Below are 266,097 nucleotides of genomic sequence, written 5' to 3'. Positions count from 1 at the left end.
CACCAGGAGTAAGTTAGCCTATTCAATATTCTGAAAGTGACAGGAAAGAGTCATGTAATAATTTCAAACGACAGCGAGTAAGTTAGGAGTTTACAGAAACTGCACTGCTTCCTTGTTGTGATGAACATTTTAACATATTGATGAGATGGAAACTTTCTTATTTTACTGGAAATGTACATTTTCATTTAATTACTTTTTAATTGCTTTCAACAATCTTATTTACTTTTCTTGTGATATTCTGTTTCTTCCCACCATTGCAAAATTGTGTGAGGGGATTTCTGTATTTCTCCCAGACTGTGTAAATGATTCACAGAATGTTTGTTGAGCTCCTGAGATTAAAGCCTGTTTGAACAGGAAACAGTGATGCTAAAGAATGTTTAATAGTATGCGGCTGCTTTTATATCCACGTTATCTAGATCAGGGCTCACCAACCTTTTGAGTTGGGAATCGACGTTCAGAATGTTAATTTAATACAAAGTGCTATTTATTGAATATTCATAAAACTATCAATGGTTTAACATGGCAGGAAACACTTGTGTTAAAATAAGAGTCATTATTTCTGTAAATCTGTCTGTGTTTTTTTTTCTGTCTGTGTTTTTAACAATTACCAATTTTATTTTACTCACTGTTTATCAATTAAAAATTGTAAGCATTCTCTTCAAAATCCCTCCTGTTGTGGTGTAGTACAAATATAAAACAAAAGTTGAAAACATCAACTCGTCACATTTAGAATTGAGTCATACCACAGTAACAACAACCACTAATGCTATTGTATTTGATCACAATATTTGCTAATATCTAGGTGACAGGGTGTATAACGATAAAAACAGTTAATCAGATAAAATGAAATGTTCATAATCACTATTTTGTAGGAAAGCTCAGAGTCTCCATTTGTTTCACAAATATGTGGCAGAGATGAAAAAAAAAAACTTTTCCCTTTTTTTTTGTGTTTCATTAATATGTGGCTCAAACTATCCAGACTGATCAAGTTCAGGCTTGGTCAGTCTGATCGTTATACAGTAGATATCTTCTCGTTATTAGTGGCTTACAGTCAGCCGGTCACAGTGTTCTCACAATGTTCCAAAAAGGGTTGGTATCTGTCCGTCTTTTACCGTTTCTGCCTCAAAATACAGCCACACAAACAAGTAAAGAGTAACAGGAACTTCTATGATTTTGTACCTGAGTTTCAGCAAATCTGAGGAACCACCCTCATTCGTCTTAAGTGTCTAAGTAGAACGCAACTACACTTCTTCTCATGTTTCTTGAAGAGATTTTGCTGTTCATCCAAAAGGCTTCTTCAGTTCTGAACATAGTTTGATCAAAGAGGTTTATAAGTTGTAGTCAGAGCAATTGCACTAAAAGGGCCATTAGTCACAAATGAGATAATTAACCTCTTAAAATTTTTAGGAAAAATCATGCAAAACCTTGGTCTTTCAGCAAAGGTAAAACAAACATTTTATCTGAGCAGTCAAAGTCATTGGAATGGCATTTAGTTTGTAGCATAGCTCTCAACTCTCACGCATTGACCGTGTGACACACGCATTTCATCAATTGCACACGCTCACACGCATTACTTTGAAAATCTCAATCTTACAATGAAAATCTCACTCTTGAAACGCACGCGTACGGACGCTTCACGTCATGGCGGAACCAATTTGCGGTACAATGGTTTCCGCACGTCCAGTAGTAGCGGTAACACAGCTGCAAGGACCGTCGCCGCGCAAACAAGGTTCCCTCATCCAAAGTGAAACACTTGTACGGTCCGTGTTGTGTGCGAATTAAATGGTAAGTCGTCATGTGTTATTGAAGTCCGTCTAAAACAGTGACCGTCTTGAATCAAACAACAGCCCCCCCCCGTTGGACCGTCTTCAATCGACCAACAGCAACCCCCACCCCCCCCCCCCCCCCCGTTGGACCGTCTTCAATCGACCAACAGCACCCCGCCCCCCCCCCCCCCCCGTCAACAATGTCACTCTCAACAATCGTCAAAAGTTGAGAGGTATGGTTTGTAGGTATTGAAGTTGTATTCCATATTAATGTGTCAATAACCCTCATAGCACCATCGAACGATAGTGGAGGAAAGTGAAATGAACCTTATCTTTGAAACGAATCGTAGTCGTGCTTCTGGGAAGAGCGAAAGTTATCCGGAAGCTAATAGCATTTATGCTAGCGGACATTCTACGCTAACCTTAAAAAGTTTCAACTTTATTTTTGTCGTAATGAGTCGACTGAAAAACACAAACATCAATATCCCATCAATGTATAAAACCCTTGTGGAGATAACGTTTGTTACAACCATAAAACACACTGGAATTACATCGGCAATGACATGGTTCTAATAATGCTAGCAGGAGCTACCCTGTAAGCTCCATGTGTTTCAAAAACACAGTGAAAATGCATTAAGTAACCTTCTAAGTACCCAATTTAACTTTACCTGTTTATTTCTGTGCCAAACCCGTCGCTGCTACTGTGTCAGTTCGGTTCACTTTGGGCATCCAAGGTAGAGCAGTACTCCAGGACAAGCAGCATGCATACACCTCTGAGCTAGCCGAAATGCGGTCAGAGAAGGTCCCTGGTCAGTGCTCTCAACTCTCACGCATTGACCGTGTGACACACGCATTTCACTAACTTCACACGCTCACACGCAACACATGGCATTTCACACGCAAACATGGCATTTCTCCCGCATAAAAATCACAAAGCCCATCTGGGCTGCGGACGACAAAACTCTGCCTTCTGCTGAGATGTTTCGGCTTCTTTCACAGCTTGTGGCCATCAGTAATTCCTGCTGCAGTTCATGTTAACAGAGCAGCAGGAAGAGTGATCAGAGTTATGAATAATTTTAGTCTTAACAGTGGTGAAAGTGAGCCAGTAAGGTCCTGTACCGCGTACACAGGAGGGGCGGGGGGAGCTGCTGCCAGATGACCGGTTCATTCAGAACCAGTGATGGCTGCACGCTGGATAATAAAACAGTTCTGCTAACCAGATGCAGTTTAAAACGCCACTTAGTCTGTTTATAAGTTTCGTTTTTATTAATTCTGCATTTTTTAACTACATGCACCGTATTTTTGTGCCTCCGCCTCCGCGCTTGCTCCTCTCCCCCCTCCTTTCCCTCGGAGCAGGTGCTTTTATCACCGTTCACCATTCAAAACGTGAATCACTACGTTTAATTCCCTCACATCGGTAGCAACGTCTGCCAGTTAAAGTCAATAGGAGAGCTGTAGCTGTGTTTCATGCTCTTTTGTTTTTAACAACATAGAATCAGTGGCGCTTCAGTGGGCTGCTGCCTTGCGCTTTAATTCAGATGTGCACTTTTAAGGGTCATTTTAAAGAACTTGTAACATCAGGGGCTTCTTCTCAGATCTGTCAGTACCCCTATTGCCTTTATAGGAGCCCTTTACAGCCTTTAGTTATGCATTTTCCCCGCTGTTTATCCGTGGCACGCAGCGCAACAACGGGGGTAAAATCCGCCCACCTCACCGCCCAGAGCGCTCTGACGACAGCAATAGAGATTTGTCTGGTCAGCGCGGCGACTGAGATGAGAAACCTGTCGCTGTGAAAGGTGATGAGAATGTTATAAACTGTAACAGTCTAGAAATGCATTTAGCTAAAAAGAGGGAGACATCAGCAGGTGGATCGTGCGTAAAGACGCAGCGGGAACCTCTGTGTGCTTCAGTGTTGCTGCTGAGGGAAAATTGTTGACCATAAAGACTTGATGAAACTCAGCCTGATCCACCAATCAGGTTATAGATTTACAATGATAAAGAACCCGTAGATGAATGTGTAACAGTGTAATAATTCGGTCAATAACTTAAAACTACTTAATTTTATTCAGTATTATTTGAACAATTGTGTATTTTTTTATGTTTTAATCCATTAACTGAACAATAAAGTATTAATACGTCTCTTTCTCTTTTTAACAAACGTAATACATGTCTACTTCATTGTCTGGTGGGATAAAAATGAGATGGAGTTGACTCCACCGGCTCTTCCAGGGTCTGGTTAGCCCCGCCCCTAAACAAGCCCCGCCCCGCCCCGCCCCCCAAATTAGTATAATCTCACTCTTAAGTTTTGATAAAAGTTGAGAGGTCTGTCCCTGGTTATAGTCGAGTCCCCTGCATCCAGGCGGTCTCAGTCCAGATTTTGCTCTCAGCTTGGGAAAAAGGGTGCTCTGCTGGCTGCTCCGGCTCCGTCTGGAGTCCGTTTCCTGCAACAGCTGAAGAAGCAAAACAAAGCAGGTTTAGGCATGGATGGATTTAAATCAATCAAATCTCTATTAGGCCAGTAAAACTAAATAAAACTAAGATGCTACGGAGCTATGCACAAACAAAAGGACAAAATGGTTCAAAACCATCATTGGAATGATTTAATGAATCCTAGTTTACTGCAAATCTAAGTAAGAGAACTAAAGTTCCTCTTAAATGTGGAATTAGATCAAATTAGCTTGACTAATTTTAGAACTAAATTTGATATGTTTCAACCCATTCACAATGCAAATCCTGAATTAAAAACATTTGAAAATAACATTTTAATGAATGATTGCTCAGTAAAAATCAATATCTCTAGGACCCTTGATTTTATTGATATAATTATTCCTCTGGGAAGCTAGGGGGTGGTGTTGTGATGGGTCGTTATCTTGAGGGGTAATCCTAAGGTTATACAAACCAATAAATTGACAATCTTCCCTGTAAATGATGGCAGAGCTATACGATCAAACTCTGTCTCCTCCTGCGGCCAGGCCAAGCTAAGAGGAAAGCTGATCTGAAGGCCCCTACTGCAACCTGCACAGGCCCTCACAAGAAACAGCTACGCCAGGGAGGCTGAGTGGAAGTTCCCGCTTTCAAGGCCCGAACGCACGCCCTCCCAGGAGCCATGCACACCTGGCCCAAGGCTGGTTTCCCCTTCAGTGCCGGCGGCATGGACGGGCATTGGGGACCGTGCCCGCCTGCAGAGCCAGCTGTGCCTGCCCTGGATTTGAAGCTAGGTTTTGTTTGTTTTTTACCTCAGAGTAGCCAACTTTCTATTTTTATCTTTGATTTGTCCATCACACAATTCAACCAATCAAATCAAGTGGGCCATACATTCATAGCCCACAGAGATGCCATGGCTCAGCTATGCTCGCCGTGGGTGTCGATAGTGCGGCGTGGGTATTTGGACTTCTTTTCAAACAAATTCAAGTGGTGGCCTAGTGGTTAGAGCAGCGCGCTTGCACTCAGAGAAGTATGCAAGTACCCAGTTCGATCCCCACAGCCTGAACTCTGGGTCCCTGAGCAAGACCCTTAACCCCAGATAGCTCCCCGGGCACCGCACATGGCAGCCCACTGCTCCCCAAGGGGATGGGTTAAAAGCAGAGAACAAATTTTGTTGTAATGAATGTTGCAATGACAATAAAGATATTATTATTATTATTATTATTATTATTATTATTTACAGAAGTGACAATGGAGTAAACAGGAGCCAGCAGGAAGCAGCACCATTAATTTCTGTTGGAAACATCAGCACTGAAGTCAACACTGGACTAAACATTGATGCTAGGAGAGTTAGCTATGGCAGCTAGGAACACAAGGAGCAGAACTGAGAAGAGAAACTCAGCTTGACCCTTCGCTGAGTCCTGCCCTTGAGCAATCATACATTAGCAACCATAACTAAGAGGGGAAGGCCTGGCAAATGTTCACTTTCTTTGAAAATGTAGAGGCTGCGTACGTACAGGACCTGCAAGTCTGATGAAAGACATCCTGATATCGCCTTCCAAAAAAACAAGACAAACCTGGAGAGATGTTGAATATGGATTAAGCAGTGTGGAAGACCTCACAAGAAACTGAACCCATTGAAGATCATGAAAAACTACCATGTTTGTTCCAAACCTTACATTGAGTAAGGTAGATATGCACTGCGTATTGAACAAACCCACGATGTGCGAACAATATCCCAGAGCACTATAAACAAAAAGAACACATTAAGCAGCCGGCTAGCATAGCAGATACCGAAATCTAGCTTCTAGCTTTCTAGCTGAAACCAGAAAGTTGGATTATAATAAAGTAATAGATTTCATTACCATGCGATGCAAGAACATTGTTGTTCAGTGTTCAGCCAGATCTTGGTATTGTCAGGATGCAGTTTTTTGCTCACTACATCCTGGTTCAGTCCTGGCACCCTCAGCCTTCCCTAGAGCCTGTCACCACACCTCACAATAATCAATAACACCTGTCCGGCTCCAATCAAGCCAGAACTCACTCGACCGGCTCACTCCTCTATAAAGCCCCTTCTCAGTCTTCTCTTCCCCGCGGGATTGTCTTCACCCAAACCTCGTCCTGCCTCATGTTTTCTCTCATTAGCTAGCCAGAGCTTCCCATGCCTGCTAGCCAGAGTTTCCTACGTCTGCTATTCTGAGCTTCCCACGCCTGCTAGCCAGAAGTTTCCTACGACTGCCTGCCCGCCTGCTGATACCTTCTACTGCTGAGCTGCAGGCTTACCTGCAACTTCAAGCACTCCAGTGCTCCAAGTAATCACACTGCTGTGCTGCCGGCTTACCTGCAACTCCAAGCGCTCCAAGGACTCACTCTGTCTGCTGAGCAACTGGCTCCTCCTGGACCTCTGCGCTCTCACGCCTGTCCTGCGTGCTTTTGGCTCTCGGCGTCTCCCTGGGTACGCTGCTCAGCACCCGCAGTCCTCCAGCTTTCTCCCTCCAGTCCTCCAGCACCCGCAGTCCTCCAGCTTTCTCCCTCCAGTCCTCCAGCACCCGCAGTCCTCCAGCTTTCTCCCTCCAGTCCTCCAGCACCCGCAGTCCTCCAGCTTTCTCCCTCCAGTCCTCCAGCACCCGCAGTCCTCCAGCTTTCTCCCTCCAGTCCTCCAGCACCCGCAGTCCTCCAGCTTTCTCCCTCCAGTCCTCCAGCACCCGCAGTCCTCCAGCTTTCTCCCTCAAGTCCTCCAGCACCCGCAGTCCTCCAGCTTTCTCCCTCCAGTCCTCCAGCAGCTGCAGTCTTCCAGCTTCAGTCATCTTCATGGTCCTGCTCAGTCAAGATTTTGGTTTGTTCTCTGTCCACAACTCTTTCTTCCTTCAATAAAACTCTTAATACATGAGTGTGTATAGCTGAATTTAGGTTCTAACTCCACAAATCCTGACAGGTATTTTATTGAGATAATTTATTTTTTTCTATGCACTGTAGGAGTGGTCGCAGAGCCACTGTTCAGCCTGAAGCATGAACAGTGTGCCACCTTGAAAAAATGGAATGCCCCACGCAATTTATCTCTGCAGCCAGGTTCGTTCCCCTTTGAGCTAGCCGCCCGCTCGCTGCTGCTCAGATAACCAGCCTTTACCCTTGCCCAACTTCTTCCAACTGGATGGATGGATGGATGGATGGAAGAGGACTGAACTGACACAGAGGCACAGACAGGTTTGGCAGAGTCAAATTGTTTATTTAAAAGCTGTTGAATTGAATCTGAATTTTATTTTTAATTTAGCCTCAGATTTCCAATTCTGGAAGATAATTAAGAAACAAGGCCTATTTATAGAAAGAGATTAGGTGGTGTTCCAGACACAGAAATAAGTGAACCATTAAGTTTAAGATGGTAGATACTTTTGGGTCTGATGATGCTCCTATGTGGTGGAGACTGTTGAGGTTGTTAAGTCTGTAAATAAAGGAAATATAACAGTTCGGCTATAGGGGCCACTCTTGCAGAGAAAAAGAGATGTACACGTGTAAAGAAGAGTAGTGCAGTTCGAAAAGAAATAAAGTTGCCGTGTGTTCTTTCCAGTAATCTGCTTGAACATTCTTTTATTTTGAACCAGGGTATCATACACGGCAGGTGCTAAAAAAGCCTCCCTGCAATAGTAATTTCTAACATTTAGTGTTCAATTAAAAAAGGTTTAAATGGTTTATCATCTAGAATCCTGAGTTCCAAGTTAAATGATATTTAGAGGACTACAATATTTCAGTTGTTTGGTTGGTAAGTGGTTCTGTGAAGGTGTGATGCACAATGTAAACATCCATCAAAAAGCAGACATTGCTGACCTTAGTTGAAGCAGCTTTCATCCCAATATGCCACAGGTGGCGCTCCATCCTCTGCTTTGTTGGACCGCCATGTTAATGCTGCAGCACAGAGCAGAGGAAGTGTATCTCTGGAGCAAATGACTTCAGGTGTTCAGAGTGCTGCTGTTTATTAAAAAAAAACCTCTAAAACAATTAAAATAAAGGCTTGAAAAAATCAGTGTGTGTAAATCATATCTGCAGTTGTTGGATCATGTATCAGAGATGGACAGGAAGCTGAGTACAGGGAGCTGATGGACCGCTTTGTGGCATGGTGTGGAAACAATCATCTCATGCTGAATGTGGATAAAACAAAGGAGATGGTTGTAGATTTCAGGAGAAAGAGGAATAGTACTGACATGATTACCATACTGGGAAAAGAAGTGGAGGTGGTGGAGCAATATCAATACCTGTGTTCACAACAAACTGCACTGGTGATACAACAGTGAAACTGTCTACAAGAAGGGGCAAAGCACACTGTACTTCTCCTTTGTTGGGGTTGCAGCATCAGAGCAACTGACTTAAGGAAGCTCATAAAGAAGGCAGGCTCCATTTAGGGCGTCCTTCTTTAACCTCTGGAGATGACTTTGCAAAGAAGGATTGTTCATAAAATGAAGAACATTATGGACAACACTGAGCATCCTCTTCTTCAGACTGTTGTATAACGTCCTCTAGGGCTGCAACCATTAGTCAACATGGTGGAAAATGTTGATTATGAAAAACTGTTGACCCAAAAATTCATGCGTTGATGTGTTGTTTAAAAATATACAAACATTGCTGCAGTCTCAATATTTCACTTTCAGTGGTAGACATTTCAAATCAGATTCATTTCACTAAGGCTGCAGCAGAGAGCAGTATAGCATCAGTTACCAGGTGAGCAAACAGCACCTCTACCACATGGCTGCTCCATGCAGTAATAGCCGAAAGAAGAAGAAACTAAAGTTAGTAAAGTTTTGTAAATGACACTTTCTTTGATACAAAATTTACTTTTAGATTGAGTTTAGGCCAGAATGTGACTGTGTAAAGCTGAATTTTTTTGCTTTGTTGATACAGATGTGGCTTAGTTTTGAAATGACTGTTATGTATGTTCCCTTTGCGTTTCACCCGGCTGTAGCTGAGGGGGCTATCCACCTCAACAGTCCCGGAATAGGCAGCCTCCGGCAAGCAGACAGTTTTGAATCTACCACTGCAATTCAATCAGAAGATATCTAACATATTATTGGGTTTATTTCAGTGTTTTAATTATGGCTGAGGTTAGTGGTTGAGATTAAAGTAAAGCTACATGATGGGATAGTTTTTTTTTTTTTTTTCTTTTTTTCTTTTTTTACTTTAATGTCTGACTAGACCGATGGAGTTTATTTGAGAATAAATAATTTGCTCGTTTTCAATACTGATGCTGGGAATATTGCCTAGTAGTACAAGCCTGACTGCAAACATGTTAATATGATCTTTATTTTACACTAGTTTAAAGTTTAACATCTTTTTAAACATTAAGTAACGTTAAAGGCTTGAAGGTTGAAAGATTATTTTAAAAAACTTTTACAGTAAAAAATAAACTAAGTCAGTTAAATTTAAAATAAAAATTTTATGGAGGATAATTTATAAAGCTAATTGAGGAGCGTGACAACAAGAGGCAATAAAGAGGTGTTCAAAGGTGTGTACACTCAAACAGGTGAGTCAGAATAGTTTTACAAGCAACTGGATGATGGAGATCATACAAAAAATAATTGTGATTAGTCAACTAATCTAAAAAAAATAATTGATATATTAGTCGACTGTAAAAATAATTGTGTACAGTCAGAGGCTTCTCCAGACCAGCTGTCAGACAGACCACTACAGGAGATCCTTCCTGCCTGCAGCCATCAACAACTCGTTGAGGACACCCCTATGAGTTACACCAACATTTAATTTCCTTTTGAGATTAATAAAGTATTTTTGAATTGAATAAAATGCTTCTCTTATTGAAATGAGTTTCTAAAATATTTTTTTTTCCAATTATATGCAAATGTAATGACAATGACTGTATATTCTCCTCTGGTTCTTCCACTCTCTGCTGGTTCCAATGTCCCATGTTCCTGGCTCCTGCTCTGTGTTTTGGACTTGCTTCTGTTTAATACTCCATTTTGGACTTCCGCTTTTTTTTTTTTTTTTAATGAAACATATTTATGTTGGATTTCCTCTGCCTCCCCTCCTTGCCTGTATTTGCTTAATTTCCAAACAATAAGCAAGCAGACACAATCTGGGACAGAACAGACTGCTGCTTTTATGGATTATGAGTTTACAGATGCTGGAACTGCAGAGAGCGGTTAAAGCCGGGCATACACTGTACAAGTTTTTGCCCCTTTCGGGAAGATTCTTCAGTCATGCGATAATTTTTTGGATCGGGCTGAGTTTCAGCTTGATCGTGCGTCCTGCATCGTGTAGTATACTGTGATGATCTTGGCACTAGCTCTGATCTTTCCCTCTGTTCTACACACCTGCTCATTCTTCACCTCGCCTGCAATCAGTCCTCATCGGTCCCACCTGTTTTCACCTCCTTATAATCCCCGTGCAGATCAGAAGCTAGTGCCAGATTGTCTCAAGCCACCCGTACGAGCATTCCAGCGATTCCTTATTCTGCCTGTCTGTGTTCGACCTGAATCTGCCCTCCGTTACCGAGCCTGCCTGTTCTCTGTGATTATTCTGAGCCTGCTTGTTATCGAACCTGGACTGGACCTGGACCTCACCTTTTGGATTCCCCTCTCTGTGCTGCCGCTGGATAACTGCATCTCTGTGATCAGACCCGGACCCCTCTGGATAACGCCCCTGGATTTCCCCTATCGGATTGTCTGCCCGCCTGTAGTCGCTCTACGGCTTTGGCCCTGGAACCCCGGCCCGAAGTTTAACCATAAGCTTTGGAGTCCCACTACCAGGTTAGTGATCCAGCCTCACTCATTCTTGTCCGACACCACCAGCTGATCACTAACCTGTTGTCTCTGCTACAGGGAGGTTTCCAGTCTCAGAGCGAGCAGCGAGCCCCGTGTGCTTGCGTCGGCGTTCCTCAAATAAACTTGTTTAAAACGTCACTGACCTGCTTAGTTGAATTCTGGATCCAGTTTCCTGCACATTACAGTATACAGGGGGTAACGAGGGGCAATTCGCCTCTCACGACCACCACCCAATCAGGAATCAGACGGTCGGTTGAAAATCAAACTTGTTTGAAATTCAGTCGACTCTCGTGAGTGATCGGGAGCGCGTCCTGCTGTTGAAGCGGAGTTACGACCGTCTACGAGCCGATTTCCCCCTGACCCCCTGTACTGCGCACGCACAAACAAGTAGATTCTTCTTCGTCTTCTCAAAAGAAAACATAGGAGCGGAGAGAAGCATGGCGGCGGTACGTGTAACAAACTTGAGTCAAACTACGGAGGAGCAACTCGTAGAATTGCCATGGCAGCGCGTTTCGTTCTAGTGAGCCTCATTTTTACAGTGAGCATCAACACTTCCTTCTTTTTCTTCTTCTACTATTGACATTTGGCTTCTGGGTAGAAGAGTCCGAGTAGCGCAATCTCTCTACGGGGCTCAGTCCAACGTGTGGTTTTTGAACGTACAGTGTGAGCAGTCAGGTCGCATCAGAGTGTCGGGCCGCACAGTATAAGAACATATATCGTGAGCGGTGAACTTTTAAACCCTGCAGTTTCGTTGTTCAGTTTGAGCTGTATATGAGCACCACGATTAAAGATATCGTACAGTGTATGCCGGCTTAACAGAAACAACAGATAAACCACGGACACTGGAGACTCAGAGGCTGACATACTTAGATTGGAACTAATTAGGGATAAATGCGTCAGCTTGGTCACATTTACATTATGGTATGGTACTCTCCACCAATGTGATTCAAGGAACTCTGTCATACTGTGCATGTATTTGTATGGGTATGCACAATCGGTCCTACTTCCTGCTTGTAGGAGTAATGTACGGGCACTCTCTCATGCCTGGAAATCTGCCTGTCTCATATTGTTTTGTGTATGAGAGTCCAGTACTGAAGCTGTGACATCCCTCTACCTTAGATTAAATATGTGAAAGTATTGTAATGATTCGCTAAGGTTGAACCCAAATGTGAGCCAGACACGGAGCTGTATGTTGAAAAGGGGTTTATTAACAAAATCCAGGAGGCAAAAAGGCAGACTTCAGGAAAGCAAACAGAACCAGGCAGATACTAGACAGACTCAAAAAACAGAAGGGCTGGCAGACGGGCAGGTAGTACAAAAAATAATCAGAGGCTGGAATGTGCTTACCACAAGCTGACTCACAGAATGGCTTGTAATAATCTGGCAACGAACAGAGTGAGGCAGGTATAAATAGGAAAGTGAGCAGGTGAACGGAGTAGAAACTAATTACAGAAAAACAGATGGAACTAATCAAAGGAAGGGTGGTGACTGACAGAGAACTGAACTGAACTGATAGGTTGGTGACTGGAGGCTTACAGGTGATCAGATCTGACTGGCTGGTAACTAAGATGTGAACTGACTGATTACTGGCTAAAGAACTGAGTAAACAAAGCAAAGTGCAAAACAGAACCAAAACAAAACCCAAATCATGACATCATCATGATTTAATACCCCTTCATTCTCTGCTATTATTTCTTCTCTTCCTCTTCTCTCTTCTTCACTTATATTTTCAGATCTATGAACTCTAACAAAGGTCTGAGCTAGCATTCTGCTTTCTCATCATCCTGTTTTGCTGTAATTCTTTTTCTACTATGTTTAGACATATTCTTATTTCATTCGCTATATTTTATCTATTTTTGTTTCTCTTCCTACTGAATTACAAAACTTTCTCCAAAATGCCTCACCATTACTTGCAGCCTTTTATATTCAGTAAGATTTTGTATGTTATGAGTTCTTTTTAAAACCTTAAATGCTTTATTTCAAGATTTTATTGCATTTCCACAGTGTTCTATCCACCATGGTACAATTTTCTTTTTGTTTCCCTCCTTTGTGATTAATTGACTGTTTAGCAGCTTCTAAGATGGGTTAACACAATGAATGATTCAGCTCCTCTATATCTTGATAAAGATTAATTATCTTTGATTGTTTGTCAGTAATCAATCTAAATTTTTCCAAATCAGCAGGACTGAAGTCATCTATCTACCTTCACACTTTCACTTTCTTCCATATTCAATCCTACTTCCATCACAGTAATAGAATTATCACTTTTTATTGTTTCCTTTTCAACTTTCCATGTACGTACACCAGCTACTGTCTCTGACACAAAGGTTAGATATATTGCTGACTCTCTGCCATTCCTAATATCTGTGTACTATTCCTATAATTTAGAAATATTCGATTTTTATGTCAAATAATTCTTCAATCACTTCTCCGTTATTATCATTATGACTTCCCCATAATGTGCAATGTGCATTAAAATCTCCACAACGTATTATCTTCCCCTTTAAATTTTCTGTTAACGCCTTTAATAATACCATAGATAACATTTTACAAAGATTATAAAAGTTAACTATCTTTATAGCCCCAATTTCCCTCCAAACTTCAGTTATTATCATTTCCAAAAGTTCTCCTTTTTTCAGAACTCTATATGGCATTTTTTGATTGTGACAATTATCACACATCCACCTCCTAGACCCTCCTCTCTATCCCTGCGTATACGCTTATACCCATTAATAACAAAATCTAATGTTGGTTTCAGCCAAGCCTCTTTAATACATATCATTTTTGGTTTATTTTTAATATAATCTTTAAACTCTTGACCATTTTGTTTTAGACTCCTTGCATTCCATTGCAGAATAATCATGCAGGTCTTTCCTCACCACTTCCTGGCCTCACATCTGTCTCCAGTCTTTTGTTTACTTGTTCCCATGATAATTCCTTAATTTCCAAGAATTTTTCAGCTCCGTTGATTATTATTAATTTTTTTCCCATTTAATGTTTGACTTCTTCTGTGCAGTTGATCACGTAGGCTGTAAACAGAATAAGCTTTTTAGTTGTTATACCTGTTGTCTTAATTTGTTCTTTACTGCTGCTCTCTGATCTTAGGCTCTGAATCACTTTTTCCGTTTCCACCCCTGAGTTTTGTCCTTGCACTCTTTTCACTGCTTCAGCATAACTTATGTTATTATCCACCTTCACTTTCTGAACTTCCAAAGCTTTTTTTTTTACTTCACAACCTCCGTATGTCACCGAGTGCTGACCTCCACAGTTACAACATTTAATCTGTTCATCCCCTTTACGTTCTTCAAACCTGTGCTGTCCTCCACATCTTGGACATCTTGGACATCTTGGACATCTTTGTTTCCCTTTGCAAACTGCAGCTATGTGCCCATACCTCTGACATTTATCGCAGCGTAGAGGTGGAGGAACATATGGTCTAACAATAAAACTCATGCAAACATTTTTTTATTTGTTCTGGCCAAACTAACTCTTGAACTATGAGCACAGGCAACCTGTCAACTCTCTCAAGGATTGATAGTCACTGCCATCTGGTGGCAGCGCGTTTCGTTCACTGATCTCTATTTATTCTATGGATTGCTGATTGGCAGTTGGTAGTACACGTGGCTGTGAAGCCACCAGTCGCCATATTGGTAATGCATTTTTTAATAATTAATTAATACATTTGAAGTAAATAAATAGATAAATGACAAACACACCATTTTTTTTTTAAATAAATTAAGTTTTTTTTAATTGGGTAATGTATTTATTTGATGGACAATCTATTAATAATTTATTAATAACAGAATTTATTTAGGTATTTATTTAATTTTGCATGAAACGGCTCCCCACAGATACAATTGTTGTATTCTTTTTTAAAAAGCAAGTTGCACCACTGAAATTGATTCTTAAATCGTAAACAAAGCCAAATGTTGCAGAGCAAAATAAAGGAATGTGCATTTCCTTTGGCATCCACCAGGCGGGGGGCTGGAGCACCCACTCCACACTGATTTTTACCTGACAATGTGAGAAGAATTTATTCAACTCCAAAGTGGAGTTACAGAGATGATCAGTACGCCAGAGACATTCGGAAGAACCAAGTATAATTAATTACACAGCCCTTTTAAGCCAAAATCAGAGACAGTCAGTTTTATTAGTTAGAGAACATAAAATGTTTGGCTAGAGCTGCATTACAGAACATACCGAAAACACATTTATTTTCCAAAAGTGAGAAGAATTCAAAAAGTAGAAAATAACAAATCTCTTACATGGCTTGCATGTGGACTTGACCATGTAAAAGCATAACTGTATTCAAACAGAGAGGTGGTCATACCAGTATACATTTTTTCTGTCATACTTATCCTTGTGCTGCATAGAAAATTAGTTGAATCTGAAACCATGCAGATTCCACTCAGAGGGGGAGTTGGCTGCATTCCATTTTGTAGAAATTGCTTTGGAATATTTACACTTAACAATAGTAAGGTATGCTGATCTTCCTTTTATTAGTGTGCTCCCAGTTGTTTAAAGCTTTAGTTGAATCTTTTTGTTGAACAATAATTCCACTCTGGCCCGAAATTAAAATTGTATTCATGCTCATGAGTAATGGATGTAAACGCCATCGAATGAAAGCCAGGATACCCAATTAGTCATGGTTTTGGATTAAAAAACAGTAAAACATACAGACATGAGTTTAAATTATATTTCTATGTGAAATGCTAACATGACTAAACACAGAATTTATTAACTGCAATATTATTATTTTCACATCATTACAAATATATTTATTGTTTATTTGAATAAAGTAGAGAAACTAACCAGATGCCTTTCATTAGACTTATAATTAAAGGTTTCTGTCTGTCATATGTGCCGCTTTTTCTTTTTTCCTATCCTTCCCTCTGCTTTCTTTGATCCCTTTCCATCAGTTGTATATTTAATCACTGCTCATGGCTGTTGGCTCACTATCTGGCAGATGCTCAATCTCCCAGACTACATCTGCTACCAGTTTGTACCAATTAACAGACCCCTGATACTGAGCCGACACCTCTTGAGTGGGTTAAACAGATGACACAGTTAACCGGTCAACTGAGGACCCATAGCGTCATCTCAAACACTGGCACTGCCTTTCATCAGTTAGCTTCTTCCCTCAATACTTCTCAAATGAGTGGTGGGCAGGGTACGGTCTCCTAAAATGTTAAACTTACTATCTTTGTAACTGATCTCTAAATTAGCTCTCCAGACACACCATTTCAACTGAGGTCTGATTTTTCAGAACAAAAATATTGTATCTTAGAGATGATCGGGAACCTTTATTGCGTTGATATATTTAAATAGTAAAATGGGAGATTTGGTGCAGAGTCCAGTAAATGTGTCAAATGTAATATCATTCCGTTTACTCTGATTGACTTGGACCAGTTGTTTTCATCAAGTAAACCTGCTGCTGAAGCTGTATGCTCCCTCCTACGCAGTGGCGGCTCCTGTCAAATTTGTCGGGAGGAGCAAATTTTATGATGAATGCTAAAATGAACCATTGAAATGGTAAAATGCTAATGAATAAAAGTCACTTCACACTGTTACATTGCCATGTTTAATGTAGTTTCTGCTTCAGTCACTAGATGGCAACAGAACACATGAATAATACATACTGTTCAGTATTTTGTACATCTAAAAAGTAAAATTCTCAAATACCATATATTTGGTTTCACAATAGAACAGTTACACCGTGGACATAAAACATGCAATTATTATCTACTATTTTGGCCTTGAAATCACTGTTAGCACAGTCTGCAATATTTCGCTCTCATGGAAATCATAGCGATATTCAGATCAAATTAACAGCATGTGCGCACTGTGCGTATTGGCCAAGCGTGCAACAGTGTGTGTGACAAAATCATGTCTGGCCAGAGACCACAGAAATTAATTGTTGTGTCATGAATGTGAAAAAAGACGAGCGCCTGGCACGACTTTCAACTTGACCGAAAAAGCCCCAAGAGGCGAGGTTTCTGACTGGAAGTAGCAGGCTGCTCGACATCACAACGATAATCAGGCTGCTGATTGGACACTATTAACAATAGTTGGAACAGCAAAATAAACTCTTTTCCCTCTCTTTTTTTTCATGTGATTTAGAGAGGGCGGTGCACTCTCGCCCACTATGGGCCTGCTGCCCCTGCTCCCGAGACTAATTTAGCATAGGAATCTCGTGATGCCCCTTACTTGCAGTAAGGAGCTATAAGGAATCCCATAATCCTTTGCATCATATAACATAGAAGCACAGTCCACCTCACGGAAATTATTGAAAATGTCCGGAGAGAAAAAAAGTGGACACTTTGTAGTTCATTCTCAGAAGGCTGTAGGTTCGCATTTGACTCGCAACATCCATGTGTGTTTCCGTCACGTAATGATGTATGAGTTAAAGGCTGTCTGAAATCGGTAAGGCAGTCTGAGCCTCCTTTCCTCCCAACAACATTGTTCTGTTTACCTCATGAAAGATCAAGGAACAGGAGCTAGAAGCAGGAGATAGGAGCTATAATTTAGGGTATTTGGATGTAGCCTCTATGTCTTCAAGTTCTAGAAGTCACAGTGTGATTAAAAAATACAGGATTTCCCATATTGCGGAAAATCTCTAAGGACAGGGTAGGAAGCCAAAGAGGATTACTCCACTAGCAAGGCTAATGGTGTTAGAGGTAAAAAAAAAAAAAGAATCCAAGAATCACCATCTAGGCATTCCAAAGGATACGTGGATGCAGACCAAAGAGAAAGCTGCTGTACTATCATGTATATTTCATGTTATATTCTCTTAAAAACTTGAATATTTCATCTTCTTTTGCCTGAGTATGCCATATTATCAATAATTGTGCAAAACATATTCTGGTATTATTATTTTTACTTTTTATTCATGCCGGGGTTTTTTTTGGAACTCACTTTAGATTTTTGTCAAACCTGATAGTAAAGGCATTTCATATCTAAGCTAATACCTGGATCAAAACTTACAAGGTGCTGCTATAACGAGCCCCCTAGCAGACAGGGACGCTCGGACCAAGGTCAGGCAAAACTGTGGAGGCGCTACAGTGAAGGCAAAATCTCCTCTTAATTTCCGTTTCGATTTAGGGACAGTTAGGAGCTGCTGGTTGCAGACCTTAGGGAGCGGGCAGGTGTATGGGAGTGCAGCAGTTCAGAAAGGGGCAAACCATTAAGAGATTTAAAAGCAAATAAGACAACTTTAAAATTTATCCTAAAATGTGCAGACAACCAGTGAAGGGACTTTAAAGTGGTAATGTACTCAAAGCGTTTTGTTCTAGTCGTGCTGCAGCATTTTGCACAACCTGCAGGTGCCTGATCAATGCCTCACTAACCCCATGATAGAGCAAGTTGCAGCAATCCAGCCTAGATCTTACAAATGGATAAATCACTGTTTCAAAAAAAAAGTCTTGATATAAATGGCTTTACTTTAGCTAGCGTCATCAAATAAAAAAAAAAAGCTTGATTTAACAACCGCCCGAATCTGGCTTTCAAGTTTCAGATCAGCATCCATCTTAAATCTCAGATTTGTGATAACTGGCCTAACACTGTAGCCCCATTTACGCTACCCTTGTTAAACTGATCCATGCCGAGCTCGGTCCGAGCTTGGATCAGTTAACCAAGCCGAGCTTGGTTCTGACGATCGTTTACACACCAAGCTATTTCGGTTCCTTGGATTCCTCACCTCCTAGTGACGATCTGCGGTACTACTGCTCTCTAGGTTTGAAGGCGGCACCCATAGACATCATATACGTAGACGCGTCGTTGGGCGCAGGTTCGCACGTCAACGTCACCGCCATATTGTATGTGGCAGAAAAAAGTTAAGTTCTTTTGTAGTGAACGTCGATAGGAGAAGATGTCTCATTCCTGTGCTGCATGGAAATGTATTTGAGCTGATTTCACTACTTGTATCTGCCTTCTAGAAACTAAGGCTGCACCATGTTGCAAAACTGCAGAGTGGCAACACTAGGAAAAAGCTGTGCAAGACCATTCTTTTTCAAGGTTTTTAGCTTGGATACTGTACAGTCTATTGTACTTAGACCTGGATGTGCATATAAAGATTTTCAAGTATTATAAATAAGCCAAATAAATAGTTGTGGGATTTTTTTTATATGTATATATCTATCTATCTATCTATCTATCTATCTATCTATCTATCTATATATATATATATATATATATATATATATATATATATATATATATATAGATAGATAGATAGATAGATAGATAGATAGATAGATAGATAGATAGATAGATAGATAGATAGATAGATAGATAGATAGATAGATAGATAGATAGATCGATCGATCAAGCATCTCTGCAAGACCTCCATCTTCTACCTCAGGAAGATCGGCAAACTCCGTCCCACGCTCACTTCTGCAGATGTGGAAAATCTTGTCCACTCTTTTGTCTCCTCCAGGTTGGACTACTGTAATGCGCTCCTCACCGGGATATGTACTAATATTATTATAATTAACACAGTCCCCAAATCAGTTGCTTAAAGCACATTGTCAAAAAATCTTGAAAGGGCAGTTTCTGTGCTTTGTAAAGCTTTAAAACCAGATTGAAAAACATCTAAAATACCATGTTCATCTAAAAATGCCATTAGTTTCTTATAAACCACCTTTTTAAAAATTATTTTAGATAAAAGGCAGTTTGTATATAGGCCCGATACTTTTACAAAAGTATTGGGATCAAGAGCAGGTTTCTTAAGAACAGGATGAATTACTGCCTGTCAGGGCTGGACTATATAGAAAAAAACATATAGATAAAATAGAAATCATATTGATCGATATTGATAATTATCAACAAATTCAAAACATATTTTAAGTGCAGCCCTGACCATTTAAGCCTTTTTAAAAGAACTTTTTAACAAAACTGCAAGTTTTTAAAAAAGAAAAAAGAACACTTGCTCTCTGAACTCTTTGAAGGGGGTGGAGCTTTGTGACAGAGTGTTCTTGGGTCTGCGTTTGTGATTGGTTGGGCGGATGGAGGATGTAATGATGATGTAATATTAACCTACATGGCTAGAATGCAAAAGAAAGGATAATTGTTATTCTGTTCCTTTTTTCTATCTTCGATATACATCTATCAACTGATATATATTGTTATTAAATAATCGTCCAGCTTTTCTGCCCGTTTAAGATTAAAGACACCTTAAGCCCAAAGGGTTTCAGGAGCAATTTTGACCTTAAATTACATATGTGAAATTCATGAAGTGGAAATGTAAATGTTAGTTTTGTATGACACAAAGGCATTAAAGAATATTTTTCAAGTGGAACTGCTATTGCAAATGTTACCATGTCTGATTGATAGGTGAATAAACAAAGAAAAAAATTTAGCCTTGGCCAAATTTTGTCCCAGGTAAACACTGCAAAACACCACAAAAATCCCTTTGAAAATATAAGAAAAGCATCAGACATTACAGAACCACATCCTGTCTATAACTACAACATATCTGGACTGAATCAGTTGAAGCATATCTGTTCCACAAGGATTTTAGTGGGCAGTGTGCCAGGAGGACATGTGATTTCGACACAGTTGTGCCAAAATGGGTCAAAACTGTGCCAAATGTGTATTTCCCCCATATAGAGAAATTTGGTCAGATAAAAGTGCTGAAAGTATGACTTTGTCATATGCAGAACATTGTAGGACATGTTCTGCATATGACAAAGCTTTAAGATTTAACCTGTGTTTCATCAAAATGTACCATTGTGCACAGAATAATATCAATAAAATTAGTAGAAAATGAGATGAATTGTATAATTTTGTTTCCAAACAGAGGTATTTTATTGAAAGAATTATAAAGAATAAGAATAAGAATTATCAATTGCAAAATGTCTTAAAATTTACAAAAATGTTAATGTAGGTACAAGTGGCTCAGTGTCAGGATCACCTAGAATATAAAACAGATTACTGGATCAATGTATGCTTCGGTGCTTGTTTGTCTCTCTTGTTGTGTCTCTGCTCTGTCTTCTGTAACCCCAGTCGGTCGAGGCAGATGACTGTTCATACTGAGCCCGGTCCTGCTGGAGGTTTTCCTTCCTGCTAATGGGTGGTTTTTCTTTCCACTGTTGCTTCATGCTTGCTCAATATGAGGGATTGCTGCAAAGCCATGGACAATGCAGACGACTCTCCCTATGGCTCTACGCTTCTCCAGGAGTGAATGCTGCTTGTCGGGACTTTGAAGCAATCAACTGGTTCCCTTATATAGGACATTTTTGACCAATCTGTATAATATGATTTATTTTGACTTTGTAAAGTGCCTCAAGATGACATGTTTCATGAATTGGCGCTATATAAATAAAATTGAATTGAATTGAATTGAACTTTCTGGGGAAAACCTGGTCTGATCTGGAGAGAGCATCCATCCCACTTTGGATGGTGGCCGGATTTATTAGTTCTCCTAAATGCTGACAACCCAGGGTCCAGACCAGGAAGCAGAGCCGTAGTTTAAAACACACCTCTCTGCAGCTTCTGTACTGTTACCCACCCATTACTCTTTTGAGATGGTGTCTTTCCCACGGTCAAAACCGAATAGATCAAAAACTGATCTAAAAGGAACAAATCATAAAAATCTAATAAAAATCAATACGGCTCACTTTGAACCAAAAAAAAAAAAAACTATTAAATGTGTTCTATTAAATGTAAGGTCTCTCCCTCCAAAGACTTTGTTAGTTAATGAATTGATTTCTGATAAACAGATTGATTTATTTTGTCTCACAGAAACCTGGCTACAAGAGGACTACGTTAGTATAAATGAGTCAACTCCCTCTAATTATTTCAATTTCCACATTCCCAGATCTACCGGAAGAGGAGGAGGAGTGGCAACCATCTTTCAGTCTGATTTATTAATTAGTCCCAGACCAATTAATAATTACAGTTCTTTTGAACATTTAACCCTCAGTTTCCCTCATCCAAACTGCAAAGCAATAAAACCTCTTCTGTTTGTTGTTTTGTATTGTCCACCGGGCCCTTACACTCAGTTTTTGGATCAGTTGTCAGACTTCTTATCTGATTTGATGATAAACACTGACAAGGTTATTATAGTGGGGTATTTTAACATTTATATTGACACAGAATGTGATAACCTTAGTGTAGCCTTTAAAACTATTCTAGATTCATTTGGTTTCATTATTTTTATTCTCCTCAATTAATAAACTGAGGAGAATAAAAATAATCCTAGATTTCTCTTCAGTACAGTTGCCAAACTTACTCAGAGTCACAGCTTCATTTATCCATCCATTCCCTTAGCTCTTAGCAGGGAAGAGCACACTGTGTGTGTTATGTTCAGGGTGGTGAGCATTGATAGTTTTCCTTAACACAAAACCTTTTGCATGTTGGCCAAAAATGTTAGATTTGGTTTAATCTGTCCAACTGACTCTTTATAGCAAATATTTTGCACTGTTTTACAAAACTGCAGCTAAGACACATGCATGAATTTTCTCAGTTCAAAGCACAAGCATTGTGCTACCCTGTAAAACATCTGAGGAGTAATGTTGACATTAAGTACGAAGCATGGTGGGTGACGTGCAAAGAGAAAATGACAGCACTGTTACTCAAGGCTAAATGCTAATCTTGGTAGAGGGGGGACACTGCTGAATTCTCAGAAGATATTTAACTAAAAGGAGTTTTAGTCGTGTGGTTCTGCCCCAGTTCTCATGAACAGTTTTTGTGTATGTCATTGTGATTTTTAATTATGTGAATGAATAAGGGTTTGAGAGAAATGCATGTGCTCATGTACATTTAAGACTCAGAGTGTGACTGTTTTGTGAGCTGGTGTGTGTGTGTGTTCTTGTACTTGCAGCTGAGCGAGAACACTTTTTGCTATTTTTACTAGTAAAGTGAGGACTTTGATGTAAAGTGAGGACCTTTTGTCGGTTCTCATTTCTACTCTGTGCTAGGGGCAAGGTTTAGCGCTTTAGTGTCAATTTCGGTTTAGGTCACGGTTGGGTATAAACCGATAAAGGTCAGGGTTTGGGCTAGGGTCAGGCTTAGGCCATTGATGGGCTTGAAGATGTACTCACTATGTACATTAAACAAGGATGTGTGTGTGTGTGTGTGTGTGTGTGTGTGTGTGTGTGTGTGTGTGTGTGTGTGTGTGTGTGTGTCTGTTTGTCTGTGTGTTTATGAGCGTATAACAACAACCCTGTCTATGAGTTTATGCATAAAGAACACAGTCAAAACAACATTCTTCTGCAGCCAATGAGCAGAGCACCCCCTGTTACTGGGCAGTTGTGCAGTTTATTCCCCCTGCTGTTCTTTCGTGAGGTCGATGTCACCCGTCAAGCCTCATAGAATCTCAGATCAGCATGAGTCTTTACAACACACCAGGGTCCTGCAATTGTGATGAACATCAGCAAACTCACTGGTTTTGTAGGTACACCGGTTCTGAGCTGGTCCAGTCCAGCCCAGAGCTGGGTACTAAAATCTTTCCCCATATGAAAAATTAACCATTCCTGTTTTCCTTTTCAACCATAATACAAAGGAAAGATATTCACAGACTTTCCTGGTCTAATAATACTTACCAATCACAAACCTGATATGAGAGGGATGTGTATCTGGGTTCAATTTCTGTTTGTATTACGAAGAAGAAATCTCAAAGACTGAATTTTTTATTTAAGATAGAAATATCAACAAAAAAGTTTTTGCAGCAAGTATGCATCTAAAATGTGTATCTATTACAAATGTGTATTGCTTTGACTGAAACATGGATTTTTAAAGAATTCAGAGACTATGTAGTTAATCACTGAGTTGGTAAAACTGGCTTTGAATACAGATCTTAGCTGATTCAGTTTTCATTTTTAAAAACCATAAACAACAAATTTCATTTATTTAACTTTTTGTATGGATATATTTTTGTAGGAATAACTAAACTGTTTTAACAATATATTATTTATAGAAAATTAAGCATTGATTTCTCAAAAGGAATTACATTTCACAAAGCTATCCCTCTGCATCAATAAAGATCCTCTATCTTATGAAACAGAGGTATCTAGAAGTAAGAATTATTCAAAAGGAAAACATCATATATTCTTTATTTTAGGGATGCACCGATATCAAAATCTGGGCCAGTATCGATTTCCAATATTAAAATTGCTGTTATGTCCGATAACCAATATTTATGTGTGTATATAGTCTGGTATTGGGAACCCTGGGAAATCTAATATGATTGGCTCAGAAATCAGGAAGTAAACACGGGCTACACTCTAAGCCGAAGTAGTTCCAAACCGTACCTCTAGGTTTGAAATGAGAAAAACGTGACCAAGACATTAGCTGTGTCTCAATTCTGCGGCTGCGTCCTTCGAAGGACGCATTTTAAGGCCGGTGACGTCACAACGATGTGCGGAGGCTGTCCCATTTGGCAAAAATTCTGTGGATGCTTAAAATGCTGCCTTCGAATGCGTCCTCTTTTTCCCCGAATTCTGAGGATGCACCGCTACCATCCTCAGTGGCCTCGCCTGGCACAAGATTTCCCGAGGTGCTTTGCTCGCTTTTTTTTAGTAGTTGAAGAAGAAGAAAGAAGGCGGATTTCTAATGGAAAGCAGCAGCGCTGGCAGTAGTGCTGAGTACAGCTTTAAATGTAAGTAGTTTGTTTTAATTTTTTTAACTGAACATCTATTAAAATACATGACGGTAACGGAGCCACCGGAATTTGTAGGACCAGCTAAAGCTAAAGCTTAGAGCTAATCTGTTGATACGAGACGTTCAGCAACATTAAAAGCCTTCATAAAAATGTCAAAATTTTTGATTTTAACCTACATCTTATTGTAACTGTGCTGATAGCCGTGTCCCTCACAAATCCGATAAATTTTTTCTCGTACAGTTTATTACAAATGATTAGAACTGTCAAAGCTTAATGCAGCTAAAGAAATAACATCAGTCCAGCTGTACTGGGCTGTCAATACTGCAAACATTTTGTTTGAATACTCAATAACGTATAGTTAATTTACAGTACAGTATAATAAGGTTTAAAGTATAATTCACTTGAAGAACAGTACCGGCATAATTATACAGAACAGTCATTTTTCCTGTTGACATAACAGAAATATGCTTTACATGTCATTTTGTTCTAGGCAGCAGGGAGCATACAGAGGAGTTGGTAAAACTCCGTGGGCAAAATGACCACCTCTTTACCAGGGCCAAAAACACTGCCGCAGTCGGAAGAAGGTAAGAGTTGAGACATATACATGTTGCATTTGTATGTAAAATTCACACAAGTTCAAAGAAGTCCTGTTCAAACACCAACGTACAAATATAATCTTTTGATCACATCAAATGATGTCCAGATGTCACTTTTTTTTAATCTTATAGTTGTGATAGTAGTGATCCTTGTGTGTTTATCTCTTCTCGTTTCTCTTGTTTAGAACAATCCTGCAAAAAACGGGCCTGGAGGGTGAAGTTGAGCCACAACAGGCCAAAAAAGAGTGGGACAACTTGAAAAAAAAATACAAAGTATGTTCAGGTTTGGCTAATGTAATGAAATACACACACACACACACACACACACACACACATATATATATATATATATAACCTTTTACATCATCTGTTTCATCACTTCTTTACAATTTAAGTAAACTTCTCAGTGATAACATCAATTTATTTTTAGAGAAACAAGTATTTACAATAAACTATCAAAAACATTTTAACTATTTACATTAGATTTTAAAAGTAACTACTACAACTATTTACAGAAGATATAAAATAAATATTACTAAAGAACATATATACAATTTTGACTGAGCAGGAGTCCCTGGTGGTGCTGCTGGACTGGATGGGATGCCACACAGATGACCTTGGAGTTTTCTGACTGCGTGTGGGACATCATCTGGGGGGTGGGGGATGCCTCTCTCCACTGTTCACCACATCGTCCATCAGGGTTTGCAGGGCTGACCCAATCGACGGCTGCCATGTTCCTAAAAATGTTTAAGAAGACGCAGAAAATGACTTTACTACAACTGTTTTCATAACCCTTACATGAGAAAAGCTAAAAAGTGAATATACTTGCCATCTAAATGTAATCGTGGTCGGTTACATTTAGAGACATGAAGATTAAGAACAACAGGATTAGATGATAGCAATTTTATTTTAGCTGATATAATTCTAGTGAATGTTAACCCCTTTACGCCTGGTGTTGCTAATTTGTGACCAAACAATTCTGGCCTTTACTTATTTTACTTCATCTAGATCCCCTATTTAACTTTTTTTTTTAACGTTTTTATATTTAGATTTATTTTTACTGTATTATTTTTTCGTTATATAATTACAAATAAAATCAGGCAGTAAGGGGATAACAATTTAGACAAATAATGATTTATTTCTCAATATTAGTTTGGCTTCTCAACACAACATTAGTGATAGTGAAAGTAGTGATTTAAGTCAGTTATTTACAGGGTTTGTACACATTTAACTATTCAATTCAAATTACTAAAGTTACAAACATAAGCCTATATCAAGTCTTACAAATAAATATAACATTTTATATTTAAACATATTCATCAATCTGCTAACAAGCGTTTGTTTAATAACTGGTATATTATGATCATTAGCAGGCCCCTGTGGGTGAAAATAATAGCAGGTAAATATCCACTGCGCTCCTCCAGCCTGAGACAAATTCGTCGCCGGCTTTACTGCCGCCGAAGCCATCTAAGCCGACTCTCCTCAACCAATAACAAGTAAATTAAAAAAAAAAATCAATATCCATTTTTTTGCGTAGTTTATCGGCGCTGGTGCTGTTTTCGCCGGGCTTGGGGTAGACGTGACAACGTCGTGTCGCAACCAGGAAGTGCTCCAAAGGCTAGACCGTCCCATTTACCAATGGTTGAGGATCCTCCGGAGCATCCTCCGATGGCTGGGTCCTCCTTAGGCTGTGTTGACTGGGTCCTTCGAAGGACGCAGCCGCCGAATTGAGACACAGCTATTGATGATGGAGAGGACCATTTGTTTATAGGGAATGTTACTTCCATCCTGGGTGAGAAATGAGAATGATTCAGGTTGATTTTCAAGTAAATTTCTTACTTATACCCCTTCAAATAAATGAGTAATCACCAATTTTCGTTTCTTAAAACAAATTTGGTGGTTATTTTTACTTAGAAAATTTAAATTTCCTTAAACCGAAGCAGCTGGTTTAATTTTATTCTATCTGCTTTGTAGAATTTGTCTGATATATTTGCACTCTGAAATGTCTGAAAGCATCAAGTAATGTTTTGCATGTCTGTGTGTTTCTGAACAAGTAAGCAGCCATTTATGATCCTTGTCTACGATGTTGATTTTTTTTTACCTCACAGCAACAGCAGTTGATAAAGTTGTGAAAATTACATTAAAGAAATAGTTATGAAAATATCAAATGTCTTGATTAATATTTGTTCGATTATTTTCTGTAACAAAAAAAACAGCGTCATGTCAAGCTGCTATCATTAATGAAAGGCACACAATATATATTTTTGAGTTATTTTATATTTTTATTGGGTATTGAAAATATTATTTTCCATTCATTTCACATTTGTGTCAATACCTGCTCTGCCCAATCCTCTCAAATTTTGGTTACTGTAAACGATTGCTTGCTGCAGTTTTAGTAATTTTTAGCAGTTGTTATGGAACAAATCAGTTTTTGTGTTAATCATGTATTTTTCTTAAAGCAATTAAGAGTTACACAAGTTTTAAATAATATGTTAAACTAGAAACGTTTAACTTCTGAAGAAGTTGAAGAAGGCGCCCGCCTGGTGGTGCGCGTAACCGTCAAAGGCAAAGCTTCCGAGTTCCTAGGTCGTAGGCTTTTATCACTTGGGGATTTTTAATCAAATCTTCTGAGTGTGAAAAGGATTTGTCTTCGTCAAAACCAGCCGACAGGAGAAGGTCTGCATCCAAGCAGCATGGGAAATTGGTGTTATTAAAACATGATTAAATACTTCAATGTAGCATGAAAAAATGAAATATGTGAATAAAAATGTTAAAGGCATTACAAACTACTAAAGGAAGTACAAACTCTGTGAAGCAGAAGTTGGTGAGACCTTCCTAGAGCTACTTCCGGTTAGCAACATGCTAAGCGTTAGCCGCTAACATGGTTGTGTCCAGTATGACCGGGTGATGGTACTCTGTTAGTTTGGTCCAAATCCTGTACTGGGAAATTCCTCAAAAAGGGTGCCAATACTTAATGTCACCAAAGCTCACCAAAGGCCATGTGTCAGATCGGCCTCCTTTAGCAACTAAGCCTCACCAGAGAGTAGGGAGTAGCAAGATGGCGGCCAAATCCTATGGGATTCTGTGAGAGTAGGGAGTAGAAAGATGGCGGCCAGGGACTTCAGTTTTTCAAATAACACTTTGTGGCTTGGAGTAAAAAGAGGACAGAGTCTCCCGACTCAGGGAATAAATTCATTTAACTCTCATGTGGGATACTAGGGAAAGTGGGAGTCACATGAGGTTGTATAGGGTACCCTTAAAGATGGTTTACGGTTTGAAAGCTTTTTTATTATTCTTATTGTTTTTCTTGGTAGAATCCTAAAATCACCTGGTCAGTGAATTAAAAGTTAGTTCCTGAGTTGACACTGGAATGTGGATATGTTTTGCTTGGGAGAAGAGGATAGTGAGTGTGTTCGTGGTACAAAAGATCCACCCCTGGGCAGTTTCAGGCAGACACTCGCTTTCAATCGGCATAAACGGACGGACGTCAGGTTACATTACGTGAGCTTTATGATAACGTTGTAAGTGTTTGTCTCCCCTTGGAATACCATTTGTGATAAATATATGTATATTTCAAGTGTTTTGTCTCTGATAATTGTTTTCTTCCTTTGTTGCCAAATCTATGAACGGTGTGAGGTGTGTCGTAGTGGATGAGACAGGAAGAACTAGAGGCTGCTTCGTCACAGTACAGACTGCAAAAAAAGAGACGGTCCCATAATTTTTGGTGTCGCACTTATGATACAGAGGTGTCAGTACATGACATAACCTGTAGTGTCCCTTTCCTCCTGTTTTCAATGCTTGTAACGTGCATACTCAAACCCTTAAATGCACATTCACCTCCCAGTGAGAACTGGGACAGGGCAACAATAGCTGCCACTCTGCTTAGCCCCTCACTGCCCTAAAATGCCACCATCAGAGCAGCAGTGTTCAAAGTAAAGTTCAATTCAATTCAATTCAATTCAATTCAATTCAATTTTATTTATATAGCGCCAAATCATGAAACATGTCATCTCAAGGCACTTTACAAAATCAAATTCAATCATATTATACAGATTGGGTCAGATTATACAGATTGGTCAAAATGTCCTATATAAGGAAACCAGTTGATTGCATCAAAGTTTTGAGTTACTTTCTTCTTCACTAGACATGTTCCTCCGGAAGGTGATGCTGTTTTGCTGTGTTTTTATCCTTTACAAATATACACATATGAGGCGACGGTTGAGGAGGAGAAGGGAAAGGAGGGTCTGTGTTGCTCTAGTGGAGTTAGAGAGAGGTGTTGCTTGTCATACATCTTGTTCTGGTCTACTCAAGCCCCACCTAGTGGTGAAACATCGTTTATTGCTCCTTCAACTTTGACAACCCTAGCTGCAAGTTTTCTCAACAGTTATGTTACCAAACAATTTTCCTGCCCCCCCCCCCCCTTACAAAAGTAACTATTGATCTACAGATCGAATGTCAGATCTGTATAAAAAAATATTACCCATGATTTTGTCCCATATTTGTATGACATTAAGGAAAGTACGGGTACTTATTTCTTTCCACTTAAAGCACTGTTCACCCCCAATAGTAACACAACAGCGGCATCAGTTTTCAGTGACTAGACAAGCATCTCTGTGCTTGGGTTATAGAGATCCTCTTTAATGAGAGGTTTTAGCAGTGATCCTAATCTCTTTTCCCCAGTATGTACAGCCCATACCATAATCACAATGCAGAAAAACAAGGGGCTGATCCTCTTCACATAAATAAGCATGAGGAATAACAAAAGGATTTACATGCAAGACAGCTAGTTACTTATAACAAGATCCCCTCATACAGGAATGAATACATCTTCAGTCTTGTTTTCAGGGTGAACATGTGTATATTATAAAGAATAGTATATTTTGTACCCCGTAGGGATGAATTTTTACATCAGAATATGAAATGAACCCTTGGAGAGGGTGGGCTCTTGTTCTACTAAGTGCCGTTTTTCAGGTTAAATGTTTGTCTCCCCAGAGTTCTCTTTGGTTGGTCACCATAGTATTGCTGTTGACAATTTTGTATTTAGGTCAGTGGTGCCCCCTCAGGGTCTGACGAAGCATGTTCTCCCACAGTCCCCATGACTGACAGTTTTTCTTATTGCAGATGAAGTCCTGCTCCTCCGGTTTTAAATTCTTGATGAGTAACATGTTATAAAATACAAGACTAAATGCTGCTGTTGGTGCATTCTTGTTTAGGTATCCCTGAACGCCATTTAGTTACGCACTTAATGTCACTAACAATACTATGTGTACCACATTATAATTGTACTATAATAAATGGTTTGTTTGTGCATTAGCTGTGATGATGGGAGCTTATCTCCTAATATACCACACACAGTCATGTTTCCCCTCTGGGGGAGTCACATCTTCTTTTGCATAGACAACAGAACCACGTGACCATCCAGAGACCATGGCTACCTGTTGTCCTCAATGATTTGTCTCCTTCACACCACCATAGTGTGTGCACAGTTTGCAGAAAAGAAGCAGAATTACAGAGGCATCCTCTAAGAACATAATACCTGTCTTAGACACTGGGCATCTGGTGGCATTTCCTCGCTGTTTGCTCAAAACAGGGGAGGGGGCTGAGGTGAAGAGGACGATGCCCTAGGCTGGGATTAAAGGGGGGATTGGGGGTTGTAGTGGCGGGGATTGAAGACGTCTGTTTGACCTGAACCGACCACATGTTCTTTCCATAAAGCGCTTTTCTTGTGCGCTGGCCCTGTGCCCTGGACAGCCAGTCCAGGTCAGGCCCTCCACCCCCACTGAGCAGCGCCCCATGCTGCTGTCCAAAGTCATTGGAATCCACAAGGCTGCTCAGTGAGCTTGGACATTTTCATGCTGAATCTTTAGGGACTGTCTGGTCAGGTCTACAAACTTGACTGTCAAAGATCTGTACTGCAAAGAGAGAATTTAATGTTGGATTGCAATGGCCTAGAAACCAGCATATCTCGTACTACATTCTAGGTTAGGATAACTTCTTTCTAAACATAGTTTTCATTCATAACATTTTAAAATTGGACCACATCATATGCTATTTACTTTCAAATAAAAGCTAAGAGTCGCACAATAATTACAATATGGCCGTAATCTGACAAAAAAAAGACCTTTTTTGATTAAATTGAATTGTGTAAACAAATGGGCTACGTATTTCCCTAATGGTTTCCAATGCATCCTTTGTACTGATAGTTTAAATAATAACAACTGTAATATCCGCTCCCTATTGTCTCAACTCCTCACAAACTTCCTACAGAGTAAGCCCTTTTGCACAAGGTGACTTCCAACTCCTGACAGGTTTAGTGTTGAGGAAACATTGAAGATGCCCCAGGTCAAACTGCCAGCACCAAGGCCAGATGGGAGCCCCCCCATTTCTACCTGCTACCCCCTCCCCAGTGCCAGTCTCTTGACACTCCTTTCTGCCATCTGTGCCGACCTGCCCCTAGCTGTCAACAGTTCAGGAACGGCATGTGGTGCTTTAGTTGACAAACACAGCTGCACAGATGTTGTCGGGGTGAAAAGATGGCTGTGGAGGCGACAGCAAGGCTAACATCTGTGCCCCCTCCGGGAACAACGAAGCGGCACTTTGTATAAAAGCCAGACTCTGTGATAGTACGAGCTGACAGATGCTGTGTTTAATGTCCTGTGTGGTGTCATCAGTGCTGCTACTGGCCTCTAAAAGCCTTGGAAAATCTACCACAGGCATACACACAGCTCACACTTTATTCATTTCAATAAATATGTTGTGGGGATTAAATCCAGATTAAGACTGTGGTAACCACAGTGCACAGATTTACATAACATAAGTCTATCACAGAGATTTGATATGGGTAGTGATACAAATACTTAATTCAAATGTAAGCATAATCCATAAGTCTCTGCGCCTATTTGTACTTTTAGTAATAGAGTAGCAATTATTTAGTGAAAGTAAATGCCCCTGAAACCTGCTTCCACTGCAGTTTTGCTGTACAGCTTTGGGCTAGTGATTTTCTTGTCACTGGATGCCAACCCCCACCTTTGACTCCTTATGCTGCTCCATGCAGTCTATGGCATGTGTCAGGTACAGCCCTTCATTACCACTCTGCTGCTCTTTCTTTTGTTTTCTTTCTCTATCTGACACAAACACATACACAGAACACACATTTGTTAAAAGAACAATGCGTTTAGGGCCTGTTCATCTGAACTAGGTGTCTGTGTCAGTGTTTTTGTGAGAAAGAGAGAGAGAAAGCAGCACACAAGAGAATATGAAAAAGAGGACTTCATACATTTTTATGACCACACCAATAAGGTCACTCATGTGCTGTGGTTACTAAGCAACGCTGTCACCCCATGTTGAAACAGAGAAGTCAAATTCAAAGATATTTACTATTGCTTTATAAATGACTGCTGGCCATTCACTCACTTCAAGCATGGATGTGGAATATTGTCCAAATAACACGCATGCAAGTATCCAGAATTATTTCTCAGTCCGGCTTCACTGTAATATTAGCCTAAGTTAAATCATCTGAGGTAAAATACCTTTACTCAGAATATCATATGCATGTGAATGGTAGGAGACATTTTTTCCTCTAAATGGCAGCACTACACTGGTGTAATTTAAAGACAAATGTGCTAAGAAGTCAACCTTGGGGGACCCCAGTGATAATTGTCTTCAAGTGTTACTTCTAACAAAGGTTTTGGTATAAGTCCTAACCATAAAATGGTCTAATAAGGCTGGTCATGGATTTATCTGCTCAACTCAAGTTTTACATCACAACTGTGGATTAGCACACCTAAAATTGTCAGGATCTCCAGGTGTTTGTCTTGGACAGATTTGGCCAGTAATTAAATTAATTTACTTGAGTACTGTACATAAGTACAGTTTTTTTTTTTTTTTTTTGTTGGGGGGGGGGGGACTTATTACTTTCCCATCGCTACATTTTAATGGTAAAAATCATAGTTGTTACTCCATTTCTATAATAGCTTCCGTTTCTTATTACTTCTGTTAGTAAAAATGTTACCATAACACTAAAAACACTTGTTAAAAGGCTAAAATGTTCTTCAGTACGATGCAGTCCATAAAAACATGAAATGCTTTTTCAGACAGACTGCAGAAACAACACTCACTTAAAAACACCGATTAACAGATAAAAATGAGTTTGTTATGATAGCACCACGTAAAATCCTCCATTGGATATCACCTGTTAATTTTTTTAATGGGGGCTTGTACAACGTCCTCCACTGGGGTCCTCTTCTAGCAAGTTTACCAGTCCAAACAGATTGCTCTGTTCTGCAAGTTTTTGTGATTTATAATTGTTGCGCAATTGTCGTAAATGGCTTTCTGGTCCATATTAAATAAAACCATTTATGTGGGTCCTGGCTGGATAGCAGAGGTCCACTTTGCTCCAAAAAAACAGAGTCCAGGATCAGGCCAGGAAAGGAGTCCATTGGATCTGGTTGGCTCTGTCCCTCACAGTATGCATAGCTTTCCCCTCAGGAGGTCTAGGAAGGGCCTCACCAGCCTGCCAGACCGTAACCCCACCAAGGAACCCGTAGCCTCAATGTTTAAGAGGGACAGTCTCCACCAGCTGTTTCAAGAATGTCATCTTGGATCGATGCAGCACTTCCGACAGCTTTGTTCCCACGATGCCGCACACGTCCAGCCTCGACTCACAGATTAAAGGCTCCTGTAAAAGCCAGTGCAGAGAGTTAGATGTTTTGGATGGTCTTATTTTAAACAGAACACATGATTTAAGAATACCCCGTTAAAACGTAGTCAATCCTGTTAACTTTAAAAGCAGCATCAAGCCCCAAGTGGTTTACACGTCTAAAAATGCAACTGGGCACATCACTCTACACTAAGCCAGAGGGCCTTGCCAGGTATTTCTGAAAAAAAGCGTAATCTAAAAGCTGCTGTTCTCCCAGTCAGCTGGACAAGGCCCTGACCCTTTCTTTGGGTAAAAACAACACAGACTATGGCACCCAATGAAACCCATTCCAAAAAAGTTGTTGATTTTTTCTTGTATGTTGGCCAATAAACCAGATGGTGGGTCCAAACAGGAACGTTTTTGCCACAGCTGTGATGCAACCAGGGTATTTATAACCAATACCCTTCCAATGTAAGACATGTGGGAGTGTAGCCATCTCCATTTTGCTATTTTGCTTTCAGTTTTCTGTTCCACATTTTCCCAGTTCTCTTTTTCAGTGGTTTCATCTCCTAAAAACAGACCAAGATATTTTAAACCATCTCTTTTCCATAAAAGCCCTCCAGGAAGGACCAAGGGCCTTTCACTCCATTCACCTACAGCTAGGGCTTCGCTTTTTCCCCAGGTCATCCTCGCAGCAGATGAAACTGAGAATGCATTTGTTATCTCGGTCAGTCAGTCGACATCCTGCTGATTTCTAGTAAAAACAATCACATTATCAGTATAGGCAGATAAAAATACTTTGCTATTAAAACCAGGTAAAACCAAACCATGAACACTTGAAGGTATCTTTTGAAGCAGGAGTAAAACTCCACAGCCCTCCTAATCTGGCATGGTTCACTTTGCTGCTGCCCTTTGTCAGATATTGGGGAATGGATCACCTTTCTCTGCCCATGTTTCCTCTCCAAGATGCACCAACATTAGGAGGATAAATATTAATAAAAACCATGTTAAAATCGTCAAACTGAGCTTTTACTAAAATACACCTTCCCTGCACCTCGCACACTGCTGTTATAAGAAATATTATTCTGAAGTCACTATGACCTCACACCACTCGGACGTGGGAGGCCTGGAGACATGATGGCTGTGTATAAGATCCACTGTTTGCTGAGTGCAAGGCTGAATGCTACGTAGAATGATTATTGTCTACGATAGACTGTCTTTGTTATGTCTCAAGCCAAGGCCACTGTGCAGTATTAGGAAGTGCGGGGAAAGCCATACAGGGGCAGAGACAGGGCAGACAGAGACTGCAGCGGAACCGTGGAGTGCGATTACTTTCCATCTATGTGATCTCTGCTCTGTTTCTCAATAAAAGTGCTGGAACGTCATCACCGCTGTCTCTTCATTTAGTAAAGATGAGAACTCAGTTACTATTGTTTAGAATTCCATCTACAATTGCCATAACAACTGCGCATGTGCAAACAAGGGAATTTTTCTTCTTCTTCTCAGGTAAAAACATAGGAGTGGAGAGAGAAGCATGACGGCGGTACGTGTGACATGGAATCAAACTACGGAGGAGCAACGCGTAGAATTGCCAAGGCATTGTGATTTGGTCTAGTGAGCCTCATATTTACCAGTGAGCATTGACACTTCTGTCTTTTTCTTCTTCTACTGGCTATGTTTGGCGTCCATATAGACAAGTCTGACAAGCGGCATCTCTCTACGGCGTTGAGTCTGGCGTGGTTTTAGGACGTACAGTGTGTTGTCCAATTATACACAGTTTAAAAGTTATTTAATATTCAATAAATAACTCTCTGTTAGGTATTGTCCGGTGGATATCAGCTCTTGAGCTAATATCAGGACAATATTGGAAGGGATAATTCGAGCACTGGCAAATTTTTAACAGCAAACTCTGCACACACATAGAATAAGGAGTAACAACCTCTCTTCAAGTTCAAGAATTTAATAACAGAAAACATGGACATCCAGAGAACATCACTATATAATGCTGTTTATCTGAATTAACACTATATTTCAATCAACAAATCCTCTCTACTAGGCTAGTGAAACTTAACTAAAACTACTAAGTAAAATGAAGATAAAAAGGCAAGGCAAATTTATTTATATAGCACATTTCAGTACAGAGACAATGCAAAGTGCTTTACATAATTAAAATATAGCCAAATAAAACAGAAAAAAAGCAAGCAGGAATAAAGCAGAAACAAAATAGAACATGGGAAAATAAAAATTAAAAGCAAACAAGTAAAAACAGTTGGAATACAAAGTAAACTAATTATATTTCAGTAATACAGTTTAATTAGAACAGTCGAAGGCAATCCTAAACAAATGTGTTTTTAATCTTGATTTAAAGGAACCCAGGCTTTCCGCACTTTTACAGTTTTCTGGAAGTTTGTTCCAGATAAGTGGAGCATAGGAACTAAATGCTGCTTCTCCATCTTTGGTTCTGGTTCTAGGTATGCAGAGTAGGCTGAGGCCAGACGACCTGAGTGGTCTGGAGGGTTGATACACTGATAACAAGTCTGTGATGTATTTAGGTGCTAAGCCATTCAGGGATTCATAGACTAACAGAAGGATTTTAAAGTCTATTCTCTGAGATACAGGGAGCCATGGAAGGACTTCAGAACCGGGTCCATGTTCTCTACGTTCTTAGTCTTAGTGAGGACTTCAGAACCGGGTCCATGTTCTCTACGTTCTTAGTCTTAGTGAGGACGCGGGCAGCAGCGTTCTGGATCAGCTGCAGCTGTCTGATCCACTTTTTAGGCAAACCTGTGAAAACACTGTTGCAGTAATCAATTCGACTAAAAATAGACACATGGGTTAATTTTTCCAGATCCTGCTGAGACAATAGTCCTTTAATCCTGGAAATGTTTTCCAGGTGAAAAGCTGATGCTTTTGGAGTTTCAGGTCTGAGTCCATCATTACACCCAGATTTCGGTGTCAGGAATCAGAGACAGAGGACCCAGTATTCAGCCAGACAAGAGAGGTTTTTAAGCAAAAGAACAGGATTTATTAATGATCAGGGACAGGCAAGGCTCAATGGTCAAAAAGGCAGTCCAAAATCCGGTACACAAAATGGCAATCCAAAAAGGCAGAAGTACAGACAAGGCTAAGGCAAAACTCACAATATCCCAAGGCCGGTCCAGGTCAGAAAAACAGGTAAGCAATCAACAGGGCTAACAGAAATAAAACGCTGGATAAGACTCACCATGTGGTTTGAATTGATCTGGCAGATTGCAGGAGCTTGTGGCAGGACTATATAGGGGAGTGAGCAGGTGAACAGGAGTGAAGACTAATTACAAGTGAGCAGGTGGAACTAATCAGGGCAAGGGAGCTGACTGATTGCTGAGGGGAGAACAAACCGAGCTGATAAAGTGACAGGTAAACAACAGTTAATCTAAACAGAACAACACGTCTAAAACAAAGCCAAAACAAGAAAGAACCCAAAAGCAGAAACTTAAATAAAACGGATAACCTGAACCAAGACAAAACCCAAATCATGACAGAGCCCCTCCCTCAAGGACGGATACCAGACGTCCTTTAAACAAGACAAATAATAAACAAAAACAGACTAGACCGGGTGGGTGGAGGGTGGTACAGGACGGAGGGCTAGAGTAAAACAAATGTCCAAATACAAACTAAACAACCCACGACGAGTTAAGTTCTCAGGTGGGCGTCCAGGAGGACGGCCTCGGCGAGTCAGGTTCTCCGGCGGACGTCCCGAAGGACGGCCTCGGCGTGTCAGGTTCTCCGGCGGACGTCCCGAAGGACGGCCTCGGCGTGTCAGGTTCTCCGGCGGACGTCCCGAAGGACGGCCTCGGCGTGTCAGGTTCTCCGGCGGACGTACCGAAGGACGGCCTCGGCGTGTCAGGTTCTCCGGCGGACGTCCCGAAGGACGGCCTCGGCGTGTCAGGTTCTCCGGCGGACGGCCTAGGCGTGTCAGGTTCTCCGGCGGACAGCCTAGGCGTGTCAGGTTCTCCGGCGGACGGCCCCTGTAAGACGGGTAATCCGGCGGGTGTCTTGTAGGACGGCCCCGGTTGACAAAGATGTCCGGCGGCCGGTGGCGAAGCAGGTCTCTCGGAGGCCGGCGACGGAGCAGCAACCTCGGAGGCCGGCGGCGGACCAGCAACCTCGGAGGCCGGCGGCGGACCAGCAACCTCGGAGGCCGGCGGCGGAACAGGACCTTCAGGAACCGACGCCTGGAGAGAGAAAGAGCAGAACCTGGCGCCGGACTAAAGGCTAGAAGAGGCGCCTCGCTACGGGCTTCAGGTTCAGGAGGCGCCTGGCTACAGGCTACAGGTTCAGGAGGCGCCTGGCTACAGGCTACAGGTTCAGGAGGCGCCTGGCTACAGGCTACAGGTTCAGGAGGCGCCTGGCTACAGGCTACAGGTTCAGACGGCGCCTGGCTACAGGCTACAGGTTCAGGAGGCGCCTGGCTACAGGCTTCAGGTTCAGACGGGGCCTGGCTACAGGCTACAGGATCAGACGGGGCCTGGCTACAGGCTACAGGATCAGACGGGGCCTGGCTACAGGCTTCAGGATCAGACGGGGCCTGGCTACAGGCTTCAGGATCAGACGGGGCCTGGCTACAGGCTTCAGGATCAGACGGGGCCTGGCTACAGGCTTCAGGATCAGACGGGGCCTGGCTACAGGCTTCAGGATCAGATTTAGGCAGACTCTTAGAAATCAGGAACCTCAGCAGGAGCCCCTCCAACACCTCCGACAAAGATAGTCTGTTCAGCCACTTGGAAAAATGGCTGTCTAGCCGAAGGTGTGGGGGCAAGAGCTTTAGAAGAGGCCCAGGGATCTCCAAGTCTCCATGGGGCTCTGGGAGCTTGTCTTCTCGCCGAGAAACCCGATGCTTGTCGTCTGGACGGGGGCCACGACGACGCTTGTCGTCTGGACGGAGGCCACGACGACGCTTGTCGTCTGGACGGGGGCCACGACGACGCTTGTCGTCTGGACGGGGGCCACGACGACGCTTGTCGTCTGGACGGGGGCCACGACGACGCTTGTCGTCTGGACGGGGGCCACGACGCCCAGTGTCCCGATGAGCCCCAGAGTTGCGGCCTGGTAGAGGGCTCGTCTGAACCCCCTCCTCGTGGACCAGTGGTAGACCCTCCTGGGTTCCCACGTCGCAGACTGGCGGCAGACCCTCCTGGGTTCCCACGTCGCAGGCCGGCTGCGGGCCCTCCTGGGTCCAAGCGTCTTGGGCCGGCTGCGGGCCCTCCTGGGTCCAAGCGTCTTGGGCCGGCTGCGGGCCCTCCTGGGTCCAAGCGTCTTGGGCCGGCTGCGGACCCTCCTGGGTTGCAGCGTCTTGGGCCGGCTGCGGACCCTCCTGGGTTGCAGCGTCTTGGGCCGGCTGCGGACCCTCCTGGGTTGCAGCGTCTTGGGCCGGCTGCGGACCCTCCTGGGTTGCAGCGTCTTGGGCCGGCTGCGGAGAATGTGCTGCTTTAAAGCTGCGGGGAGACGGCACTGGAACTGAGGCTGAGGATGGGTCCTCCAGGACAGAGGCAGGAGCCGAGGCGTCGGTCGGACCCCCGGGGACAGATGTGGGTCGGCTGCACAAGAACCGTAGGGCCGATCTATAATGCCCCTCCACCTCCCTTAACTCTCTCTCCAGAGTCGGTGAGGGACGGGTTGCAAGGACCTCCCTGAGGTTCTTAATAATGGGGGCAAAAGTCCTTATTTTATTTTCCAGAACCCGAACATAAGCGTCACAGATCGGCGACGGACCCCCCTGGGTCTCCACGTCGCAGATCGGCGACGGACCCTCCATAATGGATTCAGGAGCCGATGGAGGCTGAGTAAAACTGTCAGACTGACTAGCTAAAGAGACTAAGCTCTGTTTAGCAGCTCTACGGTGGCGTTTACGGGGCTGACCTGAACGGGAGCGCAGCAGACCAGCCTCTGCCTGTGGAGATGACTCCCCGTGAATATGTGCTGGCGGCCACGCCTCCTCCATGTAAACCGGAAACTGGTCTGGGTTGAGAAAAAGATCAGGCCGGAGATCAGCAATAATATCAGCCTCAACATCTACAAACAATCTTGGGTCAGGAAAAAACCCATGATTGGAGTTTCTGGGTGAGTAATCCAGACTGCTGCTGCTGCTGCTGCGATAGCGTCTGGGACCAACACCAGGGGGACAGAACGCCAGTCTAGAACCTTCCAGTGAGCCTCCTTGCAACATGGCTCTGCCGGAGAGTGAGGTACAGACCGGCGGCGGGTTCATGTTAAGAAAAAAAGAAAAAACAGGAAAAAAAAAAGAAAAATACCCCAGACTTATCTGGCGATGGGTCCGGTTTTTATGGCCAGATCAATCTGTCAGGAATCAGAGACAGAGGACCCAGTATTCAGCCAGACAAGAGAGGTTTTTAAGCAAAAGAACAGGATTTATTAATGATCAGGGACAGGCAAGGCTCAATGGTCAAAAAGGCAGTCCAAAATCCGGTACACAAAATGGCAATCCAAAAAGGCAGAAGTACAGACAAGGCTAAGGCAAAACTCACAATATCCCAAGGCCGGTCCAGGTCAGAAAAACAGGTAAGCAATCAACAGGGCTAACAGAAATAAAACGCTGGATAAGACTCACCATGTGGTTTGAATTGATCTGGCAGATTGCAGGAGCTTGTGGCAGGACTATATAGGGGAGTGAGCAGGTGAACAGGAGTGAAGACTAATTACAAGTGAGCAGGTGGAACTAATCAGGGCAAGGGAGCTGACTGATTGCTGAGGGGAGAACAAACCGAGCTGATAAAGTGACAGGTAAACAACAGTTAATCTAAACAGAACAACACGTCTAAAACAAAGCCAAAACAAGAAAGAACCCAAAAGCAGAAACTTAAATAAAACGGATAACCTGAACCAAGACAAAACCCAAATCATGACATTCGGGCCTGATTTTTAGCTGAAGCAGCTTAAGCTGTGTGCTAACTTTTGATCTCTCCTCTATTGGTCCAAAGATTATTACTTCAGTTTTGTTTTTATTCAATTGAAGAAAGTTTTGGCACATCCACGTATTGATTTCTTCTAAACATTTCTTCAGTGCTTGAACTGGTCCATAGTCACCTGGTGATATGGTGATGTAGAGCTGTGTGTCGTCTGCATAGTTATGGTAGCTGATGTTGTTATTTTTTATTATCTGAGCTAAAGGGAGCATGTAGATATTGAACAGGAGGGGACCCAGGATGGACCCCTGGGGAACCCCACATGTATTTTTTGTCGTCTGGGATGTAAGGTTACCTACTGATACAAAAAAGTCCCTGTTCTTTAAGTAGGATTTAAACCAGTTGAGAGCTGTACCAGAGAGGCCGACCCAGTTTTCTAAGCGCTCCAACAGGATGGAGTGATCGACAGTATCGAATGCTGCACTGGGGTCCAACAGAACCAGCACTGGGGTTTTTCCACAGTCTGTATTTATATGGATGTCATTAAACACCTTGATAAGGGTGGTCTCTGTACTGTGGTGAGCACAGAAGCCAGATTGGAAAACATCAAAGCAGCTGGTCATTGTTAAGAAGGTGTTTAATTGTTGAAACACAGGACAGGACAGGTCGCCAGTCTATTGCAGGGCAACCACTGGACTATATGTAGAATTGTGACCAATAACAACCCAGTAGAACTCCAATCATTAAAAAAATCCAATTTTTGTTTTCAAAGTAACCCGTGTACGATAGCTAATCACATAGATACAATGTTTGCCCAAGTGATCATACCAGAACCCTGCAAACTGAAAAATATTAAATTATAACACTGATGCTCTTACAGTGCAACAGAGTTCGCCTCCCAGTTCTGCCTTAAGCAGGAACTACACTGGGCATGTTATGTAAGGATAATATAAGCGGTGCAGCTTACATCTGTTTTTAAAAAAATGTAAATTTACATCAGACACTGCAAAGTACGCTCCACAGCTGCGTGTTTCTGCTCTGAAAAGAACTATCGGCCCATGGAAGAGCACCAAGTAGAAGGCGCAACTTGCCCTTCCTTCCTCTAGTTGACAAAGTGTTGCGAAAGGAAAGGCAGAGCGCTCAGCAACAATGCATGCATCCCATCAATCAGCAGCGTCAACAACAAGGTGACGTCCACCACCTTGTGGCCGAACTGAGACTCGACTATTATTTAAGATACTTTGGGAAGTGAACTTTAACACAGGATGTTGTTCTCCCGTTTATTCCCTGCCAAACAGGAGCATATACTGTCAAAGTACCTCTAAAATCGGTGGAGTGGTGAGCCCGACCATATTCCCTGTTACTCACAAATTAAGAGATAATTTGGACATTAAATGTATTACATAAAATAGATAATATAAGAGCTCTGTAACGGTATGTTTTAATTGATCATTTTTTCTTTACTGAATTATATGGTTGATTAATTGTCTTTTCTTTTTTTAAAGGATCAAGCACTTATATATTAAATAAATGAAATAATGATGATAGTCTGAAGAGAAAATAGATTTGAACATGGTCAGTTGAGGAAGTGGAACCAGACGGTTTGGTTCAATGACCTGCTGCTGGGGTGAAGGCGATGAGGTGATGAGGGACCTTTTGCTGTTGTTCAGTAAAGGGGAATGTTTCGAAGTTTTTGCAACCTCCCAGCGGCTCTCTCAACACATAAAAGAAAGGTGATTTGGGTGCTCAGTGCTCAGTCTCCTCAGAAGACACGCAGCGCGGAGCAGAAGAAAAGAAGACCCAGTACGGAAGGAAGATCATCGAGCCAAAGGAAAAACACGGCGCCCCTGTCTCTGAGAACCGCCGAGACTGAGTCAGATTATCTATTTTTCGTGTTTTTCCACAACTCAGTGCCAATGATCTGCAAATCCTGTCAAGAAGAACTGCTGTGGTTTTGACCTGGTTGATGAGAAGATCCTAGATGTTCCGAAGATGTGAGTTGCACCCGTGAGATGTCAGTTCTGAAGCTGAACCAACTCGTCGAGCCGAAGAGACGGACCTCAGACATGGACATCAAAGCAGGGGCTCAAAGTGTGAGTCTTTGTTAATGGGACATTAATGGGACATCAGGGTTGCCATCAAGAGACGGGAAGTTTTTGGTTGAACAACCCCTTTATCTAGAAATCAAAGACACTTTGGAATTCCATCTGTGGTTCAGGTCAGTTTGCTCCTCAAAATGTAAAAGTCTCTACTGAATGCATTAGTAAGCAGCTTTAGATAAGATATAGGAAGTTGATTAAAAGTTTAATTTGTAATTTGTTGTATTGCTTAATGCTGTTGCTAATCCCCTGCCAAAGCATACTAATTAAAGAAGCATATAAAATCTTAGAAGTTGTGGACATTCTCTTATTGATTCGACATTTTTCTGAGTTCTTCTATGATTGTAAAACAGGCATGGTGTATGGTTCTAGAAATATTTAGGAGGTCTTAAAAGGTTGCCTGTAGCCCAAACTTTAAAACAACACCCTTAGGGACTTTTGAGTTTCTAAAAAAAATACTGATCGTGTAACAAGTGCCGTAGTATAACAGTATTAGCCACCGTTAACTAGGGCAGTGGTCAGGAAATAGGTGGCCTCAGACTACTAGGTTGCCTGACCTGTCCAGTGAAGAAGGGTGTGGCCCCGGGACGGAGGTGGTTATTAGATCAGTCGTGTCCTACTTATCTAGCTGAAAAGGTCTCACAGGAATTCTAAACAGGTTAATACTCGTTAGATTCAGAGGTCTTTAGATCCCCAGCTAGTCTGAGGTTTAACCCAAAATAGAAAAGTATGTAGGAGGGTTTTTTTAGTTCAAAGCCAAACTCATCAATACGCACATGAAATTGGAACTTCAATCTAATTTAGGCGTTGCGTAGTGTAAATATGCACGCGGTATATGCATATTATGCTTCTAGTGTACATTGACTGATTAAAATGAAATCTAATCTAGGACGCGCGTATGCTGCTTTGTTGCATACGCACTGGAAGGCATCTGGTGTATTTCCTTCTTTAGACTTTTATATTTTTGTTGTGAGTAATGTTTTAAAATACCAGCCCAGGTTCTAAAACAAAGTAGATAGGAATGCTGATGTGACATACCAGCTGGCAATATGTAAAAGAGCCAAAATCACTTTTGTTTTCTCAAGAACAATTGAATTGAGTTTTATTTCTTTGTATTTCTACTTAAATAAGAGCAAGTAAAAAAAAATCTTAAAAAATCTTTAAATCTTATGTCCAAACCCTATAAAAGGCAAGTTGAAACTTGAAGGAAAAACACCACTGTCACTCTAAAAGTTTGAGAGAAATAATTAACAAAAGTGTTACCACTCATCTTTAGTCATTTTAAACAGCTATTTAGGTTTAGAAACATTCAAATGTGCACTCATTTAGGGAAAGAATTTGTAGGAAAGGTCTGTCAGTGTTTGACATTTAATTCACAGAAGAATATAAAAAGATTACAGCATTTTGATTTGATCATGACTTTACAACATGTCAGGGAGCTAAAGCAGAGATTAAACAAATAAGGTTTGAGCTCTTTTTGACCATACTGCCAGTGATTTTAATCCAATCTCTGTACAGAGTCAACTAGGATAAATGCTGAGGACAACTATTCACCATATGGCTGAAAGATTAGATAAATAATGCAAAAAAAACAACAACAAAGATTTGGACTTGGGCCAGTTCTATGTCTCCTGTATTACCTTAAGTTATTACCTTGTAATCTATTTTATATAATATTATTTTTTACAAAGCAGATATGTCTTAGTATTTTGTACCTTCAAGTTCTTTTCTACATGCAGTAAAAATTTGATCATTAAAGCTTAAAATATTGTTCATGTCAGACATGGATTTTACCAATGGGCAAACATGAATAATTTCCCAAGGATCCGGGACACAAGGGCTTCTATGCAACAATTAGTAACAGTAACTGACAGTAACTGATTGTTAACAGTAACAAATGTAGTCAAAATTGTATTTGTCAGTCACAGGAAAGAGTATTTGTCAAAGCAGATGAGGTTTTCTCTGTAGTTATCACACATTCCATATCACTGTTTTGTTTGTTTTTTCAAATTAGCAGTTTTACACCCCATTCTGTATTGTGTTCACTCCACATTTGCTTTTTGGGTTTTTTTTAGCGGACACTGCTGGTATAACGTAATACTATTCTAAAAATTGCATGCTGTTGCGGTGTCTATGGACACTTAGACACCGCAACAGTCTGTAGGTAACAGAGCTCAAAACGCTGGATCAATTATCAACAGATTAGCTGTTTACATCGATAAAAAATACAGGATAAGTTGTGGGAAAAAGAGTTTCTTTTGATGCCACAGCTCACCTGGATCCCCATCATCTATGAGTTAAAAGAGGCCACTCTAAAAAATTACAACTTGTGTATCAATGAGATTTATATGTAAATGTAAAGGAGGGAAAAGCCTACAATAACATTTGTGCAGATTATATGAGATAAAGTGTATTTCCATTAGGTAAACAGGGCATTACATATTACAAGATGCTGGTTTGTGAACTTCTGTTTTTAAAGATTATTTTTATGGATCTACTTTATTCAAAGTAATCCGACAGCAAATAGGCACAGAGAAAGTGAGAAGACATCCAGCAAAGGTCCTAATGCTGGTAGCTGTGTCACGGACTATTTGCCTCCCTCTATAGTGCCTGCACTACCACAACGCCATACACAAACTCACTATCCACCTTCTTCCTTTTTAAAACATTTCACTGTCCCTGAGTCTTGGCTGCACATGCAGGTGATCTAAAGTGTCCAGAAACACCAAAACTGCTATGGTGCTGCTGGCACGGAAAGAGAAGTGTAGGCACCATATGCCTATTTTATGCACAGTTCGAATTTACTTGTATTGTGTGAATTTGATATGTCATTTACATTCATGAGTGACATTAATAATTTCAGTTAAAACATGTATACGTTTAAAAATGTGAATTTAAAGCAATTATAGGATGTTACTTAGTGGGCCTTTGATGATGCGTTAATGCTGCGTAAGGTGGGCAGGAGGGAAGCGATTGTGAGGGGGACACGGCAGGAGGAAGGTTGGTGCCTCAAGGTTTTCGGACCGTGTTATGCTCGTGCTGTGCCCGTGTATTACACTTGCTGTTTCCATGTGGAGCCTTAGGTTTAGATTTGTGAAAGTTTAGGAGGCATTTATTCATTTGTGTTCGTTTTGTTTTTGTTATCACCTTTGTTCTAAAATAAAAATGCAAAAACGTGACGTAGGAGGAAGCTATCGTTTTTCTTTTGGAAAATACCCTACATTTTAGTCTGAAAACCCTTTGCTTTATGTGGAAAAGGACTCGTGGAAACTTTGAAAAACCGTGGACAACGTTTATCAAGGTCAGACGTTCTGCCGTGAAGGCATGGATGGAGGGTAACTAACCACGAGACAAGTGGACGATCATTCCGGTAAGCTGTAACTTGTTTTGCTATTTCGGAAGTTTGCCACTATGAAAGAAGTTACTGAACAATTAACTAGTGGAAAAAGAGAACCGAAAATGACCGAGAAAGCCGTTGAAGATAAGATACACTGCTTAACACAGTCAAGGAAAGTTAAGGTAGGACATCTAACTAGCCAAGTAAAACAGATTAAAACGCTACTGGAATTCGAGGATAACGTGGACACAGTTAAACAGAAAATGTGGGCTTTCAGGATTCATTTGGAGAGTTGTGTAAGATAAATGATGGTCTGCAACGATTAATGGATGAGGAAGATTTTGAGAGGGACCAAGATTTGTGGTTTAAAGCAAATGTAAGGCGATTGCAGGGCTTCATTGAAAATGTGGAAAGGTGGATCAAAGTAGCTGCGGCTCGCGCCAAACAAGAAAGACGCTGTGATGCCGAAATTAAAATACCTCTAAAATTGGTGGTGTGGTGAGCCCGACCATCTTCCATAATTGTTCACAAACTAATAAAATAAATTGGACATTGGGGTTGTTCGGTGGAACAGGTAACATAAGAGCTATGTAACTGTATGTTTTAACTGATTGTCTTCTCTTCATTGAATCGTATGTTCACTGATTGTTTTTTCTTTTTCTAAAAGGATCGAGCACTTTTGTGTTAAATAAATGAAGTAATGAGTGTTTTAGTGTAGACAGGCTGAGTAGAAAAATAGATTTAAACATGGTCAGTTAAGAGGATATGGAGCAATATAGGAGTTGTCCAGAGAGAGCAGCTACTGGCTACAGGAAATCTGCAGAGAAGAAAGAGGAAGTGGAACCAAATGGTTTGGTTTAATGACCTGCTGACGGGGTTGTAGGCGATGAGGTGATAAGGGAGTTTTTGCTCTTGTTCAGTAAAGGGGGATGTTTCAGAGTTTTTGCAACCTCCCAACGGCTCTCTCAACACATAAAAGAAAGGTGATTTGGGTGCTCGTTGCTCAGTCTCCTCAGAAGACACGCTGCGTGGAGCAGAAGAAAAGAAGACCCAGTACGGAAGGAAGATCATCGAGCCAAAGGAAAAACACGGCGCCCCTGTCTCTGAGAACAGCCGAGACTGAGTCAGATTATCTATTTTTTGTGTTTTTCCACAATTCGGGGCCACGATCTGCAAATCCTGTCAACAAGAACTGTTGTGGTTTGACCTGGTTGATGAGAAGAGCCTAGATGTTCCGAAGATGTGAGTTGCACCCGTGGGATGTCAGTTCTGAAGCTGAACCAACTTGTTGAGCAGAAGAGATGGACCTCAGACACAGACATCAACGCAGGGGCTCAAAGCGTGAGCCTTTGTGAGCTTGGCATTAACGAGACATCGGGGTTGCCATCGAGAGGAGTGAAGTTGTTTGGCTGAACAACTCCTTCACCCAGAAATCAAAGACACTTTGAGATTCCATCTGAGGTTCGGGTCAGTTTGCTCCTCCAAATTTAGAATAATTTTCTGCATTAGTAAGCAGCCTTAGAAAAAAGATAGGAAGTTGATTAAATTTGAATTTGTAATTTGTTAAATTGCTTAATGCTGTTGCTAATCCCCTGCTAAAGCATACCAATTAAAGAAGCATAAAAAATTGTATTTGAAATTGTGGACATTCTCTTATCGAGTCAACATTTTTCTGAGTTCTTCCATGATTGTAAAACAGACATGGTGTATGGTTCTAGAAATATTTAGGAGGTTTTAAAACGTTGCCTGTAGCCAAAGATGACACCCTTAGGGTGATGGTAACGCTCGCTCAGGAGGTGACGAGGGAACGACTGGACCAGTACCCGTTAAATCACTGGAAGGGAAGGAAAGACAATTAGATGAAGGTGGGGGAAACAGGGGAAACGATCTGAGGTACGTAAGCTTACCACTGGACGCGGCAACCAGACCGGGGGAGGACGGTAAGGACTAAGCGTGCTGTAGTAGATGACGGCAGGTGCTCCAGAGACCGGAGGGCGTAAGCAGAGGGTGGTCCGAGCAGCGTCGCCGATCCAGTGATCCAGGACAGCAGGAGAAACCAGATAGACTTGGGGCGAATAGGTGAACTCGAGAGGAGGACTCAGAGCAGAAGTTATTCGGGAGGGAGCCTCCAGAAAGGAGACGAGAGCACTCGGGAGGGAACCTGGGAGACACAGAAGCAAGCGGTTAGCTCGGGAGAATCTATTTCTGAACGGAGAGAGTGGCCTGCAGTCATACCACGACTGATAACACTCTGGCATCCTCCTGTTGTCCGCACGCAGTTCTTGTAGTACGGCCAGACGCTGCTGAACCAATCCCCGGTGTGCGTGCCCCGCCCACCAGTCAACTGGAAACACCTGCGAAGAAAGCAGACAGAGGCAGAGCCAGCAAAACAGCATGGCTCTGCTGACTGAGTCCTGACATAGGGACTATTGAGTTTCTAATAATATACTGATCATGTAACAAGTGCCGTTGTATAAAAGTAGGAACCACCGTTAACTAGGGCGGTGGTCGGGAAATAGGTGGCCTCAGGCTACTAGGATGCCTGACCTGTCCACTGAAGAAGGGTGTGGCCCTAGGACGGAGGTTGTTAGTAGATCGGTTGTGTCCTACTTATCTAGCTGAAAAGGTCTCACAGGAATTCTAAGTAGGGTAATACTCGTTAGATTCAGAGGTCTTTAGAACCCCAGCTAGTCTGAGCTTTAACCCAAAATAGAAAAGGATGTAGGAGGGGGTTTTAGTTCAAAGCCGAAATTGACAATCCGCTGTATCGATTGCCTCGAGTAAGAGGAGTAAATCGTGTGAGACAGCATTTGGAAGTAGATTGTCCCCCACTTCCTCAAAGCTTAGACTTCAAGCAGAGATGGAGAAAGCAGTATTGCAGGCAGAGGCAACAACTTTGCAGCAAAAACAAGATTTACACTTGCAAGAAGCAAGTTCTGTAACGTTTCTGGCACTGGAGCTGCTGATTGCAATCAGCACACCTGTGTCTGTCTCCGCCCTGGCTGCTTATAAGCTCTGCTCCTTGCAGCCTCCAGTGCCAGAACGTCTTTAGCCACACGGTGAGCGCTTCCAGCCTTCCTTTTGAATTCCTGTCTGCCTGTCAGTCTCTCGACCTGTTTTGCCTCTGTTTTTGAAAACCTGTCTGCCCCTTTGGATTTGTCTGCCTGCCTGGGTCCTGCCTGTCAGCCTCAGAGAACTGGACTGCCTCACCGTGTTTCTGACCCCAGCCTGTCCGTGAGTAGCACGAGTTCGCCTGCCCCCTGTTCTGTCTGTGCTTTCTGGATTGAGACCTGGACCTGGACCTGGACGCCCTGTTGGACTCTCCCTTGGTAACCGCTGCCTGAGTTAATCGGATTTTCCCCTGACAAGACCTGGACCGGACCTGGACAAAGAGCCCTGGATAACCCCCTCTCGGACGCCTTCGTCATAAGGAGTCAGAGTTCTGCCCTCAGCACGTCCAGGTTAGTGACCTCACTTCTCTCTGACCAACCTGTTAATATCTGCTGGTCACTAACCTGCGACTCTGCCTTCAGGAGCGGCCAGTCGCAGAGTGCGAGCCGAGCCAGGGGACCGCGCCGCCAGCGTCAAAATAAAGACTGATAATATTTCTACTCACTTGTTTTCGGGTATTTCTTGGGTCCTCCTAAATTCATCACAGTACGTTCTGGCCAAACATGGATCCTGTACCCGAAACCTAGTGGCGCGCGGGGGTAGATAAATCCGTTTCTGTTTTAGAAGCCGGCGTCTCGGAGATTCTAGGCCATCTTCGAAGTCGGGGAAGCACGCAGCCTCCACTTCCGCAAGCCGCTTCCTCTAGCCCTCCGTCACTTCCGGTGACGTCGTCCTCGTCAGAGCCCCGACTCTCCCCGCCGGCAATGTTTTCTGGTGATCCAGAACATTGCAGGGCTTTTCTCACACAGTGCGAGACACATTTCGAATTGCAACCTTCCTCATTCTTTTCAGACCGGTCCGATAAAGCATATGTGATGTCCTGCTTTGCCTCCACTTACTCCGTCAGTGGTCCGGACGTCTTCCTGGAGGTCGACCCGGAGGTGATCCGGGAGCTCCGTCCGGACCTATTTCTGGAACCGATCCCGTCTCCTCAAGAGAAATCGGCATCCCCGCTGGGTCCGCCGTCCCGTCGCCGGAGGAGGAGACGGCGGCTTATTGACCAGGCCTCCAGCTGTTCTGAGGATCGGTCAGCTGGGCCAGTTCAGCCTCAGCCTCTGCCGACCGTCCCTCTGGCTTCTTCAGCCGCTTCCTGTCCTGCGGACCGGAGTCCTCCACTTCCCTATCCTGATCTGCCCACAGCTCCCTCTAGTGACGCTGTAGAAGCCGACCATAAAGCCCTGGAGAATAAAATAAGGACGTTTGCCCCCATTATCAAACGCCTCAGAGAGGCTCTCCTCTGTCAATATTCAGAGGGACTGGAGGAGAAATTAAGAGAGGTAGAGGGACATTATAGGTCAGCCCTCCAGGCTTTCTACAGCCGACCTAAACCAGTCCCAGAGGGTCCGGCCGATGCCTTGGCTCCTGAGTCTGTCCCTGAGGATCCGGCCGACGCCTCGGCTCCCGTGAAGCCCAACGAGGGGGTCCAGGAGGATCTGCCTCTGCCCAAGTCCAGAGAGGTGGTCCAGGAGGATCTGTCTCTTCTGACCTGCGACGTGGGAACCCAGAGGGGTCCGTCACTGACGTGCGACGTAGGAATCCAGAGGGGTCCGTCGCTGACGTGCGACGTGGGAACCCAGAGGGGTCCGTCGCAGACATCCGACGTGGGAACCCAGAGGGGTCTGTCGCAGAGGTGTGATGCGGCAACACAGTGGGGTCCGTCGCTGAACTGTGATGCGGGGACTCAGGTGGATCCTTCGTTCTTCGGACACCCCGGGCCTCCGAAGAGGATGCAACAACTGTGGCCCCCTGGAGACTTTGAGCCTCTCGATGTTGTGTTTAAGCCCAGACCCCTTTTTGCCCTCATGGACAGCCAACTCTGGGAGAGACTTTATTGGATGTCTCTTTCTGAGACCCTCCAGGAGTTGATCCTGAGACTCCTGGTGGCAAAGGGTCTGACTTTGGCTCCTGAAGCCTGTAGCCCGGGGCCTCCTGAAGCCTGTAGCCCGGGGCCTCCTGAAGCCTGTAGCCCGGGGCCTCCTGAAGCTTGTGGCCCGGGGCCTCCTGAAGTCTGTAGCCCTGTGGCCTCTGTAGTCTGTAGCTCTGTAGTCTGTAGCCCTGTGGCCTCTGTAGTCTGTAGCCCAGTGGCATCTGTAGTCTGTAGCCCTGTGGCCTCTGTAGTCTGTAGCCCTGTGGCCTCTGTAGTCTGTAGCCCTGTGGCCTCTGTAGTCTGTAGCCCTGTGGCCTCTGTAGTCTGTAGCCCTGTGGCCTCTGTAGTCTGTAATCCTGTGGCCTCAGCAGCCTTTAGCCAGACTCCCACCTTAGCAGCCTGTAGCCAGGCTCCCACCTTAGCAGCCTGTAGCCAGGCTCCCACCTTAGCAGCCTGTAGCCAGGCTCCCACTTTAGCAGCCTGTTGCCAGGCTCCCACCTTAGCAGCCTGTAACCCGGCTCCCACCTTAGCTGCCGGTAGCCAGGCTCCCCCTTCAGTCGCCTGTAGCCAGGCTCCCTTGACAGTCGCCTGTAGCCAGGCTCCCTTGTCAGTCGCCTGTAGCCAGGCTCCCCCTTCAGTCGCCTGTAGCCAGGCTCCCTTGTTAGTCGCCTGTAGCCAGGCTCCTTCGTCGGTCACCTGTAACCAGGCTCTTTCCTCCGTCGCCTGTAGTCAGGCTCCTTCGTTAGTCGCCTGTAACCCGGCTCCTTTTTCAGTCGCCTATAGCCAGGCGTCCCCTTCTGTCGCCTGTAGCCAGGCTTCCCCTTCGGTCGCCTGTAGTGAGGCTCCCTCGTTAGTCGCCTGTAGTGAGGCTCCCTTGTTAGTCGCCTGTAGTCAGGCTTCTTCGTTAGTTGCCTGTAACCAGGCTCCTTCGTCAGTCGCCTGTAGCCAGGCTCCTTCGTCCGTTGCCTGTAGCCAGGCTCCTTCGTCCGTCGCCTGTAGCCAGGCTCCTTCGTCCGTCGCCTGTAGCCAGGCTCCTTTTTCAGTCGCCTGTAGCCAGGCTCCTTTTTCAGTCGCCTGTAGCCAGGATCCCTTTTCAGTCGCCTGTAGCCAGGCTCCTTTTTCGGTCGCCTGTAGCCAGGCTCCCGCACCGGGAACCAGTGACCAGGCACCGCCGCCTGTAGCCGTCAACCAGGCGTCGCCGCCTGTAGCCGTCAACCAGACACCGCCGCCTGTAGCCACTAACCAGGCGCCGCCGCCTGAAGCCACTAACCAGGCGGCGGCGCCTGAAGCCACTAACCAGGCGCTGCCGCCTGAAGCCACTAACCAGCCGCCGCCGCCTGTAGCCATTAACCAGGCTCCGCCGCCTGTAGCCATTAACCAGGCGCCGCCGCCTGTAGCCACTAACCAGGCGTCGCCGCCTGTAGCCACTAACCAGGCGCCCTCCTCAACCTGTAGTCTGGCGCCTTCCGTACCCTGTAGTCTGGCGCCTTCCGTACCCTGTAGTCTGGCGCCTTCCGTACCCTGTAGTCTGGCGCCTTCTGTACCCTGTAGTCTGGCGCCTTCTGTACCCTGTAGTCTGGCGCCTTCCGTACCCTGTAGTCCGGCGCCGGGTTCTGTTTTTCCTCTCCCCAGACCTCGCCGCCGGCCTCCTAGATTCCTGCTCCGCCGCCGGCCTCCGAGGTTCCTGCTCCGTAGACGGCCTCCTGGACACCCGCCGGAGAGCCTGTCACGCCGGGGGCGTCCGCCGGAGAACCTGTCACGCCGGGGGCGTCCGCCGGAGAGCCAGTCACGCCGGGGGCGTCCGCCGGAGAGCCAGTCACGCCGGGGGCGTCCGCCGGAGAGCCAGTCACGCCGGGGCCGTCCGCCGGAGAGCCTGTCACGCCGGGGCCGTCCGCCGGAGAGCCTGTCACGCCGGGGCCGTCCGCCGGAGAGCCTGTCACGCCGGGGCCGTCCGCCGGAGAGCCTGTCACGCCGGAGCCGTCCACCGGACGGTCCGCCGGGACGACCTCCGGAGACCGTTTCTCGCGTGAACCGTCTTCCAGAATGCCCACCTGACTCTCTGTTCTAGAGATTGGTTTAAAAGCATCTCAGTTAGTTGGTTTTTGCCCTTCCGAGGGTTGTTTTCTGTTATGGACTCTTGTTTTCCCTTTTTTTTCTGACCCTCCTGCCTGTAGCCCCCTCCACCCGCCCGGTCAGACTTTTATTTAGTTTTCTTTTGTACTCTTAGAGACGTTTAAGGGCGTCTGGAATCCGCCCTTGAGGGGGGGGCTCTGTAACGTTTCTGGCACTGGAGCTGCTGATTGCAATCAGCACACCTGTGTCTGTCTCCGCCCTGGCTGACAGACAAGTTCCTCCCTGGCATAGGGGAAAAACTGCCAGCCGATTCAAAAATGAGTCTCTCACTTCTGCTTAAAACAGATGCCGAAGTGAAGGAATCCGCCTATGCCAGCTTTGTTTTGCTTTCGCAGCGCACCACAGACAACGCAGAGCTGAAAAGCCAGCACAGAAGCAACCTCCCATGCCGAGGAAAACCCCTGCTCAAATCGGACTGCGCCCCGGTCAAAGAACATAGCCTCCAAGCTATCCAGACCACGCCGTTAGCCACATGCTGCTGCAAGGCTAACGCTAGCCTGTCAAGAAGAAACCAACAACTTCCTCCTTCAACGCCCCTTCCGTGAATGGCCAGACTGAACAGAACTGACACGAGAAAAGGACAGGTTTGGGCAGCTGGCTGAGGGTGAAGTAAAAGACAAACCGTGGTGTTTAGAAACAAAAGGGCTAACCGGTAGCTCGCGCTAGCCAAACATGCTATTAGCCTTGCTAACATGTGGTTTCGTACCTTTCAAAAGGAGTCTGTTTTAAAGCATAAAGCGTAACTGTTCTGCTCCGCCATCCTCCGATGGTGTTATGAGCCTTATTCCCGCATCAATATGGTATATTAATGCCGGTTTTCAAGACAGTTTTGATAACTATAGATTTTAACCAGGTTAGCGACAATCGCTGTAGCGGCCCTAGCAGGCGGAGGTATAATTGCATAAACAAAGGCAAGCGATATTGAATTAAATGATTTTCAGGACAATCCGGTCCTCAGAATATTATTTCAACAAATATTTTTTTGTTTAACTTGGGCTTTGCATTGTGAATGGATTGAAATACATGGCAGATATTTTTTAACTCCATTCCATGTTTTTTTTATCAGATCTTCAGTGAACAAGGATTCACTGAATTAATCTGATTATGATCAACCACTTTTGCTTTGTCTTTTGTTTGTTTTGCATGTAAATAGCTTACATGCAGCTTAGCTTAGCTTCTTTTGATCTTCATTTTGCATAGTAGTTTAGTTAAGTTTCACTAGCCTAGTAGAGAGGATTTATTAATCAAAATATTGTGTTATTTCAGATAAACAGCATTACATACTGATGTTCTCTGGATGTTCATTTTATTTCTGTTATTAAATTTTTGGACTTGAAAAGAAGTTGTCACTCCTTTATTTTGTATGTGTGTGCAGGTTTTGCTGTTAAAAAGATCGCTAGTGCTCGAATTCATCCCTTTCAAACATTGTCTTGATATCAGCTTAAGAGCTGATCATCACCAGACAATACTTAACAGACAGAGAGTTATTTATGAAACATTAAATAACTTTAAACAGTGTTTTATTGCACAACATTATATGGCGCCCCTGGGTGGGCCTTCGTGAACACAGCTTAAACTGAACACACATCAGAATATCACCTATTACATTTTTAGACTTTTAGGAAAATAAAAGTTAACTAAAATTTTTCTCAGCCAGTGATAACAAACTTTATTACAAAGAGCTTAAAATCAGATGCTTGAGTCAATCATGGTATCTGTTATAACCAACAGTCCCAGAGTGGATTTAACTGTAAAGCTAAGCTTACTGACTGAACCAATATTTGTTGCACATCTGTCCCTTGTAGGGTTTAATCCCGGGAGACGGGATTCCCGGGAAATCTGATCAAAACTATTTCCCGATTCCGGGGAAATGTTATGACGGGAAACGGGAAATGAAAGTAAAAAAAATATTCCAGTGCGCTCCTGTTGGAGTGCGCTCAGTGCGCGTCTATTGTAGTCTTACGTTGCATTCAGTAGCCTACCGCGGTACAGCGTAAGGAGGATGTCTACTGCCAGCTTTGTATGGGAGCATTTTAAAAAGGTTGAAAATGAAAACGCAAAGTGCATGTTGTGTGACCGGATTGTCAGGTGTTCTGTGGGGTCGACAAGTGGATTGCGCAGACATTTAGAATCTCAGCATAGTAAAGTTCCTGAAGAAAGCCCATCAACAAAACGTCTGTGGTAAATTACAGGGGACCTTTTATTCCACAAGGAGAAGGTTTATTTCCAGACACGAACACCGTACAGCTCCACAACAGGCTCTTTTTCTCTTTTGGCTCTCTTCCTACTACCGCTCACTCTTCTTCTACGGTCAATAATATTCTCAAACGGTAACAGCGCTTCCTAGTGGTCATGTATGTATTACACTACATTTTCACAGTTACTACAACGTCTGAAAACGCTAGATGGCTACTTTAGCAAAGCTAGCAAGTCGCTTGGTGAAATACTAGCGGAGATGGCAGCTTTTGATGGATTTACGTTTAATAGTATCGCAAAATACGACTATCCCAGATCAGCACTTAAGAGAGATGGACATATTCTTCCCAAGAATCCCTCTGAAATCTCCCAACAGGTTAGAGGTTTTGCCAATGAACAAAAAAACAAACTGGCCGATATTCGTTTTTCTTTGATGCGTTTTTCCCAGGATTTGATACATCTCATTTTCGGGAAAAATATTAAACCCTAGTCCCTAGATGCTGTGATTTATCCTCATGTTTGCTTAAACCACGAGTCTTAAATGAAAGTCCACAGTTATGCGCTTTCAAAATCAACTTCCAGTCCAGGAAAGTTAGATGCCTAAATATCTAACCTGAGATGCTTTGCATATTTGTCTAACAAGACATTTTAAAAGCTTACTTGTGTTGTGTAGAATGTATTTGTCTTCAGATTTAACTCTTTGTTAATCTGAGGTGTCACCCTATTTGTGGAAAGGGGGGTGATGCTCTTAAATCTAAAGTGCTAATTTCCCTTAGAAGAAAGGTGAGAAGCACAAGCTAAAAAGCTAGTAATTCCTTTAAAGGTGAAGCCTTGCACAAAAGCTAGTAATTCCTAAAGAAAGGTAAGCAGTCGCTACAGAGCTCGTAAGTCCTAAAGGTTTAGCGTTCTTAACACTGAAAGAATAGTGTCGTCATAAGCCGCATGTTGAATGGTCAACCTGCGCACCTGTTTCTACACACACAAATAAGTATTTACAAAATGTATGTTTGAACATAAATGCATAGCTAAGCGTGCACCGACTGGATCTTATGTTATTTTGACAGTTTTGTCATAACTTGTGTTTGTTTTGTGTTAGCGAGATGGAGCCAGAACGTCTCACATCTGAAGCTGCACCTGTGGTGGACCCAGCAGACATAGTGAGGCAGAAGGTTGTTGTTGCCGACATTATCAACTTATCCGCAGATGAGTTGAATAACTTAAATAGTTTTAACCCTTCTGAATGCGATAAAATGATTAATGAACTAATGGATTTTATTGCAAACCCAACTAAAGATGCTCTGATTACAGATGTTCTTTGCCCATCAGCAAAGATCCCAACTGAAAGCTAAACAGTTTCTTCAGTTACAGGTGGAGCATCAGATGGTTTTAGACAGAGTGAGTGCTGCCAGGCGTGAGCTCTCAAAGGCCGAGGTGAGGATGGAGGAAGCTGACGCTGAGACCAAGGACCTCAAAGCTCCTGATGTCAGCAAGGCTGCATCTCACCAGAGAAGTGAGTCCTCCACCCTTCAGGTGATATCTTCACACGATCAACCTCAGCAGGTTGAATAATTGCAGGAGCTGGAATCACAGAACAGCTCTGCAGTTTCTAACGCAGCACCTAGAACAGGACCTCTAAATTTTGAGTTTACAGGAAGTACTTCCACAGACTCCATGGTCTGTGGAAGTCAGACTGTCCATGATGAAGCCTTGCTTCATCCTGCTGCAGTGGACAGCCCCAAAGAGTACCAGGTAAACAACTCTGCAGACACAGGTGGTTCAGATTGGAGGGATGAGCAGACATCACACCTGACTCAAACCACCACCTGTCCTGACTCTGTGCCACCCCCTAAGGGCCAGAAGAGTCACACAGGTGGTCCACACCAACCTAAGCCCCCACCACATGTCAGAGTTCACACCTTGGAAAACTCTCAATTAGATCAGGAACACTCTTCCATACATCAAAAGATAGTTCACAGACCTCCATCAGGTCACGAACATAACCGATTTGACTTCCCAGGTGGTCCAGGGCCACCTCATAATTACGGTTTCCGTTTTCGCCAACTTGAGTACCTTGCTCAGGACATAGAACAGTTCGACCCAGATAATCATGATTCCAACATTCATAATTATCTGCAGGAAGTCGAACGCTGTCTCTGTGACCTGCCATTTCCCTCATCCCGTAAGAAACTAAAGCTTATTTGGAAAACAACAAATAAGTCAGGACTGTCTCCAAGACATCAGGCCTCTGACCTGACCACATGGTCATACAGAGCTAACGCTAGCCCGCCAACAACTTTCCTCCTTCAACGCTCCTCCCGTGAATGGCCAAAGCTGGACAGAACTGACATGAGACAGAGGTTTAGGCAGCGGGCTGAGGGTGAAGTAAAAGGTTTATTGGGAAATGTTTTGTAAGCTGTTTGTACACATGGTGCTTTAGAACAAAGGGCTAACGAAATAGCTCACGCTAGCCTTCGTTTCATGGTATTTGCTAATATCATTTCAGTGTGTCTTTCTTTGGTTATAACAAGGTTACCTCCACAAGGGCAGTGGCGGCTGGTGAAAAAAATCTTGGTGGAGCTGGCCAATAGATTTCCCTGCCTAACCCAGTACATGCATTTAAATTAAAAATCGGAAAATTACTACGATACCACAATAAGCATTTAAATAATAAAAAACATTGTTCCCTCCCTGGGCTGCCACCTTATCATGGTGGAAAGGTTTAAGCGAGGTTGAGAGGTTCCGACTAGAGATAGTCAGACTCACCTCGACGCACCGCTCTGGCTCTGGAACCAGTCTCCTCGAGAGGGGCTGGACATTCTTCCACTCTGGAGTTGCCCTTAGTGAGAGGCGCCGAGCTGGGGTGGGCATACTTGTTGCCCCCCATCTCGGTGCCTGCACGTTGTGGTTCTCCCCGGTGAATGAGAGGGCTGCCTCCCTCTGCATTCGTGTGGGGGGACGGGTTCTGACTGTTGTTTGCGCTTATTCGCCGAACGGCAGGTCAGATTACCCACCCTTTTTGGAGTCCTTGGAAGGGGTACTGGAGAGTGCCCCTCCTGGGGACTCCCTCGTTTTGCTGGGAGACTTTAATGCTCACGTGGGCAATGACAGTGGGACCTGGAGGGGCGTGGTTGGGAGGAATGGCCCACCTGATCTGAACTCGAGTGGTGTTCTGTTGTTGGACTTCTGTGCTCGTCATGGATTGTCCATCACAAGCACCATGTTCAAGCATGAGGGTGTCCACATGTGCTTTTGGCACCAGGACACCCTAGGTCGCAGTTCAATGATCGACTTTGTTGTTGTTTCATCTGATCTGCGTCCGCATGTGTTGGACACTCGGGTGAAGAGAGGGGCGGAGCTCTCCACCGACCACTACCTGGTGGTGAGCTGGCTCCAATGGTGGGGGAGGAAGCCGGTCAGACCTGGCAGGCCTAAACATATTGTGAAGGTTTGCTTGGAACGTCTGGCAGAGTCCCCTGTGAGAGGGAGCTTTAACTCCCACCTCCAGGAGAACTTTGAACACGTCCCGAGGGACGCAGGGGATATTGAGTCTGAATGGGCCGTGTTCCGCGCCTCTATTGTTGAGGCGGCTAGTCCGAGCTGTGGCCGCAAGGTTGTCGGTGCATGTCGCGGCGGGAACCCTCGAACCCGCTGGTGGACACCAGCGGTGAGGGAAGCCGTCAAGCTGAAGAAGGAGTCCTATCGGGCTTTGTTGCCCTGTGGGACTCCGGAAGCAGCTGATGTGTACCGGCAGTCGAAGCGGCAGGCGGCTCAGCTGGTCGCCGAGGCAAAAACTCAGGCGTGGGAAGAGTTCGAAGAGGACATGGAGAAAGACTTCCGTACGGCTTCAAAGTGATTCTGGTCCACTATCCGGCATCTCAGGAGGGAAAAGCAGTGCGGTACCAACACTGTTTATAGTGGGTGTGGTGTGCTGCTGACCTCGACTTGGGACGTCGTGCATCGGTGGGCGGAATACTTCGAAGACCTCCTTAATCCCACCACGCCATTTCAGAAGCAGAGCCTGAGGACTCTGGGTCGGGTTCTCCCATCTCTGGTGCTGAGGTTGCTGAGGTTGTTAAAAAGCTCCTTGGTGGCAAGGCTCCGGGGGTGGATCAGATTCGCCCTGAGTACCTTAAGGCTCTGGATGTTGTGGGGTTGTGTTGGTTAACGTGGCTCTGCAGCATCGCATGGACATTGGGGGCAGTTCCCCTGGATTGGCAGACTGGGGTGGTGGTCCCCCTATTTAAAACGGGGGACCCGAGGGTGTGTTCCAACTATAGAGGAATCACACTCTCTGGTAAGGTCTATTCGGGGGTTCTGAAAAGGAGGGTCCGTCGGTTCGTCGAATCTCGGATTCAGGAAGAGCAGTGGGGTTTTCGTCCTGGCCGTGGAACATTGGACCAGCTCTACACCCTCAGCAGGATTCTGGAGGTGGCATGGGAGTTTGCCCAACCAGTCTACATGTGCTTTGTGGATCTGGAGAAGACATTTGACCGTGTCCCCCGAGGGATCCTGTGGGGGGTACTCCAGGAGTATGGAGTACTGGGCCCTTTAATAAGGGCTGTCATGTCTCTGTACGACCGGTGTCAGAGTCTGGTCTGCATTGCCGGCAGTAAGTCGGACTTGTTTCCGGTGAGAGTTGGACTCCGCCAAGGTTGCCCTTTGTCACCGATTCTGTTCATAACTTTTATGGACAGAATTTGTAGGTGCAGCCAAGGTGTCGAGGCGATCCGTGTTGGTGGCCTTAGGATTGTGTCTCTGCTATTTGCGGATGACTTGGTCCTATTGGCTTCATCAGGGCGTGATCTACAGCTCTCACTGGAGCGGTTCGCAGCCAAGTGCGAAGCAGCCGGGATGAAGATCAGTGCCTCCAAATCCGAGACCATGGTCTTGAACCGGAAAAGGGTAGAGTGCCTCCTCCGGGTTGGGGAGGATGTGCTGCCCCTAGTGGAGGAGTTCAAGTATCTTGGGGTCTTGTTCACGAATGAGGGGAAGATGGAGCGGGAGATCGACAGGCGGATTGGTGCGGCATCTGCTGTAAAGCGGGCACTGTACCGATCCATTGTGGTGAAGAGAGAGCTGAGCCAAAAGGCGAAGCTCTCGATTTACCGGTCGATCTACGTTCCTACACTCATCTTTGGTCACGAACTTTGGGTCGTGACCGAAAGAACGAGATCCCGGATACAATCGGCTGAAATGAGTTTTCTCCATAATGTGTCTGGGCTCTCCCTTAGAGATAGGGTGAGGAGCTCAGTCTTCCGGGGAGGACTCAGAGTAGAGCCGCTGTTCCTCCATGTCGAGAGGAGCCAGTTGAGGTGGCTCGGGCATGGTTAGGATGCCTCCTGGACGCCTCCCTGGTGAGGTGTTCTGGGCACGTCCCACCGGAAGGAGGCCCAGGGGAAGACCCAGGACACGCTGGAGGGACTATGTCTCCCGGCTGGCCTGGGAACGCCTTGGGATTCCCCCAGAGGAGCTGGCCCAAGTGGCCGGGGAGAGGGACGTCTGGGCCTCCCTACTGAAGCTGCTACCCCCGCGACCTGACCCCGGATAAGCGGAAGAAGACGGACGGACGGACGGACGGACGGGCACCTAGACAACCAGCAGTTGAATGATGACATGCGGCTAAACATGTCATCACTGGTCAGATCAGGCAGGGGACCAGAGAAAATTATGCAACACGCCCTAAAATGGCCGCCAACCCTAACAACGTGTTGAACAGGAGGTCGACTTTAAAAAAGTACTTTTGAATTCCCTTTGATCAAAGACTGAGAGCCGCCCTATCTCCCAGTGATCGTAAAAGGGACCACGCCCAGAGAGACGAAGGGATTTTCCTCCCACTTCCTCGCTGACCGAAAAACCGACCACCGGAGCTGCTGAGACCAAATTTGCGGATCCGAAACCAGGACCCCCGCTGAGGCAACGTCAGACTAAAGAAAAGATTCCCCTTTTTTTATTTCTCTCTTCACCCATAAGGTGATATTATTTTAGTGCCTTTGCAGAGAAACCTAATAGGATTTAGTTTAATGCTTGTTTACTCCAAGACGGAGTTTGTTTTAAATGCTGAATATTTTCGATGTATGTGCATGCATTTTGTAAGTGATTTTGGCTGTGTTGATTTGTGGTTCATAAGTGACTCCGCCGCGGGTCGCTTTTCCATTCCTTTCCCCGTTTATATCTTTCCTGTCCTCTTATCAGTTAAATCTCTTTGTGAACCTTGGTTCGCGTTCTCCCCTTGAATTTCTCATTCAGGCCGCCTCTTAATTAAGGTGCCATCCCACATCAGCGTAAGTGTTGATTACGTCATTAAGACCTCCCCCTTTACGTATCATGCAAGGTGATGCGTAAAGGTCACGTGTCATCATAATCGCCATCTTGGGAAGGTGCAGCATAGCTAAGCTGTAGCTAGCTTGTTGGAAAACATTGAAGTGTCCAGCTGTATTCTCAAAGCTGTTTGTCTTTCAATGCTGCTGCGTCAGTGCCGACGTCTTGAATGTGATGTTTAAACAACTGAGTGAACTAAGATTTGCTACCTCTTATTTTAACATTTTTGACCTTTATTTTCACATATATTTTGCATGTTTAGTTTAGTAGTGAGTAGAGTTTCGACAGTTGTTGAATCAGAGAATTACTGTAACAGGGAATAGCTTTTGGTTCAATAAAAGCAACAACTTGCTAACATCCTTAGTAAATGGATATGTACCACAGGCTTTTAAAGTAGCTGTTATTAAACCTTTACTTAAGAAACCATGTGTTGATCAAGATGAGTTAGTAAATTACAGACTTATATCTAATCTTCTTTTCTTATCTGAAATTCTTGAGAAAGTAGTTGCTAATCAACTTTGTGAACATTTACAAAGTAATGACCTACTTGTGGAGTTTCAGTCAGGCTTTAGAGCTCATCATAGCACTGAAACAGCTCTGGTGAAGGTCACTAATGATATTCTCATGGCCTCAGATAATGGACTTGTGTCTGTACTTGTCCTGTTAGATCTCAGTGCTGCGTTTGATACATGATCACATGATTCTCAGCATTAGGCTGGTTTAAATCTTATCTATCGGACAGATTCCAGTTTGTTAATGTTAATAATAAATCTTCTTCCAACTCTAGGGTCACTTGTGGAGTACCACAGGGTTCAGTCCTTGGACCAATTCTCTTTACTATATATATGCTTCTGATAGGAAAAATTATCAGACAGCATGGGATTAATTTCCACTGTGATGCTGATGACACTCCACTATATTTATCCATAAATCCTGATGAATCCAATCAATTACTTTGACTGCAGTCATGTCTTGATGACATCAAAAGCTGGATGACTTTAAATTTCCTGCATTAAAATTCTGACAAGACAGAAGTTGTAATCTTTGGACCAGAGTCCTCAAAAATAAACTTCTTAATAAATATCTTAATCTAGATGGCATTAACTTGGCTTCTGGTAATAAAGTAAGAAATCTTGGTGTTAGACATGTCATTTAAATCCCAAATTGAACAGGTTTCCAGAGTTTCCTTTTTTCACCTCTGGAATATTGCCAAAATTAGAAACATTCTGTCTGTGGGGGACGCTGAAAAACTAGGACATGCATTTGTTACTTTGAGGCTGGACTATTGTAATTCTTTACTATCAGGAAGTCCACAAAATGCAGTTCAAAGTCTTCAGCTGATCTAAAATGTTGCAGCAAGAGTTCTGATGAAAATCAACAAGAGGGATCATATTTCTCCAATTTTAGCTTCCCTTCATTGGCTTCCTGTTAAATCAAGAATAGAATTTAAAATTCTTCTTTTAACGTATAAAGCCCTTAATAATAAAGCTCCATCATATATCAGAGCTCTGATTACCCCGCATGTTCCCAACAGAGCACTTCGCTCTCAGACTGCAGGTCTGCTGGTGGTTCCTAGAGTCTCTAAAAGTAGAATGGGAGGCAGATCCTTTAGCTATCAGGCTCCTCTCTTGTGGAACCACCTCCCAGCTATTCCCATCTAACGTAGAACAGATTCCTGGATCAATGTGTGCTACTGTGCTTTTTTGTCTCTTTTGTTGTGTCTCTGCTCTGTCTTCTCTAACCCTCATTCGGTCGAAGCAGATGACCGTTCATACTGAGCCGTTAATGAGGAATTTTTATTTCCGCTGTCGCTTTATGCTTGCTCAGTATGAGGGATTGCTGCAAAGCCATGGACAATGCAGACGACTATCCCTGTGGCTCTACACTTCTCCAGGAGTGAATGCTGCTTGTCGGGACTTTGATGCAATCAACTGGGTTCCTTATATAGGAATTTTTTTGACCAATCTGTATAATCTGACCCAATCTGTATAATATGATCGAATTTGACTTTGTAAAGTGCCTTGAGATGACATATTTCAAACTGAATTGAATTGAATTCAAGTGCATGTCAGGTGTTGAATCTATGAGACACATTTAGGGCTTGGCAGGATTAGGGTCAGGAGGCCATTTAATGCAAGTGAGATGCAAGTATTGACTTTTATTTGTTTTGTTATTACACTTGTAAAATCCTGCATATACAATTTGTGTTGCCTGCTAGTGTTTTGTAACAATTGTACAGTGGTTGATAGAAAAGGCACCTTAAGCCTTTTATCTTTGTTTTTTAAAGAGCCTGGATTCACTTTAACAAACTAGAGAAGAGGAACAAAATGTACAATCTTTCTTGTGGGGAGTTTGGGGAGTTCAGGACTCAGCCGGCAGGGCTGTGCAGCTCGCTGCTGGTCCTGCCGCCTCTGCTTTTTCGCAGGTGTTCATGGTTGGCTGGTGGGTGGAGCATGCACACCTGCAGGTGGTTCTGCAGCACCGAGGCTCCACTATAAAGACTGCGCTCGAACAGTGGGAGGATGCCAGAGTGTTACCGTTGTGGTATGCTTATTCAGCTACGGCCTCTCGCCAGTTTTTGCTCTCACACTTAAACCAACCTTTTGTGTTGCTCAGGTTACCTCCTCGTGCTCCGACGATTCCTCTCGAGCTTCAGTGTCACCTCTCGTGACGGCTCCTTCCCGAGTTCCTCTGTTTCCTTCCGAGTCGGTTCCCTCGTCCCTGGACACAAGGCTCCCTCTGATGTTCCCCTGGTTCCTCAGGCTGTTCTGGATCTCTGGATTCCCTGGTGCTGCTCGGACCCACCCCTGCCTTGCTCACTGGTCTCCCGGACACCTGTCGCCATCACCAACAGGCTAAGAGTCCACACTACCTTCCTCCCCGGTCAGGTTGTCTGCGCGTCGTGGTAAGCTTATGGCCCTCAGTTAACTCCACTAGTTTCACCTCAAGGACTAATCATCTCTCTCACCCCTTTAGACTGATCTGTTCCCCTGGTTCGGTGCTCCCGCTCGAGCTGTTTCCTGCTGATGCAGATTCGCCCTGCGGCCCCGCCTTTATCCTGAGTCAAATAAACCTTTTGAAACTTTACCTGTTGTCACCGAGTGTATTCTGCATGTGGGCCCGACATCTTAAGGCACACATGACAGAAGAACACTCTGGCCAAAGCGACCCAGCAAGTACACTCAGTGGGGCGTTAGCGGCCCAACAGGACCAAATTCAGGGGTTAGAATCCAAGGTTATGGGTTTACAGAGTCAACTACAGGGCTTTGCCGCCCAGATTAACCAACTAACAAATGTGCTGAACGCTAACCTCCCATCTGCTCCTTCTTCGTCTCCCAGTTCCTCCTCCAAGCCTGCAGTGACGTCATCGCCCGTCCCCGAGACCTCCTCGCCCAATCCGGAGAAGTTCTCCGGTGAGAGTGGAGGATTCCTGTTCCAGTGTTCCCTAGTTTTTAATCGATCCCCTTGTTCGTTTGCTCTAGATGATGCAAAGATTTCCTTTATTTTACGGCTTCTCACGCGCCGGGAGCTTAGATGGTCTGAGTCACGTTTCCCCGATTGCCAGCAGTTTGGTTGCACCTTTAGTGAATTTTTGTCTGAGTTTAAGATGGTTTTTGCAGCCGAGTCCGATGAGGTGCAGGACTCTCGGCAGTTCTTGGCTCTGCGGCAGCGGGGTAGATGAGTGGCGGACTTTGCCATCGTATTTCATACATTGGCGGCTGCGGCAGGTTGGGAGCAGCGTGCACTAAAGTCTGTGATTTTTCAGGCGCTAGACGAGTTCCTTAAGGACGAGCTGGCGCAACAAGAGGAACCATCAACCTAAATGAGTTCATTGCTCTGGCGTTTTGGCTGGATAACCAGCTACGGGTTCAGATGACTTCAGTAAGAACCGACCTGACAGACCACCTGTTTATCGGCTGCCCCCGCCCGAGCGAAATCCCTCCAGACCCGCTGAATCTTCTCCGCCTCCCCCGGAACCCATGCAGCTGGGCTGGGTTCGGCTCTCTCCTGATGGGAGGCAACAGTGAATGAGTTTGAGGTTGTGTTTATATTGTGCCTCCTCTGTCCACTTTATTAAGGATTGCCCTGAGCGGCCAAAAGATTAGGTTCGTCAGTTGTAGCAAAGAAACCGGCCGACCGATCTAAGTGTTCTTTTTCATCTCCTCTGCGCCTCTGTTTAAAGGCTGCGATTGTCTCTGTCTGAGACACGTTTAAGTTATCCGCTCTAGTCGATTCTGGGTGTGATTTTAATTTAATCGATCAGGCTTTTGTCCTCCAAGCCCAGCTTGAAACTGTTCCCCTGAGCACGCCCCTCCAGGTTTCTGCGTTAGATGGTGGGGGTCTCCCTAGGATAACCCATAAGACTAAGCCTCTGGAACTAATAGTTTCTGGTAATCACAGAGAGCGGGTTTCCTTTTTAGTTTTTCCCGTCAAGTACGCACCTATTGTTTTGGGTTTTCCCTGGCTCCAGCAGCATAACCCGCACATTAACTAGGCTGACTGACGAATAGAGACCTGGTCGCCAAGTTGTCATGCTCACTGCTTACAGTCAGCGGTTCCTTCTTGTCAAAATCCCACGCAGTCTTGTATTCAGGTGGATCCTGAATTATTGAAACTGGTACCTGAGCTCTATCACGACCTCAGGCAGGTCTTCAGTAAGACCCAAGCCTGCTCACTTCCGCCGCATCGCCCATACGATTGCGCAATCGACCTTCTGTTGTGCGCCCCGCTGCCGACCAGTCGCCTTTATAATATCTTTCAAGCTGAACGACAGGCCCTTGAGAAATATATTAAAGAGTCTTTAGCAGCTGGGCTGATCCGAGCCTCGTCCTCTCCACTGGGGGCAGGATTCTTCTTTGTTTCAAAGAAAGATGGTTTCCTGCGTCCCTGTATTGATTATCAGGGTTTAACGCTATAACAGTGAAGAATGAGTATCCCCTCCCACTCCTCTCCTCTGCCCTCGAACCGGTTCAGTCAGCCACTGTCTTTACTAAGTTGTACTTACGTAACGCTTACCACTTAGTGTGGATCCGCTGGGGAGACGAGTGGAAAACAGCCTTCAAGACCCCCCTGGGTCATTTTGAATACCAAGTTATGCCTTTCAGGCTGTGCAACACCCCTGCTGAATTTCAAGCCTTAGTCAACGACATCCTCCATGATTTCCTCAATGTCTTTGTTTTTGTTTAGCTAGATGATATTCTCATTTACTCCCGCAGCTACACAGAACACCAATACCATGTTCGCCTGATCCTCCAACGTCTTCTAGAAAACAAACTATTCGTCAAGGCGGATAAATATGAGTTTCACAGGTCCTCAGTTTTTTTTCTCGGCCTCATCCTGGAGGGAAGGCGGGTCCGATCTGACCCCGAAAAGATCAAGGCGGTCCTCAACTGGCCGGTGCCCAAGACCAGAAAAGAGCTACAATGCTTTTTAGGGTTCAAAAATTTCTACCGCCGATTTATCAGAGGGTACAGTCAGATCACCGCCCTCCTTCACGCACTCACCTCAGTCAAGATCCCCTTCTCCTGGAACCCCCAAGCTGACTCTGCGTTCACTGACCTCAAGAGGAGGTTCTCTCTAGCGCCCATCCTCACCCATCCTGACCCCAAGAAACAATTCATCGTTGAAATCGATGCCTTAGACACTGGGGTAGGAGCGGTGCTCTCCCAGAACTCGGACCATGACCAGAAGCTGCACCCGTGCGCCTTCTTCTCCCGGCGCCTAACCCCGGCAGAACGTAATTATGACGTCGGTGACAGAGAGTTGCTCGCCATCAAGCTCGCCCTGGAGGAGTGGCGCCACTGGCTTGAGGGGTCTGAGCAGCCCATACTCATCTGGACCGACCACAAAAACCTAACCTACCTCCAGACAGCAAAGAGGTTGAACCCGAGACAAGCTCGCTGGTCCCTTTTTCCCCCCGGTTCAATCTCTCCATTTCCTATCGCCCCGGTTCCAAGAACCAAAAGCCCGATGCCCTGTCCCGCCTTTACTCTTCCCCCAACACTGAGAAGAAACCAGCACCCATTCTTCCACTGACATGCGTTTTTGGAGCCCTACAGTGGGAGATCCAGGATTTAATTACCCAAGCTCAACAGTCTGACCCTGATCCCGGAACTGGTCCCCCCAATCGAACCTATGTCCCCTCCTCCATCAGGTCCTGTGTTCTCCAATGGGCTCCATTCCATCCATTTTCCATACCGCTTAATCCCTCATGGGGTCGCGGGGGTTGCTGGTGCCTATCTCCAGCGGGCGGGAGGCGGGGTACACCCTGGACAGGTCGCCAGTCTGTCGCAGGGCAACACAGAGACAAACAACCATTCACGCACACACTCAGACCTAAGGACTATTTAGAGAAGCCAATTAACCTAACAGTCATGTTTTTGGACTGTGGGAGGAAGCCAGAGTACCCGGAGAGAACCCACGCATGCACAGGGAGTACATGCAAACTCCATGCAGAAAGACCCAGGGTTGGATTTGAACCCAGAACCTTCTTGCTGCAAGAAGTCCTTGCATCCAGGAAGTATGAGGGGAGCGCCAGAGCAAAATCTGAGCAGACAGGTTCTGCTGGTCTGTTTCTTCGGACGAGACGTCAAGACAGATGAGTGCATCCAAGCACCAAAATCTGAGGCAAAAACAGAGAGATCCAAAATTAGTCAAAATCGAAGAGCAAAAACTCACAAGCTGGTTTCCGAGAGTTGGGACAGAGGCCACGTCGTACCACGACTGGTTAAGGCTCTGGCGTCTTCCATCTGTCAGCGCTCTGCTTAAGAAGCCAGAGGAAGCCGCCTGCAACGAGCTGCAGGTGTGGGCCACGCCTCCTCAGCCAACTAGACACACCTGAGGAGTAAAGTTAGAGCAGCAAGACACAGAGAACCCTGACACCTATGAAATTATTTTAATAGTCTCACAGATCAAGCCCATCATCACTAGTCCCTTGTGCCCTCCGGCCGAATCCCTTCCACAGTCCCAGGACCACCATGGACGGCAGATACAACGGATCGTGGCCTCCCGTCGGCGAGGTTGAGGTTTCCAATACCTCGTCGACAGGGTTGGTCGCGGTCCCGAGGATTGGTCCTGGCTCCCTGGCTCCTCCATCCCGACCAGTCCCTGATTAACTCCTTCCTCTCCTCCCATCCCTCCACTTCCTCTTGGTCGCCAGGAGGCGACCATTGAGAGGGGGGGGGGGTGTTGTCAGGACTCAGCTGGCAGGGCTGTGCAGCTCGCTGCTGGTCCTGCCGCCTCTGCTTTTTCGCAGGTGTTCGCGGTTGGCTGGTGGGTGGAGCATGCACACCTGCAGGTGGTTCTGCAACACCGAGGCCGCGCTCTAAAGACTGCGCTCGAACAGTGGGAGGATGCCAGAGTGTTACCGTTATGGTATGCCTATTCAGCTACGGCCTCTCGCCAGTTTTTGCTCTCACACTAAAACCAACCTTTTGTGTCGCTCAGGTTACCTCCTCGTGCTCCGACGATTCCTTTTCGAGCTTCAGTGTCACCTCTCGTGATGGCTCCTTCCCGAGTTCCTCTGGTTCCTTCCGAGTCGGTTCCCTCGTCCCTGGACACAAGGCTCCCTCCGACGTTCCCCTAGTTCCTCCCACTGTTCTGGATCTCTGGATTCCCCGGTGCTGCTCAGACCCACCCCTGTCTCGCTCACTGGTCTCCCGGACACCTGTTGCCATCACCAACAGGCTAAGAACTGAGTCCACACTGCCTTCTTCCCCGGTTGAGTTGTCTGCGCTTTGTGCTAAGCTTACACCCCTCGGTTAACTCCACTAGTCTCACCTCAAGGACTAATCATCTCTTTCACCCCTTTAGACTGATCCAGTCCCCTGGTTCGGTGCTCCCGCTCGAGCTGTTTCCTGCTGATGCAGATTCGCCCTGCGGCCCCGCCTTTATCCTGAGTCAAATAAACCTTTTGAAACTTTACCTGTTGTCAACGAGTGTATTCTGCGTGTGGGCCCGACATCTTAAGGCAAACATGACACCCTGTGCATAACCAACCTAACTGACTATGATTTTTCCACTAGCCATTGCCCTGTCTAGTGTCACCAAGATTCAGATCAGTCACTTAGTCACTCAACAATTTGAATCATCTTATTACTGAAAAGTGCTTTATAAATAAAGTCCATTTGTTAGTCCATCCGCAGTGACACTGGCAGCAAACCAGACCAATGCACAATGCTACACAGCCATGCTTGAAAGCTGATTGTTCTTAGGATCCAAATCATCACCTTTGAATTTGTCAAACATTCTTCTTTTCATTGCGGCCAATTAGCTCAATCTGAACAGAAAACCTTTCTCCAAGAGGTATATGGTATGTTTTCTAATCTAACTCTGCTTCTCCACAGCTTTTCCCCTGATCAGTCTGCTGTGCTGCTTGGTTTTCATGATGGTGTTTTCTAATATTCTCTAACAAACCCCTGATGCCAGAAACAGAACAGCTGCTTTTATAGAAAGATTAAATTGACTAATTTAGTGATTTTTGGTTGCAATGTATCTTGTGGTATCAGAGTAAAAGGGGTTGTGTACAAACTAAATTCCACACTTTTCAGATTTAATTTAAGTAAAACGAGACTGAAACCATGTACTTTCTCACAGGGAACCATGTGCTTCTCTGTGTTGGTCTGTCACACAAACTATTAATAAAATATATTGAGGTTTCTGGTTGCAATGTGGCAAAATGTGAGACAGATCAAGGGGCATTAATAATTATACAAGACTGTAGTACGTAACAGTTTAACTGAGATTTGGAAGACAAGATTCATTCAGAATAAAATTCAATTCCATATTAGTAGTGCAAAATGCAGACAATTTAATGTTTCGGTTACAAATGATGAGAGTAGGCATGTGTGCATAAATGGAACAACAATTTCCTAAGATTTAAGTTTATTATTTAATAAACAAATGGCCAACAAAGGTCAAATGACCCCAAAGTTGCTTGCAATAAGGCGACACATTTTTATTTATTTCTAAGTAGAGTTTATGTAATGCTATTTTAAGACAGAAAAAACATGTTCTCATTATCAGTGCTAGTTAATTTGTTGACAGTGTTATTAAAGTCATCATACAAAATCCTGCTGGTTATAAATAAATAGAATGTGTAAGACAAGCTATAACATTTGAGTGTAACTTGATAGGGTGTAGAGTTGGTAAAACTTAGAAGGTGCATACAAATTGTTTGTCAATGGTTTAGTTTTAGAGTGCAGTACAATTATGTCGGAACCAGCAAAATGATTTTCACTCAACATATGATGTAAATAGATTCACCACAAAACCTTTATTGCCACCATGTTCCATCATGCCAGCCTATTTTCCATAGAGCCACCTGCTCATTATTAGCAGTGATATGTTAATGTGGAGGTCACCTCTAATTATTTCAAATAAGCAACATTTACTTCACAGCTTAGGCATTTGCAGTGTGTGCATGTGAATTCCCACCCTCCCACTCCTCCTCTGCAGTTTGAATGGACTTGAACTAACGGAGGGCGCTGAGGAGGGGTGACATGGCTGCTGTTTGATGCCCCCTGGTGCACTGGGGGGGATTGCTATTCATATTTGTCAAGGTCAATTAATGAATGCAGGGGGTTACAGCTGGAAGGATACCCCAAAACGCCCCAGGGGGTCATGAATTATCCAGGCAACAAATTTATTTAAAAGTGAGGATTTAGATCCTCTCAATTGAGGTAATTTAGTATATTTTTTTCTTCTCACTCCTAAATGCTTCTATTTAATCAAGTCAGGTGTAGGCTACATCACTCCCTCTCCCAACCTCCTTCCTTTAGCCCTTCACACCAGCGGTGCAGGCAAACCATAAAAGGATGTCCTAAATTGAGCCAGATCTCTCTCACCTACGCAGCCCTGCCTGAGAGGGGCACCTTGATCTGTCATCTCTGTGATATAGGAAAAAAAAAAAATTCTTGCTTTTTTAACGCTCCTTCAAAGGCTCAGCTGCGCGCTCCCCCTTCTAACCCCCACCCCCTGCACCTTTAAGGCAATGGAGAGGGACAAAAGCGTCTGCGGAGAAGGAGGCGCGGGTTTATTCCACCGCGCTCTGAGGCAGGGCAGGTTCTGAGCGCAGGGACCAGAGAGTGCGCAGTGTGTGCGTGGAAGATGCGTGTGCTTGTTGCTCCGCGGACGGAGAGAGGCGGCGAAGAGAGGAGTTTCCAGCGCAGCTAACAATCATCTCCATCCTCTGATGTTTTTTTCCCCCCCAACTTTCATCTTCTGGCTGGGATGACATCTGGTTTCACACTTCTAAATTTATTTTACAGTATATAGTTTATTTTCTTTATTTTAAAGGCTTTGTTTTTGTTTTGTTTTTTTATTTTAACTGTTGGGAGTTGGGTGTGCGCAAAAAGGCACTTTCTCCTATGCGTCTCCAGCCTCTGACTCAGCAGCAACAGCGGAGGTGTCGGCACAGCTCACCTGGACCGGAGCGCACCGAGCCGAGCTCGCTCATGATCCCCGCAGAGCAGCGCTCCGATACGGGCGGACGGCTGCTCTGAGGCCCGGAGCGGTGCGGTCTGGTGCGGTCAGTCCAAACGGCGGCACAGGGGGGAAGAGACGCACAGCTGTGGATCTTATACAATATCTGCGGTTTTACCAGGAGACAATCAGCAGCAGGAAGGAGCTCAGACCTCCTCCTCTTCATCTTCTTCTTCTTCCTCTCAACGTGCAGGATTGAGCGAGAGAGAGACAGAACCAGAGAGAGGGAAATAGATTTGCAAGCTTTGCTTTCTTTCACTGCAATTGACTTGTTGAAGAGATAAAACAACGGGGAAATAACAAGAAAGAGTGCGGGAAGAGAAGAAGAAAAAGCATAAAAATTGGATATTGAACGGAGCGGGGCATGTGGATATTGGCTCTCATCTTTTCCCAGTGCATCTTGAATGGTGAGTGATGCTTATGCGCACATTGGAACTTCAACTTTAGCCTAATTATCCCAGCGTTAAACAGCAGCCTGCACAATCCTGGTGCAGGTCTGCAGGGAAATTCGATTATTCCTTTTTTTGTGGTGCTTTACAATCGAACAGATGAGAACCAGGCTGTTGCTATGTCCTGTCACAGGCTGTGGGCACTGTAGGGGGGGGGGGGGGGGGGGGGGGGGGGGGGTTGACAGTTCAGTCCGCAGTAACCCTCATGGAGCTCAAGTGTAAAATTGGTTCAGTATTTCTGCATGTTCAACATTTACAAATAACCAAAATGGACAGAAGCAGAAAGATGGAGAAGAAAAAAAATGTAGACAGGTGGAAGGTGCAGCCTGTGTTGCAGATGTAACAATGCATTTACAAAAATAATATTTAAATCCTTCAATTAAACATTAAAATTAAGGTTTAAACAGTATCTAATAATTATTTAGCTTTATTCTGAGTAGCCTCTGTAAGAGGTTATTTATTCTCCCTCCTAAAAGAGCACAGGGCCTCATTCTGTGTGGATGTTCCTGCATTTATAAAAGCCTAGCATGCAAATTAAGAGCATCTAATACATTTTACACATAAATTGTGCCTCGTGAAAAATATTGTTTAGCTAAAAAAAATATTTTATCTAATTTCAATGATCACTTGGTGTAATCAGCAATTGTTTAAATCTTAAACGGGCCCTTCTAATGTATTTCAGACAAATCAGTTATTTCCCCTTATATGGCCAAAACAAATGTTCGATTTCAGAATAACAAATTCATTCTTTGAAAGAAACAAGTATTTTGAATAAAATCGGATCAATTTACATGCATTTTGCAATACAAGCATGCATTTTTATCATTTTGCTTAGTAACAAATTGCTGTGACATGTGATTGCATGTCTGCATGTTTTTCCTGAAACATAGGTTGTATCTGAAGAACAAAAAAAGGAATATATAGGTTGGCTGCGCTTTTTTTCCGGCATTGCACCCGCCATATTAGAAGCACAGACATGGAGTCATTTTGAATTGGGGGGAAAAAAAGAAGACAAGCCCTTTATAACCCTTGCCTAAGTACACAACTCACTAAATGAATCCAAATACTGTTTTGAGCACAGCAAAGCCCACAAAAGATAGACTGGATGAGAAGCTTTGTGCTTATTTTGGAACAAGGATTACTTTATTTAAAAATTATGGCGAATACAAGAATTGAGAAGGAGGGGGCTGTGAGGGGGACAAGGCACAGTGGTGTAGAGGGTGGGATTTACGTGTGTTGGGGGGCAGATATCAGTTAAAATGAAAAGGATGATTTTCAAAAGGTCTTCTGGGAGGTAAAATGGAAAGACGGGGGGTTAAAAGTGGTCACAGTGTGGACTGAGATCAGAGGACTGTGCGTCAAGCAAACATGACAGGCAAACCATTTTGTGGCCATGCTAAGGGCTCAGAGAAGACGAGCGTTATTTGCAGGGGAGAGTTAAAAAAAAAAAAAAAAGCAAACGGCATTTTCTGGAAGAAAAAGCAAGACAGTTTCCTGAAACAAAGAATGTGGTCGCTGCAGGTCTCCCTCTGTACCGAGCTCAAACCTCTGTTTGCTTGGCTGGGGGAATGGCTTTTTCAGTCTCTTTGGTCCAGGCAACAGTGTTGCAAAATGGCTGCTGCTACAGACATCCAGAGGGAAACTTTGAATGGCAGACAGGGATCTTGTAAAAGTGTTAAATTTGTCTCTGCTTCAAAAATCTCGCTCAATTTGACACAGGCCTTCTGTGTCGATTCAAAGAATTAAATGTAGCTTTTTCAAATAATTAAGCACTCAGACGCACCATAACCAAGCTTCCCTTTGTATTTTCTTCCCATTTTTATTCAGCATTGACACAATAAGAAGCTGTGACTGCTGATCCCAGATAGCATTGTTTCTGCTGCCTGTTTGTTGTGGTTGAATAGGCCAGCAGAGATTAGGGCTGGTGAGCAGCTTCCGTCACAATCATTTATTTTGCACCTCTTTTGGACTGAGAGCTGTAGCTCTACGAAATGAAAGCTTTTAGAGCTCTGGTCCAGTGCAGGCTGCTGAGGTTGTCTCTATGGAGACCCAGGTAATGAGTGCTGCTGCAGTGTGGGCTTTGGGCAGGGAAAACACTGCACTCAGTTCAGGTGACCTGAGCACTGCTTTCCGCTATATTATAACCCTTACTCTTTCATTACAATTACCCCCTGGATGATTACATGTAAGTACTTGGTCTGATTTGGGTAAACGATTGAATTGATTTATTTTTTTCTGCCTTTCCATGAAGGCACGTATTCTGCCGGTTAATAAGAACGTATAAAAAGAGGAAAAACTCACCATCAGCTATGAACATTTGTGAGCCCGTCACATGTATTTCCCCCTGTTTAGCTCTGAAATATTTGCTAATTTAAGGACACATTTGCAAGCTCATCTCCAGCAGATATGACCATTTCACAGCTGCAGAGAGTGAAAGCTGCTGTGGAGTTCACTTCAGCAATGCTCAAGCCTTTGAAGTGCTCTCGCAAAAGCGCCTATTAAAACTGCAAACGTAATAGAAACAATATTCTGGTTATTAGGGGACAGACAGAATTGGGGAAGTGGCATAATGTTGTTTTTGCCCAGCCGCACAGGGGACAATTGAGGGAGGAGTGCGGGGGACTCGAGCATACGCTCCACTGGACCCTAATAAGCTCTGTAAATATACAGTGATGCTTCTCAGTTGGGTTTGAAATACGCTGCAACAATATAGTTTTCTGTTTAGAACGGAAAGGCCTACATTAAGGGATTCAAGCTTTTATTCATATTATCAAAAATGTGTAATGTTGTTTATAATTTCATTGCATCGGAGTGTAGGAACAGACTGCAAAATAAACTGGTTGCCAGGTCCTTTATTTTGGCACGTGAGTTAGCTGTCATCATCAGTTAGACTGATATTAATCCTGATAGAAACAAGGATTAGAGTCAGTCAAGCCCAGAGACAGGAGATAAAGTTGTCATGAAAATGTCTTATCAATTGCCTTCAGTGTTTTTAGATGGGCTGCAAGCAGCTTATTGATCATAGTGACTGGTCAAGTTATGTGTAGCTTCTGAACTGTCCCCTTTCTGATAATAGTTTTCTGTTCCCATAGTCCTGCAGGGACAACATTTCCATCTGGAATGTGTTTCTGACAGATTGTGGGTTTCATTTGTTTCCGCAACAGTACTGAATTCTGGAGAAGAAGACTAAAAGCAAGCACTCTCTAAAGTGAGGTTCATGCTAGGGTTGTGTAGCTGTGCTGTGGGGCAGGAATGATATGTATCTTAAAATGCTGCCAGTGATCCAACATATCAGTGACACATGATATGTATAAAACTTCTTTTGTGAGAGGACCTTGTATTATTTTGCATATCAATGAGCTCCCAACACCACGAAAAATCGACCATAAGACAATGTCATTTTTAGCCTTTCAGCATCTCAGCAGTAGGCAGAAAAGGGTTTCTATACTCTTAACATGAAAAAATAAGTAAAGCTTACTAGCTAACTGTAGATGTTAGTACTGCTGAGAAAACAATACTGCAGCACAGCAGAAGAAAGGTCCCACAGAACTTCTTTCACAAACCTAATCTTTCATCTGAGTCAATTGGATTTTACCAAAAACAAGCTTTTATTGAATCTAGATATTATCTTCTCAGCACTGAATCTTGGCTGCAGTACCGATGCACAGGTGGTGTACACATGTACATCCAGGAATTTGTTAATTTTCACATGCCTAGGTCAGACTTTTGCTCATGGCTGAGTGAAGATGGTACAAATCTGGTCAGAAAGTATAACAGGACATCCATTCCCAGAACAAGAGCTATCCTAAAATTACTTTTAGAGTTGCACTAGTTGCAGTTCTGATTCAAATATTTGATTTTTGTGATTTCTGTAGATTTTTCAGTTACAACTAAAGGAAAACAAAATTTTACATCTGACTACATTAGGAACTTGAACACTATTATAACTATTTATAACAAGTTTAATGACTTTTCAATTTTTCTAAAGCAGCAACAACAGTCATATTGATCCATCCATCCATCTGTCCGTCCATCCATCCATCGTCTTCTGCTTGCCCGAGATCGGGTCGCAGGGACAACAGGTCCAGGAGAGAAACCCATATATCCCTCTCCCTACGACATCCTCCAGCTCATTCTGGGGGACGCCAAGGCATTCCCAGGCCAGATGGGATATGCAGTTCCCCCAGCAAGTTCTGGGTCTTCCAGGCAGTCTCCTTCCAGTGGGACGCGCCCAGAAAACCCCCAAAGGGAGGCACCCAGGGGGCGTCCTTAATGCCCAGACTTTCTCAACCAGCTCATTCCGATGCGAGAAGCAGCAGCTCTAATTTGAGCTGGATGAATGTCATGTTAAGTGCTTTAGGGTCCTCTGACTTGATAATAGGTACAGAACATTTACCATATGTGATAACCATGGAAAGATAGTTATGATAATGAGATGCAAAGTTTTCATTTTTCTGTTGTGTTCCTGGGGTGGGGCAGGGTGTTCTTGATTTAAACAAAAAGTTTCTAATTTCTGGATGACTTAGTAATTTCACTGCATTTATACTAACATTTTTCCATTATGGAGAACAAACAAACAAAAGTGTGTTTTCTATAAAATAGCACAGAGTTGGAGAGATGTATCGCTGTAAAGTTAAAAAGTATATCACATTATAGAACTATTAATTTTGTTCAACACTTGAAGTTAAATCACACAGCTATGTCTAACATATTAGTCAGTAAATAAAACCTTTCTGTAGAGTTAGACATGATTTCCCAGGCTTTCCTTCGTTTCAGTCTATTCCGATACATATATATATATATATATATATATATATATATATATATATATATATATATAGATATATAGATATATAGATAGATGTAACAACTGCATATAGTTGTTACATATAACTTACTAGCAATCTTATTCTTAGTAAGCTAAGACTTAAACTCTTGGTCAGCAAAATCTATTTTGCCGTATCCTACTAAAGAGGACTGGATATAAATGGGCACCATGCATTTAAGGTTGTATTTGCTAAACATTTTATAACCATATGTTAGTTTCTTTCCATTTCACAATGAGATTTTGTTGTGTTTTGTGTTGAACTGTAACAAAAAATCCAAGTAAAAATTACAATTGTGGTTGTAATATAACAAAATAATAAAAATGTAATTAAATCAAGGAAAAATGAATAAAACTGAAATTTTAATTAGAATATCTGTTAGTCAAAAATTAAGGCAGTCAAGCTTAAAATCAGCCATCTCCCACAGAGCAGTTGGTATGTCCCTGGTAATTAGCTTTAATCTTTAAGCAGATGAAAAATCAACATTGTAAATATACTAACATGAAATAGAGACAGATAATATTGCTGGGATCAATTTCAGTCACTTGCTAAAATATTGATATTAAAATTTGATAAAGAGTTTTTACTGACTGATTTTTTTGTTTTACTATTTTAATTGCTCATGACTCCAATAAAAATGGGACTTCTTCCAAAAACATATTCAATAATTAGAATTCTGTTGAAAAGTTCTTTTATGGACATGCTTCGGTGACGCAGTGGTTAGCGCGCATTACCCATTTCCGAACGTCTTAGTCCTCTTCTAGGTAATGAGAACATGGCATTTAAGACCAGAATATGACATCAAACGAGTAAAAAAACATTTTTATTACAGAAATGTTGGCATAGTAACAAGTATATTTAACACCTACTTAAGGTAAAATTCGTATTTTCATTTTAGCTGACAAATGAGCCTTATAGGAACATATATTCTAATTTACTGGGGTGTTCCTGGAGTTCTAAGCATGAGCCAATCTGACAGTCAAATAGGTCTGTGAGATTCCTGTGACCAATGTAATTGAAGGAGCTAAATGTGTGATGAATATGATGAAGGCATGCAGGGGTAGGGCCTCCATGGAACCTACAAGAAAATTCATTATAGCCACTGAAATCTGGATGAATGAGTCAGTGAGAGAAGCTGATTTCTGACCTTATGTCATAATTCCCAGGCCTTGGATTAACTTTAGGTTCCTGGGGAGTTCCGGTTCCAGTTCCAGCTCTGTCAGTGTTTTCACCTTATAGTGCTGTTTGTTTAGGCTGTAGATCACAGGTGTCAAACTCAAGGCCCGCGGGCCAAATCCGGCCCGTCAAGGTAAATAATCCGGCCCTCAAGAGCCAAAAATAATAAAGTAGAGGCATATATCCTTTGAAAGTGTATAAAATGGCTAAATCTGTGCTTCCTGTAAGTGTAACTCACCCCAATATCAACGTTTTTTGCAGATAAACTGTATAAACGGCCTAAGGTTGCTACTTTTATGTTACTGTGCATTTTTTATACTTCTATGTGAACTGGAATGAAATTATGAAATGAAAAGTATCGTCTACACACGTGCAACCGGCCCTTGTAATGACTTCATGACGCCAAAGTGGCCCTATATAGAAATGAGTTTGACACCCCTGCTGTAGATGCTGTTCTTCTCTTTTTGGTCCTTGTCATTATTTTGTATTCTGTTTACTATGGATTTTAGTTAGTTATTCTTGTTTTTGTTAGATCTTTTTCCTTCTGCCTGTTTAGATATGGAGTTTATTTTTTCAGAGTCTGTTATTCTTGTTAGGTTCTGTTTTCCTCGGGTCCCAGTCATACCATTGTTCTCTCTCTCCCTCAGCCTAATTACCCTCATATCTATAACCTGTGCTAATTGCTCCACCTGCCTTTCCTTCTGTTTCCTCACCTATTTATTCTGCCAGCTCACTCTCACTGATTGTCAGGTCCTCCATCATGCCATCCCTGCTCTGGTTTGTTCCTTGTCATGTCTTTGCCTACCCAGTAGGGCTGGACGATAATTCAATAACAATATATATCGATCGATAGACGTGTGGCGCGATAGGAAAAAAAGGGTTGATCAAATTTTGATAGAGACATTTTTCCTTCCTTCCTATTAGCCTATCATATTAGTTGATGCTACAGTCACTACTTCCTCTCGACCAATCGTAATCGTGGACCCAGGCACGACGTCACAAAGCGCCGCCCTCTCAAACCACAACACAGAGCATGTGAATATGTTGCAGCAAGGAGAACTGGAGGAAACTTTCCTAAAACAGGGTTTTACTAGTTCGCCAGCCTGACAGAAATAAACCACAGTGATTTGTAAAACTTGCAAGGAACCGGTAAAAACAAAGTCTGGTAACGCAAACCAACTTGTTTCATCACGTAAGCAGCAGCGCGAGCTGTGTCAGCCCCGCTGCCGCTCCGCGTCTTCGTAGGAATCTTCTGGAAGTTCTTCCAAAACAAAGCAGGTATAGCAGCTAAACTGTGATAAAATGACAAAGCGTCCAAGCGGCATAAGGACATCACGCATGCAGTAACCTGCTTCATAGTGATGGATATGCTGCTGTTGTCTGCAGTTGAAAAACCTGGCTTCAAACAATTACTCGCCACTCTTGATCCGCGATATAAAGTTACGGGATGCAAGTTTTTCTCTAAAAGCGCTCCCTAAATTGTGCAACTAGTTCAGGGAATCAGTGCAAAATGAGCTGCAACCTGTGTCTTCCCACGCCACAACCTCGGACCTCAGCCCTGCGTCAGCCTCTCAATTATGAAACCTGAGAAGTAACTAGTGTACTATTCCCACCTAAATAGGCTATTTTATTTATTTATTTGGTATATTTATTTTGGTCATTTTACTGGTCACTTTAGTTTATTCTTTGTCATTATTTAATTACATAACTCAGGTCTCTTAAGTTATTTTTCTTTAAAAAAAATTCAGCTGTGGTTAAAAAAGTTGGTTAAATAAAGATTTAATTGTAATTCTGTGTTTGTGTTCTTTATTAAAATTAAATCATTTAGCAATATCATAAAATGTCCAGGCAGAGCTGCACATAAAATATGGTTTTAAATATTTCAATAATTATCGATATCGATCAATATGCATTTTTTTTAATAAGCTTTTTGATAAGCTTTTTTTCTATATCGTCCAGCCCTACTACCCAGTCTGTATGTTTTTTCCTTGTTGTTTTTTCTTTAAACTGTCATTCACTTCACCACGTGGCTCCCTGGCATTGGTCTGGTCGATCTACAAACTCAACATTCATGGCACCTGACCCTGAAAGAGTAGAAATTTGTGAGGTACTTACAATGCCTTAGTCATCAGTCTCTCATTGGCTGGAATGGAATGGAAATTTTTTGAAAAAGTACCCCTATCTTAAAGAGCAAGATAAAAAAAATTGCTTCTTCTGAATAAAACTTTATGTGGTTTATAGACTACTACCAAGAAATATTGTATTACTGTTCGGAATTGTTAGTGCAGCAAAATATTTTGTGTTGCTTATGTTTGTCACTTGCAGTTTTTCTCGTTGATGATTGCAAGGGTACCATTTAGTGGATGCTGGTCTCTTCAAATATATCAAATAAAGTTGTTCCCAATGCTTTGCTAATTTTGCCACAGTTAGTTAATCTCAAACTGCAATGTGCAGACACACTGGGGACTTTGTCACCTCAGCATGCAAAATGCTTGAAGTGGCTCCAAGTAAAGGCAACATGACCTAATTTCTGATTAATTGTTTGACCACTTGGGGTCAATACTAGATTGTCCATATAGCATTGAACTTAAAGATCCATGTGACTATGAAAAAGGGTGACATGATGGTTCATTTAAATTATTCTAAGAAATATTTCACAATCTGCTTACCTGTAAGCGCTTGCGCGCGCACACACATACACACACACACACACACACACACACGATTAGCAGAATTTGAAGCATCATAACTTACACACACAGTTCACAGACATGACAGTACTTAATGTTTTACAGAATGCTCTTCATTCATTCTGGTTCAGACTGGAGCATAGACGTTAACATTTACATTTATTAGTAACATGAAAAAAATATACTAAGAAACAATGCATGTTATTGTGACATTTTAATCTCTCTGAATTCCTGCATACTGGTAACACCCTTTAGCCTGGTAGGTCACAGTATTGCACCTAAGTTTAAATATGCATGGCATACATTAAGAGATAAGGTTGGTGAACAGCGATGGAAGACGAGACTGCATTGCTTGACTTGTTGAGAGGAAAGTTTTTACTTGTTTTAAAACTTTGCTGGAGAAGCTTGAATAGAACATAATTCTGGGCAAATTGTAAACAAAGAGTTTTTAAGCACCACTGTCCTTCAACCAAACACTATCACCTCACTCCTATGCAAAACATGTTGCTGTGAGCACGGACACCAGAGCTAACATTAGCTACAACAATCCTGGTAAAGGACAAAGTCGTAGGCAACTGACAGAGGACCAGATGATGGGGTTCTGAGTCAAAATAAATAGATAAAGACTCACATAAATGTCCATTCATCAAATCAGTCATTCAACAATATTTATTTAAACTTTGCTTGTGTCAAATATGGCCCTTTGATAAAATATGATTCATTATGATTAATTAGGAAGCCTCCAAAAATGTTAATGTTAATAATTTTCCACCATAAGTTCAGAGCCATTTAAAACCGGCTTTCAGACATGTTAATATAGATGCTCCAGTAAGAATCCTTATCACAACACCTTTAAGTTTTTAAGTCCCTTTGATACAAACTTTTTGTATGACAGCAATATTGCAGAGGATTATCTTTGATGTATGTTTCCTCAAAAGTGTTTGTTTTACAGCATTTTTTCTTCTTAGACACAGTGTTCTGTCCTATCTTATCGTTTTAACCAATAATCACCAGTCAAAACAATGATGTTTAGAGGTCGTATGAGGGCCAGTGGGAAAGTGGGTCTCTGAACATCCACATCTTTTGGTTTACATCTGTCTCTTCGCATAGAGGCGGGAGGGCATGACAGAGTCACAGCAACACACATCAGCAAACAACAGCCAAGCTCAGCTCTTCAGTTGCACTTTAAAATCAGCACACCAGTCAACTCAATGTAGGCCACAGGGAGCAAAGCTTCAAAATGCTTCTTTGAATAAAATGCTGGTCATGTTTTTTATTGGTTTCAGTCCTGATACTTCTAATACCATGACATTGTTAATCAAAAATGCACTTTTATTTAAAAGAGACTTTAATACATGCAAACTGTGGGAAGCTGTAAATATGCTTTACTTTGAGATGTATCATAGTTAGTGCTGTAGATGGCAGTAATAAGTAGGCAAATTGTTATTTTTTTCTAATAAGATGCCGAAGATGGAACATCAGAAAGAATTAGTGACTCACTCATTTGGTGGACAGAGTGAACTTATCATACTGGGATTTGTTGTGCCATCGGGTCAAGATTCTTTTTAGTTTCGTTGAGGCTCCGCAGTGCGTACATATGCCTCGACTTGGCTGTGTGCAGACTCAAGCATATGTTAATGGATGCACATTGAACTGTTAAAGGTTTCATTTAACCCAGACTGGAATGCTTAAGGAGATGATAGTGTGTAGTGAAGCAGCAAAAGAGGGGGAAGAGGGACACACAGAGTCGACTCTTCTTATTTTGCTTTTAAACATAAAGAGTTGTATCACATAGGCTTGGTCTTCCAGAAACAAGTTGATGAAACAAGACCTATTTTTTTTTATCATAGTACTGTAAAAACAGAATGCCAGTCGGCAGGAACTGGTACAAACACTTTTTTTTTTATCTAAGCAGTGTGAGACAAGATAAAAAGGGCTAGTATAAAAAACACCCCAAATATTGTAGATATTGCCAGGCTTTTAGCCTGGAAAATATTGTTCATTAAGCCTTAATAGAGATGAGCTAGGGGACTGTTTAAGCGTCTTTTGGTATGATAAACATTGAGGTAAACTCCCATACTAGGTTCATAGTATTTACACCAAAGATACAAATTTTGTAAAAGTAAAACAACAAATTTTGTAAAAGTAAAACATAGCCAAATCTAATTGCTTTTATTTAAAACAGAAATATAACAATTATTCTTCCTACTGCAAATAACAGAATATTTTATTACTGTTACAATAGTGTCATCAAAGGTATTTATTTTTGCCAGCTTGTCAGATATACTGTTCGTGGCTTACCAGCTGTAGCCTTAAAACATTGCTCAACAAGAATGGTGAAGGACGCTCACTTGTTTTCCTTACCATGTGTCTGTGTTTCTTTTTGTGACTGGAAATATTCAAAACTGATACTTTTTGTTTTTTTGTGACAGAAAAGTAGAGGAGTTTTATTGCAGCCAGCTGATCGGCCATGCTCAGTAGTTACTCGATGCTCTATACAGCTGACAAAAACAGCACTCCAGTGTTTCTCTGGCTCATTTGGTGGATCTTAAAGGAAGGAAATCATACTCAATCCAGATGCTTATTATATGTGTTTTCTGTCCCAACTAATAAGCCACCTCAGAAACACAGGTTACATGTGTTTTATTTCCTAACACCTGTAATCAGCTGTTATCAAACCTGTATCCACAAGTCTCCCTTTGACAGAATTTTGACTTGTGTGTCACTCTCAGGATAAAGAGATGCAGCAGCCAACAATAGTTCAGTGTGATGAATAAACATATTAGTTGTGATATTTTCTGTGATACATTCTGTCCTCTGAAAATGCCATGCCAGAAACTGTAAGATCTTACTGTCATGTAGTGGCACTGACACAAAAAGCCGTTTGGTCCAGTCTTGTGTTATACAGAACGATGACTTAACGGGATAACAATTAGGTGTGTTATTTATGTCTGTGGACTTTTACATAAAGTAGGGCAGTGGGTCATTGCTTTGGCCGAGCAGGTAGTGTAGGAATAAGCTGCTGTAAACAAAAAGCCTGGTCACTCTTTGTTCATTTTTTACATTTTATTTTTTAAAACAGAAGATTTTAGTTGGCTAAAAAAATTGAGCTTGGTGAACAAACATGTAACCAAATTGAATTATCTGGATTTAGAATTAGAAATGTAAATTTAGGCTCATTTGTGTTCATTTCAGCATACAGTTTTGAAATCTCTCGAATGATAAATTTTTATTGACCTTTAACATCCATCCGTTTCTTTGCCTTCTTAATCCTTTACTGGTTTGCTGGGCGGGGGCAGCCTGTCCCAGCAGTAATTGGTGAAAAAGGTGGAGTACACCTTTAACAGTTTGCCAGCCCATCACAAGGGCAACACAGAAACACACACACACACACACACACACACACACACACACACACACACACACACACACACACACACACATACTGAAGGCTTGAGGCCTAATGTAAAGTCCAATAATATATTTTACAAATTTCTCACAAGTTTATTTTTTACACTGTTATTTTCTTCTACTGTTTCGGTATTTAGAAAAAAACAAACGCGAGTCTGCAATGTAATTCAGTAGAATGAAAGGGGTTTTGTGAAAGTGTGCTAGACATTTTACACTATTGAATTCTATATATAATACTTAAAAAAGATTGATAAGTTTATGATTCCTCAGCCACATCCTTTAAGAATTTCCCCAGTTCATGAGCAACACAGTTCTCTGTGAAAGCAGCACACTTCCCTAATATACTCAAATTTTTTGTTTAGTAGTTGACTTTTTAATGAATTGACTTCACTTTAGCTGCACATTTTCTATAAATACTTTATTTTACTGAAGGGTCTATCTGGACCAAAACAATTTAATTTTTTTCTATAAAATTACCACATAAAGAATGATGAGTTAGAAAATGTTAGGGACATCAGGGGCGATTTCTTCACCACTGACTGCCTTACTGGACGTGTTCATTAGGCAGAACCAAACCCTGATGATTAGTATTCCTAATCCAGCTCTGTTCCTGCTGCCCAGAATGTGTAACATTTTCAAACATTCTGCCGAATGTTTCATTAAAGCGTTGTTAGCCCCCAGCTCCATTCCGCTCCAGTCTCCGCTCTATCAGGCCTTACCCAGAAGTGATTATGCTAATTGCTGTTTGATCAGATGATTAAATTATAATTTGATTAATCCCGGGCACTAAACGCTCTGAAAACGTTGCTGTGTATTTTGCTGCCTGGCAGTGTTTGCAAGGCCCTCTGTCACCAAGCTGCCAGTTTAAAGCACACGATCTAGGTGTCGGACAGGATGAGGGATATACGCAGGGCTTCAATGGGAGGTGGCAACGGACATGAATGAAACCCTGGTTTGATGTACTGTGGCTTAGTTATCACAGGAAACACGGTGGTTAATGAAAGCTGCTTCTCATCTTTGTGCAGATTGAGTGCAGCTCTAATGCAGACAGCTGCCATTTTCTCAGTAGTGTCTGTCTCTGTTGCTCGCAACTGACAGTGTATCCATCAGGGTGATTTATTGTAGTGGTGCAGCAGGCAGCCTTCTACAGGACTTAATAATTAGATTCTAAACCATATTCCCAAATCACAAAGCATTTTCTTTTTTGGGCTTCTAATGGTCCATGATGTAAGAAATTGCATACGCTTATGGATGATATAAAAGCAAAACATGTTTCCACACACATTCATGTACTCATTGTAGGCGTTGCATGGTGGAAAAAAGCGAAGACTAGTGTGCTAGTAAAAAATAAATATTGCCTCAGAGGGAAATGGGAGGTGCAAGATGGGAGGGGCGCCAACAATGGAAAGGCTACATCGTCTAGTCATCTGACCCACAATCCTTTTTTAACCCCAGGACTTCTATTTGCCCTCCACTGCCAACTGCCTCCTGTTTTTCACCTTTGTATCTCTGCTGCAGATAGCATGAGCGCATGTGTCCTGAGGCTTTGTATGAATAGGAAGCAAAATGGCTTCCTCATAAAGAATTACTTTTTTGTGTTTTATTTGGCACTTGGTATGGGTTTATGCCTTTAAACACCACAAGGACTTTCAAATCAAAAGAATGAATGCAGACAGGGGATGTATTGATCACACATTTGTGGCCAACGTCTGATTTCTGGTATTTGTAAAGCTCTGACATGCCCATACACATTTCAGTTGAGTTCTCTTTAAGAAGTAAAGTTAAACAGGTTTCAAATTATTTCATATTTGACTCACTCTGTGAGTCTGGAAGAGCGGATTACAAGTCAGCATTTTAATCTTTACTACATTATATTGGCATAAAAAATTGCTTTTACCATCGGTGAGCTTTTTAAAAACTTGTTATGATTTATCAGAATGATTGAATTGCTATCTTTACAATTTTTGTCATTTGTTGGAAATTTATGCTCCATGATAGCATCAACAACTGGAAATAATTTGGAAATATAAGTGCATGCAATAATTATATGCCTTTTGGCAGTACATTTGCACTACTAAATGTAATTTTGTAGTGAAGTATCATATTTGATAATGGGTGAGATAGGTATTTATGTTTTTGGGCCTTTTTACTATATAATTTAAATACCGTTTGAGTTATACTCTATTGCCGAATAAAAACAATTCATTTTTAAATAATGTTTATCGTGACTTTGTTCATTTAGCAATAGCAAAGCCCAGTCTATTGGAATCAAATTCTATCTCAAATAAAAGCAGATATGAACACATTATTATTTTCTGTTATTCCTGTTATCCTGTTAAATCAGCTCCAGGTTAGTTTGGACATGCATTTTCAATGTATGGCAAATAGTTCCTTTTAGTACCCAACCTTTTTGGGTATCACATAACCAAAACAGCAAAAGTACAAAATGGGGGAGGAGCAAAACGAGCATCACCTGCCGAAGTTTAGCTATCTGTTGTAGCACCTGAATAAATAGCTGACACTGCTCTGTAAAAACAGCTTTCATTTGAAATGTCATCTTGTACCTTTTGTGATTCCTCTGACTTCCTTTTTAGATACCTCACAGGTGCTGAAAATGGCTTATATTGAATCTTCTTCCTGTAGTAGCAACTTCAACACTGAAGGGTGTTGTTAACGTGACCAAGTAACATTTACATATATTGCCGTATTCACAGATTGGAAATGCACCAATTTTGGATTTTCTGACTGGTAGGGTCGTTCAGGGTTAAAAAAAAAAAAAGTTTTATGTTCCTTTTTTTGTAGTATTTATGAACTAATTAAAAGCAAGTTTGTTCCGAATAGCCACATATTATATCAACCAGTAGTGCACCTCACTGTGTCTTTCATGTGGTTTACAGCAAGGAGCTAAGGAAAGCGTAGAGTTTTTATACCTTCATGTACTGGTGTTTTAAGGGTGGTCTAACAGTGCAGCGGCTGTTGTTGGATAGTAATTTGATAAAGAGTGTGGGTGACAGTTTTCTTTCATGCAATGATTGGACTTTAAGTTTAAACCGAGAAAGGACAGACAAGCTGAACATATCCCTGTCATAAAAAATTTTCCACTTATATTTTAGCCGCCTTGTGTTTAATTAAAACAGATACGGTCATCACTCAGTAATGTCCAACTAAGTCAGATGTATCAGTCCGTCCATCTTTTGTCTGGACAAACTTTCTCCTGTACAGCAAGGGTCCTGGAGCACATCCCAGCAGTTATTCAGGAAAAGGGAGGTTAAAACCTGGATGTGTTACAGATCACATTGCCACAATAGTCTTAAATCCCAAATGTATTTATCAAGAAAAAGAAGTAAATAACATTTTTACTTTTGCATGTTTTCATCTATACAAATACATTATTTTCCAATTGAACACATGCAGGGCCTCAGGGTATATTGCACTGGTATGCTGCAATATATGAGTAGTGTAGATTATTTTGAGGTTTTCAGCCTTCCTCCTTCAGCCAATCTCTCCATTCACTCCCCCTCCCCCCGCTGGGTTTAATGTCCTCTATCTCTTCCTACCTGAGATCCACTCTCTCTTTTTCTCTCTATCAGTTCAGTCAGGCAAGCGGTTTACAAAGCAAGTACTGTAGATGTGGGTGGAATCTTTAATGAACATAAATAATGCCACTCATACACTCTCTGAGAACAGTGCACACTGCAATTCAAAGTATTACATAGAAATCTAAGTCAAGTAATGTCAAAAGGTTCAGAAAGTCAGGGACTAAAGAGGACATCTCTAGTAAAAATGATCTTACTCTAAAACAGCTCCGGTGGCGTTAAATAAAGGTAAAAATTTAAGAACCACTTCACGGAGGTGCTAACATCACTAAACGTCTATCTTGGACAGTGAACAATAAGCGCAACCATGCTATTGACACTTAATAAAAACAATATTTTCATGAGCTTTAAGTTTTGTAAATAAAATAATTATCACAAGGCTTAGACCTGGTGAGACCCGGAGATGTCCAAGAACAATAAACCACCGTTCCCCTGGCAAATATGTGAGTAGCAGTAACAAAGACTTGAGATAACTAATTTCATTTGTGCTTCCTCATTGTAGTTTTGTTTATGAAAGATAACATGAGGTTTAACACCAGCTCATGAATAACTTGAGTTTTACTTTCTAGCCAAGCTTTTAGCTATGACCAGAATTTGTGCTCAAAATAACAAGCTTAAATCTAATTACGCTTTATTCAGCAATTACAAACACCATTTAAATAATCTTGATTTAATCTTAGATAATCTGTGAATACCATGCTTGCTATTTCTAACAAAAGGAAATGTACTACATTGACTCTAGAAAAAGAAGAAGATTCAGTTCCTTCCCCAGAACTGGGGGCTGCTGGGTTTAAGAGAATGAAAATAAAAGGAGAGAGCTGCTCAAGTTTTTCCTACTGGATAGACAATCTGCCTCATAAACTCACTATGTTTTTTTAATTAAAGTAAATTAATCACAAGTTTTTGTAAACGGAGTGAGCTTACAGCACATTGACACTTAGTTGACATTAGTATGGACATAAAGTGGCCTGTGCTTTATCAAATCCTGAGGACTGCAAAGTGCTTTACAGCGATTCACCCATTCACTCACCGATGGTGGTAAAATACATTGTAGACTGGGGCAGACTGAAGCAAGGCTGCCATACATTTGGCACCAGCAGATAAAGGGGGTAAAGTGTCTAACCCAAGGACATAACAACTGTGACGGTGGGAGCGGGGGTCTGAACCAGCAACCCGCCGGTTACAGGACGAATGCCCCAGCTCCTGCGCCACTGTCGCCCCCAAAGGTAAGATGGAAAAATAAAGATGTGATAAGTAAATGGACCAAACTGATATGGCACTATTCCAGTCATACTGACCACTCAAAGCACTGTACACAAGAGCTGCATTCACCCAATCACACATACATTTATATGCAAATCAGTAGTTAACTCTTGGTTAAGTGCCTTGCCCAGGGGCACATCAACATGTGACAAGAAGAAGCTGGAATAAAACCCACAACCTTGTGACTGCCAGACAACTACTCAACTCATCGAGCAGCAGTCACCCCTTTGCCTCTTTTAGACCCAAGATTTAAATGTTTATCACTGTCATGGTTTCCTTCTGTAAAATATATTTCTACTCAGATTTAGGCCTGGCCTCGACAAACGCACACTGCTTTAGCAGTTTTAGCTTACCTTTTATATGAAACATGTCACAGGCATTTGTGCAGCGTCAGGTTCCCCGTCAGATGCACTAACGCTCGCCCGACCCCATTTTTCTTGCGCAGCAGCTCAGAGTGCCGCTGTTATCATTCAACTCTGTTCCAGTTCGTGTCATTTTTGGAGCAGTTCAACATCACAGCCATGATCCTCTTCCTCTGCCTTTCCTCTCTCTTCCAAAACACCTACATCCACTTGAATGTACAGTAAGCGGTGTGCACTAAAACTGTAGGTTTCTTTTGAGGTGACATTTTTTTTTTGAATAATCAAATAGATGACAAGCTTAAGACTGTGGAGAGGTCAGAGTGGGCTACTGACTGAAAGCCCAAAACGTTCTGGTACTCTGAGGGGTAAAATTTAAAAAGTGCCGGTACTTAAGGCACTGATTTCATAGACACCCTTTTTACTGTTTTATGTATTTTTGTTGTATTGATTTTCTTTTTTTATTTATGGTATTTGGTTTTAAATGGAACCATAGAAAAGCAATGATTTATTTTAATACACTGACTTATTTAAAACCGAGAAAATTTTCCATTTCCATCCCACGATGGCTGTAAGGGGATCACTCAGCAGCGGCTTTGTACATGCACAATTCATTATTAGTCTGGGCGATGACTGGCTCTGACTGGATCTGGGAGGGACTACTGTGTGAGGATTTGGCCACCTGAGCTCTGGGTGGGGGAGGGGCCCACAGCATCACCTGATGCTTGTAGGAGAGTTAAAAAGAATGATTCGTGCTTTAACGTCAGTCTCCAATAATCCCAGAAAGGTCACTAGATTTGCCACTGGGTGCTTTATTGAAGAGTCACTACAGGGGTCTGAAAATTGGCTGAGATGGGAATAGTGCCTGAAGAGCAGTTTTTTGCAGTCATATTGTGAATTGTAACATGCGGTCCCAATTGCATCAGTTTTTCTGTCCCCGTCAGACCAATGTTTTTTATTTCTCTGTACGATAATGTGCATGCTGTCTCAGGTTAGCCGGATGGCCTTCTACTGGTCCTTCTTGTTGCAAGAAGGTCTGTATACCAAATATAAATTTCCACTAATGGTATGATATGTGGGAATTCACAGTATTGTGTTAACCCTAATGTGAAGAGGTGGATTCTTCGCAAGTTTTAGATGTGCTTTTTTGTGGTTCTTTCGGTGTATAGGGTTGCTTGGTTTTCACATGACGTTTGCTACATTATTCTCCTGACAGAGAACACAGGGGTTGAAACAGAGTACTCTCCAAAGGGCTCTGTAGAACATGTTCTGGTGCTAGTACCAGTTCTGTGTGTCCTCCAGGGGTGTAAAGGTACACAAACACGACAGTTTGGTTCACGCCTCAGTTTTAAGGTTGTTATGTTGTTATGTTTTTGATATGTTAAATAATAGAACTATGCAAATCATCAACAGAGATAAAGAAATATTTTTTTTTAACTTTATGTTTTAAGTAACTTCACTAGATGACTCTGAGGTGTTTTTTCTGGCTGAACACAGCTAAGCAGGTGTAGCACAACCCCAGTATGGTCTATCTTGTGGGTTGTAGTGATCTCTTTTGGGTGTTTATGAACTAACTCAAAATGGTTAGTGCCTTTTGTAGTCAGCCTTAGTCCATTTACTGACCTGTTGAGGATGGTTCTTCTCACTCTTTTTTTCTTCTTTCTTCCTCCTTCAAAGTCAGTTTGTCACATACAGATCACAAATATAATTGATCACAGCCCGCCAAGTAACAAGTGGTTGCGAATGTTGCTATGCTCTATTTGGGTTCATGTAAATCAGCATTTATTGGCATCAACCACTCAAAAATGACTCTTATTTTGCCCTCCAGAGAGCTGACATCAAAGGCGGGTAAAACTGGGCTTTACATGGCAGCTGTATAGCACCAAGAGGGGATATTAACATTATTCATGAGAGAGGACTTTTGCACACATGTATGCTCAGTGCGGTGCTTCGCTTTGCCACTTATTGTGTAATCCCCTAGAGCAACGGGGGAAAGGGTGGAGGGTGTAGGGATGTCATCATGAAGTCCTCCACCCAATCTCCACCCCTCCCTCTCAGCTGGCCTTGCCCCAACCCCCACACTCCCTCCCTGTGCTGTTTCCTTAGAGTTCGGCCTTAATTACCTGATTCGGCTGCCATAAGCTGTCAGTGTGACTCAGTGCTATAGCTTACCCCAGTAAAGGCACCCTGATGCCTTGATGCCTTATATAAACTGTAGCACAACAAAGATCTCTGACCTGGTGGGGGACATAATGTGGTTCAGAGCCAATCAGACCCCAGTGTTTAAAAATGTTATCACCCTTGAGCAGGGAGGACATGTTAAGGCTAATAGCTAATTTAAAGGAATAAAACCATGAACAAATAGAGGAAACCGGGTTGTTGTTCTGGCAGACAGCCTTAGGCAGTGAACCACAATTAGATGAAATAAGATGAAGCTCCTGGAGTTTTTTTTTTTTTTACTGCATCAGGAATACAGGGATACTTTGCACACATTTTACTTAAGCAGATTAATGACGTCTGTTTGGTAAACACAAGCTGGGCAGAAAAAAAAAAAAGCATCGGACACATTGGTGGCCTAATGCAAAGGGTTAATGTATAGGCCTGTTTATGCTGCATGTAAATGGGACGTGTATTGATCAGCTGTTTACTTAAATAAATTGGCGGGGTCATTTTGAAAGCAACCACTCATTGGCACTATTAGAGTGGAGGATAGTAGGTTAGATGCTGTTAGGTTCCAATGCTTTCTGTAGAAGAGTGAAATATTACGGGTTTTTCTTCACGTGAGGATGTATGGGAAGAAGAAAATACAGCTTTGATTTTTTTTTTATCACCACAGCATATTCCCTGTCAAATGTATCCATCCATCCATCCATCCATCCATCCATCCATCCATCCATCCATCCATCCATCCATCCATCCATCCATCCATCCATCCATCCATCCATCCATCCTTCCATACTAAAATTTACAAAGATGTCTGTTATAAATAAAGTGTTTAAAAACACTGAAACTTTTCTACACTTCAGCTTTTAAAAGTCTGGAATTTTGACACGAAGAATGTTTAGAAACCCTTTTAAAAGTTGTGTGTTTTTCCATGTTTGTTTAAGAGCAACTAGAACATTTCTACATGCATAACCTCATTTCTTAGAATATTGCATTGCTAAAGCATTTCTACATGCAGGCACTTCAAAATGAATACTAATTCTATTGAATAGAATAAATACAAATTCTAATACTATTCTAATGATAGTAGGCTAAACATACAACATATATGTCTACCAAATCTGACCTGATGTCTCGCCTGCACACCAAGCTCGAGTCAGCATCTATGTTCATCAGCTTCCAGACATTAACGCCCACCCCCTCGCACATGCACTTCCATCTGACACGCCTGCATACACTCTCCTTGACTGAAACATGTCTGGTGCCCTTGAGCTCTAAATGGTGCAGCAGAGGCTCCACAAAGGGGATGACTGCATGAGGAGTCACCTGCAATCCTCGATTAGAGGATTTCAGCAGGGCCTGCCACCAATAGGTGCTGACATGTGGGACTGTGCCAAGCATTATTCCACGCATTAAGTGGAGGAGACCCACTTCACTAACCCAACAGGACCCCATCTCCCTCCTGCTGCCCCTCCTCTGAGACTTACTTGGACAGACAACACAACAAGAGAGTTCATCATTTATATATGTTAGATTTATAACTGAAAAAATTACTTATTTTTTGTGTTTTCGGCTCTGCTACAATGCAACTAAAGACACACTGCACATTAATATGCATAATTTGAACTTAGGAAAGTAACCTTTATGGAGAGAGAAAAAATGGAGAGAGAAAACATTTCTCATCTATGTATAGGTGTAAAAAAGCATGACTCTCAGGCAGGCAAAGTGAACTTTGTAAGTCTTTTTCTATCAGTCTGAGAGCTGACCAGCTATCAACAGAATCCACATAAAAATTTCATCACATCTTTCAAGAGTTTGCCAACCCTTGCTTTTGATCTTACCCCTGTGTTTTTGGACTTATCAATATATCTTCAGAAATGTGCTTCACCACTTTATGGAGCATATCTCAGAGCAGCACATCTGTGTGTGTTAAATATTACCTTTTATGCCAGCCATTAACGAGATTATCATTTAACAGCCGTGTACACAAACACACTTGATGGCAGCCAACCACCGCCCACGTGTTGTCTCTTTTGCTTGCAAGCAAGCGTTATTAAAATAAATTGTTAGGAATTCACAGCTGCAGATTCAAATAATATGTCATGAAAATACAAATTTGATTTATGTAATTTCTGTTTTATTAGATAATTCTCAGTGAAAAGTCCCACACTGTTAGGATTATTTTCAAACAAACAGCCCCTGCTATATAATGGCCGGAGAAAAATGTGCCAACCTGCAACCTTTCCCTGTTCCAGCTCCAGCATTTGTTGAAACCTTTGCGCTCATACCTTAAATCTTTAATCTGATGCGCAAACGCCATTGGGGATGTATTATGTGAGGCAAAATTATGCCATAGTTAATATCAGCTTTCAGAAACCAAACTGGTGGGATCGGTCTACCAACTGGCCCGGGGGTTCCTTGTCACTGGTAAATTTTCATTGATCATTCAGAAAAAAATACCTATGGCTGAATTGTACTCATATGTGTTCACGCTTGCATGACAACATACTGGTATGTTACTGCATAACCAATTGAAACCCTTGCACTAACTCTAAATGTAAGCACACCCTGCGTTTAAAAGGCCATAATTGATAACATTTGTTTTCCCTTAGTGCACACATTAACTGGAAGAGAAGTCGGACAGTGTTTCCTTTGTGGAAGGGAGCCACCAATGTAGAAATGTCTGCAGTAAGATTGTTTTAAAGACAGACGTACAGATTCTTTTATTCACATATTTATGTCTATTTTTTTTATGTTCAAACCCATTTAACATGTTTCTTGATATGCCAACATACATGATAAATGATCAATAGTGTGACAAGAAGCTTCGATAACACCTGTCATTTTCAGTCTTTTTCTTCCTTTCTGTGTGGACTTCCTTTTTTTCCCCTTTTACTGTTTGATTCTGATCTACATGTTCCATTCTCGGTGCTTTCCATCTCTTCAGTTGCCCTCTCAACCCCCACACTTGTGCTGTCTTTTTAGGTCCTGTACAATAAATGGCGTACAAATGAATTCTTCTTAACTGGTGGGATCTAGGTGGGTTTTGCCTCCCATCAGTTGATACAATCTTTACAGATTAGCCACCCATAAAAAGCTGATGGTGGTGGTGGAGGTGGCTGGGTGTTCCATTTTTTATGAGTTGGTGCAAATTCTTTTATTGAGACAAAAGCAGTTATGAGGCAGGTTCTCCTCTCCTCATCACTCAGTCAGTGTTTAAACATGCTGGGACCACAGGCTGCCTGATGGCCGCTTGTTCTCATTTAGAATACAATTTCTCTGATGGATGATTACAGCCAAATGCTACTTTACTAGGAAGGTGAATGAATGTGAATATATTATTCCAATAGGAAGAGATAATGCACTCTAAACAGATTCAGACAGCAGCTAAATTCTGTTACCCATTATTGTTATTCCCCATGGTTTTAAGACTATGTGTATTGTTATTCTTAACCTGGGATCCAGATCTGAAACCTGAGGAATTTTGAGTTTTTCCAACTGTACATTCAAGCGTTTTTCTTGCATAAAAATACTGTTATTCTTATTTTTTTAGTCTTCTTACTCAGAAACTAATGTGTGACAAATTACAATTCTTTTTTTTTAGATCTTAAATTGTATTGATCTTAAAACAGAGCAATTACACAGCATAAAATGACAATTAACAGTTTTTTACAGTGTGAGATTTTACTATAGATTAACCATTGCAGCATGGCATTTTACAGTTTCAGCATCACATTTGCGGTCTCAGCTTCACCATACAAACCTAGCACAAGAATTGACCTTGGATGGTAGGTCTATGTAACATTATCCAGAAAAAATAAAATAAATAAACATTAAGTTGTAAGACTTGTTTACTTGAGTAAATCTTCCACAGGACCCCAGCGTTGGCTGAAAGTGTCTTTTGAAGTCTTAACAAGTATGTTATCTTTTCCATTTGGTATAATTCCCTCACAATTTTGACCCATGAGTTTTAGGAAGGCGGATCTGGTTGCTTCCACTTAATTGTGATGCATTTTAGGGCCGCTGTAAGAAGATATGATTTGGCTCGTCCTTGCAGTCCAACTGGAAGAATACTGAGTATTGTAACCATTACATCCTTGGGGATAACCTCCTCAAAGATCTGGTTTATAGCCTTGTACACGTCATCCCAAACGTTTTGCAATTTGGGGCATGACCAAAACATGTGTGTATGATTGGGGATTGCAGAGCCACAGTTTCTCCAACACAAACTTGGTACTTTAGGATCCATCTTAGCTACTATGTCCGGCATCCTGAAATATCTGCTGATAATTTTCCATTTATATTCCCGCCATGTATTTGAGCTTGTGACTTGATGAGCCTCATTCCAGACTTCTTCCCATATATCATCAGAAATACTTTTGGCCGCCTCTGCCTCCCATCTTGGTTTTGTCCAAGTCGGTCCACTAATGTTCATGGACCAGGGGCGGTTCTAGCCCCTGTTATGGCCTGTACTAAAAACATGATATTAAATTTCTTAGGATGATAAATGCTGACAAAGATACAGCGACTGACTGGTCATTTGGATCAGTTGTATTTTTTACGTTTATGGTTTTACCCAATAATAAAATAACAAAATAATAAAAAAATAAATATAAAAAATAACAATAATTAAAAATTAAGCTGTTTCACATTAAGCTCCCGCTGTATTGAGAAAAGATCAGGGGTCTGCAACCTGCAGTTCCAGAGCCACAATTGGCTCTTTGGCTTACTTAATATATTAAACGATGAAATGTTGACCTGTTTAGGCTTTTTCCCCAATCTTTTGTTCTGTGCCCCTGTGAAAAAACAATGGCCCCACCCTGGCCCCCCTGCTAAATTTGGTCTAGAACCGCCACTGTCATGGACAAAAACATGTTATATAATATTTTTATCAGTTTCTTATCCCCTTCGCCTTTTTGGAGTTGAATTAGTAATTTCTCTATTGACGTTGGGTTTAGGACTCTTTCCCAATCCCTGTGTGTAGACAAAAAGGAACGCAACTGTAGGTATCGGAAAAAAAATTGTTTTTGGAGATGAAAATGCCAACGCAATTCTTTGAATGACATGAGATAATTCCTGTTAATTAATTGATGTAGAAACATGAGCCCCTGTTCAAACTATTTGGAAAACAATTTGTCCAAGGAATTAGGAGTGAAGGATTTGATATGTCCAATGCTTGTTAGTGCTAATAAACCTCTTGGCAGCTTAAAGGCAGTTCTGACTTTGTACCAAATGGTAAGTGTAGTTCTAGTCCACAGTGGCAGTTCCTTTATTGGAATATCTAAAAACGGCAATACCTTTAACGGTACAGAGCACTTCACTTGTTCAATGCTCAGCCATCTTGTGTGAGAATCCTCTTGGGTCCATGAAATTCTAGGCTTTAACTATGCTGCCCAGAAATAGTACTTTAAGACAGGAAGGTTAAGACCTCCTTTTGCCCTGCTTCTCTGTAATGTTTTATATCTTATGCGGGGGCGCTTATTCTGCCATATGAACTTTGATATCATTTTGTCCAAATCAACAAACGTGGATTTTGGTATTCCAACAGGTAACATCTGGAACAAATACAATAATCTGGGTAAGAGATTCATATGAATGGTTTCAATGCGACCTGAGAGGTACAAAGGCAACACTGACCACTGCTCTAGGTCTTTCTTAATTGTATCCAATATTTTACTGTAGTTAGTATGGAATAAAACATTTAATGAGAGGGTAATATTGATATCTAGGTATTTGATGCTCTCTCTAGCCCACCTAAAGCCACTTTGTTGTTTTACCCCCAGTGGTATATTGCTATTAACATCCATCGCCTCTGTCTTCTCAACATTTATTTTATAGCCAGAAAAATACCGATATACAGAAATCATTTCCTTCAAGCATGGTATTGATGAGGTAGGATTAGACAGATATAGCAAAACATCATCTGCATAAAGAGATAATTTATGTTCCTCTGTACCAATCAAAATTCCTTTAATTCCTTCATTATCCCAAATGAGTTGGGCCAATGGCTCACTGCTGATTGCAAACAGAAGGGGGGCCAGAGGGCACCCCTGCCTACAACCTTGTTCCAGCCTGAAATTAGGCGACCGCGAGCCATTAACTCTAACAACCGCTTTTGGAGATGAGTATAATGTGTGTATCCAATCTATAAACTTAGGTCCGAATTTAAACCTCTTTAATGATTGAATGAGGTATTTCCATGACACACGATCAAAGGCTTTTTGGGCATCTAGAGATATTACAGCCGTCATAGCTTTAAATTCTTTTTGATGTGCTATCATGTTTAATAATCAACGTACATTATTTCCATAATGTCTCCCAATGATAAACCCAGTTTGATCTGGATGTATAATTTAAATTATTATGCCATTTTATCGTCTAGCCAGTATACCTGTCAGGATGCGCACGTCTCCATTAAGCATTGATAACGGTCTATATGATCCACAGTCTATGTGGTCTTTTCCTTCTTTGTGCAAAACAACAATTACTGCATCAGACCAAGAGGGTGCCATTTTCTTAGCTTTTAGGGAATAGGAATATGCTTTCAGTAAAAGAGGGGTTACAATATCTATGAAATGTTAATAGAATTCATATATAATACCATCCGGGCCAGGACACTTATTATTTTTGAGGGATAAAATAACTTTTCTAATTTCTCCTTCTCGAATTGGCTCGTCTAATTGTTTAGCTATTGTATCAGGCAATTCAAAAACATTTATATTTTTTAGATAATTTACAATTTTATCTTCATCTCTACAGGTGTTTGTGTCTCTGTATAGGACTTTGTAAAAAAAATTCTGCAAATTCCTCGGCTATTTCTTTTGGGTTTTGTACTGATTTATTACCCAATTTTAGCTTTTGAACTACATTTGACGACTGTTGTTATTTTGCGTTGGAAGGCCAGGAGTCTTCCTGCTCTGTTTCCATGTTCATAATACTGCTGTTTGGCAAAGCGGAGATTGCCCTCAGTCTTTTCTGATAGTAGATCTTGGACAAATTACAATTTTGAGTTCTGTTTTCTTACTTTGCCTTAAATTATTAAGTCCACAAAGCACCTTATGGAGTCCGTTGTATGTATTACCTAAAGCTGCACCAAACAATGCATTGTTCCAGTGATAGTGTTGTTTGTTATTATGGGCCTGTAAGGACTCAGCGGTATTTAGGAGATCATTAACAGAAATGTGGGCAGATGGCGAGAGCCAATACTGACACAGTCATACACATAAATGCCTCAAGCTCCCTGCTATTCATAACAGATGCTGTGATTTTATGATCATCTTGATGGCAGATTTTCCTACTTGAGAAAACCCATGAGAAGCTGTTACTCTGCGTGATTACAAGGCCGTAAATTAACTACTGAGAGAGCCCCCGTGTATCACTGCAGGGAGAGAAGGATATTTATTATGCTTGCGTCTCTGATTTTGTCTCAATTGCTTGTGCTTTCTTATGTTTGCACACATTTTATGCCCGAGTAAGATACAGTTTTTGTCTCACTCAGTACAAACACATGAACTCATCTGTAGAAACAATTACAGCAAAGGGTTTTCCCTCTGAACAGTTCCAGAAGGCATACACAGTTCTGGAGTCTCATTTATTAAAGCATTTTGTAAAATCCATACTAAATGTGTACATATACCAAAAAAAAAAAAAAAGACGTGTGCCAAAAAAAGTTAGATTTATAAAACCATCTGCACGCCCAGCAGCATGCAATTTTCCTTCAAAGATTACAGCTAAATGTTTGCGTACCTGGTTCTGCCTGATGTTCTGCCCTCGACACGCCCAGATTCAACCATGAATGGTCGATATGAAGGACCTCATGAATGTTAATGTGTATTAAAAGTGGGTCAGCTGATCGTTTTGTTTTCTTCATGGTGAAATGGCAATCATGGAGAAAAAGTCAAGAAACTGAACATTTATTGTTACAGAGAGGAGTTTCTTAAATGTGAAAAATGGAGTTAAAAGCACATATGTTGTCCACATTATATGACCTTGTTAAAAAGTAAACTCGATTGCAGTCATAAGCCGGAGGAAAGCCTGAAGGAGCTGTGCTTCGTGTTGAACTTCCTCTGAGGCTATACTTCCTGAGTCTGTCCGGACAGGAGGAATGAGAGGTTACCTCTGATGATGTAGAAGGTTCCGGGTACCGGGTTTCTGCTTCTCTATGCATGCTCCGTCCCACAGACCAAAAATGATTGTTTTGTTAATTGGTCTCTCTAAATTACCGGTGTGTGTGTGTGTGTGTGTGTGTGTGTGTGTGTGTGTGTATTGTCTGTTGTGTGTCTCTGTGATGACCTGGTGGCTTGTCCAGGGTGTACCCTGCTGGAGTTAGGCCCCTGTGACCCTGCATAGATAAGTGGTTAAAGCAGGGTGCTCGTGTCCTGGTTTGTTCCACTCTGAGTCTCTGAGCAACACCTTTAGCCCCAGAATGCTCCTTGGGTGTCGCACAGTTGCAGTGCCACTGCTTACTAAGGAATAAGTTAAATAAAGAGGACGAATTTCATTGGAATGTAAGTTACCATGACAAACAACAATACTCATTAGTATTATTATCTCTGAGGAACTAAGCGAAGACACGGAAACCTCACATTTATACAAATTTAGATTTATCTAAGTTTTAAAAGTCTTGTAGAATTATTTTTAATTTCTGGTTACACGGATGTGTCACCATTTGCTATCATCAAGGTCTTGACAAGGCCTAAAACTGTCAACCTCAAAAAAGTTACTAGGATATTCAAAAACCAACAACATTCAAGCCTGGCCTGAATGTAGAGCTTCCACTCAGTGTTACCGCACTCATTAAAGCCTGTTTAACATCACCATCAACAAATAGGATGCAAAGAAAGAAAAACGCCCCTGCTCCATAACTTAACAGAAATAACAGACATTTGCAGATATCAACACTGATAAGCTGATGTTTTCTAGGAGACATGACCAGAGAAGGATTACTATATGGACAAAATTGTTGACCACAGGGTGGCATACCTTGGAGGGAACCAGGGACGCTAAAATAAAAATGTCATCAGTCAGCTGACTATTTTGGATGTTAGTTGCTTTTACAAAGTATAAGGATCGCACCCTGCTGCTGGCTAACGAAACTGAACATTTATTACAGCTTAACAATTTGGAACAGTCACTTAATAACTAGATTTAGGTAATTATTTAAGATACATAAGGAGGTGTTCAGTGAATAAACTTTGTCAGGGGAGTGGGTGTCGTATTGTTTGTGAGTGGGGCGGTGGGAGCAGCAGAAGAAACATACCCAGGGGTGCCATTCTTTGTAGAAACACCATCGAATGACTCAGAGACTGAGCTAATTGGCCATAGAAATGACAATTATGTTTAGAGAAGTCAGACTGAGGCTTTAAAACTCACAAACATGCATGGTGGTGTTAGAATCATGCTGTGGGGCTGTTTGCCTTCCAGTGTTAGTGGTACATTGTGCAAAGATGGACGGAAAATTGAAAAAGAGGGAACCTTAAATCAGCAGCTTGACTGCTAAAACTTTGACTTATCTGGGTGTATCAACAGTGTTGGATAAAGCGGAACCAATGTTGATATGTTGCACCCACACGAACATGTTAATATATATGCATGACAGAGAGATGGCAGTAAACCTTCAGTTTTGCAAGTCAACCGGTATCGTCTGTGTCTACACAACTCAATGTTAGTCAAGTAACAGCTAATATAACAAACAAAACAAAGACAAAAAATGGGTTTATTGTAGATAAAGCACTTTTCAACTCCAGCTTCCTAGAGAACTTGACTGTTGTGTGGCATTAAAATAAAAAATTAATGTATTATACTCAAAACCTGTGTCAATGTCAGGAAAACAGTCTAAATAAACTCTAGAGTTTTGGCCAAAAAGTTTGAAATATTGAAATAGAGTTATGACTTGAAGACAGAAAAAAAAGATTGTTGTCAGATTGCATTTAAGCAGACATTGGTGTAGTGTGTGCATGTATTTGAGCCCTTCTGTATAATTCTGATTCTGCATTGATTAGAAAAAATTCATAAGCAATTCAAAAGCTATTACTTTTAAAAGTCATTGAAATTGTATATAATATAATCACCACCACGGGAAAAGAACCGTTCAAATAAACCTTTTAAAACTCCTAAATTTAATATGCTGTTCATGCCCAAGATGACTGACTATATAAAATTTAGACCTTAATTGCCATTCAACTCCTTCGCTTTTTTCCAACACCTCTTGGATAATAAACTAGTTTTTTCTCTGTTGACAACTACAGCCGTTCTTCTTTCAACACCTTCAGGCCTGGCCCTCAGAGAACTGCATGTGTGAAGTGAGTCTAGTCCTAAATGTGCAGAAACATGTGTTTGCCACATTGTTTGTTTGTTGTAACAGGTTGAACGACCAGTGGGTGGAAGTGGCTGGTGACTCGAGAACGCTCATTAGGAATTTATGAAGCGCTAAAATGTTTGGTCTCAAGGGAGGGGGGATTGGCAGCTGCCGCGCAGCAAGGCAAGCGGGCTGGTGACAGAAGGAGGGATCCCACATTAGCAGAGAGTGGTGGCTGTGGTACACTGCAACAGTGCTTGAAATATTTACAGAGGGCTACTGACACTGGTGGTTTATGCAACAGCTTTGCAAGGCTGTTTCTATCATGGAGCATAAAATATAGAGTCATTATTCAAATCCTAAAATATTTAATGTAGTTTATAGCTGTAGCAGATTAAAAATGTAATCACCAACATCTAGTGAGTCATATGTCCAAACACTCATATACTTTAAAACAAGTCTTCCAAATTACAGCGTCAATGTTTTAACTGCATCCGTTTTTGACAGATTTTTCTATTTAAGGTTTGTTTTTACTATAGGAACCTTTTCCAAGAACCAGGGTAGCTTTCTCGGACCATTATCCTGCATTTACCAGGATAAAAACAGATTACTTTGGTGGAAATTTACCGCAGGAAACATGTCTTGGTGGGGAGGTAGTAGTTTTTCATTTACCAGATAGATGGAGTTTAACTGTAACTGTAATAGAGTTTAAAACATTAATTACTGTTTACTGTCATCTGTGGTGACAACACTTGAAAGACATTAATTCAGAGTAATATCTGAGACCCTTAAATGGTCTGAGGTACAAAGAAAACCAACCACAATCTCTGAAAATCATTTGGAGTTAGCCTTTATTTATTTTTACAAAATGATACACCACTGCTGCTCTGTGAATGTTGGAAACTATCTCTGACTGAAATGATTATAATCCAGTTTATTAGTGGAAACTCTGTAATATGATCCAAAGTTTATGGTAAGAACACTGGGTGGCACCAAAAAAATTTAATAACACAGAGGTTAACATCAGAAAAATCCATTTACGATGTGTAAGAATCATACCTTTGAAGTGATTATAGGTTGTAAAATACAGTTGCTGTAACTGAATTATGGATTGTAGTTGTTTTTCTGAATACAAGAGTCTCCCACATAAGTAAACAAATTACCTAATGCAGTGTTTTAGTACAACGTTGTAACAATGGTTTGTGAGCCTTATGAACTGCTAATTAAAATACTTGTTGAAATACAATGTGGCTAAGAGCTGGACTCGTCTGTGTGGTTTAAAAATTGTGCTTGTGGTGGATCTTACTAACATATTTCTGGCTATTGGAGTTAAAAAATGGTTAACACTGTGAAACTATTGTGGAATTATTACTGTAGAAACACAAGTAACATGTACATTTGGATTTTCAGCATATGGTTTAAAACCTAAATGTAACTGAAAGTTCACACTCACTGGTGAACTGAAAAAGTTGTCAGTCAAAACAAACAAAATACAAAATCAAATTTATTATCTGCTGTTTCCTGTGGCTTGCTCTAGAAGTGGTTAGCACTGTTCACAGCAAGAGTGTTCTTGATGCTCACATTAGGTTTTCCTGAATAAATTGGATTCCAACCAAAGTACTATTGGTACATCTGGTTAATTTGATGGATCTGGGCTAATCTAAGGTTTCGTTCACACTGCAGGTCTTGACGCTCAATTCCGATTTTTTGTTGAAATCAGATTCGGTGGCCATTCATACTATTATTAAATGTGACCACCATCATAGGTCTGTTCTAGACCACAAAATGACCCACATGCGCAGATAATAGGAGATGTCAAACAGCAGCGCGCTGTTTATGGAAGTAATGGTGAATGTAATTGTTTCTAGAAGTGTTCAATTAAGGTTTATTAAAAAAAAATCTTGAGAATCTTGGCGTCTCTCCTTGTTATTAAAAGCTGTTGCGCAATGGGAGCCGACAATATTAAGACCACACCACAAGACGAAGTAAGATGATAAGAAAGCAGCACACCTATTAACAACGGTCTTTTGTGGAATGCTAACTGCTGCTACTGTGTATGGATGTGTAGCGAGAGTGACCTGAAAGACAGGCAAAATGTGACATGACCGCTCAGTCTGTGGTTGCCTTGAAAAATCCGATACGTATCCAAATTAGTACCACATATGGAAGTGGTACAAAAGTTTTTCGGGGGTGAAAAGATCCTCTTGGGGCGTCTTGATATTGGGGCTGGCCCACCAACGTTTGTTTGAATAACGAACATCTGAAATCGCAGTGTGCATGTCCAACACGCTGTCAGTAGACAGCTGTGGGGCACAAATCCTATGGCCCCAACCTTAGATCATCCAATCAAAACACTGGAAATGTACACATTACGTTTACGTTCTGCCGGATAGTGTGCGACCATTTAGGCTAGGCAATGCAAATTTATTTGTATAGCACATTTCAGTACAAAGACAATGCAAAGTGATTTACATGATTAAAACATTAGAAAATAAAAACACAATAAAAGCAAGTAAAAAAAGTTTGAATAAAATGTAGTACAATAAAAAAATGGAAACTAAAAGCAAATATTAATCTAGTGTTGGTTGTCCTTGCTAGCTCATTAAAGGATTGATGTGAATTTTTTCTGTTCTGTAAATGAACAATATGAGTGAGCCTGTATTCGTAATCTTATGTATACATTTTTTTATTACATTTAGCTTATTTAAAATAGATTTTCTAGTGTGTTGGCTTATGCCAAGTTATCTGTTTAAATATTAAATTGATCAAAGTCAGTTTTTATGCCCCACCTAATTTATTATGCCAGAGATGCCACTGATAAACACAAAGAACACATGGATAGTAAACATTTTTTGCTTCATTTTTGTCTTTGTTTTGTTTAAAAAAAAAAAAACAGCCACTGGCACCACCACTGCCTTCAGGCTTCCAAATCAGAATTGGACAGAGACACTTGTTCGATTTGGATCTTAAAGTGCATGAATATAATGGTAACGAGATATGTCAAGTAGCCAATCCGTTCTTTAAGTGATGCTGTGTGCAGATTTTGTTATTTTTTCAAACTTTGCACACACCTCTTTCATAATGCTGGATGACAACACCCTTCTACCGCCATCAGATTGTTTGCCATCATCGTACGATGCATGAGAAAAGCAGGTAAACAGCTCGGAAGAAGCAGCATACTTGTAGCACGAACAGGAGGAAATGTTGGTAAATGGCAGGGGGACGTGTTGCCAGATCTTGCTAGTAAAACAAGCAACCAGCTGTGTGAAAACAAACCCAAAACAAGCTCAACAGGCAACCCATCACACTATAATAGCTTGTAAACAATATAAAGGTATGTATTTATTAAGACATTACACATAAGCAACAGCAAAATTATGCTAAATACTTTTACCATACAATTTTGAGTAACAAATTGTTTGAATAAGTGCATTCTTAGCTCATTTCTTTGTTTTGTATCATTGTACTGTATACTGGTGAGGTGAAAGTCAGAAACCCCAACACACAAAAAATTACAGGTTTTTTTATGTGTTTCTCTGCAGTAGCATGCTGAATTAAATCAGTATGGTGAGTACGTATTCCATACTAGCAGAATCAGCAGAATGCCTTTGAGACATCTCCCATCTGAGGTTGGATCCAGTCTTTAAGTATGCTTCCTTTCGCCCATTCTTAGATATATTTTTGCCCCTATTTTTCCCCACATACTGCAACTGGTTTTCATGCTGTTTCGTCGCTCATTTCCCTCGCTCTGTGTGTGTTTGGGGTTTGTTGATTCAACTCAGGTGGGTGCGATAATCAGGAAACGGCAGTGTGGAAAGGACAAACTACTAAACATCTCTGGGAGATGATTAAGGGGTTTCACTCGGAAAGAAATCTACTTTAAATGGAGAAGTTTCAAACAAAAGTTTAGTTCTGTTGCTTCTTTTTGCCAGTGTTGGATGTAAAGGGGAGTTGATAAAAGCATTCATTGAGCATTTATTCAGAAGACCCTCAAAAATGCAAAAGGACAATATGAAAAAAAGCTCAGTTAAGCTGTGCAGTAGAAGAGAAATACTCATCACAAGGGGAAACATACTGTGCAATTAACAGATTATAAGGTCTAATCAGAAACAAATAAAAAGTTTAACTTGAATGTACTAAACAACACTTCTTGCGATGCTAAAAAAATTGCAAATAGTCCTTAAGATTCTATAAAATATAAATGTTCAAGTCAAAAAAGACATTCACTTTACAGAAAATGTCAAGTACAGTGCATCAGTGTACCAGACAACCCCCTTAGTGTGCAAATAGACACATGAGAGACACTTATGATAATTCTTTATCATATCAAGAACCTGTGGAACCAGTTGCATGTTTGTTAATATGTAAACAGTCTATGACCTGGGCTGACAAAATAACATTTATAACAGTCAGCAACTCACACAAGACAGTCATTAGTCACTTTTTCAGTAAAAATATTTTAATAAGAAAACCTAATTATAAATATATCTAAAAGAGCAATAGAACGTATATTGTGGAGCCATTGAACACTGCCAATAATTTTAAACAAATGCGGTGCAGGTCCTGGCTTTACACTGACAGGGTTGTCCAATGTATTCAGAAGTGTATCACATAACACCAACTGTTGCAGAAACTAAAGCTTTTCCTGCATACTACGTACACAAACTGATAAAAAAACTGCCTAAAAGCCTGTTTTCTGTTCACAGGGATTGATGAAAGTAATCTTACATGTTTGTAATAGAATGTCTATATAAAAGTATTTGGTTGTGCCATAGATACTTTTTGCTCTAATGACTACACTATTGCAAAGATCACTCATTTTAGCCTGTTTTTTCAGAGGAGAGGGATGGCTGGAGAAGTGTGATATCTACACAACTGTGTACCTCTATAACTCCTAAATACTCTGCTTTTGTCCTTAAGCTTTGCTGCAGTACATCTATTTAGTCTCACGATAACCACCGCTGCAGCCTCCTTCCACTGCAGTTAGAACAAACACAACAATCACCATAAACACTTTTTAGATTAACATTTTTGTATTCTTACAATTTTAATCTTTTTTTTTCTTCTCTTTGCAGTTTTCTGTGAAGATCTACGTTCCAGCTTATATTTTGTCAATGCATCTGTGCAAGAGGTAGTGTTTGCCAGCACCACAGGGACATCGGTGCCCTGTCCCGCTGCAGGTGTGCCCCCTGTCTCACTGCGCTGGTACCTGGCCACCGGCGAGGAGATCTATGATGTGCCAGGGATCCGCCATGTGCACCCCAATGGCACCCTTCAGATCTTCCACATCCCCCCTTCCAGCTTCAGCAAACTCATCCACGACAGCACTTACTATTGCACAGCGGAGAACCCCTCAGGGAGAATCAGGAGCCAAGATGTCCACATCAAGGCTGGTCAGTTTTATACCCTCCACTTGAATGTCTCTGCTAGTGATTGCTTTAGTTGTAGCTCTAGAAATTAACATTCAGCAAGAGAGGTTGTTTGTATAAACTCTACACAAGTTGTTTTCCAACTTAAACACTAAACACCCCTCTTTCTTCTACCTGTAGTACTACGAGAGCCGTACACTGTCCGGGTGGAGGACCAGAAAGCCATGAGAGGCAATGTGGCGGTCTTCAAGTGCATTATCCCTGCCTCAGTGGAGGCCTACATCACTGTTGTGTCCTGGGAGAAAGACACAATGTCAATCAATGCTGAAAGTAAGGCATTACATCTCTTTGTTCTATAATAGCCAATGCGAGGATGTTTCATAGATTGACACCTTCAGATAAATGGTATACATGCTGTCAGGAATGCCTGGTGAAGTATGATCTGATTGTATGTTACCTGGACCAGGCACTGACTGCTTTTATGCGCTGATATTGTTTTTTGGCTATTGTTTTTGAGGAAATTCTCCTAAAATAGCAGTGGTACCATTGACCAAAGTCGCACTGTGGCCCTAAACGGGAGGCGTTTATTTGACAGAGGCCTACTCTGTACCGACCACAATGAGCCATGCTGTGTGCCCTTGCAGGCATGTTTGTTTTTCTAAATCTGTCTGACCCAAAGACAGTGGGGCCCTGTTCGTCCTCCTTTTGCCGGGTCTTTCACGAGAGTGCAGGCTGCCAGCCGTGTCACTTAGTCTCAGTGTATTGACCCATTTCTCTAGCTGATAGGATACATTGCGGCGGGCCGATCATTCAAATCACTTAAATGGAACGCACTTCTGCATGATTGTTTCCCAGGCCTGGGGGAGAATTCACTTTATGTGGGGCATTTAGCAAACTCAATAGAACAGTGCTAATGTCATTTTGCTTTTGGATGGAGGGCAAGTGCTGGCTAGCCATTACATTCCCTTTTTTGTTGACGTTTCACATTTGTCCACTATGGCAGAATTGACCATGTTGAAATCTATATCAATCTCTTAATTGTACACAAATAGATTTTTCTGCTAGTATGTTTTGAGATGTGCCTGATGGTTGTCTCACTGCAATAGGTTTTTGTGGTGCAGAGTCTGGAATTGGCACAACACTACCGGATACACTTTTACTTTGGTCGCAGATGTGATCAGAACTAGAAACTGAGCCATTTATTAGTATAAAGTTTTACAGAGGGCTTAAAAAGTTGGTGATTTTTAAAACCACTTTTCAAAGCAGTTTTTTTTCACACCACCCCATGGCCTCAAGGCCTTTCAATTATATTCTAGATACTTGCTCAGGTGATTTAAGTTTTTCTCTGGCTGTATATAGCATAAATGGAGTAGGAGTGTTCCCTCTCCCCCATTTGTTGCTGCATACTAACAATAAGTTGACTGAATGAAGAATATTGTAATTTTTTTATTGTTGGCAGGGAAGACAAATTGGGCTTTTTAAAAACCTCTTTGGTCAAACAAAGCAGGGACAGTCATGGGTGGAAACAGAAGAAGTGCCACCAATCCCTTCCATTCAGGTAAAGTTACAGCTGGCAAGCTAAAAGTGATGTGTCTGTTGACTGATGGCTACTGACTGAATAATTAACCAGCTACTATCAGTTTGAGATACTGCCAGTGCTATACCTCCATCACTCAAGTGAATATCACCCTTTCATTTTAATGATGTTGGAAGACACAAAGAAAAATAAAGCACTTCCTATGCATTAGCTTCTGTGGCAAATACATTTAGATAAGGCTCCCACCATATTTGTTGGAAATATCATTTGATATCTGGTAATTAGGCAAATAATTATCTCATCACTTGGGGACACTCACAAAGTAATAAAATGTCATTCTATGAGGATAATTTGATCCTTTCTTAATAAAGAAAAAAAATGGCTGAGAGATATATCTAATCATCATACAACATAACCTAGTGAAATCAACATTACTGATCCCAATATCCCAACACTATACAGACCAGGGTTGTATCAAAAGAAACAGTCTTATTACCATATTTCAGGACCATAAGGCGCACCGGATTATAAGGTGCACTAAACATTCTTCCCATTTGTGTAATTTCACTCCGCCCCTTCGAGTACACAGCTCTCTCCTGAGAGGGAGAGCTATCCATCTCTGTCGGGAGGACAGATTAGTTGGACTATACTGCCCTGTTTCTAACAAAAGGCCAAAATAAACTTAACTTTAATGTTGAATTAACTTACTAGGTTTATTGCCTAAAGGCTCCCACATACTCGGGCGTACTGTGCGCATACTGTGAACTGCGTGGACTCTGCGTTGACTCTCCACGGACATTTTACTCTTCATAGTCGAGCATACTATTTCCTACATATCGTGTGGCAAATTTCTACAATTCCCACACTTTCTGCCAGTGGGACGAAGCAGCAGAACGGATGGTAAAATGTGCGATTAGCTAGCTGAGCACCTAGAGCCATTTCTTCTCCAGCAGGTTCCCACCTCACACCTGTCAGTGATGCCTCGCGTGTTTGTGACCGCCTGCTTGGAGCAGCTTAGGGTATCAAGCTCAGTGTCACATACAAAATGGTTTGATGTAAAGACTTTTTGCTGCCGAGAAGTTTATAGTGAGACACATACCTGTATGCGCGGAGTCCACGCAGAGTCCGTCTTGAGCACGCCTCGAGTACGTGCGGACCTCCGCAAAGTAATGTACACCCGAGTATGTGGGGGCCTTCACATGAATGCACTTCCAGACAGGACAGTCAGACAGTCTTGTAGACAGCTCAGGGATCCAATCAGGTAGTGACACAGTGTACCGCAATGCTCTGAATATCCATTGAGCGGAGCGGCTTCGTTGCTTACCAAAGTTGTACTTACACATTTGAACAGATTTTTGAGTGCATTGTACCACATAACATTGGTCAGTAAGCACAACTTTAATTATATATAAGGCGCACCAAATTATAAGGTGCACCATCAATTGTAAAATTTAAGGATTTTAAGTGCACCTTATAGTCCCAAAAATACGGTATATGCGAAAGGCCTGACTGGACTTGATGTTCCACAAAATCCCATTTATTTTCTCACAATTGGATCCACTTCAGTTGTGTTTTTCAAAACGGCAACATGCATGACAAAGTAGGATATATGAGAGCAGCTGTACTCTATAAGTCTAACATCATAATGGACAATAAGCTTTTTATTACTTAATAAAATTGGTAATGCAGTAAAACTCATGGTTGTCTTATGGCAAGAATATCATACCAGCCCCAGCCTACTGGTAATGAAAAATGAGAACTTCTGACTCTTTGAAAATTTGAAAACTCTTTTACTCATTACTTAAACAGAGAAGGTTTCTGCAAATTATAACAAGGTGCTTATCTCGACCACTAAAAAATACTTCCATCTGGAGCCATCAGCCATTTAAACGCTGTCAGAAAAATCACCCATCCAGCGATCTACTGCTCTCCTGCATGCTAAATAATGGATGACAGTAGCCTATGAATCCATGAGCAAGTGGTCTTTATTCACGTCTCAATGCCCGCACCCTACAGTGTACCTTCCATTTCCCTCATCCTCTGCCACACAGTTTTTAAGAGCACTTTCTTTGTGTCTGTGTGTTGTTTTGAGTGACAGCTCAACATAAGATGGGTCAACCCCTGAACCTGAAGACCAACCTAAGGCATTTTACACTTCAATTATTTAAAATTGTATCAACACTTTGACAAAGACAAAAAAGCTTTGAGAAATAAGGCTTTTCTGTCTCTGGCATGAATAATTGACAATGATTCTTCACTTTAGATGGTACAGCCTGGTAGGCTGCACTGGTTAAACATTCTTACTGTCGGTCTCACTGAACTGAGCATTTTTGAGCTGTTGCAGGGCAGACTAAAAGAAGAATTGTGCAATAAACCCTATTGTCTATTTAAAAGAAGAATTTTAAACTTATGCTGAAAACTGCATTGGGTCAGCCTGTACTGGGAAAGCAGTACTGCAGAACTTTTCTGGATCGTAGTAGTTCCTAAAAATAAGGCTAACATCTATAAATGACCACTGATTTCTTGAAAATCATGTATGGTAACAACAGTTTGTTATAAAGGACCAGCAGAAAAGTGTATTTTGTCGTGGAAATTTTTCAGCTATTACAGCACATTGTACAACATGAGATCAAAAGATTAGTGGTTGCTGTTGATTTAAATAAAGGAAAAGTATTAAAACTTGTTTAACTGACAATTTCAAACTGCCGTGTGTAAAAATAATTGTGGTCATTAAATTGAGATTTATCCATGTTTTTAATGGGAAGCACATATTCAACATCTTCATTGTTGTCATGGGTGATCAGGCTCTAATCAAACACCCCACCATCCCAGGACTAGGTGTTGCTACTTTACCATACAGAACAGAAGGGCATGAACAATAGCGGGGCTTTTTGAAATCATGACATTGTACAATGTACATACTGTATGTTAAATGGCGCTGGTGGAATTTACAAAAGGTAAAAGACATTTGTGTGCATTTATAGGTTGAAGTGAAAGTGCACCAAATACCTCAACTCAGTCATTTGTTCAATGTCTCCCTCCGAATTTAGAAAAAACAGAGCTTTTCTGCAGGGTTAGTTCTCTGGATGTATTTGGGTGATGTGTATGGCTGCAGCGCTGCTGCTGAGCGGGGCCATTCCCCCAGGTGCAGCCTTTGCTGCAGTCACTGAGGAGGCCTTGTATTCATTTGCTCTGACCTGATGTTGTTTGCTCTGCATTCAGCACCCGTCCTGCCAAGAGGGAACCAGCCCCCCAACAGTATACTGCAGACACAACACAAGGGGTCTTCTTTTCATTCAGCACACGAGCTAAACACAAGGGCCATCACACAGATTCTCTTTGCTCTGCTTGTCTTTCCCCTTCATTCCTTTGGTTTCCTTATTTGAGTCTGAATTTACAGCTCTGTTTCTACAGATTTCTCAGTTACAATTTATTTGAAGGGGTGTACATAAGACTGACATTACACTGTCATAAACATGACATAACACCTGTTATGAACATAAATGTCTCTTTATGAATGTTTAGGACTGTTGTCATTAATTGTCATTCGGTAAATTATGACACTATTAAAGCAAAGTTGACATTGTTTAAAATGTCTTTGTTATTACAACTTGACATTAACAGAGACAAGGTTAAGTTTAGGGCTTGATTTGGGATTGGGATTTGGTTAAGTTAAGGGCTTGTCATAACAAAGAGATTTTAAACAATGCCAACTTTGCTTTAATACTGTCATAATTTACCGAATGACAATTATTGACAACAGTCTTAAACATTCATAAAGAGTCATTTATGTTCATAACAGGTGTTATGTCATGTTTATGTACACCCCTTCAAATAAAGTGTTACCGATTTCTCAAACCAATATATCATTACATGGATATATACATAAATATATATATATATATATTAGTGCTGTCAGTTAAACGCGTTATTAACGGCGTTAACGCAAACCCATTTTAACGCCGACAATTTTTTTGTCGGCGTTAATCGCCCTAATGTTTTTCCCCCTGCCGCGCTCTCCGGACTGTGTTTCTTTTACCCTCGGCGCTTTCCGTAGTTTCAAGAGTGCTAGAAAACTGTAGCAGAACAGACCCGCGCTGCGCTCACTGTTGCCAACAGTGAGCGCAAAGTTTCTTTTACCCTCGGACACATGCGACTTTGGGCTTCTCTTTTCTAAAAGTGCTTCTAAATTTCATGAGTCACGGGGGTTTTTTTGGGCACGTTTCTGAAAGTGAAATCGCTTATTTGGGCTCTAAAATAAGTGACGAAACAGCGGTTATTATGAGACCTGCCTGCACTGCCCACACTTTGTATCCAGCTGAAATATCCCTCCGCCATAGGAGCCGACGGTAGTAAAGGCAGACAGAGCAACTCTGCACGTAATTTCTGCAGTTTACGGTGCAATAACCGGTGATAACTGCTGAAAGCAGATTACATGGTGCAGATCACCATATTATCAGACATTGGTTCTGAAGATGAGCTTTTACACGTTGATTAAATTGCAGAAACCCAACCCATAAACCGTACTTTAATGCTTATTAATTTGTTTTCTCTGTATTTGACAAACTAAGGCTGAATCACGTTGCCAAACGAAGGACCTGGAGTTACTAAACAGTTGCTAAACAGTCTCATTCAGGGTATTAAGCTCCTGCCCAGTTGCAAGCAAAGTGTAAGACTGGAATGACCTGGAGATTTAAAACCTTTTTCCAGGCTTAAACTATGAATATGGATATAAACAGCAAGCAAAAATATTTAAAGAAATGATTGTTGTTGGTGTGAAAGCTCAGAATTAGATGTGTAAGAGAGAGAGTGAAGAAATGAACAAAACTTTACTTTATGCATAATACCATGTCTAGCTTTGTTTAAGAGGCAAAAAAAAATAATATCGGCATGAAAACAGGTATTTATTTACACATTTGTTTATACATGGTGTAAACATCAGGGCGTCATGATTAGTCATTTAGCCATTATAGTCCAGAGTTTAACATATGGCACCAGGATGTTTTCATTCCAATTCTGAAAAGTGCTTGAAAAATAACATAAAAATATGTTTTGTACAAGCATGTATTTTATTAGAGTCATTTATTGCAAAATTGCACATTAAAATGCCCAAACAGGCTATTACACTTTCAGAAATAAAAGGATAAAATATGCGATTAATTTGCGATTAATCTCGAGTTAACTATCGACATTATGCGATTAATCGCGATTAAAATTTTTAATCGTCTGACAGCACTAATATATATATATATATATATATATATATATATATATATATATATATATATATATATATATATATATATATATATACCTGGTCCATATTCCGGCTCTAAACCAAACACCCACCCCCGAACCCCGAACCCCACCCCCGATCCCAGCACACATGACCCACGTCACACGCCTGAGGGTGGCACACCCCAGGAACCCCAAGCCAAGGGACCCAACACAGACCCACCCAGGAGCAGAACAGCTACTAGGTCAGTAACCCACGGCCCTCGTCGCAGACCCCCCCCCCCCCTCCCCCCTGTTCCAAAGCCGGGACCACAGACCCTAGTGCCAGACCCACCAGACATCCCACTCCGAGCGCCCCCCAGACACCCAAGACCCAGGCACTCCCCATATCAGCTACAAGATATTTTCCTGAAAAGACAGCTGGGCATTATCAGACTACCTTTTGATACCTGCATTTTTTCAGACGACTTTTAATTTTAATATGTTTTATGTTCCAGTTAGACTGCATGTGTTTTGCTTTCAATAGTGATATATCCCATTTTAGAACTCTTTTCCCTAAACATTGTTTTTATTTTTTCAGTGAAGTCAGATTGGGGAGCACTTACCTAGTCTGCTGCTTTTTTGCCCATATAGGAAAGTTCAGGATGAAAAATTCAAACAAGAAAATAAACAGGTTTATAAACCAGTTAAATTTATTTACGTTGAATGAGGATGATTACTGCCACCATTACAGTCACCACAGTGGCTTCCATCTTGCCTTTAAAATTATCAAAGTCAAACTCTGGCTCTACTAAATAACGATGAACTGCGTACTAATTCCGGAATGGTTCAAAAGCCTTGTTAAAATTGGTAAAAATATGTAAAAATCTGCTTGTTGCTACAATTTCATTATTAGTATTGTAGTATTTAGTATTGTATCTTTATTTTTAATCTGCCTTGTCAGCTGAAGAGCTTTGTTTCTTCTCCTTCTGTGGGTTACATCTGAGAAGTGATATACATCATTAATTAGATGTATATCATGCAAAAACATAATCACTACCTCAATATGTGGTGGCATGAAACAAATATTTTGCAGTTTTGTCTGTTAGGATTGAAACATCTCCAAAGAAATTCATGATTATACTCTTCACTCTTGTAGAAGTTTAATGCAAAAAGCTTTACATGTATCTTTAAATGTTAGGAAATCTGGCAAAGAAAGCCATTGATGATGTACAGTTGGCATTATGAAATATTATGTATAACCCTGACAGATTAGGAACAAATATTTTTTTATATATTATTTGAATGTCTCAAAAGATAACACAGAATAAGCCTATTCTTGAATTAATGTAGACATCAAGGTAGCATTACAGTCCAGTCTGAGGGTAAACTACTGATTTACATGTAATAGCAGCACATATGCAGTTTATAATAAATGTGCTGCTTGAATTCAGTTTTATTTTCTACATGGCTATCTCTGTTACCAAGCAGTAAACATTTATATAGAAAGTAGGAATGGAGGTAATCCTCAGCCCACAGGTAGAGTGGGATAATGACCGGCTTTTGTCGAGGGAAGCTTTGCAGCTCACTCGCTGTCAGTTTTGCCCTTTTCTTAGAATTCATGTAGGAAGAGCCGCTATTGGCTGAGCACAACCTTGAGCTAGGGGCTGGAGAGGGTGTGTAATGGCTTTACTGGTCCCACTGTGGAAGAATATATGGAGGGGGAGGAAGAAAAAGGATAACTAACTCCTTCTTGCTCCCGTTCTTATTCTCTGCTTTCGCTGCCTTCCTCTGTCGACAGGCAGGGTTGGTAATGTGACGTGTGACAAGCTGGATGTCGTCCTTCTTCAACATTCGTCATTCCGACTGCTGTGACTGACCGGAGCATTGTTATTCACCGAGAAAAATGGGTCAGGTGGCCTGCGGAGATTGGCGAATGGGTGGACATACCCACACATATATCCCATTCAGGGTGGGGCTGCACCGTGCAGCAGAGCAGCCTAAGATGTTAGATAAACAAAAATACATCTAGGCTGCCTGGCTGAGCTTCTCTTCTCGCATTCTCTGCATCTTCTCAGAAAACTGCAAGTTGGTTCGCTCCTCACCCCAATTGGCCGGAGCTTGGCAAGATAAATACAGGGTAGCACTGAAGAAGAAGAAGAAAAAAAAGCTAGGAAGAAAATCAATACCTGTGTGCATAAATCTGGCTGCAGCTGCCACAAAGGATTATGGGAACACGACGGTTAGATACAGTGGGGCTGGGCAGTGTGCAGGCAGCATGATAAATACAAAAACAGGAACCAAAAACTACAGAGTTTAGATAAGATATAAATTGATTAGAACGGGTTTGGTAAGAGTAATGGTAACTGCTTAGGAATCCCGAGGTGTTATAGTCGTTTCAAAATGTAATTAGTTGCCATGATTGCGTGGTAAACTGCTTTACAGTGCAGCAATGTTTTAAAAGGATCCCTCCAGGATTCCTGGTGGAATACATGAGTGCATATGTAACAGCCTGCCGACCCTCTGTGTGCTTTCCACATTACTTTTCTCTACACAGCGTGCTGTTCCAGTCGTAGCCTCAGACTGACAGAGATATTAATTAAATTGGCTGATGCCCTTTCTCTCTCTTTCTCCTCACTGCAGCGATGATCACGCTCCCACCTCCATACTGTGCTGTTTGCTCGCCAATAACCGCAATTTGTTCTTTATTAAACTCTTGGGGCTGCAAACAATTAGGGTGTGAGCTAGAGATGGTGGCACAAGTCTCTGTGTGTGTGCGCGCGTGCATATATTTGAGCACGTCCAGGCAGCAGCAGGAGGAGGGTTGGGGGAAGAAGCTAAACACTGTTTAATCTTTGATGAACAGTGAGGTCTCCTTTGTGCTGCTGCAGTTTGGCACATCTTCTTCTCCATGCTGCTCAGCGCTGCGCTGGACCAGCTCATGGCTGCTGCCTCCACCGCTCCTCAACCTGGATGCGAGCCAGGTCATGTGTGGCTCCACGCCAGAGTAAAGATTAGCTATAAGTGCAACATGAGCTACTGGTGGAAGGAGCCACCGACTGATTTGCACTTAGACATTCTTCAGAAGGACATAGTTTAATGTTTAGCTTCACTGACAAGCCCGTATATTTAGATTTTTGTACCTAGTTCAAGGACGTTTTTTACTGTGCAGGGTGGCTGGTTGGCCGGTGCCTATCTCCAGCAATCAATGGGCAAGAGGCACAGCACACCCTGGACAGGGAGCCAGTCTATCGCAGGGCAACACAGAGACACACAGGACAAACAACCACGCACACACTCACACCTAAGGGAAAATTAGAGAGACCAATTAACCTGGCAGTCATGTTTTTTGGACTGTGGGAGGAACCCGGAGTACCCGGAGAGAACCCACGCATGCACAGGGAGAACATGCAAACTCCGTGCAGAGAGACCGCGGGTTGAACCCTGGGATAGAACCCAAGACCTTCTTGCTGCAAGGCAACAGTGCAACTGCACCACTGTTAAAGCTAAAACTAATCCTCATAAATTAGGATTTAATGGTTCTGATTTTCTTAATAACTGATACAGACATGACAGGAACTCTCACTTTGTTACAATTGGGGTGCACAATTCAAACAATTGTTTTTTTTTTCTCTCTCTTGATCCACTGTATATATGTGGAGGCAGTGTATATACCTCATGCACCATTTCCTCCTTTTGGCACCTTCTTTTGATTATTAAGCCAATGTGACACGGATTTATCCACTGTGAGATCAATAAAGTCTATCTTATCTTATCTTGTCTTATCTTATCTTATCTTATCTTATCTTATCTTATCAATAATGCAATTCAAAGAATATTTTAAATTTTTTCTTAATTCCACACACATTTAATGGTTTTATGTTAATGTAATGCAATAATTTGAGCGTATTAAAGTTGATGTTTAGTTTTCCAATGCAAACATAGCTTAGAAAATACTCAGTGGTTGTGTTTCTTATACTTGTTCTATCCTCATGAGGCTGTTGGGATATGAAAACCAAAACTTTAAACATGTTCAAGAAAACGGTATATGCCTGTTCAAATTCTCAGTTGTCCAGGTCAAAGTAACAGCAAACAGGCTTAAATTAAATCCAAGCAACCGCATACCGCCTGTTTGCGGTATTCTGACATGAATATTATTTTTTTCATGTTTAACTTAAGGTATGCTAATGGAGGCATTTTTACCTATTTTGTTGTCTTGTTTGAAAAATGAGTGTGTTGAAAAGGCTGTTTTCCCTCAAATCCTCCTCCTGAAAGTCTCTTTGATATTGCAGAGGCTGCTGTTACAAACACATATGCATTTACATCTTTTTTAAAACAAAACTAAAATATCAGAAAGCAAAGCAGGAAAGTTTTTGGGCTCAAGTGCTGAACAAGGTGTGAAATTGAAGCGATTATTTTTTTCATTCTTTTTGTCCTTTTTGATGGTCATAGAGATATCCACACAGAAATGCCTCCAGAGCACCACCTAAGCTGCAGTCCCTCTGAACAGTTTGACATATTCACGTAAAACATGTAAATCTCCTTTTAACAAGGGATTCTTGCGTTGTGGGGATAATAGGTAAACCCGTAACAGAGAGGTGGCCATTTTTTTACTTTTGATTTGTAGCTATTGTCCTGAACTTTGCAGCCCTTCCTTCAAAAAACAAACAAACACTACAGCAGTTGCCGAACAACAAGGTGCATGATTTACAAATTACCTCAAGTCCTGCTAAAAACAAACACAAAGGCAAGTGGAATTCATAGAGAAAAAATTTAATGTTCCAACCTCTGCAGCTCAGGATCTCACTAACAACACAATATCTTGTATTTGCATTTAAAAGTATCTCATGTAGCTGTTGAGAGCACCATAGAACGTTTTATTTTATTATTTAGCTGGATTTTAAGTCATTTTATTTTATTTTAGATCTTTGTTTGAGTGAGCCATTCCAACCATTTGATTATGACAGAGGTACTGGAGTACATCTGGTGATGAAGGGTAGCTAAAGGTCCCTTGGTCTGTACATTTTTTTACTATGTGTGATTACACTGACTTTAGAATTTCTTTTTTATTGTTTTATTAAACAAAACAAAATTGTTTTCAGTGACTCCATCAATTGATGACAAAGGCAGTTTGGAGTAGCCAGCATCTGTGAAGGAACCTACTGAGAGAGTGATGCGTGTTTCAGTGTGTGTGTGTGTGTGTGTGTGTGTGTGTGTGTGTGTGTGTGTGTGTGTGTGTGAGAGAGAGAGAAATACAGTGTGTTGCTATGTGTGTGTTTGTGTGTAGGAGGAGGTAGAGGGGGACTTGGCTGTGAATGGTTGCTCTTATCGCGCGCATGCAGCTGCTGCAGTGTCTTTGAGAGACAGAGGGGCTGTCCATGCATGCCACTCACTCTGCCTATTCATTCTTCCTCCCTCCCTGTGTCCCTCAGCCTCTCTCCATCTCTGTCTCCATCAGTGCTACATTTAATGGCACGGAGGTAAACAAAAGAGAGACGAATAGCAAGAGAAAAAAAAAAGCGAGCAGGACTGTAATGCAGAATCATAATAAGCAGGCCGGCAATGATTCTCACCATAAGGGACAGGCAAGAAATTAAATGTCACCGGACATCAACGCATCACCTCCTCTGACGTGTGTGTGTTTGCACACCCACACCCCCTCTGTTGACACGGACCTTTCAGGGCTTTCTGGTCATGGAAATACCCGGTCAGCCTTGCATGCAGAACATACTCTGAAGATTGTGTTTATCGATTTCCTTCGAAGGAGTAAATGTCCAGATGATGATGCAGAGTGAGGAGAATGCATTGCAGACGTCTGCAGAGAGATTTGCCACAGAGCTAAGCGGAGGGAGAGGAATCGAGCACTGATCCAAACAATGAGGTGAAATTATTCAGAAGTAAAAGGGTGTCCAAGAACAGCCACCGCAGGAAATTATACTGATAGACAGTCTTCTGTGGCAGCAGAGGAAGTGATGTCTCCATCCAGTGTTTGGTGCATGCAGTGTGCATTCTGGTTTCTGTGAACCTCCCCCACAGTCTCCCCACTTTTCACCGTTCTGTGCCCACGTTTGCTGTCATGTACAGACACACTCCTGCAGCACTTTTCCCCCCTTTTTTTCAAGCTGTCATATGTAACCTTGACTCTGGTGGAGCAGATGGTGAGAAAGGGTGATTGTGAATGTGTTTGGTTAAGAGGCCTGCAGAAAGAGGCTTTGTATTTTTTGTAACCAGGGTCACTGCATCCTTTGATAGAAATATTTTTTTTTTTTTTTTTATGTCTGGAACAACTGTCTCAAAAACTATCAAACAAACAAAAGGAAAAACGGGCTATTTGTGTTTAGAAAAACAAAAAAGATTTAATTGAAATATTCTTCATTCTTTTTTTTTAACTTCATTAAGGAGTCAAGAGACAGTCGCAAATGACTCAGTTTTCTTTCTTTTTTTTCTTACTTTCATTTTTTTTAAAGTAAATTAACGGGACAGGCACCCAAAGGATGTGAGCTCATCTTGTCAATAGTTTGCCAAAGTCATGCTTACAGGAATAGGGAAAACAGCCTCCACAGATTGAGATATTTGTTGTTTAGATGTTGAGATAAATGAGCTGTGGATCTGCAATCCAAGATAATTTTAGAATATGGCAAGACAAGAAATGCCATTTAAAGAAAATCTGGCTGTTGAAACTGGACACTTTAGATATGAAAGGAATTGCCAAACACGGATGCACTAGCACCAGCGTCAAAAGCTGATGCTAGTGCATCCGTGAGTTAAATATCACACAGGATTAGCCTCGGCTCTTGGGGCCTGGAAAACTCTGGTAAGCTGATAGTGATTTCTGAGCTCTTGGTGTCTGAATAAAAACACATCAGCATTTTGTTTCTGTTAGTAAGTGCTTATATATTTTTATTAATTTAAGAAGTACAAAATAAATTTTGCCAGCTATAGATTTCACCACCAAAAACATCAGCAAGTATATTTCGATTCATACAATTTTTTAAACATACATTCATTTCAAAATATAACTCAGATAATCAGAATTTTGATCCTTTAGATTTTTGATTCTGGTTTGATTCAAGCCAGTTGAATCAAGCCTCAATTGAACAATTGCACAGAAGTGAAGAGAATTAGAGGAAATAACTTTTTAATCTTTATTTATATTTTTATTTATTTTTGTTGATTTAATTTTTTTTATTTAGCTGTAAAACTGATAGTACTAGTGAGCCCACATTTTTTATTTCATTACATTTGTTAAATTGTGCAGTGGATTATCAATGCATCTTTAATAGCAGTAATTCACTTTATTTATTTTTTTAATTTACCTTTTGTAATTCCATTTGAATTTTATATTATTTAATTTTGAAATAATTTTTCTAATTTATTGATATTTCAGAAACAAGAAGATTTTGTATTTGACTCAAGCTTGATTTAAATCAAGCAAGAAAGAAAACTTAGCATACATTTCTGTTAAAGAAAAATAAACTTTTTTTATAGAAAATGTACTCCGTACATAAAAAATGCAGTTAATTAATCTTAGTGGCTTCAAAACAATTCTTTAATATTGATATTCTAAAGTTGCAAACCCACAAAGAAAAAACTGTGACCAGTTTTCTCGGCCCTGCCAACAATCGACATCATTGCTTTGTTTAAATTGTGGAAACCTAATTTTTATGGAAGTGCTTGCTTAATCCTTTAGTTCCACTGATACAACACTGACGGAGGGTGTGTAGAAAAAATAATTCAGAGGACAAAGAAATAAAACTGATAAGTGAGCGCATGAAAGGTTGTTTGCATAATCCGAGTTAATCCACAACGCAGGAAAGAGTGTTGTCAAAAAAAAGAGCATCTTCCACTGCCTACAAGAAGTGAAGGAGACGTCTAATTAGCACGTCAGGAGCTGCTGCTCCTTCTGCAGCCGTTGATAATAATGTTAGGTTTCTCAGGTCTCTGCTTTGACTCGTATTGTTCTTCCTTCAGTGGGAAGAGGAGGGTAGAAATCTTAAACAGAAGTAAAATAAATGTGTTCTTTTCTCTTTCTGTGTACTTTAATTTGAATTATTATTTTTTTTTTACTAATTTCTCTTCATTTTGTCTGGGATTTGCTGGATGAGCAGTGATGGAACCACAAATAGGCTTTCCTTGTGAATACAGTAAATAGTCATATTGTTGCTGAGGGCCTGAGTTGACGCTGACAGCTTTACCTGATTGGCTGGAGCGTGCTATGACTCGTCATGCGCTTGGCCAATACGGTTCACTCTAACCCCCCCACCACCACCACCACCACCACTCCTTACACACAAACTCACACATGCACACTAAATAAATTGCCTGGAGAAATTTAACAAAAAAAATAGAGAAAGGGAGAGAGGCTTTCATCTAATTGAGAAGCTCGTTTTAGCTGTGCTGGGAAGATAAGCTGTTCTCTCTCAGCAGATATTAAGCTTACTGTAGGTTAGCCAGTTTCTTCTTCTTTCATGTGAGTTTGATTTTGGAGCTGTCAGCTTTCTGCTATCTGTGTCAGGGTGCTACATGGCTTGTGGGTGTGGAGTTTACTGTTAGACATCTTTGGATGTTCTGAGTCTGTCTTATAGGACGTCATACCTGCAGACTGGGGAAACACTTTAGAATGGAAACCAGGTCGGGTGATCAATGCAGCAGCCGTTCAGTTATAGAAGAAATAAAAGCATTAAGGGTGCACACAGCTGTGATCTTGATCTTATTTTAGGAAATATTCTATAGTTTCTTCTCTTAAATAAATTAAAAAAAACGTGTTCTCTAAAGAAAACTCAAACTTGCTTGACCTCCTTCAGTTCCGCGTTACACTGCAGTTAAACTCCTGCTTGGATTTATCCTGGGGTCTGTCCTCCTCCTCTTACGCTGTGTCTTTCTGGTTCTTTGATCCGCTTCTTCTTCCTCAACCCCAACCCCCATTTTAGGATTATATCTCTAAAATCTAATCCTGGTTTGGTGGCCTGAGGGGTCACAATTGAATCCCCGAAAAGCTCTAGTATGTAAATGAGATTGAGGAAATCTTTAAAAGAGGCAGTAAACAAATCAAACAACCCAGCCTCTTTAATTAAAGAGATTATTTTGGTTATACTTTTTCATTTAAGATAAATGTACTTCAGTGTTAAGGGCTGTAGAACAACAACAACAAATACATATAATTTGATGCCTGTTTTTTTAAAGGAGCAATGAGCAAATTTTCACCACTAGGTGAAGCACTAGTACTCAGCACCCATTTCCCATTCTCACCCATCGGCTCGTATGAACTTATTTGCGAACGATAAATAAGCAGCAAAACAGCCTCACCTTTCAGAGAAATATGTCTAGTGAAGAAGTAAGTAACTCATAATTTTATGATGCTGTTAGCAAGAGGAGGTTTTGATCCAATGGGCGTGCTGTCCGTCATTTTGTGCCTGGCGTGGCATTTTTTGGGCAGGGAGGGGGCAGCTGTTCACATGCACATAGGTGCACGTTCATTACGCACATGCAAGGCCCGTCCGGCTATGTAAACAAGAGATTGGAGAACAACACAGAAAAAATAGTATGTAACATTTAATTATAGTCCATCTAAAAAGATACATTTAGTTCTTTACAAAACAATTTTTTTGTTCTTTCTATCTAAAATAATGAAATTTTGATTATTATTCCTTTAAATATATCATCAGTTAAATAGAATAGAAATATCCTCTATTATCTCTTTGGGGGAAATCCTGATATGGCAGCAGGAAATGGAAGCATGAAGATGCACACAAATATAAAATATAATTGGAAAAAAATAACCAGTAAGATTGTACAGCAAGGGTAAATTAACAAAATAAAATATTTATACACTGCAAAAACGGGTCTAAAAATAAGTAAAATGTTCTTAAAATTAGTGTATTTGTCCCTGATTTGAGCAGGTAAATAAGATGATTTGCCAATGGAATAAGATTTTTGTCCTTAAAATAGGAACAACTTATCTCCATCATCTTATTTTAACTGCAGGATGTCTAATTAACTTATTTTAGCTCATTCCATTGGCAGATAATGGGCAAATACACTAACTTTAGAATAGATCCATTTTTGCAGTGTAGTTATTTGGTTGGTTGGAAGAAATGTGCAGTATAATTTAACAGAATGTACAAACTTTGCTACTGCATGAAAATTAAAGTCAGCTGTCCTCTGGTAACTATGACAACTTTTATGATTATCTGTAAGGTGTAGATACATTTAGTCAGCCATTAAATCAACTAATCCTGAGTTCTGCAGAACTTTTTGCTTAAATTTCATATTAAAATCCAATCTGAGATGGCACATCTGAAGTTTAACAGACACAACAGGGGCAGGGGTAACAAGTTAACGTAAAGGTAACGTAACGTTAACTTGCTGAGTAATTTCTAGTATTTTTACTCCTAAATCGGAGTACTTTGGTTCCAAGTCAGAATATCAAAAGGATTGTGTCGCGGAAATTGGGGTTCCGACTTAGAAAGTCTAGGGTTTCCTCAACAACTCTGTTTAAAATCCTATGTGGCAGTTGTGCAAATTGAATGCAGGAAAAATCCTGTTTATTTTCACTCCTAACTGTTTAGACATCACACAGTGTCGTTCAACCTCTGTTAGTGAATATGTTGCTATAGTTTTTGACTGCATTAAATACCAATGACTTGTTTTTGGCTTGATTTACTGACATTAGTCACCATGATTACTGAGCACAGTCACTAATTTTAAATTCCCAGATTTAAGTTCTGACCTCTGAGGACGACTGAATGTTGTTTGAACAATCAGATAATGAGAAAATGCTGAACCTGGGGGCAAGGGGGGTTGGTTGTTGGCCCACAGCACCATTGCAAACTGAATTCCACAGGATTGATATCTACTAAATGTCATTGTGCCATCATAACACTTTGAGATGAACGTTTCATGAAAAGTGCAAACGAAAAATCCCAGCTGCTCAGTACAATGACCACTGGCATGTAAAAACACCCTCCACCCCTCAACCTCTGTTGTTACTCCAAAACACTCTTTTCATGTCAGTTAGGCTGTTGTTACCAGTGTATTTCTAAGCTCATAATAACAGACAAACAAACAAACATTGAAAACACACTACAGAATATATTAATCCATTTGAATGGTAAAAGGTAAAAGTATTAATGTGGTGACGCTTGTATCAATCCTCAAGCTTCTATCCAGAGACCACACACACACACGTCTATGCTCTCCAACAGCAGCTGCACTGCTCATCACTGACAAGTCACTTTCCTTCTGCTCAAATAGTGTACTTATCGGACTGAGAATGGCAGAGCCCTAATAGCAGTGTTGTGTGTCTGTCCAGGGACTGAGCAAACACACCATTGATGGAAGTGTCCTTTTGCCAATCCAATGAGGCCTTTTCATGGCCACCTTCATCCAGTCTTGTTTGCACTACGTTTTTCTGGCCTTGCCGTCTGGCAGATGGGTCATCAGGGATTATACCTCCTTATGTAGAGATGTGGAGGGGAGCGGGCAGTGGAGGCAAGGGCAATTGACAAAGCTACTGGTTCTATTTTAGAATTGGGATAGACTGTTAGGTTGTGGATACAATGTCCCCAGTAGTCATGGATAACTGGTTGGTGCTTTTTTTGATGCAGATGACTTTGCTGGTAAATAGCAGTGTCACCAAATCTGAATTAAGACTCTCACAACTTTGAAGTGAATACTTGGATGTCATATCAGTATCAGGCTAAGGGAAGCTGTTTCTTTTCCTGTTCAGGTTTGTGTTTGGCTTTTGAGTGTTAGTGATGTATTCAAACTCCCCAGACTGGTTAGAGAGCCACAAAACCTGGCATTCAAGTCTGTAATCACACTGCAAAGGCATATGTCTTGGATGGCCTAATCCCTAAACCCTCCACCCCATCCACCCCCTAACGCCTCACATGCACGCCCTTCCCCTCTCCATCCCTTAACATATGGAGACGGGGGGAATTAGTGCAGTAGAAGAAAATAAATTAGTTAAAGAGGCCAGCAGCTTAGATCCCTCAATATTCATTCCTGGGTGACCCTTCTGTGATTTCTTAGAAATAATGCAACCATGGAAGAAGGCTGTAGTGCACTGCATGCTCTATTTGGATACATATCATTCAGAACTAGTCAACACAACATAACATGATTAAATAATTCACACATTAATAATGTGTGTTTTCTATTTGTATCAAAGTATCTTTGCTTGAGACATCTTAAGCAAAGATACTTTGTTTTTGAATGAAACAATGTTTTTGGTGATGATACCCACAGACTAACAGCTTGAGCCCAACGGGCTCCTCATGTGACCCCATGACTCGCTCCAGCCTAGTTTCAGACCAGATCTTGTTAAATAGGATTAGGCTGGCTACCTGCCACTGAGTGACTTGGACTGGACCTCTTATCTCCTGTATTCAGATGGCTGCCAAGGACAACGTAATAGACAACAACCTACATTAAACAATGCCTCATGCAGCTTTTGTCCAAGGCTTATACTGTATCTCACTCCCATTGTAGGTATTGTCTTTCAACTTCTAATTTTCCATGAGTAAGTGTAGGTCACTAGGCCACTTACATGGCTAATCGGGACCTAATGGGTGGACTTTAGCTGAAAGGCACTGAGGCTCAAGCCAATCAAATGTTTTGATTCTCGCCTTGACTGCTCATGTGTAAATTTGGGTGTCAGGTCATTGATCTTGGCTTGGTTCATATCAAATAAAGTGTTTGTCCTTTTGAGCATTTCTCTGCTTCTGCACTCTACATACTGAACTTTGATACACAATATTTGTCCGTATATTTAGTAGGACAGGACCCTGAGGGAGACTATAAACAGCAGGGGAGCCCGTGTCCTCCAACGCACATGTGACAAGTTTAAAGCAGCTGTCCTACTCTTCCTCAATGCAGAGACACCAATTCAGTGGTGTAAGAGGCTTTGTGACCAAATCCCCAGTTGATCTTCATAAAGTTTGTGTCTTACAATTAAGTACAGATGGTTTGCAGCTGGTTGTAAGGCTAGTAAATAACTTGGGTCCCTATTTTTGCCAAGGATTTGGTGGGGTAATCCCTCTCTCCGACAGTTTACCAGATTTAAATCAGTCCAGGCTTGGCTTTCCTTGCTCTATTTCTTCAATCATTTTTCTCTCTTCCTAGCTTTCCCTCATTCAGTCTAAAGCTCCTTATCTTCATTTCAATGAACTATCGTTTAGCACACCCACCATACGTTTGTACAAAACAAAACAAGAGCAATGCAAGATATTCTCCCAAGTGAAACTCCTTGAGTTCTAACAAGCCCAGAATGCAGGATGAAACCATTCTTTTAAGTCCAGATGAGAAATTCCTCAAAAACACTCTAGATCTATAAAAGATAAACATCCCCTATGGATAATTTTAAAAAGGTTGTGTGTACCGATTTGAGCCACAAGTTGTCTTACTTAGAGACTTCCTAAAGATTGCCACCATTTCCAAATCCAGCAATTTCCTGGACAAATTAAATTTCAAACGGTTTAATCATGGACCCTTAACTGTTCTCAATTCACACCTCCCTATTATCTGTTGAAAGTATTGCTCTCTCTCTCTCTCTCTCTCTCTCTCTCTTATTCTGAATGGGCTGCAGACATGTCTGAACATGTCATAGAAGTCCATTTCTCTGAACTAGCTTACATCTCATTGTGGCTTCTGACTACTGAGGTAAAAACCAAATAGCTAACAGTGATGAACAGCATTACTATGACATGGTTGTGTGTAGGTAAGGTGCATTCACAGATTGAAAAAAAAAACATCCGTCTTTGAGTTCCTGAGTAGCCTTTCTGGTGAGGCCCAGTCACCAGTTGATTCCTTTCTGCCTCTATTACACTGTTGCATGCCTGTCACTCAACACAATCTCTATCAAACATGCCTATGCAAATTCTCAGTTATTCGGGTCATCGCCACTGCAAACAGGCTTAACTCAAAGGCAACCAGACTTTCTGTTTGTACGAAAGTCCGGTTGCCTCCGATTTAAGCCTGTTTGCAATCTCTATCAAAGTTTCTTCCACTACCATAAGCATCATTTTGAATCATATCTGTACTTTTTCTTGAGTAGTTGTTTGTCAACTGGAAAGTCGTGGTTCCAATTCATGGATAACCCAACATTACAAAGTGCACTTGGGCAAACAAAGAAAAAACAATTTTTTTTTTTTTAAATCTGGTGCATTCATGAGTTTTTCTTTGACAGAGATAGACAGTGTATTGAAATACTTTCTGTAATGTAATTCAGTTTGCTATGAGGACTGTGGATACCTCTCCTGGGGCAGTGCTACAGCCAAAAGGCAGACAAATAATTTAATGAGCACATAGTTAGGGCACTCACATCTCTTGGAAGACCTGTGCTCACCAGCTGGCATGAAGTAAAATTTCCCTAGGAAACAGTGCTCATTGTTTCCCATTATTGTCATTGCTATTATTTCAATACATTTATAAACTGATACCTGCTGTAAGTTGAAGGAGCTGGAACAGCAACACTTCTGCTTAAGATAATAGCTAAGTGATCTAAAAGTGCTTTGGGAAACGAACAGATGGGAGTGTTTAGCAACCTTACACACCTCCCAAAACACAGGCATATTGGCAGAACCTACTCACCCTCCTACACCTCTTCCTCATATTTCCTATAACCGTTTCCCCCACCAGCTGAGGATACCCCTATCCAAATGTTCAGTTAACCTGTCAGTTCGCATTGCCTTAAATCCAAGCTGCCATATGCCTCACTTTGACTTGAAATCGTCAGCTCCCCCACTTTTCCTCTCTGCTTCATGATGACATGAAAGACCCCCTTGAAATATGAGCATGTGTCTCTTCTGTCATTTGATTCAGAACGCAGGGTTGAGATCACAGCAAAGCTTGTCTTGTAGAATAAAAGAGGTTGCTTAGAGCAACACCATGCAGCACTGTGGCAGTTTATTTGTAGGCCGCAGCATCTTTGAGACTTTTGATAATTTATCGAGCTGAATACAGTGAAATAAAAAAACTCACTATCACAGTATTGTTTTAATACACTGAATTGCAAAAATTAAGGATGACTGATGTGTGATTCCTTACAGAGAATTCAGGAATACTCATCTGCAGGTGTGATTGACTAACAGTATAACATAATTGCCCGACAGCTTGTCTTGTCTAATATTATGCCGTCTGTGAGCAGTGTCTGTCCTGTCCAGTAAATTTCAGGTCATTTGCCCTTCCTCAGAGGGCATCTCCCAGCAGGCTTGGTTACAGCGACAGAATGTTGTTGTTTATAAGGTCATTGCCACCACAGGGGGTGGCATATTCATTACACCCACCCCATGCTTCTGTTTGTCTTTGGCAGTCTGTTTCTCTGTGGGCTTATGCCATAAGGTCAGGCCATTCCTACTGTCATCCTCATCATATTTCACAATGGGCCAGCAAAGTCATGATAGCACAAGAGGTGAAATGACTAATTAATATAATCAAAAATGAAATGACATGTTCACATTGAGATCCGGGGCCGAATCCGTAATAGCTGGGATGCGTGGTATAAATGTTTAGGTTTAACTAATCATTTTATTGAGAGGCAGTTAGAAGGCACATACTGAAGGAGCTGGTTAATAACTGTGATAGAAGTGATGGACGAATGCCAGTCTTAGCCTCTAGTCTTGGCCAGCAACCCCTTGCTTGCTCTGTTGGAGCAACTATGGGTCAGTGGTGTCGTAGTTGTCTGCAGAGGTTTGCAAATTCAAACTACTTCCATCATCTGCTGAAGTGTCCTTGGGCAAAACACTATACCCCAAGTTGTCTAATGGGTTGGGGTGTTCGAGCATTTGTCAGTTTGGATAGGTAAATGTGCAGCGTAAAAGTGCTTTGAGTGGCTAGTTTATATATAAATATAGTATATATGTAGTATAAATATAGTTTGTAATATATATATATATATATATATATATATATATATATATATATATATATATATATATATATATATATATATATATATATATATATATGACTTGGAAGGCATTGTATAGGACTTGAAAGGCAATGTATAGGTTAAGTCTGTTATCCCTCGTCATAGAGTTACCAACCCAATCCATCCATCCATCCATCCATGCATCCATCCATCCATGGATGGATGGATGGATGGATGCATGCATGGATGGATGCATGGATGGATGGATGGATGGATAAGCATTTCCTTCTATTCTAGGTGTCAGGAACCTAGGACTTGTTGAAGAAGTAAACAATTTTATGCAGCATTCTCAACCCTCGGGCCTTTTCCGGTTCATACATACAACTTAAACAGTTGCCGTCACATCCTAATTTTGTTTCTAAAATTCATCAGAAGGAGCTAAATGTATTGTATTTTTAGGGTATTTGTTCTCATAGGTATGTCATATTTTCCAAAGAATTTAACAAAGAAACAAATCAAGTAAAAACTAGACATTTTATTAAAAAGATTACTGTAGAAATACATAACAGGATGCAGTGTGTGTGGATACCAACATGAACACGGCATCACCACAAGGAAAATGGTGATAGAAGCACCATTCTGCAGGGATTGCTTTGCTTCGGCAGAAACGGGGTAGCTTGTTTGCATAGATGGAAAGATGTATAGCGCTAATTATTGGACAATTCTGGAAGAATAAAAAAAAACATTAAAAGGCTGTAAAAGATTTGAAAATGGGGTGGAAGTTTACCTTCCCACAGGGAAATGACCCTAAATATGCAGCTAGAGCTAATATGGAGTGATTTAGAAGATAACGTATTAGCATGGCCTATTTAAAATCTTGACCGAAATATAAATGATAATCTCTGATGAGACTTGACTCATGTCTCCTTTCAATCCAATCTGAGAGATATTTTGCGAAAAAGACAGGGCTAAAAGTCTACTCTCTAAATAAGAGAAACCTGTAAAGGGATACTACACAAGACCTGCAGCTGTATTTCCAAAGAAAGGTGGTTCTACAAAGCATTGACAGAGCAGTGCTGGAAACAAATGCATGCAGCATTTTTCAGATGTGTTATTTGTAGAAAAATGTTGAAAATTTTGTATCCTTTTATCTCTACTTTAGACTTATGTACAACTTTGTGATTGCTATGAATTACATTAAGTTTACCCACAAGGGTTTGGTTTTATTAGGACACAATGTTAAAAATATTTAAAGTATGAATGCTTTGCAAGGCACTGCTTGTGTAACATCTGCTCCGATAGTAAGGAGGCCTAATTCAACCTGTAAGTTGCAGAAACTGATGTGTTAAAATTTGAACAGAAAATCGGCTGAAACAGACACATGCATGTACGTAGTTCTGTCTCTCGTTTCTATAAAAGATAAGCCGAGGAAGAGAGACACAGAGGTAGGTAGTGTTGGGGAGTGGAAGCTAAGTGAGGTTGTTAGGAAGCAGCGCTGACAGTCCAATCCAGTGCTGCAACCATTCAAAAGACAGCTCCTTTTGTTTCTGCCTCCCCTTCTTCTGGCAGCGTCGTAAAAAAAAGAGGGTGAATCTCTCTGTGTGCTGTAACCCACTGACACCTCCCTCTGATCTGCCTCCTGCACGCTACCTTCTCCTGCCCCCCTTCCTCTGCTGCATCCCTTCACCAGCACTCTAGCCTCACCTCCACCTTTCCCTCCGCAGAGCAACCCCCCCCCCCCACACACACACACACACACACACACACACACACACACACACACCTCCTCCCCTTCCTATGCTTATGCCATTGCCTAGAGTCACTCTCCTGGTTGCCACAGTAACCAGCTCACCTCTCTACCCCTTTCTGTCTTCCTCTCTCTCACAATACACCTAAACTAGGGAATCTGTCTCAGTCTGACAGAGACATAGGCAAGGGAAATTGGAGGGAGGCATATTTCAGAACGACGGCTGTTGTGCAGTTGTCTTCCTATCTTCTGTTTTCATTCACGCATACGCTGCAGAGCGGACAAAGAAAGGTAGCAGGAGAAAAACAAGGGGAACAGAACAAATATGGGGGATAAAATAGGAGACTGGAAAGCCACACGTGAACAAAGTAAGCAGTGTCAAGAGTTTTTTCTTTTTCTTCCCATATATTTACAGCTGCTGTAGCACTGTGGCTAAGGAGCATCCTCCACCTGCTCCATCCACTCTGACCCATCCCCCCTCTACTGTGAGGCCACCCAACTCCCTCATCTATCCCTCCCCCTTGTTACCCAGTGGCCTGTTGGGTGGAGGAAATGGTATCCTTCCCTTGGAGCGTTGTGCTTTAGACGTGTTGAGCACCTGAGCACTCTGCATGTCTGTCAGCGAGCTTGTCTGCTGCAATCTCGCCATCTCTAAAGAAGCCCACTGCCCAATTATAGTCCTATTACCTCCTCATTACCCTGGACACAACAGCAACTGGTGGTATAATCACAAAGAGAGCAGAATGGAAATCACTTACATTCATTCAGACATTATTTGCAGATTTTTTTTTTCTCCCTCTGCTGGGTAGTGGCATGTTAAATGCTCCCCCAGTGATTGTGGTAATTTAGTGCAATATGGTAATAGGGGGTGCTGATGGCTATTTCTCTACTCACCAGCTCCCAGTTTTGTCCTTTTGTGAGCTGTTGACGGCCAGATTACATTGAAGATATAATTGGGTATTTAAAATCGCAGTTGATGAACGATAGAAATCAGCTCAGTCATCATTGATTATCACTTCGCAGGGCATGCATCATAAATTAGGCCGTCATTTACTCAAGCGGATTCATTTGCATATAGGCTAAAGAGAAATAGCAGAGTGCTCTCGTTCCTGAAGGGACAATTTTTCATCTGGAAGCTGTCATAGCACAGCTGACATATCTCCTGTTTGGATTTGTTTTTGATTTGTGTTCCTTATTAATGGTTGTAAACATGAATAAATAGCTTGCCTATTGTTTATGCACATCAGAGTGTGTACCATTATACTTGTTTTTATTACTTTAATCTGTAATACAGAATATTTGAATATAGTTCAGATTTACACAGGTGATGATTTACTATCTTGCTGCCTTGTTTTGTTTTTTTATCTGATAGTTTAAAATTGTTCTATATGCCCTGAAAAACATTAAACATTTAGTTGTAATAAAATTAGTTAAATGTCAAAAGCAAAGTAATGATGAACCGAACAGAAAATGTTTTCCCTGAAAAATAATAATTAATTTAATACTCAAAGTTAGGTGAAAAATAGGTAAATAAGATGACTTGAGTAGAGAGGACTGTTAAATCCTGAGAAAGTTATAAAAATGAATTTCCATCCATCCTGACATCAATCCATCCATCCATCCATCCCCAAAGTCTTATGTGCAGTCTTTATGGGCTTCCTCAGCAAGACGAAGTTGTTTAACGAGGACAGAGGGACATGATGGCACTAATTGCGCTGTGTGATTTATACCAGGCTGGGACTGTGCTGGAACACAGGCGGATGATGGTACTCTGAGAGCAGCTGCTTTGCCCAATATTTACTTAACCCTCTGCCGGCGGGCCTGGCACTAGTACTGCTGATGATGGGTCTGCGGGGAGTCGTTTCACCACTGAGTGCTTTGTACAGCAGCCGGGTTGGGGCCACGCGCAGGGACCGGCTCAGGGTGTATGGTGTATGGTCGGTAGAATGGAGCAATTAGCTGGAAGAAGGTGATTGGTCCCCTGAGATTTTTGCTGTCCATAAGGAATCATTGCCAGATGATGCAATGGCAACCTTTTTTTCAAAACACTTCTTTAAAGCACACAGCCTTCCACCTGGGTTTGACTAAGATATAATATAAAATTTAATATAAAAATATTTATTAAGGTGCTTGCCTCTTTTATTTTCTGTATAAATGGACACAAAAGGCCTTTAAGGGTGAACAGTTGTACAAATAGCAGGATTCTACATCGGGCTACATCATTTTGAACCACATTTACAGTTCTGTCATGAGTAAGCTGTGATAGACACTTCCATCCCACGCTTGTCTGTGTGGCTCATCTGGAGTGATAGTCCGAGACATCCTCGGGTTGCATCTGCAGCTCCATTAGTCACACCTCAAAAAAATTAGCAACTGGAGGTGGCAAAGGGGTGTTCCTTGAACAGATCAGTGCAAGAAGTTAAATTCTGTGTAAACATTTGCAGCTTTTATGAGCCCAATGATTTATTTATACTTTAGAAAAGCAAACACAATCTTGATCCCGTTTTGCCCATGAACACCTCTGTGCAGGAATGATATGATGAACGGAAAAAAAAACAGAGCAGAAAAGAGAGAGGAGGGAGTCAGAATTGGTCTCCACAGCAACGATGATTGATATTCTTCAGGTGGAGCAGCTGTCAAGCGGCCTGACCGCTGCAAGCTAATGCATCGTGGGGTTACAGGAGGCAGGGGGAGGGAAGGGAAACTGACAAAAAGACAAAAATTAAAAGGGACCTGTAACAAAAAATGGTACAGGTCTACCTTCCACCATGATGAGTCTTTCATAGAAGGGGTGTTTAATGGCTGTGGTCAACTCATCCTGCAAAACAAAGGATATGTCTCCATTCTGTCCATTGGAGGGGTGCAGGAGATCTCTAGCAGCTGTGAATTGAGCATTTCACAGTTTCTGCTTACTAACAATTACCATTGTTTTTAAATGTGCTATGACATCATTGTATAAACCATTTCATGTAGTTGATATTGCTGCATATGTAAATTCTCCAAAGAATTTCATTAAAAATAACATCAGCTTGTTGTTTTGTCAGGCCAATTGTCCCTCGTCAGTAAAAGGGTTGGGTACATAAATAATATGCCTCTCTACCAAATGGACTTCTCTCTTATTGGCTACAACCATATTTGGTAATCCGGTCAAACATGGCCTCCCCCCCACACCACGTTCCCTCTCCATCCACACCTCCCTTCTCGGCACAACACTCCGTCACAAATTAATATTATGGTTTTATGGCTAGTTGAAGTATTTGTGTTGCAGGATGTCGGACAGGTAAGGCCAAGCTGGCCAAAGGATTTTTCCTAGTGGCACGATTCAACACAGTGGGACCGAAAGAAATAGCAACATAGATTATGTTGTGCCGGAGAGCTCGCTGCGGCAGCATTGCCGTGATGCAGGACTATGCAGCTGGGATCCAGCTCTTCACCTTGGTACCGCAGCTCTACCAGGCAGCGACAGGAAAATCATGCAGCTGGTAGCAGTTTAGCTTCAGTTGTTCAACGGGATTTTTCAGTTACAAACACACTTTCCCTACATTTGACAGCATTTAGAAATGAAATAAACTTACGGGTAATGACAGTGTTGTGGTCACCACTCTCTGTGTCTGCACATATGTTTGTTCAAAAACCATGACTGGAATTCCCCCACAGGAAACCGTCTTCAGTAAAGTCCCCATAAATGTACTTCAGTCACTCTTCTGTGATTCTCTCGTCCTCTCATAAGTGGAAAATTCATGCGTTTTTGAGCACCCTCAGACATATCAGCTCCCCTTTTTAGTAACCACTGTGAAGTAAATTTGAGGTAGAACATGGGATATTTGCCCTCCGCAGCTTCAGCAGTGTCTGCTTCCTGTTCGAGCCGATACAGGGAGGCTGATCTGGGGCTGCCACTCCTCCAACTTCCTCCTCTGGAATGGAGCAGTCAGGCATGCTTGCGCAAGTCACTGCTGGAGTTGAGTTGCTAGCTCTCTCAAGTTCTGTTTTTTTTTTTGCCATATTTATTGGTTGTCCATTGAGCATTCCGGTGCTCGTTCCTTCATAGTTGTCGCTTGCTGGCTGGGCATGCGCACTTCATGTATTTATGTATCAGGTTCGCTTAGCAGTTAGTCATTCACTGTAGCTCCACTACTCTCACCGTAGACTTTGAGCATGGCTGAGAGTGCATGCACAGTTATTAAAAACTTGGGGCTTGGGGAAACTTCTCTAGTTTTATTCTTTTTGTGCATTCAATCTTCTTTTGACATGCAACATGCTGAATTTGAAAATGTTGGCAGGTTCAAGTAAATATTAGAGTTAACGTAAGAATCTATATTCCCAAAAAGATTGCTGATTTGGAAATGCTAATAGTTTAAAATTTCAGCTCAAAATTAATATTTTAATATTAATAATTAATTCATATTTTGGTAAAATCCTGTTTTACAACATCTGCTCTCATACATATTCAATGTGATTGCTACTATGCTCTTAAATTTAAACAATAGTTATGTCTGAAAGTAGGAAAGCTATGAAAATATTTTTATGGCTGTTCTTATCCACACATCTATCTATTTGCTAAACCCACTTATTCTTGAATGGTCTTGAGGGCTGGTGCCTAAATCTCCAGCAGTCGTTGGGCATGGTGCACCCTTGACAGGTCCCCAGCTGTTTTAATCTCCCCTATAACTGTTTTATACTTCTTAAAGAAACATTTAGAACTCTTTATCAACATTACAAGGCTCAACAAAACCTGAAGATCAGAAACCTTGGTTGTACCTTTTTCCTGGTGTGTTTTGGTGCTTGGAAGTGAGTTGGCACCTGAAGGCTGAAACTCCAGGCAGCAACTCTGCAATCTCAGCAATGTTCTTTCTTTTTAAAACATTCCTACTCAGTGCTTCAAATGGTGTTTTCTAGGATGTCTTTTCCAGATTTCTTTAAACAGTGTAATTATTAAGCTCATGAGTCATGACTGAATCCATTAGAAGATGAATGCTGTCATTCTGGTACACAGGAGAGGATGAAGGTCTTTATCACTTCTCTCTTAACCAGTTCAGGTGATTTCTAACACCTGCCTCTCTCACTGAACCCAGGAACTTTGCCTGACTTCAGCACCACGGACAGCACTAGTCATGTTTAGCAGTGCAAACAATAGTAAAATGTTGTTCTTGGGATGAGTCTGTATTCATTTATATATTTATTCTTTGCTTCTGAATCAATCCACTGTTCTTAATGAATAAACTCGATTCATTCAAGATTGCCCCCAAGCTCACCCAGATACAATTGGCTTTCCAAATGCAGTCATTATTTGCAGCGTTAAAATCACAAACATTTTTTTACTTAAGACAAGAGTTTACTTTTACACAACTGGGATAAAAACATCCCACAATGACCATGTTTGACTCCTCTTACCTCAGCATCCCTGCACCTTCTCTTTCCGCCTCTCGGCTCTTCAGCCTCATCTTTCGGCAGTCTCCCTTCCTCCCTGCCCCCCTCTCCCCCTCCCTCCTCAGTGTGGCTCCTGAATATTTAATAAGCTTGAATTACTGAGGCCCTCAACTGTAATGATGGGAAAATCAGACAATTAAAGCAGAAGGGCTCTGGCTTTAAGTCTTACCTCCCCCAGAGGAGCCAGAGATTATTTAAAGTGGCACACTGTTTGATTATCTAATCCTCCTCGTGCCCCCTCTGCTTTACTCACAGAGCAGTGTCGCCTTGCTCCACTTGCCACCACAAATTACCATGAAACACCAATGAGCTCTGTGTTTAAACCCATTTTCATGAGCAGGAATGTTGTGCCAGGATGTCTCAAAGGGACTATCCATATATAGGTTAGCTTCTTTACATTTAGGTTAGCCATGTCCTGCTTCCAGTCTTCTAGGGCATTCCTGTCATGTTCACACTTAGCAAATGTAATTATTATGATGCTGAGAAGTGTACATTTACAAAGAACAAAAACAGGTTACTAGGTAGAAAACTGACATCTTTTGTGTTTGTTCAAGACAATGGTGCATTTAGTCAATACATCTTTTCCCCAGGTGGCACAAGGGCTATTCAAGCTTTTTTTTCCATATCTTCTTTCATCAAGCAGGAGTAAAAGCAAAGTAGAAAGGTAACTTTGACCTGCCGATGTGGTGTTTGAAGCAGCAGGAATGGAAACAAGCCCTGACTTTCCTCCAACAAAGCCGGTTTTGTTTAGCTTTCCCAGTGAGCTTGAGTTATTTTCCGGACAAAGTGATGGATCGTGATGGAGCGGACAGTTGCAGCTTCCTTAGAGCATGCCAGTGTGACACACACATGCGTGCACACACACAAACACACAAACACAGAGGGAGGTTTTCACCAGACAGAGATGAATATTCATGATCATACAGCTGAAGCTCAACACTGGCTCATTTAGTGTTGGCCAGAGCGGGGCCAATGATAGCATTGTAAACACGCGAAACTCACTGGGTTTAATAGCTTGACTGCAGAGCTGGCTAATTACCCTGCACCATCCTTCACATAGTGACAGACAGAGAAACATTTGAAACACGACAAAACCTTTAAATAAGGAATATGGGACAGATTGTTGCAGATTACACTGCTGTCATAGGCAAGGCATGGCTAATCTATTTGTATAGCACATTCCAGTACAAGGACAACACAAAGTGCTTTAAATTATTAAAACATAGGAAAATAAAAACAGAATAAAGCAAGTTGGAATAAAATATAGAAAAAATTAAACAAAATAAAACATGAGAAAATGGAAATTAAAAACAGATACAAATGATTTTAAAAACAGATGGACTACAAGCTTAAACTAATGATATTTCAGTTAGCGGTTTAACTAGAATAGTCAAAGGCAATCCTAAACAAATGTGTTTTTAATCTTGATTTAAAATAACTCAGGCTTTCAGCACCTTTACAGTTTTCTGGAAGTTTGCTTCAGATAAGTGGAGCAGTCATTGTCGGATCCAAAACAGACCATGGGTCTGCAAAGAGACAGATGGGGAATCAGTCGGTCCACTGGTGTAGTCAGAACCACTTGGAGCTTAATGCACTCAACACAGTAGAAATGCTGGTGGACTTCTAGAGTACCCCCCCCCCCCCGCACCACAACCACACACACACACACACACAAACACACACACTGTGTCCCCCAACATCCTTAACAACACTGTGTCTGCTGTGGATCACACACATACTGAAAGAGTATGTTGGTGGTAGCATCATGCTAAGCTAAGGTTCTGTTTTGCTGCTAGTGGTAGTATTGTGTTGCAAAAACTAAATGGTATAATAAAGCGGCCCTCACCTGACCTCATATCAATACAGTTAAATAGCTGAAACTTGAACAAAATTGGATGTTTGAGTCATAAGCACATCTATGTGTTTGAAATGGATAAAGCAGGCCAGTGAAGGAAGCTTCTTGAACCTCCTTCTCTGTGTGAGTTTATGTACATTTCTGACATATTCTGTATGCAGATTAACAAAAACAAAATACATAATGAGTGATTCATTCAATCTGTCATATGAGTAAATACATTGGTAGAATCCCTCAGATGTCTTCCTGGCTAAAGCTGTACAGACAGACGATAACTCAGCTCCCTCAGCCCTTTAACTTGACACAGGAATGCGGGGCAACGGTGTGGCCTCGGGGTTCAAGCTTCCTTTCAGCCTACCAATTTGAATATCATTCAGCGTCTATTTGCATCTAGTTTTAATAGCAGTTTACTCAGTCAAGCAGAAGATGACAACTTTATCTGCGGTTGACACATGAGGCCATGCGCCTGAGGCTAGCAAGTGTCTAGCTAATGAGCAGAGGGATGCTGCTGCTGATTAGGGCGGCAATAAAAAACGCACAGCCTCCTACTCTGACTCCACTCCAGAGAAGGAATAAAACTGAGCCCAGGCCCAGACGGTTACATCCCCGGTACTGGGGGAGTTTAGCCGGGAGGTTAATTAGGATTTCTGTTTATTTCATTGATTCTAAAATGAGGAGATGTGATATGATTAAAGAAAATTGTTTAAGATGAGGGTTAGACTTTTAATAAGAGTTTGGATTGTGTTCATTCTTAGTAATGAAACAATTTCTGTTTTTGACTGCATTTCAGTGATCTACTGTAGATGTAATAGCACTCCTGGTAGAGATGTTTGAAAACACTTAACATGTATCTTTTATTGATGCAGCAGCATCTTACATGTGAAAATTTTAACAATCCAACTTTTTAATTTGAGTACACTTATTTAGTGGCGAGAAAATCCCATATTAAGAGATAGAAAATCACTTCTGGGATCCTTAAAATAAGTGAGGCTAAAACATGTCACACTGATGGGTTTGCCATTAGCTGCAAGTATGAGCAAAATGCAGAAAAGGACCTCATATCCACTGTTACGTAGATAGAGGACCTATGATTCTGAGGGCCTGATTGTGTTCTAAAGTGGTGGGAACCTTTCTTAACTTGCATAACGTCAGGAACCCCTTGAAATGCCAGCAGAAAATTGACTGACTCTGCCATAAAAAGAACATAAATGGTCATCACCAGGTCCTACTGCATAATGTTTAATATATTTGCACAAGTCAACTCAGAAATTGTCCACCTGTTCCAAAGCAAGCCTTCTTTCAATGACATCTAAGTCCCCAGCCCTGAATCCTATCGAAAACCTTTGGGTTGAGCCGATTAGAGAGGATCCAGGACTCTGAATGACCTAATCATCTTCTGTCATTATCAATTCAACATACAGTTCAACAGAATTTGTTCTATGCATTTAGCCCATCCCTTAGGGAGCAGTGGGCTGCTACTGTGAGACGCCCAGGGACCATTCTAGGGCTTAGGGTCTTGTTCAAATACCCAGAGTGGCAGTTTGTGGTATTCAAACCCAGATCCTTGCAGCCTCTTCAAGACAAAAGTGTCTTTCTCTCTAAGCACTAGGCCGCCATTGGTCAAAGATCCCTGCCTTCGTGAAGCCCTCGAATGTGATAAGGAGCTACAAATCTATTAAATTTATCTGACTGTAAATTCCAGCAAGGCTAAACTGAAACATATTTTATTTGAACATTTAGAAATAGCCCATGTTTATAGCCCTGGAAAACATTTACTAATTTTTCACTGCTACAAAATGGACAACTTTGAAATGTGTGTTTAGGGTTGAAATTTCCTAAAAATTGGTTGCTGTATTTTTTTTCCTTTTAAGTGTTATGTACAGAAGTCCTTAATAAAGGTTTACTTTTGCTAAAAGGGCTTGAACATCACTATAGGAAGAAACAACTTACTCATCATAGCAAATCACCCATACATTTTGAATATAGTGTATATAAATGATAAATATGAACAGTTGATCATTGATGTGTGTATATGTCCACTGAAATATTAGACTGGACGAGCCTGATTCCAGGTCTCCCTTGTGATGCAGTACTGGGAATACTGCACACTAAGCCAATGTGTTGTCATGGCAACCCCAGCAGCTGTCAGTTCACCTCCTGTAAGAGAGACAGATGATTTTTATTACAAGGGCTGCAAACACTGGTGGGGTCTCCCTTCTTCCATAGGCATACTATGTATGCCAGCCTGATCAAATCCCACTTCCAATGCCAATGATGGAAATCAGGCCAAATTAGAGCGCTAGCCCTCCTGGGCTCAGAGTCCACTCATCATTACACACACACACCCCTGGCAGTTCTAGAGCCAGTCCCTGTGTCACATTATCATTCTGGGAAACAATGTGGCATCACATATGGTAATATTATAGCACCAATTTCAGACGGTTGAAAACACAAGTGCTCATAAATGTTTATTATACCATGAAGTAATTAAAATTTAAACAGAGAAGCAGTGATCAGATTTCATATTAAGAACTGTAATCACCAGCATTCAGAAAAGCTTTAGCCTACTTACAAAATGAGCTGCAACAATATATATATATATATATATATATATATATATATATATATATATATATATATATATATATATATATATATATATATATATATATATATATGTATATATAAACTGCCACGCCAGAGAGGGAATGTTCTCAAATAATGCCTCCACTGCCCTGTAAAAATTAAAGTTTAAAAGTCATTTATCCTGAACAAAAACAGCTATCCCCTCAAAAATGCAGCATTGCACTAATTTATCATTTGTGCAGCATTTTTTTTGTCTGAAAACATGCAACATAGACTGAGTGACAGCGTTCAGTCCGAAGGGTAGGGATTTTTCGGAGTTTTGGTCCTGCTCTCACCCGCCTCTGTCCCTCAAGTTCCGGCGGTATCACCTTATCTATTTGTTGTCCCAAATGCCAATCATTCTGACACGCACCTGTAACACCAGTGTGCATATTCGTTCCTTGTCAGTTTCCACTTTCTGTCTTCACATGCACACTTCTAGTGTTTATGTATCTGGTTAGCTCAGTGGTCAGCTTCCATAACATACCATACCATATCTTTATTTACAAAGTGCTTAACAACAGCCAACAGCTGAACCAGTTACAAAACTAACATTATAAGATAATGCATAAAAACACTTAAAAGAAACAATAAAAAACAATTTCCAAGCAGGTGGGAAAAGGTGGAAAAAGGTGTCCGGTGTGTTGTGTCTCAGTAAGAGCGAAAGAAGAGGTGTACAAAACAGTGGTGAGACCAGCAACATTGTATGGTTTAGAGACAGAGGCACTGAGGAAGAGAGAGGAAGCAGAACTGGAAGTAGCCACAATTAAAATGTTGAGGTTCTCTTTGGGAGTGTCAAGGATGGATCATATCAGGAATGAATACATCAGATCATGTTGACAGCTCATGTAGGATATACTGGCGATAAAGCCAGTGTGGCCAGACCGAGATGGTTTGGACATGTACAGAGGAGGGATAGTGAGTCCAACATTAGAAGGATGCTAAGACTAGAACTGGAGACTTCGTAGAAGACCAAAGTGGAGATTTGTGGATGGAGCTAAACTGGACATGAAGGTAGCTGGTGTGAGAGAAGACAAAATATAGGGTTAAATGGAAACAGATGACTCAACCTTGGCAATACCTCAAAGAGAAAAGCCAGAAGATCCCTGTGCCATGCCATGTATGCAGTATGGGGAAACCTTATCCATATTTTGTGTACACCCATACATATTGGTGTACACCCAATATGTATGTACACCCATACATATTGGGTGTATGTCCTGCTTCATCCGACACTAACAACTAACTAACTAACTAACTTGGTTACCACAGATACTTGGACTACTGGTAAGAGCCTTCCAGGTATTAGTACTTTGCATATTCAATTATAGGCGGGGACATGGTGGTCCAGGCTGATCAGAGTAATTAAAGTTTTCTAACACACAATTTGCAAATTGCACCTCTAAATACTGAGAAGATGTTACAGAGTTTGCTGGTAATGAGTTAATTAGCTTCAGGCTTTGAATTGGTATGCATTATTTTCTTCTCTCAGCTGACTTTGAGCCAAGGTTATGGTGTCACTGTGGGCCGGCGCTGTCTCCTGGGACTATGCTCTACTCTCTAATACACTCAAAGACAGTTGCACAGCAGGGACTCTGGAAACAGAGTGATGAGGAGGCATTTTTTATCTGCAATGTTTAGCTGACTGCACTGGTTTCCTGTCAGTGGCATCTAGACTGTTGTTGAGCAAGTTTTAGTCAAAGTTCTGAGGAGATCTTGGGGAAAATGGTTAATACTGCTTATTATTAATACTGTTTATGCCAAAACAATTGCAATTCAAAGATAAGCTTTTTCTAATTTGCCATGTGTTCACTTTTTAAATACACCATTGAGTTACAGTTGCTTTTACAGCAGCTTATTTCATCTGTATCAGTCAGGGTAGGCCTCGGAGAGAGAGAGGTGCTGGGTTCCTGTTGCGATCTGTCAGACAGACAGGGCTGACACTTTTGTTGATAATTGCTCTGCCTAGCCATGATCTGAATTAGCATATGAAAGTTGTGCCTTTTTTCCCCTTCCCCCTTCTGGAAGCGCATAGCTGTAAGCCAATTTGTAAGTCATTTAAGATGACAGAAAGTGGTTGTATCCCAGAGGTGGTCTTTTCCTCTTGATCTCTAATTTTTTTTGTCTCTCTCGTTCAGCGAGTCTCCACCTCCTCCTCCCATCTCATCCTTCTCCTACTCATGTCTCAATTATAACAGTGAAATGCCTTCAGCGAGGTGTTCTTATTCTTTTGGTTAAAGCAGACGGCTCAGGGCAGATGGTTGCGCAGCAAGCTTAGGTCAAAGTACTCAGATATGCCACCGTGTGTCATTGTCTTCCACTTCAATTGAAATCCTGTTCTCTTAGTCCTTGGTGCACATTAACCTTTGTGTCTTCTAATGACATATGTACCCCAATGCAAACTGTCCTTGTCAAAAAGTGCTTCAATAGCATGAGGGCAAAGGCGAGATTTTCACTTATTCTATTATTTTGCGCAAGCAATTAGGGTTCCAGTGGCAAACTGCAAAGTGTCCTAGAGAATAAAACATCTACTTGCAGGCTCAGCGTGACTTAAACAGGGATTAATTGAAGCTATTTAGTGAGGATCCACAGAAAGGGACTTGTGTTTGCAGCACCAGTGATGCCAAAGCAGCTGGGTGGGCCAAAGGAAGGGAAGAGAAGACTGATGGTCCTGCAAGCCACCTGGGCTGAAATGAAGCCATAATTGACTAAATATACACACAGGTGTGGGCGCATACACTCGCTCATACGTCTGACATACTCTAACACATACTGCAGCAGCAGTGGAGGTTGTCTCTCAGGCTCTGTTAGTATGCAGTGGGCGGAGCAGGAAAAAAACAATGGCAAGCACCTTTGCTCGTTACTATTGACTGCTGGCTGCTGGTGTATGAAGCTTTAACACATTATAACACATTAGCACTGACTAGCATGGACACACGCATGAAAAAAATTTGTGTGTGTGTGTGTGTGTGTGTGTGTGTGTGTGTGTGTGTGTGTGTGTGTGTGTGTGTGTGTGTGTGTGTGTGTGTGTGTGTGTGTGTGTTATTTTTATACACTCAGGAATGAAAACATGTTGTGTCCAACAGTGGGCACAATCCAGTGGTCGAGTGGTGAGAACAGTCGCACTAATCTGCAAACAGATAATTGGGTTGCTAACTTTCATTCATCACATTCCTGTTCACAATAACATTAGAAACTGTTTTCAGACTGGTTAGTGTCCGCTTTATTGGATTTCGATAATTGTAAGTTCGATAACAACATTCAAGATATTCATCCGACGCTTAAGTCACTGTCCAGGCTCTCACTATACAATACACATACACACAGATTTCTCTACAACAGTAGCGATCACGGCTCCACAACAAACATAAAAAAAACATTGTTAAAAACTGTGCTGGTCTGTGTTTATCCCAAGCAGCAATGAAATTAGACAAAGGGAACTGAATTATGTCTCTTGTTTCTTGTAGATTTTCCCCTTCTCATCAAAAACTTCGAGGAGTTCTTCAGTTCTTGAACTGTGAGAAAATGAGCTGGAGACTAAGATATACTGCTCCACTCCCAGTACTGGAGTGGAGCAGTATATCAAAGAGCTGTCAGTACTGCCATCTGTCACATGGTGTTTTACCTGCTCTCATTTTTGCCATTGTCAGACAATGTTCAGAGAAAAGGAAATAAACTGAGAAAGGAAGAGAGGAGCAAGCTATATCCTACAAAATGAAAATAATACGCAAATACATGTCCCCCCCCCCCCCCCCCCCACCACCACCACCACCTTTTATTTAATTGTTTGTCACACACACCTTTAGAGCCTCCAAGCAACTAGCCAACAAAATCCACTATAGGGTGTCAAGTCCATGGTCTCCTCTTTCTAACTAGGTCAACACTTGATTAAAGTGTATGCCTACTATTCCATCACCAGTTTTCTCTTCTCTTCTCATTTGTGCCTTTCTTAATGCACCAAAAAACTCAGTTTAGATGGTGATATGTTCTCTGTTTGGTGATCTATGTTTCCTTATTCTAAGCATGTGCTGTGTAAGAGTCTGCCCCGGCAGTCTTAATCAGTGTTAAACTGGCATGACTGGACTAAATGAGGGTAATTCAACACCCCATAAAGTCTGCATCATAATGTGTCTCAGAGTACCTCCAGAATCCCTCACTATGCGCCAGCCTCATTTGATCACCATCTCTGATAGGCCTCTCCATCATTTGTGACATAAAATACTCCGCCAGCTACCGGCTACAGCGCACATTGCCCCTCATAAATATTGACTACCCCCGTCTCCTTTCACGTGTTCATGCAAATTAGCATTACATTACTGCGATCCAACCTGTGCAGCCGTGCCTTATCAAAGAGCTCTGTGATCCCGGGCTCCTAGCACTTTAGTCTGGAGTGGGAGGGGGAAAAAAAGAAGAGGAGACCTGTGTGTGAGAGTTTCCCCCAGGAGAGAGAGGAAAGAGCGATGAGCTACATGATAACGAGCTGTGTTACACTGCTACACAGCACACAGTCTTGTCATAGCACCTCAAAGCTGTTCGGAGCTAAATGGCTGCAGCAGATGTTTGGTGACTACAATCACACAGGGCTGCGTACCTCACTTGACTTGCAAATATTTGCTAAGTGACTTCAATATTGGATCTTCACTATTCCCTTTTTTCGAGGATGTATAAGATGAAATGAATACACACAGCTGTCTTTATATGCTACAATCTGTGACTGTCATGTCATCTTTTATTATTGTCATAAAAACCCAGCCTTCTCTTGTGATGACATTTTGAGGCAAATGGTCCTTTATTTATTTCTTTAATTTGTCAGTTACAGTTCTTTAGACTCCAAAGGATGGCACCCCATAAAGAAACTGGTCAGTTTTTCCAAATGTCTTTTGGCAGAGAGAGAGAGAGAGAGAGAGAGAGAGAGAGAGAGAGAGAGAGAGAGAGAGAGAGAGAGAGAGAGAGAGAGAGAGAGATCGTGGGTTGATTTCCGATGGTCTTTCTTGATTTTGCTATGGTCAAATGTTGTCATTTCTAAAAAATGGACCTTGGCCAAAGTCCAATGAGTTTTAGAGCAACACTTTCAATGTCTCCTAATAAAGGCAATTACAACCCTAACTCTTAGGCACAGAATGTATGTATGTATGTATGTATGTATGTATGTATGTATGTATGTATGTATGTATGTATGTATGTATGTATGTATGTATGACCAGTGTATTTTTGGCTGTGTATAATAATAGTAAAAAGTTAATTTCTTTCAGTAATTTAATTAATTAGGTGAAACACATCTCAACGGGCAGAATTCACGGGGAAACAGGCAGACTTGTGCAGCACACAGACACAAGCAACTTTCATCAGTGACGGGAAGCAGAAGAGTCCAGCTGGCTAAGCACACAGGAACTGGTAGAGGCAGAGCCCATCAAGACAAGACGATCTGACAGGGATGAGTTGGCTGAGGCCACTGAGCTATATTATACACTGGAGTGCTAATCACCGTCTGTTTGAACGAGTCGCTTTGAAGCCACCGGCCGCCATATTGGTACTCCCTATTTCCCCCCAGTAACTAGGGAATATGTGCGCTACAGCATCAAATAACGAGGATTTTCTCATGTTCAGGGCGGGCTTAAAACTTTTAAAATCTGAAATGCCATATACTTTTATGTTATGTTCTAAAACTATCACGTAATGAGAAAGTCATGTGCTGAAATATTTTGCATTTTATTCATTTAAATATATGTATTTAACATTTTTAAATATATAAATAACAATATACAAAAACATATATTTACATATGTGTATACATATATATACATATATACATAAACACATACTTATATAGACATATATATATATTTAATATGAATAACATGTAAAATATTTCAGCATCTAATATCCTAGTAGTTGATAGTGTTATTACATCCACTGACTGTAGAATTACCTGTGAAACGTTTTCACACAGCCAGAAAACTGCTTGTTGTTGCAACCAAATCCTATGGGATTCTGTGAGAGTAGGGAGGAGCAAGATGGCGGCCAGTGACTTCAGTTTTTCGGCAAAATCAGCACTCCAGTGTATTATATAGCTCAGTGGCTGAGGCAGGTATATACAGACAGGGGAACAGGTGAGCAGAGCTGGCAGTAATTACCAGCAGCAGGTGGAGCTGATCTCGACTAATTGACTGGTGACTGAGGAGTGGACTGAGCTGATTGGGTGGTAACAGACAGCTGTTTGCTGAGGGGAGTGGAAACTAATTAGTCTAAAAAAGTCCAAAACAAAGCAAACAAAAAGCTAAATCATGACAATTTTATTTAATGGTCCTGCAGAAAATAGTCTAACTAGGAGATGTGAAATGACAAAAATATTAGAGCTGTTTAAATTATCACGTTAACTGACCCCCCCCCCCACCCACTTTCATGCGATAAAATAAATTAACGAAACAATTTCAAGAGCTCTGGATAAACAGAGATGGGTATTCTGCCTCTAGTCCCGATGCGTTAACATCAGCCCCATAGCTTGCATGATACACTAGCAATGATAACGTGACACGACTCACTTTATCGAGGATAACTGGTGTCTGCACTCTTTTGCATTAACTATGAGTAAGTCTACCGAGCGCCACAATGCAGAGGCATCAAGAATGGATGATTCTCAGAAAGTCTTTGGTCTGTGGTGGTGTTCCTGTAGCGTTAAGTTGTTTCGGCAATCTTGAGTTTAACGACAGTACAGGCTGTAGAGGAGAGGGATGTGAACATTGCAGACGCGAGTGGGCGTGACACTGCTAAGACATTCCTCCTGGCTCTGATTGGTTATTTCTCATTGGAAGTGGTGCATTTCTGCAAATGGCAGTAGAACCACTGGGAGAAGCCAGAAGAACTTGATTATCTATCTCATATTTTACTTTCAGGACATAGTGACAGTTTTAACAAATATGGAAAAGAGAACTTTTTACAAAAGTTATTTAATGCAGCTTGTTCTTTTCAAAATGTACTGTTAATCTAATCTGTGCATGAGTTCCTGTGGTTTTTATCATTTATGTGCAGCTTCCTCTGTACCAAGGGATGCAGGATGTCAATAATTTGTTTTCTATAACCCATGAATTTGTTGGTTCCAATATCAAGACATCTATTGGTTTCACATACAAAGCAATTATATGGACCTCATTCAAACCCAAAACGTGATTCTTTTTCAACTTTATCAAACACTGGCACAACTGTTTTATGCATCTACAAGGTATACTGTGGGTCTGGTGTACTTCAATCCATATTATGATTACTGGCTGCTCCAGCAACTGTATTTAACTCAAGCTCCATTTGCAATACCACCTCTTATGGCTAGTATTGCATTGGGAATCAAATCCCTTAAACACCCATCGGTGGGCTGCATGTGTTCCAAATTGCATCCAAATTGGACTATTCCTTTTAGGTGCATGACTTGATGATTAATGAACAATTAGTAGCCATGTTAGGGTACAACAAGCTCATGAGACGTTTACTTATTTGTCTTCACAAATACAGTTGAGAGTTAGACAAATATGTTTGCTCTACAATACCACAAAAAATAACAAAAACCCACATTTACTGTTTACTTTGCAGCCCTTGACCAACAGACTCCCTGCCCAGTACTGGTCCAGTGCCTATTGGTTGATCACCCCTAGCTAAGTTCTCTAGATAAAAACACTTGTCAACACCTAATAAATAGCACTTTGTGAAACAGTCTTCTGCTTGATGAAAAATATTGTGAGATTTTTTATATCACAAGACTAGCTATGCAGGTTAATCATTACATCACAGTAGTTTTATGTTTCTGCTTTTGTTCATTTCTTGGTACTAGAGTAACAACAACAAGCATAGGAGAGTGTAATTGTATTTGTCTTGCATAACAGAATGGTTTATCATTTCTTTTAATTGGATATTTGTTGCACAAGACAACTAAGCTGAGTGGGAGCTCAGCAGGGACCAATGAGTCAAGAAAACATCCTTCATGTGAAGAAATAGATAGCATTTCCAAACTGTTTAGAAGTGTGCACACTTTGCAGTGTGTATCACGTACTGTGTAGGTAATGTAAATGTGCCATATGTGGTAATGGTTCCCCCACAGGCATTTAAACTGTTTATGGGTGTCATGTTACAATCCTTCATGATTTTATGATTTCACTGAGATACACCTACACTTAAACATGCTTCATGGTGTGTTGAATGTGCTTTCTGAATGTGTTTCTTCACAGTGTCACGGTTTCTAATTACATCCACGGGTGCCCTGTATATCCTGGATGTACAAATGGAAGATGGGCTTTACAACTACAGGTGTATGACACGACATCGGTATACAGGAGAGACCCGACAGAGCAATAGTGCCCGCCTTATTGTCTCAGGTAAAAACCCAGTTTTAGAACTTCACGTCATCAGTGTAAACAAGCAGCATTCCAAAACTCACTGAGTATAATTATGCTAAAGGAATGTTTTTAGATCTGTTTATGAAAAAGAGATGAAAGCACCTACATGAGTAACCCAAAAGACAAAGAACGAAAGTTTGCACACATGACAGAGGAACATATGACATACCATGTAGGTCTTCTAAATGGGCATGGAGTCATTTCTGCACCCTGTTAAAAACAATCTATCCAAAGAAAAGTGGATGCAGAGCATGATGCTGCCATCACCATGTTCTTGTGTGAGTATGGTTCTTTTTGGGATGCTCAGCTGAGTTTATTTTGGATCTGTGATCTAAAAGTTCCAGTTTGGTTCCTTCAGCCTGTATTTACCAACAAGGCTGTGAGAAAATGTTTGCCATGTCTAGATGTAGTCTGTGATAGAAAGGGATTTTGTTGCAATCTTACTTCTTGGTTCAGACACATTTATTTACATGTTGAACCCAACCAACCTTTATAGGAAAAAGGTGCAGCTTCTCCAGCCTTGAATAGTTCCTCTCTGGTATTTTCATCAATCATGGAAACATTTCCAGTTTTTATAAATGTGATAAATGTGATACTTTGTCAAATTTTTAATAAATATCTTCATGCTACCATGTAATAATTAAATATAAAGCCAAGGCATTTTTGTTCTCCTGACCATTTTGAATTACCATTTAATGTACCATTTGTACATTAAAAATAATTTTGATCCTTTTTGATCTCACTGCAAAGAACGACTTTATCTTTGGGGTGAATTAAGCAAAGGTAATAAAAATCCAATTAGGAAAGCTGAACTTGTTGTTAGGGCATTGTGATTCTCCATGACTAACGGAAACTCATGTAGAATGAAGGGTAAAATTCAGTCCTGAATTGTTTCAAACGTTAGTATTAGTTTAAGGGTGTGCATTCTTATAAATACATGCTATCGCACCTCTTTCATTTAAATTTTTTTCTGTACTTCCTAAAAGACTTGTTTGCTTACTGTTGAATTGTGCAACAGTGTCATACCAGTTCATACCTAATAAGAACTAGTTCTGAACTCTGTTCCCCCAGGTTAAAATGAATTAATTCATGTTTTTATTTTACCAGCCGAACCTTGTTTTCTATAAAAGTCTAAACATTTCTCTCTCCATCTCCCACCATAAACAATGCCAGTCAAAGGTTTGGGCACATCTCATACCATTCTCCTGAATGAGAATGGTAAATGGACTGGATTTACACAGCATTTTGTAGTCATACTTACCACTCAAAGTACTTCACGCTATTAGCCACATTCACCCAATTGCACTCACTAACTTGTACACATTCATACACGATACATCGATGCACCGATTACTTGGGGTAAAATGCCTTGCGAAAGGACTCATTGACATGTGAAAAAAGGAGCTAGAATTGACCTCAAGTCTTTCAGACTGCAAGACGACAACTCTACCCACTGAGGCCACTGAATCGCTAATGGAAGTTGTGTCCAAACCTCATGGTTGACATGTTTAAAATAAAGTCTCTGGGCCTACTGATCATGTATTACTCTGGAATTTTGTTCAGCTTTATTCCTGCTTAGGCAACAATATAATGTAATTTTCAATAATTATTTCATAGGTTAATAAAAGGAAATGTATATTTTTAAATGCAATGACCATTATCTACTATTATTAAGGTTAAGTTAGATGAACGTATACTCTCCATGTCAGTCAACTGTTCCAACTGAGGATTAGAGCCAATATCAGTAGAATAATATATAACTAAATACCTTTAAGAACCTATTTCCACAATTCATGAAAATACTTAACGCCAAAGAAAAAATAAATGATGCAATGGTTTAAATATATGGATCCAATGTGGTTTGTTTACTCGTACAAAATAGAGACAGGAAAGGAAAAAAATACAATGCTTGTGTACAAGATGGGGGTACAGATTATTAAAGGGGTTCACAGACCAAGAGCTAACAGTAACCATCATAGGTTCAGTGGGGTACTTGCCGAAGGACTCTTGGATGTTTGGTTGGGGCAAAACTCTCAGCTTTGTTTTTGCCAGATGACATATTGGTCCACTGAGCCATAGAGGCCTTGGTTCACTGATTTTATTATAAAGGCTCTTGGCCTAATGATCATCAATTACTTTTCTGTAGATGCGTTTGACCACCAAGATAGACATCACACATTGGGAAAAATTTCAACCTTTAGCCATAAACCCTACAGCCCATCTTATGTTTCAATCTTTTGCCCTACAGATCCAGCCAATTCAGCACCGCACATACTGGACAGCTTCGAGCGTCGTGAGGTAATGGCGAATCATCGAGTGGAGTTGCCCTGTAAGGCCTCTGGCCACCCCTCACCCAAATACCGCTGGCTAAAGGACAACCGGCCGCTGGAACCAGACACACGCTTTAGACAGAGCGTGACAGGCTTGCTGATAGAGAGAGCCCAGTCCAGTGACACAGGGTCATATGTGTGTGAGGTGTGGAATGGCTACGGGAATGCTGAGGTTGTTGGCAGGTTGCAGGTAAAAGGTCAGTGCTCATCGGTATGTGTTTATTCACATTAGGGACCTTAATTAGTTTTATCAGATATCTAAGTTGCTTCATGTGACAATATCAAAATGCCTCTTTCTCGACCTTGCTAACATTGTAATGCCATTGATCACTGATTACCTCCCTGTAAAACAGAGCCCCTGAAGGTGACGGTGAGTCCACGGAAGGTGAAGGGCAGCGTGGGAAGCCAGGTTTCCCTGACCTGCAGTGTAACTGGCTCCGAGGAGTATCAACTATCCTGGTACCGCAATGGAGAGCTCATTTACCCCAGCAACAGTGTCCGCATGACAGGCCAAAACAGAGAGAATCTGGTCATGGCTGGCATGGCCAAGAGCGATGGGGGAGCGTATCAATGCTTTGCCAGGCATGGGAAGATGTCTGCCCAGGACTTTGTTCAAGTGATACTGGAAGGTCAGAACTCAAAGTGATAAATGGGTGCTTGAGAGTTTGTATCAATTTGTGAATGTGGAATCTCTGCTTGCAACCTCTATGAACTTTTGACTCTAACACTATCACAATTTGTTGTTTTGAATAAATAGTTCAGTGTTGTAGGGACCTGTCCCTTGAACTTTCACAAGAATATGTTGTGTAGAAACTTCGAATTAGGCTTTCTAGTAATGTTAAATTAACTCATTAATGAAAAACCAGGTGACTATATTTAAATCCCTTCTCTATCCAGATGGCACCCCAAAGATCCTGGCTTCATTCAGCGAGAAGGTCTACAACGTGAATGAGTTTGTGTCACTGTCATGCACGGTGAAGGGAACGCCGGAGCCCAGGGTAACATGGACTCTGGATGATGAGCCCGTGATCCGGGACAGCAGGCACCGTATCTCCTACTACACCAACGCCGAAGGTCACGTGGTCAGCCATCTCAACATCACTCAGACCCAGGTCCCTGATGGAGGGGTGTACCGCTGCATCTGCAACAACTCGGCAGGGACGGTTTCCTACCAGGCGCGAATAAACGTAAGAGGTGCTTGTCAGATCAACTCTTCCAGCACATCATCACATACACACATAGTGTCTTGAAAAGTTCTGTTTCAATTCAACTTTTAAAAAACCAAGATGTGCAGAAGCTGAAGGAATACCTCACTAGGTTTGTTGAAGGGATTTGGGTCTTATTCTTTAGAAGAAGTAGGAATATTGGTTTCACCGAAAACCTTTTCCAATACCACTCTTCGTCCCAAACAAGTACTGGTAGTTTTTATTAGGTGGTAAATTTTAGTAAATTTACCACTAGCATTAACGTTTAACTGGAAATCATGTACTGTCTGTAGTGTTTTGATAAAAGGAATTTCTTTATATAGAAATAAATGCATATAAAAAAAGAAAGTATGTGACTGGTGTAAAATCATTTTTTTTTAACTGTTGCAGAAAGCTATGGGTAGGTGTTTAGACTGAGGGGTATAATTTGTTCATGTAGATTTTATGGCTAAAGAGGTTAATCCTCTGGATTTTGCACAATTGTCCATTGTTTTAGGGGTAATTACCTGATATTTAAGGTTTGAGAAATTTAAGAAGTACAACTCAATATTCAAGATTCATTTTTTACATATAGTGCCAAAATGAGAGAAAATACAAATTGAAGATAAAACAAAAGTCGACATATATGATTTGCAACCATAATGTCTGAGAGGTTTTTTCACCTACATTTTAAGCTGCTATATTGTACATAGAATGTTAACATAAATAAACTGGGGGTGTCACAATACATTCAGTTTACAAGACAAAGAAAAAGCTGAATATTGGGTTCACAATAACAAGACTGCATGAGCTTTTCAAAATATTTTGCGGAAAACAATTAATTCAAATTTCTTTGTTACAGCAGAAGAGTGCTGTCTCTGATTGTCTAGGGATTGGTGTTACTGTTTGAGTCACAGGAGTGACTCCATGACAAGAATTAAACTCTGCTCTTTAAAAAAAAAAAAAAAATGCAACAGCAACTGAGCATATTTTGAACACTGGTAGATGACAAAAGACAGTCAGAGCTTGGCTGTTGGGTTGCCAAGTCGACTTGAGACAAACAGGTAGTAATGAAAAAGAGCAATAAGACACTAAATTTGCTGTTCTTGGCCAGACCCCATGTACAGCAATGTTTTATTATGATGCTTATAAATCATTCAGACACTCTTTCAGTTTGTCACAATTTTTTCTCTTATGTCAAAATGAGAGTCTTATTAGCGAGCCCTGCAAATTCTGGCCTCATAATATCTGAGACTGATTCTTATTCACACAGCAACTAGATTAAGCTTTGTTGGACGGACTTCATTTCGACAACAAATGTCACAGCTTTTTGATATTACAACTTCTTGTGCCACAAGAATTTATTACACTCCCATAAATTTGGATTGAGTACTAAAAACATAGATAATAATGGTCACATTTGAAGTCACTTTTAAATATATGTATTGTACTGTCAGATGGACGATGAAGAAAGATGGAATGTCTCATTGAAGCATTAAGCTATGCAGTAAAAACAAGATTGCTGCTGGATATCATAAGGGACAAAGTTGAATTCATATTTATATTCATACATACACTTCTTTCAGCAAATAAAATATAATTTCCAACAGAAATTTACATTTCATAAATTTCACAATGGGGTGGCTAAATTTCTTTTGCAGCTGTTTATTTCACCAAGAGGCATGTTGCAGGTAGCTTTATTATCACAGAAAGAAAATTGTGTTGATATTAGGTACCCTTTGTAATATGAGGATCACAAATGAATCTGTGGTTGTAAAACTAGAATAACAATCAAATTATATTAAAGGGCTTAAGTCAAAAGTAAGACTTCAAACTCAGTGAGCAACATTTTCCATGAAGAACGTGGTTGAAAACAACATTTGGTATAAAGAAAGAAAACCAAAGTAATTACGTATCCTGTTGAGTTTGAGACCTTTTTAATCCCTTCAAGAAAACTTAATGAGGCATTCTGGAACCCCCTTTGTGGTCAGCATTCTGTTTTGTTGCTCTGAAAATGAACAAGGCGTGTAAACTTTGTGCTGCCTTAAGAACAAACACAACACGGCACAGCTGTCATTCAGCCAACCCCCAAGCCTCAAAATCATTTTAAGAGAGTTGTCTCTCCAATGTGTCCTCAAGGGCCTGCCAGCATCAGACCAATGAAAAACCTCACTGCCATTGCTGGGCGGGACATGTACATCCACTGCCGTGTCATTGGCTACCCTTACTATTCCATCAAGTGGTACAAGGACTCCAATTTGCTGCCATACAACCACCGGCAGCGAGCCTTCGAGAACAATGGCACGCTGAAGCTGTTTGATGTGCAGAAGGATGTGGACGAAGGAGAATACACGTGCAACGTGCTGGTGCAGCCTCAGCTGTCCACTCACCAGAGCGTCTATGTTACTGTGAAAGGTAAGACCTCCCCCCACCCAGCCACTCCCAGTCTGATCACTATTCAGCGGTAACACGTTACAGTTGTAAAGTCACACAGTTGGATTGTCAGGCTGAGCTAATTAAAAAATATTGTGATGCTGTTGTTATTGCACCAACAGCTATGTGCATCACAATGAATACCAGTGGTGTCATATAGGCCATTGGCTGTATGTGCATACATATGTTATAATCCATTACAGCAATGATGAAGCAAAGCCATAAATACACCATCATAATGTCCCAAACGTTGCATATTCCTCTGCAGACTGATCACACACAACCTGAAAAAGATTTAAGGCTGAAGCACCAGTTCTAAAAAGGATTTGCAAGATGGAAGATCTTTATCTGTATTTCAGAATAAGCCCCTTTTCAAAACCAAGGCTAAAAACTATCTCAATAAAATCTAAACAAAACATTGCTTCTCAAATTTATGTTTAAATAAGTTAATGTTTCAGATCTTTTTTTTTTAGTACTCAAACTGATCCATAGATTCCCTTCTTTAAAATAAACATAGTGTATTGTTCACAGGAGGCTTTTGAAAACAAATTTGCCTCTGAGGTCATGAATAGTTCCTCTATTTTCAATGAATATCTAAAGCTTGGTGATGTAAATGAAAACAAATTTGTTTCAATTACAAAAAAGATTAAACGAATAAAATATAGGAATATTTTAAGGGGAATAAGTTATGTCTTGCTTCATACATCATTTAAAATATTTTAAAATCTACCAAGTCTCAAGTCAAACTGTCATAAGGGCATTTTGGACTCCCTATGATTAACTTTATTTGCAATTCTTATGATTTTTTATGAATACTGAAATGTGGAAGTAGAAAATAGCTGAACAGATTTTGTAATGAAACCCAACCTACTACATCTTATACATTACTACAACTTTGACATTTTTTATTTGATGTAAGGTATATGTTACTTCTAACATAGTTTTCTATATGAGATTTTCCTTATTTCAATGTAAAATTAGAAGTAATGCAGATGTATTTTGGCTAGCTGAGCATAAAATTCTTAGTTGGATGTATGACATGTATATCTTTGTATTTGCCACTTTTATTTATAAAGCGTGGGATAGAAGACAACGAGGGCTATATCCTTAAGTATAGACATTTAAAGATTTATTTAAATTTTTATAGCGCCTGTTACTTGTATGTGGCCATTTTGTTTTGTGTGTTTTTGTGTGTGGTGTCTTATAAGCCCACATGGGCTTGGTTAACCTGACGCCGCCAGATAGATTTGCTTTCAATCTCTATGGCGCTGGCCAGACTGATCTGCGAGTGAAACCTTGAAAGCTCGCGAGATCAGAATGGTCTCACGAGGCTAGGGCTTGGTACCACTGAGCTATATAATACACTGGAGTGCTAATCACCGTCTGTTTGAACGAGTCGCTTTGAAGCCACCAGCCGCCATATTGGTACTCCCTATTTCCCCCCAGTAACTAGGGAATATGTGTGCTACAGCATCGAATAACGAGGATTTTCTCATGTTCAGGGGGGCTTAAGACTTTTAAAATGTCAAATGCCATATACTTTTATGTTATGTTCTAAAACTATCAAGTACTGAGAAAGTCATGTGCTGAAATATTTTGCATTTTATTCATTTAAATATATATGTTTAACATTTATAAATATATAAATAACAATATACAAAAACATATATTTACATATGTTTATATATATATATGCATATATACATATACACATATTTATATATACATTTATGCATTTAATATTAATAACATGCAAGATATTTCAGCACCTAATTTCCTAGTAGTGTATAGTGTTAGTACATCCACTGACTGTAGAATTACCTGTGAAACGTTTTCACACAGCCAGAAAACTGCTTGTTGTTGCAACCAAATCCTATGGGATTCTGTGAGAGTAGGGAAGAGCAAGATGGCGGCCAGTGACTTCAGTTTTTCGGCTAAATCAGCTCTCCAGTGTATTATATAGCTCAGTGCTTGGTACCTATGGTGCATGACACTGAAATAATATCAATCAATCTATCAATCAAATTAGAAAAGTATAAACATCATCATCAGCATCGTTTATCATCCATTAGCAGGGTGAATTGCAGTAGTTTGGCAACTTTTTAATATTTAAAATTAACAACACTGGTCCCACCATTAAACCTCATAGAACACTGTATAAAACTTTCAGTAGCTCTAGCTCTAGTATTGTTTGTTTGTACACAACAAAGTTTTCTTTCTGAATTGCTTCCTATAACTGACCTGGACAGATCTCCTCCTCTTATACCATAACTTTGCCATTTCCCTAGCAGCATTATATGATCATCCTTTTTATATGTTTTGTATATGTTATAACCTATATCAGATGTTATTTTTTTTTTCTTTAGGCTCTTTGAGCGCAAACATTGGGTATCTTCACATTTATAATATACCATATACACAGAATAAAATGATACACTGTGGCTGATCTCTGCAGTTCAACCTTTCAGCGCAACATACATTTCACTGATAGCTAAGCTCCGTCTCCATCATCCCAGCCAGCCAGTTCATCTGGAGCTCATCTGAATATGCACCGGTGCTGAGCACAGTCAGATGATGATAACCTCAGATGGCTCTCTTTCCTCAATGACGCTGCATAATTTGAAACATCGGGTGGGTAAACCCAGCCCCTCCTTCTCTATGGCGGGCCTTGACGAGCTAACGAGTGTGAGAAGGGGGAAAATCACACAGCGTAGGCAAAAGCTACACTGCGATTCCACCTCGGCTAATTTGCCTCTCGGCTGCTTAGCATTCCTCCGCTTCTGAGAGGGAATCCCCAGGAGCCTATTATGCCTATTTTGTTGTGAATTAAATAAGCGCTGAAGTGCTGCTTATTTCAATGCTATTTTAAATCATTAATTTTCTAAAGGATTTGGTTCTCACGATGGCTGCAGTGTCCCCAGAGAGCAAAAAACATAGTCAATGTTGTGCGCATGTTGTTAGAGAGATTTTCCACATGGAGAGAAGTGATAGAATATTTCTTCTGCATTTTTCATTGCTGCAAAATCCCAATCGGTTGATAAAGAGAGAAATGTAAAAATGTCCTGATGTTAAACTTCACTGAACAACATGTAAACCACGCGCCTGCAGGGAAATGAATGAGCATGTCTTTTTCACAGTCCCACCCACCATCCACCCGTTTGAGTTTCCCCGGTTTTCCATCGGCCAGCGAGTCTTCATCCCCTGTGTTGTCATGTCTGGAGACCAACCCGTCTTCATCACCTGGCAGAAGGATGGCCGACCTATTCCGGCCAGCCTGGGCGTCACCATAGACAACATAGATTTCACCAGCTCACTGCGCATCTCTAACCTCACCTTGGCCCACAATGGCAATTACACCTGCATCGCCCGCAACCAAGCTGCAGCCGTGGAACACCAGAGTCAGCTCATCGTTCGAGGTGAAGAGGTTGGGAGATGGGTTGGGGAGAGAGTGCAGATGTGATAAGAAGGTGCAGGCAGTAGAAGTGCATAAATTTTGCTTTCAGTTACCTCACAATCCAAAGGTAAACCCCATTTAAGTAACAATAATCTGAAAGCTGTTTTACTTTTAGTTCCTCCTAAATTTGTGGTGCAACCAAAGGACCAGGATGCCATCTATGGAAAGGCAGTGATCCTTAACTGCTCCGCTGAAGGCTATCCAGTTCCTACTATCCAATGGGAGTACTCGAAAGGTAAGCAAACACAAAAAAAGGATCAAGTGTATTTGTCTCTAGGTAGATTAAGGAAGTTGTTTCATGGAGCTTAAATACTCAAAATGATTTTTTTCACAACATATTAGTTTAATATTATATAATTTTAATAAGCATCCATAGAGAAGATTTTTGTCAATGCCAGTACAACTTAGATATGTTTACAACCTTAAGGGGTTACACAGGAGAAAGATGGGTGTCAGTAAGGGCTCCAGGCATGCTAAATATTTCTACCAAACAACTTCACATGATCCCATTTTGACTTTTGACGTATTTGTTCCAAAACAAAAGAACTGTTACTGCTTTAGTGATGCAAACTACTCAAAGTTGTTCACATTTTCATTAGTTTGAACCACCAACTTTCATGTGTTTAATTTGGATTATTTGTCATAGATCAACACAAACTGAAAACATAATTATGAATAGGAGGGCAAACGTCTAAAAATATAATCTGCACATTTAGAGGCTGACATTTCCTATGCAACATATCTCAAGCTCAGTCAGATACAATGGAGAGTATTTCAACTCTAACTATGGAGTCTTATCTGGGTTTAGGTCTGGACTTTGATTGGACCATATTCAAACGTGAATATGCTTAGATCAAAACCATTCCATTCTAGCTCTGGTTTTATGTTGCACTTGAATAAAGCAAGCATGTGGAAGAAGGTGCAATGGTGGAATGAGAAAATTGATCGTTTCCATCTCCTGGAAAACATTATTTGAGATGGAAAGCTATGATTGCACATCATTCTAAACACGTCACCATCACTGTAAAACATGGTGGTAACATCATACTGTGGTGATGCTGTTCTTCAGCAAGGACAAAGAGGCTAGGTGGGAAGACGGATGGAGATAAATTCTGGACAAACTGGAAGAAAATATGGTAGAGGCTGGAAAAGACTGAAGCAGGACAGCTACCCTAAACATACAGAAAGAGGTCCAGTGAAATGGTGTATATCAAATCATATTTATGTGTTAGAATGGCCTAGTCAAAGTCCAAACTCAAATGCAATTGAGAATCTAATGCGTAGTTTGAAATTTGCTTTTAAATGACACTCTCAATTGAGGCTGACTAAGGTTCAGCTATATAGCAAAGAAAAATTGGCAAAATATTGGTTGAGCTAAGCTGGTAGAGACCCCCAAGACTTGCTAGGGTCTGTTTCAAGCTGTATTTGCAGCAATAGTTGATGCTTAGCCAAGGAATTGACTCAGGGGTGATCAATATTCATGTTCCAGATTTTACTAATAGTAAAAATATCACTAAACCATGCATTTTTCCCTCCTATTCACAAATACACACTAATTTGCATTGGCTGTATCACATAAAATACCATTTAAATACATTGAACTGTGAGGTTTTGGCAAATCGTAGAAAAAGAATAAGCACTGTACAATGTATCTAAATGATTCCCATACATTTGCAAAACAAAAATTGTTTTCTTTGCCACTGTAAAAAGGGAATTAAATGTAAATAATTTTCTCTTGAAAGTAGTTTATTTGCCCTTGATTTGAGCTGGTAAATAAGATGATCTGCGAATGGAATAAGAGTTTTACACTTAAAATAGGAACAACTGATTTCCATCATCTTATTTCAAGTGAATGTATGTAATTATGTTATTTTAGAGTGTAGAAATACTCATTCTTCATCCTTTGGCAGATCATCTTATTTACCTGCTCAAATCAAGGACAAATACACTAATTTCAAGAAAAGTTTACTCACTTTTAGTTCCCTTTTTGCAGTTGCATAGGTCAAGCTAACACCATCTACTTTCCTGCTCTGATTTCTCTGATAGGTGCTGGGGTCCCTCAGTTCAAACCCATCGCTCTGAACTCTGGCTTTCGGATCGAAGTTCTGGTGAATGGCTCTCTACTTATCAAGCATGTGCTGGAGGAGGACAGCGGCTTCTACCTTTGTAGGGTCAGCAACGATGTTGGGGCCGATGTTAGCAAGTCCATGTACCTGAACGTCAAAAGTAAGTCTCATCTTCAAATGCTAGCATTAAAAAAAAAAAAAAAAAAAAACACTGCCAAAAGCTTTGGGTGGTTTCAACCTGTCTCGTAATGTTCAAGTTAAAAGTTAATGCTGAACCTCAGAGGTGTGATATATTGAAACTGGATCCTGGGTATCTAACACAAACCATCATGACAATTGCTCTGTACTTTCTATTAGCAGCTGCTGCTGCTGCATTTATGAAAGTTCAGAATTTAGTTGCTGAGTGAGTAACTGAGGATTTTTAAGTACTTTGGATTAAGCCCTGAATTCTGCTTATAGCCAGAAACTGCCATAATGAAATGGGGGCCTGAGGAATTTATCTGGAGCCTGCCTTCGAGAGGACTATGTAGATTACCTTCACCTTATATTTGCTACAAGACAGAGAAAATGTTCTCATAGTGCAAACAGCCATAAGTCACAACAGGTTCTGAAATTTTTCAGAAATGTCAGAGTTGTATGCTTCCAGATTATGTGCCATATCCAGCTTTATTCTGGCTGGATGCACATTTTGATCAGTCATTGCTAGATGAGGCTTATTACCCTGCGGTTCTTATCAACCCTGAGCAGAGTACTTCCTGCTGAGATCTTCGCCGTCTGCCAGACGATACATTTTCTCTGTGACTCTCCTATCTTACTGAAAGCACACAATTTAAACTAAACATCTAAATAAATTAGAATAGGGCTGCACTTTGTGATGTTTTATACATTGTCTCCTTCACAAATGTCTCTTGTTTTTCATTTATTTGTCACTCTTGTGTTGCAGAGCAGTTTTTATTCTGCAGCATGCAAGGTTTTACAAGCAGGAATGGCCTGTTTAAAGCCATCCACGCATCTCAATCAAATTTAACTCCAGACTGGAGTCACAGGGCCACTCCAAAACTTTAATTATATTCAGAGGTGGACTTGTTGCAGTCCCTCTGATCATTGTCCTGCCTCAGAACCCAAGTGAGCTTGAACTGACACAAACTGAAGGCTTTCCTGGTAGAGAGCAAAATTCATGACTATTGAAAGTCATCCAGGTCCTCTAAACAAAGCAGCACAAGACCATCCCACCACCACCACCATGTTTGACCATAGGTATGATGTTATTTTTCACTGTTTTTCTGTTTGAGGCCATACTCATAATTGCAAAAGTTCCATTTGTGTCTCCGTCCACAGAATATTTTTCCCCACATAATAGAACTGTTTGTTCTATTTTACAGCAGTAGTCCTGGCCACCCATGAATGCCATTTTTGCCCAGGCTTTTTGTTATTGTTGGATGTTCCGTATTGTCTCCATTTGTGGATCATGGCTCCCACTGTGGTTTGTTGGAGTCCCAAACCCTTAGACACCATAAATGGCAATGATGCCCTTTACAGGCTGATAGGTGTCAGTGAATTTGTTAGCTGTTGCCAAATTCCTCTAAATGAGCCACAATGTCTTGATTTTTAACACCATGTTGTCTACTTCATGTTGTCAGACAGGTTCTATTTAAGGGCTTTATTGGTTCTACACATCTATCTGTAATCAAACAAAAATAGAATAAAATATGTGAGATGACTATATTTCTATATAGAGTCAGCTTTGAATGGGTTTTATTTTCTGTTAATAAATATCATCATTATTTAAAAACTGTAGTGTTTATCTACTCAGATTGTCTTTGTTCACTATGGAAAAGGAAAAAACAAAATACATTCATATGGGGCTAATATTTCCTTGTGGTACTGTCTGGAATCTCTGCAATCCAAGTGTGAAAAATAGATTTCCAGAAGTTGGAAATAATTTTGTTAAAAGAATTCTCAAAAACACTGAGGAATAAATCATCTCATATTGCTGATAGTTGGTTGCTTCTGCAACCTTTTCCAATGATTAAGTTCTGAATAAAATCTCAATTGCAGAACAGAATTTTCTTTCAGGTCAGTGGCGCGACCAGGGGTGACCATGCCCCCCCCCCCCCCCCCCCCCACCCCCTATGCCATGTCCTGGCCACCACACTGGCCACTCCACTGGCAATGTGGGGTGGCACAGTGTAAATTGTAGTTTAGCATTTCATCCCATGATGCACAGCCAGCAAGGCAGCCGCTCTTCTAGACCTTCTATCATGCTTTTATTTGTATCTGCCAGTATCTACTTTCCCCTAGTAATTGTTTTGTTTTTCAATAAATTAATAAATGTACACCTTATTCCTAATATCATTACACAAAACGTAATTGTTGTTCAACTCAAAATATACTGTTATTGGTCTATGCACATTAGATTATTAGTAACATTAAAAATCAAACAAACCAAAAGATGTTAGTAGGCGTTTACTTAAGTCTTTCTTGTAGTTTCTACAGGGATGTTTACCACAGCAGTAGAATAAAATCCTGAAAGTATGGCTTTTAGTTTCAGTGTGCCACCCCAAAAGTTTAAGTGGCCCCATCTGGCCACCCCTATGAAAGGTTTCTGGAGGCGCCACTGTTTCAGGTCTGGCCTGTTGGTTGATTTAGGTTTTCTTTCTATGGATGACAACATGTACAAATGTATTTGTGTAACCTGAACTTACTAAAACAGTGAACGTAACAAGCTTCAACTGTAAAACGAGGCGGATTCTTTGGATCCAGTAGAGGACAGAACCTTTAGGCATCAACAAACGTTCTGTTTGCTGAAGTGTTTACAGAGCACAGTGTATGTGGTGGTGAACAGAAATATTGAAAATACATTTTCAGAGTTTAACCATTCAAGGGAAATCATCCTGAATGATTGCTTTTTTGATTTCTATGCAGAGGTATGAAAAGTTCAGGTGTTTGAGAAGTTATGCAATATTTATTACAGAAGAATTATACAGTGAGTTATTTTTTCTTTGTTATGCGTGTGATCGTGCTCCCATATTTGTGCCTAAGAATGACGATTCAGGAACATTTACCTTTGCAGACACAAGAATGGGGCTCTAAAGAAAAGAGGTTGAGAACCACTGCTTTAGACTGTGTTTCCATATTATTAACAACATTTCATACTCGGATTTAGGTTTAAAAGGCCTTCCATTATCAAAGACTTGGAGTTCAGAATATAACCACTCTAAAGGCTCCCACGTTCACTCTCTGCGGACGTTTTTCCCTTCATAGTCGAGTGTACTGTTGCCTACATTTCTTGTGGCAAATTCCTACAATTGCCACACTTTCTGCCAGTGGAACGAAGCGGCGTGATGGATGGTAAAATGTGTGATTAGCTAGCTGAGCACCTAGAGCTGTTTCCTTTCCAGCAGGCTCCCACCTGTCAGTGAGAACAGAGAGGGACTGTGATGCCACACGTCCTTGCAACCGCCTGCTTGGAACAGCTCAGGTTATCAATCTCAGTGTCACATATAAAACAGTTTGATGCAAAGACTTATTGCCTCCGATAAATTTATGGTGTGACACGTACCTGTATCACACAGAGTACGCCTTGAGTACGTCTCGAGTACACATGGCCCTCCGCGGAGTGAACTACATGTGGGGGCCTTTACATTAAAGCACTTCTAGCTTCGACATTACAGTCAGACAATCTTGTAGACAGCTCAGGGGTCCGATCAGGTGGTAACACAGTGTACCGTAATGCTCCGAATATCCATTGAGCGGAGTGAAGTACATGCACATTTTGAAATTTTTTTGTGCGCATTGTACCACATAAAATCGGTCAGTAAGCACAACTTTAATCATATATAAGACGCGTCGGACTATAAGCCATACATTTTTGAGAAGATTTAAGTATTTTAAGTGTGCCTTATAGTCCAAAAAACACAGTACTTTTTTCCATGTAAACGTAGCTAGTAATCCTGTTATGGATTAAAGTTAAAGTCCTTGCCTCCATTTTAAGCCTGTTTGCTGTTTATCTGCTATAATGCCAAATAAAGATTTTCAACTGGCTATTAAATAATTCTCAAGATACCGTAAGTTCTAATAAAATAGAAATAAAAGGTGAGCTTTTATTACCGGTATTGCATGTTCTTATCATCCTGTAGGAGATGCCTGTTGTATTTTCAATCAGAGACTGACATTTTGATTGAATAAGCATGCATTTAAAATCTGCCAGGAGTATGAATATTTTTGGACTTAAATGTATGTATAATTTGCAAGGCACTGTAGGTGAATTTTGTAGAGCCTGGTATGACCTGGTATGGTATGAGTTTGGACTGACAAGACGAGATGCAAAGTGTTCTTTTTATGTTTTTTCTCATGCAGGTAGGCGTTGGTTCAGGCAATCGGCATTATTGATGGAGGCTATAGAGGGGATCCTGAAGGCAGATCCTAACACACCGAGCAGATTCTGAACATGGCAGCAGTTTTACCTTATTGTTGTAGATTAAAGCATAGTTATAGTAGGAATTGCAGGAAGGTTATAGCAGGACAACAGCAGACTGTGTGAAACCCCCAAATTAACAGATCACCAAGTGAGGGGCTGCTGCATCATTCTTTTATGTCTATTTCATTTTTAGGAGAGGATCTCAAAGAACCTTGGAGCTGCTTGCACTGCTTGGACTTTTTTATTCTATCAACCACATTAAAGATAACGTGTCAAAACAGCTCTGAGACTCGGGTTTCATATCACAGAGTATTGATCTTTGTCGTGTTTTCTGCTTTTCAGCCTATGGGTGTCTGTTTGCACTCCCTCGGGCTCGTTCTCTGCTCCTGAGCCATCTTGCTGTTGTGGCACTTTTGCCTTCCTGATTTGTGTCTCCTCTCTGTAGTAGGGAGCCCCCTGGGCACATGGAGAGCCACACCTTGCTCAATGTTCCCTGTGGGGGATGTGTATGTGCGTGTGTGCATTCAGACAGTGAGCTCATTAACCTTTAAAGCTACTCCCTATGTTTATAGGTGTAATGTAGACCATCTGAGGCTATGATGGCTTGTACGGTCTGTGCTGTTTATTCAGGCCAGCTTACACCACTCAAGCGGTTGTGGCTGCTTAAGAGGCTTAGTAGCCAATTAGGGGGGAACGCAGGCTGACGTATGCTGAAGCGCTCATGCGATGGTCAGTATGCTGTGCTCCATGTGTTATCGGCTGTCCAAATGTGGCTTGATGTGTGAGTAAACACACTGGAGAAAAATCAATAGAGCGAATCGGAGATGTACGGAACAGATGCAAGCATGGCAGCGTCGCTCTCAGGTGAGCAAACAAGTACACACAAAGGCGCCCATTTCACACAGGACTGCGCCATTTAACATAAAGAGCCAGATCCAGTGCAGCATGCGGCAGCCATTACAAAAGAATAATGGCCCAGACGACTAAGCTTGCACTTCCCATAGATCCGTCTCTGCCACGCTATTGTGCTGGACTCCCCAGGAAATGAATTGCGTCTATCCTGATGTCATAACGTGGCACTTTCATTGTTATGGGTGTGTGTGCACAGGCTAATGTCTCGTCATAATACACCATGCATCATGTGCCGGCTGCACTAACAGCCAACAGAAACGTCCTGCCCTCACTGCACCAGAATTAAACGCTGTGAGTGTGCGAATGGCCTCCCATGTTTATGTTTGTTTAGGCTCTGTCAGCTTCCTTTTTGTGTTCCAGTGATCCATTTTGGTGCAGTCCCCACGCTGGCTGCAGGTGGAGGCTTGAACTAATGATTATAACACAATTTCCAGTCAAGCATCCCTACTGTGGATCCAAAACTGATGTAATTCAGTCAATTCATTACCAATGCACAGTGGATGCTATCAGAGTCAGTCAGCAGCCACTCAATGTTTATCAGGGCCAATTAAGAGCAATCAAGCCTGCTAGACATCATAATGTCTGAAGACGGTGATGAGGGCAGAGCATATGATGAGGCTTCAGTGGAGAGCAATGCTAAAAGGTCTCATAGTCGCTGAGCAATGTTTAAAGCACACTTTCCTTCAGAAAACTCCAGTAGATTGCAAAACTATTCATACCCTCTGAAACATGTAGTATTCATTTTTTAAACCTTCTGAGTCAATACTTTGTAGAATCACCTTTTACTCCAGGTACAGCTGCAGGTCTTTTGTAGTATGTCCATATCCACTTTGCTCAACTAGAGACTAGAATATTTGCCCATTCTTCTTTGCAAAATACCTCAACCTCAGTCAGATAAGATGGTGGGCATCAGTGTGCCAAGTCTTATCAGAAACTCTGATCTGGATTAAGTCTGGACTTTAACTAGGTCTTTCAAACACATCAATTTGACGTTAAAGAACTTGTTTTAGCTCTGGCTATATGTTTGGGATCATTGTCCTGCTGGAAGATGAACCTTTTCAATCTTTAGTATTTTGCAGCGTCTAACAGTTTTTCCCCGATGATTTCCCTGCATTTAGCTTAATCTTTTCACCATCATCCCTGTTCATCTGGATAAAAAGTTCCCCTACAGCATGATGCTGAATGTATCTCTGTGGGTATTTTGTTTTCAGGGTAATGTGCAATGTTAGTTTTCCACAAGTGTGAATTGTGGTCACATTGGACCAGAGCACTTTCTTTCAAAGGTTTGCTGTTTCCCCAGTGTATCTACTGTGTTCCTTGGTCTTCAAGATGCTGTCTGTTCACAAATGTTGTTAAACTTTTCAGACCTTTATAGCAGAGCTGAGAAACATACAATTACACAAAATTTTCTAATAAGGTGTCTTCTGTGGGCAATTGTTTGTACTAAATTATATTGAAGGGGATCAGACACGAGGCCCAACAAAGACACAGACGGTTACACACAATTATTAACAGTGAAAAAGAAGAACAAACTAGTCTAATCTATAGTTAGTTCTAAAGAATTCACAAGAATAGAAGATAAAACAGTAAATTCCAGAGTAAACATTGCACAATTATTGGTATGGCATAGTCAGGTAGAGATGAGCTGAAATATTCAAGTTTAACAGTGGAAAACCTACAGCATATTTGCAGAAAACATAATAATATAATATGCAATATGGAAGATAGTACATTTCATTTGCTTTTAATTTCTATGCATTATTTTCTTCCCACTTTACCATTATGTGCTGTCTTATGTGGGTCTGCCACAAGTCAGTAAAAGTCACAAAGTTTGCGTTTGTAACATGACAAAATATGAAAAGCTTCAACAAGAGTAAATACGTATTCGAAGTGAAGTCTCCTTTACTTGTGACCTTTATTATTAACCTATTTGTATGCAGTCCTCCTCCGTGTAGCGCTACGCCCAGCCTACAGGCGCACTGTTGCCATCATGCTCCATGTCCGAGCCAATTGTGCAGCTAAGGAAATTATTTCAGTACATTGCAGGCAGCCAGTGAACCAGCCATCGATGTGCGATTTCTGTCTTTACCCTTCCCCAGCCCCCATCCAGGTCGTCCCCGCTTCAGCACCCACTCACAGTCTGCCCCCCGGGGTCAAAAGCTACATGTACACGTTCCCTTGTCTAGCACTCTCCATGGTGCTAGTGTGCCCCGTGGCTTAACGTATATACTCCCAGAATAGAGGAAACAGCCCAGTGCATGTGTATGGAGGAGAAGATGGTTCACCAGAGGGTGTGTTTTAATGAAACAGCATGTTTATTTGAAAACTAAAATACATAATTCAGAAAGACTCTTAAGAGAAAACAAACAAGTAAAACATGGCTGATGGTCACTGGAGTGCATAAATGTCCAGACAGTCCTGCAGTCTGTGGAGTAATCGATTATAGTTTAAACAAGGCATGTTTTTGTTACCTCCTTCAAGGTTTTATGTTTTTTTTAATACTGTTTAAAATCTGCTGTACCAGCATGCTGAGATGTCAGAAAAGGTAGCAGATTAATTAGGGGTTTCTTAAGCTGTATGGGGTATTCATTTGTGCAGTGTTTCCCCTTTTGTTGTGCACTGCCAGTTAACTGGCTGAAAGAAGGTGACCCCGTTTTAGTCTCACTTTAAAAAGAACACAGTTTTGCTGATCGAAAACATTTCTGGTTTAAAAAAAAGAAACTGGACACTCATAGTGTGGAAACAAACCACACTCTCACTCAATTAAGGTAGCACGGTTTTAAAACCGCTAAAAGTATAATTTCAGATTGCAGGCTGGCTACCGGAGCAGATAGTCTGACTAAATAACTTGCTAATATCATGATGTTACATTTAAATTTAGTAAGGATTTTTTTTCTAATGGATCAGAATAAAAAACAAATGCTAAAAATGTGGTGAGTCTCAGTATGGTGGACCATGCCAAAGAGACTGTAAACATGTAATAACACGCAACATACTCAACAGGAATATATGCATGTAAAGAAACATACAATGATATTGATTGACATTTGCAGCATCTTGAATCAAATATTGTGGACAAACCAAAGTAAAAAGTAATAAAAAAAGGTCTTGCATGTGTCTTTAAGCACAGGTTTGTGTATTAATTCAGAAGGAAATTTACAGTCTGCTTTTTTTTAAAAGAAGTGGGTTACTGAATGCACAAAATTAATCCACTGTGATGAGCTCAGAGGTTTACAGCCTGGGTAAGACAGACCAAGGAAAGTCTAAAAAGAAATTGTAAAAAGAAAAGCCCATTGGAGAAATCAGTTCGTTTGTACAACCTGCTCAGTTCTAAAACCAGATCCCTGTACATATATATGACAAAAACATAGAGGTAAATTATATTACCAACAGAAAAATTATTAAAGAGTGAACTTTTGTTTTTGGCTTTCATGAGCAAATGTGCGTAAGCATGAATGCATATAGACAATTAGATTATGTTATAACTTTTTTGTTTAAAATTACAATTCCATGATACTGTTTTACCAGGAGAATATCACATCAGCTTCAGCATACGCCAAAATATCATAACTCTCCACTGTGTCTCCAAACTTGCTCAGGAGGAGAGATGTTTGCAGAGTCAGTGATTTGATGTAGTAAGCATGGTCTGCTTAGAAAAAATACGTTTTACCAATTGGCATTTTAAACTGATCATCACTGCAATTTATTCAACCAGGACCAAAGTGGAAATCATGCAGTTTAATTTGAATCAATGATGCAACTGATTTGGTTTTATGTTTCTGGATATAAATTGTATCGGTCGGCCTTTTAAAGTGTCTTAACGTGACATTTGATGTGTACTGGCAGTATATAAAGAAAATAAAATGAGTCGGGAAAGGAATAGGGACAAAATGCAATCATCAGTTGAGCAAAGGGAAATCAACAAATTTCCAGAATAACTAAGTGTAGGGGGATGATTTGTCCTTTTGTCACCAGAAACAATTAATCCAACTCAAACGAAGCTTGAAATAAGCATTATCTCTTTCCATCACCTGTTCCTTATTACCTCCTGATCACAGCTGAAAGGCATGTCACTGAATGAGCCATCCACCTGTAATCATGCTGTATCATTATCATCCTCTTGACTGTCCCATCTGGCTAATTTTGTTTGCCACATCAGTAACACCAGCATTTAGACACACTAGAAACATTTTCTTTTTGTGTTGTCTTTTACTTCTGCACTGCGACATTGCGGGACGTGGTTGTGTAATCATCATACTCCAGTGGAAATCAATGGCAGGTCCATTTTCTATTCCTGGCTACTAGAAATTGGCCTTTTTTCCAGGAGTGGAGTCTAGAGAGAGAGAGAGAGAGAGAGAGAGAGAGAGAGAGAGAGAGAGAGAGAGAGCGTGAAGGAGAAGGGGAGAGGGAGCCTGGGCGAGCTAGGGAGAAAAGAGAGAAGACTGTCCGATGCTGGTTGGCATGGTAACCTGGCCAGGTGAAAGGGAGCCTGGGAAGGGGTGGGGTTGGAGGCTAGTAGTGTGTGTGTGTGTGTGTGTGGGGGGGGGGGGGGGGGGGGGGGGAGTCTCGGGGGAGTAGCCTATCAGCAGCCAGCCTATCCCCCACAATCCCTTGCAGGCTGAAGCGTATCATCACTGCCCTCTGGGTTGCTGTGGAGGAACAGGGCTCTCCTCACCTCCACATAAAAGACACTTTGTACTGCGCAGCAAACATACACTGCATGCTCTGCTGTTTCTTCTTCACTTTATAAACAGCTAAACTGCTGAGGTTTCGCTCTGCAGCACAGCACTGCTAGTTGGGCCATAAAGGACATTCGGTGTTTTCCAGATGTGTGCAGGAAACACACATCTGAGACATTCCTACCTTTTCTGCGAAAAAAGCCCAACACCAGCTGATATTTCATAAAGATTTACAACTGTCCCAATTCATTTAATATTTACTGCAGAATCAAACTCATTATAGAGACTTTTGGTGCAGGGGGCTCCCATCTGCCTGGATCGTGCCTCTTTCTGTGTTTTCTCCACTTTTCTTTTTTTTCACTGCTGTAATTCCAGAGAATATTAAAGAAATGAATCAACACAACAATCACAGGGTCCAAAGAGTGCCTCAGGGCTGTCTCAGCTGGGCCGCTCATGAACACAGAGAACACACACTCTGCTGAATTTACATGCACACACAAATCGCTTCTCAGAGGCCTCTTCATGTCCCACACCCACTCTCATTATTGTGTCTTTGTTTGCTTCCCTGCTTTTCATAGCCATTATTTTCAAGATGCCATATAGTCGGTTGAAACTGTGGCCTGCTCAAATGCCCGTGTCACATTGTAATGGAGACTGACTTGGCTGTAAAGAGTTTTGTGCAGCTACATGTAACATGTTTATAAAATAAAACGAATGTCTAGATTTTAATCTAACAAGACCATATTAATACAATATATATTTACTTGTAAAAAGGATCCAGTAGTACGTTGACTCTGTATTTCTATTTTGAAAAATCTCACGTGCATAAGCAGTTTTACAATAGTTTACTTTTACAAGGTTATGTAGTATTCTGCTCTGGAACAGTCCCTATGTATCACAATGGCAAGCAACGAAAACAATAGCACTGTTAGATATTGTTAGCAATGCTAGTAATAACCTTAGAAATGTTGCTACTGCATATTAATAAAGGTAGGTTTATAAAGTCTTTTCCAAATACTTTGAAATCTGTAATTTTGGCTCATCACCGCATAATTTATAAATCACAGTAGTACGCTGTGCTTAAAATGTTAGCTTGTTCCTTTATTTCCTTCAGTTTAGGTTTGTTCTGCGTAAATACCTGCGATTTTGAAGCAGTAATGATAAAAAAGCAGTACAGACTACATTTGACTGAAAACTTGTTAAGGGCACCACTTCTTGTGCCTCCTTTCGCCCTCCAGGCCTTACCACCCAGGAAGTAAAACCATATGAAAGCCCACATCCAAAACCACCTCTGCATTTACTCACTTATTTGCTCAGTTATTTGTATATTTATTCAAAATTCTGTGCACAGTAAATTATGGCCAAAAAATTAACCCCTCGTTCTAAGTTGAGGAACAGCATGTGTTATGCAGCCTGCCTGTTGTCTGTTTTTTGGGCTAGCTGGTTGTTTCCACCTTCTGCTCTACTTCATCCCTTGTCTGAACATTACAGCATTACTGTTCTGGTTTGCTGACGTTACATTTTCTGACACACCTGTTTTCAAACTCCAAACAATTTTTTTTTCACTCACTACTATTCATTCATTAAACGTTTATCTGCACCTCTTTGTCCTTGTGGGGTCAGGGGTGGGGAAGTAGGTCATTAGCAAAAAGGTGGGGTACACCTGAACGGTTTCAATGATTTTAGTGTTTAGTTTCCAGCACACTAAATAATACATAAGTAAACAATTCTAGTCGAAATTTTGAACAGCCCGACAAAATGGCAAGCGGACCGTACAGGCGAAGAGGACAATTCTCACCGGGGTCTACTGTGACTATGTTGTGTTTGATTTGCTTTTGAGGTCAGAATAGAATTGCACATTTCAGGAAAGAAATAAAGGACTTCTACAAGGGCCGATCCTATTGTTGCTCCTGTTGGAGCAATAACTACATCATATCCAATATTGCTTTAGTATAACTATGGTCTCAAGAAGGTCTAATCATTCATACGTAAAATATGAAGTGTTTTATGACCAACCAATACAAAGATGAACTCCCAAATGATCATGTTTAGATGTGTAAAACTATTTTTTTTATGCAGAAAACAAAATACTAAAAGCGCAACTCCAAATTCTTTAAAACTGAAAACCAGCCAAGACCATTCCAGTGTTGGTGCTGTTGTAGACTTGGTGGAGGGTGGGACACCTCTGATTGGCTGAAGTTATTAGAGCCTTAGACAGTGGCACATCAATCCACAGGTTATTATTGTGAGGCTGGGGGGTTGTAAGGACTTCCTAAATCAGAATTCTAACTCGATGGGGCATTCAGGGCTTTTTTTTTCTGACATGGAATTTGAAGTTCTAAAAACAAATGGAACAATCCATTAGTTTGCTTGCATTTGTCCTGCTACTTTTAATAAAGCAATGATTTCTGAGCTTTTATTTTGATTTTTTTCTACAACATGATAACTTCCTGCTGCATAAAACATCGGCACTGTACTTTTTTCCCCTCTTTTAATCCCCAAAGTGTTGCAAAGTGTGAGGCTTGCCCTCCACACATCGTCCATAAGCCTAATGGGTGGAGATGTACAGTATGTGTCTTCATACCGATGTCCTCATATTTTGTCACCTAGCATTGTACACCGCTCTACCAGAGGTGTCAACAAATATGCCACCTCTGAGCCACTTTCAAGGCAGAATCAAAAGAGCTGTGCTCTAAAATAAAAATGTTTACATGAAGCCCAGGCAGCCGTGTCTTTCCCAAATGTGTCTCACAAAAAATTCATACTTGTCATGCAAAATAAATCAGCGTTCTCTTCCATAGCTGAGCCCCAAATGGTGGGAGAGTGAATAAGAGATGAGGCTTAAATGTTTGCAACCTCTTGCCTGACACTTTCCATCACATCATCCGAGTCACGCTGTGTGTGTTCACGTGCACGCAAGACTGAATATGTGGGTGAGCGTACATGTTTGTGTGAGTGTGCGTGTAAGTGTGTGTGAGAGCATCTGGGAGTACTGGCTTGTTATACACTCTGCTGTGGGTGTAATGAGCCATGCATGTCGTTATTGTGCGTTAAGTGTGGTGTCTTCGGAGAGTTGTTACAGCATCCCCGTACCATTAAGGAGCCTCAGATACAAGATACACAGCAGGGCTGCATGCTTCCTTAAAGTCAGCATTAAAGCAAGGCCTCATGTGTGCTTACAGGTCATTAACCATGCACAGGACTTTTAGAAAGTGAGCCGGTTCTGACTGTTTGTAAGCTAGAAAAGTTCTTTCTGTGCAATAGCAGCATATGTCTAGGCTTGAAAAAATCACCTGCAAAGGAATTCTGACAGACAAACACGTTTGTCTTCTCAGTTCCTGCCATGATCACATCCTACCCAAACACCACACTGGCTACACAAGGAGAGGAGAAGAAGATGAGCTGCACTGCCCACGGAGAAAAACCCATCATGGTGCGCTGGGAGAAAGAGGAACGGATCATCAACCCCGAGACCAGCCGCTACGTCGTTTCGGTGAAGGAGGTGGGCGATGAAGTCATCTCTACCCTGCAGGTAAGTGGCATATTTCAGGTATGTCTGGTATATATATATATATATATATATATATATATATATATATATATATATATATATATATATATATATATATATATATATATAGTGTGTGTGTGTGTGTGTGTGTGTGTGTGTGTGTGTGTGTGTGTGTGTGTGTGTGTGTGTGTGAAGTGAAGTGAGGGATCTAAATTAATTTTATCATTCTTATCATTAGAAGTCGGTTGTGTGAATGACATGAAAAAGCTTAAGCTGGTTTTAAAATAATCTGCATTTATGTACACCGGAGAAGATTACTATTGGAAAATTATCTAAATTTCTCACTTTCAGCTTATATTTTTGGTAACATTTTAGGGTAGTGTTATGGTTAAAGAGTGGAAGTGTAGCCATACATTTGGTTCACAACATCAAACTTAACATTGTGGTTTATGAGAAGGGGTCGGTTTAAACAACATTTTTAGAAAAGTTTAAATTGGTCTGTTTTTCTTTTAATAGTTAGAGTCAAGGATCTATAGATCAAAAATGTTTTAAATAATCTTTCATCAACACAGGATTAGGTCCAGGTTCAACAAGTCCAAATGCCACAATTTTTACGCTTATCCAAATCTTAGATGATCCTAAGTCCAGACTCTGTGAGCTTTCCTTTAATGCAGATAGGATTGTGAATGAGAAGACTTTTTACGTCTTCTCTGTCACTCTGTCAGCATTTCTTTTCTTCTATGTACCCTAAATTTGAGTTACAAGTAGAGGATGCTTAAATACCTCTTTTTACTTTCAAGAGAAAAGTCTCAAACATAGATACAGGTTGCCAAGCTTAAAGGACTAACAATGGAGCCTTAATATACAGCTATGTCTAAATATATCAGGAGATGACAAAAATAACCTTTTACTCAGTCTTGGGTAACAAAAAGAGCTAAATTAAACTGCAAAAACACTTAAAAGCTGACATCGTCGCCATGTGTTCTTGTACTGCTATGGTTCAGTGGGAAGAGTTGTTGTCTGCCATTTGTAAGGTTGTAGGTTCAACTCCTCCTTCTTGAACCACATGTCAGGGTGCACCTGAGTAACTCCTAACCTGCTGGTGTGTGAGTACAGCTGGGTGAATGGGGCACCCCAGATTGAGCTGTCAGTATGAATGTAAAAGTGCTATTTAAGTTCAGTCCATTGTTTATCGTTGTGTTTTTTTCAGTCCTCCTTGATTCACATAGAAAGAATTTATAAAATACAATACACAAATTTCACACAGTGTTAAACATATCTAATAATGGTTATAAAAGGGCTGCGTCCCACATAGATAAATCAGAGTATTCCACATTTAGCTAATACCAAACCATTTAAAACAGAAGCTGCTGAGGAGGCAGGAATATAAACCGGGTTTTATTAGCAAATATACAAACCGAATTATTAAACTGATAACCATTAAGCTTTTATGGTTATTTGATTCAGCTATGATTACAATTGTGATTTTTGTTTTACTCAATATTATTATTTAATGTTAAATATGTTCAGTTTCTCAAATGGAAAAAAAAGCTTAAACAGCCTGGTTTTCCATGACAAAACCGAGCTTCTACCATCCATGTTGCTTTTACAGTATTTACTTCAGTTCATTTCCGTCATTTCCGTCTCCTTCTACATCCACCAGATCATGCCCACAGTGAGAGAGGACTCAGGCTTCTTCTCCTGCCATGCCATCAACTCCTTCGGTGAAGACAGAGGAATCATTCAGCTCACAGTGCAAGGTATGTCTGGCCTACTGAGGTCCTCAGAGAACACCTCAATGCGCATCCTACCTGTTTGTTTTTGTTTTTTTCTCTAATGGATGTCACTGTTATCAGTGGTGTTTGGAGAACCCGTGTCGTGACAACATTGTGCTTTTCAGAGCCACCAGATCCACCTGAGGTGGAGATCAGAGAAGTGAAGGACAGAACCATTGCTCTGCGGTGGACCATGGGTTTTGATGGCAACAGTCCCATCACAGGCTTTGACATTGAGAGCAAAAACAAATCAGGTACAGCAAGAACTAGATATATGCACACTGCCAGTGCTACTGTCAAAGTCCTGTTTCTTTTATTCCACCTGATAAATTTAAATCTGATATGTAATAAAAATAAAAGGGTCTGAATCCTTCCTGCTTTCACTAAGCGTCAGCACAGGGATTTAACTCGACTTGTCCTGATGCGTTTACTTTCCTCTTCCTCCTTTTGTCCAATAAAACCTCTGTTTCCCCACTCAGCTTCCTGGGACACCGCTCAGAAGACCAAAGATGTCTCGCCTCAGCTCAACCAGGCCACCATCATCGACCTTCACCCCTCCTCCACGTACAACATCCGCATGTTTGCCAAGAACCTTATCGGCAAGAGTGAGGCCAGCAATGAGCTCACCATCACCACAGACGAAGCAGGTGAGGCGGAAAAGATGGTGTTTATAAATAATTCATAGACATAGTCTTCTTTTTTTAAAGTGCAATTATTATTCATCTGATTTATTTGTGCGACTTATGAAAGCCAGGATTTAGATTTGACAGGGTGTTGCGAACCAGATCTGATAGAGTGGCAGGGAGGTCTTTTCCAACCTGGAGACGTCAGCCCGTTGGCTCTGTTGCATTACAGAGCACATGCTGACCCTGTGCTAAAAGCAGAAATTTTCAATTAGTGGCCTCAGTAGTAAATTTCACACCACAGTCAATAGACTGAGGCTGGAGCTCCTTTTTGCCAATGATCCCTGTATTCCTTCATCTCACCCCTCTGAGGCCCCCGCAGGGCACTTCTCCTCACCCTCAGGATGTACCGACAAATCCTAGCATCCCATCTGTTCACATACTGGGTCTTTGAAACGCGTCCGTGTCCTGTCCTTATCTAAAATCTGTTGATGGTCTGATCTCAGCCCCCGATGGACCTCCTCAAGACGTGCAGCTGGAAGCCCTCTCCTCTCAGAGCATCCGGGTCACGTGGAGGGTAAGTTCTGTTCATGAGTCTACTATAAGTTAGAGTTGTGCAGTCCAAACGCACCAAACCGTGGATGTCCATGACTTTTAAAGTGGTGCTTCGAAAGACCTGTGTGCATGACGAAAGCATTCGAGGACATCTTAAGCCTTATCATGCACATGGATTTTCGCCAAGATTTGGCTCTTGGATCTTTGTCTTACAGATGTCCCTTTGTAATTAATTAACTACAAACCAAATTTATTTGAAGTGTACTTTGACACATGACACATTAATTTCAATGCCCCTGTACACTTAAAAAAGCTTGAAGTGATAAAAACCATCAATAACTACCAAAGTCTTCATTGACAAGGTTTCAGTGTCAAAATTATTACCTGGTAAATAAAATCCAAACTGAAATCAAACTACAGGAGTGATCTCAAATTAAGCACTTTGTCCTTTACCATCACCCCTTGTGAGGACAAAGCTTAATGTTTCTTGTTGTCCATGAATAGTGCTCACCATGGCTGACAGGATTCATCATGAGGAATATTTAAAAGGCTGGCTGTTGTTGTGGTTAACCCACTCTGACTCTTCTCTGAAATCAGTCAGACTTACCTAAACTCAGTTTTTTGTGCATAGAACTACATTTCATGGTCAGCTTTTCTATTTGTTCTGCTGATTCCTAGTAAAATGGCATTTATTCCAAATAAAAGCACCCTTCCCAAAACCAGCTTACGTATAGACCTGTTTCTGATGTTGTGACGTGAGCTAGAGTGCTGTTAAAACTATTTGCCTTCAACAGATTTCTTCTGTTTTTACTTTTTTGTCATCTTTACATTTTGGAGATCATCAAAGACATTTTAAGAGCTTACAGTAGATACAAAACAGTTATCCAAGAAAAGTGATCCAAGAGGTGGGGTTGACATCAGGCTGTGTGCTCTAATGCATGAGGTTAAACACCTCATATGCAGCTTGAATGCTTCAGAATCTTAGACTCAATCAGTGTTCAGTGCATTTCTTTTTCTAAATACATGGGATGATGAGATGTTATTTGAAGAGCTTTGTCCAAAAAAATACACAACAATGGCATTGCTCCAATTCATCTAGCCATGACAGCAGTATAAGATACTAATAAAAATGATCAAAGCACCGAGGCAGGGCCTGGTTGCCCTATAAAGCAGAGGGACTTAGATTAGGGTAAAGAAAACTTCAGATTAGATAGCACACTGGGATGATTGTGTCATTCTGGATGTCTTGTTGTGGAAAAAAACAGCATGGACGAATAATGATACTGTCAAGCAATGTTTTTATGTTGCTTTTTTAAATCAAATACAAGGTTTTTCTAAGGACATGCTGAAGAAAGAGTACAGCAAATTGTGGTTAATGGGGATTTGGGCTGATGCCATTACGGGAAGCAGAAGAAAAGCACCGATCATCAGACCTATGTGAACCTTATGCTTGAAGCATGACTTTTGTCTGCGTCAAACAGCATATGTAGTTCAGCATATGTAAACTGTCCATTGTAATTCAGCTGTTAGAAGCACTATGTGAAAAACAATCTGTGAGCCATTGGTTTCAAATCACTTTGTATGATTTCTGTGCCAGCCGCCCAAGAAGCATCTCCAGAACGGGGCCATCCGTGGGTACCAGGTGGGCTACAGGGAATACAGCTCGGGTGGAAACTACCAGTTCAGTGTGATCAGCGTGGAAACGACAGGGGACAATGCAGAAAGCCTGGTCCTGGACAACCTGAAGAAATTCACCCAGTATGGAGTGGTGGTGCAGGCCAGCAACAGTGCAGGGACAGGGCCGTCGTCCACTGAGGTGGCGGCTACCACTCTGGAGGATGGTAAGAGATGTTCTCCTTTTGAACTTGGTGAATGTGAGCCATCAAACTGAAAAGTTTGTTTACAATATTGTTCAAATACAAAGCAAATATGTAGGTCATGAAGTTTCAAGAGAAATGGCAGCGGAATGTCCTCTGTCTGCCTAAAATGTCTGGCCGGTTTTGAACGCAAAGAGAGAAGCAGTTAGGGGTGCATCATCCTGCTCACCAGAGTGGCACAGTGTGGACAAACCTGAAGGCCACCAGCACTCCCTGTACTGAGTCTTAAACCCAAACACGAATCACAATAATCCCTACAATCATCACATGCATTATCCAACAAAAACATGAAACAGGAGCAATTTTGCTGTTGTTTGGACCCTGTTCAAGGACCACTGGTCCAGTTTAACTTGAATTCAAAGGTGTTTAAAATGTTGTGAAAAGGTCCCTTTCTTCAGTTTTCTAATGTGCGTGCATTCGTCAAAAGCTGACCAGTGAAAAATCCTGATGTGATGTTGAAATCAAAGGTTAAGAATGCCATTTAAATTTTAAACAATACATTGTTTAAAATCTATTGGACAACAATAGCTTGTCATCCTTTGGAGAACTGAAGATATACTGTCCTTAAAAGTCTGGGGAAAAAAAGTTAAATCATCTTTCATATTTTTCAGGCTTTTTTAAAATCTATTTAAAGAAAAATCCTAATAACACATACCCACAAACAATCATCTGTGTGGTATTTCAAAGTTACACTGTTCGAAGAGTAGGTAAGACTGAGTAATGTGTGTTTTTACTCATTAGGTTTACACAGTCAATAGATTTAAGGTGTGTACCGTAAGGCGCAAAATGCCTTAAAGTGTGAAGCATGTGTGAGGATGTGTCACAGCCTAGTGGTCATTGGAGGGTACTACCATGTGTTTCTGCCCTCTTTTGTCTAATGCGAGTCAGTTGTTCTCAGCTATCCTGCTTCTCCTCCTCCAGTGCCGAGTCGTCCTCCTGAGAACGTCCAGGCCGTGGCCACGTCTCCAGAGGTCATCTCCCTGTCCTGGCTGACGCCTGCCAAAGACTTTCTGAATGGCAACCTGCTGGGCTTCAGGGTCATCTACTGGGCCAACCTGCCTGATGGAGGTACTCAGTCGGACTGGGGCTTTGAAAAACTAATAAACATTACATGGCTCTGCTTTGGTAGAAAAAAAATAATAAAACTGTGAAGTAAAGATGCCTAATTTCTTAATTTTGCCTAATTGTAATTTGTAGGACCGTGTGTCTGAGAGGTCCTCTGCTGGATGTCAGACAGCATAGCATGGCACTGTCACATGCTGGGTTTGTGCTGGTGGGATTGGTTGTGACAGCATCATTACCTTTGGCCCCTGTCCTGTCACATCATGTTAGCCTGCCTGAAAAACATGAATGCTTTGGACTTGACAGCCAGAACCAGTTTGCATAGTAACAGTGAGAGAACTCTGAAGTGGTAATATTTTTAGTTGAAGGTTTGACTAATGATAAATGCAAAAAAATAAAATAAAAAATCTTTGTAACCTCACATGAGCCATGTTCTGCATATGTAAAACTATTAGTTGCTGGCCTGCAACCAGTAGCATTGATGTGCAGCCAGCTACACATTGTAGCAGTAAATCTCCAATGAATATTTAATATCATCATAAAGTTAACTTAGTACAGTAAGAATCAACAAGGGAGGTTATCTTAATTCACCTCTTTCAGAGTGATATATTTCAAGCATTTGTTTAGGCTCACAACTAAAAAGGATGTTATGTCAGAGCAATAAAAATATATTTTTAATATGGAAATGTGATATGGCCTACAAAACATGGGGAATAATACCTGTCATACCCTTGACTTATACAACTCTTAAACCAGAGACAATGTTAGAAGCTTCTTATCTGAACTCTAGACTAGGACTAGACTACTTACTGCTCAGTGGTCCAAAGTCATCTTTTCGGGTGAAAGTAAAATCCAATTGATAAACTGTAATTGACAGAAAGTTGAGTGGAAAGAAAAAGTGTGGTACGGAAAGATGCTCCAGTAAGATGTATAACAGCATTATTTCAGATGATTATCAAGCAAAATCCATTCAAGAATTTGGGAGAGCTCCATAAGAAGTGGACCGAGGCTAGATTTACCGCATCAGGAGCCACTATGCACAGACAAATCCTACACCTGGGCTAGAGGGGTCTCACCTGGGCAAAAACACTGGACTGTTGATCAGTCTAAAGCCCTCTTTTCAGCTGAAAGTAAATTTTGCATTCCATTAGGAAATCACGGTCCTAGAGTCTGGATGAACGTTATGGAGAAGCTGATAGGTTTATCCAGCAGGACTTGAATCCTGTCCACACTTCCAAAGGTGGCAATACATGCTTCCACGATCACAGTATCACTGTGCAAACGTACCTGACTGTACCACCATGGACACACATTAAAGAGTTTTAATGAACAGACAATTACAGTGAGTAGACATTTTTGAACAGATGTGGTTTTAGATTAGACTTGAAGTGGGGAATAAAGTTTCGGTATTGCAGCTGTTTGGATGGGAGAGACTTCCAGAGTCTGGGTTGGTGACGCCTGGATAAAAGCAATCTGGGCTTCATCTTTGATGACTCTATAGTAAGCAAGCCTCACTTTGAGGACTGAATAACTAAAATTATTTTTCATGATGTGTAATTTCTTAAGATGCACTGTAGGGGTTCTATTTAACTGTACTGGTGGATGCTGTGCCATTTTTTGTCTCTGCTACTTTAGTTCTACAGATATCTGTGTCACTGCAGTCACTTAAAGATACCATTGTTCATTTTACTGCTGTTGTTTTTCACATTGCATTCACTAGCCAGGTGCAAAAGCATTCTTTACTTACTACATAGAGCACTATTTTGTTGCTTAGTACTAATGAAAATATTAAGTTGCCTTTGTAATGGACTTAGAATGTGGAACTTGATTATTAAACCCTGCAACTAATAAAACATAAAGATTAAAGTACAATGAAAAAGGGCTTCGGCAGCACCAAAACAATATTTATGTGCTTTCAGCTTTTTTGACCAGCTTTATTTGAATTGCATTATACAGTCATTCTGCCAACATACATACATAAAGAAAAAAATTATTTCAAAACCGTTCAGGATTCTCAGTCAGTTGCTTGATTTTGTTGAGAGTAAAATCACAAACATGACATAAACTTAGTTTATTTAACAGATGAGTGTCCAGGATTTCTGAAACATATCTAAAATAAAAAATAAATAACATTGCTGTAATTACCATTTTTTGGTTTATGTAGGAGAAACCATTTTGTAATCTCATAATGTCAAGGGAAACAACATAGAATCAAGCTAGAATTAGTATTTCGAAAACAATCTGTGTGCAAGTCTAATTATGCAAATAATTCAGCAGCTAAAACACAGAGCTTAGAAATCTTAAGAGAGCTGGTAAACTTTGGCTGAAAGATAGAAAATGTTCCAGAAAAAGAGCTGACAGTTGGAACAATAGTGAGGAATAAAAAAATATTCCATTCATCAACATACCTCTTAAGCTTAAAGGTGCATTGTGTTTTGCTGACGTCTGCCCCTTCTGACACCAGTGTCATGCACGGACATTGGAGAAGAGAAATAAAGCTAGCCACTACGACTTCGTGGGTCTTTTTTTAGAGGTGCAATGTCTTCTACACTTCTGCCATGAGAAGCACCGGGAGTTTTACTGGTAGCCCAGAGAGTAGCCTGGCATGCTGAGCCGACCCCTGCTCACCCGATTTTTTCGTTTTCAAAAAACAACTTCTCATCTTTTTCTGTGTTATTGGCAACTTCTCGTGACAGCACCATTCATTCTCCAGTTACTTAAGGGAGCAGGGATTTTCTTTCCACTCCTGCAGTCAGTCTCACAGAGAGCGGCTGCTGCCACGTCCTAGCTGCAAACCCCGCTATGAAACTTCATACGTGCATGTAGTCAGAGCAATTTTAATAGATGGAAAATAATGTGGGTTTGAAATATTTTTTTACAAGAAAGTTCAGTGAGCAACAGCGCTGCAGGAGCTCCTGTTGGCAATGGTGTGGTGAACAGTGCTGCAACAAGGAGTCAGGGCAGGGCAAAACGGACTGCTTGGAAACTGCCCGGATTTACTCTGGTCTCGTTCCGTCGCCGATCAGACTCCAATTGTGCCCTTTTCGTCTCACTTCGTCTTTTTTACTCTTGTGTGGAGTCTGTGATGGGGTCTGAGATGCATTATGGCTGGTCTTTTGTGGTTCAGTCAGGCTTCAGAGCTCATCATAGCACTGAAACAGCTCTGGTGAAGGTCACCAATGATATGCTCATGGCCTCAGATAATGGACTTGTGTCTGTACTTGTCCTGTTAGATCTCAGTGCTGCATTTGACACAGTTGATCACAATATTCTCCTACAAAGACTTGCATGGAGGACTAGCTCTACCATATTTAATAATAAATACAGAAATAAATAAATGCTCAATAAATAAATATTATAACATGCACATAAATAAATACTTAAAAAAAGTAATTAATAAATAAAGTTGAAGATTATAACGGACAATAAATAAATAAGGTAATTATTACAAAGGCGAATAAATAAAGAAGCTAAATATATGTATTTATGTCTCACTGTATAATTTAATTTCCTACATTTATTAGTTTATTGTATTTTTGGTGGCAATTAATTGTATGCTTATTTATTTATTGAGCATTTATTTATTTCTGTATTTATTTTTAAATATGGAAGACTTGGTCCTCCATAGAGCGTACTGTAGGGATTAAGGGGAAAGCATTAGGCTGGTTTAAATCTTATCTGTCAGACAGATTCCAGTTTGTTCATGTTAATAATAAATCTTCTTCAAACTCTAGGGTTACTTGTGGAGTACCACAGGGTTCAGTCCTTGGACTCTCTTTACTATATATATGCTTCCAATTGTCAAAATTATCAGACAGCATGGGATTATTTTCCTCTGTTAAACTGATGACACTCAACTATATTTATCCATAAATCCTGATGAATCCAATCATTTCTCAAAAAATAAACTTCTTAATCAATCACTTAATCTGGGTGGCATTAACTTGGCCTCTGGTAATTAAGTAAAAAATCTTGGTGTTATTTTCGACCAAGACATGTCATTTAAATCCCATATTAAACAGGTTTCCAGAGTTTCCTTTTTTCACCAACGGAATATCGCCAAAATTAGAAACATTCTGTCCAGGGGTGATGCTGAAAAACTGGTCCAGGCATTTGTTACTTCAAGGCTGGACTATTGTAATTCTTTACTACCAGGAAGTCCAAAAAATGCAGTTCAAAGTCTTCAGCTGATCCAAAATGCTGCAGCAAGAGTTCTGATGAAAATCAACAAGAGGGATCATATTTCTCCAATTTTAGCTTCCCTTCATTGGCTTCCTGTTAAATCAAGAATAAAATTTAAAATTCTTAAAACGTATAAAGCCCTTAATAATCAAGCTCCATCATATATCAGAGCTCTGATTACCCCGTATGTTCCTAACAGAGCACTTCGCTCTCAGACTGCAGGTCTGCTGGTGGTTCCTAGAGTCTCTAAAAGTAGAATGGGAGGCAGATCCTTCAGCTACCAGGCTCCTCTCCTGTGGAACCAACTCCCAGTTTTGGTCCATGAGGCAGACACCCTGTCTACTTTTAAGACTAGGCTTAAACATTCCTTTGCTGCAAAGCCATGGACAATGCAGACGACTCTCCCTGTGGCTCTATGCTTCTCCAGGAGTGAATGCTGCTTGTCGGGACTTTGATGCAATCAACTGGTTCCCTTATTATATAGGACATTTTTGACCAATCTGTATAATATGATTGATTTTGACTTGAGATGACATGTTTCATTAATTGGCGCTATATAAATAAAATTAAATTGAATTTAATTAATAATTGTTTTTTCTACCTGACAACTCATGTATAGTGACACAGCAACAACGTATAGTTTAGATTAAGATAAGAACAGCAACGGAGAGACTTTACTGAGACTCATCAGATTATTAGTCATTAGCGGATTATGATCAATAAGAGACCAAACAACAGAAAAGCTTTCTGAACTAAAGGGTTCAATAGTTTTTGATTTCTGGATCAGAATACAGTTTTGGCGAAGACCCAAACCTTCGTACTTCTTGACTTCTCGTTAGTCACCTCCTCCTGTCAATTCACTCTTTTCTGTTTCTTCTCTGCCTCTTCAGAGCTCGGTGAGATCAGGAACGTTACAACCTCTAAACCCTCACTGGAACTGGACGGGCTGGAGAAATACACTAACTACAGCATCCAGGTGTTGGCATTCACCAGAGCTGGAGACGGTGTTCGCAGTGAACAGATTTACACCCGCACAAAGGAGGACGGTAGGATGATGAACACGCCTTCTTTTGTTATCAGCTGTAAGATGACCCGAAGGCTGCTATCCAAGCAACCTGGGCTTCCATTACACTGTAGCAGAACAGCAGGCTGGTCGCCTCCATGCAATGCTGCATTAATGCAGTAATTCCTGCAACATTAGCCCCAACCAAACAATGAACATATTTTTCCGAAGCCTGACATCTCTCTTTGAAATATTCTTATTTATCAATTCAGTCTTATGTAATATTAAAATTTTCTGAGACACAGATTTTTTTTATGGTTTTCATTACCTGTAAGAAATATTCATCAAATTTAGAAGATATAATGGCTTAAAATATATCATTCTACTGGCAATAAATCTACATAAAATATGATTTTCTCTTTTTTAAATCTGTGGAAAAAGTTTTTTAACTTTTTTCAACAACATTCTAATCCCGTAAACGCATTTCCAAATCCATCATGTTGCATGACAGACAGAGGCTGAAAACTCAAAAGAAAACAGCTTTTCCTGTACTTTCTGTACTTCCTGCTAAAAGAAATACTTCTTCTCAGTGTGAAAGAAGTGCAGAGGCGTAAAAATCCATTAAAGTTTCCATTAAATTAGATTCTGACCTCCCTGGGTTTCCTCTAACATTATTTTAAACACCTCACTGATCATGAACGAAGATAACTTTGAATAATCTTTCCCCAGTAGCAGATTCTGCAGCAACGAGTGCTGTTGTCTGAGGATCCTGGTAGCATTTAGTATGATGTGGTCAGTCATTAAAAAAAGACTGTAACTTTTTAGTTTCATACGATCACTGATCAGGGCTCGTTAAAATAAGAACTGTTGTATTTTATAATTTCTCTCTGCATCTGCATTATAACAGAAGCCCTTCTGCTTTCAGTTCCTGGCCCTCCAGCTGGTGTAAAAGCAGCAGCTGCATCCAACTCAGTGGTGTTTGTGTCCTGGCTTCCCCCTCTCAAAGTGAACGGCATCATCAGGAAATACACCGTTTTCTGCTCCAACCCACACCCTACGGTAAAACAGACTCCAGTGTCTTCGTTTTGGTTTTCTGTTACTCTTCAGCTTTTCATGAGCACTTGGTTTGTTCAAGACTGGTGTGGAAGTGGGATCTGCAGCAGCTTGACAGTGCTTTCACTGTTTTCCCCCCTTACTCCTCTAGGTGAGCAGTGAATTTGAGGCGGCTCCAGATGTCTTCTTCTACCGCATCCCTAACCTGAGCAGGAACCGGCAGTACAGTATCTGGGTGGTGGCTGTCACAGCAGCAGGCCGCGGAAACGCCAGCGAGATCATCACTGTCAAACCCATGGCTGAGGGTCAGTGGGGCTTAAACATTCAGCACCTAACACATGCACATTCCTTTATCAAAGCGCATGGGAGCCATTGTAGCAGACTGATGTGAATAGAAATAGAAATCTTTTCTCTATTCCTTCAACTGAATGTAAATGAACCTTCGTTTGGCCCTGTCTGTGTACATGCTCAGGTGAGAGCTGATAAGCTGATTGCTTTTGCTGATAGATCCTGTGGTGTCTGGAGTCAGACCCCACAGCGGACACAGGGTGTCCACGCCCTGCCTGAGGCCCGGGTTATCAATGCTGTCTCCGTTGCTAAGGCAGAAACACAAACTGAGCCTTGACTTAGTTAGCTGAAGGGTTCCAGAGTACAGAACACTGCAAACTCGTGTTATTATTCTAACAAGATAGTACTAAAATTTGTTCCTTTATATAAATGTTTGTGTTTTTGTGGGCTCTGTAATGTCAAAACCTGCCTGTTTGTGTTTGCAGCTCCGGCTCGAATCCTGACTTTCAACCGGACAGTCACAACGCCGTGGATGAGGGACATTGTGCTCCCCTGTAAGGCAGTGGGGGATCCATCCCCAACCATCAAGTGGCTGAAAGAGATGTAAGTGCTGTACAAATAAGAACAAAAAAACACTGCTGGTTTAATCAGTGAATATAAAGTGCCTTACAAAAGTACTCATGTTTCTGAAAAATTTCCCACTTGTAATGTGAAAAAAGCACTTCAATATATTTGACTGGGATTTTATATGAGCTGGAAAGCAAAAAATGACAGTCCTATTAGTATTCAACCCCTTTTACTTTAATACCTCAAAACAAAGGTCACAATTAAAGTTCTGATGAAGGGAAAAGAAGGGTTAGGTGATAAAAGAAGAATGCTGTCATGATTTGCGGAGAAGGACCAAAGCGGCAACCAGACGACAGCAGGCGCATGTTGAAATAATGATATTTAATGGCAATAACTTACTGAATACACAAGGGAACCAAACCGAGCACGAAAACAGGAGCACAGAAACAGGACGAAAACAGGACGACGCAACAACGGAGGAACAAAAACCCCGAACTTAAATACAACAAGGACTCAACGGAAAAATGTTCAACACAGGTAAGTGAGATCAACTAATTAACTGAAACATTCAGGGATCCTGACAGACGCCCCTTGAGCAGTATTCAATCCATCGTGTGAAAATGAAAGCATGGGAAAACTGCAAACCTACCAAGACATGGCTGCCCACCTAACCTGACACAAATGTACAGAAAACTAACGCTGGACATCAACCTGACTGAACCAGCCCCACTGCAAAGCATGGTGGTGGCAGCATCACAATATGGGAAGGCTACATCGGGTAATCCCACCGGATTTGGTTGCAACAACAAGCAGTTTTCTGGCTGTGTGAAAACATTTCACAGGTAATTGTACAGTCAGTGGATGTACTAACACTATCAACTACTAGGAAATTAGGTGCTGAAATATTTTTCATGTTATTAATATTAAATATATATATATGTATATATAAGTATGTGTATATGTATACATATATGTAAATATATGTTTTTGTATATTGTTATTTATATATTTATAAATGTTATATATGTATATATATATATATATATATATATATATATATATATATATATATATATATATATATATATATATATATATATATATATATTTAAATAAATAAAATGCTAAATATTTCAGCACATTACTTTCTCAGTACTTGACAGTTTTAGAACATAACATGAAAGTATATGGCATTTGACATTTTAAAAGTCCTAAGCCCCCCCCCCCCCCCCCCCCCCCGAACATGAAAAAATCCTTGTTATTCGATGCTGTAGCGCAAATATTCCCTAGTTACTGGGGGAAAATAGGGAGTACCAATATGGCGGCTGGTGGCTTCAAAGCAACTCGTTCTAACAGCCTCCAGTGTGTAATATAGCTCAGTGCCAACAACATACCAAAGCTCAAGTGTATGTTTACCGACGATTTACAAAAGAGTTTCCCCGCTTTCAGACCAGGTCGAGACAAATGGGAGGCCTTTATTGTGCTATTCATTCATAACAGGAATTGTTAAGCATTTTTTAATAAATGCATCTTGAATAAAATTATCATTTGTTATTGGAGTTATTGCTGTTGACTTTTACTGAAAAGCATTTTTAATAAACCAACTGTAAACATCATGTTATTGTAGGATTACGTAAGCCTATGTTAAGTGAATGCATGCCACAGACATCTCTATGCATGGGAATAGAGATCCCCCCCGCTCCAAGGTGTCCTGGTTTTCCCAAATGAAAATATGGTCACCCTAGGGTACAGGAAGGGTGGTGGGATGTTTATGTGTATGAAAGGCCCAGTCAAAGTGAATATTCTTATTTGTAAAGACATTTAAATTATGCTGTACACTGCCAGTACGCTGGTTTATAATCGGTAAATAAACTTCTTTCTGAAATCAGAAGATTGACTGTAAACACGTCTGTGTTCCAGCAATGGAACCCCTGCTCCTGTTGTGATAGACAGCCGGCGCAGTGTCCATGGAAACGGCAGCCTTGTTGTCCGCACAGTGAAAGCCGAGGATTCTGGGAATTACACTTGTGTGGCCAGTAATAGCTTTGGTTCGGAAAAGATCGTACTCAATCTGCAGGTTCAAGGTGAGCTTTATTATGGGGTGTAGCAATTGATCAGTCGATTGCCTGAAACATCCATCCATCCATTGTTAAACACCCTGGATTAGTGAAAGTGGATAAATCCTTGTGCTCTCTCCAGTTCCACCTGACCAGCCTCGCCTCACCGTGACGAAAACAACCACAACCTCCATCACCCTCTCCTGGATCCCAGGAGACAATGGTGGCAGCTCCATACGAGGTAGGACATGGTTTACCATTTCTGTTTCATAGAACTGAGTGTAGGTGGCTGACCGCTGTGTTCCAACCTTGCTGTTTTCAGGCTACATTCTTCAGTACTCTGAGGATAACAGCGAGCAGTGGGGTAACTTTGCCATCAGTCCCAGTGAGCGCTCCTATCGACTGGAAAACCTCAAGTGTGGTACCTGGTACAAGTTCACCCTCACAGCGCAGAATGCAGTTGGCCCCGGTCGGATCAGTGAGATCATAGAGGCAAAGACTCATGGCAAAGGTAGGAACAATGTTTTTATTTCTGTATTTTAGACAGCATAGAATGAATTGTTCTGAATTAATTTAACGGCTTCGGTTGTTGAAAAATGGATTGAATTTGACTCTTCACTGCGTTTAACCGTCCATTCATCCATCCGTTTTCTAACACGTCTATCCCTTGTGGCGTCGCGAGGGGTGCTGGTGTCTATCTCCAGCTGTCAATGGGCGAGACGTGGGGTTCACCTTGGACAGGTTGCCAGTCTATCACAGGCGTTTAACCATTTTAACTGAATTGATATATGATTTGGACTGATTCGGACAACCAAGAGTAGGATTCCACTAGATTCTATATGCAAAGAAATGTCTGAAACTGGACTATAACTGAATTGAATGGGATTGTATGTATTGAACATAAATAAAATAAATCACTTTCTGTTTATCATTATGAATCAGTTATATGTATGTGTAAAGACTTGGTATCATCATAATGCAGTAAAATAACACAATACCTTTCATGAGCACCCTCTCACTATGGAAGCTTTTTCTTGACTGCTATGGAGATGGAGATTTTGTCAAATCCACTCCAATACATATCTATAAACATACATATCTAAGAAAGCAACAATAATCTCGCAAACACATCATCTTAGACGACATCTTCATGACATGTTTTTAAAGACATACTAAAATCTTGCTTTACCATTGACTCCAGTGCCAGTTGTCGAAAATCTGCAATCCTTAAAATAATAATAATAAAAAATACCCATAAAAATAAATAAAAATCAAACAACCGTAGTACAAACATTTGGGTTTGCTTGAATTTTTATCATTTTTGGTATGTAGGTAATTTCTACCATGTTCAGTTAGTAGATTTAGACTGTGGTTTATACGTAGAGTAATTGCATAATCATTACAATTTTAACTATTTAAAATGTTTTCAAATTCTGTAGTTTATATTGATGTAGTTACTATTTGGTAGATTGGCTTCTTAAACTGCATCACTTGGACTGTTCCTTCTGGCAGAACTGGTGTAACTGAGCCAGTGTCCAGCATCTAGACATCACATGTTACTGAGTGTACTTCCAGGTTTTGAGGTCTCAACAAACCTCTACCAAACCATTCTGTGATAATAATAAGTCCTTCTTGTTGAAATCAGAAACAGTATAGATTAATTTCTATTGCGTCTGAAACAGAGCCCCAGTACTCTAAGGAACAGGAGCTTTTCACCAGCATCAACGCCACTAGGGTAAAGCTCAACCTGAATGGCTGGAATAATGGCGGATGTCCGATCACCTCCTTCACCCTGGAATACCGGGCCGCTGACTCACCCTCGTGGACCACGGCACAGCGCACATCTCTTACAAAAAGCTACATCCTGTACGACCTGCAGGAGGCCACCTGGTACGAGCTGCAGATGAAAGTGTCCAACAGCGCCGGCTATGCTGAGAAGAGAGTCAAGTTTGCAACACTCAGCTATGATGGCAGTAAGTTGCTTCCGTGCTGGCAAAAAGGAGCCTCTTGAAACTTGTCCATTTTGTCCTTAACACTGCACAATGACCTGTGCACAGGTACCATCGCTCCTTTGGTGAAAGCACCAAATGTGAGTAAGGATACCTCTGGGGGAGGCGGAGGATTGAAGATGATGGTGACCATTTCCTGCGTGTTGGTGGGGATCGTTGTAATTTTCATTGGGCTGCTGGTGCTGAGGAGGAGGAGGAGGGAACAGAGGCTCAAGAGGCTGAGAGGTGAGAAAATAGGAGCTCAGGTTTCTCACTACTCATCTGTTGCTACAATTTGAAACACTCAAATATAATTCTGCTTGTTTTCCAGATGCAAAAAGTTTGGCTGAAATGCTCATGAGGTAAGTGTTGAACAGCATTGCCAATATGCCTTAACATACAGTTAAGGCCAGACGTTTTGATACATTTTATAGAAAGACGACCCCTTTTCTTCACTGTCTGACATTAAAGTCAACTTAACATTTGCCATTTTAGGTCATTCAGGATTAGCAAGATTATTTACATTTGTTAAATATCAAAATAAGAGATTTTATTTTTTTTATTTCAAAGTTTACATTCTACCAGTAATGCCTGATAGAAGCAATTCTACCAGGCATTACTGGTAGAATTGCTTCTCACTTGGGCTGTTCCTTCTGGCAGAACTGGTGTAACTCAGCCAGCTGCTGACGAACACGTTTTCTATGGCACTGAGGTCAGGGCTTTGTGTTGGCCACTCCATCATATCAACTGTTCTCCTTAAGCCACATTGTCCATTTGGAAGACAGTTGTTCAGTATTTCAGTATTTCCACTTAATGTTATTTGTTTGAGAGGGCATCTTTGTGAAGTGCATCAGTTCTTGCTGCAGCCAAAAACCCTTACAACATGATGCTGCCACCCCTACACTATAAAGTTGGGAAAACCCTCTCATGCCTGCTACCTTCCCCCTTTTAATTTCCAAACATAACTACGGGAATTGTGGCCCATAGTAATGTTTTTGTTTCATCCAATCACAGGGCAAAATGAAAGTTTTGAGTGAATTTGTAAACTGATCTGACATTTTGTTATGCTTTTTGGAATAATGCCTTCTTCCTCAAAGAGTACCTTTCAACCCGTGTCTGTGCTGTTTGGAACTGCAGATCAGAAAACCTTACATTCAAGCCAGAAACAGAGTTGTGCTTTAAAAGTTTATTTAAAAAATAAAACAAATTAAACAAAATGAGACATGGGGAGGAAAAAGTCCAGAGTGGAGCAGGCTGCTCACAGCAGGAGATGACAAGCAGGAGAAACCAAACAAGAACAATAGGCTAGGCTAGAATCACGGTCAAAACTGTCCAAGGTCACGTCCAGAATCAGAGAGCCAATGAGTTGTTCAGCAAGGGCAGGCAAAAAGGGAATATCCAAAAACTTCAGGCTAGGGCTAAACCAGACACGCAGATAAGGAATGCAGAAGGGTTTACTGACATGATGGCTTTCTGGCGATCTGGTGGGAACTGGCTGTGGGAGGCCAGTACAAATAGGCAGGATAACAGACGCTGGATAATGAGCTCAGTGCAGGTGGATTGAATAATCTAAATTGGCTGGGGCTGTTGTAGAGGGCGAAAGGCTCAAATAAACATGAATGGAGCTGAATAAAATACAAGGACATAATCAGACTGAGAGCCTAAACACAAGACTCCAAGTACTAATGAATGCAAAAATTATCTAGAATGCAAAAAGTTAAAGAAAATGCAGCAACAAAGAAACGCATCTAACAAATCTAAAACATGAAGAAGTGAACTTTGTGGCAAAAACCCAAATGCAAAACTAATAACTGAATATGGTTAGCCCTATAGAACATACATGACAAGAAAAACATGAATCTAAATCAAAACTATAGACAGACACCTCCAAATCGTGACATGTACAGGACTCATTTCATTGTGGATATTGACACTCTCTTACAGTCAGCATCTTCACAAAGTCTGCTGCTTTTTTCAGGGATTGATGTTCATATCTCTCACCAAAAGCTGTTCATCTCTGGGACACAGAACCTGTCTCCTTCCTGAACAGTATATAGCAGAATGTTGCCAGCATATAATGGTTTGAACAAACTAATGTGGCACCTTCAGGCATTTGGAAATCGTACCCAATGATAAACTGGACTCCTCTTGCTAGGACATTGACTCATTTATTGTCAATGTGTTGTATGACGATGTGACAGATGTTTTCCTCTGTTTAACTCAAATAATTTGATGCTTTCAACTCCAAGACATCATCATGGGCTTTCCCTACAGTTTAAAAGCACAGTACAACAATTTTTCCTCATTCTGGAATTTAGCAAATAGAAATAATTTAGGCAATCCTGACTGACTCAAACCAGATAAAGTTTTGTCTGATTTAAAGTCTGACAGTGAGGGGAAAAAATGGTTGTGTGTGTTTTTCGTTGTAAAAATGTTGTGTCAACTATAGTATAATCGGAGTACAAAACAATATGCTCTTCACGTTGTTTTTGTGACCCTCAGTAAAAACACCCGTCCGGCTGAGCCAATTAACAAACAGCAACAAACACTCCGCATGCACATCGACATCCCCCGAGCTCAGCTTCTCATTGAGGAAAGGGACACCATGGAGACTGTTGGTAAGCGTCTACCCGGCTCTGTGCAACTGCTGCACACAAAGATTGTGAACCTAGCTGTTAGCGTTTCAGCACTGATGTTGTGTTTGCTTTCACCCCACAGACGACAGATCCACTGTGCTGCTGACAGATAATGACTTTGGGGAGACACAGAAGCAAAAGTCGTCCACAGTCACCCATACTGTCCACTACCAGTCCCTCTCTCAAGCCACTGGTCCACTGGTGGATGTATCAGATGCTAGGCCAGGAACCAGTAAGTCCAGTACGGAATCTCTTTTTTTTTACTTCATTACATGGAAATGATTCTTCTTGTTGCCTGTGTTGTTTTTGGCTGCTTCATGTTTCATGTTTTGTTGTCTGACATTTTCCAGGTTCATTGCTCCTCTTAGCAATCGTTCACTGCAGAATTGTTCATTTCATTTTCGCATCTTTCAGCCCCTGACCTTATATGAAGCTATACTCTCCTCCTTAATCTCAGACCCCACCGCACGCCGCACAGCCAAAGCTGGCCCTGCTGCCCGCAACCGCTACGCCAGCCAGTGGACTCTGAACCGTCCCCACCCTCCTGTTTCCTCCCACACTCTCAGCACTGACTGGAGGCTGCCCACACCCAGGGTTGCAGGGTCCGTTGACAAGGAGAGTGACAGCTACAGCGTCAGCCCATCTCAGGACACAGGTGACCATCATTCAGTTGCTAACACTGTTTCTAACAACAAATCTCATCAGCTGACCTATCTTCCACTAAGTTTCAAGCTTCTTGTTCTGGCCCTAACTCTCAATGCTAATCCTTCTACTAACTCCACGTCATGTCTAGATCGAGCACGGAGCAGCATGGTGTCTACAGAGAGCGCCTCCTCCACCTACGAGGAGCTTGCCCGGGCCTACGAGCACGCCAAGATGGAGGAGCAGCTGCGCCACGCCAAATTCACCATCACTGAGTGCTTCATCTCTGACACTTCCTCGGAGCAGATGACGGCAGGCACTAATGACTACACCGACAGCCTGACGTCCAGCACGCCATCCGAGTCGGGCATCTGCCGCTTCACTGCTTCTCCGCCCAAGCCTCAGGATGTCAGCCGGGTCATGAACATGGCTGTGCCCAAGGCCCACAGACCCGGTGAGGCCAAACAGTCCAGTCTGCCCAGATGTGTCTGCCTGAAAGGCAGCTTTTCTTTCAGCTATGATTTCTCTTAACCTCTAATACTGACATCTTCTAATAACACTAACTTTAGATCCACAGCAATGATTAAGAAATCTTGCTACCAGAGTATTGAAAGAGTATCACAGTAAGCCTTCTGTAGTACATCACAGAATGCAGTTCTGTGACTTTATTGCATTTTGTATTATGTCGCTGTCCAGTAAGTTTTCCATCTTGTCTTACTGATTATTTTGGTCATAGACAACATCGATTGGGGGTATGGAGGAGCGAGGACAATAATAACATTCCAACTCATATCTTAATACCAGGCAAACATGACTTGGATAAATACAAAATGCACTTTTCACATAATGATTTAATTTTTTTCAAAGAAAAAAAGTATCCAATCCAGCCCAGTCCTATATTAAAATGAATTGCCCCCTAACCTAATAACTGGTGGTTGACAGCAGCAGCTGGCAATGAGTCAACACTGTGGAAGAATTTTGGTCCATCCCTTCTATGTAGAATCATTTTTAATTCAACCACACTGGGGGGGTTTTAATGAAGAATTGCCTTTTTAAAGTCACACCATAGCATTTCAGTGGATCTTAGGCTAGACTTTTACAAGGCCACTCCAGAACCTTCATTTTGTTGTTTGTTTTTTAACATTCAGTGTAGGACTTGCTGATGTGCTTTCTATCATTCCTCTACATAACCAGAATGTGCTTGAGCTTAATGTCAAAAACTGCTCATTGGATATTCTGATTTAAGATTTTTTTGCTAGACAGAAGAATGGTTCCATCAATTATGGCTAGTGATCCAGTTCCTGAAACAAAGGCGTTTTACGGAAATGTGAGAAGAGCCTTTATGGGGCTTTTTTTTACTTTTAACTCTCCTATGGATGCCATTTTTGACTTATGAACACTGCCTTTAACTGAAGCAGTGAGGTCCCCAGCGCTTTAGATGTTTTTCTTTTTGGATTCTTTGGGACCTGAATGAGTCTTCAACGTGCTCTTGAAGTAATTTTTGTAGGTCGGTCACTCCTGGGAAGGTTTTACACTGTTCATGTTTCCACCATTTATAGATAATACATCTCCCTGTGGTTTTCTGGAGTCCCAAAGCCTTGGAAATCACTTTGTAACCCTTTCTAGACTGATAGCTATAACAGAGTTTGTTGCTCATATGTCCTTGGTTTTGTTTATTGAGATCTTTAGCCTACTTCATGTTGTCAGACAGGTTCTATTTTAGCAATTTCTTGATTCTAGGTGATGCAGTAATCAGGCCTAGGTTTTTTAAGGATAATAAACCTAAAAAACTGTAGGTAGAAACTAATTTATAATTTACTCACAGGGTAATAGCTTTTTCACACAGTACTAGGTTGGTTTTGAAAGCTTCTATCCCTTAATACCGTCGTTCCCTACCCTGGTCCTCAAGTACCCCTGTCCTGCATGTTTTAGATGTTTCTCTGTTCCAGTTCACCTGATTTAAATGACTGGATGGCCTTCTCTGCAGCCATGAGGTGCTGCAGATTATTAATGTGTTCATTTTAGTCAGGTGTGTGTGGCAGTACAGAGACACCTAAAACAATGCAGGACCAGGGTACTTGAGAACCAGGAACCCCTGCATTAATAAATTATATTATTATTTGTATTTGCTCCAGTTATCAAACATTTGTTTGATGATTTGAAACAATTTAGTGTGACAAAAAGGACTCCTTTCAGACTGCCATGTAATCCGCTCTCTCTAAAGTTGAAATTTCTCCTACATCTCTGACTGTAAACTCAACTTTTAGAGCAAATTTACCATCTATGTAGGTGTAAGTGTAGCGAGAACTGGGTTGACTCTAAAACAATGACAATAGGGATTATTACAGATACACCGATCATTTAATTTCACGTCTTTTGTAAACCTTTAAGCTGCTGATTTTAGCCTATTCCGCTTTCCTTTTTAGAGCTATAGCATTGAGGTTTCCAAAAGACTATCATTTTCAAACCCTAATACCTTTCTTATAATAAAATAGTTAACTCTGAGTCTCTCACTTCTCTTGTTCATTTTTAGATTATTTCAGTCTTTATACCAGACAAATGTGGGTATTACATAACTTCAGGTGTCATTAGAAAAGAAAAAATAATTTGGCACACATCTGGCCTCCTGTTAAATCTTGTTGCTGAAATGCCTTTACCCTGTACTGTCACACAGATTGTTTCCTCTACTTCAGGGTCACACTCTAGTCCCTGAGGGCTTTGTCCTCCAACTTTTAGATGTTTCTGTATCACCATGAACACGGGTGCAGAACTTGGTTGCTTGCTCAGGATGTAATTTAGCCATTTGATTAGGATGTGTGGAATCAGGGAAACATCTAAAAGGTGCAGGGTGCCGTATATATATATATATATATATATATATATATATATATATATATATATATATATATTCAGAAGTATAATCAAGGCTCAAAGATAACCTTAACTTTATTAAACAGGAAAAGTGTATTGCAAGAAACCAAACTGTGATACTTTAAAAAAAAAATCTTCCAACAAATCTGATATTGAATTAAGATAGTAATAAAATCTATTTAGAAGCTATACCACATAGAAGTATCAGCAGCAAAAACTGATTCACCAAAGACCTCACTGTGTTTAGTAAGGCATCTTTTACCCACTTGGGCTATGGTTTTCCAGTGTGGGGAAGAACCACGCCACAGTTCCAGTGGTAGGTTCTGTTTACCAAGGATAGCAGAGCTGAAATTGTGTAGATTTCGACCATAGATAGATCCCACATGCAACAATACAGAATTCTTAAATCTGAAACTTCCCTGAAACAAAAACAGTGGCTCCCAATGCTTATTTTGGATCAATTCAAGTTTACCCAATACAAGGTCCACCATGAATGAGCAACTCATGATAAAAACGGGCAAACAATATCTTTAAACTGAATAACTTTAGCTACTACAATAAAGAGCAGAATTCAGTCAGTGCTGGTCAAAAACAACGTTTTGTCGTCCTGTGCTAACTTTGCTTTGTGTGTGTCATCCTGCAGGAGGCGAGCTGGTTCACCTTCCTCCATACCTGCGCATGGACTTCCTGTTAAATCGAGGCATGACCTGCTCAGGCTCCTCCAGGGGGACAGCTAGTGGCGAGAGAGCCGCCATGGGTCAGACCTGTCTCGAGCCCCAGAAAAGCCGCTCGCTGAAGCGGCCGTCTCGCATGGCGCCTCCCACACCCACAGAGGCCCCTCAGGCCAGCAGGGACCCAGTGCCCCAGTGGCAGCCTGGCTCTGCGGCCACACTCCCACACAGGGAGGGCTCAGAGCTGGCCCAAGCTGCCAAGCTCAGCACCTCACAGGAGTCCCTGCTGGACTCCAGAGGACATCTCAAACAGAGCAGCAACCCCTACGCAAAGTCTTACACACTGGTATAACAGCAGGGGCACCTGGGACAGGACTAGAACTCACTCTAACACTGGACTTAACACTCAAGTGCAGTAAACTGACTCTCACCACGCAGTTCTGTATATATGTGCCCTCCCCTCATGGCTGGGGTCACTTTTACTAATCTCCTTTTATTTATTTTAGAGTTTTCTTTTACATCCTATTTGTATTTTTTGCTTTTGTTTCCACCTTGGGAGGAAAAAGTCACTCATTCGAAACAACTCCAAGCGGAGCTTTGCCAAACTAATTGAGTAAGAAGGGAGCATTATTTATTCTTGGTAATTCTTTATTATTAATCGACTGTTAGTTGTCAGCAATTAATGATCATTAATTACCAAGTACCAAATGATCCAAGATCAGCATTACTGCTCTATGTTTTTATAAGATCCAGGACATTGTTCATTCCTTTTTTTAGTTTCCTGCAGTGGAAGATGACGATTTGGAGTCATTTTTTTTTCCTACGGAACATTTTTCCCGAGAGGCTGAACAAAACCTCGGGGGAACCTTGGAATGAAAGCAATTGACACCAGTCCAAACTTTTCAGCTGCTCTCAAATTGTTACTTATTTTGAAGAGAAAAGAAAAAAAAAATCTATTTCCTATGGACGCATGGGGACTGACCAACTAAAAGACGATGATTACGGCTGTGGCTGGATTGTCCAGTCAGGCGTTTTGTCACACTATGACATGATCCAATGTGAAGATTTATTATTCTTATTACTATAAATATATATATAAAAAGAGAAATCACTTTTATTTGTGGATATTACAGGGAATAATTTGATTTGGTTAATAAAGTCCTTAGTCATGTTTGCACATATCTTGTTTTAATTAGGAAATTAAGGAGTCTCTGTTCATCTTTCTCTGTGTCCCATTCTTGATGGTGCAATATGATAAAAAGATAAGACGATTATATGAAAACTATTGATCTATACTTTACTGTAATGATAAGAAATAACTATGTTGTGAGTATAAATGCAGGGCTGGACACTCTCCAGCTCTTGTCTTCAGGTGTAGTTTGCCACTGCTTGTTTGCCCAGGTGGTGAATGATGTTAGCTAGAACAGGGAGGCTTTGGAGAACCGAGGGTTTGCACTTTGAGTCAGCCCGACTCAAGCGTGTCCAGATAGACCCCCCCCCCCTCCTTACGGTGCACTAGTTAGAGTCTTTGGAGCGCTTGCTCCTCTCAGTAGATTTACTGTTGCTGCATTAGCAGGGATGCTCCTCGACAGGGAAGATAAGACATGTGAGACAATCCAGCAGAATCCCCACGTCAAACCAAACTTATAATGTCTATGGGAAATATCTAAAAAATGTTAATAATGTGGATATACGTAAGAAGCTGTTTTTAATTCCTGTCTGCCCTGGCCCATTTCTGTTCTTTCTGTTTTCTTTGAGTTAATCTGAAGGGACAAGAGTTTGATACAAAACGCTGTGAGGTCATACTGTCAGTTTCTACGGTTAGTTTTACGATTAACTGTCTTCATTTTGATTACTCATTTTCAAAAAAAAAATGTCACTTTTTTATTTTTAACATTGGTGTTCACCATGGTGGCACTGGAATAAAGAGAAACTAACACAAAGGTTCAAATTTGACTAATAAAATGGCTGTTCCCCAAAGTGTTCTGCGCAGGTTTGACATGACACCACACGGTTCCACCTGACACTACATAAAATATGTCACATACAGCAGAAGCCAGAGATTTACATACACTGCATAAGAAGATGCCTCTCCATAATTTCCTCTTAGTCAGACATTAAAAATCGGACAGAGAACGTTTCCTGATTTAACTCGGGTAGGATTGCCAAACTTATTTCTTGCTAAATGCCAGAAAGATAGGAACGAGATCTATTTTTTTAAAAACTTTCGTCAAATTCAAAAGTTTACATAATTATTCTCAGTTTTTGGCAGAATTGTCCTTTAAACTTTTTGACTTTGGTCAAACATTTTGGATTTCCCTCCAAGTTCCTCACAATAGTTTCCAGGAATTTTGGTCCAGGTGTGTAGGCCGCCTTGCTTGAATACATTTCACACTTTCAGCTCCACCCAGTAATTTTCAGTCGTACTGTGTTCAGGGCTTTGTGATGGTCAGCCCAAAACATTAACGTTTAGTCTGGTTCAGTGTCAGACAGTGGAAAATAAATGTAATGGGTCTTTTCACACCCTCCATCCATCCATCCATCCATCCATCATCTTCCTCTTATCCGGGGTCGGGTCTGCAGCTTCTGTAGGAAGGCCCAGGCGTCCCTCTCCCCAGCCACTTGGGCCAGCTCCTCTGGGAGAATCCCAAGGCGTTCCCAGGCCAGCCGGGAGACATAGTCCCTCCAGCGTGTCCTGGGTCTTCCCCTGGGCCTCCTCCCGGTGGGACGTGCCCAGAACACCTCACCAGGGAGGCGTCCAGGAGGCATCCTAACCAGATGCCCGAGCCACCTCAACTGGCTCCTCTCGACGTGGAGGAGCAGCGGCTCTACTCTGAATCCTCCCCGGATGACTTTTCACACCGTGCATGTGTGCAATGTTTGGTGCCATCTGTTGGCTTGGAAATGAAGCTGGAGATGGTTAGCTTCTTAATCCCCTGGTTTGATCTTTGTTCTCATCATGGCAGACCAGAAGCAGTCTCACCTACCACTGGTTGCTAATGTTCTCAAGGTCTGCAGATGGCAGTGTTGATCAGGAACACAGCTCCCTAAGATTTAGAAGAGTGTGGTTCCATAAACCAATAATGAGAGCTTAAAAACTGTTTTCATTCATATTCATTTTGCTTCTCAAACACTGTGACCAAACAACAAGTGACTGCCTCATGTGTTATCTGAAGAAGATGTCAGAATTCACAAACATAACTTTTTATGGAAAAGACTGGTACATCTGAATAAATCAGAATATTATCAAAAGGTAATTTATTGTAGCAATTCTATTCAAAAAGAGACACTTAAATAGCTTCAATATTGATACATCTCAACAATTTTTTTATGTTAATTTTCATGATCCAGGTTTACAGCTATTGAAAACCCAAATTTAAGTTTTCTAGGAGATGTAAATATTATATGAGACCAATTGAAAATTATTTTAATACATAAATTACATGTCATGGTCATGGCCAGGGGTAAGCCAAAAATGACAGTAGTAAAACTAGTGGCAAGAGGGGTGAAGGCAACCTCCAAAGGAGCAAAGCCCATTCTTTGGTTTACAGATGATCGCTGTGGCTGTGGTAAGAGCCACCACTCTGTGTCACCTTAAAAAACTCCTAAGACAGAGAAGCTGTAAGAAGCATCCTATCTGGGCCAAAGACAAAGAATGACTGAACTGTTCATCAGTGGTCCAATGTCCTGCCTTCAGATGAGAGTAAGATTTGTGTTTCATCTAGGCATCAATGCCTCAGCATTTGGAGAAAGAGTGGAGAGAAATAGAATCCAAGCAGCTTGGGGTCCAGTGTAAAGTTTCCGGTCAGTGATTTGGTGATCCATGTCATCTCACCCGATCAGCCCCAAGCCCACGGCTAAGCAGAACGATAGGCCAATGCAGCCACTCTAGTTTTATCAAAGACGAATGTTTTATCAAGTCCAAAGTCAGCACAACAGTCTACCAGGATTTTAGAGCACTTCACGAATCCTTCTGGTGATAATCGTTATGGAGATATTAATTTCATTTTCATGCAGAGCAGGACTCAACACCTGCTCACACTGCCAAGAGTACCAAAAATTTTAAATTTAAAGACTTTGTAGCATCGGGGCTTTTTCCAGTGTAGCACATGCTGAACGGTGCATGTGTCTTATTCTTGTCTGTGAGGCTAATGCAGACATGGACACAATTTTGCTCAAACTGTGGTTGTTTTGGGAATAATCAACTTTCAAAAGAGAGACAGTATGTGGCTCATCAGTGTTGACTTTATTTTGTTTATTAGTTATTTTTTTTAAATGCATGCATGCGTGCAAGATTGCACACATAAGTCTGTCTGCTTGAACAGTAAGCATATATGAATAAACTCTAGAGTAACACTGACTCAATTATGTTGTAGCAAAAACAAGACACAACAGAAATGACAGTACAAACACAATATTTCACACAGCTGTGAGGGGCTCATGTCAGGGACAGCAGAACATTCACTTCAGATAAAGATAGCAGTGTGAAAGCAAGAGCTAAAGTGTTCCACAATTATAGCTAGAAAGACATTCAGTGGGTCCCTAACTTTTTATTTGAGTTCCTTATTAAATCATAAATAATCTGACCTGCCAGTGTTCTTCTGTTTTAAAACATTATTCCCATTTTTTGACAATAAAAAATTGTGGCTTACATGGTTCTATTAGAATAAATGTGGCTCAACAAAAAACATTGATTCAGAAGTTCTACAGACGTAACACCTTAAAGTGTTACTAATGTAAAATAAAACAAAACAAATAACTACACATAAATAAAACATTTACTTAAACAATACACATATTAAAAAAGGAGTTTTGAACATGTTTTAGTGTTAAAATGAATGAGTTACACAGATTTTCCTAATAGTATATTTCAGCCCATCCTCCCAAATCCACCTCCTGCCTTCTGTCATCACAGTTCTTAACAGTGCAGTTTGATTGACATGCAAAACCAAGACCATATCAGGACTGTGCAAAAACATTTGCTCTATGACTTTACATCCTGCTTCTTTTTCTGGAATTTCCTGAACTGAGACTGGATGGCCACCGCGGCCCTCTGTGTGTCCGGGTCTTCCATGTCAATGTCGAAGTCCTGAGGGACGTTGATCTTCTTTTCATCTGGGTGGGAAAGGAACGGAAAGCAAAGGGTGAAAAGATGGACTTAGGCCTAGTTTTTTTTTCACCTCTCCAGATAGTTTCAGGGATTATTCAAAACATGAATTGGGTGTACCAGTATTAATTTATAGAAGCTTTTTCCTATACACAGAGTGAAAATTATACATGCAAGACAATATACAGTATATAGGTATACATCCAATATATATATCTATATATATTGGATGTGTCAGCCACGTGGAAAGGATAACAATGCCATGACAGGAGTGTGTGAATAACTCTATAAACGTCTGTGTGGATAACACCATCCCCACCAGAACGCTGAGATGCTTCCCCTATAACAAACCCTGAATCACCAGTGACCCAAAGGTCACTAGGTGTTATTATTACTTATTGTTCCTTTAAGAAGAGGTGGCAGTGATAGACTTGTTTCCCTGATATCCCATATTATGACTGTCCTAGAGCGACTCCTGTTGGCCCACCTGAGTAAGCAAACAAGCTATCGGCAACCCCCGCAGTTCACTTATTGCTGTGGAGTTGGAGTTGAAGATGCCATCATACACCTGCTTCAAAAACCTGCTGCCATTTAGACAAAGCAGGCAGCACTGTGAGGATCATGTTCTTTGATTTCTCCGGTGCATTTAACACAATTCAGCCTGATTTGCTTTGTCAGAAACTCCAGAAGACTCAGGTGCAGGGCTCAACAATCATCTGAATCAAAGACTACATGACAAACAGACCAGAGTTTGTGAGACTGAAGAGTTGTGTGTCTAACTAGGTAGTCAGCAGCACAGGAGCACCACACATGACTGAACTCTCACCATAATTTTTCACTCTTTACACCTCAGACTTCCAATACAAGACAGACTCCTGTCATCTGCAGAAATACTCAGTTGACTCTGCAGTAGTTGGATGCATCAGATATGGACAGGAGGCTGAGTACAGGGAGCTGGTGGACCACTAGTGGTGTGGTAGCAATCATCTCATTCAGAATACAAATAAAATAAGGAAGATGATTGGAGATTTCAGGAGAAACAGTAATATAAAACACTCTATTAACATCCTTTGTCCATGTGTGTGTTCATGACTCATTAAAGCGAGGAGATCCGCAATCTTACATAGTGGTGATCCAGGAACAACCTGGTCTTGAACACCAGCAAGACCAAGGATGTAATAATGGAGTACATTATTACCTGGGCGACTGTGGCTTGAGTAGTTGTCTGACAATCTGAAGGTTGTGGGTTTGATTCCAGCTTCCCCTTGTCAAATGTCGATGTGCCCCTGGGCAAGGCACTTAACCCAAATTTGCCTACCGAGCTGCGTCTCAGTGTATAAATGTGTGAGAGCGATTGGGTGAATGTGGCTCTAGTGTACAGTGCTTTGGGTGGTCAGCATGACTGGAAAAGCGCTATATAAGTTCAGTCCATTCACAGGAGCGTGTGGACAGCATTAGGTTCCTGGGCATTTACATCTCCTCTGACCTCTCCTGGTCTGTAAACACCTCCCAAAACACCTCCCACCTAGTCAAGAAGGTCCAACAACAGCTCTTCTTCCTCAGAAAACTGAAACGGACTGGACTTTCCACTGAGCTAAATAACTTTTACACTGCTACCAGAAAGTGTTTTATGTCTCAGCATAACTGTTTGGTATGGGAATGGAAGGACTGAGCACAGGTGGTGAGAACAGCAAAGGGGATCGTAGGAAGCTGTCTGCAAGAACTGGACTCGGTTTATGCAGCATGAGTTCAGAGAAGGGCCAGACCTATTGCCTTTGTTCCCACCCACCCGGGAAATGCGTTGTTTGCCCCACTTCCATCAGGTAAACATTTCAGGAACATTAAATCAAAAACCAAAAGACTCATAAACAGCTTCTTCGCAAAAGCTGTGAGGGCTATTACCCCCTGTTGAGTAGAGTGAGTGTTACACGTTACAGTAACACTACTCTTTCTTATCAGCAATATTTTTATTGCACAGTTCTGTATATGAAGGTCTAAGATTACAGCACAGATTTTACTGCATGAATGTATTATCAAAGAAGCTTTGAGGGATTAATTCATACAACAACACAGTAAATCATATTGTTCAAAAAGGATTGACTTTCATAAATCAGAACGAGTCTTAACAGACCCTAAAGACTATTTGGCACTAGGGTAATGCGCAATGACAATAAAAGATTTTTGATTCTTGATCTTGAGAGAAATGTGGGGTTGGTGGAGAAGTATAAAATACCTTAGTGTTCTCCTGGAGAACAGACTGGACTGGGGACACAACTGTGAAACTGTCTAAAAGAAAGGACAGAGCAGACTGTAATTCCTGAGGACGTTCAGTCTTAGGTCCTTCAGTGTTTGTAACAAGATAGCGCATATCTAACATAGGACGTAGGTCAGTCTGGTAAGGCTCCTAACTCTCCGGTCTGTTTCAGACCGGACCAGTCACAGTGCGGGAGGCGGGACATTAAAATGCGTCACCCTTAGCGTCATTATTACCCATAATGCAGCAGGGCTTTTCTGTAACCATACCAGTCAAGATATATAGAGATTTTAGTTGCTAGTTGCCTTGGAAAATTAAGAAAGTACATGTGAGTACACCATGTATCCTCTGATTTTTCTAGACAAAAGCAGCAAAAATCTTTCATTGGAGAGTTTGCTTGATGGCATGACATGTTAGCCTGGGTGCCATTCCGAACTTAGTCCCACCCACAACGTTTGAGTTCGGGAAGTTCGGTCTGGCATTGCTCACTCAATAGTAGCGCGAGTATGCTCGCCCAATATCTGGCGGCCCAATCAAATTGTCAGGGCGGGCTTTATACGATAATGGACAGATGATCAACAGTAACATAATGAACCACGTCGTTCAATTCGTTTACAACAACGATGGCTGCCGCTGGAGAGTTGAGGTGTGTAGATTCTGCTATTAGGTCTGTTCTAGAAGATAACTTCTTCAGAGTCCTGGGCATCTTGGAAGGAGTAGGCTCCCAGTATATTTTCTCTGATGCCTCAGATAAAGACGGTTCTTCAGGCTGGTCTTATTCGCCGTCTGCCCATTTTCTTAACACAAGCATGTTGCGTTCCAACCTTGTTATAACGTTTTGACAGGACCGACAAATGCGATGCGATTTATTTGACGTTTTGTAGAGTTGTAATCCTAAATGGAGAACTTGTTCGTATGTGCATTCGCCTTTATTGTTTTTCTGAAAAATGAGGTTCATGTGTTGAATGACTCCTTGTATCCTTACATTCTTTTTGCAACACCGGCAAAAATCATTCACGCTTATCTTCTTATTCTAGGCTACTTCTTTTCCAGCGTGCAGTTGAGTTCTGTTGACAACAACTATGCCTCGTTTAACATACGTCACACACTCCGTTGCTCTTATTGGTTGTAGGTCTATCCAATTGAGTGCAGAGGCATTTTTTTCCTGGTTCGTTCGAAACACGCCCCATAATAACAGCTCTATGGAGCAGTATCAGACTCAAATTCTGACTAGAATTGAGTATGACTACATCAGGCTAATGACATGTTTCATGGGACTACAAATTACAAAAACAGAGCGTTTGGATTTTTTATGTGAAATCCAGTTATCTGATTGGTTCCAACCTGTTGCCTTTGAAATCGGGCTCTACCAGATTCTTTCCAGACTCATACACAGTGTATATGTGTCAGTCTGTCTGGCTGGCTAGGCTACATATCTTCCATAAGTCTGTTGTTGAGAGTATGATCTCCTCTGCCATAATCTGTTGGAGTTGCAGCATCAGAGCAACTGACTTAAAGAAGAAGCTCAGCACGTTACTACAAACTCAATCAATTAAAGCGTCCTTTCTCAAAAGCAAAATATAAAAACAAAACTCTTCACTGCAGTTTTTTGCCAGTACAAGGGGAAAGCAGACTCTATGAAGGGGGTGGTGTGTAGGGGGGATAGAGCCCTATGTGACGCTGATTGGCCAAGGAGGCTTAATGTGGGTCTTAAGCCTCACCATGCATAGAACATTGGGAAAATTGGCAGCCTTTTGGAAATCAAGAGTAAAGGTAAGAATCAGATTCAACATTCTCTAGAGAATACACACTCTGGTTTATTCATGCTAGATATGATAGTGGGGTTAGCACAGCTGGCAATAAAAAAAAGCTAAAGATAGTTTACGATGCAAACTTCATTATCATTCAGTTTTTCTTGCATAGTGATAAAACTCAGCTCCAGAAGTGCATCTCTTCTACCCACTGGGAGGGATGTCACCCATGGTCCTTATATAGATAATTAATACTTGCCAACAGCAGGAAGATTAGAAAAAGTGTTTGGAATGCTGCTTTTACATCTGCCTTTACTACTGTTCTTAAAGACAAATCAAAATCAGGCAAATTTAATAAATTTCTATTAGCAGGTTGAAGTTTTTCAGAAAGAATTCAGAAATTCGCCAAATAATTCCTATTGGTGCATTTCCCAAACCTGGAAATAAAAATATAAATATGTACAGTCCCAAAATAGATATCTAGACAGAAATTTTGTATGAAGAGATTTACCTTTGATATATTAAGATGAAAACTTAAGCAATATTTTATTTTCAGGATGTAGAAGAAGCTTTTTGTTGTATTTTATTTGATTATGAAACAACAGCTTTTGTCATAATCTCGGCACTAGCGCTGGTCTGATTGCAAGCTGACACACCTGTGTACCTCTGCCCCATTCTCATTAACGCTCATCAGATCCACCTGCTATTTAATCTGGCCTCAGACCAGACACTAGTGCCAGATTACTTTGAGCCTCCGGTGAGTCTAATCCAGCGGTGTCTTGTCTGTCTGCCTGCCTGCTTGCCCGCCTGCCTGCCTGCCTGTGATCTGACCCGGTTTGTCTCCCGATTCTCTGAGCCTGCCTGATCCCTGTCAAACCTGTTTACCTGCCTGTCATCTGACCTGTTTTCTGTCTCTGGATTCTTTGAGCCTGCCTTGTCCCTGTCAGACCTGATTGCCTGCCTGTTACCAGACCTGTATCTGTGCCCTGACTCTTCCCTCTTATTCTGATTAGGACTGTCTTGGATTCCTGATCTCCCAGCTCTGACTCTGGACTTCTCTACATTCTGCAGTTTACCCCCAAAATAAACTGTCTTTTACATCATCAGTTTTTTGTCTGGCTGAATTCTGGGTCCTTAGTTTTCATTTTTGACAGCTTTTTCAAATTCTAATTATTTTTCTTTTGTGTAACAGCTCATATCAATATACCTTAAATTCACTTAAATTAGTCTCAGTAGCTAAAAATCAAGTCAAAGACGAAAATGGAAAGTTGGCAAAAATGGACAAATGTCAGATGAACACATTTCACACTTCTTGAAAATTCAATTAGCTTTCTCAAATCCCATATATCACTTCTGGGATGTGCCCCTCTGGAATGAGCCCAGGCTATAATGTTCTTTATCACCTGGGACAGAAATCCAATTCAACAGCAGTCTTCCCAGGTTTATCAGCTGCCCTAGAGAGAAGAGATGTGGTTCTCCAGGTGTGCATAAGCAATGCTTTTCTTCGTGGAGGTTACGGAGCCATTTAGCTGTGAATGGACTGCTGTTAACCTGATGCATCTATTGTGTTAGAAGAAAGTTCTCTTGAAGAAGTGGGGAGTATCATACTGAGGATCCCATAGTGTATTGTGACATGGGCTGTTATGAAAAATAATTTTGCAAAAGTGACGAGAGAAAAAAAGGCAACTGGAGGATGAATAGTATCTGCTGTTCTGAGAGAGGAAAACCCAGCAGAGCCGCACAATCACTGCATGTTTATTTATGACAACATGGCAATATTCATTGGTTTGTTAGTGTGTCTGCAAACCACTCCAGGAATATATGGTTTAATCTAATTAATCTCAGACTATCTGAAGACGTGAATAATCCACTCTGCGGCATAGGGTATGAAACAAACTAAATTTTTTACAGTCAGATATTCTCATTAGAGCGATTTTACAGTTTATAACTCAAGTTATCTGTTTTTACAAAATCTAAAGATGCAAAAGGTCAGAAAGAGTAAAATGATTTCCTTGTTTGTTTATAAGTGTCAGTAACAGTCTGATATTTAGATTAACAGCAAAAAGGAAACAAAAATGAAAGACATATCATCTGTCCTGAAACATTACTGTGTTTTGGCTTACATTCTGGAACAGGCAAGAGCAGCTTACCAGTTTTTAAAAGTAGTGATGTCCCATAACACCAATTTCCTACCCAATCCGATACAAAGGAAACAAAAATGAAAGACATATCATCTGTCCTGAAACATGACTGTGTTTTAGCTTACATTCTGGAACAGGCAAGAGCAGCTTACCAGTTTTTAAAAGTAGTGATGTCCCATAACACCAATTTCCTACCCAATCCGATACTTAGGACACTACACGACGGTATCGGTGGTACTGATCCGATTGTGCAAATACGCCTAATGTGCCTGTTAAATCTAAAACAATTGCTGCTGATTTATGATAGTGATTGGTTGCAATTGGCCGCTTCGACTTCTAATCGGGGATATTCAACAAGTTGGGCTGTCTAGGCCCGGTGTTCCCTGAGGACAAAAGAGCAAACAGCCTGTTAAATGTGACATGTAGCTAATCAGAAAGTGAGGCGAGGGAAACCCTGAGAAAAAAACACAGCTCACCTCCATAACATAATGCAGCAAATGTAGAGCCCCTGGTTCATGCTCTCTCCACTCCTTTAACCAACGACTTTTCCTTTTGTTGTGTTTTTTCTCTGTTAAAATTAGTCCACAAACTATCGCCATCATTCTTCCTCGTTGTTCACATTTATTTAATCTGAACTCACGATTGATCATGAGAGGTTTCACAAGACTTCCCGTCTGACATCTGAAAGATCCTGAGTGAAATCTGTTTGTACGCGAAGTGTTGTGCTTGCTGTCTGACTGGACACCACACACTGTATGAGCAAACCTGATCCAGCTTCGATCCCACCCACCCCACCGCCACCCCAGGTGTGAGTGTAGGCGCAGGTGCGGTCTGGGGCTTGGAGACCAACCTTTCAGCAGCTGAGAGGGGGGGTAGCCACTTTTCCCTGTAGGTTACTGCAGAATTCAATGCTTGGAGTCTAAAGCAGTATATTTGCCAGTCATCATCATTGGTCAGAGAAGAATTTGATCCCTGATACCGTGTTTACAGATATTTTGAACAAGAATTTTGATTAGGCAAAATTTGTTGCAGAGCTCAGTAATTAATATCCATTCTAGCGATTAAATGTGTTGTGGTGTAAATACCAGCATAACTGCCGACTCTCCATGATTCAGTATGGACTAATGAAGCCAGCTGCTACTTTCCCCCCAACCTGAACAGCCCACCCCCCTTCCCTCTTATTCCCGCCTACTTTGATAGAATTTTTGAAATTTGTCTGGGGGTGGGATTATGCTTTTACATGGGGGGGGGGTGTTACACTTTGAAAGGCACCGTCCAGAACTGTTAAAACGAGCTATCGTATTGTTACTACAGATTAAGGTACTTTTAATATGAAGCCAAAATAAATATATTGCCCCTCCCTGGGCTGCCACCTTACCGTGGTGGAGGGGTTTGAGTGTCCCAATGACCCTCGGAGCTATGCTTTCAGGGGCTTTATGCCCCTAGTAGGGTCACCCAAGGCAGACAGGTCCTAGATAAGGGACCAGACAAAGAGCAGCCCAAAACCCCTTTATGATGAATGCAATAAATGGACGTCGTGTTCCCTCGCCTGGACGCGGGTCACCGGGGCCCCACTCTGGAGCCAGGCCTGGAGGTGGGGCATGTTGGCGAGCGCCTGGTGGCCGGGCTTTCGCCCATGGAGCCCGGCCGGGCTCAGCCCAAAGAGGTAACATGGGTCCCCCTTCCGATGGGCTCACCAGCTGTTGGAGGGGCCAAAGGGGTCGGGTGCATTGTACAACGGGTGGCACTCGAGGGCGGGGACCTTGGCGTCCCGATCCTCGGCTGCAGAAGCTGGCTCTTGGGACGTGGAATGTCACCTCTCTGGTGGGGAAGGAGCCTGAGCTAGTGCGCGAGGTTGAGAGGTTCCGGCTAGAGATAGTCGGACTCACCTCGACGAATGGCTCTGACTATGGAACCAGTCTCCTTGAGAGGGGTTGGACATTCTTCCACTCTGGAGTTACCCCTGGTGAGAGGCACCGAGCTGGAGTGGGAATACTTGTTGCCACTCATCTCGGTGCCTGTACGTTGGGGTTCACCCCGGTGAACGAGAGGGTGGCCTCCCTCCGCATACGTGTGGGGGGACGGGTTCTGACTGTTGTTTGTGTGTATGCACCAAACAGCAGCTCAGATTACCCACCCTTTTTGGAGTCCTTAGAGGGGGTACTGGAGAGTGCCCCTCCTGGGGATTCCCTCGTTTTGCTGGGGGACTTCAACACTCACTTGGGCAATGACAGTGAGACCTGGAGAGGCATAGTTGGGAGGAATGGCCCACCTGATCTGAACTCGAGTGGTGTTCTGTTGTTGGACGTCTGTGCTCGTCATGGATTGTCCATCACGAACACCATGTTCAAGCATAAGGGTGTCTACATGTGCTCTTGGCACCAGGACACTCTAGGCCGTAGTTCAATGATCAACTTTGTTGATCATCTGATTTGCGGCCGCATGTCTTGGACACTCAGGTGAAGAGAGGGGCGGAGCTCTCCACAGACCACTACCTGGTGGTGATCTGGCTCCGATGGTGGGGGAGGAAGCCGGTCCGACCTGGCAGGCCCAAATGTATTGCGAGGGTTTGGTGGGAACGTCTGGCGGAGTCCCCCGTTAGACGGAGCTTTAACTCCCACCTCCGGGAGAGCTTTGAACACATCCCGAGGTAGGCGGAGGACATTGAGTCTTAGTGAACCATGTTCCGTGCCTCTATTGTCGAGGCAGCTAGTCGGAGTTGTTGCCGCAAGGTTGTCGGTCAGTGTGTTCACGGCGGCAACCCTCGAACACACTGGTGGACACCAGCGGTGAGGGAAGCTGTCAAGCTGAAGAAGGAGTCCTATCAGGCTTTATTGGCCTGTGGGACTCCGTAAGTAGCTGATGTGTACCGGCAGTCGAAGCGGCAGGTGGCTCGGCTGGTCACTTAGGCAAAAACTCGGACGTGGGAAGAGTTTGGAGAGGCCATGGAGAAAGAATTCCGTACGGCTTCGAAGGGATTCTGGTCCACTATCCGGCATCTCAGGAGGGGGAAGCAGTGCAGTACCAACACTGTTTATAGTGGGGGTGGTGTGCTGCTGACCTTGACTCGGGACGTTGTGCGTAGGTGGGCGGAATACTCCAAAGACCTCCTTAATCCCACCAACACGTCTTCCATTGCAGAAACAGAGCCTGAGGACTCTGGGTCGGGTTCTCCCATCTCTGGTGCTGAGATTGCTGAGGTTGTTAAAAAGCTCCTCAGTGGCAAGGCCCCGGGGGTGGAGGAGATTGGCCCTGAGTATCTTAAGGCTCTGGATGTTGTGGGGCTGTGTTGGTTAACGCGGCTCTGCAGCATTGCATGGACACCGGAGGGTGTGTTCCAACTACAGAGGAATCACACTCTTAAGCCTCCCTGGTAAGGTCTATTCTGGGGTTCTGGAAAGGAGGGTCCGTCGGATAGTCGAACCTCGGATTCAGGAAGAGCAGTGTGGTTTTCGTCCTGGCCGTGGAACACTGGATCAGCTCTACACCCTCAGCAGGCTCCTGGAGGGGGCATGGGAGTTTGCCCAACCAGTCTACATGTGCTTTGTGGATCTGGAAAAGGCATTCGACCGTGTCCCTCGGGGGGTCCCTGTGGGGGGTACTCCGGGAGTATGGCGTACCGGACCCTTTAATAAGGGCTGTCAGGTCTCTGTATGACCCGTGTCAGAGTCTGGTCTGCATAGCCGGCAGTAAGTCGGACTCGTTTCCGGTGAGAGTTGGACCCCGCCAAGGTTGCCCTTTGTCACCGATTCTGTTCATAACTTTTATGGACAGAATTTCTAGGCACAGCCAAGGTGTTGAGGAGATCCATTTTGGTGGCCTTAGGATTGCTTCTCTGCTATTCGCAGATGACGTGGTCCTATTGGCTTCATCAGGGCGTGATCTGCAGCTCTCACTGGAGCGGTTCGCAGCCGAGTGCGAAGCGGCCGGGATGAGAATCAGTGCCTCCAAATCTGAGATCATGGTCTTGACTCGGAAAAGGTTAGAGTGCCTTCTCCGGGTTGGGGAGGATGTGTTACCCCTAGTGGAGGAGTTCAAGTATCTTGGGGTCTTGTTCACAAATGAGGGGAAGATGGAGCAGGAGATCAACAGGCGGATTGGTGCGGCGTCTGCTGTGAAGCGGACACTGTACCAATCCGTTGTGGTGAAGAAAGAGCTGAGCCAAAAGGCGAAGCTCTCGATTTACTGGTCGATCTATGTTCCTACCCTCATCTATGGTCATGAGCTTTGGGTCGTGACCGAAAGAACGAGATCCCGGATACAAGCAGCCAAAATGAGTTTTCTCCGTAGTGTGTCTGGGCTCTTCCTTAGAGATAGGGTAAGGAGCTCAGTCATCCGGGGAGGACTCAGAGTAGAGCCGCTGCTCGTCCATTTGAGGTGGCTCGGGCATCTGGTTAGGATGCCTCCCGGACGCCTCCCTGGTGAGGTGTTCCGGGCACATCCCACTGGGAGGAGGCCCAAGGGAAGACCCAGGACACGCTGGAGAGATTATGTTTCTCGGCTGGCCTGGGAACGCCTTGGGATTCCCCTGGAGGAGCTGTCCCAAGTGGCTGGGGAGAGGGACGTCTGGGCCTCCCTACTGAAGCTGCTACCCCCACGACCGGACCCCGGATAAGAGGAAGACGATGGATGTATGTATGTATGTATGTATGTATGTATGTATGTATGTATGTATGTATGGATGGATGGATGGATGGATGGATGGATGGATGGATGGATGGATGGATGGAGGGATGGAGGGATGGATGGAGGGATGGATAAATATGTTGTAGTGACTGCAGCTCTATGGAGCACATGTAAATACAATAATGTGTTTACACAAAAACTGAGACACATTTTAAAACCTAAAGATGAAACATCAGTAGCAGTAATGTAGGTTTCAGTTGTTAAAAAAAACGTCTTAAAAGGGTAGAGATATAATTAAACACATCAAAAGGTTGAAGTCATGCAACTTGTTATGAGTAATTATTGATTGTTTTCTGTGTAGGATTCATATTAGAGAGGCTGGCAGAAGAATAATTCACAAATGAAAGGTTTAACTGTACAAAGATAACTTAGAAAAGCAAAGACAAAAACATGAAGAGAAGACAATGAACTGGAGACAAATCCAAAAGCAGAGAAAAGCCCAGAGATATGGGGGATAACCACCAAAAGCATCAAAGGGGAATATGTACTGAGGGGAGGTGATAAGTGAAACTAGATACATAGAGAGATTGAAGAGTGGGAGCAGCCAAGTGAGAAAACCGAAGAACAGAGACGGAGGGAATCTAATAGAAATAAATGGCTAAAGAGAACCAGAACATGCAGACACCAGAAGCTAGGAGAAAACAGAACTTGAGCATGATCATATTACAAAGATAAATAGAGACAAAAAACTGAGGAACAGAAAAGACAGGAAACAGAAAATAAATCAAACACAGAACCACGCTGACCATACTAAAACAGGAAACTACAAATGAGAACCTCTAAATTGCGCCTAAACCAAAAAAAAAAAACAAAAAAACACAAATACAAAAGCAGTTCTGATCTCCTTTGCACTTAGTTTTTTCCAAGTGCCCTGGTAGTCAAGCTTTTTAGGTTCAGCAAAACACCTACCAAACCAAAAAAGCATGTTCTTTCCAATTAAACATGACATTCAGAAAATACCTTGGCCAGCAGATGGTTTGATGTTTCCAGTTGTTGCTCCAGGTGTTTTTTTCTGGAAATTGAAAAAAGAGGGAAAAAATGTCAACACTTTTACACATTCAAACCTGTAATCGGGTGAATCTCATTCTTATTCTTAGAGGTATTCTAGTTATTCTAGTATCTTAGTCTAGTTTGAAATCAAACCCATTGGTAGATTAAAAATTTTATTTTTAGAGATCCTTACCTTTTAAAAGAAATATACAACTATTTTTCTGTGGCCCACTAGAGTTTCCATTGTAGGAACCAGGATCTTATCAGATTATCCCGCTGAATATCAGTGTTTTACAGAATTTGCATTTAGAATTATTGATAAAAATCCAACCTAAGTGGAAAATGGACAAAAAAATTAAGGATCAACTGGCTACTCATGATTTACCTGTCTCTCTTAAAGGTTTGGAGGAGATGGTTACCAGAGTGGATCTTTAGCTGTCTGAGAGGCACACAGAGAAAAGTTTCAGGTCTGAAAGATTACGCTCATCCAGAGTTTCTGTAAACACTCCATTTCCTTCTTCCACCAACAAGGAACCAGTGGAGAATAATTCAGTTGGGCTGTAGCAGATTGGCTCCGGAGGAACATGAACACCTTAAAATGTTTTGGCTGTGTATTCATTGTGTAGGTAAAGGACATTTCATAGCCAGTTGTCCATTAAAAGATCAGGGTCAGTAGTAAACATGAGGCTACTACTGAGCCAGTGTCAGTCATCGGTCCTCCTCCAATGATTCTACTCGGCCGGCTATAAACCAGATTAAGAAATGTTCTTCTCCTATGTCATTGTTAATTGACTCTGGTGCTGATACAAAGTTTATCGATGAGTCTTTTGTCCATAGACTGGGCATTCAACTGATTCCAGCCGACACAAATAGGAAGGTTCTAGCTTTGGATGGTGATGTTCTTAACCATTCATTTACCTAGACTGTACCTGTTCATTTGAGTCTTGGGGTAATCACCATTAGATAGTCACATTCACTGTCATTAAAACGCCAGATCTTCCTGTCATCTTAGGGGCCACCTGGCTAAAGAAACACAACCCTCACATCGACTGGAGAACAAGAGAGATCCTTGGATGGTCTAAATGATTGTTTGATTACCTGTTTAAATGAGGCTGAATGCAAGTCTGTATCGGAGGTCAGTAATTCCTGATGTGTATCAAGATATGAAAGGTGTTTAATAAACACAAGAACACTTCCTTACCACTGCATTGTCCTTATGATTGCACTATCAACTTACTTCCTGGTACCCCTCCCCTTAGGGAGCATCTGTATCCATTGGCAGCTCCTATGAAAAAGATGATGAGTCATTATGAGAAGGTATCACACATCCTCTCCTTCTTCGTGGCCAAGAAAGAAGGGTCCCTTCATCCATGCATTGATTATGGCTTAATGCCATTAGAGTTAAGAATTGTTACCCATTGCCACTAATGGACCCCACTTTTGAGCTCATCCAGGGGGCTCATATCTTCATCAAGTAGGATCTCAAAAATGCCTACCATCTGCTTCAGGTCTGAGCGGGAGATGAATGGAAAACCGCTTTCCACACCACTACTGTTCACTATGAATATTTGGTAATGCCATTTGTGCTTACCAATACTCCAGCAGTTTTTCAGGCTCTTGTTAATGACATACTGTGTGACATGATTGCACAATGCGTCTACGTTTACCTTGGCGACTTCTTTTCTAAAGTCCTCAGATCCCACCAGCACCATGTCCGCTCTGTGCTTTTCCACCTTTTGCAAAATGACCTTCGTGAAGGCGGAGATGTGCGAATTCGGCAAATTCTGCACCCCCTCTCTTGGGTTCATCTTTGCTCCTGATATGGTCACCATGGATCAAGCAAAAGCTAATGGCGTTCAAGACTGGTCCACTCCTTCCGATCGCAGGGTACTCCAGAGGTTTCTTGGCTTCGCCAACTTCTACCATTGGTTCCTTAGGAATTACAGTCAAATAGCTGCACCTCTCCATTCTCTCACCTCCAATAAAACAAAGTTCTCCCATACTGTGGCAGCTGATCAAGCTTTCAAGAAACTTAAGTCCCTGTTTACTTCTGCACCTGTTCTGAACTCTCTTGATTCATCTAAGCAGTTCATTGTCGAAGTTTATGCTTCCAACATTGGAGTTGGCACTGTTCTCAGTCAGAGAGGTGAGGACAATACAGTTCACCCTGTGCATATTTCTCCAGCTCTTTGTCCCCTGCAGAAAGGAATTCTGACTTTGGAGATTGTGAGCTGTTGGTGGTCAAACTCGCTCGGGAGGAGTGGCATCGTTCGCTGGAGGGAGCTAAGGAACCCTTCATAGTCTGGATGGATCACAAGAACGTAAAGAATTTAAGGACTGCAAAAAAGACCCACTACAAGCCAGTTGGGCATTCTTTTTTTCAAGATTCTGTTTCACCCTGTCTTACAGGATCCTTTTCTGGGATTGAGAAACATCCTAAAGAGGCAGAGAGCAGTGGTGCTGAAGGTTTCATTTTGGCTGAGTGTGTTCATGCAGCCGTTTCTAGACTGGAGGTTGAAGGGAGCGTTTGAGAGGCCCACTAGAGTTTCCCCTGTACCAGAGGCCTGTCCCAAAAAACTGTTTATGCCTGATCACCTGATTCTCCAGGTACTCTCCCTCTGCCACATTTCATTATTAACATGCTATCCAGGTCTCAAGAAGACATCACAGTTGGTTATGGCGCAATTCTGGTGGAAGTACATGAAGAAGGACATCAAGAATTACGCATCTGCATGTACCATTTGTAACTCCACCAAACACTCAAGAAGACCCCCATCGGGACTGTTGCAACCACTGCCCATTCCGTGACGGCCTTGGTCTCATGTGTCCATGGATTTCATCGCCAGTTTACAACCTTCTGAGGAGTTCACAATCATTCTCACCATCATTGACCAGTTTTCCAAAATGGTCAATTTGGTTCCTCTCAAGAAGCTGCCACAATCCAAGGAACTAGGGGAGATTCTGGCCGGGAGATGTTCTGCCTGCATGGCATCCCAGTAGACATCGTTTCTGGTCATGGACCCCAGTTTATCTCCAGGTTCTGAAAGGAGTTCTGCTCCATGTTGGGGATCAACGTCAGTCTGCCTTCTGGTTTCCACCCCCAGACTGATGGTCAGACAGAGAGGATGAACCAGGAGGTCAAGATGAAGCTTCGCATATTCTGGTGTCAAGAACTAGAGAAGAGGTTGCACAGGCTCCCATGGGTCGAGCACTCCATCAAATGTATGCCCTCCAGCTCCACCGGCCTTTCCTCATTCTACGTGGTTTATGGATATCAACTACAAGTGTTTTCGATCCAGTAAAGGGGGCTAGAGTTCCTTCAGCTTACACTGCAGCTCTGAGGTGTCAACGTGCCCGGAGAAAGGCTAGACAATTGATGGTGAAAATGTCCCAGTGCTATGTAAGATCAGCCAATCGTTGACGGATTCCAGCCCCAGTATACCAGTCCGGTCAGAAAGACCTGCTCTACACGAACCATCTTCCCCTCCGGGTTGAATCCAAGAAGTTTGCACCCAGGTTCATTGATCGGTTTCCAATCTTCAAGAATCAAGAAGATTGGAAAGAGTCAAGCCTTTCATTCAGTCTCATTTTGAGTCCCCTCTGTGACCACTGCCTGCCTCCAAATCATCGTGTTAGTGGCTCACTTTCATTGCATGTCAATCCCCACTGATTGTTTAACAGCCACTAAACTGTCACTCTCCTTCACAGTGTTCCTGCAACTCACCAAACCGGTCTCACCTTTTGCTTCAATAAACTTTTTAAACCTACCCTTTGTGTACGAGTGAATTATTGGATTCTAAACATAAATCATTACACAATTGGGATTATTATTTATTTTTTATTCTAAAGCCTGGGGCTTTTGAGAAGCCTGGGGGAAAAACAGGTAGTTTTTCCATACACATTCACCTAGCTAATTTCACTTTCCTGGGGCTTTTATTTCCTGGGGCATCAGTCCCTTAAGCTCAGGATTATGAGCAAATTTTAAATCTGCTCAGACTTGTCAGGATGGCAAAGACCTGCTGACAGGCTTGTCTCACCAGGGAGACTGCAGGGGTAACCTCCACTGCTTGCAGCATTTGGTCGGCCAGACCATCTGTGATTTCCTGCAGACTGGATCTGTTTATTGCAGCTGAAAAGTCACTATAAAGCATTACTAAATTAATGTGGAATATCTGCACATAACAGATATCAAATGTGAAAATCTTGGCCGGATGTTTTTGGCGTTTGAGTTCATTATAAATTGTTTCACCAGTGTGTGTGCATATGCAGCAGGCTCGCTTTTCGTGGCAGAGAAAGCAAAGGAGACATACTCAGCGTATTAAGTTTATACAAAAATAATTTTGCTGTTATGAAAAGTCTGCAATACTGATTGTCCTCGTCATTCTCGTCATGATTGAGGTACCTGTGATGCACAGTCAGAAATAAGCTGTGCTTTAATTTTATTTATCTTTATACCAACAGTAGTAGAATAGAGTGGATCCCAGCAATGAGAAATATGGTTGGGGCAGTGTAAAAGGGGCTAAGGAGATGTAACACCATGAGTTGTGCATTCTCCATCCTGTTTCTCCAGGGTCCAGAGGAGGGGTAGCATGAGTTTCAGGATATGGATACAACTCCTCTGCCTTTGTCAGTTTGACTGCTGTCTTCTGGCCCCCCTCACTAGACCAGAGAGTTAATGCGGTTTTTCCTCACAAAATCCCATACGTAATTGGGGCTGTTTTACATAAATGGCCCCTAGCAAATGGAAACATAAAAACCCAAAAGCCCCAGACTTTGGTTTAGCCTGGGACTTTAAATCCTGGTGCTTGTAATGGAAAAGAGGCTATTATGACATTTAGAAATATGTTCTTTTTGGGGGTGGGTGGAGTGGGTGGAAGGGTGTACTATAAGCCCCTGTGGTGCGCCCTAAATAGCATTGTTTTTCTTACATTAATTTTACTTTTATACAGTACTTTAAGTGAAACCTGTACTTTACACTTCTACTTGAGTAAAAAGTTCAAGATGATACTGTCAGAACTCAGCAGGAAGCGCCGTGCAGTTTTCTGCTGGCGCTGTCACCTCTGTTCTCTCCACGGGTGACTGCAGTTGACGGGTGGGTGGGGCGCGCACACCTGCAGCTCGTTCTGCGAGCTGGAGTGAGTCAGTGCTGGAGCATAAGAGCAGCGCTCAGACGGCTGGAGGATGCCAGAGTGTTAACCTCAGTGGTATGCTTCAGTGGCTACTGTCTGTCGACAGTCTCGTGCTCTCCTCTAACTCGTGTCTCCTGTTCTCCCAGGTTTCTCGTGCATCGAATCTCGCTCCAAGGGTTCCTACGTTCTGGGGTTTTCTCAAGATGAGCTTACATGCTCATCCTGTCCTGGATTCCTCTCTGGGTTTATCCTCGTGCTCCCTTGATCATACCAAGCTGGGCTCGACTCACCTGGTTCCTCCAGCTGTCCCTGACCACCACTGGCGCTGCTCGGACCCCACCCACGCTCCTGCCGCTCACCTGTCACTCAGTCACCACCCTTCATCACGGCGAGGTAGCACTTCATTCTCTCCTCTGCTCCACTCCCCCCAGTCCGGTCTCTGTGCCTTGTGGTAAGCGTTCGGTGCTTCAGTCACATCACTCTCTTACCGTGAATCTGCCTAACTACTTGCCTTCCTCCCCAGACTGAACACATCCCGGCTCCATCCCTCTTCGGGCTCTGATCCGTTGTGATTCTGCGTTTCGTCTTGCCAGTCCTTCACTTGTTAAACAAACATCTTTAACTGCTCTCAGTCTTTCCAAGTGTTTTCTGCATGTTGGCCAAATATGCCCGAAACATGACAGATACATTAACTTCTAGTTTTTCTACAGAAACCTTAGTATCTATACTTCTACCTGAGTCATAAATGTAAATACTTTTGGCACCTCTGGTTACAACAACAGCATGTCCCAAAATCTAAAAGTTAACTCCCTTCTTGGTTGCATTGATGAGATGAAGTTGATGAGGCAGATTTCTACTGCCATTCCTTTAAGACGTAAACTCCACAATAATCTCGTCTTTCTTTGCAAAGTAAGAGTAATAGACCTGTTTTTAATCAAATCCCCTTTCTCACATACATAGTGACATCACCTCTCCTTGTAATAAAAATAATTAATTACTGATCATGCCAGGAAGGCTAGAAAAAAATAATATGTCATGATTTGACTCCTATCAATTACAGATCTTAAAATAAAAAATGTAAATCAGCTAAAATCAGTATAGGCTGTTTAAAACTTTACAAAGCTGGAGCTAAAGGATCAACCACAAAACTCTGATAGATGAATCTTTACTACTTTTCAGTTGCAGCTCTGTGTGGGTTTTGGGAATTGGGAGATTTGTTATCCATATTTCTACAGAAAAGGCATGTTCACCCAGAGTCATCTAACAGTGTGCGGCTGCTCCCCTCTGAGAAGCTGGTGCTGTTCTGCATTATTACAATGCAAACCATAGCAAAATACAGTTTTTGAAAGCAGATGATTGTGTCTAGCAGAAAGTTTAAATCCTAGAGCTCAGATGTATGATTGATGTTTTCATTTTCTCTATAAATATTAAGTAGTGCAAAAGTACCATTGTTAATAGTGACCATTACAGGTGTCATTTGATATGAAGCACATAGTTTTTCCAGATTCTGCCCACCAGAAATAATCTTTTCATCTCACCATGTTCAACCTAAATTATTAACTCTGTACTTTCAGTTGCAAATGTCAAAGCACTTTTGATGTGTGTGAGTCAAATGAGAACAAAGTAAATCCATCACAAAATACAAGAGAGAGACTTATTCACAATGTAGCAATCTGTTGTTTCTGTTCACGCTCAAAACTCAAAGTGCATTATGCTGACTGTCATTTGTTTAATTGTGCTCTGTTAATCAGTGGGGTGAGAGAAGCTATGTCGTGATGATCCCATAGATCACATCTCAGGCCACCAGAAGTGTATGGAGCTCCAGGAGATGAGCAACCAAAAACATCACGGTGAATGCCTCAGTGCTATATGGAGATGGAATGTAAAAATCACTAAATTAGACGAACTGAAATGAATAACCAGTTGAAGATAGGAATGTTCGGTAACACTTTATTTAAAGGGATGTACATAACACTGACATTACACTATCATAAACATGACACAACACCTGTTATGAACATAAATGACTCTTTATAAATGTTTAGGACTGTTGTCATTAATTGTCATTCGGTAAATTATGACACTATTAAAGCAAAGTTGACATTGTTTAAAATGTCTTTGTTATGACAACTTGACATTAACAGAGATAAGGTTTAGTTTAGGGTTTGATTTGGGATTAGGTTAAATTAAGGGTTTGGGGTTTGATTAAATTAAGGGCTTTTTAAACAATGTCAATTTTGCTTTAATACTGTCATAATTTAATAATTTTAATTGTAATTTCATGTTTTCTTTTTAAATATTGTCCATCCATCTATCCATCCATCCATCCATCTATCCTCTACTGCTTATCTCAGATTGGGCCACACCACATCTTTAGATGAGGTCCAGACCTTCCTCTTCCCAGCTTATCATCTACCAATCTGGAACTAAAAATACTGACATATTTGTACGTGATACAATCCTCCTGCTCAAGACAAGTATCCTCACACAATAATGGCAGCATCATTGTGTGAGGATACACTGTAGTGGTATGGTAATGTGCAGTGTTAATTTCTCCCTCACATTGTATTTTGTATTTTAACCAGAAAGTTTAATATTGACTTCAGCACTTTATTGTGTGGCTTGTAGAAAACTGCAAGCAGGATTTGTATGACTTTCATAAAACCCTGACTTTCTTTCAGTCACTCTTCCATAAAAGTCAAATTTGTGGGGTTTAGGAATAATAACTCCACAGCTCCTCCACAGTTATGTTGAGCCTTTTGGCTGCTTCTCTCATCAATGCTCTCCTTACCCACCCTGTGAGTTTAGATGGAAGGCCATGTTTTCATAAGATTGTAATTGTACCAACCTTTCCATTTCCAAAGGATGGTTTCATGAGGGCTCCATAAGTTATCTAAAGTTTGGGATATTGTTCTGGAATATGTATAATTAAATAGAAATTCCCTTTATAGTCCCTTAGAGGGGAAATTCAGGTGCACCAGCAGAAAAGAGAGGCAAAAAATATATAAAAAAAAATACAAAATAAGAGTATAAGACTGTACAGTGAGGGCAAATTTACTACATAAGAAAATAACCTGGACAGGTGTTAAATTTCTTCCTGACCTGTCTGCTATCTTCCTTGGTATCCATAATTTGACTTCCATATTTTGCTCCCTAATGTTCTCTATACTGACTTTTGGGGGGCTAAACAGTTATGCACATGGAGGTTTTCTGTTATCTTGTGCAATTTGTTGTTTGCTTCACAATATACAAAATAAAACACCTTCAAAGTCGTACACATGTTCTATCAATGAAATGGTGCAAATTCTCAAATAATACATTTTAATATAATTTTCAAGGCAACAAGTCCCCCAAGGGAGGTGGATACTTTTGCTAGGAAGTCTATTTACACAAACAATTTATTTATTTATTTATTTATTTATTCATTGCCATGAACGTGTGTTGGAGGTCTAATCAATTGGGAGTAGTGTCTTAGTTGGGAATGGTGGCCTAGTGGTTACAGCATTGCACTTGTAAGTTCTGAGTTCAACTCCCACAGACTGCCACTCTGGCTCTCTGAGCAAGACCCTTGACCCCTGATTGCTCCCCAGGTGCTGCACAGTGGCAGCCCACTGTTCCCCATGGGGATGGGTTAAGATGCAGAGAACAAATTTAACTGGAATGTATCTTGCAATGACAATAAAGATGATTATATATTATTAGTATAAAATGTGGATTTCTTGGAAATAGTTCATTTCCAGAACACTTCAGACGCTTCTGCCTTTGGATCATACAGTGTTGAGGTCACCCACTTATAGAATCCATGATAGTTTTACAATAGTGCTATAACGAGTGCAACTTTTATTTTTTCTGAGTCATTTATGCACTGTAATTCATTCTATTTATTTGACAAAGTTTCTTTAAGCACCTTGCATAGAGCATTAGACCAATTTTGATGTACTACTACACTTTATAGGTTGGTACAATAACAACAAAGATTTATCTAATCTTATGTTATCAAAGTGTACCACCATGATTTGAGAACAGCCCTATGTGGCAGGTAAAAATGAATGCAACATGCAAAACGGACTGTGCAGCTGTTCACAGTGATACGTAGTGAAACCACCCATTCACCTCTAGCTCATGCTATTCACTGGATCAAAATGCTAAACGAGTTTTTTCTCCCCCATAGCAATGCTGAAACTGACAGTGGAGATAAAAATATCTCCTATGAATAGATGCAAATTCCAAAAATTGTAAAACAGAAAACATCCTGGTGCAGAAGAAACCCCCATAGAACTAACGTTGGAGTAGTGTGGTCTGATCATCTAGTGCACAAATGAGTCATGCCAGGCTAGGGAGTGGATGTGGGACGATCATGGGTGCAAGTGATAGGACCACGGTTGGAAAACATTGAAAATAAGAGGGAAATCCCTATTTAGCATTTAATAGAGTGTAGCTGCTTCTTAACAAGGAAGCAGTGTAACCTTTCTAGATGAACTTATGCTCACAAAACTCTGGCCTATTTGCTACCAGTATGATTAAAAATGCAAACATATATCCACGAAGAGTGGTTGACTTGTATGCATGTAAGAGTTTTTGTTTGCATCAATTTCCTCTTTAAATTATGTTTTTCAAGGATTACTGTGGACATAGAGGGAATTTGGTGAAATAAATAAACCACCTTGCCGTTGTGTGACTATTTTTGGTTCTTATTGCAACATGGACTCCCCAGAGAGAGACACCATGCTGCACTCAGGAGCTATTAAGAATTTAACAAGGAGAATAAAAAACTAGGTCACAGGCAGCTCAAACCAGCATGCTCCAGAGCAGCATCCTCACCAGAGGACAGGAAACAGAGATGACAGTGAGACCAGGATATAATGACTGAATAGTGGACTGTAATAATTTACTCTACCTAGAAAACAATTTTTTAATATTTGGAAAAAATACCACTCACAGATTTATACAGATTGGGTTTAAATTTAATTTAAACATAAAATGGATCTTGTCTAATCTAAAACACAAGTGCAGCATATACTGTAATAACAGTTCCAAACAGGACTATGCACTGAAGTATACACAGTTTGGTATTGCCGACACAACTATTTCATTGCAAGGTTTGACATGTAGTTTAGATCACTACTCCAATGACTGTTAGGAAGAATCAAATGAAAGCGTTTTGCACAAGTTAAATAAGCTTTCTGATTGTTTTTACCACAAACAGCTCTCTTTAGAATTTTTTTATTTAATTCTGATTGAATATTTTGAGGATTCTGTTTTGGGTCACTCATAAACTTTGATCTTCAACTGTAAGAGATTTTAAATCATCAATGTTTGTTTACAACCATCTGTAAAGAAACAGGTAGGAAATCCTTCAAAGTCATTTTATTAAGTTTTATGTTCTAACGTGCAAATAAAAATAACAACAACCCTCCTGTGCTTTTCAGATATGATGCTGAGTATGTTATTTATTATTTTGTAGGAATACATCTCTCAGACTTTATTTATTAAAACCTGTGAATGTTAAGAAATTCATTCGACTGTTAAATCATTATAATTGGGCATTTCTTCTACCTTAAAAGAACAACAAGCGACATTTCAATATTTTAGATTGAAAGAACTAGGTATTTTTTCAGATAGAATCTGTTTATTCATATTCTTGTTTACTACACCCAGTGACATTGCAAACATGCAGCTTGATGCCTCACAATGACCAGGTTAAATGTGAAATCCATAAGACAGAGGACGGCTTAAATACAAATGTTCACTTAACCAGAAGATTTAGTTGTTGATTGATGGATCAGACACCTGTATACTATGCAATAAGTACTGAGACAATGTCCATTCAAAAGTTTAGAGAATAGCCTCCATAAATTTGTTTTCAAATGTCATGGTGCATTTTAAGGTGCATTCTGAAATATTTCTTCAGAAACTGAAATATCAGTTACATTTTTAAGGATGACTGTGGCTTGATGGGTTGAGTAGTTGTCTTACAATTAGAAGGTTGTGGGTTTGATTCCAGCTTCCCCTTGTCACATGTCAATGTGCCCCTGGGCAAGGCACTTAACTCCAAGTTGCTACTGAGCTGTGTGTGATTGAGTGAATATGGCTCTAGTGTACAGTGCTTTAAATGGTCAGTATGACTGGAAAATTGCTATATAAGGTCAGTCCATTTAATGTATCTATACACCCTTTTTCCTTTTCAATTTTCCAATAGGCTTAGTGAAACTAAACACAGCACCTAATGGCCAAATCCTGAATTATTGTGATCAGCGATCACTAAAACGTTTAGTGAAATCAAATAAAAGAAAAACAGCAGTAGAACTGGGCTATGTTTAATAGTGAAAGTAAGAGCATTTCAATGCAAAGGTAACTCAAGGGATTAGGTCTGAACAGCTATGTAGCCTTAAGAAAACCACCAATCAGTGAGGCTAAGTGGAATAAAGGCTTCAACTTGCTGGGGAACATAAAGATTGGACTCTGGAACAATGGAAGGTCATATGGTCTGATGAGTCCAGATTTACCCTGCTCCAGAGTGATTGGTGCATCAGCGTAAGAATAGAGGCAGGTGAAGTGATGTACCCATCATGCCTAGTGCCTACTATACCAACCTGTGGGGGCAGTGCTATGATCTGGAGTTGCTGCAGTTGGTCAGGTCTTGGTTCAGCACCACTATGTGCTCAAAGAATGAGGTCAGCTGACTACCTGAATATGTTGAATGACCAGGTTAATGGATTTTTTTCTTCCCTGATGGCATGGGCATATTCCAAGATGAAAATGCCAGGATACATTGCGCTTGAATTATGAAAGACTGGTTCAGGGAGCCATCCATCCATTTTCTAATCCACTTAGTCCCTCATGGGGTCGCAGGGGTCGCTGGTGCCTATCTCCAGCATTCACTGGGCGAGAGGCAGGGTACACCCTGGGCAGGTCACCAGTCTGTCACAGGGCAACACATAGATAGACAGGACAAACAACCATTCACGCACACACCTAAGGACAATTTAGAGACACCAATTAACCTAACAGTCATGTTTTTGGACTGTGGGAGGAAGCCGGAGTACCCGGAGAGAACCCACGCATGCACAGGAAGAACATGCAAACTCCATGCAGAAAGACCCAGGGTTGGACTCAAACCCCAGACCTTCTTGCTGCAAGGCAACAGCGCTACCCACTGCACCACTGTGCAGCCCGGTTCAGGGAGCACAAGACGTAATCTTTGGGATGTGCTGGAGAAGGCTTTGCACAGCGAGCAGACTCTACCAATAAACACCAATAAAAATAATGCAACACTGGGTGGAAATACATCTTGTGACATTGCAAAAGCTTAACAAAACAATGCCACAGTGAATGTGTGCCATAACCAAAGTGTAATGCCAGTTCGGACGTGACGGACTGCATTTCCCATGATGCAATGTGGTCAAAATGGCCACCAACTCCCATCGTGCAATATGGTCAAGACGGCTGCCGGCCGAGATAACGTTGCCATGGTGATGGCTATAAAACACAGCTGCAGACTGCAATCTGCCTTCTTGGTGTTCTGCCAGTCCAAGAAGGCACGCAGCTGTTATACTCTGTTGGGATTACCCCCCACTCCACGTGCTCGATAACTTCGCTGGACCGAAGGTTGTCGAAGCAAACTTAATTATAGCAGGAGGTCGACTTAAAAAGTACTTTTGAATTCCCTGTGATCAAAGACTGAGAGCCGTTATCTTCAGGTGATCGAAAGAGGACCACGCTTTTGTTTGGCCGGACAAAGCGTCTGAAAGCCCGGAGAGAACGAGAAAGGCGAAGGGACTTCCCCTCCTGTTCCTTGCTGTCCGACACCTGCGTCCGCCGAAGCATTCAAGATGCCGCGGACTCGGAGCGCTCCGGGACAGCTCCTCTAACGCCACAAGTAACAGGGTTTTTATTTGCTGATTATTTTCTTTGTATGTACATGCACTTTGAAAGTGACTTTGGCTGTGCTGATTTTGTGGCTCACAAGTGACTCCGCCGCGGGTCGATTTGCCATCTTCTTTTTCCCACTCTCCTGTTTCTATCTTGCTCCCCCTCTTATCAGCGGTGAAATATCTTTGTTAAAAGTTAGTCTTCTCGGTCTTTCTTTAAACTCCCAGTCAGCCGCTCCCTCTCTGGCCGAGGCACTGCCCCACTTTAGCGTACGCGCTGACTGGAACATTAGGACCTCCCCTCACACATCACGCAAGGTTGTAGGCCCTACGTCATCATAGTCGCCATTTTGGGAGGGTGTCACGTAGTTAAACTAACTAGCGGTTGTGAAAACCTTGAGGCCTCCGTCTGGATTCTCAAAGCGGTTTTCTGTCCCTCAATGCTGCGACGTCAAATGCCGACGTCATGAAATGTGATGTTTAAACAACTGAGTGAACTAAGATTTGCTATTTCTTATTTTTAATCAAATTTCGACCTTTATTTCCACATATATTTTGCATGTTTAGGTTAGTAGCGAGTAGTGTTCCAAGGTTGTTGAATCAGAGAATTACTGTAACAGGGAATTGCTTTTGGTTCAATAAAAACAACAACTGTGGAATAGTAATTGTTTGTGTTCATTCTAATTCACAGTTGCATGGTTATTCAGAATTCAGAGCTACCCTCCTTTGGGAGTTAACATCCGATATTAACACAGAGACATTTTCATTGGATTGGTGATAAAAAGGGTAACGGTTTAAACTCTAATTGCAGTTATAAATTGAGTTAATCCATTGCTGGATAAATCTGATCGGTCAGAATCCGATCAGATCATTTGTTCCAGCACAACCGGGTTCATAACAGCTAATTAATAAATATATTAGTAGTATAAATCATTGCAAGCTTATGGCTCTAGCATCACCACCATTTTGAATCATATTTGTTAAAGCTAATATTTGAGTTGAATGACTTATTATTAAAATTATAATACCAAATTATAATTAATAAAAATAATCATAGTCAATCAGCTTCTGGCATAACAAAAGTTAAAGGTGGCCCATACAAAATATAAGAATGTGTGACCTTTTTTTTTATTGATGACATTTTTGGCCATGAAGTGAATAACTACACTTGTAGTCCAAACAAGTCCAAACATTCAAATACACTCCTGAATATTTCCTGGTTTCCACTTTATTTCATATTTGAGTCAGAAAAGGGTAATTTAAAGAAAAAAAAACAGCGTTTCCCACTTACATCACAAGCCTTTTCTACAATGATCAGCAGCTTCCAACACTAATCTCATTAACTCAATAAAAAGGAGATGGCTCCTCTTTGGATGATGAAGCAAACAGCTTATCCAAGAAGCCACCATGACCCCGACTCTCAGTATAATTAAAGTGAGGGCTGTGCAAACACAGCAGGACTTCTTAAGAATCATTCTCCTGTAGAACAGGATATTTTCTTTTTAAATTAATCCTTCTTTAATTAAATTTCTGGACATTGTTTAAAGGTGTGACTGAGAATTTGCTATTTGATTGTCCAGATGATCAGCAAGCCCGACAATTCCACCAGCAACCACTTGAAAGAAATTCATCAAGTTCTTCAGCTCAAGAAAACAATTACTTAGTGATGAGGTCTAATGAGATCTAACTGCAGACAGCACTTAACTGCTATGAACCTGGAGTGGAATTATTGTGACATTACGAGAAATTACATCTCAGTTTCAAGTTGCTTTTTTTAAATCAGTTCTGCAGCTGTCCACTAAAAGCTCTCATCTGCAGGAATTTGATACCAAATTCGGTCAGTTACACTAATGGAAAAGTGAAGACTACGTCAGTTTTATTGCATTTTCAGTATTAATTTTGCAATGTGTGAAATATGCCCAGTGGCTGTCATTTTACATTACTACCAAATTAAAAAGATGTAAAGGGGGGAAAAAATGGATGTTAGATATGAAGTATTTACGAGCTGTGCAAGGAGTTTCTGGGGAAATGTAAAAGATTTTTGTGATTTTGCAGGTTTTCAACATGGAGCTGAAGCAAAGAAATATTTTCTAATTACAGCATGAACACTAAAATGCAACTGAAATTGAATAAAGGTAAGAAAAAAGGTGGTGGATAATGACTGTATGAATGTGTGTGTGTACTTTAACCACTGATTAGATGAATGTGGCTCTAGTGTAAAGTGCTTAGAGTGGTCATTATGACTAAAAAAGCGCTACCTAAATAATATACTAATTATTTAATTAAGTTTGCAAATTTTCAGGCCATTTGGCTGTTTGAGCCAAGTTTGACTGAACCAAGTTTGACATATTTCTAGCCTGCCTGTTTCCTCCCTTGTCCAGTTCCTCTGAATGCCTGAACCTGCTTCCTCACCTACCACCTTGGATTCCCTGGTTTTGACTTGCTTGTCTGACACTGATTACAAGGATTGCCCTAACCTCTGACTTAACTTGCAGATCTGAGCAATGCCTGTCTGACCCAGAGAACCAAAAAATAAACTCAACTTAACCTTGCCAACTGCTCAGTCTCTGCGTCCATCCAACCAAATCTCTTTCACGAGAGTGGTATACTCACAGAGACTGGCTATGATACAAGACACCACCTTTTTCTGCTTTCCATGCCTTTATTTTAATTAACTTGTCCTCATTGAAAAGGATGTAAACACAGTTGTAAAAGTTGACAACAAAGAAAGAAGTGCTTGAAGTCTCAATTTTCATATTGGTGTACTTACAACAAAACCATTGAACAACCATTCGATCTCTCTCCTCTGTTCCCTCCAAAACCAAAATCTTTCCTCCTTCACACAAGACATCAAGATACTTAAACTCCTCCGTTTGAGGCAGAGATTGACCCCCAACCTATAGGGGGCAATCCAACATTTTGGCCTCAGATTTAGAGGAGCTGACCCTGATCCCAGGCTCCTTCGCACTCAGCAGTGAACTGCTACATTGTACACTGGAGGTCATGGCTTGAAGAAGCCAACAGAACCACATCATCCACAAAAAGCAAAAATGCAATCCTGAGATTCCCAATCCAGACACCCCATACTCCCACAGCTTCCTACACAAAATACCTTGGGGAACATGGTTACAAGCTTCCTCCAGATCCACACATGTAGACTGAAGAAGCATACTCCCATGATCCTCTCAGCAATTCCATGAGAGAAAAATCTGGTAACCATGTTTGCAAGATGGATTCTCATGGTATTTGCTCATTCACAAACCCACGAGAATCCACCTTGTACCGCTCCGGCTTCAACTGTATGTGTCCGGACCAAAACAGTTCGGGCCAATCAAGTTGAAGTATTGAGGTTTAAGGCGGGACATAACGATGCAACGAAAGGAAGCGCAGCTGAGCCCAGAGCCAAACAAAAACAAACATGGCAGTGCAGGAGGACACACATGTAGCTGCTGCTATCACATCTGTTTAGAAAGAATCCATAATTTCATCTTTGAAAAAAGAACAGCAAGAATTGTCTTGACTAGCTTACCTTCTTGGGATTTTTCATAATGCCAATTAGAACGCTATTTCTCAAATAAGTAAAATGTTTAACGAATACTACACCAGCAGGACCTGTTAATCTTTCAGAAAACATTGGATGCAACAAGAGTGAGTTACTAGTGTATACAATTAAAAAATCTCAAATAACATCAATATGTACCTTTAAGTTATTTCATGATGTATTCCTGGAAGAAATATAAAAAATCTAAAAACAATCTTTCATATATCTGATTGAAATTTGGATTAGACTTAATTATTTCATTGAGTAATAAATGTAAACCTTCATAATATATTGAAAAGAATATACATATTTTTATGTATAGGTTTCCAGTTTTATTCAAAGTATCACAAATAATGTATTTAATAAGTTATTAATTTTGCAGATTTGTGTCTTTTTTCATCAGGAATGTCATGAAACACCTGTTGTAAGAAAGGGAACTAAAAAATCCAAAGTATGGAGCAGGTAGGAGGGAAGAAGGGAAAAGAAAAGTAAGGGAGAAGATGGAAGGAGAAAGACGTAGACTGTATGCCGTATCAATTATATCTTTAAATGGATGATATTCATTTTCTACTAGATACAGAATGCATGGGGTGGGGGCCCAGCTGATATTGTCTTGTCCCAAGCACAGGCAAGGCCATCAGCAAGCCTGGAAACTAGGATGTTGTGTCACATAAAAATTTTGCGCTGGACTACAAGCTGCTGCAAAGAGCAGCTGGTATGTTGGAGGAGGAAGATAAAATATGTATCCTCATGCTCTCAGTCAGTGCTGATCCTGAGGGTGGGGAATCTGTGATAAGGTCTTTTGGGGGCTTGTGCTCACAAATGAACACTGACAGGAATTTTTCTCTTTTTTTAGCTTCGCAATTATTCTGAATAATTCAGTAAAGGAGTCTCCTCTTTCCATTCTGTCAGAGATCAGTCCCCCCTCTTCCGCCTGAGTCAATGTGCAAAGTTAGATTTTTGGACCCCATTAAATCATCCATAAGTGCAACGGTCAGAGTTGGCTCCACTTCGTATCACTGGATTCAGTGTAAGATGTCTACGTAAGCCATGCTGAAACGTGTTCATTATTAAAGCCATACAACCTACCCACTATTACAGTCGCAGTGATCTGATAGAGCTGTTTGACATTAAGTTTGACATTTTAGATGTTCAGCCATTTGCAGACCTGATCATAAAACCTGAAGTGCACCGAGTATGCAGTGTCGGTTATCCAGATGTAATTTAAGCTCTATTTTCTATCAGCATGAGTTTTACTTCAATTACTTTAATGAGAGGTTGCTCAGGAATTAGTATTGAACAAATAAATAAAGAACATAAAATCTGTCAGCTCAATATAACTTTTCAACTAACCTTACACCCATGCATATTACAATAATAAAATGTCAAAAAGCTGAGACCATTAGTGGTCCAGTTGGCAACACAAAGTCAAACCAAAGCTCATAGTTATAAATCATAAAAGATGGCCAGGTGTTAAAAGTCAATCTGAAGAAAATCAGAAGGTTCGCAACTCAGTAAAAGGCATTTACCCCACTCATGGCTGTGCTGCGTCTCCCTGTGAGGATTCCAGATGAGTGTGAGGCACGCCGTTCAACAGACTGGAGAGCTGTGGCTTCCTTCGGTGTCTACAGAATGCTTTTATACTCTGCAGAGCCCCCTGCAGCCTTCAGCACATTTGCAGCAGTCGAATGAGCAGAGCCCTTCTGACCAATCATCTGCTGTATCTTTGGCTTGTTTTACCATTCTGAGGTGGTGATGGTGGAAGCTGAGAAATTATCTAAGCAAAGACTTCTGGGCAGAGAACCTAGTGGGAAAAAAAAGGAATCCCTGACTAGCGTTTCATTTTGTGTTAAAAAGAAGACAAAAAAATAATTGCGTATATAATATAAATGCAAATTTTTTCCAAGTTTAGGAGAAAAATATGTGCTTACTTACTTCTAAAATAATTCTATTACACTGTAATTTCTACAACGAATCCCTGCACAAGTGTAATTAAGAATATTATTCCTGGACTGGTCCTATTCTGACTCTGTGTCAAACACTTACTTATTTTTCACACCAGCATTTTGACTCTTAATTAAGCAGATGTATCTGCAAGTAAAAGAGAGAGCCTGCCTTCCAGCTGACTGAAACAGAGCCCCAATGAAGGGCTGAAAGATGTTGGTTTCTCCCAGTCAGTCTGGAGCCAGAACAAACAAGGCTGGAAAAGGGGAACGACTAGGTAGAACAAGAAAGACATCCCTGTTTAAGGTCCAAAAATACAAAGTTATATATCTTGAAAATAGATTTGTAACAATAAAAGGCAGCCAGATCCATGAGTCAATGTTTGTGGTCCAACTGTAAGATATCAGCTGAAAGGAATAGGAATCATGTCCACAAAGTAGGACCATCAGTGAAAGCTAAACAGAAGAAGACAAGGTTTCACCAGGCTAAAGAGAAGTCTTTATGGACTTCGAAATAAAAATCTGATTATATCCTTGATCATTATTGGCAAAGGAGTAGATGCTAGAAGATTTGGCAGTTATGCTGCCTTCTTTTTGAACATGTTCCCTGAGTTTGAATCCAGAAGAAACTGAACATTACATTATTATTGTCAAAGCCAAAAGCTAGCAGCTTCCATTTATTTACGTTTCTGTTAATGAGTATGATTTTTGCACTTTTGTAAATATTTGGGCTTTTGTAAAAAACAAACAAAAAAACAGATTATTGGACTTTCTTTACTGTCAGTAATGCTAACCATGACATTTGAGGCTAAAAAATAATCACAGTTTATTCTGTGCCACTCAATGTGGAATTAGTCAGTTTTAATCAAACTAAAATGCTATACCCTTGATTTAAAGGAGCTATAAATAAGACATTTACTGTAAAATCAACATAACTCATTCTCATTTGTCATCTGGAATGGAAGTAACAGCCCCTATAAACAATCGGTCCTCTCCATCTCTTTTCAAACCTAGAGGTAAGGTCCTGAACTACTTTGGTTCAGAGTGTAGTCTGTGTTTACTTCCTGGTTCTTGAGCCAATCATGTGAGAGTTCCCAGTTCCCGAAACAGAGCGCAGCATTTGGTATTTTATGTTGGCGAAAGAGCATCATCCTGCAGACATGGAAGCTAGTAAGAGAAGCGGACCAGAAATAGAATAGAATGCAGCATCATATACCTATCCTCTGGAAGTAGAAATTTAGTGCAAAAACGGACAATTGAACAAATGGTGAGTCTCTGTGAAAGGTATTTTGTATGTGTTGTTCACATTTTAACCACTAAGGGTCATTATTACTTATTGTTCCTTTAAAATAGATTTAGATACTATTTTCGTTGCTATAAATGCATCTTTATTGAATTGAGCTGAATTCAAAAGGGGCGAATGCGTTAATATCTTACTTTCAGCAGGTGATCCAAAAAAGTTTGCCCAGGAGGCTGAGGCTAACAGCTAGCTAGCTCAAAAATGCTGTAGCGGCTTATACAAACATTAAAGGAACAATAAGTAATAATAGCACCTAGTGGTTAAAATCTGAACCTTTAAATCATCCCTTGTGTTTTTATAGTGTAGTTATTTACAAGGAAACCAATTATTATTTAGAAGGAAGGGGTAGTTAGAGGCAGTGTACCCCCAATGATCTTTCTATGTGAAACATATACTGAGAACAGAACATGAACATTTCTTCCATGTTAGTCTGCTACTAACATAATCATCCATCCGTACAAGAAACCGAGAGGTTCCGTCCATAAGTCCAAGTTCTGTGAATTCTTCGACTGGTATAAACACACATATCAACAGTCACTTCACCAGAATCCCAAACAAGCAGCCACTTAAAGTTATTTAAAGTATTGTCACAGAATACAAAACAAAATCTGAAGGGGAACTTTTTTCATTTACAGGCCATTTGTTCCACTCAAAAGAACCAAACAAGACATTAATGGACATTAATGGTGCTAATATAATTTCCAATGTGGAGACATAAACAAAACAGGTAATGAGATTTAGGATCGTGTTTCCCAGGCTCAAAGGGTTTTTAATGGAGGGAGCACAGCCTCTTATAGCCTCATACAAGACTTGTATATCTCGAGCGTGTAACAAAAGTAATTTCCCTCTGGGATTATTAAAGTATGTCTGATTCTGATTCTAACTGACTGTTCAGTCTGTAAAGAGTATGAATCACAACCTTCATTTGTTCAGACAATAACATAACAAAATACACCAAATATGCTTGTGCGACTAGAAACAGTTTGAAAGTGTAGCTTTGCATTGAGGCGTGTTCTTTATTCCTTTCGGTTGGAAATTCTGTTTTTACCATTCATGAGATGCAGACATTTTCCAAAAATTTAAAAAGACAGTCTATTTAAATCCTTTAACCTTTTGAAAAACAAACAAAAAAAATAACCAATTGAAACTTCATCGTATTTCATCTAATGGCCTTTTCTGTCCTGCTCTTGTTCTTTCACCATTGGAAATGAGCCATCCTTACTTAATTAGACCTCAGAAAAGGTCACAAAATTGGCCTTAACTATTTTGTATTAAGCCATTGCAGCAGGAACCCTAGATCACTGGAAAGCTGTTTCTAGGATTTTATATAATTTGTCATGTATGACGACCTGTGATTTTCTTTTGTTGGATATGTTGAGGTTTTTCATCTCATTGTTTTAAGTTGAATTTACCCCTGAAATCTTTTTTAAATAGGCTTTGCTGTAGAGCACTTTGGTCGACTCTATGAGTTTTAGCTGACATAAATGTTCACAAATTAAGCAGGTCTTCTACAGGGCAGTAGGGTTACACCAGTATTTAATACAGGAGACAAAACAAAACCAGAGAAATATCATCCTTTGAGAATTTTGCCAATTATCTCAAAAGCTGCAGTTAAATAGATTGTTGTGCAGCTAACAGAATGTCTAAATAACTCTCCAAGCTTCCTGCATCCTATGTAGTCTGGTTTTAGGAAGCATCATTCCACAGATACTGCCACTTGTTACTTTCTAGAAAATCTAAAAGATCAGTAAGATCAGGGCGGCTTTGTGCTTTATTCCTTGACCTGAAGCGTGCTTTTGACACCATCATTCATAAAGTTCTGCTAGCTAAACTAACTAATTTAAATTTCTCTAATAGTGCTCTCTGATGATTAAATTATACCTGTCTGACAGAAAACAAGCAGTTGAAATAATCCCCTTTACCATTGCCACTCAAAAGCCAGGGGCTTTTCAAATCCTGGGTAACGTTTCCATACACATTTACCCAGCTAATTTTACTTTGGTTCCTCAAGCGACCCAGTACTTTGCTCTGCTTTCCAGGGGCTTATTGAGGGGGCAGGGTTGCGTGAAGCAAGAAAAACTGTGTGCCACAAAAGGTGGAGTAAGGAACAGTAAGGAGTTGACTACTTTACAAATCTATCAGTTGTGTAACCTTGATTTATCACAAAAATGGTTTTAAAATGTTTTAGGGAAGTGTCATGGTTTTAAGGTGTTTGGCCCACATGCAGACAGAATCGGATTCAGAAACAGTTTTAAGATGTTTATTAAAGGCTCTGCAGGTTCTTTTCACACAACATGAGCTACAGGCAGGAATGAAGGGATTGCACACAACTAGAACGAAGAGTGAGGTTGGAACATCAGGGACTGTGGAGAAAAGGGGGAACAAGATTAACTCTAGTTGAACCAGGGGAAGTCTCCAGATGCTGCAATGCTTACCGCTTAGTTGAGAGAACCTATCCGGGGAGGATGAGTGGGGAAGGAGTTCTGTGGCCGTGAGCTCACTGATGGTAGTAGGTGGCTGAGTGACAGGAGGGCTGGCAGATGTTATTCTGGCCGGGAGCTCGAGTAGCCCACAGCAGCGGAGGCAAAAGGAGCAGCTGGAAGAACCAGGGTGAATCAAGAAGTACCAGGGTGAATCCAGGAAGGGGTCACACGGGTGAATAAATCCAAAACACGATGAACTGGAGACAAAGTCAGATCCAAAAACTCACAGGTACGAAGGTCAGGAGACAGATCATGGCCTAAGCATACCACAACGGGGTAACACTCTGGCATCTTCCAGCTGAGTGAGCACTCCTTTTAAACCCGACCCGAGCAGCCCTGATGAGCCGCAGGTGTGGGCCACGCCCACCCGTCAACTGCAGCCACCTGTGGAGCAGAGTTAGTAGAGCACAGACACACAGAATCCTGACAGGAAGGAAGTACACCTCCAAACTTCATCTTTGCTGTCTGTTCATCAGGATTATGAGCTGATTTTAATTCTGCTTGGACTTATCAGGAGACCCGCTGATAGGCTGGTCTCACCGGGGAGGTGGCAATGTCCAATGTCCACGGTGTTCCAGTTGCTGCAGCGTGTAGTCGGCCAGACCATCTGTGATTGCCCGCAGACTGAAACTGTTAATTGCGGCTGAAAAGTTATTATACAGCTGTTTATTCAGTTAGTGGAAAATATCTGCACATAACAGATTTCAAATGTGAAAATCTTGGCTGGATGTTTTCTGCGTTTTAAGTTAATTGTAAACTTTTTTGCCACTAATTAGCTTGATATTTTAGCACTAATGGTCAAACAGAGACCTTTCATTTTACCTGTGCACAGAAAACAAACATTTCCCAAAGACTTTTCATCTAAATCTAAATTGGTGGACTGTGAGCTCAGTCCACCAATTTTCAATATCATACCAAGCGTGCAGGATCTTAATGAAATGAACAAAGCTGTCAATCATTTGTTGAAAAGGAATCTGTAAATCATTGCTGATTCAAAACATAAACAGTGTCCCTGATTTCTGCTTAGCAACAAAAACGGGACTTGGGTCAGTGCTTGCTGTGTTTAGTCAAGGTTAATCAATGTGGGGGTGTTAGAGAATGTTTAGGCTTCTGTTTACAACAAATTCAAAATGTATGAAACGTGACTAATAAAGAATAATATCATGTGTTTTACCTAACTTTAAAATGAAAAACTAATAATCTGAATCAACTTGTAAGCCAGATCTGCTCCACTTTTAAAATTGTGGTCAGGGCTGAACTAAATCATTCAGAGTTTCTGACTGCCCCTTGCCACACTTTGGACACCATCTGTTTTACACTGATGCCATCACATGTCTGACAATTTCTTCATGGTTAATGTCAGTTGTCCTGCTTTTTATTATATCAATGTGTCCTTGCACGACATGTGCCTGGTTGCAGTGGCTATTAGTGATCCAAGCATTCTATGATCTTGAACTGAAACCATTTGTGATAGAACAAGATTATAGACCATTTCCAAACCCTTTTTAGTCAACTGTGACAATTGTCGTGCCAAGGTAGACTGTTGTTACTTTGACTTTCAGTTAATGGGTTACAAATGAAAATTACACATTTATTGTTTTCAAGTGACTATTTTAGTAAACCGAGAACATATGCTTAAAGGTATACTATGCAACCGGGGTTAATTTTCCAGTGAGGCTCCCCCCAGAGGGCGAAAGTAAAAGTGCACTGTCATAAAGATGCTCAGCTGTTCTGGTTTCTCCGTCAAGCAAGGCGTGGTTGTTTTGAGCTTAGCAGACAGGCGAACGCAACGAAAAGTTAAAAAAAAACGGCAGTACAAACAATGACTAACACAGTGAAAGTATGAACATCAGGCTTCCCGCAGCGCTGTCTTGGCGAGGCGGCCGCGATAGCTTCTCGCCAACATTAAAAAAAAATAAATAAATAAATAATAATAATAATAAAACTCGATATGCTTGCATGTTTATTTGACGTTAACACGCGGTTCTTTGTTGTTGCTTTCGCGCGTGCATATAGTGAATGGCAGGGCAAAAACACATGGAGTTCTCGCCGTAAAGCAAGACCGACTCTCGCGGTCTTGCACGAGACTTCTGAGCCTGTGGGTGCAGGCCGAGGGCTCTTGCAATTGCAAGTGCGGTATTTCCTCCACAGACCGACCGGGGCGGCCGAGAAAACCTTTGTTCGACCTGAAATGACTCATTTAATCATCCAAAACGGTATGCAACACATTAATTAACTGAAAAATGTTGCATAGTATGCCTTTAATAAGACAATTATCATGTCTGTATATGCGTGATTAACATAAACATTAAAACAATTTATCATATTGTGTTAATTAAAACAGCTCTGTGTTCGTTTCCAGATGTCCTAGAAAATACTATTTGCTCCGGTTGTGACTTGTTGCCAAACATTCTGTGTGCTGAAAACAAAAATACACCTACCCTGTCATCAGATTGTCATGCTCACTAAATTACAAATTAAATAAAAAAATGGAAAACAATATAAATACCGTTATCATAAAATAAAATAAAAACATGACAATAAGTGAATAAATGATAAATGATAGTGATAAATTAAAAAGACAACAATCATCATCAAACGTTAGACATAAAGAACTACAAAGGTTGCAGTCAAAAACTCAATACATAAACTCTATTTACACTATATAATAACTAAAAAACAATAGCTCTATGAAAAACTGAAGTACAACTGCACAGCAATGTACAAAAAAGCATTTACTGATCTCTAGTGGGGATCACTATTATTGCATCTACTAGAGATAAACTATGACACTACATACTTTTGGTTTGGACAGAATTGACAAAGACTCCTGGATAGGTGTCGAAACGTTTTCAGGTAGAACTGATCGAAAGTCCGGTTGGCTCAGATTTAAGCCCGTTTGCTGTTGCGATGAACTGAATAGCTGAGAATTTGCACAGGCGTCTGCCAGCTCTGCTAGATAGACCGCATTAATAGATCATATCAAACAGATGCTCTCGAATCTAGATTCAGTGTTTTTCATTCAATCAATAAGTAGATAGGAGACAAGGCAGCTATCTCTCAAATTATAAGAATTTAAAAAATAAATCGTAAAAATGGCATGCAGAAAATTATTTATACTCTTCTCAGTTATAAATGGATTTTTATTGATTGATTCATTTACTGACGTTAAAGCCTTTCACTTGTTTCTACTGATATTTTGACATTTTTCTGTGGTGAAGAGCAGACTTATTCAGACTGAATGGTTTCCTTGCCAATGCCATAATCTCCAACTCCCTTCACAGATTCTCTATCAGACTGAAGACAGGACTCTAGCTGGGTCACTCTAAAATCTTACGATTACTTCCATTCAGAAGTGTACAGTTGCTGCTCTCGATCTCAAACAGGCCAGTGGTGTACACCTTTAGATGGTTCTTCCCTGTGTCCAGGAGATCCCGCAACAGCTGCTGTTGTGATCTTGTTCCTGTTCCTGGCTGCTGATGCCGCTCTGGATTGTTCCAGCAAGTTCTCCTGATTGCATGAGACACCTGTTACTGTCCTGATTGTTGGCTCTGCTTCACCTCTGTTGCGCTATTTAAGCCTGCCTTCTCCTGAGCCCTAGTGCCAGATTCTTGGAAACCTTTGTGTGAGTAGACCATCCAGCGTTCCTAGCCTTCCTCCTGCCTGTTTTCCTCGCCCTTGTCTGACTCTCCAGTCAGTTCTTGGTATCTGGACAAGGACCTATGACTGTGGCCTCACTCTCCTCTCTGCCAAGCCTTCCTGTACGTTTGTCTGTCTTTGGATTACTGGACCCAGGGCTGGATTCAGGACTCTGTCGAATTGCCTCACTGGAACCTCTGCTTGCGTCTGTCTGCCTGTGTGTGACCCTGGGCTGTCTCTGGATCCCTGCCTCCACTTCCAGCCGATCGAGGGAATCAATTCACGCCAACAAAAACACTTCTGGACCACATTATAAAACTCGTTTTGGATTCTATGCCACCACTCGGATCCAAACAAGGTTAGTGGCTTCCTTTGTATCCGTCTCTCTCTCTTGCAGTGGTGCCAGTTCCAGAAGTTTCCCATACTAACTACACAAAACTTCAAGAAAATCTTTGAACTTACCCTGGTGTTAGTCGAATTATCGGGTCCAGACCAAGAACCTTAACAGCAACACTGGATCAGCTGCTGGTACCCTAGCTTACTAGGCATCCCTGGATGTGTGTATATTATGTACATAAATCTATGCTCTCTTGCCTGTTCTTGTGCTCAAGACATTAAGCTTTAATGCCTGTGGGATAATGCCAGGAGCACAATAAAACCTTAGGTTGGATGTGATCATCATATTAATATCTGACTTGTGTCTGATCATTTCCCTGAACCACTCTTCATAACATTACAATGTTCTGTGCACTCCAGGATGTAAAGGATGAATGCTTAATGTTTTAATTGTGTATCAATTGTCTGTTGCATTTCTTGATGCTGGCATAATTAACTAAAGCTGTGAAAGTTGAAAGGACTAATTTTAATTCCAGCCACACTGATATTTTGGATCCAATTGCCCCACTCAGAACTGTGTGTTCCAAGCCATGGTTGACTCAGCATACGCGTACAGGCCAGAAGTAATTTTTAATGTTTTTATTGTATTTGTCCATGTGATAATGTTGGTCCTGCACCATAGTCAAGTATGTCTGGATTTTTTTACCATAGTTTTCCAGTGTTCCTCGGATGTGCTCAGATGACTTGGAGCATTTTGAGCTTGTTTTCTTTGGGGAATCAGAGGTAGTTGATTGCCTAAGATGATCTTTCTGCACATTGTTATCCCACAAGTTTAAAAAATAAATAAATAAAATGTTTCAAGCATGTATTTCTACCCTATAGAAAATGTGCAAGCAGAGCTGAAAAAAAATGTGTGCAAGTTAAACAGCTTCTGGAAAATCATTTGTTTGGAGAGGAAAATGTGAACATAACGAATTCTTTGTAATACCAACAGCGAAGCATTCTTATGAAATCAATATATGAAGCAGCTTCTCATGCTTCATTACAAATCCGCTGAAAGTACTCCCATGAAAGGAAAGTGGAATCAAAATATCCAGAGAAGATTTGGTGATGATCTGCATGATGGAGCCGCATGTTTTAAGGCAAACATAATGGGAAAGTTGCTGAAAAATCGTTTTTGTCACCACTGCCATGAAATGAAACAAGAAATAATACAGTAATCAGCTATTGTCAGTCAGGTTTGGGCCAGAACATTATATTCCTCATGCTAGTTGCAGGGGGTGTTGCTCCCTCGTTTACATGTGGAATGAAGACAAAAAAAAACTAAAGTGTACATCTTTACCAGCTATTAAATTTATAAAACATTTGATACAGTGAGACATTTACACTTCTGTAAAAAGAAAAAGTGATGACTTTAGCTAACAATGTATAATGTATAAAATGAACTAAATACATTTTGAATCATACAAATAACTTAAAGGGACATTGTGAAACTAATTTGGCTATTAACAAAAATCAAGTATTGCTTTTATAAATACATATTCTGGCAAAGTATAACAACATCACATCAAAACTGAGAGATGCCATGTTGTGTTGCTATTTCTGATTTCAGAAGCCGAAAGGGGACAAACTTGTCAGTCATACGCCTTTTCCCTTTCTGTCTTCTATATGAAGACATGCTGACGTTCTGTTCTTCCACACAATACATGCAATATAGTATCATGTTTATAATGCATAGAAATGTTGTCTCCCTGTTGACAACAGATAATCTGCAACACATTTCAATGACTCATCTGAGCAGATACCTGCAGCATTTATCTAAATAGAAGCAGCATTTGTTCAAATATTGTTTGCTGACGTAAAAAAAAAGAAACATGCAGATAAAACTATTTAAGGAGACTATTGTAGACATTTCTGACAAAGGAAAATAGAGAGTGATCTTTGTTAAAATACAAATAATTTATCAGTGAACATAGGCATTTCAGGAATTTCACACAGTTAAAGATAAAATTGGTCTCCTTTAGAGAATAGGTCCTTATTATCATTATAAATTGTTTTACCCCCATCTCCAACTCCTAGGTTTTTGCTGCTTTTAGCAAATCCACACAACTCAAACTGAAAATGCTGCTATCCATGAGATACAATGCTACATATCTGTCATGAATCGGAGGCAAGGGACCCAGAATTCAGCCAGGCCAGCAGAGGTTCAGTAAAATATTATTTATTAACAAAATCCAAAAACCAAAAAGGGCAGAGAAACAAACAGTCCAGTTGGGCAGGAACAGACAAAAACAGGGTGGCTCAGATCTCTGGGGAACAAGGGGTCAAAAATCCAAACGCAAACCAATAAACAAACTTGCAGGAGGAGACTCACCTATACTCAAACAGACGACCTGGCACTGATGTCTGGTCTCAACAGTTTATATGGAGGTGGAAGCAGGTGAAACCGGTGAGAAGTGATTGCAGCAGGGGTGGAGTTAGGCAGGTGTGCAGAATAAGTAATTAGACCAGACATCAGTGCTGAGGCTCAAAACAAGAACAGATCAGACAAATATAAATAGCTGACAAGACAAGTGGACAGAAACAAACTACACACACACGATCTAATAAAGAACAAAACAACCCTGAAGTACAAACCTAAAACAGAAAATAAAGCTAAGACTAAAACTGATGACAAAACAGGATAAACTAACAGTAAACAAGAACCTAGACAAGACAAAACTCAAAGCAACCAGAGAACCTAAGGAAGGAGGGCAAAATACCTTAAACATAAACCAGAACGTGACAATATCAGCAGATAGTAGAGGTCTACACGTCACAATGCACTTTTAAGTTTTGTTTCTGTTTTCTCAACTAAAAGCAGCTAAAACAGGTGGCTATCTTACTTGCTGTTAGCCTTCCTCCACTCTGGGGATTTCGTTGTTTTTCAACAAAGTCACTGATAATAATTTAACAGCCGTGCTTAACAAAATACAAATTATCCTTTAAACATACAGTAGGCCAGTCTTTGCTCTTAAACGTTTATCTTATCGAGAATATGGACAAAATAGCAGAAAAACTTTAAGTTGCTGTTAATTCTAAAGTTCCTTCCAAATGACTGTCAAACATCTATAGAGCTCTCCATCCTCTGTGTGTCTTCACACAATGGTGACATGTCTGTGTTTCACAAAGCCTGGTTCCACACCAACATTTGTGGTGTTATTCTGATACTCTGGCTCGTAGGAATTATTCACCTGACCTGGTATCTGTTCAACTGCACTGACAACACTTAATTGGCTCGGTGTTCGCACTCTCCTGCAACACAAAAAACTAATCAGAAATCTTTTTAGATGTAGGCACTTTTACTAATGAAATTATACAGTAAACATATGGGGTTTCTTACCTCATTTCATCTTGGTAATTTTGTTCTACAAAGGAGTAGAAAGTAATATATCATAATTGGATTTGGTAAAGAGGTAGTAGTGTTATTTGGTTTCTGAGACCCTATGGGCATCCCACTGATGCTCCATATAGACTGATAGAAGTTAAGCTAATGTGAGGTGACTCTTACCTTTTTCTTTCCTGTGTTTGTAGCAGAAGAGGATTCCGAGGATGAGTAAAACCAGCAAAGCACAACTTCCAAATGATGCGACTACAGCTATCAGCACTGTCCAGTCTGCGGGTTTTGGAACTGTTGCAGGGGGAGAGTTTTGAAATATTGTCAAATTTAATGATCAAGTTAGCCATCCCCCAAAAAGAAAAACTTTTTTTTTTTTTTACCAATTAAAACAATAACACTATTCTCTGACATTTTGTGAATTCTCTGATGTAAATTGATTCAAACTGATAAAAAATAATATTATTCTTGTTAAGGGCATTCTGCTGCTTATTATTTATTTGTTTATTAATTATTCTTCCATGCAGTGTTGCTTTGCAACAAGAGGGTCTTGGGTTTGAATCACTGCCTGAGCTCTTTCTGTTTGGTATTTGTATGTTCTCCCCTTGCAAGCATGGTTTCTCTCTCTTCTTTCCACAGTACAAAAACATGTTCATTCAGTTAATTAAGCTCTCTAAATTGCCCTTAGGTATAGTCATGTGCATGCATGATTGTTTGCTCTGTGTGTCTCTATTTTGCCTTGTGACAGACTGGCAACCTCTTCAAGGTGTGAGGGGCCTCTCACATAACAACCGCTTACAGGCTTCCACAGACATGGAAGAATGGAAGAAGTGATAGAACAAATTAGAAATCTCAGTTTAGCTAAAATATCTAAAAGGCATCACATAAAACTCATCAGATAAGAAGCACAAATATTGAAACAGTACCAGGTCAGACACTTAAATTATGAACTCCTCGTCTATCTCAGTACGCTTATCAACTGCACAATTACCATGATGCATCCAAATCCTCCTTCACAAAAGACAAGACTCTTTTCTGTGTTTTGTGAAGGAATCACCGGATCAGTTAGGTGAGGGGTTTTTTTGTTCAACCTCCTTCCTGACTCCCCATGCGAGGTAGTCTTGGTAAAAGCTGATTTGAATAGAGCCAAACCGGCTTCACAGGTAAAGGGTGTGTTGTAACTAACCAGTCACAGGATTTGAAAGTAGAAATAAGACTCTCATAATTTCTGACCAGAATAATAAATTGAAGTTTAAGCATTTGCTCAGTCATTAACAACATAGTCCAAGACGATTATATGAGTAATGGAACTTAAAGCGGAAGTTCAAACGAAGAAACTCTATTGCCTACCTCCATCCAATCATAGACTCATTCGCCTCCAACGCAAGCCAATCAGCTTTGAACTGCTCCTCCACGAAGCCAATCAGCATCCTGGGTTCATCTTAAGAGAACTTCAAATCCACGTCTCAGCCTTCTACCCAACAAGCAAGCAGTGGCTGTGCATGTCTGATTTGGACTCTGATGACCCTGATTCAACCCACCTCCATCCCCTTCTCCACCATCGTAGCCAAGTTCCGTCTGGCTTTCCCATGGTGCTCCTTCAACCTTGTCCCTATCAGAGTGTAATTCCTTCGGACTCCTACAGAATTCCCTGTTAAATCTCAATCGGTCAGGCAGAAGACCGCCATGTTGAGCCTGGTTCTGCCACAGGTTTCTTCCCAAAGGGGAGTTTTTCCTCTCCACAGTCGCTTCATGCTTGCTAATCATGGACAGTTCATGCAAACCTGTGTTTATCCAAGTTGGACATCTATCTTTCTGGGTCCCTGAGTGAAGCACTGGTACCAGCTTACGCAATTTACTGGATCCCACCAGTTCTGCTCAAGCAGATCATCTCGCTAACCAGCGTCTATGGACTGATCAAACTTTGTTTATCTCCACTCCACCACCAGTTTCAGGCCTGGGGGAAAACATCCCTATTCTCATACGCCTGCTTATGCGTATTGAAGTATAATTCAGCGTGAATGTTTCCTGCCGAGGTCTGAGCGCCAAAGTCTTAAAATATTGTATCAATAAAATTCTTCTAATTGTCTTTTCTTTCCGTGTGAGTTTTTCAGATTGAAATGATGATGTCAGTATGCCATCACACCTCCTGTTTATCCCTCACAGTTGTGTGCTTTCAGAATTAAAGACAACAGATGAGGATTTCTCTATCTGCACTGAGAATGGGCCAGAACGGGCTCAAAGGTGGTTCTGGAGGTTTACGACTAAAAGCAGGATTTATGATGAAAAAAATTCCATTTACAGATATAAATTTAACTTTGTCTTATAAAATATCAATGTGACAGCTGTCCCTGCTGCCACACAAGAGTCTGGTTATATTTTAAATACTGCTTATCCATAATTTTTAAAATGTAACTTGACGTGTTGTTGAAAATAACTGAACCCTTTAAGTTTCTATTATAAAGACATTAACCACTAATAACTTTTGACTATTTAGTTTAAGGAGCTATAAGTAAGATATTTACTGTAAAGGTATTTATGTAACATTTAAACAATTGGTCCTCTCCATCAACAATGTCTTAGTCATGTTTTTCTCTTGAACCCTAGAAGTACGGTCCGGAACTATTTATCTTGCAGTTTATCTTACAAACGTGTTTTAATTCTGATTGCACCTGATTCGTTTAAAATAATTTCTTTTAACTAAATCTCTAGTACCACAATATTGTAATCCCATTTGCTAATGCTTTGTACAACATGGCAGCACACTGCTTTCTCCTATAGGAATTCAGAAGGATTATGCATTCTGAGAGAAATCTTTTTGCCCTATCTGTAGATCCCCCATTGCTTGGTCCTATCCTCTTCTCTAAAGCTAAGCCTACCGCTTTCCTTCAGGATTTAGGTCTAGGGACTAAGATGGTTATGGAAGAAGATTAGTCTGCTGAATCATCTTGATGTTGATTTGCCCAGATATCTTTATCTATTATCCTCCTGAAAAGCTTCATGGTGACCTGTTGAATAGGGACAATATTGGAAGTTTCAAAGACTTTATAAATGTTATGCACTTTGATGTGATGCCTTTGGAAGAAAAACAGGCCAGCCACATCAAAGATCCTCCACGTTAAACCACATGCCATTATCTCTTAAGGAGATTTTGTGACCCCAAGAAATGTTTATTAAGATTGTTGTTTCTATTGCAGCTGTTTTCATGTGAGGATCTTATATAATCCTGTCATGTGATGTTGAGTTAAAGGCTTTAAATTTTCCACCCTGGTTCCTTTGTCCCAGAGAGCTGGTGTTCTTTTCATCCAATTTCCACAGAACTCCACAGAACTGGGTGAAACGGCCTTTACATCCTGATAGTAGTAAATACATTATGTATTGAGAAAAAGGAGGTTCAAAAATTAGATCTCCTTGAGAGCTGGAGGCCTGTAAAAACTCTGACCAATCCTGTGATTCTGACTGAATGGCAGGGATCGGTCAGAGGATTGGTCCTGCCGTCATCCCCTTCTGCCCCTCAAGTTCTTGGGGGTATGGCCTTAGCGGTTACCTCCAGTGTTAGCAAATCTCCATTTATATATATATATATATATATATATATATATATATATATATGTGTGTGTGTGTGTGTGTGTGAGTCTGGTTCTGCTGGAGGTTTATTCCTATTAATTTTGGAAATTTTGCTCTTTTAAGAGTTAGTTAAATAGCTTATTGGCCAATTGCTGCCTAAAAAAGAAGCTGTCTAATAATTATTCACATCTTAATATAGGGTGTTGTCCGTCCTTCTTAGGCCACAACCTCCCTCAATATACAAATACACATCACCTGCTATGATTAAGCATTCAGGTTTATTCAGCTGGGAGTTAGAAAATATCCCTAAAAATTAGGATATGGTCAAAATACTTACTTGCGCAATAACTGTTCATGTTACAAATAAAGACTGACAACACATATAAAACTTACCAACCACCACATAAACAGAGCTGGTTTTTGGGGTTGCTAATGCTGAAACAGTAGCCAAACAGTCCACTCTTGTGTTGCCGGCTGCCTTGAGCTTGAGAATACTGGTGGAGTTGAAGAAATCTCCATTGTTTATACTGGTGTTGTTGTAGACGCTGCTGTCCACAGTCTGATTGTTTTGGGTCCAGCTGATGGTTGGTGCAGGGAACCAAGCTGCTGTTACACATTCAAATTCTACCTGCTCATCCTGCAGCACTGTCACATTCTCACCCAAGATTCTGACTGTACCACTCTCTGGTAAAAAAAAAAAAAAAAACAAAAGCAACAATTATGGTTTATACTTAAGAATTAAGCACATTTGTTGAAAATCAATAAACATTCCCAACAAGTCAATGATATGTTTTAATGGCATGATTTGGATGTGTACATTTTTGTTCAATAGATTTATTTAATTCTAACATAAAATACAGGATGTGAGTTGAAGTGGGACCACATTTTTGTAATAATCTTTTCAAGATACCACAGGTCTTGAAAAAGATGCCATGACAAAGGTCAAGGACAATTTTTTATATGAAGAGTAGACCTTTGGGTGCTGGGTAGCCATCTTAGGTTTGCACTTTGCCCTTCAAACAATGACATGTTGCCAGTTTCCTTTAATGATGTAATTATTCCAGACACACAGCAACTGAAGGATAGCTTATGGACCTTCTATTTTTCTTTGAGCAATATTTTTTAACTGTTCAATTCATTCCTGCCTAAACTGTGACCTATAATTAAATAGAAATATAACTGAAATTTATTTCTACCTGTAAAACATTGCAGGGCTATTTAGTAGTCTTAAGTAAATCCAGAGTGTCATGGCAATATTCTGCCTTTTCTTATTTCCTCTTGGTTTAACTTAGTGGTTCTCAAATGTTTTCTGTTGTGCCTCCCTTTGAAGAAGGAAAATATTAATCTGCAAAGCTGTCGTCCTAAAGATTACCCAAAATGCTGTTTAAAATGTATAATATATACGGTATATGGGTTAATTTCTAACATGTAACACTGGTTTCTAACAACCAGAATGTTTCAACATTGCCACACTTTTTATCTATATAATATTGACATTGATATAAATGGCTTCTAGCCTAAGTCACACCTGCAATCAACTTTTAACTATAGCTATGAACCTCATATGGCAAAAAAGACAAACTTTAGTTACATTAAGTTTTGTATTTTTTCAGGAGTTTATTAATAATAAATTCATCATACTACTAACCACGGGTAGAGACCAAACAGCAGGGGGTGCTGTTGTCACATTTAGAATGATTTAGCAAGGCCTGTATTTCCTGGACAAAAAAAAAATAAAGGCCTGGCTGCTCTTGCCTGTCCCCTGCAGCACTCTCATGTCGCCTCTAGGGGGAGCCCCCACTATTTGAAAAGCACTGGTTTAACTTTTTCTGGTTCTCATTTTATTCAGCTATTATTTTTCAATAAAGGTTTGTATAAAAAGAAAAATTACTTGTTCATTACCTTCAGAGTATACTATGCTGCATTTGCTGCAACATTAGCTATTTCTAAACCTGACAAAAAGAATGGTGGGAAAAAAAGATGTGACCCTACCTTGTACATAAAGCTGGGCTTTCTGTGGTGGATGACCTTGTACAGTACATGTGACTTCCCCTTCATCTGTCCGGGTGACATTGTGGATGGTGAACTCCACACAACTTTTGGTGCCATTGGAGCAGAATCTGCCAGAAAATCTGTCAAAGGCTGGGAGTATGCTTTCTGGAACGTTGATGACCGTGAGGGCTTGAAGCGCTCCAATATGCCAGGTTGTGACCTTCCAGTCTTCTTGAATGGTGGCTTTAAACTGGACATCAGAGCCTTGCAGCACTGTTGAGTTCTGAGGCTCCAGCTGAAACTTCTGTGACACCACTGGACGGAACGCAGATGACATGATAATACAACCTGGATTCTCCATTTGATTGAAAAATAAATGCAGCTGTTGAATGAACTCTCTAGTAAGTATAGATTTATTTCAGTCAGTGAGAACACTGATATACAATTTTCTCAAATTTTCTCAAAATTTGAACTACAACATAGTAGATTACTAAGAAGCTAAGTCGTCTTTCTGACTGAAAAGCATTTATGTTTTTATGTGAGTAGCAAAAATAGCCTATTCTGTATGGCTATTTTCATCCAATGGGTGACCACCAAAGTGAGCAAACAATGTGGCCCACCGCTATTTTAGTTGTTGTTTTTTTGTTGTTGTTTTTTTTGTTTTGTTTTTTGTAACAACAGTTTTTTTCCTAACAGGTGAGGGAAAAAAATCCTGAGTAACTTATTTTCTTCTAAAAACTGACTAGAAATGATCTGCATGCTTATTTGGATTAAACTAAAACTTATGCTCAAAAGAAAAGTTACTGATAATACTTTGGTGTCAGCGTTCATTTCCTATGTTACGTGTTTAGTTATTTTAAATGTTAGGTCAAAGAATGGAATCATGAAACAGGCTCTAACTTAGGGAGGCATGCTGCTTGGTTTACACTGGTGATTGGAACTCGTTTGTGTTTGCACAGGGTACTTGAGTATAGCAAAGAACTGTAGCTTTTCTTTGTTGGCATTCCAATGGACTGAAACTTAAACACAAAGTAATTCTGAAAATAATTCTCCACATTTTGAATGGATGTCAATGTGAGAAATGTTTCCCTTGTAGAAGCAATTCTGTTTAAAGGACTTAAACAGTATTTAAAATAACTTATTACATGTGTAGGTCGAGTTGGCTGAAGAAGATCTGTTGTGGAATCAAGTTTTTTTTTTTTATTTAGTGAGATTTCTGTTCCAGCCATACCTTTTGTTGAAATGCGTTTTAGTAAATATTTAGATGTTTATACCACTCGCTCTACTAAGGTAGAAAAAAGAAAAGAAAAGAGATATCAAGTCCTGACAAAAGATTTTGAAACATATAAAAATGAAGTTCTAAAAACACACAGAGTTGTTCCAGGATTCGATACTGCATCATTAGCTTCAGACTCTATAAGACTTAAAAGTTTACATCCAAAGTAAATTCAGGTCTAAAAGGGGATTTTGGTCCACAAGTCTGTGTAGAAGGCGGCCAATCACCTTGTCTCATTTAAGTTTATGTCTTCATGCTTTCATTAAAGGTTTTCAGGTTCTGACATGTTCAAAGTACAGCTGGTTGTGGCTAAATTCTGGATTGTAGCTGTAAGCCAATCAATAGATTAGTTGTAAAATGTATAAAGATAAATACAAATTCATGTTTTATATTAAGGGTTTTCTCTTTAAATTAAACTTCATGCAATCATAAAGAGGAACAATAATAACAAAACTACCATCACATAACTATGTCGGCACTGACTGACAGATAACATCAACATATGATATAGTGGCAGAATAGCTGCTATATCATGTATGCCTCATTCTTTTCTTTTTTTATACAATATATACACTCAAGATCTCTAAAAGGCAGGTCCAAGCACACCAATTATGCCTGTGCAAATACTCATTGCGACAGCAAACAGGCTTAGAACTCTGATTTAAGCCTGTTTCCTGTCACACAATTTAGACACTTATGGATAAATAGATATTTATGAAGGGGTATAAATAGAATACTGACCTCTGTATTGTAGCAAACAAATGGACATAAGACCAAACCATATTTTCCAGGAAGCAATCATTTCAGTGCTGTCACGCTACAGGATAAAACAAACATGCACATCAATGACAAAAAAGGAGAGGAATCTGTAAAAAGCCTTAAAACTACAATATAACTCCACACCAAAAATGTAAAAAGAATCCTGCATTGGTAAAGCAAACTAATTTTACCTGATTAAGAGAGTCAAACTACAGAAGAAAGAAATATCAAGTTGTCCACCGTACTTGGTTGGGAAAACAACACACAGGACAAAACCTTCTGATACAGGGTCACGTCCGACGCACAGGGAAAAAGGAGGAAAAAAAAGGCACTAAAAGCACAATGAAATTATCTCTATGTTCCAAAAGGATGACATGAGCTTTCAAAAGCAGTACTTTCTCTTGTGTAATGCTGGTTCATTCCAAATGATTACAATACAAGCTCTGTAACATCCAGCTACCTTGGTACAATATTGTACCACCAACATGTTCTTATACTCAGAAAGTTTATTTGCAACATTTCCATGTTTCATGTAATACTAATTTTATGTTTCAAAGAATAAAAAGGTATGAAAGTCATATTTATCCAAATTTAAAATTTTGATGTACTTACTGTGTGACGGCTCCTGCCGTGGGGTGTGCTGTTGATCAGACCTACATTTCCTGGAGCAGCAGGTGGGACTCAAACTGACACAGGGAGCAAAGTTCAATCTTGGTCGCTGAAAGCCAATCCTTATCTGCTTGACTCATGCGTCACCGAGTTATAAAGCCTCAAGACACACCTGACAGGTGAAGTGGAGGTGTGTCAGCAGAGGAGAAATGAAGGCGTATGTTTATCCGCTGGATTGAACTCAGGTGTGACCCTCTCACCAACTTATTTGACAACATGAAGAGTCTTGTTTCACCTTCGTTTTATATTAAAAGGGTATTCTTGTTTTTTGTATTTATTTAAGCATGTTTTTTTTATATACGGAGCAAATAATTTGTTCCACATAAAGATGCTTTGTTTAAAAAAAACGTGATATTTATAGAATAATCTTGCCTATATGGAATTAAAAAAAAGAACAACCTAAATCAGTATGCTGTCTCATCTGAAAGAGCCTGAAAACAATTTCCCTTTTCATCTCCTACAATGAACGGTGCCTGTATAAGTCTGAAACTATACCACCTTCTATTGCCTTGGCTTTTAGAAACAAGCAGCTCTCTGTTAAAAAGTGTTGGCTTGTGCGCCTGCACAGCAGCAATCAAGATAATACTCGTAATAATAACACCACTTTAATAATTAATCTAGAACAATGTTCCTTTTTTTGTTGCAGAACCATAACATAAAGTAGGTGAAGATAGTGATTATCAACTTAATTTTTTGTACTGTAGCAATTTTCAATTGTGTGACAATTTGAAAAAACATGCAGATGACCTCAAATCAGGCTTCATCTTTAGTAGAAAAACAATAAAATTACTCCAAAACGTTTCTCCAATGTATTATTACAGTCACTTTCTAAGTATTAAGTTCTAATCAATACAAAGTTTCCGTCAGAGAGGGCAATTTTTATTTTTAAATATTTAGGAAAGAAAAAATAAAAGAGCTTCAGCAGAAAGGTAACTTTTCTCATCCATTGCAAAAGGGCTAGTGCTTCAGACATAAACACTATAAAACACAAAGACAACCCAAACAAATATCAACCTGGTATTTGAAGGTCTAATAAATGACAAAGATTCTATTACAGAACAAGTACTGGATCCATCTTTTCTCTTGCCAAGTTTCAAATTTTCATAAAATTGTTGTTAATGAATTCAGGAAACTCCTTTCACTTTTATGCTTATTTCATGTTTTACATTATTTAAATAGGATGAATGGATTAGTTTGAATATTGAATGTAAACTCAGCTATTTTAGATAATAGAGAAGAAGACAGAAAGTTGATCCCCATAACTGCTTCCTTCTATGAAGCCTCCGAATGCTGATATATATTTATCCAGCTCCAGCGACACTAACCAGCAGAGGTCACCATAGGATTACAGTTAACCAGCAGAGGTTACTGTAGAATTGGTGTGCTCTTCAGGAGTGTCACTAAGTCTTTTAAGGCTTCCATTTTGAGCTTCTTTGCTTGACACATTTTATATTGTGTGTCGGAATTAAGTATTAGTTATCATTGTTATCAATATATACATTAAATCATTAGCTAAAACTCCATTGAAAACGATGGAGTATTTTTTCTTATGACCAAAGTACATTCCAGCTGGGATTTCCAGATTGTTGGGTATAAGGACCACACTAACCAATATGTGCAGTACAAGCTTGTAATGTATACCTCAGGGTTTTATTTACTGAAAAGTTAAAGAAGCTATTCACAAAAATATGTTCTACAGTTCTGTGTGTGTGTGTGTGTGTGTGTGTGTGTGTGTGTGTGTGCGTGTGTGTGTGTGTGTGTGTGTGTGTGTGTGTGTGTGTGTGTGTGTGTGTGTGTGTGTGACAAATCTAATGGGATACATAATGGCAGAAATCTAAATAAATGACTATCATAGCTTTCATCAGTAGTGTCAGACTGTAGCTTTCACTACAGATGTTCCAACTTCTGAGTACGAAGGCAATGCACAAACTGGGCACAACTAGTAAATCCTGATGGTTTCCCAGCTGGCGACTGGAGCATAGTGAAGTTGGGGATGATATAATTCTTAAGTCAGAGTTGCCAATTAAATTAATGTTTGAATCCCAGTAATATTTTTGCTAATTGCTGTGCCTAGCGACAAGGCCAATAACAACTGCCAATACAAGCCAATGCTGCCATAATTCTCTGCATTTTGCACAGGCAAACTGAAAAGCAACATGTACACTAACAGAGATTGGATAGTATGACTGAATTAATGAGACACAAACCACTGGAAAGCTGCTGCAGCAATTGAAATTTTTTTATGCACAGCAATCATATTGGTTGTTGCTGATAAGCTAATTATGGTGGATATACGTGCTAACTAATGTTATCAATAGAAGTTAATTACAATTTAATTCTATGTATTTTTGTGATCAAACTGGTGAAACAAGATTGTGTATACTGCCTTGTGTTTGACAGACTCAGTGACATTTCATAAGTGCAAATAAACAACAGCAAGACAATAATTTAAAGCAAACTAGCAAGTCAGTACTAGAATTGCTGAAAAAGAGAAGTTTTTTTTTTTTTTTGCAGTTTCCTGGTCAAAGTCTGGACTTAAATACAATTGAGATGCTGTAACACGATAAGCCCTCCAATGAGACAAAATTAAAACACTTTTGTTGGAATGTGTTAGTGCTGAGCATATGTAAAGAAACTACACATTTCCTCAAGGTGTTTTAAACTCATTGCCCCCACACACACCCTGGTCTATTCAAAACAATGAAGATTAGATACTTACACCAAATAAGAATACAAAAATACATTGTCAACATGGCAAATATACACATTTAAACTCCAAAAATCTACTGAAAATCGAGATGTAATAACTTGCAAAAGATGTTCTCTTGTGCTTTACTATTTGGCTTCCAGGCTCCATGAGCACCATTTTATGAGGCTTGCTATATAGTACACAGTGGAATGTCTCCAGACACAGCTAGTATTGTATGGGAAGAAGACTCAGACAGCAATGAGAAACAGGAAGAAGATAGTGGGGGGAGGGTCAGCGTTCATATCCCCCTGCACAAGGCCAGCAATGGAAGGCCCCTTGTCACCAGAGCCTCTCTGTCAGGGTTCATCACTGATAATGTATGGCACACGCTCTTTGGGAGGGGGGGGGGGGGGGCTTGACTTAACCATTCCTTTGTTTGACTGTACCAAGCACAACTGTAGATTAGTTATGTTTAATTGCCCCCTTATCTCAGGGAAGAAAAGCGAGAATATGACGTTTACGCGCAACACTTTACGAACAATAAAACTGCACAAAGTCAAAGCATGTATTACTGCTATTGTCGGATTTGCTTTTGTTATGTCAGCTGCTGGCTCATCAATGGTTAAAGCCGACTAAGGTTTATTGTTACCGAGCTTATTAGGCCTTGTTGCCTCCAGGACAAGCCTCTGCCCTCTCTCACATGCAAATGGCTGTTAAAGGCAGGTCAGAGCACACCTCTGCACAGTCTCAACTCACTCCTTTATGAGCTGAACAAACATAACGTTTGACCAGTGGGAAACAAATTAGTAATTCTGCATCGGTTGGATGTTTATAAGCTCCTCTCTAAAATGAAAAAAAATTTTTTACAGTAACTAAACACAATTCGGAAGCTTTGGGAAGATAAATATTAGGCCCCGTCCTCTGCCTTCCCCCAAAAAATTAAAATAAAGATATAACACTTTCAAAAAAAATTTAAAGTGACTGCAGTCGCACAGACGGACGGTTCAAGTGCCAACAACAATATCCTTCCTCACTCACAGACGGGTATATTGTGGCTTCACCTGCTGCTCCATATGGGACAGCTGCCATTCGCTGCATGAGAGAAATCCACTTAGGAGCAGGGAGACACTAAGCTTTTCCTTACATCCAAATACCCCATTCACACTCATCTTCAGGCTCTACTACTCAAACTGTTACTTTATTGGATGCTAGCAAACAGAAATGTCCGTTGTCTTTCGCAACATGTTGCACAGTTCCTACTCTGCAACCATTAACCCAAACTTAAGACTGTGAACTACTGAGCAAGTTGCCCTCCGTCAAAGAGGCTTTAGATGAGGTCACCTTTACCTTCATCCTGTCACCTCCCCTGGGGATTATGGCAACGCCTGCGTTCTGGTGACTGGACAGACCTCAGAAGTCCAATTATTGTTTCTTCTGACCAAATAGATTTACTATTTACCATTTAGTTTGGAATAAAAGTTAAAACTATTAACTGAACTACTACACTGGTTTATTGTTCATTTTTACAGGTCAGATTTAAAAGCATTTTCATCACTAATCTGAAGGTTTGCAGACCTCAGCAAGAGAGGGAAAAAAGGAGGGAAGTCAGACCCGAAGGCAGCAGCCGTCACGCAGAGAATCCATACTCAACACAACTGCATTGTAGCCTGTTACACAACCATTGCCCTTTTTTATCCCTCTGATGTATGTAAGTGTTGTCTATACAGGGGAAATTCGACAGACTGATGTAAGCCAATTTGTTAGGCTATTTTAGGATTACAGTTCACATTTCAGCGGTAGTAGAACGTCTGATTCTAGCCATGTGGAAGTTTTGTTTTTTTGTTTTTTTGCTGTGCACTGGTCCTTTCTCTTTTTTCTTTTGGACAAAACTGAACCAGCTGAAGGCTTTAAATGAAAATGTGAATAACATGTGCCGCTGAGTTCACAGTTGATTGTAGAATACAGAGAATATCTGTATTTTTCCCTTGGCTTGACTAGGCTTTTTTCCCCCTTATTCTTTTCTTCTTCTTTTTTTGCGGCAGCAAAGGTACACGTCATTTTAGCTTCTTTCTGAATACAAATCAACTATGTTTGGGGTTGCTATCATGCTAAAAGAAGAACTCAATCCGACTTTAAAACCCCATAAAAGGTTTTCTTCCAGTATTGCCTTGTATCCGTCGTCCCATCAACTCTGACCAGTTTCCCTGTCCCTGTTGACAAAAAGGACCCCCACAGCAGGATGTTGTCAACACCATGTTTCACCATGGATATTGTATGTTCAGGGTGACACACAGTGTACAACCTTGGTCTCATCTGGCCAGGGCAGCTTTTTCTACACCGGTTGTTTCTCCTTCCTGGATAAGGTAAAGAGCAAACTGGACCTCTTATGCAGTAAGGTGCAAAAGCATTCATACCCTTTGATCTTTTCCCAATTTTGTCATGTTACAAAAACATTTCTGCTGACACCCCTCCCTCTTAACCTCATAGGGAGAAGCTCACCTGGTGGGGACGGTAATGTGCCTTCCCTGCTGTAGGATTGGCCTTTGTGAGGCCTTCCCTGCTTGGTGGAGGGCAATCTTGCTGGTGAGGGGTTTTGCGGGCCCTGGGCTGCCTGGGGAACCGGCTACAGATGGTGGTGAGGCTGGGTCGTGGTGGCTTGGTACCCTACGTCTCACTTCTGTGTATTCTTGGCCTGGGGGATGCTGCTCGTGTGATCTACCTCTGTGCAGGTTGTATGGCTACCCAAGGGTGGTTGCTTTGTGTCTGTCTGTCTCAGACTGTTGCAGCTTTATGGCCTAGCCTAGCCTAGACCTAATTGACACCTTAGTCCGAAATCTAACCCCTAGCCCAGAAAAAAGTGAGGACCTTCTTTCGGTCCTCACTTTCAAGAGGAGCAAAACTGCTCTGGCACATGTAAGCAACCTACTTCTCTGATTTGCCTGAAATGTCACTACTGGGCCCTACAGGAAATTTGTGTGATAGAAAAAAAACGTAGAGCACAGTTGTGATGTGGAAGGAAAATAATACATGGATATCTAAATGTTTCACAATTTAATATATGTATTAAATCCCCTAATCAATATACTGAAGAACCATTCTTTGCTACATTTTAGCTAGATGTTTTTTGAGGTATGTTTCTACCAAGTTTGCACACTCAGAGACTGAGATATTTCCCTATCTTCCTTTTCTAAATAGCTCATGTTGGACTTAGGTCTAAACTTATGAATATACTTTGATCTAAACCATTCCATTGTAGCTCTAGCTGTATATTCTGGGTCCTGCTGGAAGGTGAACCTCCACCCCAATCGTATGTTTCTTTTTTCTCTGTCTCAAACAGGTTTTCTGCCAGGATTACCCTGCATTTTGCATTGACCAACTTCCTAAACCTGTTAAATAAAGGTATTCTGACAGCTTCCCCCACTGAATTCATGATGAGGTCGGTGTGTTCAAAAGGAATTACTGTGACATTTTTCCATCACACTGTTGAAATGTACTTACATGAAATGCAAGTCATGTAGTTTAGATTTGATCACGTCTCATCAGAGAACCTTTTTCCAGATCAATGTTGTCTCACATAGCTTTTAGTAGAATGCAAACTGGATTTAGTGTGACTTTCTTCCTGTCACTCTTCTGTAAAGGCCAAAGTGCATGATTAATAATGTCCCAGGGGGGAAAAAAACAAAAAACTTTACACCTTAGCTGTGGTTCTGTGCAGTCCTCCAGTGGTATCAAAGGCCTTTTGGCTGCTGCTCTCATTAGCTCTCTCCATGCTGCCACCACTTTGTTTCACTACAGGGGTAGTGTTTTTAGAGTTATGTATAGTTAGAGTTTTTCAATGTATAATATGTTTTCATAAGGACTAACAAGAGAAATATTTCAACTGACCAGAGCACTTTCTTCCATATGTTGTTAATGCATCCCCTTCATTCACATGGCAAATAAGACTTCTTATGGGGTTTCTTCAGCAATAACTTTTTTTTTCTTTTAACTGTTCTACCAAGTGTGAGTGTAAAGCAGCAGAGATGTCAGCTCCTCTAGGTGTGAGACCATGGTATTCTACTGGAAAAAGTGAATTGCCCCCTCTGGGTTGGGGGTCAGTCTCTACCTCAAGAGGAGGAGTTTAAGCATCTTGGTGTCTTGTTCACAAGTGATGGTAAGACAGAACGAGAGACGGACAGATGGATTAGGGCTGCATCAGCAATGTGGGCACTGCTCCGGTTTGTTGTGGTGAAGAAAGAGATGAGACAAAAAAAAAAAGCTCTCAATTTATCAATCCATCTACGTTTGGACTCTCACCTATGGCCTTGAGGTATTGATCATGCCCGAAAGAATAAGATCCCAGATACAAGTGACTAAAAAGAGCGTCCTCCAGGGAGTAGCTGGGCTAAGGCTTAGAGATAGGGTGGGGAGCTCTGTTTTCTGGGAGGAGCTCAAAGTAGAACCGCTGCTTCTCCACATCTAAAGGAGCAGGTTGACGAGGTTTGTGTATCTGATCAAGATGCCTCCATTTGTGGGTTCTGGGCACTGGGATGAGACCCTGGGGAAGACCAAGAACTTGCTGGAGGGACTATATATATCCCGTCTGGTCTGGGAACACCTTGCTGACCCCCAGATTAAGCTGGAGGATGTCGCTGGGGAGAGAAATGTCTGAGGACTTGGACCTGTTGCCCCTATGACCTAGTCTCGAGTAAGCTGAAGATGATGGATGGATGGATGCAGATGAATGGATGTTCTACAAAGGAGAGATTTGTAGAGTGCACAACAAATAATAAAATCTCTCAAATGAGCTGGGAATTTCTGCTGCTCTTCTGGAGTAACCATTGCCCTCTTGGGTGATTCTCTGATTAATGCTCACCTTGCATTAATTATTTAGCGGAATCAACATAAAAGAGGATGACAACATACGCACACCAAATTGGTCAGATTTCTATGTAAATATAAGCATTTTTCCTCAATTAACTGTTTATCAAGTACACTTAAGCATGTGTTTGCAAGGTGACAAATGCAGGGGGGGGGGGGGACTGTTGCTAAAGTGCTATGAATATTTTTGTGACGTATTGTAGATAGTTCCTCTCAAGCTAAGAGATTTTCTGTGAAATAGGAACCAATAAAAGCAGTTGTAAGACATCAGTCACAGTGTGGACACAAAAAGTTGATATGAGAACTATGTAAAAGTTCCAAATAGTCAAACCCATCTACACTGAGCCAGTCTGTTTCCAAAAATGCCTGTCAAAGCTTTACAATGCAAGTAAAGCCACAAAATTCACACGGTATCGATAAACCGCCTGGTGCCCTACACAAATGTTTCGGCTGAATGTCGGATGTTCTGGCAGTTCTGCCTTCTGTGAATCTATCCTATGCGCGTTCTGTTGCCCATTCTAGAAGTGCAAGTATTTTGCAAATCAAACAATCAATGACAATTCATTGTGGGCGCTTAACTTATATTGATAAGACTGCACAAATTAGTTAATCCATCATCTTTGCATAGAGAATACTTTGGAAACGGAACTTAATGTGCATTGCACTAGTTCTTTCTTCTGGGTCACGATATAAATATAAAATAATATAAAAGACAACAGCTGGGATACTGTCGTTTCTCTTGTAGAAAGTGACTGAATGTCTGTCATGGAACGTGCTGAGCACATAACGCACTTGTTTCCACTGAAGTCATGTTTGGACACCGCACACCCTGCAGTAGGCGACTCCAAAAACACATGACAAGCAGGTTGCACAAGAATACACGAGCATGCACACACATACACACACACACGCATACACACTAGGATCTGTAGCAGCATGCATCCTGTCGCCATTTTCCCTCGATAAACCGCTTGCCCAAGACTCTCGAGCAGTACACACCCCTCTCTGAGTTTTCTAAACAACACACTTGCCAATGAATGTGTTTAAAGTCCCCCTCTACAGGGGAGGAACGGTGTTTGTGCTACAGAAATGCTTGGGATACGTCCCTAAAGGTTTACATGAAGAAATCGAAGATCTTTCGAAGGGGTTGAATGAAGCTTCAATAATTTTGCCTCGTTATGGCAGACGGCTGCACACACACACGGCACGTCTGTTGACTGGCATGTGACGTATCCACACAGGTAAGAGCACAGATTTGAAATCGTGCCTTTCTCCGCCGAGTCATCCAATCAACGCTCGAGAGGGGCGGGTCAGGAGGCCGTCAATCACGCAGGAAGCGTAAGGGTTTGAACGGGGAGGGAGGGGGAGAATCCAATCCGGTTTCAGCTAGTTTTTCCTTCCAATGGAACAGTAACGTCTCGCTGCGCTGTATTAGGCTGTATTGGCACAGCTTTATCCAGCATATACCACTGTATTTTCTGTTTCACTTACTTTAATTCGGCTCTTTTTTTTTTCTTTTTTTTAGTAAAAAAAAAAAACTCCCCACACAAACCAACAATGCCTAAAAGGAGCAAAGTGAGTAGACTGATATCTTTCATCCATTTAGTAATAAGGTATTTATAACACACTGTTGCAATTGTGAATTAAGCTGGTTTCGTGTTAGCTTCAGCGCTGTTAAAATGCTTTGCAAATGCGTGTTTTGTGCACGAAGCGAATGCGCTCCTAAGGCTGTGGGATAGTTTGTAGCGGCTGGTTCTTTTACATGACTTGTTGTTCATACGTGCAGTGATTATCTTCATGCCGAGAGATTTCCACCCCGCCTGCTTTATCTTTCTCTGGACTTACAGCACCCCGTAGCCATGCTGCAGAATAGGGGCGCACAGCTGTAGGGGGGACAGTTAAATGTGTGCTGGTTGTGTGGCGGAAAGAGCTGGTTCTGTCTGCGTGATGTGTTGCTGGACAGCGTTTGTGCAGAGAAAGTTGGCGGCATATTGATTGTTTTCTCTGAGGGTCGACACGCTGGAAGTCAAAGTTTCATGGAGGGAAAACGGTAGAGCGACGAAAAACGGAAAGATGCGCGCGTTTGAGCGGGTTTAACTTGATGTTTCTGGGTTGATTTTGTGCAAACCTATGCATTTTTTTTTTTTCAAACTGAACGAAAAGCTTACATTTGACTCGTTTAAAATAAAAAAAACAACAACACTGGGTTGCTTGTTAACGCACGACTGCCGTCATTTCCCGGATAAAACTCTCATAGTTCGGCATTCGTCGTGTTTAATCGAGAGCTTCCCTGTGTTCAGGACGGCTCAGGCCACTTGGAGGTTATGCAATGGCGAGCCTCCGTCGTCATCGCAGCGCTGCTCCTGTTGCTGGGGGTTCTAGCATATTCTGCTAGCAGCAGACCGACAGAGTCACTGAGCATCTCTGGCTCTTTTCAAACTCCTGGCGGGAACACTCATTTCGGCAGCGCAGTCCCATTTATTAGCAGAGAAAAGATGGAGGCGGAGTCCCTCCCTCTCTCCCTCTTCCCCTCCCCTCCCTGCCGGAGTTCTGCCACGAGCAGGAGCTGGAGAAGCGCCACCGTGCGACACAAAGGTAAACTTCAAACTCCGCCACACTTGAGTGTTTCAGCCCTCATACTTCCATCGGCTACCTCTGGCTGTTTCTGCTGCGTTTGCGTTCTGTCGGAGACCGGAGCTCCGATCGGAGAATGACGTCACACCCAAAGCGACCGCGTTCTGGTTTGCAAGTCGGAGAAATCAGGGGGATTTGTGCTTCGTTTAGGCGTTATTAGCACGGTAAAGCAATACGACAAAAAAAACTTTCTGATTTCTCTTTATTGTATGGGTTCAGTCACCAAGGGAAGTGGTTGACAGTGGTAAAGATTTAGATTAGATCCAAATCAATGGTCTGATAGTTTATAACAACAGCTTCACTAGTGTTTACATCTGTGGCAGCCATCCTGGAACTAAACTCACTGCTGATCGATGAACCCAAACTTTCCTTTTCGATGTCTGACTGAAAGAAGTTGTAATTGTGATTTCTGAATACATATAGAGTGCAGTATTTATTCTTTTGTCAGGTAAAATTATTTTTCAACACACTTTTAAATGATAGATTATTTTGGGATGCACTCATCAGACATTTACCTCGATTTCTTTTACCTGCTGATTCCATTTTTTTTTTCAAAGGACGTATAACATATTCAAACAATTTTGTGTGAACTTTGCTTTGATTTATCAATTAATAGCAACAAGTTTGGACCATTAAACATGTTCTTCAGATTTACTGATAGAGGTATTAGTATTAAATTAAATCAGAAACGAAGGGTTCAATAGATTATCCCCATTTTCACATCCTCCAGCCTTTATCTAGATTTTTTTTAATCATCTGCTATGCATTTGCTAAATCAAAGCAAAGTGTATCAAAGATCATGCTGCTCAAAAGTTTACCAACCAGAGGAAGCAATTTTATTTCTTGTGTATTTACCAACCGGTAGAATAACGGTTCCTGTTGGATGTGATGATTACCGAAAAATGGCTGATTTTGATCACTGGCTGATTTATTGCGATATATTTAAATATTTAATTAATCCCAAAGCAAAACTAAATCTAATTAGCATATCACTAATTTAAAGATAGAGTGTGATATTTTCCGGAAGTTTCCCCAAGTCTCTTTTTGAAATAGTGCGTATGCGCAAGACCGTCTTACTTTGCTCTTCCGCTCTTCAGGAGGATCGCGTGGAAAGATCTCCCAAATCTACTCTGGTCTTATTTATTTCTACTGAGCCCTTCCTCTTGTTATAAACTTGTACGTGGTTCGCTTCTCGTCACTCTCAGCTATCTTCAAAGTCCACGCTGAGAGCAGCGGAGCCACAATGAACGGCTAACCGCTAACCTACCGCTAAGCTAACCGGATACATAAACACTAGAAGTGCGCATGCGCAGCCAGCAAGTGAAAACAAGGAAGGATAGAGCACGGACACTGGCATTAAGTGAGCGCATCACAATGATTGGCATGTGGGACAACCAGTAGATAAGGTGATACCCCGAAACTTCCGGGACAGAGGAGAGTGGGAGCAGGACCAAAACTCTGACAAATCCATGCCCTTCGGAGTTTTTACAGACCTGCAGTTCCCAGAGAGATCGATTTTTTTAACCCTCTTTTGGGAATACATAATGTATTTACTACTTTTCCGGATGATTTTACCCAGTATAACAAAAAGTGTTTCTGAACAGGATTACCAACTATAGCTTTAAAGCTGTTAGATAGGGTTATATCGGATGATGCACCGCCATCAGCCTCCTTTAGATCATGCCTTTAATTTGTGATCCACTTGTGCTCTGCATG

General features: G+C 41.2%; 3 protein-coding genes and 2 long non-coding RNA genes across 7 annotated transcripts in view; 2 read left to right on the top strand and 3 right to left on the bottom strand.

Annotated features, from left to right (window-relative positions):
• The first annotated feature begins 71,675 nt into the window (after positions 1-71,675).
• dscama (Down syndrome cell adhesion molecule a) lies at positions 71,676-201,368 on the top strand. Of its 2 annotated transcripts, none has more exons than XM_012865221.3 (33): positions 71,676-72,700; positions 107,599-107,916; positions 108,073-108,222; positions 150,382-150,528; positions 152,798-153,076; positions 153,233-153,508; positions 153,777-154,073; positions 156,203-156,478; positions 159,634-159,912; positions 160,066-160,185; positions 161,997-162,176; positions 175,363-175,559; positions 177,202-177,298; positions 177,439-177,567; positions 177,793-177,960; positions 178,443-178,513; positions 180,089-180,332; positions 181,290-181,436; positions 186,503-186,658; positions 187,541-187,674; positions 187,820-187,973; positions 188,442-188,559; positions 190,444-190,607; positions 190,723-190,821; positions 190,903-191,091; positions 192,263-192,553; positions 192,638-192,814; positions 192,900-192,930; positions 195,071-195,186; positions 195,287-195,436; positions 195,662-195,859; positions 195,998-196,300; positions 199,361-201,368. In XM_012865221.3, the coding sequence occupies exons 1-33, from the start codon at positions 72,658-72,660 to the stop codon at positions 199,738-199,740; spliced, it is 6,078 nt and encodes a 2,025-aa protein (XP_012720675.1). In that variant the 5' UTR covers positions 71,676-72,657; the 3' UTR covers positions 199,741-201,368. The 2 variants fall into 2 exon arrangements, with proteins under 2 accessions (XP_012720675.1, XP_012720673.1); XM_012865219.3 differs by having other exon boundaries at positions 195,287-195,445.
• Positions 201,369-203,613: 2,245 nt separating this feature from the next.
• Positions 203,614-234,494, bottom strand: LOC118564607. The gene is made up of 3 exons (XR_004931974.1): positions 234,388-234,494; positions 216,288-216,339; positions 203,614-204,503 (listed from the first exon to the last, which is right to left on the bottom strand). It is a non-coding gene; the product is annotated as an uncharacterized LOC118564607 (long non-coding RNA).
• Positions 234,495-238,375: 3,881 nt separating this feature from the next.
• Positions 238,376-240,223, bottom strand: LOC118564608. The gene is made up of 3 exons (XR_004931975.1): positions 238,812-240,223; positions 238,537-238,697; positions 238,376-238,464 (listed from the first exon to the last, which is right to left on the bottom strand). It is a non-coding gene; the product is annotated as an uncharacterized LOC118564608 (long non-coding RNA).
• A 5,129-nt stretch (positions 240,224-245,352) lies between these two features.
• igsf5a (immunoglobulin superfamily, member 5a) lies at positions 245,353-254,244 on the bottom strand. Of its 2 annotated transcripts, XM_021317866.2 has the most exons (8): positions 254,142-254,244; positions 253,721-253,808; positions 253,512-253,587; positions 251,495-251,809; positions 249,896-250,186; positions 246,110-246,229; positions 245,942-245,966; positions 245,353-245,853 (listed from the first exon to the last, which is right to left on the bottom strand). In XM_021317866.2, the coding sequence occupies exons 3-8, from the start codon at positions 253,570-253,572 to the stop codon at positions 245,697-245,699; spliced, it is 969 nt and encodes a 322-aa protein (XP_021173541.2). In that variant the 5' UTR covers positions 253,573-253,587; positions 253,721-253,808; positions 254,142-254,244; the 3' UTR covers positions 245,353-245,696. The 2 variants fall into 2 exon arrangements, with proteins under 2 accessions (XP_021173541.2, XP_021173543.2); XM_021317868.2 differs by lacking the exon at positions 253,721-253,808 and having other exon boundaries at positions 254,142-254,237.
• Positions 254,245-263,118: 8,874 nt separating this feature from the next.
• Positions 263,119-266,097, top strand: part of si:ch73-1a9.3 (non-histone chromosomal protein HMG-like) — a 4,784-nt gene continuing 1,805 nt past the window's right edge. The window contains exon 1 of the mRNA XM_012865251.3: positions 263,119-263,322. Within this exon, the coding sequence (XP_012720705.2) occupies positions 263,305-263,322 (18 nt within the window). The 5' untranslated portion in view covers positions 263,119-263,304. The remainder of the gene's footprint in view (positions 263,323-266,097) is intronic.

This window comes from Fundulus heteroclitus, chromosome 11 (genome assembly GCF_011125445.2).
Source record: "Fundulus heteroclitus isolate FHET01 chromosome 11, MU-UCD_Fhet_4.1, whole genome shotgun sequence".
Classification (NCBI taxonomy): domain Eukaryota; kingdom Metazoa; phylum Chordata; class Actinopteri; order Cyprinodontiformes; family Fundulidae; genus Fundulus; species Fundulus heteroclitus.
Note: the sequence above shows the minus strand (reverse complement) of the source record. Positions and strands in the feature narration are given on the sequence as shown.

Excerpts from the sequence above, each read along its gene's own strand:
- dscama (XM_012865219.3), top strand. The coding sequence starts at position 72,658 with ATGTGGATATTGGCTCTCATCTTTTCCCAGTGCATCTTGAATG. Across the intron at positions 187,974-188,441 it reads TGTCAAACCCATGGCTGAGG|CTCCGGCTCGAATCCTGACT; the intron begins GTCAGTGGGGCT and ends TTGTGTTTGCAG. Across the intron at positions 192,931-195,070 it reads TTGGCTGAAATGCTCATGAG|TAAAAACACCCGTCCGGCTG; the intron begins GTAAGTGTTGAA and ends TGTGACCCTCAG.
- igsf5a (XM_021317866.2), bottom strand. The coding sequence starts at position 253,572 with ATGATTGCTTCCTGGAAAATATGGTTTGGTCTTATGTCCATTTGTTTG. Across the intron at positions 251,810-253,511 it reads TTGTTTGCTACAATACAGAG|TGGTGTCACAGAAGTTTCAG; the intron begins GTCAGTATTCTA and ends CGTTCCGTCCAG. Across the intron at positions 246,230-249,895 it reads CTCTGTTTATGTGGTGGTTG|TTCCAAAACCCGCAGACTGG; the intron begins GTAAGTTTTATA and ends CCCCTGCAACAG.